The sequence below is a fragment of the Antennarius striatus genome, chromosome 16 (genome assembly GCF_040054535.1).
Source record: "Antennarius striatus isolate MH-2024 chromosome 16, ASM4005453v1, whole genome shotgun sequence".
Classification (NCBI taxonomy): domain Eukaryota; kingdom Metazoa; phylum Chordata; class Actinopteri; order Lophiiformes; family Antennariidae; genus Antennarius; species Antennarius striatus.
Window position 1 is genome coordinate 19,317,357 of NC_090791.1, and position 270,470 is coordinate 19,587,826.

At 41.3% G+C, this 270,470-nt stretch overlaps 3 protein-coding genes and 1 pseudogene across 17 annotated transcripts in view; 1 reads left to right on the top strand and 3 right to left on the bottom strand.

Moving 5' to 3' along the window:
* gps1 (G protein pathway suppressor 1) overlaps window positions 1–108 on the bottom strand; it is a 12,290-nt gene extending 12,182 nt beyond the window's left edge. For both annotated transcript variants that reach the window (XM_068337722.1, XM_068337723.1), the window contains exon 1: window positions 1–108. This exon is cut by the window's left edge and continues 42 nt beyond it. The gene's annotated coding sequence lies outside the window, so the exon portion shown is untranslated.
* Window positions 109–20,919: 20,811 nt separating this feature from the next.
* Window positions 20,920–22,058, bottom strand: LOC137609441 (uncharacterized; annotated as a pseudogene).
* A 51,426-nt stretch (window positions 22,059–73,484) lies between these two features.
* LOC137609184 (junction plakoglobin-like) lies at window positions 73,485–139,690 on the top strand. 2 transcript variants are annotated; one of them, XM_068336015.1, is made up of 17 exons: window positions 73,485–73,597; window positions 97,514–97,561; window positions 98,856–99,089; window positions 105,322–105,575; window positions 106,970–107,208; window positions 109,536–109,737; window positions 109,825–109,969; window positions 114,141–114,244; window positions 117,158–117,277; window positions 117,513–117,731; window positions 124,783–124,935; window positions 126,705–126,824; window positions 127,808–127,958; window positions 128,306–128,427; window positions 129,262–129,304; window positions 134,564–134,703; window positions 138,464–139,690. In XM_068336015.1, the coding sequence occupies exons 2-16, from the start codon at window positions 97,549–97,551 to the stop codon at window positions 134,698–134,700; spliced, it is 2,256 nt and encodes a 751-aa protein (XP_068192116.1). In that variant the 5' UTR covers window positions 73,485–73,597; window positions 97,514–97,548; the 3' UTR covers window positions 134,701–134,703; window positions 138,464–139,690. The 2 variants fall into 2 exon arrangements, with proteins under 2 accessions (XP_068192116.1, XP_068192117.1); XM_068336016.1 differs by lacking the exon at window positions 138,464–139,690 and adding an exon at window positions 135,871–135,990.
* Window positions 136,037–242,458, bottom strand: rbfox1 (RNA binding fox-1 homolog 1). 13 transcript variants are annotated; one of them, XM_068336017.1, is made up of 13 exons: window positions 242,298–242,454; window positions 236,941–237,228; window positions 223,307–223,453; window positions 223,101–223,154; window positions 219,257–219,349; window positions 213,757–213,817; window positions 212,000–212,053; window positions 204,079–204,211; window positions 191,991–192,030; window positions 172,860–172,924; window positions 161,809–161,884; window positions 158,143–158,198; window positions 136,037–136,351 (listed from the first exon to the last, which is right to left on the bottom strand). In XM_068336017.1, the coding sequence occupies exons 1-13, from the start codon at window positions 242,334–242,336 to the stop codon at window positions 136,162–136,164; spliced, it is 1,296 nt and encodes a 431-aa protein (XP_068192118.1). In that variant the 5' UTR covers window positions 242,337–242,454; the 3' UTR covers window positions 136,037–136,161. The 13 variants fall into 13 exon arrangements, 11 of the variants coding, with proteins under 11 accessions (XP_068192118.1, XP_068192119.1, XP_068192123.1 ...); XM_068336018.1 differs by having other exon boundaries at window positions 136,128–136,351; window positions 223,307–223,450; window positions 242,298–242,458; XM_068336020.1 differs by lacking the exon at window positions 191,991–192,030 and adding an exon at window positions 159,904–159,983 and having other exon boundaries at window positions 136,151–136,351; window positions 158,143–158,220; window positions 242,298–242,456.
* Window positions 242,459–270,470: the final 28,012 nt, after the last annotated feature.

The following is a 270,470-nucleotide window of genomic DNA, read 5'->3' on the forward strand; positions in this document are numbered from 1 at the left end:
TTCTGACTTTTGTGTCGATGGGAAAATATATTATTATGAAATTAAATTGCAGTCAATTTCTAAACAAGTAGCTATCTAACCGGAACAAGAGTTGATCGTTAGCTAGCTTCCGCCCCTCTTCTTCTTCTGACGTTTTGACACCTACCAGACATGGAGGTGACGTACTGCCATCTGCTGGAATTATGTATTACCTCACCCTTCACGGTCCAGTTCAGAAACCTTGTTCACTGTCAAGTGGACAAGGGTGTAGTACTTTATGCACCTCTTGACAACATATTCCACTATTCCTGATTCTATCCTACACAGAGAAAGATTTGATGTTTATCAGTGTTGTGGAATGTTCTGTTTAAATTTCTGGTCTTATTCTTATCCTTGTCATCATGATCTCCTCTATTCTGTTTGCTTTACAATTTAATATCTGTGGCTTGTTTTGGTTTCAGTATTACTGCCTTCCTTTTCCCTGATGTTTCCAATATTAGAAGAAGATGAACAACATTGATTTAGATTTTTAAAAGCACGTTTACAAAAAACAAATTACAAGATAATTAGGCTGACAAAGAAGAAGAAAAAGAATAAAACGTATACTTTATTCATCCCCCTAGGTTGAATCTTATTATTGAACTAATGTCCCATACTATTACCCCTTCATCTCTTCTTCTTTTCTTTTCGACTTTTCCCTTCAGGGGTCGCCACAGCGAATCAGTTGCCTCCATCTGACCCTGTCTTCTGCATCCTCTTCTCTCACACCAACTACCTTAATGTCCTCTTTCACTACATCCATAAACCTCCTCTTTGGTCTTCCTCTAGGCCTACAGTTCCAAATTCAGTATCCTTCTACCAATATATTCACTATCTCTCCTCTGGACATGTCCAAACCATCTCAGTCTGGCCTCTCTGACTTTATCTCCAGAACCTCTAACATGTGCTGTCCCTCTGATGTACTCATTCCTGATCCTATCCATCCTGGTCACTCCCAGAGAGAACCTCAGCATCTTCATCTCTGCTACCTCCAGCTCTGTCTCCTGTCTTTTCCTCAGTGACACTGTCTCTAGACCAAACAACATCACTGGTCTCACCACAGTTTTGTACACCTTTCCTTTCATTTTAGCTGAAACTCTTCTATCACACATCACACCTGACACTTTCCTCCACCCGTTCCATCCTGCCTGGACACGCTTCTTCACCTCTTTTCCACACTCTCCATTGCTCTGGACTGTTGACCCTAAGTACTTCAAATCCTCCACCTTCTTGATCTCTTCTCTCTGTAACCTCACTCTTCCACTTGGGTCCCTCTCAATCACACACATGTACTCTGTCTTACTGCGGCTAACCTTCATTCCTCTCCTTTCAAGGACAAACCTCCACCTCTCTAGCTTCTCCTCCACCTGTTCCCTGCTCTCACTACAGATCACAATGTCATCTGCAAACATCATAGTCCATGGAGATTCCTGTCTAACCTCCTCTGTCACACCTACAGCACACCTCACCACTGTCTTACAGTCCTCATACATGTCCTGCCCCGCTCTAACATACATCTCTGCCACTCCAGTCTTCCTCATACAATACCACAGTTCCTCTCTGGGCACCCTGTCATCAGCTTTCTCCAGATCTACAAAAACACAATGCAGCTCCCTCTGGCCTTCTCTGTACTTCTCTATCAACATCCTCAAAGCAAATACTGCATCTATAGTACTCTTTTTTGGCATGAAACCATACTGCTGCTCACAAATGCTCACTTCTGCCCTTACTCTAGCTTCCACTACTCTCTCCCATAACTTCATTGTATGGCTCATCAGCTTTATTCCTCTGTAGTTGCCATAACTCTGCACGTCTCCCTTGTTCTTAAAAATGGGCACCAGCACACTTCTCCTCCATTCCTCAGGCATCTTCTCACTATCTAAGATCCTGTTGAATAACCCAGTCAGAAACTCTACTGCCACCTCTCCTAGACACTTCCATACCTCTACAGGTATGTCATCAGGACCGACTGCCTTTCCACTCTTCATCCTCTTCAATGCCCTCCTCACTTCATCCTGACTAATCTTTGCTACATCCTGGTCCACAACAGTCACCTCTTCTAGTCTTTGTTCTCTCTCATTTTCCACATTCATCAACTCTTCAAAGTACTCTTTCCATCTTCCCATCACACTACTGGCACCTGTCAATAGACTTCCATCCCTATCCGTAATCACCCTAACATGCTGCACGTCCTTCCCATCTCTGTCTCTCTGTCTTGCCAAACGGTATAGATCAGTCTCTCCCTCCTTACTGTCCAACCTAGCATACAAGTCATCATAAGCTTCTTGTTTGGCCTTTGCTACCTCTACCTTCACCTTACGCTGCATCTCCCTGTACTCCTGTCTACTCTCCTCAGTCCTCTCAGTGTCCCACTTCCTCTTGGCTAACCTCTTTCTCTGTATACACCCCTGTACCTCCTCATTCCACCGCCAAGTCTCCTTATCTACTTTCCTTCCAGATGACACACCAAGTACTCTCTTACCTGTCTCCCTGATCACATTAGCTGTAGTTGTCCAGTCATCTGGAAGCACCTCCTGCCCACCCAGAGCCTGTCTTAACTCCTTCCTAAAAGTCATGCAACACTCTTCCTTTTTCAGCTTCCACCATTTTGTCTTCTGCTCTGTCTTTGCCCTCTTGATCTTCCTCACCACCAGAGTCATCCTACACACCACCATCCTATGCTGTTTGGCTACACTCTCACCTACCACTACTTTGCAGTCACTGATCTCTTTCAGGTTACACCGTCTACACAAGATGTAGTCTACCTGTGTGCTCCTACCGCCACTCTTATAGGTCACTCTATGTTCATGCCTCTTCTGGAAGATAGTATTCACTATAGCCATTTCCATCCTTTTTGCAAAGTCAACTACCATCTGTCCTTCTGTGTTCCTCTCCTGGATACCAAACCTGCCCATCACATCCTCATCACCTCTGTTTCCTGCACCAACATGTCCATTGAAGTTTTCTCCAATGACAACTCTCTCACTTCTAGGCATGCTCTGCATCACTTCATCAAAGTCCGACCAGAATTTGTCCTTCTCCTCCAGCTCACATCCTACCTGTGGAGCATACCCACTAACAACATTGAACATCACACCTTCTATTTCTAGCTTCAGACTCATCACTCTATCCGACACTCTTTTTACCTCCAGGACATTCCTAACAAACTCCTCCTTCAAGATAACTCCTACTCCATTTCTCTTCCCATCTATACCATGATAGAACAAGTTGAACCCTGCTCCTAAACTTCTAGCCTTGCTACCTTTCCACCTGGTCTCCTGGATACACAGTATGTCTACCTTCCTCCTCTGCATCATGTCAACCAACTCTCTACCTTTTCCTTTCATAGTTCCAACATTCAGTGTCCCTACTCTTAGTCCTATACTCTTGGTGTTCCTCTTCTCTTTCTTCGAGTGAACGCACTTTCCTCCTCTCCTTCTTCGACCAACAGTAGTCCAATTTCCACCGGCGCCCTGTAGGTCAACAGCGCCGATGGCGGTCGTTGTTAACCCGGGCCTCGACCGATCCAGTATGGAAGTCATTGGTTTGATTCGCATCTTTGATTTCGCAAAGGTTTTACGCCGGATACCCTTCCTGACGCAACCCTCTGTATTTATCCGGGCTTGGGACCGGCACAATAAGACACTGGCTTGTGTCCTCTTGCGGCTACATTTCGCACTCCATACATTAGCGGAACAAATCACGGACATTGAAAGAAAACACCCGGACTCATTTTTAATCATCCTGGGGGACTTCAACAGAGTGAAACTAAACAACGAGCTCCTTAAATACAGACAGCATGTGACCTGTCCAATGAGGGACAACAATATGCTGGATCACTGCTACACGGTAACTAAGGACGCTTATCGCTCAGTCCCCCGTGCAGCTTTGGGACATTCTGATCACTGCGTCGTCCATCTCATCCCAGCCTACAGGCAGAGACTGAGAACATCTCGGCCTGTGGTGAAAACGGTGAAGAAATGGACCAACGAGGCAGAGCAGGAACTACAGGAATGTTTTGACTGCACCGATTGGAGTGTTTTTGAAGCTGCTACAGTCAACCTGGATGATTACACGGACACTGTGAAAGCCTACATTAGCTTCTGTGAGGACCTGTGTGTGCCAACCAAGACCTTCCGCACATACAGCAACAACAAGCCATGGTTCACAGCCAAGCTGAGACAACTGCGCTTGGCTAAGGAGGAGGCCTACAGATCTGGGGACAGGGCTCTGTACCGGCAGACCAGGAGCACACTGACAATTGAGATCAGAGTAGCTAAGAGGAGTTACTCTGACAAGCTGAAAGGAAACTTTTCAGCCAAGAACCCCTCGTCGGTGTGGAGAGGTCTGCAGGACATCACCGGCTACAGACGCCTGTCGTCCCCTGCTGAGGCCAACAAGAACCTGGCTGACGACCTCAACAGATTCTACTGTAGGTTTGAAAAAGACTTCACCCCCACCACCCCCATTCCACTACCTGCAGGCCATATCACACCACCATTCGCACCTCCACTCCCCTTAACAAAGACTGTCTGCTTCCTGACAGACAGGACACAGCAGGTGAGGCTTGGGGCGATCACCTCAGACACTCGGACAGTCAGCACCGGTGCCCCCCAGGGTTGCGTCCTCTCTCTGCTGCTCTTCTCCATCTACACCAACGACTGCACATCTTCGCACCCAGCCATCAAACTCCTGAAGTTTGCAGATGACACAGCTGTCATTGGACTCATCCAGGACGGATGCATACCGACAGGAGGTGAGACAGCTGGTGGACTGGTGTAGTCGCAACAACCTGGAGCTGAACACGCTCAAGACTGTGGAGATGACAGTGGAATTTAGGAAGTTACCCTCCCCTCTGCTCCCCCTCACCTGTGGACTCGGTGGAGAGCTTGAAGTTCCTGGGGACTACTGTTTCCCGGGACCTGAAGTGGACTCTCCACATCAGCTGCATCCTCAAAAAGGCCCAGCAGAGGATGTACTTTCTCAGGCAGCTAAGGAAGCACGGTCTGCCACAGGAGCTGTTGGTCCTATTCTACACGACAGTCATTGAATCGGTTCTGTGTTCCTCCATCACAGTCTGGTTCGGTGCTGCCACCCAAAGGGACAGGCAAAGAACAATCAGGTCTGCTGAGAAGATCACTGGGACCTCCCTGCCCTCCCTCCAAAAGCTGTAATCCTCAAGAATTAGGAGTCGGGCAGGGAAGATGATCTCAGACCCAACACACCCTGGACACCGACTATTTAAAAGTCTACCCTCTGGGAGGCGCTACAGAGCCCTCCTCTCAAAAACCACCAGACTAAAGAACAGTTTCTTCCCCCAAGCCATAAGACACTTGAACAATAAATGTTAAATTATTTGTCTCCAGTCCTTGCAACCTGTTTACATATGCACTCTGCACTTGTACATTGTGTCCCCCCCCACCTATTGTGTTTTGTGTCTTGTGTTTTGTATTCGGCATAGTTATTTATACAGTAGTATTTAAAGTATTTGGAATAGTTAAATTTAATGTATGAATGTACAGTTTGAGACACCACCTGCCGGAAACAAATTCCTTGTCTGTTTTTCAACAAATGATGGCCAATAAAACTGATTCTGATTCTGATGTCACCTTTTTCAAAGAACAGAACCAAGACACTGCATGAACTCACATGAAATGACCTACCTGCAAATCAGTGTGACTTCTGCTATTGCTTTTGAGAGACCAGTTCAGATAGGCGTGGCTTCACCTTGGCAAATGCTAATCTAATGCCATTTTCACTGCAAAGTCTGTTTCTTTTCTTTTCCTTTATTTTTGCCAGTGTGAGACCAGAATAGCTTAACTTGGCATTGCAAATCATGCAGATAGGGAGCTGACTCCCGTCACGTTCCATTATACAGTACATGTAGAAACCATATTGCACATATTCATCCGACTACTTTCTTTTTTTGCTTGACATAGTTACTATGGATTTAAATGTTAAGAAAGAAATCAGACGACGTTCCATCACGACAGACATAAATCAACTACTGAGCGCGCAAAATCCAATTGTAGCACAGGTATACCAATCGATGGAGCGTGATCACTGCAGCCAATGATGGCTAAGGGGGGTGTGTTATCATGAATTGACATGATGCGACATACGTACACAGTGTTTCCTGTATTTTCTGCAGAGGTCCAGACAAAACACCCGGCACTATGTGTTGACGATATGCGGGGTGTTTTGTCTGGACCTTTGTCGCCGCCGAACTCCTGAGACCTACTCACCGAAACCCTGGGGTTCGATCGAACCCAGGTTAAGAACCACTGCTATAGACCAAACAACATCGCTGGTCTCACCACAGTTTTTTTACACCTTTCCTTTCATGTTAGCTGAAACTCTTCTATTACACATCACACCTGACACTTTTCTCCACCCGTTCCATCCTGCCTGGACACGCTTCTTCACGTCTTTTCCACACTCTCCATTGCTCTGGACTGTTGACCCTAAGTACTTCAAATCCTCCACCTTCTTGATCTCTTCGCATTCCTAACAAACTCCTCCTTCAAGATAACTCCTACTCCATTTCTCTTCCTATCTACACCATGATAGAACAACTTGAGCCCTGCTCCTAAACTTCTAGCCTTGCTACCTTTCCACCTGGTCTCCTGGACGCACAGTATGTCTACCTTCCTCCTCTGCATCATGTCAACCAACTCTCTACATTTTCTTGTCATAGTTCCAACATTCAACGTCCCTACTCTCAGTCCTATACTCTTGGTGCTCCTCTTCTCTCTCTGCCTACGAGCACACTTTCCTCCTCTCCGTCTTCGACCAACAGTAGTCCAATTTCCACCGGCACCCTGTAGGTGAACAGCACAGATGGCGGTCGTTGTTAACCCGGGCCTCGACCGATCCGGTATGGAAGTCACAGGTTTGATCCGTTTTTTAATTTGGCAAAAGTTTTATGCCGGATGCCCTTCCTGACGCAACCCTCTGTATTTATCCGGGCTTGGGACCGGCACAATAAACACTGGCTTGTGTCCTCTTGTGGCTACATTACTCAGAAAATGCAAGACAATATTATGAAAAACCACAAAGGCACTCCTCTCTACAGCCATTTTTTTATAGTCCACTTCTTTGGCCTTCAATTTATCTCTATTGTGTCATAGTGCTTTATATCATGACATTTATGCTGGGACCTCAGACTCACTTAGTTGTCTGGACACAGTGTCCCAGAAATGTTTCAACACACCCTGGGTCCTTACACTCCTTTCCTGTTCAGCCTCTCTCAGTTCCTTTCCCTTTTTCTCCCAGCCGCACACGTCCCTCTCGTCATCTCAGTCTTTTATACGATGTATTGTGCTATATGTTCTTCCAGTTCAGTGCATCTTGTCTGGGCAGAGTAGGGATGTGAGATTTTATTAGGTTAACAAGTAAAAACAGAAAAAGGCCTTTGTAGCCGTGAAGCAGACCCTGGTGCTGGTCAGTACATGGTTGATCAGGATAAGCCTGAGTAGCTGGCTACTCAGCATCTTCTGACCGGGTGTTGTGCTCATGACTATTTATTTTATTGCCAATAATGATAAAGTGTTTTGCTCTACTGTTTATGGGATATGAGGAAAAAGAAAAAGTTGAATGTTGCTGGAGCTCTGTGTGGTGAGATGGAAGAAATACTCCATTGACATGTTTGACATGACTTAGATTGAAGGCTATAGATTCTTATTGACTCTAATGAATAAATGTGTACATAAGCACATACACAAGCATTGACAATTTTTTTCTGGGTACCCCCGTAAATATAAGCCGTTTTTGTTACAATATTCTGTGATTTTAAGACAACAACCTGTTACTTATTCCCATGAAGAGGTCAGTATTCTGTATACTATGGGTTTACTCCAGGGAAGGGTTTTATTCTGGTCTATGGCCTTATGGGAGGGGTCCGCCAGATATTTTAAATCTTTCACACTTTGTCAACAAATTAAAAAAGTTGTTTGACCTCTCTAATCAGACTTGAGAGGCGTCAGCTGCTTTTCTTGAAAAAGGGCTTACGCAGTGTAGCTGCATATTCCTTTGAGTTCAGGGTGTTAGTGGCAGGTTCAGGGTGGAATGACTCTGCTTTGTGGGGAGTTTTCTTTCAGGGGTTAAATGAACAATTACAGGATGAGTTAGTGGTGTGTGACGAGGCACTCACTCTTGAAGGAGCGATGTGGGAGCAAGTCTCACGGAAGTGTCTGTACTGCGGTCAGAAGGGCGATTTTATCACATCCTGTCCCCAGCACCTAAAAGCCTAGGCTCGCCAGCTGGAGCGGGCGAGCCTTACATGTGCCCCTTCGTTAACTTTCAAGCTTTTATCCTTCCAGGCCTCCCTCTGATTTTCATGTGAGTCTCCGCCCGTCTCTGCTCTGGTAAACTCCGATACCATGGGCAATTTTACTGACGGAGTGGTAAAGTCAGTGGTAGGCTGTCAGGGCCAGAAAGGCCGTCTCTGCTGGCCTAACATAATCAAGAAATCATGATAACATTTATGATAAAAGTCAATTATATTTTAATGCATTTAACTAAATATATGTGTACACACACACACACACACACACACACACACACACACACACACACACACACACACACTGGGATCAGTGACGTGCGGTGCGGGTTATGTTAAAGTCTCATTGCAGAATTATTTACACATACAAACTTAACACACAAATAAGCATATTTGATTAAAATTTTTTAATGTTGTTACCTACCTGTTAATATGTCAGGTTTACTTGTAAATGAAGTCCATGCGCCGCTCCCTCTGAACTAACGCGTCAATAACTTGTTTGTAGAAATTGTCCGTTTGTAATATGTAATCCTCCATTTGAATAGGCGAGCAGAAAAAAAAAATTGCTGCTCTTGACTTAATGTAGATCGTAGCCTGCATTCACTTATTCTTCGGCTGAGGAGTCCCAAGACAAATCCCTGGGATCACCAGCGCCCCCTATCCATGAGGCTGGGTATTTTTTTGTTACAACTTCCAAAGGAACCAGGAGCGAGAGTCAAGGTGTCAAGTAATAATAAACTTTTAATTAATCCGATGTCAGGAACAGGCAGGGGTTAAAACCAGAAGTTCAGGATAACGACAGTACAAAGACGGCAGGCAAAAAACGTAATCCAACAAACAGGTCCAGGTCATTCACGTGGCAGAAAAGACAAAATCGTGGTCACAACAGGCAACGGACAAAATTCGAAAATCACAAATAAGACAAGGCAAAACTCGAAGGTCATAAGGGGAACGGTCAAGAAATATCGATGAGTCATACACAGATCTCTGAACAAACACGAACTCCACTGCGACAGCGCTTAACAGAAATGAAGGAGCTTAAATAGACCGGGGTGCAAAACTAGGAACAGGTGGAGCAGATAATTAACTGATTAACTAAGTGTGAACACTGGGAAGGAACTAGACGCGGATAGGCTACAGAAAAAATGGAACAATCAGGGGAGAACAAACCAGGTGCAAAGAATAACGAATGTGGCAGTGACAAAAAACAGAAAGTGCATGAACTGAAAACCAATAAACAAAAGACAAAGTCAGGAGCGTATGAAAAAGACAAAACAGAACATGGCAGATGCAGATCATCACATTTTTTGCCTCACCTAGTCCCTTTTTACAGCCGTTTCAGGACCGCTCAACTCAAGAAAGACGTTACACACATGCAGCTGTTGACAAAAAAGCACTACATTATATACATTAGCTAAATTACGGGAATTTAATTTATAGAGGAAATGTGTTTGAACATTTAATAGCAACATATAGAGAGTTAGCATTACGGTCTCACTGTTTAGCATACCAGCACAGCTATCTGAGCTATTGCGCAATCCCTGGTGAGGCTCAGCTGGCTGGTGCCTCACCGCAGGTCTCTGCTCCGTATTGCAGCGGTAAATGTGAAAATTAAGCAGTTTTGAGTAAAAATAACCTAAAATTGGTGATGTTAAACGGAAAATAAGTTTATAATACACATCGCTGGATAAATATTAGCATTTAATTTATTTATTCCATTTTCCATTTTTTCTGTCATGATGGCAGGTGAGGCCGTGCCCCCTGACCACATGTCACTGATTGGGATATAACATTAAGATAAGATAATCCTTTATTGTCCTACTGTGGGGAAATTTGTGTCCAAAATTTACATAGGCCAACACTGGGTCATTGTTCTATTTTTAGGTTAGAGTTTTTATCCAATCAGAATTCAGCTAGCTTGTGTTGCCAGGTTAAATGAAACCTGCCCAGTGAAGGCCTCCCTGCAATTTGAGTGAACGGACACATTTAGTGGACAGATGCATTAGCCAATCAGATCACGAGTTGGCTTTCGAAGGCCTTCTAGCTGGCCTCATGTAGACCTGACATGTACGTGTCCTGTGATTGGATACTTACTCTGAGTAGGCGGCACTATGCAGATACTAGGCAGCACATTCTGGGATCGGACGAGGTTGTCCGGTCCCTGAACAAGCTAATTTGTTGCTGGATTTGTTGCTAGAATTAAAATGCAAAGATAAACTGCACAACCAAGTCATTGAAGTTGTAATATACTGTACTCCAGTCAACGTTGTTAGCGGGCGGGCATCTTATTTATTTGTCTCCTTTTTTGCAGAGCAGGGCTACGGGAACTCAGTAGGGACAAACTGACTACAGGTAGAAAAGCAAAGCACTAAATGAACCAGTGTTATTCAACACAATATGTTACATCTCCCCTTCTCAGAAAAGAAACCTCTTTATATATTGCACTTAAAAGTTAACACTAAACTGACTCTTATACTGTTTAACCTTTAAACTGTACCTTTAGGTTTCCAGATAAACAAATCTCAATTCAAGTAAACAAACTTCAATACTAGTACCTGTAGTTTCTTAACTCAGTTGCAAATAGAAAGCAATGAAACAGTCATTTAGCTTTGTAATAAACTTCACACAGTAACTAGGAAGGTGTGATTAGTATCTCTTCACTGTCTTAATGTAAACTAATTTATCAACACAATCTATTACAGATTCAGTCTATCAGGAGGCTTCACAACTCTGCCCAGCCTGGTAGTGAACTGTCCAGCTGGCTGGGCTCGAGTGGGGCACACAGTTGCTTTGGGCGGAGAGCGAGGCAGAACATTAGGAGCTGAAGGTTGCTGCTCCTTCTCAGGTGGCTCTGCCAGCTCAGTCCATGGTTCAGCACGTATCAAGTGACGAGGTTGGTTGGCGGCTGCAGTGCTTCTACGAAGGTGTTGACTGTTGCGGCGGTACTCCGTGTCTCCACAGTCCACAACATATGATCGCGGTGCACTGTGTTGTTTCACTACAACTCCAGGGGACCACCTGTTGTTGCCAGGATGCGGCTGCATCCTGATCTCATCTCCAGTCTTAAGGGCAACAGGGGGTTTACCTGCTCTCTTGCGGTCGTAGTAGAACTTTTGACTGTCCTTGGTTTTGTCCAGCAGGTGCTTGACTTTGAGGGGGTTATAAGCAGTAGGTAGTTTATTGCGAGGCCTCCTGCCCATAAGGAGCTGAGCAGGTGACAGGCCTACTTGCTCAAGCGGAGTAGTTCTGTAATCCATCAACGCAAGGTGCCTGTCTGGTGCTTTACACCAAAGTCTCTTAACAGTTTGCACTGCACGCTCTGCTTCACCATTTGAGTGTGGTGTGTGCGGCGACGACGTCTTGTGTGAGATACCATAGCTCTCACAGAAGTCTTTGAACTCTTCTGAGGAGTATTGTGTACCATTATCTGTCCGCAGAGTAGCTGGGATGCCATGTCTGCTGAACTGTGCTTTCAGGGTTTCGATGGTGGTGCGACTGCGCATGTCTTTCAGTTCATCCACTTCAATGAATTTTGAGTAATAATCCACAAGCAGGATGTAGTGTTTACCCTCAAACTCAAACAGATCTGATGCTACTTTCTCAAACGGCAGCTCTGGTGTTTCTGTTGGCTTTAATGGGTGTCTGGGCAGCTTATTCTGGAAGTCTGCACACTTGCTGCAGTTCCTGACCACTTCCTCTATTTCTGCACTCATACCTGGCCAGTATAGCACTTCCCGGGCTCGCTGTTTGCTTTTCACCATCCCTAAGTGCGAATGGCGTATCAGTCTGAGCATGTGTTCTCGTAGAGAAGGGGGCACTACTATTCGTAGTCCTTTGTAGATAACTCCATCAGAACAGACGAGCTGGCTCCTCGAGTCCCAATATGGCTGAACAGGAATGGGCAATTCCCGTCTGTGTTCTGGCCAGCCACGCTGTATTGTTTGTTGTAGACAGCTTAGCTCCTCTTTGGTGCACTCTTGCAGGTCAGTGTACTTCTGGTCACTAACTGAGACAAAGCTGAGCATGGAGACACACTCTAGCCCATCAATCTCTGGCTTCTTCTCTGGAAGTTGTGCTCTAGAGAGTGTGTCAGGCAACTCCATGTCCTTTCCTCTCCTGTACTTGACAGTTAAGTCATACCACTGCAGTCGCAGACGCATTCTCTGGATGCGCATAGGGGTGGAGAGCAGTGATTTCTTAAAGATATCTTCGAGAGGTTTGTGGTCGTTGTAAACTGTGACATGTGTCCCAAATATGTAGTTGTGAAACTTGACACAGGCATGTACGATGGAGAGCATCTCCTTCTCAATTTGCACATAGCGCGTTTCTGCATCCGTCAGTGATCTTGACGAGAAGGCTACAGGCTGGTTTTCCTGTAGCAGGACAGCGCCCAGCCCACTGCTGCTAGCATCACAGAAAATTTCCACAGGCTTCACTGGATCAAAAAATCTCAGTACTGGCGGGCGTGTGCATAACTCCTTGAGTCTGTCAAAGGCTTGTTGCTGTGCTGGCTGCCACAGGAACTCTACGTCACCTTTGTGGAGCTGACGCAGTGGAGCATCCTCTTCACTGAGGTTTGGTATGAACTTTGACAGATAAGTGACAAAGCCTAGGAAACGGCGGACACCATCCTTGTCTGTTGGCGGTGTCATGCAGCGTACTGCTTCAACTTTTGCTGGGTCTGGTTTCAGTCCATGAGCTGTTATTAAATGACCTACATATGACACAGCTGACTGTCGGATGTGACACTTGCTGAAGTTTAGCTTCAGATTGTAGCTTGTCGCTCTTTCGACGACTCTGCGTAGAATTGCATCATGCTTCTCCATTGTGGGGGCAGCTACGAGAATATCGTCCATCACACTTACAGCACCTGCAATGCCCTCGAGCATTTCATCCATGATGCGCTGGAAAATTTCTGGTGCACATTTCAGTCCAAATGGGAGTCTCAGCCATCTGTACCTGCCAATTGGAGTATTGAACGTTGTGATGAGAGACGACTCTTCATCCAGTCTTATCTGTAGAAATCCTGACTTGGCGTCTAAGACTGAGAAGACTTTGGCACCAGGGATTGCTGAGACAACATCCTCTATGTTGCGCATGGGGTGGTGTTCCCTCTTAATGACTTTATTTAAGTCACTTGGATCAATGCAGATTCTTACTTTGCCATTTCGCACTGTGGCTACCATGGAACTCACCCACTCTGTAGGCTGTTCGACTTTGGTGATGTGTCCATCTTTCTCCATCTCATGTAGTTTTTCCACTATCTTTTCTTTAAGTGCAGCTGGTTGGCGACGTGCAGGATGGACCACACCCGCAGCATCTGGATCAATTTTGATTTTGTATATACCTGGCAGAGTCCCGGTGGTGTGTGTCAGCTCTGGAAACTCAGCCAGTCCAGCAGGTGCACTCTGTGTTGGGGTGATGACATCACTACTGCTCAATTTGTTTTTTACAGTAGTGGTCTGCAGTGAGGCGAGACGAGCAATCAGACCTAAAGCTGCAGCTGTGGTGCCACTGAGCACATTTTCCTGTGCAATGTCCACAATTTCAAACTCTGCACTCACTTCGCAGGTTTTGTAATTTACCTGTAGATCAACTGCAGCAACTGGCTTCAGCTTGTGGTTGGAGTAGGTGCGGAGGACGGTGTTGGAGCGCTTTAGCTCACCGGTGTGCTGAAGAAGCTGGTAACTGTTCAGAGTTAACGTGTTGCAATTGGCACCCGTATCTAATCTAAATCGCACTTGCTGTGACAGAATCTGTAAGCATGCCGTCCATTCATCATCATCTTCTGCATCATCAGTCTGTGTCAGATTTATGCTCAGGATTTCATCCTCATGTGGATCCTGACTTAACACTGGCTCAACACTCACTGAATTTATCGCACGCTTGCGACACAGAGTGATTTGGTTTGTGGCAATAGGAACATGTTGAACCTTTAGCTGGACACTGCCCTTTATTCCACTTGTGGCTCGAGTCTTTACCGCAGCTTGGGCAGTTTTTTGCTTGACTGACTGATGCTTGTCTGTGATATGTATTTTTTCTCTGTCCTCTGTTATGTCCATAATTGTTTGATGCAGAGTATTTTGTCTTAGCAGACACAACAGATACATGTGAATCATCTTCTCTGACGATTTTCATTTGTCTCTGTGACATTTCAAACTGCTGGGAGATTTCTAGAGCTTTGGCTAGCGTCAGATCCTCACCTCTGTCCAGCAGTCTTTCTTGGACTCGCTTTTCTCTCACTCCCGCGATGATTGCATCAATTAACATGTCGTCTGGGTCAGCGTACTCACAATCCATTAATATGAGCCTCAAATCCTTCACAAAGTTGTCGAAACTTTCAGTTGAGCCTTGTTTCCTTTGTTTGAAACGATGTCTGGCTATCCGTTTATTTTTCCTCGGCCGTATGTAGCCGGCAAATTTATCCAGTACCTTAACCGGATCTCCTTTTTCGCCGTCAGCCCAGTTTAACGTCTTGTAGATATCTCTGCCTTGTTCGCCGATCCACGTTCCTAGCCAGCCGGCTTGTTGTTTAGCTTCTAGCTCCGAGAGGGGACCGTCAAATACAAACGTGACGTGACTCCTGAACCTTTCAAACTCCTGATACAGATCCGGAGCGTCCCAGTCTATTTTCAGATGTTCAAACTGAGAGGTTGCCATTGTTTTTTCTGTTCTTGACAGACTTCTGACACCATGTAATATACTGTACTCCAGACAACATTGTTAGCGGGCGGGCATCTTATTTATTTGTCTCCTTTTTTGCAGAGCAGGGCTACGGGAACTCAGTAGGGACAAACTGACTACAGGTAGAAAAGCAAAGCACTAAATGAACCAGTGTTATTCAACACAATATGTTACAGAAGTGTTCTTGAGGAAAGAAAGGAGAATGGATTTTGTGTTTAAATAAGCTGTTTGAACAGCAGTTTTGGTGAGAACAAGCATTTTATTTATTTAGTTTCTCATAGTTAAAATACTTGCTGCTGACTGTCGGAAAGTAGACCGTTTATACACAATAGAGGTGATGTAACATCTAGTAGTGTGTTGGTGTATTTCTGTATTTTGTGTCATTTAAGTGAGTAAATACCACAGTTGGTTTTGTTCTGTGACATAGTTGTGTGACGTCTAAAAAATGTGTAGCCGCGAGGTTTTTCTGTGCGAGTGACAATGAAAGGAGTAGGGCTGACGCCTCTTCAGAAGTGATGATTTTTGTCACCTTTTGTGAGAATTTATAAATGCCTCAGTCCTTGAACGCTCCAATGATGGGGGCAGCTTACAGTATTATGTATTTATGTTTGACTAAGTAGAAAATCACCACTGAAGTCCTAAGTGTGTGTGTGTGTGTGTGTGTGTGTGTGTGTGTGTGTGTGTGTGTATGAGCATGTACACATACATATATAAATGTAAAAAATGGACTGCGAATAGAAGAGTAATTTCCCCCGAAGGGTTCATTAAAGTGCATTTCTTTCCTTGATTTCATCAAGTAGAAAACTAAGCTCAATCTGCCACAGGCAGTGATGAGGGGTGTATTTGCTTGATTGAATATACAGTGCGCCTTCCCGCATTCGCGCATCAACGCTTGCAACTTCACCTGATTTTTGGTAGGCAGTCACGTGATACCGTAACGCATTCTATTGGCTGACAGCATCCGGAAGTGCGTGCTGTTCTGTCACTCTCGGACTTAAGTGAGACACAAAAGTGCTTTAAACAGTCGATACGGGTGTGGGAAAAGTGGTTTAATATTAGTATGGGGAGGGTTCATAAACGTTTAAATTATCGTAAATAATAAGATAAATAGTTTCTCGCTCTATCGCGGAATTCGTTAATCGTGTGTGGTTCCTGGAACGCATTAACTGTGAGGAACGAGGGCACACTGCACTACATTTTGTACAAAACAAACTGCTCTTCAGCTGGCAAGAGAGAAATTGACTCTATTTCATCATGGAACAAACGTTAAGACAAAGTACAGAAATGACAGCAGGCCAGCAGGCCAGTTCACACCAGATGTGTCTGTTTTAGGGAGACAGGAACAAGTACATTACACAGATTTTTAAAATTACTTTCATGTTTGTCCCTGGTCACATTCCTTGTACTTAAAAATATTTACAGCTACACTAAACATCAAAACAAAATGTAGCTAATGACATTAGCCAAAGCATTTCACAGTGCCTTGTAGCTTTGCCAGGGTAAAGAGCAGGAAGACATTAATTTTGGATAAAAAGAGAGAGGGAAAGAGAGAGTAATCTTTAAGACTCCAGACACTGCGGGCTGTTGTTGATCCAAAACCAAGAAGACACAAAGAAACGAATAAATGGACACCTCGGAGCAGAAACTTCATATGAAGTGTGTGTGTGTGTGTGTGTGTGTGTGTGTGTGTGTGTGTGTGTGTGTGTGTGTGTGTGTGTGTGTGTGTGTTTGTGCACACAGGGTGCGATTTGTAGGACGAATGGGAGGGATCATCTACCTCTGCTTAACCATTTTCATCATTGGGCATCAACCCCACCAAAAATTAAAACAATATGAAATAACATGCAGTCACAAAGTTTTCTTGCAGGTTATCTATAGTCTAGCGTCCTTCTTCACTAGACCAGCCAAGATAAGTTTAACTGCAGGTTAGCAGGTGTAACACAACTCTAAAACGCCATTATCATGTATCATGTATATTATTATGGAGCCCCAGTTCAACCAGTCACCATGACGACATAGTGACGACACGAGAAGTGCTCCGCATACTTTACGATGGTTGAAGTACAGATCTTAATGTAGGTATATGAAGACTTTGAGTACATTTTCCGAAGAACGAGTAACAGCACTGGGAGGCAACGCTCAAGTCAGCTTAAATGTAATCCATTACAATCACAATACAATTACGGAGGGAAACGGCTTAAATAATAGCATTAATATATTTTCTTCAGGTGCAATCCAGCGGGGGAGAAGAGCGCATGACAGAATGAAGTATAAAAACATTGTTCACACAGGTCCGACTTCTGCATCATCTCATTAGGGATCCTCCTCATTTTCCTTAAGTTTGACATTGTACAGTAAACAGTAGTCAATCTACATGTACGTACACATTTATGCTGTGAATAGACTTCCTGTTCATATCATCAGCTTCATTATGTGAGAAAGCTTGATGGGAATGTGGGTACCATTTATGCAGCCACTGACATTGGGAAATCCAAAAAGAAATTAGTTATTAATCCAAGTCTGAGGTTGCAGCACAATGTCATTAAGAGAATATCATTTCAAATTCACTTATCAGATTTCTACATCATTCACCTGCAATCTTGTGGAACTCCTCCCTGATGATTCAGACGGGTTTATTTCTTGGGAAATTGACAAACTAGGGTAAAAACCATTTCAAGGCGAGGCGCACTGAGCATCTCCCACATTGTATAGAAAAATACCATTTGCAAAGAAAAAAACTAAACGCACCCCTACAAACAATATCTGCTGGGATGTGAGAGCATGACTGATTTGTTATGCTGCAGATGTGAGGGTGAAATAGGTCGTGGATGTGTGTGATGGTTTGGGACGTGAACAGGTACCGATTATAAAGATAACTGTCTAGATATGACAGAACATCTAAATGTGGTCCAGTAATATTTGATTCTCTGTGAATTAATGCTGCACCTCCCTCAATAGGATCATCGTCAAACGTACATGCCATGTTTGCTTGTAAAATACCTCTAAAATACGGACTGAGTTTCTTTTCAATGATCAAACCAAACTTCAGGTAAAACTCTCCATCCGACAGAAACAGGAAATTAAATGGTGTGAGGGGTTTTGAAAGAGGACGGAGTCAGAAGAAACCCTGGGCCTCTGGAATAAAACCTGCTCCCGACCAGGTTACCTCCAGAGAGTCTGTTACTGTGGTAACAAACACAGAGGTTCAGTTACCTCCCTTTGTGAAACCGGAAACCCCGGGTTTCCATTATGTCAGGGTTTACATACCCAGTTTACATAACCTGCTTTGTGAAACTGACCTGTCTTTAGTCAGGATTCAAGTACTGTGCTGCTGCTGAGTGTGTATGGCTATGTTTTTCAAAGACACATGGAAGGGGAAGTCAATTCTGACGTAGTTTAGAAGTTTGACTTTTACTGTGTGAGTTCATAAATTTTTCAATTCCATATTGACCAGTGAATGAGAGAATATTTTTCTAAAAATACTGAACACTCAGACCTGGGGCGAAGTCTGAGAGCAATGTTCAGTGGTACAAAGGAGGGGAGTCCTGGTGTCTCTCTGACAAGGGTTCAAGTGGGCAGAAAAAGTTGCTATGTAGCTTCTATAAGTAAATAAATTATTTTTATTTATACATTCACAGATATTAACTTCAAGCCAGTAATTCTTTTCTTGCAGTACAGCATCTTCCATTCATTCCATTGGTTGCCATTCAGATACTCATTCTGCAAGAAGAAGTAATGCAACCCAATGACACAGAGCAGCGCTGTGAATAGAGAAATCACCAGAAACTCTGCCATAATGTCATGGATGTATTTTGTTGTTTTAATTGTGATATTAATGCTTTTAGTATCTTTACTTTTACCACCTCCAGCAAGTGCTGTAGGACGTTGAGTGATGGGTGTCAGTTATTGTCTGTGTACCTGTATGTGTGAATTTCAGTTAGGATTCAAGGAATCAATAATTCAAAGGATTCAAAGCGTTTATTGCCATGTGCACAGTAAAGAATCAGGGTTTCCCTGTACAACGAAAAACTTGCTTTGTATTCCGCATGTAATGCCACCTTAATTGTTAAATAAACACCATGTATATAAAAGAACAGATTGTATTTTGTGGTGGTTTGTTATATATACATACATATATTTACAAATTGGCAATAAAATTAACACAATGTGCATGATGGATATAGCATCATATGGTTAAAATAAAAAATGTGCAAAACTGCTAGAGGTCTAACTTTGTGAAACACTGTCGACTGTTATGGAATATGATAACGGAGAGAAAGGAAGAGTTCTTTAATCTGGATGACCTGCCCCTCAGACTCCTGAAACCTTCGGCCTGAGGGGAGGAGGGTGAATAGTCTCTATTGGGGGTGGGTGGGCTCCCTGATGATGGACGTGGCCTTTTTCGGCTGATTTGCTTTCTTCATCAGCTGCGCGGTGTTCAGCCAACCAGGTGAGGTTCTCATTGATGTGAAACCCCAGATATTTAAAGGTGCTCACGCTCTCCACTTTCCGTCCCCAGATGATCAGAGGACGAGAAGTGGAGTACACTATCTTCTGTTTTGTTTGTGTTGAGGGTGAGGTCATTGTCCCCACACCATGTGACGAGCAGTTCTGACAAACTGCTGCACAGATGAAGCACAGTTAAATAAAATGTACCAGTAAAAATGAGTCCCATAAAAAATAGAGAAATGCACATAACATACATATACAACAAAGAACCAGTGGTCCAGAAACACAAGAGATAATTGTGGAATGAGGTCGGGCAAATTTTAATCTGCTGAGACGTTGCTGTCGTCTTATTTACATTACAGATACAAATTCAAATTTAGGACTACAGAGTACCGGATTAAATAGTAATTTGTTCAATTACTCCCAGTATCCAGTCTACAACTAGCATCTAGCTCTACAACATCACAATTTTGGCTTCCCCCACCTGCCACAGCTCACTTTATCACCTTATAGAGGTAGTGATGGATCACAATGATCCACTTGTTCCTTAATAGTTCAACCACTTTACAATCATACCCTAATTTCCCCACAGGTCCGTCCAGGTTCAGGATGTTCCCTCTGTATGTCAGAGAACTAAAAAGTTTATGTATCTTCCTCCTGCTTCATCACTTTGACATGTATCTGAGATTCAAATCACCCCCCCCCCCCCGGCTTCGCTCCCTGTCCTACTTATTTTGCTTTTCTCCCATCCATTATCCCAGCCTCCATTGCTCCCCCATCATCTCTTTCATCTCTCTTGCTGCTCTCTAACTTTGTCCTCATTCCTCTTCCGCCTCCATTTGTTGCCCACTGGATGTGTGTATGTGTGTGTTTATTTGGCTTTTTCATGTAGTCGGAACTGACACCTGATACCATGTTCACATGTGAACAGCTGTCAGGTTACCAAACATGGAAGGTGACAGTGGATCTGTCAAGGGGAACTAAATCATGGTCATGTATGCGTTGAGAGGTCGTGATGTCCGCTTTGTTCCGGCGCTTCGATACACGCCCCGGACTCGATGGGCGTTCCCATGTGAACCACTGCTCCGGAGCCTGCTTCAAACATGGAAAAAAACACGTGACCGATGACGTTTGGCACACCAAGTGCTTTGAAACACAAAGCGCCCCATTCACCAGGTGACACACTGGTGCCCCATTCACCAGGTGACACACTGGTGCTCCATTCACCAGGTGACACACTGGTGCCCCATTCACCAGGTGACACACTGGTGCTCCATTCACCAGGTGACACACTGGTGCCCCATTCACCAGGTGACACACTTGGTGCTCCATTCACCAGGTGACACACTGGTGCCCCATTCACCAGGTGACACACTGGTGTCCCATTCACCAGGTGACACACTGGTGTCTCATTCACCAGGTGACACACTGGTGCCCCATTCACCAGGTGACACACTGGTGCCCCATTCACCAGGTGAGACAGTTTAGTGTTCTGGATCAGACGCATTACCTGGGTCAATCCGCTGAGACAATCTTTTTGGGAGTTTCGAAAGGATGTGATTATAAATGGGAGAAAGGTGATGTCGCAGACCAGCCCTCTATTCAGAGATGGCTTCTCCACTTTGACGTGGATGGCCTCTTTCACTCCTCTCTCAAACCATTTATCTTCCCTGTCCAAGATCTGAACATCTGTGTCCTGAAATGAGTGTCCCTCTTCCTTGAGGTGAAGGAGGACTACCGAGTCCTGTCCTGATGTGTTGGCTCTTCTGTGTTGAGCCATGCGTCTGTGCAGTGGTTGTTTGGTTTCCCCTATGTACACATCTGAGCATTCCTCGCTGCATTTAACTGCATACACCAGATTGCTCTTCTGACTGTGTGGTGTGGGGTCTTTTGGGTGGACCAGTCTTTGTCGGAGGGTGTTACCCGGCTCAAAATACACGGGGACCTTGTGTTTGTTAAAGATCCTCCTCAGCTTTTCAGACACTCCAGACACATACGGGATCACTATACCATTACGCTTGCTCTCTTCCGTCCTCATTGGGTTGTTCTCCTTTCTGGATCTTGTGTGGGCTTTCACGAAGGTCCAGTCAGGATATCCACACGTTTCCAGTGCCCTTTTCAGGTGTTGGTGTTCTTTCACCTGGTCTTGGGCACTGGTTGGTAGCTTATCAGCCCTGTCTTGCAGGGTCCTGATGACGCCCAGCTTGTGCTCCAGTGGGTGGTGAGAGTCAAAAAGCAGGTATTGGTCCGTGTGTGTTGGTTTCCTATATACCCCAACATACAGACTTCTGTCATCTTTTATGCTGACCTCGCAATACAAAAAGGGAAAACTGTTGTCCTTTACATCCTCTCTGGTGAACTTGATGTTATTGTCCACCGAGCTGATGTGTTTGGTGAAAGGTTGCAGCTCGTGGATTTTTACCTTAACCCATGTGTCGTCCACATACCGGAACCAGTGGCTTGGTGGTGTTCTGTTGAACGAGGTAAGGGCCTTGTGTTCCACCTCTTCCATGTACAAATTGGCCACGATAGGAGATACTGGCGATCCCATGGCACATCCGTGTTTCTGCCTATAGAAGTTCCCTCTGTACTGGTAGTAGGTTGTGTTGAGGCAGAGGTCCAACCATCAGACGTCTCAGGAGGGGGAAGCAGTGCAGCATCAACACTGTGTATAGTGGGGATGGGGCACTGCTGACCTCAACTCAGGATGTTGTGACCCGGTGGGGAGAATACTTTGAAGACCTCCTCAATTCCACTGACACGCCTTCCTGTGAGGAAGCAGAGTCTGGGTTCGCTGAGACGGGCTCTCCTATCTGTGGGGTTGAGGTCACTGAGGTGGTTAAAAAGCTCCTCGGTGGCAGGGCCCCGGGGGTGGATGAGATCCGCCCGGAGTTCCTAAAGGCTCTGGATGTTGTGGGGCTGTCCTGGTTGACACGCCTCCGCAACATCGCGTGGACGTCGGGGACAGTGCCTCTGGATTGGCAGACTGGGGTGGTGGTCCCCCTTTTTAAGAAGGGGGACTGGAGGGTGTGTTTCAACTACAGGGGGATCACACTCCTCAGCCTCCCTGGCAAGGTCTATTCAGGGGTTCTGGAGAGGAGGGTCCGTTGGGAAGTCGAATCTCGGATTCAGGAGGAGCAGTGTGGTTTTCGTCCTGGCTGTGGAACAGTGGACCAGCTCTACACCCTACGCAGGGTCCTAGAGGGGGCATGGGATTTCGCCCAACCAGTCTCCATGTGTTTTGTGGACTTGGAGAAGGCATTCGACCGTGTTCCTTGGGAGGTTCTGTGGGGGGTGCTTCGGGATTATGGGGTACCGAACCCCTTGATAAGGGCTGTTCAGCCCCTGTATGACCGATGTCAGAGTTTGGTCCGCATTGCCGGCAGTAAATCGGATTCGTTTCCAGTGACGGTTGGACTCCGCCAAGGCTGCCCTTTGTCACTGATTCTGTTCATAGTTTTCATGGACAGAATTTCTAGGCTCAGCCAAGGCGTTGAGGGTGTCCAGTTTGGTGGCCTCAGTATTGCATCTCTGCTTTTTGCAGATGACGTGGTGCTGTTGGCTTCATCAAGCCATGATCTCCAACTCTCACTGGAGCGGTTCGCACCCGAGTGTGAAGCGGTTGGGATGAGAATCAGCACCTCTAAATTTTAGACCATAGTCCTCAGTCGGAAAAGGGTGGAGTGCCCTCTCCGGGTTGGGGATGAGATCCTGCCCCAAGTGGAGGAGTTCAAGTATCTCGGGGTCTCGTTCACGAGTGAGGGTACGGTGGAACGGGAGATCGACATGTGGATCGGTGCAGCATCTGCAGTGATGCGGACTATGTATCGGTCTGTCGTGGTGAAGAAGGAGCTGAGCCATAAGGCAAAGCTCTCGATTTACCGGTCGATCTACGTTCCTGCCTTCACCCATGGTCATGAGCTGTGGGTCGTGACCGAAAGAACGAGATCCTGGATACAAGCGGCCGAAATGAGATCCTCCGCAGGGTGTCTGGGCTCTCCTTTAGAGATAGGGTGAGAAGTTCGGTCATCCGGGAGGGACTCAGAGTCGAGCCGCTGCTCCTCCGCATCGAGAGGAGCCAGATGAGGTGGCTCGGGAATCTGGTTAGGATGCCTCTTGGACGCCTCCCTGGTGAGGTGTTCCGGGCACGTCCTACCGGGAGGAGGCCCCAGGGACAACCCAGGACACGCTGGAGAGACTACATCTCCCAGCTGACTTGGGAACGCCTTGGGATTCTCCCAGAGGAGCTGGAGGAAGTGGCTAGGGAGAGGGAAGTCTGGGCTTCCCTGCTTAAACTGCTGCCCCCACGACTCGACCCTGGATAAGCGGAAGAAGATGGATGGATGGATGAATGAACCCTGCAAGGGCCAACGATTATAAAACAATTTCCTATAACATATGGCTGCAATGTAGCAAGCAAGGATTAACACATTGAATTAGATTATTTTTGGTTTTATTCAGAAAATAAATACATGAAACGTGTGTTTACAGTACAACCCTCTTGCCAAAGAGGGCGTCCACATTCTCAATGAATGGGGCGCCGAGTACTGAAACAGTTTTTGGCACAATTGTCACAAATGGTTTGAAGCCCCATGGGGCGCCATTCAGACATCACTATTGAGAGGGTTCCGTAACATTGAACCAGAAGTGGAAGTTGGTAGAAGGTCGACCTGACCTCTAAACTTTGTGTTTAATGTTTGTGTCAATTATAACACACTACGGTTATTACTCATTCATCAGAAACTAACAGCCTGCATTTGTTCCCATATTACGTTTGAGTTGTAATTTGAATGATAATCAGTACAAAAGACAAAGATAAAAGATAAAACAAAAACAAACACAACAGCAAACATAAAAGCCATGAACGTCTCAGGTGTCCCTCATCCACACCGATTTGTATTCCTCCTACTCCCCCCTGGAACGACCCCTGGATGTCTGCTTGTGGAGGATGTTTGTGCTGTTGTACCTGTTCGTCCGGCCAACATCAGTTTTTTAACAGAGCTAGAATCAGCCTCATTGCTGGCCGGTCCATGTGTTTCACTCTCTTCCAGAGGCGGGGCGTGCCTTCAATACCGACATCAGCTCATCAGGTTTCATGTCTGCCAAGCCTCATGTGATTTCTTCATGCTTTGGTATTTACTTGATTATTCTGGAAGCCAATGGTCTACGCTGGTGTAGGGGCAGCACTCTTGAACAGTTTCTGAGATCCAGCTGGTGAATGTTGATCTGGATCCCAGATGATTACATGTGGTTGTCCTGGAATCAAGCAATCTACCACCTTTAATTCTAACTAACTTTGAAGAAAGTAGAAATTCACTTTGGACAAAAATGTTCATAAATGTGGAATTAAGACAACAAGCTCTTGTGTGGAACAATTATTCAGTGCCATATGTACTATTATAAATTTGAAGAGAACATTTCAATGCCATATTTATTATCAGTTAATCAGGAAACCATCCTCTGCTATTCCTCTAGGCTTGTCCTGTTAGGGGTCGCCACAGCATGTCGTCCTTTTCCATATCAGCCTACCTTCTTTTCCTCCTCTCTAACACCAACTGCCCTCTTGTCTTTCTCACTACATCCATTCATCTTCTCTCTGTTCTTTCTCTTGCCCTCTTGCCTGGTAGCTCCATCCCCATCACCCTTTTAACAATATACTCACCATCTTTCCTCTTGACGTGTCCAAAACATTGAAGTCTCCAAACATCTCACCTTGGCTGTTCGTCTGATGAACTCATTGATGAATTCTGATCTTATCTAGCGAGGTCACTCCTAGAGAGAACCTCAACATGTTTATTCCCACCACCTCCAGCTCAGCTTCCTGTGTTCTTTTCAGTGGCATTGTCGCTAATCTGTCAATCATGTCTGTCCTCCCCATTGCCTCTAGTCCGCCCATCATTGTAGTCCTAAACACTGTCTCTAATCGAGCGCTTCTCTATTATTTTCTATTATGCCCCCCCAGCACGAAGAAAACAGTTGCGCCCCATCCCCCACTCTCCGCCACCGCGGCTATTAATAATATTTTTCTTTAAAATTGTTACAAGTACACCTCTGCATAACATTGTATCCTTATTAACCTTAAAGAAAACAAAAAAGAAAAAAAACATTGTTAAATTTATAACAAAGAATATTTTTTTTACTTTTTAGTCCATATTTTAGTCTAAATATGACAATGAGAGCATCACTGCTAACTACTGTAGTGGATGTGCAATTACACTTTATTCTAGTACGGCAAAAAAAAGCATGTTCCCCAGTGTCACACACGTCTTCCCCACTATTTGGGAAGCGCTGCTCTAATCCGTCCAATGTAGCTGTCCTCACCACCGCCTCTAATCTTTCCGTCATGGCTGTCTTCACCACTGTCTCTAATCCATCATGGTTGTCCTCACCACTGTCTCTAATCTGTCCATCATGGCTGGCTTGTCCACTATCATAAACATATCTTTAGATGAACGCTCATATTTGTTTGGAAAGTTTTATGCAGGATGCCCTTCCTGCCACAACCCTCTGCATTTCTCAAGGCTTGGATCTGGCCCACATTTGGCACTGGCACAGAACTCCTTTAGACGTTACGATCGTCTCGTCTACAAGAAATTAGGTGGTTATAATAGAAATGGCCCTTCTTGTTTTGGAACTACAGGTATGTGAAAAATTAAAGTCAACACTTTAAATGACCGGGGAGATTGGTGTGTCTGTGTGGCCTTGTTTTTGTTTGGTTTATTCTTTGTCTGAAAAACATTTCTCAGTTTTGGAGCTGTCTATCTCAGACAATTTAGATTTTATTCAACAGTGCATGTTCACTCTTCAAGTACTATTCACCGTCAGCAGGTCCCTTACCTTTTTTGTTGATGAGACACAGCTCTGTATGTCTGTATCTACAGATGACCCAAGTACACTGAAATTGTTTATTTGTTACTATTAATGTAAAGCTGAGGAATATACTGTAGGTGGCAAGAAAACTGTTTTTTTCTAGGTTTTTCTTTATTTTATTTTTTTACAGGGCCCTAATATGCAAAGTGACCTCAACAAACAAGACAATGAATTGTAGTAATCTAGGAGTCATTTTGGTCTCTTGGTTAAAACTCTAAAATGCTTTTCTCATCTTAGAAATATTATTTATTTAATTCAAACTTACGCAACTGCAATTATGACTGTTTTACATAAAAGATGAAAAGGACAAATAAAAGCTGGTGTAAAATGGTGTAGCCACACTTCACTGAAACAAGAAAAGTGCTTTAAACTCACAGCACCCCTCTTCTCAAGGCATACAAGCTCAAAGGACAATGCTGCTGCTCATCATGGCTGTAAAATCATTCCTTGCCCTTCTGACTGAGTGAGTCTTCTCAAAATAGAACGTGTTTTGGGAGCTGTCCCCAACCACGTCCTAAAACCAAGGGAATGTATGGATTATGGCAATTGTTGTCAAAAAATTGAAAAGGATACTTAAAGTCTCTGTGATTACTTTCTATTAATGCAATGTTCTCACTGTGGAGCAGAGGCAAGGTTATAACATCACATTTCTCATTGTACAAGTAGGCGAATGTGCACCCATGAGTTGTCTCACAAGAACACAGTGTACAGTACAAGGTGGACATCAGGAGGGAACAGCATGACAAAAAATGTTTTAAAGAATAGATTCCAACAGATCCCCACATTTGTACAGAACATGAGAGACATAAAGCAGTTACAGTAAGTTGACCATGACATAACAGGTCACTATAATGAAAAGAACCAATGAAGTCCCTCCTAATTGAATGATTCTCCAGTTGATGAAACATGTCTATGATTGCCCTTGGGTGCCATTACAGAAATTGTGTTAAAGCAACCTTTAGTGTGGCTTTGATTGGACAAAAGGATTCGTCCTGAAGAGCTTTGCACTGTACAAAACATGCTTTGCCTTCTGGGTTGCCTTTCTAATGGAAAAAATGTAGTTCCATATACAAAATTAGTTGCACATGTGTCTCTTTGGTTCAAGTCAAACAATGAGGGAACAGGAAGAGGAACCTGGAGCATCTAGAGCACATGTGTCAAACTCAAGGACCGGGGGCCTAATGTGGCCCGCCACATCATTTTATGTGGCCTGCGAGAGCAAAAAACGTCAGAGTGTCTAAAAATAAATAAGTCAAAGGTCTGCTTTGACCAAAAATTATGTTTCCCACAATTCAGTAATCAAGCCCATTTTAACTTTGGCAAAAACGTTTTGAACAAAGTTTATGTCCTAACTTGTGTTTGATGTTATTTTTCTTTATTCATTTGGATAGTTTGATCCTTCATTGATGGTTTCATAACCTGACAGAGGTTTTATGTTATAACAGAGAAACAAGCAAACATATTTTCTGAGCAACTGTAATGTTTCTAAATTGAATAAGTAATGAATTCAGAGTTATGTAACATGAAGGAGTACTCACATTTATTTTACATTACATCGAATTACATTTAGTTACATTTATAAGTTCCATCTGACCCTTTGAGGACAGCCATAATTTATCACGAGAGTAGACCGCGTGATGGTTCTGTCCAGACCATCACGCGGTCCGGACCGCAGACCCTGCTCTAGAGTAAAAAAATACTGGAACTACCGTATTTTACGCACTATAAGGCGCACCTAAAAGCCTAAAATGTTCTCATAAACCCGTAGTGCGCCTTATAATCCGGTGCGTCTTATATATGGATTAATATTCATATTAATATTGGTTAAAAACATGATCGCTGAAAAAAAGCCGGCAGTCTGGCCGCCAGTCATGCCGCACTCATCCACCAGAGGAGCCCCCTCACAAGGCACTCGGGCCCACGCCCCCTAACAACGGTAGTCAAGGGGCGTCACCGAAGTCCCGGCTCTGACTGAGCTGCTCTCAGACGGTAGAGCGGACTGTAGGAGCACCGGTGGTTACGTAGCAAAACAAAAGGAACTTTCAACAATTCTGAAGAGTTGTCTGCCAGCCACTAGGGGGCAGTGCTATATTAGGTTCCTTGTTCTCTTGTTTTAGAGTCATGTGACACCATGCTGTCATGTGATACAAGATGTTCCGTTGCTGCGCTGTTGCTGTTATGAGGGTCACGTTCAGATGGACATTCTTTCATGGAGTTTGGAAGCTGTTTAGCCGTTCCCACTCTTTTATTGTAAGTTTGTCTTTTCTTTGGTCACAGTATATTTGAAACTATGCAGTTTGTTACTTTATTCTGTTTACTTATTTAAAAAGAAATGTATGCTTGTATTTACTTTTGGGAATTATCTTTTATTTTTGTTTTGTGTTTTCACTGCAGGGCTTCTTCATCGTTGTCATTAAAAACAATAATTGACATTGAGGAGTGTATTTATTCATGAAGAAGCCATGGTTGTCGTCGAATGCTCCGTGCCTGACCCGAGTGACCCTCATGGTTCCCAGTGTTCGTGTCCCCAGCGCACGGTTCCTCCGGCACGCCCTGCGACCCTACCATTCCCTTGCATGCCGGAGAACAACAGCCGGATGAAGGATTGGCTACTCCAGAGGTACACCTCACCCACCTTCAACACTTGCCCACATCGAGCGCTGCCATGCATGGAGTGGCCACCCATAGAGATACATGTGGATCCTGCTGCCAAGCCGAAGGCATGCCACTCCACGGCCGTGGTGCCTCTGCACTGGCAGCAGAGAGTCCACAATGACCTTCTGCGTGACGAGGCCCTTGGGGTCATTGAACGTGTGCCGTATGGCGAACCGGTGTTGTGGTGCCATCGTATGGTGGTCACTCGGAAGCATGATGGTTCCCCCCGCAGGACTGTGGACCTCTCCCCTCTCAACAAGTTCTGCAGGTGGGAGACTTTCGCCTCTGAGTCTCCGTTCCACCTTGCACATCGGATCCTGAAAGGCACATGGAAGACTGTCACAGACACCTGGAACGGCTACCATAGTGTGCCCCTGCATGAGTCGGATCGTCATCTGACCACCTTTATCACTCCCTCTGGCCGCTGGTGCTACACAAGGGCTCAACACGGTTTCATGTCATCGGGGGATGGCTACAACCGCCATTTTGATGCTGTCCTCTCAGACTATGAGTGCAAAGAACGTTGTGTGGATGATACTATTCACTACAACACCGATCTGGAACAGCACTGGTGGAGGACGATTTGACTTTTTGCCATGTGTTTGTCGCTCAAGCATTGTGCTTAACCCGGGTAAGTTCCAGTTTGCGGTGAGAGATGTTGATTTTGCTGGATTCAGGGTGTCGAATGCTACCATCGAGCCACTCCCCAAATATTTGGATGCTATCCGGGATTTCCCTGCCCCAGTCTACAACGAATATCAGGAGCTGGTTCGGCCTTGTCAACCAGGTGGCTAACTACGCCCAGTTGCGCGACACGATGGCTCCGTTCAAGCCGTTCCTCAGCCCGTGCTGTAAGTTCTCATGGTTTCCTGAATTAGAGGAAGCCTTCCACCTGTCCAAACGAGCCATTGTTGAGGCCATCCGTGAGGCCGTGGAGATCTATGACATGCAGCGGCATACCTGCCTCCGTCCTGACTGGTCCAGGCAGGGTATTGGTTACTTTCTGCTCCAGCAGCATTGCAGCTGCACCTTGAGCGTGCCGAACTGTTGCCCAGGAGGATGGAGGATCACCCTCGCCGGTTCACGCTTCCTGTCCGCGGCGGAGCAGCGCTATGCGGCCGTGGAGGGGGAGGCCCTGGCCGTGGCCTGGGGTCTGGAGCAGACACGATACTTTACACAGGGATGTGACAACCTTGTCGTGGTTACTGACCATAAGCCTTTGGTGAAGATTTTGGCGACCGCACGTTGGATGAAATCACAAACTCACGCCTGTTTATACTCAAGCAGCGCACCCTCCCGTGGCGCTTCGATATTGTGCACCTGCCGGGCAAGAGCAACCATGCCGCTGATGCAACCTTCAGGCATCCTTCTCCCTCGGGCTCAGCGGACGGCCTCTCACTGGGATTGCCGGGCATGCCTGACGACGTGGAGTCCGCACATATGGCTTCCATCCGCGACGATGCCATCTCCTGGTCCCTCCTCGCAAGGGAGACCGCAGCCGACGCATGCCTCGGCCGCCTTCTGTACTTGATTGAGCACGAGGATAGAGTCGATGTGAACGACCCCGCCCTGGCGAGTCTGTCTACAATCTGCGACTCCATTTACGCACAGGATGGCGTCCTGCTGTATTGTGACCATGTCGTGGTCCCGCCGTCCCTCCGTGACAGAGTCCTTCGGAACCTCCATGCAGCCCACCAGGGGATTTCTGCGATGGAGCGGTGCTCCCGTGCCATCGTCTACTGGCCTGGGATGTCAGAGGGCATCCGAGCCACCAGGTACAGGTGTGCGGACTGTAACCGCAATGCGCCGTCACAGACAGCCACGCCCCCCTTGCCGTCCTCGCCGCCGTCCACCCCGTTTGAGGCTGTGTTTGCTGACTTCTTTGACTATGGGGCCGCCACTATCTAGTTGTCGGGGATTGTCTGTCAGGCTGGGTGGAGGTCCTGTGCTCCACAGCGGGCACTGCTTGGCTGGCCTGGTTCGCCACCTTTGTTCGTTCTTCGGCTCCTTTGGCGTCCCAGAGGAACTTTCTAGCGATGGTGGAAGCGGAGTTCATGGCGGGCCAGACGCAAGACTTCCTCCGCTTGTGGGACGTTGAGCATCGTGTGTCCTCTTACGCTTTCCCGCAGTCGAACGGGAGGGCGGAAGTTGTGGTTAAGACTACGAAGCGCCTCCTGATGTCCAACACTGGCCCGACTGGCAGTCTCGATCATGACCGCTTTCTGCGTGCCATGATACAGTTGCGCAACACGCCTGACCCTGACTGCAGCCTCTCACCGGCGCATATTGTCTATGTTCGCCCCCTTCGTGGTTCGCTTTCATTCGTCACCAAGCTTGAGAAGTTCTCGGACTCTCGTGTCCGACCACTCTGGAGCCAGGCGTGGGCGGCGAAGGAGGATGCCCTTCAGACCCGGATATCCCGTACCGCCGAATCCCTGAGGACTCACTCAAGGCCGCTCTGCCTGTTGGCACCCGGTACGAGGGTTTTTCCTCCAGAATCAGCAGGGCCCGAGCACCAAGAGGTGGGACAGATCGGGGGTGGTGGTGGAGTCGCTTGGCCATGACCAGTATCGGGTTAAGGTGGATGGATCGGGCCGCTTGACTTTACGCAACTGGCGGTTCCTCCATGGCTATACGCCGGCCACCCCCTATTCCCCGCTGCAACCTGTGGCTCCGTTGCCGCCTCCAGTGGCTCCTTATGCCAGCCTCTGCCTGTTCGCCCATGCCCGGCGATGCCCCATGATGCAGGTTTGGGCCCCTCCCTTCCACTGCCGTCTGATGGGCTAACGTCCGGCCTCGGATCCGGCTCCTCCCCTCTACTGTCGTCTGATGAGGTGGCCTCCGACCTCGGATCCCAGGGCGACCCTGTCCCCTCCGGTGTCGTCCCACCTGCGTCACCTTGGGTGGCGCGGCTGCCGCCGCCTCCGCCTCCCCCCCCACCCCTGTCTGCGTGACCGTGCCGCACTAGGAGACCGCCTAAGCACTACGAGCCTGAGACTGGCTGTTGGGTGGTGAACTGAGTCCTTTGATCTATTGTAGCTTGCTGGACTGGGGGGGATGAAGAGTTGTCTGCCAGCCACTAGGGGGCAGTGCTATATTAGGTTCCTTGTTCTCTTGTGTTAGAGTCATGTGACACCATGCTGTCATGTGATACAAGACGTTCCGTTGCTGCGCTGTTGCTGTTATGAGGGTCACGTTCAGATGGACATTCTTTCATGGAGTTTGGAAGCTGTTTAGCTGTTCCCACTCTTTTATTGTAAGTTTGTCTTTTCTTTGGTCACAGTATATTTGAAACTATGCAGCTTGTTACTTTATTCTGTTTACTTATTTAAAAAGAAATGTATGCTTGTATTTACTTTTGGGAATTATCTTTTATTTTTGTTTTGTGTTTTCACTGCAGGGCTTCTTCATCGTTGTCATTAAAAAACAATAATTGACATTGAGGAGTGTATTTCTTCAAATTCTATTAATAAAGTTTGACTGACTGACTGATCTCAGTATTTCCTAACTATTTGGCGTCGGAAATAACCCACTTCAAACTGAATTGGTCTTAAAAATGCCATTGTGGTGTCATCTGGAATCTAGTGACGGTCCATTCTATTAGTCTGTGGAAACACATGAAGAAACTGGCATAAAGGTGAGTGAAAGACCCTCAAAGCTGAACTTCCAGCCTTTTCTGAAATATCAAGAGCAGTCACTGCTAGACAAAGGTGTCAACGGGTGTGCTGCATTGATTTACAAATGTAGTTGATAGCTCTGGGGGGGCGGCGGAGGGGCGCATTCAGGCTTGTGTATTCTGTCTGCAGCGACGTGCTGTGAGATTCACGGCGGTGAGACACCGACGTTAAAGTTAGTTCTAGGAGTAAAACAGCGTCACATTTGACAGTAAATTAGCAGCCTGACTTTAAAAACTAGTTAAAAAATTGTTTAAGATACACAGCAGCAAATAGCTGCACCTCACCTCCGACTGGACTACCGATCGATTGAAACAATATTTAATTAATAAACGAAGACGAACGTTGGAGCTTAAATATCTGGTTTGAACTTCAGATCAGGAAATAATCCGCTCTGTTCGCACTGACTGCACTCGTAATGAATTTAACCAGTTTTTAATGTCAGGTTTTTTAAAATGCGTGTTGACTTCTTTCTAAGATGACAAAGTGATCAAGTGATCAGGTTTCCTTGATGAGGCTCAGAATGGCTTATTGACATAACATTGGGGGCCATTCAAAGGTAGTCAGGAAGTCATGAATGCAATCATGACTGCCTGAGCAGTGTGGCTCTATCTAGCGGACGGATTGCGCAAATACAGCCGCTGCGGTTTATCAAATACATTTTATTTATTTTTATTGTGTGTGCCTTATAATCCAGTGTGCCTTATATATGAAATAAATTATAAAACAAACAAATTGTTGAGGGTGCGCCTTATAGTCCAGTGCGCCTTATAGTGCGGAAAATACTGTAATTATATCGCAGTTACATCACAGCATAGATGAGAATTTTTTAGATATGAAATGAAATTTAAAGATTGAATAGATCTTTTTGAAGAAATTACCTTCAATCCACAGGGGTGACAGATGGTTTGACACAGAAATGACAGCTCAGTGCAGATAGAAATAATTATTGTGAAGTGAAAACAGACACACAGCACAAGAGAGGATACACTGACGAGAGAGAGAGAGAGAGAGAGAGAGAGAGAGAGAGAGAGAGAGAGAGAGAGAGCATCAGACATAGTAACCATCAGTTACAATGCAACTCATCTACAGCTATATGCAATGAGAATGCTGACGAGATTAATTACAGAAAACGTCAATCAATAAAACCAATTAAAAGTAACTTCAACTGAAAGGCAATATTTTTTCTAGGAGATGCTGTTGGAGATCCTAATGTAGCTAAAAGAAAATCAGAGGAACAAATTAGGATCAAGATGAATAGCAACAGCGTTTACAGGAGGAGAGAATTTGAGTTTTACTTCAGCAGCGAAGGCAATCAGTGCTGATCGCATGGACCTCATTAAAGTAATTGCAGTAACACACAGGCAGTTAGGTGTAAACAAGCCAGCAGTTTATCCAGACTTTATTCAAAGTGATTTTGCCAGTAATGACATCTATGACCTCTCATTGTGGAAAAAAGAAAAAGAACGAACAGGAGCAACTTTGGAAAGAAAACTTCTAGCAGGAAGTACATCCTTTTTTTTTTGAGTTTCTAAGGTAAGAGAGCTGGTGTTCAGTGATAGTTTTAGGTCCAGAGAGATTATACTTTCAAGGAAGACTAATGACTTCACAGTGTCAGCTAGGGAGTCACACAGAGTGATGGAGGAGGGGGAGCTGGACAACCATCTCTATCTTCAGAGCATTGAGCACCAAGTTGTTCTGACTCTACCAGGCAAACTGCAGTCAGACTTCTCCCCACCAGAGATGAGCCCAAAAAACATGGTGTTGTCTGCAGGTATCATGAGTGTGACAGACTAACGACTGAAGAAGTTGACAAAGAGTGTAAGGGAAGACAACAACCTTTATGGAAACTGACGATGTTGAAAAAGAGATGGGCTCAGAATCTTAACAAAGTTGGGGCACTGACAGAATAAGTAAAGACGGCTTTGCTCTCCTAGGATGTAGAAGATAGCTATTATCATTCCTAATCTCTACATGCAAAATTCAAAGAAGATATTTTAATGCCTCTCTTTAAACAATAGAACAAGGGAAAGCAATTGCTTAAAGTGATCTCTGGTCAAGTAAAAGCAAAACGATGGCGAACAAATATCAGTGTAGAAATGAGCTCAAACTAATGTCTTCAATGCAGGTGGAAGAACGCGATCCAAAAAACAAGCAAACAAACAAAAAACAACGACAACACCTGAAATAAACTATCCCCCACATCAAACTGGAACACAAAAACCAAAGTCAGAAAAGACTCAACCAGACCTAACAGGAGTGTTGACTGGTACATCATGCACAGTAACTCCGTGGTGGGTAAAATAGCTCTGAGTTTTTTTGGCACTATGGGCAGATGTCCTACTGGAAAAGGAAATCAGAATTTTCATAAATCTTGACAACCAACAGATGCATGAAGTACTGTAAAATCTCCTGGTAGGCAGATTTGTTGACTTTGGAGATAATAAAACCTAGTGAAGCAACACCAGCAGGTGATAACTGGATGAAGATGAATGTCCACCAAATATATAAACCTGGAACACAAAACCACTCTGAAAACACACAATTGGACATTCATAAAAAAATAAATCTTTCAGGGGAGCTAGTTGGCCGATCATGCAGAATAACACCACAGTGAACTTCAAATGGCTTGACCTCTGTGTTCCTCCAATCTTCCTCCAGGCTATAGAAACTTGATCTTCAAATGACAAGAAAAAGCTACTTTCATCTGAAACACACTGAGCAATGGCACAGGTAGGACCCTTCGTCCAGGTAGGATGCTTCTGACTTTGCCTGTAATTCTGGAGTGGCATCACACTAGGGATGTAGCACTTCTCTTTCTGATGGCTCTTCATGCACTGACTCAAGTCTCAGTCCACTCCTTGTAACAATCCTCAGCCCCCCAAGTTCTTGAATTGTCCTAGCTTCACAGTCTTTTAGGAAGAGGCCAAGACAAAGGCAACAGAGAGAAGTCAATCAACTAGCAGAGCTGAAACATTGTACCAAGGGAAAGTTTCCCATAACACACAAAGTCAGAAATATTTGACAGCTCTAGCCACCCATTCGGAGAGATGTACCATGGCAATAGAAAAGAATCAACAAGATGTTTGTTTTCATGACAGCAGGCCATCAGACCCACCAAGACCTGAGACAACAAACGAACAAACAAACAAACAAAGGTGGAAGGCCATATGGGAAAGAGAGCATCACACAACACTAATGCTAATCGGCTGTAGAACCTGAGAACATACCACTGCAACTTTCCACAAGAAGGACCATCTCAATCATTGCAACCATCTCAATGGCAGACACCCAAGAACATGTCAAAGATGAAGAACTGGACAGCATTGGGCCTTGATGAGATCCACACTTATTGGCTGAAGAAGCTCATGGAACTCCTTGAAAGCCTCTCAGCACAGCTGCAAAGGGATGGGTCCCGTCCAGAGTGAAGAACTGAGGTTGTGACAGTCCTAATCATGGTACAATCACAGAAGGTACCATGCGAACCCACTACCAGTTGACAAGCTGCCTGTGCACACCATGTAAACTCAAGTAAGACTGAATGGAATTATTTAGTGCTCTACTTCTTTGAGTGGTAACTGTCAGTTATATCACAATCATCTGGAAAAATAAGATAACCATTCTTCTCAAGGATTCAATTGGAATCGCTTGTACAAAGGTACATATTAATAAATAATATGTACCTTGTACATATTATTTATTGATTGAGACACCCATTCATCTGTGGAGATGAATGGGTGTCTCAGCCAACAGAAGTCACTTCAGACATAAGGGAAGGTAGGTATCATCTGATGACGTCAGTAGCTGAGTTATATCGGTACTCTTTCAGCTGCTTCCCAAGAGTAGTCTTAAGGTAGTTGTGTAGGAGAAGCTAGTTCAAGGCTCCTGCTGAAGTAACTAGTAAACTAGACCCAGGCAGGAAAATCAGAGTCTGTTGATGTTGACAGACCATAATCATAATCATGGGCGAATGGTGGTAGATGAGTGTTTCCTGGTGTGAAGAGGCATTTCTACACACTTAATCAAATCAAATAAAATCAAACTTTATTTATATAACACTTTTCATACATAAAACGTGATAAAATAATGAAACATACAACAATAAAAAGTGACACATATAGCCCCCCCCCCGCCCCCATTCACACACACACACACACACACACACACACACACACACACACACACACACACACACACACACACACACACACACACACACACACACACACACACACACACGCCCACAGTCACACATACAGTAAGCAGACTGTTAACATGGCTTGGTACTGAGGATCCAGGTGAGGAGAAGCCACCCATGGGGGGCCATCTACACCGAGAGGCACCACAGTCTGCCGCCACAGGAAGCACTGCCACAGAGACCCCCCCTCAACCCCGACAGACCAGGGCAGACACCACACCAACTGCAGAGCCACCCCAGTCCCCCGGGCCCGAGGGATCCCCAGGGCCACGCCCCCGTGGGCAGACCAGACACAACTCCCGGTGTGGAGGGCCCCCAAGACGAAACAGTGGAGCTAAAAACTAAAAGATTAAGACAGTGGAATAAAAACAGACAATAATAATGAAATTTATAAAAATGTTGGGGTTTAGAAAATTTTAAAGTAATAAAATGCACAAGGCTTAAAATAAAATAAATAAAAATAGAAATAAATAAAATAAAAATGATTGAAGTGATAAAAGTAGTAAGATAAGGGAAATAAGGGAGTAAAAGAAATCAGTTAAAAGCCAAATTAAAAAGGTGAGTTTTCAGCTTCCTTTTGAAACTATCAACAGTCTGAGGCCCTGAGGTCCTCTGGGAGTCTGTTCCACAGATAAGGGCCATAGCGGCTGAATGCAGCCTCACCGTGGGTTTTTGTTATTACTCATGGTATGGTTAAAAGGCCGGTGCCAGAGGACCTCAGGGTCTGTGAGGGTTGATATGATAAAAGCAGGTCAGACAGATAAGACGGTCCAAGACCGTTAAGACATTTACAAAACTAATAAGAGAACCTTAAAATTGATCCTGAAGCGGACGGGGAGCCAATGCAGAGATTTTAAAACTGGTGTAATGTGCTCCCGCCCTCTAGGAGATAAAAGCATGCATCAGCACCTCCGTGCTGGCCTGAGAGAGAAACAGGCGGACTCTGGCTATATTCTTAAGATGGTAAAAACCTATCTTTGTAATATTTTTTATGTGTGGAATAAAAGTGAGCTCAGAGGCAAAAATAACGCCCAGGTTCTTTGCATATTGTGCGGGTTTAAAATCTTGTAGTTTTGGCAAAAGTTTCTCTCTCTGGCCTTCAGAACCTATAACTAAAACCTGTGTTTTGTCCTGGTTGAGCTGTAGGAAGTTCTCTGCCATCCATGACTTGATAACTAAAATACAGTTAAAAAGGCCATAATTGACCCTGAGTCATCAGGAGACGCGGCGATGTACAGCTGTGTATCATCGGCATAGCTACGGAAGCTGATGCCATGTCTCCTGATGACATCCCCCAAGGGAAGCATGTACAGATTAAAAAGAACTGGACCTAAAATTGACCCTTGAGGCACCCCTACACCTAATTTCATGTGTTCTGGAGGAACACGTATCTATACTTACAAAGAAACATTGATCTGTGAGATTTCAAGTTTTCAAGTTTCAAGTTTATTTTTATATAGCCCAGATTCACAAACAATGTCTCAAAGGGCTTTACAATCTGCACATGGACGATATCCCTCTGACCTTTGTGCACTGCAAGCAGTGCGACCCTCGCATCGGATAAGGAACAACTCCCCCAAAAACCCTTTTAACAGGGGAAAAAATGGATGGGAGAAACCTCAGGAAGACTGCAGAGGAGGGACCCCTCTTCCAGGAGTGGACAGACGAAGCAATAGATACCGCATGTACAGATTAACAACACAATAATAATAACAACAGTAACAATAACAGTAACAATAAATGTATAACAAAGGCATGCCGATCCATCCAGTAGAGCGAGTCACCACCAGCCGATGAAGCACACAGAGGTCACCGATTGCCGAGGATCCACCACTCTGAGGACAGACCAGACAGTGCCTAAGTCATTGAGCTCAAAAAAGTTATAGTCAAGGTTACTCTGGCAAAACCCCCAAACCACAGCAGAACCAAATGAGGCAGAACCAGCACTCCCCTAGTGGATGGTGAAACAGGACCACTGTACAGCTTGTGCTATCGCCAGCCATGGAAGCAGACAGAGGTAGCCGATTGCCGATGATCCACCACACAGAGGCCTGTGAAATGACATAACAGTGGTAACAGAGATAAGAATGAAACCAGTTATAAACAGTACCAGAGAGGCCCACCAGGTTTCTCAGTCTATTCAATGAAATATAGTGATCTACTGTGTCAAAGGCAGCACTTAAATCCAGTCATACCAAGACTGTGAGTTTTTGTGAGTCTGCATTACACCTGAAGTCGTTTAAAACCTTTAAAAGGGCTGTCTCGGTACTGTGGCTCCTTCTAAAACCAGATTGATATTTCTCTAAAATATTGTTTGTATCTAAAAAATCAATTAATTGGTTAAAAACCAGTTTTTCTAAACTCTTACTTAAAAATGTTAAGTTGGAGACAGGACGGTAGTTATTAAAAATGTTGAGGTCTAAATTGCTCTTCGTCAGTAGGGGCCTCACCACCGCCGTTTTAAAGGAGGCGGGGAAAAAGCCGTCTGAAGAGAGCAATTTAATATATTCAAAATCTGCTCCTTGAGGAAACCATAAAATGTCTTTAAAAGTGATGTGGGAATTGGATCTAAAAGGCAGGTTGTGGGCTTTACTTGGGAGAAAACTCGGCCAAGTGTCCCTGCATCAACCAGGGAAAAACTCTCCAGTGTTTCCTCGGATAAAAGCAACTGTCCAGATGTGCTAAAAATTACATTTTGATGTGATAAAAGACTGGACGTAATGTCATCGATTTTACTTCCGAAGTGGTTTACAAAGTCCTCGCAGAGAGCGTGTGTTGGTGCCTCTGAAGGTTTTTTAAAATTGGGATTTGTTAAAAGATTGAAGGTGGAGAAAAGAATTTTAGAGTTATTTTTATTATCTGTGATGAGTTTTGACAAATGGGATATTCTTTCCTGTTTGACAGTTTTATTGTAGGATATGAGTTGTTCACGAAATATTTCATAATGGACTGTGAGTTTACTTTTTCTCCACTTAATATCACGTGGACCAAAGACGTGTCTTGATTTCAGACGATTTCCGCCTCCTTCTCAGTAGTGTTACTATGGAGACTTATAAATATCTTAGATCCATGATTGACAATCTATTGAAATTAAAGTATAATAGTGAAATGTTGTTTAAGAAAGGCCAGGTGGATAAGAGGCAGTTGATTTTGTTCTACAGGATTTTGACTTTGCTGTCATCTGTTGGTATGGTAACCTTGGTGTTATGCAGAAGAATGCACTTAACACTGTTGTGAGGGGGTCCAGCAAGATGGTGGGGGTACAACAGAGATGTCTGACTGATATAAAATGAACAGGTGGTCAAGAAATCAATATCCGTTATAGCAGATGGCTCCCACCCCCTAAATTTACAATATAAATTCTTGCCTTCCTACCAGAGGTTCGAGGCCCCTGGAGCTAAAAACAAAAGCTATTTAAATTTTTACCTACTTCCATTTGTATGATCAATAATGGGAACAGGACGAGGTAGCGGTTGTTTAGGTTAGGAGGACAGCTATTAGTGACAAGTGGTAGGTGTGTGTGCATCTGTGTGTGTGTGTGTGTGTGTGTGTGTGTGTGTGTGTGTGTGTGTGTGTGTGTGTGTGTGTGTGTGTGTGTGTGTGTGTGTGTGTGTGTGGGTGTCATTGTGCTGCTCCTTAGTTTTTATTTATTAATTTAATTATTAGTTTTCTAACTGCTGCAATCTGGATCTCATGATAATGTTTTTGTCTTTGTAGTGTTTAGAGTGTTTTAGTACCCACTTTTTAAGAAGTGAGAAAGCCAAGATAAAAAACAAAACAAAACAAAGCTGTAAAGATACGGAAATAAAAAAAAAAGCTGTAAGATGAATATCTTAGGGGTCCTCACAAATCAATTTGTGTTCTGTGTAGCAGTAGATGAGGAGACCATACCTGTTAGCTGACATGAGGATAATTCGATAGCCCCTCTGGTGGTGCAGTAAACCCACCTAATCCATTTTCTTGGTGCTGGTTAGGGGAAGACTGTTTACAGTGAGCCATGACCCAGACAGGAGATGAACACTTCCATTTGCTGGCACTAAAAAGGCAGGAAAATAATTTATGGGCAATTAATTCTGACCCGATGGCCACATGAAGTCTCACATCAGATCAAACTGTGGACTTATTCTGATAATTGCTGATTCATTTTGACATGATGTGAAATCTGAGTCTGTGGGGTGTTGACGTTACGTTTTACAGACTGTTCGTATGAGGCTAAATCCTCTTAATCCGCCCTTATCAATGGTCCTGAAGCCTAATTTGGACATCTTCATCATCTTCATCTTCCACACCATGGCCGGCACACAAAATTAAATTTCATATCTTTTTCAGTGTGTATGAATTTAGTCTCATAGAGCCTACTGTTAACCTAAACAGAATTACACCCGTTGATTATTTTTTCTTTTAAAAAACCAAAACAAAACCTTTCTGATTTCTTTTTACAGTTTGCACACTGACCATTACTATTTGTCATATTTATATTAGTCAGAATCTGGACTCCTTTTTCAATCACAATTAGCCAATAATAATTGAAGTTAAAGATATATTCATTAATGGTTGTGTTCTGTCTCTACCACCCTCACTCCTCCAAGGCAAAAGTCTTCTTTTGGTCTCATCCTCTTATTCTTCCTCCTTCAGTCTTAGAAAATTTAATTCACTTCCCTCTTCTGTTTTTTGTCACAGCATTCCACTGCCATTCCCTCTTCGTTTCATTTACATCTCTATCTCTGTTTTTTTTTTTTTTGCTTTCTTTAACCTCCCAGCATCACCACCAAACTCCTTCAGTACAAAGGATTACCCATAGGCCCGAGATCAGTAGCTTCAGTTTACTTTCATTTGCTGAGAATGTAGTCTGCTCACAGCCTCCAGAGAAGCATTGCAAACCATTTTCTTTAGTGCATTTTTTTTCAAACATTTTTTTTTTTTTAGCGTGACAAGGCTGGCTGAGCTCACATTCTTTTTTTTTCTGCAGCAGAGCGTTTTACTCTTTCTCAGAGATGCTGGTACCATAAATAGTAGGAATAAATCAGATGGTCACAGGTTTGGAAATACAGCAAGGAGTGATGAAAATAGCAACATACAGCATGTACTGTCTAAGATCTAAATGAATTGGAATCAGACTGGAAATATGCTGTTTTTCCTAATTGTTTACAAATTCCATATGCAGACTTACCTCATAAGAAAGTGTTCAACTACATTATTTTTAGTAGGCCCTTTGCTGTGATTTGTTTTGACTGCATGAGTGAGGTCAGCCATTTTTAAGTGAGTAGGAAGAGGAGGGATTCTGTCCACTCCTGTGTCAGACTGTGGATCTGAACACACCAAATACAATTTCATTTTACCCCTGCTTAACATCTGTAAATTTGGAAGTTTGAAAAGTTGAAGGGGTTGGAGGTATTCCCACACATGGTAGTGACTAATAGTTGTAGCCCAAACAATTTCACTGCATTGATAGTTATAGTAATCTAAGTAACCAGCAATTACAAGATTGTCATCAAGTGACCAGCTAGAAAAAGAAGAAGATTTTACTGTCACATACACTTATGTGTAGCATATTTTTTAAAATGTATTGATTGCATTTGACCCGTCCCAGAGACGTAATGGGTGATCAGGGAGCATGCTGGTGTTAAGTATCTTGCTCAAGAACAGATCAGCATGTAGACTGTGAGAACTGAGGCTCAAGCGCTCCAATACATGTCGCAGTCACCCAATGTGTCCATGGGAAAAGGAAAGTCATGTTTGGTAGTTGTGTACAAAAAATGATTTACAATGCAGATTTGATTTACCTCTCCCGTCATCCACTGTTTGTTTGTGCAGTTTCTGTTTCTGTGCTTTCAAAATGTGCCAGAATAATGTCTCATAAATGAGAAACTCCAGTTGGGAGAGAGCTGTGTGTTTTATTTAGCCTATCTTCTGTTGCAGGGCAGAAGGGGATTTTGTAGCACAATGTAGCCTGAAGCTCTGGATTAAATTAGGGACATGCTTTCATTTTCGAAAATCACTTTCAGAAAGCATAGCTTGGTTCCTCCCTTTTCTCCATTTTTTCTCCATCTTATCTACATCAGTCCTTGTTCCCGCTGTGAAATTTCTCCCCCTCTTATCAGTTTTAGCCCCTTCTTACAAATAAATATAGGAAGGCTTTTTGGAGTAAGGTGTTTGGTGGACTACTATTTTGAATCCAAACTGTGTGTAGAGAGGTCCATGGATTACCCTCAGAATTGTGTACATGTTGACATGATATAGTTACTCTTTCTACTGTGTTGCTGTAAAATATTTTATTAACTCTTCAAATACAATAAAAATATACAGTATGTACAACTACTATTAGTGGTATTCAGCACATATTTGGATTAAAAAATTAAAAATTAACAAAATTAATAGGAACACATACAGTGACCAACCACCCATTGAAGGAACCATAGGGGTCCACTGTGATTTGGATCAGGTGACAGACAAAAGTAAATTGTTGGGTGGATCCTTGAATATCAAAATTGGTTTTGGGGATGTGGATTGTCTCTTGTATAGCAAAGAACAGGCCTAATCTGGTGCAAACATTTCAGAGATACCAGATGGACATAGTCACGTTCACATACGGTAGATTGATTACGGGGAAGGGAATCGATTCTAGGCTGGAGTTGCCGCCGTTAGAGATTTGGTGCTTGTACATTGGGGATTTCCGCAGTAAAAGTGAGGATTGTTCCCCAGCATCCTCAGAGCAGGCAATGATCTCTGATTACCATTTGTGACTAGCCACTGGATGGCAGGTTGGAGTAGCTGAATTTGGTATCTGGGGTGTGTTGTTCTTGGGACTCCAATGGTCACATGGGCAATGCCAGTGAGACCTGAAAGGGCGTGATTAGGAAAACAGGCTTGATCTGAAACCAGGACCTGTTTTATTACCAGTCTCAGTTTGTCCATAATGAAACATCAGGGTGTGAACAAGTGCACATGGCCACCTTTAGGCCATAGGTCAATGACAGGTAGTCTTATTAAACCTTTGACCATGTGTTCTGGACATTCAGTTTAGCAGAAGCTTTTGCAATTATTATTCTTGGATTTTTATGTGACTTCTATTTCTTCACATTGTTTTTCATTTTGCTTTTTATTGATTTACCTGGTCAGATTGCTACTTAGTAGAGCTTCTCTTTCAAATGTGGGACGAATATCATATCCTTTAATAAGACTGGGTCTTCCCCAGAAAGTCCACTAAATACCAACGAAACTCACATTGTTTTCTGGACACCACCTCAACAGCCACTGATTTAGCAGTGATATGTGGCTATATGAGTCATCATTGGTCAGGTTCCAGAGAAAACTATGAAAACCAACACATTTTTGAACATGTGTACACAATCAGAGGTCAATTAGCAGGTCACAAATTGCGGTCCCTGGTAAGCATAATGTTCTCAAAACATTGCTGCCAAAATCTGGAGTTGGCTTTTCAGCAGGTCTGTTGTTTATTAGGGAGAACCTCCTTATATCATGAAATGGTTGTTGGTGAAATACCAATCCCTGTAACAAAAATTACAGTAGTTAATTCAGGTAAGTGGGAAAAATGATTCTGACCAGGCCTTGGCTGGTTGGGGGCAACACCTTACTGCCAAGTAGACTTGGTATCGAGGTGGGTGTCAGCTGTCCTTGCAGCATTCTGGAGGTAGCACTGGCGGTGTGGGAGATCTTTGGGCAGAGCACTGTAAACTTTCTGCTTGATTGAAAAGGGCTGTGGTCTTCTTTATGGTGAATATGAACCAGGTGAAGTTAGTGGTGGCCAGGGGATGATTTGCAGATGGCAGTGACAAACTCTGGCCTACTCTTCATTCTAATCATTAGCCAAAGAGCTGGGCAAGATGCCTGGCATCATGACATTCGGAACCAATACAGCCAAGGCCCTGAGGGCATTGAAACAGGGTTCACCGACTAGATTTCTGCTCCTGGGTCTCTCAGAATGATGAAAATGCTGCCGCTCTCTTTCTACATGGGCAGGTGGAGTACATTAAGGAGGTACAGGACTCATTTGATCTTACATCCATACCACCATTTCTTATAAATGAGTTTTTTATGGTGTAGTTGCAAATCAGCCACTACAGTGGACCATCGCATACATGCGAGTAGTGTCAACTAAGTTACTTATAATGTTATGTTCAAACCATCTATAAGTGGGAACTTTCAGGTATAAAAAAATGCAGTGACATCAGGTAACGTCTAAAGAGTTATGCATTTTCTATATAGTCCTTGTATTGATTTTATACGTGGGAGAAGTTATGATAAATTGCATGTTCAATGAGTTGCACATCATGCATCACTGGTTATAGTTCAACTACAATTCACAGGTTACAGTTAGTTTTTTACTGAAGCAGTTCTTGAAAATTATTAATCTGAATGGACTTTTTTTGGATGTAAATCAACCTAGTTTTGATTTTAGAATATAAATAAATGCTTATTTTATATTATTTTGTTTTTCATGCCTAAACAGGAGTCATAACAGTTCAAGAAAAATCACAACTGTTGGTATCATAATTCATGCATGAAAGGTCTTGATAAGGTGTTTACCATCCAGATTGAACTCCAAATCCCGGCAAGGAGATAGACAAGGCACAGGCCCACAGTTCCAGCAAACTCATTCTGCATATGCCAGTATGGGATGCCAGAGCGGCCCTTGCAATTGGACCACCTCAGACTTTCTCTGGTAGAAAGTCAATTCTTAACAAGCCAATTCTAGCCTCCACTAAGGCAAACCTGACCATGTTGCATCCTGATGTCCAGCAAAAGGTAGGGCTCCCAATTCGCTATGGAGGTTATGGTGAGCCAAGCACCTTCCAAAGTCACCCAACCCCAGTGACCCTAGGTTCAACCACACCCTAACCACCCTGGCAGACCCCAGGGTTGACAAGCTCATTAATAACAACCTCATACTTCTTCCACGCCCAGCTACAGCAGATGACACCTACAACACCCTCAAGGATGGATTGTCCATCACGCCCATCCTACAGGTACCTGACCCCAGTCAATAGTTTGTGGTGAACAATGAATCAGTTGTGAGTATGGGGGCCTTCGTCTCTCAGCAGGCAGCCACAGGTCAGAGGCTCCACTCCTATGCTTCGTTTTACGTCAACCGTCGTCTACCGATACGAAGGATTGGGAGCTACTAGCCATGAAGCTAGCTCAGAAGGAGTGGCACACCTGTTCCTGAGCCAATGTAGGGATGTTTTTAATGTTTTACTGATTGTAACACAGTGACATCACTACAAAATATTGTCTGTTTTTAATGTGGTGCTGTCCTAGGACCAGAAGATCAATCATCCAATACTGCTTTTGGGCCTTGTGCCTTGCGTTCAGAGATTTTGTTGGGTTCCGATGATTAGGTAACACTGCCAAATAGACATAGAAAAATGTTGATGATGATGATTAAATCCATGGACAGTAGAAAATGGGTCACAAGTCATTTTAGCAACCTTTATTTGAGTGGTAGTTTATCTGAAGTATTACTATTCAGGAATGACTATAAAAAAGTTTATATACTGTCTGATTTTAGTGAAGATTTACATGGTTTTATTTTCCATAAAAGACAACAAAGAGACCGTGGGAGACAGGACTGTCATTTCATGAATTATGAAACGTGTCCTGGGAGATTGTGTTCTCGGGGTATTTTTATTGAGTTCTCACAGTAAGATAATTTAATTTCTGCAGGAAATGGGAATAATGCTGAAGCAGATGATGAGATGACCGTGAAGGGAAAGACAATATTTGCACCACAAGGTATGTATTTGTTTTCTCTTTTACTTATAAAACTTTACATTGCATTTACCTTGAGTACAAAATTTCAAATACCAAGTTCTCAGTTCAAAAATGAAGTTGATATAACCCGAATGAACACTCAAGCCTCTATGAAAGATACAAATTCCCTTCCCCACTATTGTTTTTATTATTTACTATTATGGTGCCACACTTTCCAGATGCTCACGTTTGATGCATGTACAGTATGCAGTATGTTGGGTATCATGTGTACTTTATATTTCTATTTGTGTGAGAGAAAAATGAGTTGGCAGTTCATATAAAATTCTTCAAAAATAACCCTGTGTGTGTGTGTGTGTGTGTGTGTGTGTGTGTGTGTGTGTGTGCGTGCGTGCGTGCGCGTGCGAAAGCCATGTCGCCCCTGCAGTGGTGAGACAAAGCTCTGAAACACTTCCAGTGAAATTTGAAAATCAGAGGGAAAGCTAACAACCTTTCTCTGGCATCGCAAATGTGAGGTAACTGGCACTTGATATTCAAAAACTCTGCTGGATGTTAATTGGCTAATTAGCTCAGCAACCATGGCTACATGACAGGAAAGCAGCAGCCTTTTGGAGAATAATAGATGTCACATTTTGAAATTAAAAATTGTTGTCCAGGCAACTTCCTCCAAAGAGCAAAATTAGAGATGTCTTTTTAAAATTCAAGACATTGTATTAATTTAAATTCTTAGTGTCTAATGGGAAGAGGTATACAAGAATAAATAATAATTATTTGTAACAATAATAACAATTTCACAGCATTCAAAAAAATTCAACCTGATTTAAATAAACCTAATAAATGAGTAAAGTGAGTAAAATGGGTAAAGCAGTTCTATGAATCCCAATTGTAGCTCCTCTACCCCCACCAACTCCATTTCACTGACTTGATTCCAAGTCAATGAAGAAGAGTTGGGTTGTATTTGACAGAAATCTCAACCTGCTGCTGCAGTCAGTGGTTCTATTGGTGACATTATCAGATAAAGTAATGAATAATTTTACAATGCCTTTATGGACCAAACAGTTCTGGCAGTCACTGTAGGAAATTGTCAAAAGTTTTGTCAGCAACAAATATGTTGTGATGTTGTGATAATGTGTACTAATACAAATCAGCAAACTGAAATAATAATGTTCTCTTACATGCAGGAGGGCACAACGTTTCTCAGGTATTTAAATGAATAATCTCATTTCAGTTCACCGTTTCCTTTTTGTGGTTCCCAGTACAGTATTTTCCGGACTTAGACGCATCAAAAATCCTTTAAATTTCTTAAAAACCAAAAGTGCGCCTTATAACCTAGTGCGCCTTTTATATATATATATATATATATATATATATATATATATATATATATATATATAAGTTTTAGAATAGGCCATTCATTGAAGATGCGCCTTATAGACCGGTGCAACTTATAGTGCAGAAAATACTGTGAATAAAAAGTACCAAACTTGGTTAACGATGTTCTTGATGGTACTCAGGAATGGTCCTCGAGTTTTTTTTTTTTTTTACTTAAATAATGTCACTTCACAAACTGCTTTTTCAGCATTGGTACCATGCACTTTTGTTGTGCCATGGGTTAGGGTCTCGGTGTTTGCTATAGTTCCCGCCCCCACTTCAGCGACCACAGCACAATTTGGCCTGAAAATTATATCTGGCCTATTTTCTTGCCCTGTCTCTATCCCCAGAAGGTTTCCTTTGCCACCCAACCGGTCAATGACCGCCCTCCAGACTCTGGCTCCACCCTCCAGAGTCTGGCTCCACCCTCTGGAGTCTGACTCCACCTTCCAGAGTTATCTTCTTGTTATCTTCAAAAACATCATCTGTATGATGCACAAAATGACAATTGGTGGTCATTCCTTTTCCCTGAGTATTTAGATGTATGTACGTAAAGGAACATTGGCATCACATGCTGTGCTGATAAGTGTAATTAATGTGTAATTAAAGGCAAACTTGGCCTGTAGCTTACCAGTAAACACACAAACACACACACACACACACACACACACACACACACACACACACACACACACACACACACACACACACACACACACACACACACACACACACACGCACAATTGCCTCTTCTTACACAACATGGACATTGACATTTGTGAAATAAAAAAGTAAAACTAGCAAAAAAATAAAGAAAACTTTGTATTGTGAAATATGTTTCTTGTGGTTTTTAGGATTACGGTAGTTGTGACAAACAGTTGTGACTATGCTTTTAATTTAGTAGACACGAGTACCATATTAAGCATTACAAAAAAGCATCATGAACTCATGATCTAAACAATTTTCCATTCATTTTTCTGGATTTGCAGGTATTATACTTTAATAAACGTTTTGATAAAGAGGAAGTTTGGTTATATTAATATTTCTTGGTTACTTTGAAAGGTGTGATTGTGCCAATACGTGAAGTCATTACATTTACCATGACAGAGGAAACTGTGACTGTATAACTCCACCGTCAATGATCCATTTTTTTTTTTTACCAGAGATCATAGATTGGACAGGGGCCACACTCTAAAATGAATCTATATACCAAAAATCTAATGGCACTCCATCTGACATGGGAATTATTGTACTGTAGAATTTTAAAACACAATATTGACCCCAGTTGAAGTCCCCTTAACCTTTACCCCAACCTGATCTTCTTTGATAAAAGCTGAGACTGTGACAGCATAGCAGATTTTGATCATTCAGAATGAGAATACAGCGATCCCTTGTTACACGCGGTTAATGTGTTCCAGGAACCACACGCAAATAACGAATATAGCAACAAACTATTTATCTTCTTATTTACGGTAATTTAAATGTTTATGAACCCTCCCCATACTAAAATTAAACCACCTTCTGTCAGTATTAACTTTTCCCACACTCTGATAGACTGTTTAAAGGCATTTTTGTGTCTCACGTAAGTCCGAGATTGATGGAACGGATTGCACTTCCGGGTGCCATCAGCCAATAGATGGTATCACATGTCTTACTACCAAAAATCCACGATGAGGTGATTGGTAAAAACTGTTTTCAGGTCTATTTGTGTTTGCTCTGTGATTCTTGGACTGTCTGACCAGTGATCGCAGTTCAAACATGTCGTGTCCCAGATATGTTGAGTTGTGTACTATATTTTATGCTCTCTTGAGGAATTGGGTATTGCTTGGTTTTTCCTTTCCTTAACCCACGTCTTTAAGTTTCTGAACAGGTGCTATGATATATTCCTGAGTAGACATTCTGCATAAGGCATAGAAAAGCCTCAGGCATGCACTCAAGCCTTGTCAGTACCCCACAAATCACTTTCTTTACGTTCACCAATGAGAGTAGGAGCAGATTATGTGACCAGTATCAATCTGTTCAGTCGATGTAAGCAAGATAATGGTAAACGGTTTTGAAAGAATGTCAATGAAATATTCTGGAAGACTTGATAAATTCAATATTTCACCATGAAGCATAACCACACCATCCATGGTCCAATCTATTCAATTCACATGCTGGATAACAATCCTGCCCTGAAGACATTTGCTAGTAATATAGAGCCACTAAATTGGAATGATAAATGTCAATTTTCAGGTTAATATACTGCTAGCTTGTTGATCAAATACAAACAGATGAAGCTTTAACGTGATTATTGCGATTTTTCATCACAACTGCGGCAAATGTAGACTTTATCTTGAAAACAGGGAATTTGTGCTCAGAGGGTAGAGATGCTCAGGAAGCCATTAAAAAAGGCTCGCTCATCAGCTGTGATCACTGTTAGAATCTGATGTGGGTTAAAGGACTAGATGTGTCAACATAGCTTTACAGTGCCCTTTAGAAAAAGAAAGAACAAGCCTTGCCAACTGTTTCACTCATACATTATGGCATTTTCTTTTCACTGTGTATGATGTGGGTGCTGTTGCTTTATGGCAAGAAGATTCCAGATTCCTTTTTATGCAGTTTCTATGTTCTCCTGATGTCTGCATGCGTCCTATCTGGGATCTCCAGCTTCCTCCCACCCCCAGAAACATGCTACCTAGGTGAACTGGATGTGCCAAATTGTCCATATGTGTGAGTGTTTGTCTTAATGTGGCCCCTTGATGATCTGGCGTCTCATCAAGAGTGTACCCTGCCTCTCACCTGTAGAAATCGGAGATTAATTCCAGCAGACCTGCGACCTGCAAGGTGGAGAATTTACTGTAGATGAGACGATTACTATTGTCTTTTCTACAAGGAAGTGCATGTATGTATGAATGTATTCATGTATGTACGTGTGTATATATGTGTGTATGTATGTATGAATGTATGTATGTATGGATGTGTATGATCCAAGACCAATAAACCTAGCTCCCTCATAATAGCATTAACATGAAACTTGCTTCTAACACCATTGCAGAGGGAACTGAATTTTTAGCCAATTACAAGCTGACTTCACCATACCCGTAAAAAAGATAAAAACACGGTGACACTAAACTGTGTCAGTTTGTTAGTAAATCCTGTTTGATCATTGTGGGATATTGATGGAATAATTGTCTCCAACCTGGAGGGAAATGCTTCAGATATTATTTAATGTCAGTGTTGATTAGTGAACGAGGTCGATAGCTAGAAGAATGTGTGGGATCTTTATCTAGTTTTAATAACAACTTTATTGTGGTTGTATTCATTCATCCACTTATATAACCATTACTTGTAATTTCTATTACTACTCTGAAGAAATGAGGGGCTACCACTTACCAGAGATGTTTGAGGACTTCAGCCGGGAAACCATCTGGACCAGGTGCCTTGCCTGCTGGCATACTCTGTAATTAATTGATATTCAGCGGAGCATCTATGATGTCTGTCTTCAGATTTTAGTTTGGGTAGCAATTTTGCTCACAATTGGTGAGCAAATTGTGAATATATCCTTTGTTTGACTTTGCAGTAGCTTAATATAAGTTATGGTACTATCTATAGAAGATGTCATTAATTTCTTGAGGTGATTGAGAATACCTACCAGAGGGATCCTGGATTGCGGTTATGAAAGATTTTTCTCCGTTGTGTTGGAGTTGGTTTGCAAGAAATTAACTTGATTTATTGTTATGTTCAAAATCGTTATATCTTAGTTGCTGTTGTAAGAATTGTGTTTTCTTTGACAGGATATTGTCAAGATTTAGCTTTGCATTTTGTAGTTCAGACCATAATTTTTCATTTGGATTTACAGCATAATCCTCAGTTAGATGTTTGAGTTTTCCCTCAATTTCTGCAATTGTTGCTTTGTTTTTTTGTATGATATTACTTTTACCTCTGATTACAGCCTTCCCAGTTTCTCAAAGTAAAGAAGGAGAAGAATCAGGAGATGCATTATTTTTTAAAAACTCTGCCCATTCTTGCCTTATTATTTTATCAAATTCTGGATCTTTAAGCAGAGAAACGTTGAAGCTCCAAGTCTGTGAAGGTTTATAGTAATTAACTGTTTGTAGGTTGAGGGATATTGGTGCATGGTCACTAATAATAATTGGGTGAATTCTAATGGAAGTTTTATGTAAAATAGAATCATTTGTGAGGAAAAAAAGTTGATTCCTGAGAAAGATTGATGCACTGCAGAGAAGACAGTGTCTTCCTTTTTTTTCTGTTTTGAAGTCTCCAAATGTCATCTAATCCTTAATTTCATATAATCCTGTAGAACTTTGACTGATTGCAGTGGCTTTGCTTGTTATTATTCACTACAACGGGCCACCACAGAACTTTTTTTGAACCTGAAGGAAATGTTGACCTAACTATAAAAAAATGTGGGTTTGCTAAAAGGGTAAATTTTATTTTTCATATTCTTAACAGAGATTTTGTGGGGTAAAACTCATGTCACTTACTAGTAGCTATATATTATCATAATTAGAATAAGAAATTTATTTATTTACTTGGGTGGCAAAGGCGATGTAAATGAGATGATGACCTTGACTTTGAGAATAACTAAGTCGAGGTCAAATTTCAATTTTTGTACTCATCGCGGATTTTTGGAAGGCAGTCATGTGGTACTGTACGCACATTCTATTGGCTGACAGCACCAGGAAGCGCACTACGTTCTGTGAGTCTCACACTTTTGTAAGACACAAAAGTACTTCAAACAGTCTATCAGAGTGTGGGAAAAGGTAATATAGACAGAAGGTGGTTTAATATCAGTATGGGGAGGGTTCATAAACGTTTAAATTTACCTTGAATAATAACATAAACAGTTCGTTGCTCTATTGTGGTTCCTGGAACGTATTAACATTTTAGGTACACATCTTTGAAACCTGATGAGATATAATCATAAAACAAAAAGCAACATTTTCAGGAAGCCAGAGGCACAAAAATATGTAGGTCAGGGTAAAATGTTGAATTCAGGGGTGTCGCGGGATGTTGCAGTCTCTGACTGCCTTGTTTTCATCTGTAGTCTCTGGGCAAAAGCAGAAATACATCATGTTTAGGAAATTCCAACTATTAAAACAAGATAAAGCAAACCCCTCCCGTTAAAACAGATCAACAAAAATCAACAGGACAGACACATCAAGAGCAGATCAACTCACCACCATAGAAATGCAACACATATAATGCACAATTTACTATTTTTGAACAGCGGCAGCAGCTCTAATGATCACAGGTCTGACTGTTCTTCAACCATTTCTTTAGGCTAAGTTTAGACTAATGTAGGGTGTTATACTCTCCAATACATAACGGCAGTGAGTTCTACATCCCTGCAGCTTGGACTGAGAAACGGTTTTGCCCAAATGCAGAGGACCAGAAGTTCACATGGCAGTCCCCTCTAGAAGTGGCTCGAGTTGTTCCAACACTTGTTTCATCACATGATTTTACAAACGCTTCAAGGGGTGGTGGTGACAGGTTGTACAAAATATAATTTTTAAATGTAAATGTTATTGTGATCCAGTAAAATTAGCTATTTAATTATGGGGCTGAACACAGCATATATTATATGTTTGTATATGTCACATTGTCATAATTAGGGGAGTCCCCCTGGAAGTCTGATCCTAGAATCGCCCTAAAATTACTGAAGCCACTGAATATCACGAGACATACTTTACAAATCAGATGTTGGTGAAGCACCAGAACAGTGACCCCAGTAACTCAGACCAAAAGAAAAGGTTTGGAATACTGTTCTGTGGAGACACAAAATCAAACTGGACCTTTCAGGGCCTCTAGATCAGCTGTATGTTTGTAGGAGGAAGTATGATGCAGACGCTGAAAATGACCCCCTTACGGTGAAGCATTGAGGGCTCGTTGATGCTCTGGGATTTGGGGAGTTACTCTGGCGGACCAACTTGGTGAAGGTCAAGTGGATTCCATCAATGATCAGGACATCCTACAAGAGAACATCTCAATCTATGTGAAGAAGATGAACCTTGGATGTTACTTGATGTTCCAAAAGCATAATGATGCAAAGCAGCCATCAGATACCACCAAGGCTTGGCTCCGGAGGAAGCCAAGACAAATGCGTGGTGAAGAAGGCACTTGTAGCAGAAAAAGCATGAATAATATCAGCAGGTCATTGCCAAACTCCAGACGCTGGTCGTACAGGTTGGCTCATTAGACTGCAATCAGTAAATGATGACTGGTGTGGAAAACACTCTCTGCTGTATTGCTCCAATGTATCGATTGTTTATTAATAGGTGATTAATAGTAGATGTTTCCGACAGGCCGGATACATAACGGGCTGTGATTGTCTAACATACGACTGGACAGCGTTGAAACGATGCTGCTTTCCATCAAGAGACCTCCTCCATCTCCACCTCCTGTGACGCGGCAGCAGCCGTCTAGCCGCCGGTTCGCTCTGCGCACACCCACCGCTGGATGCGCGCTGCACGTCGAGTCGAACGCGGACGCGGCTGATGAGAACCACGCAGGAACGGACCCACTCCTGAGCCTGTACGGACTGGATCCAGGGCGGGGACGGAGTTCAAGGCGTCACTGCATGCGACAGGGAGACTGCTGTCCAAGTAGACGAGGTAACCGAAGCCGAACGACCTGTTTCTGTACCCACGGTAACGATCACGGTCACCAGGGAGACCGACTCGGAGGCTGACCATCAGTCTGTGAACGAGCGTCCTGTTCCGTCACGTGAAACTTCCGTCAGGCTGATGTGTCTCCAGATGTTCATGTCGATTTGACATGTCTGATGCACCTTCACCGCATCCTGGAGAATGTTCATCTGAGGTGATGCAGATGCGATGGTTTCTGGACATCGTTGGTCCTGCGGCTACGTGTGTGTGTGTGTGTGTGTGTGTGTGTGTGTGTGTGTGTGTGTGTGTGTGTGTGTGTGTGTGTGTGTGTGTGTGTGTGTGTATGTGTGTGGTGTGTTTCTAGTCCCTCTGGTGAGGCTTTCCATGTCGCCCTGCGTCTATAACTACAATCGGACCCTACATGACATTCAGCCCCCCTCTCTTTCGCCCCATCTTTTCTCTCTCTTCCCTCTCATGCTCTTCCTCTCCCTCTTCCTCTCCCTCTTCCTCTACCTCTCACTTTCTCACAGCAGACGTTGACGGGAACCTGTGTAACGCATCTGTTGTGAGGCAGAGGGATGGAGGATGGATGTAACTGTCACACTGTTGTTTCTGCTGCTGACATCCCATTCTTTGGCTGGAACATGCAGAAGTCAGACAGTCTCTCATTCTGTATGTGAGTGTGTGTGTGTGTGTGTGTGTGTGTGTGTGTGTGTGTGTGTGTGTGTGTGTGTGTGTGTGTGTGTGTGTGTGTGTTTGTGTGTGTGTGTGTGTGTGTGTGTGTGTGTGTGTGTGTGTGTATCATTGTGAACATCATTGCGTGTGACTCTTGACTATGCACTGACTATGTATGTGCATTCAGACGTGTGTGTGGGCTCAAGTCGGCCTCAACGTGAGAATGTGTGTGACCAACGGAGAGCATCGCTGTGCCGGACCGCCTCACCTGGATCACACTCACGTCAAACCTTCCCATTCCTGAGGCTGGTAGTGATTCAGAAACACCTTCAACAGTCACCACCCCTTCATCCAACTGTCTCCATGTCTGTCTGAGTGTGTCTGGCTGCCTGTCTGTCTTTCTGTCTGTGTCTCTCTCTCTCTTTGCCCCCCACCCCCCCAACCTGACCTTTCTAACTGTTGCTTCAGGTGCAGGCTGTTTTCCCTCCTGTGCTGGGAAACTGGCGATAATGATTCATCACCTGTGACTTAACGTCTTTTACATTCATCCAGTGGATGACTGATAGCAGAACACCTATACATGTTCTAATAATAAGATCACCGTGAAAGGTCACTCAGGACAGCAACACATCCCCGCTAAGGCTCAGCCGTTGTTTTATTTAAATGAAACCATCTCAGCCCCATCACAATAGGCAGCTATATTGTTCTGTTAACACAAGTGAAAAAAAAATCATGATTCTACCTTTTTATGCAAATGAATTCCTAGATCCATTGGTTTAATGTACGACCCACACATCCGCCACATGTCATGATCCATAATTGTTAAAAGTGTTGCCAAGATAAAGCAAAGTCAAAGACAATTTAAAAAAAACCAAACCTACATCTGGTTATTCTTATGGGGTCCAGCATTGGAAGCAGACTTCGCTGCCTTATGAACAAATGGCCCATCAAGTTTCATTAAAAAAAAAAAGATCAGGTTGTTTTTCTCTCCTGCTAATATTTGTGAAAACATGTCATCAGTGATGGAGGTACTGACATATTTCCCTGTGTTTTATTTATGTGCTGTTCGAGTTTTGGGACTTTGTAAATGTTAATTGAGTACTTTCTAGTTGTGAATTGGAATTTTGTGTTTCTTTGATGTTCATATATGAATCATGTGCATGGTGAGATGGTAAACCAGAAAAAAAGGTCTTGTAAAAAGAGGACATGTGTTGTTTTTGAATTAATAAGTCAGCCTGATGCCCCTAGTATCACTATTTTTAGATTTTTAAATTTTGTTTGACTTATTCAGTTTTGATTTTACATGAAAGGAAAATGAAATGCAAGAAGTTGTTATTTATTAATTAAATTTGGAGTATCTCTTAATCATGGATCAGATGTTTTCATTGTTATTTGATAAGTTGTGCTACATTTTATCATTGTTAGTTTGTTGGTTTGGTTTGTTTCTTTGAAGGACTGTGTAAAAGAATTGGATTTTCACAAGGAAGTTGAGCTAAAAGTCTGGTCACAATAAATGCCATTCAATTTTGGTCAAGGGGAGGATCAAAGATTTAATTTGATCACATCCATTAATTTTGTAGGACAGAGCACTTTTAACCACTTTCTTAAATATTCAGCCTGGATGTTGATGGGAAAATAAAAGTCTTGATTGTGACTGCACTGGCTCACGATGGTACTGGAGTATCTTTAGGTACAGCACTTGTTGTTGCCCTATTTTCTAGTGTTTCTGAGCCAGTGCATCAACATTTTGTGCTGATGTACTCTGTGGTGTAAATCTGAGTGACTGTGTCAGACTTAACGTATCAATCCAAGCATTTAGTTGTGGAAAACTATAATTAAACCTGTTTTAGTTTTAAACTTACCACTGGTGCTGTATAACAAATAGTAGCAATGGGTTAATATTACTGTCAATGAGCTCATTTGTTATTATACCACTCATATTGCCCCAATGCCACTTCACTATCTCAACCAGTCTGGTAACTTCTAGTCATGCTACTGCTAAATCAGTGCTTTTATTGCCTTGTTGTGCTTCTCGGTTGTACTGAGTCATAACCTACACAATTAGGACATACATCCATCGGTCAGTGCCCTCATTTCAGTTGTTTCTAAAATATACCAGATATCATTTGAGGCCAGACAATTTGTTCAAGAAGTTCATTGAGGGTATTTATAAGATTAGCTCAATTTAGTTTGGCCTTTTCTCCATGTTTGTGGTGATGGGAGGAAGCTGGAGAACCTGTGTGACACACACAGACATGGGGAGAACATACAACACCATGGCTGTTCTATTGAGGTGACAATGTCACCCATCAGTCCACCATGTTAAGCTTTTGAACACAAAGAACAATGTTCACAGCTTCGCTCAGGACTAATACTGTTTGATGTCAGTGACATATGTAGATGGTCTGTCATTGTGCTATCTCACCTCAAATGTAGCAGCAGATACCCAAGCAAGGGTAAGATGAAACCTATGTCCAGATCGAAACAAAATATCAATTTTTTTCCCTTATCACAATTTCACCAACAAATATAGTCTTGAAGATTTATGGCTTTTTTTTTGCACACTAATGTGTTATTGTGTAGCGGGTAGAACTGATTACATCTTGTAGGGGACCAGGATAAAGGGGTCCATAATACTTCACATTTTCATTTCTCAGACCAAAGGTAGCCATGTTGTAGAATTTTTTGTGAGCCTGTAGTGACATTTTTCATTGCGAAGGTAATGTCAGTGTGTTCCCTCCGTGCTGCAGGAGACTTGGCTTTCAGGATATCAAACATGGCAGTTTCTTTTGACCTCCTTTTCTATACCTGAAAAAAAAGCTGATTTAGAGTCAGTACTTGGTAATACTGTGATTCGACTTGCTTGATTCTTTCATTCAGTAACTTGGGACTTATTTGAGAATTGAAGGCTGATAAGATTGACTTTCACCCACCTTTGTTGCATACAGCCCATCCTTCTTCTTTTCCTTTGGACGTGTCCCATTTGGGGTCTCTACAACGTGTCATCCTTTTCCATGTCAGCCTATCTTCTGCATCCTCCTCTCTAGCACCAACTGCCCTCATGTCTTCCTCACTTCATTATTCCACCTTCTCTTTGGTCTTCCATTCTCTCCTCCGGACGTGTCCAAACCATTGAAGTCTGCCCTCTCTAACATTGTCTCCAGAAGATCCCAGCTTTGATGTTCCTCTGATGAACTCATTTCTGGTCCCATCCAACCTGGTTACTCCAAGAGAGAACCTCAACATCTTCACTTTCTCCACCTCCAGCTTGGCTTCCTGTCTACTTTTTAGTGGCATTGTCTCTAATTCTTCCATCATGCCTGTCCTCACCACTGTCTCTAATCTGTCCATTGGGGTTGGCCTCACCACTGTCTCTAATTCGTCCATCATGGTTGGCGTCAAAAGTCTTACAAACTTTTCCCTGCATTCTAGCAGACTGTTGTGTCACATAAGACATCTGACACTTTCTTGTGATACCAGTATTAAAGGTGGAAAACCACGACACAAGCTTCGTACATGTCAAAACATTGAGAAGATTGTCTCCGAGGTTCTGATTTCTTCGATGTAACTTGGAACGCTACAGTATATTAAGTGTATTTTGGTAAATTAAACTGTTTCCAGTCACTCCACAAGAGGAGTTACGTTTATTCAATCCAGTGGAGATATGCTGATAAGGTCATGCCTGCATGAATCCTCGCCCTCAGTTGGTCTTAGTACTCCATGTTAAATAACCTTTAACTGGCCGGTGCTTGATCACTTCTATGACAATTGCCTCTTCACCTTAACACACTGTTGTCGGGTTAGGTTTCGGGTTTATGCTGCCGTGACCTTAGACCTCGCATGGTGAAAGGAGGACAGCGGAAGAGGGTCAGACTTGCGTTAAACCGCCCGAAGCATCATGAGCAATATCTCTGGATAAAATATGATTGGTTTGATTTTTGATGTGAAAGCTGTTTGCTGTCAGATGTATGAACACCAGCAGCTCTGACAGAGTGGCTTACATCTCACAGAGAACAGGCAGAAGGAGGAGACGGCTGCAGGATATTTTACTGGCTGACATGAAAATCAATGCAGGGGTTGTGAACATGCCGCTTCTAAATTTACACTCTCCAGAGATCAAGAAATATGTGTGTGTGACTGCTTCTGCTTTTACCTGTTCATTTAAACTTATCTTGAATTTCAGAGATGCTAGTCATCCTTAATAATTTTTTTTTATCCCTAATGTAGGGCAGTAAACACACACACACACACACACACACACACACACACACACACACACACACACACACACACACACACACACACACACACACACACACACACACACACACTCACAAATGTTGTCACTGTGTGAAATCCAGTGGATTGTGTATCATTGGTGTGAATGAATAATATTTAGCCACAGAAGATATTTATCTCAGAACCCTCACCCTTGTTGCAGTGAGGTGATGATCCAAAAACCAGACTTACTTAATTGAGATAAATATAAACCTTATTATTATTTTACACGTTAATTCTATCATTAACAAACCCTTAATTTGCTTTAATAAAATTTGAATCAGGGCGGCACGGTGGCGCAGTGGTTAGCGCTGCTGCCTCACAACACGGCGGACCCGGGTTCCAGTCCTGCTCTGTGCGGAGTTCGCATGCTCTCCCCGTGTCTGCGTGGGTTCTCTCCGGATTCTCCGGCTTCCTCCCACCTCCAAAAGCATGCGCTTCAGGTTGATTGGCCGGTCCCAAATTGACCATAGGAGTGTGTGTGTGTGTGTGAATGGTTATTTGTTTGTTTCTATGTGGCTCCGCGGTGCACTGGCGTCGTGCCCGGAGTGTCCCCCGCCTCACGCCCTGAGACTGCCAGGATAGGCACTGGCTACCCCGCGACCTGCGTTAGCGGATTAAGCGGGTTGGAAAATGAATGAATGAATGAATGAAAAATTTGAATCAGTATTCTACCACTAGTGAAAAACAGGAATATCCTCTTGAGCATTTAATGTCTAACATAAAAAAACAGAATATTGTTTATTTAAACAAAACCCACAAATTTCACTTTTTTCATTGTAGTTTTCCATTTAACCATCAGCTGTGTTTGTGCCGAAAACACTAATCCCCCTCAATGCGTTGTGATTTCTACTATTTTCATACCTTTATTGTGGGGTAATTCTTTCCTTTACTTTCAAAGTGAAAGAGAGCCAATATTATTTAGGTCATCATCACTCATGTTGAAAATCCAGTCAGCATCAAGTCTCCACACATCCATTGTCTTGCTGGACCGAGTACTGCATGTGTGCATTGGGAGGTTATGATAGGTGGACACTGTCACTGCACCATAATTAAGACTGAAAATTGATGAACAAACTGGAGCAGGAAACCAAAGAAAGACATCATTATCCACCATACACATCTTTTTGATTTAGTCAGAATATGTGGATTACCCTCAATTGCATTTCGTTCTGAAAATGTGAATGCAGCCATGAAGATGGCCATCTATGGACTTTGCTGGAAATAAGTAGGTAATGAAAGTTCCATGATTAACTAGTTTTACCATCTCCATAAATTCTCAGTGACAGACAGATAGATAGATAGATAGATAGATAGATAGATAGATAGATAGATAGATAGATAGATAGATAGATAGATAGATAGATAGATAGATAGATAGATGCTTTATTACTCCTGGGTATATCAAGAAGACTAACCATGGCTGGACAATGTTGGACTGACAGACAACACTGAGGCACTGATCATGGCAGCAGAAGAACAGTTCCTAAGCACAAGAGCAATAGAGGGCAAGGCAATATCTACCACAGTAGATCTGACCCAAGGTGCAGGCTGTGTAAAGAAGCCCCAGAGACAGTCCAGCATATAGTAGTGGCGTGTAAGACTAGCTGGGTGAGCATACATGGAGAGGCACAACCAAGTAGCTGTGATAGTGTACAGGAACATCTGTACCCAGTATGGACTAGAAGTACCCAAATCCCAATGGGACATACCACCGAAGGTGGTTGAGAACGACAAGGCTAAGATCCTGTGGGACTTCAGCTTCCAGACCAACAAACAGCTGCTGGCTAACTAACCGGACATAGTGGTGGTGGACAAAGAGCAGAAGAGAGCAGTGGTGATAGATGTGGCGATTCCAGCTGACGCCAACATCAGGAAGAAGGAACACGAAAAGATTGAGAAGTATCAAGGGTTGAAAGAACAGCTGGAACATATGTAGAAGATCAAGGTTAATGTGGTCCCCGTGGTAGTAGGAGCACTTGGGGCAGTGAACCCCAAACTGGAAGAGTGGCTCCAGCAGATTCCTGGAACAACATCTGAAGCCTCAGTCCAGAAGAGCGCAGTCCTAGGAACAGCTAAGATACTGACAGAACCCTCAGACTCCCAGGCCTCTGGTAGAGGACTCGAGCTTGAAGATGACACAGATAATACCCTACGAGAATGAGAGGGACACATATATATGTACAGATATTTGGTGCCACAAAATGTCATATAATTATCTCAACATCATTTTCACTACCTGAACCAAGGAAATAATTCTCTCCATCTCTCAAGTGAGGATTTGTAATCTAATTGGGTGATTACTCAGAGTGAATTATGGGTTGTTTGGTTCAATAACAAAAATTATTTGTGCCTACAGCACTTGGGTCATTTCTACTTCTCATGAAACTGCTATACAACTGCTATACTGACCATACTTACGAAATCCACAGTCTTTGCTCAGTCAGTCCATCAGGACTGAACAGTAAACTGATGCAGCACATTTTACATACTAACAGACTTGGTCATCACAGTTCAAACACAAAAGGGGACGGTGGTAAATTTGCATTTCTGCTGAATAATAACAATAATAATAATAATAACTCCTGTCTTCCTTTCAGCCTAGTCTCTGATCAGTCCATCACAGCCGTCTTCCTCGCTGTCTCTAATCCATCCATCATGGCTGTCCTCACCACTGTCTCTAATCCATCCATCTTGGTTGTCCTCACCACTGTCTCTAATCCATCCATCATGGCTGTCCTCACCACTGTCTCTAATCCATCCATCATGGCTGTCCTCACCACTGTCTCTAATCCATCCATCATGGCTGTCCTCACCACTGTCTCTAATCCATCCATCATGGCTGTCCTCACCACTGTCTCTAATCCATCCATCATGGCTGGCCTCACCACTGTCTCTAATCCATCCATCATGGCTGGCCCTACCACTGTCTCTAATCCATCCATCATGGCTGGCCTCACCAATGTCTCTAATCCATCCATCATGGCTGGCCTCACCACTGTCTCTAATCCATCCATCATGGCTGGCCTCTTTTGACCTTCTCTGTACTTTTCCATCAACATCTTTAAGGAAAATAATGCATCTGTGGTACTCTTCCACTGCTTGAAACCATATTGTTTTTTTTTGAAGATAGTCAAATAGTCTGTCCTGAGTCTAGCCTCTACTATTTGTTCCCGCAACTTCATTGTGTGACTCATTAGCTTTGTCCCTCTATAATTCCCACCATTCTGCAATTTACCCCTATTGTTAAAAATTGGCAACAGGAAACGTTTCCTCCATTCCTTGGGCATCTTCTCAGCTGCTAGAATTATGTTGAACAATCTGGTCAAAAACTCCACAACCATCTCTCCCAGATGCTTCCATACCTCCACAGGAAGGTCATCTGGACCAACTGCCTTCCATTCTTCATCCTCTTTAGTGCCATTCTAACTTCACCCTTGTGAAACACTGCTACTTCCTGGTCCACCACACTTGCATCTTTGCATCTTCTACTCTACCTTATCTCTTATTTTCCTCATTCATCAACTCCTCAAATTCCATCCATCTATCCAGCACACCGCTGGCACCAGTTAACACAACTCCACCCCTGTCCTTAATCACCCTAACCTGTTGCACAACCTTTCCATCTCCATCCCTCTGTCTTGCCAAGCTGTAGAGATCTTTCTCTCCTTTCGAATTGTCACCTGAAATACATGAATCATATGCCTCATTTGGTCTTTGTCTTCTCCAGTTGCCTCTATGTCATATGTCAATGTATTCTTGTCTCCTTTCTTTGGTCCTTGTAAATCAGTTCTTTTGATGAGTGATACCTTTTCTTTTATTTCTATACTCACAAGTTAAAAAAGACCATGTGCTGTCGTCAGCACATTTTTCCTCTTGGCTGATTGAGACAAAACTCCCCAAAAGACTCTAGGCCAGGGCCTTTCTACTGTTGGTAACAACCAATTGCTGTAACAAAGGAGTACAACACAAAGTCGCCCATACATTTGGTGGCAAAAATGAACATTTCAGAACCACATGACACATAACTCCCATACTCACGGTAAGCAGTCTGCTTAAACACAGCAACTCCACTATTTATATCAAAAACATATACTTGTTTATACCCCTGTCACAGTGGTATGCTCCGATCCCTTTCAACGTCTCTAAAATGATCGCTGGAGCCAGGTGTGACTCTTTCAGAAGGTTTAGGGTATAGGAATCATATACATTTGTTTGGCATGAATTTAAATAAACGATTAAATCAGGTACTTAGTGATGCAAAACAAGGCTTTCTGAAGTTCTGAACCTTTTCCGAACCACTGTGTCATAAAGTGGTTAACTACTCCAAGCTTCATTCAGTTCTCTCAGGTGACACCTACTGTCAGTAGAGATCATTGCTCATTTGGATTCATCATCAAAATGAACCCTTACAATTGTGTTTTATGAATTGTGTTTCATGAATTTGTTGATTGTATTTACTCAGAAAACATTCTTCCCATGAAGCAACAATACAAGAAAATAAAGCTGTGAAATGTATTTTGTGTGTCATTCATATTTTGTTGGGGGGAATTGCGCTTGGTGTACTTAGTGTTTTATACTTGATATTGTGCTTTGTGTATTCACCAATTGTGTAACTCATGTGTTTTTATTGAGGAACAGCAATTTCTGTACAGTAGAAAGGCTGAGTCAATTTCTTTTTTGGAGACAACTTCTCCAGCCTTAGAAAAGACCCTTTCACAGGGTACGGAGGAGGCTGGGATCACGAGATAACCTTTGGCCAGTTTAAACAAGTTGGATTACACAGTTTTACGCCTCCCCCAGTATTTAAAAGGATCCTCTGCACGGTCTAGAGGAGGAGCAGCTAGATACCGCTGCACCTCAACGACAGCATCTGCATTGTGTCTTACCAGTGGGAGCTGCAGCAGGTTTTGGCTATGGTGGTGCTGATGTAGATGGTTCAGCAGCAGGTTCATGTTTGATGAGGGAAGCACATTCAGCCATCAGCCGTTTCACAGCAGTCTCACAAATTCCTGGACTATGAAAACCAAGTGTTTTAAACCTTGGGTCTAATAACGTTGCAATTGAATTCACACTTGTTGTTTCACTGCCCAACAAATTTTCATTCATTATTCGGCCAAGGATTATCTCAGCCCCAACAGTGCCATGTTTTTACAAATTATACCATCCTTATTGAATGTTTTTACATAAAAGGTCACATACTTGGTTCCCTTTGTGGATTTGGCATGTTGATCTTTTATTGATATTTTGATGGAAAGATGTATGACTGAAGTTATACATAGTAGGCCCTTTCTTCTCCTTCCTCTTCTCCTAATATGAAACATGTCACATACATGTCATGTCATACATGCATACATGTCACATGTCATCACAAATGCAAGAGTCAATCATGGAGGTTTCAGAGTATTTAATGCAGTTTTATAGAAAAAAAGAGTACTGGTTTTCATGAAATGCAACTGAAGACATATTTCCCCTGTTATACTGTTATAATGTTATACACATATACTTGTCTGGTAGAGCAGGCCGTCCAACGATCAGAGGATTAGCGGTTCGAATCCCTCTCCCCCCGTCATCTGTCTTTGTGTCCTTGGGCAAGACACTTCATCTTCCTTGCCTCCGGTGAGGGACTCGGTGTGTGAATGTGTGTGAATGTTCCGGGGGTGGTCGGAGAGGCCGTTGGTGCCGATTGGCTGCCATGTTTCTGTCAGTCTGCCCCATGGCAGCTATGGCTACACATGTAGTCTACCACCACCAAATATGAATTTATTTATTTATTAAGTTTATTTTTGAGAGGCGAATGAATAATGGAACCACTGTAAAGCACTTCGAGTGTCCATAAAAGGATTACATTAATTTAATCCATTATTATTATTTATTTATTTTTTTAGACTTGAGCCTCATTGGTTCACTGCTTTTCTGAACACTCATCATTCCTCTTCCATAGCTTTCAGGTGTGCTGTCATAACAAGTTGAGATGAAACTTCCACCGATGTGGAGAATGCCCTTCTGCCATATAATTAAAAAGCTGCATTGTATGGATTTGGCAGATTTTGATGGAATCTATTTTGTCAGTACTGTATTATCTGCATCCTATTGTCATGTGTAAACCTAAGGAGATAACGTCCATCTCTGCCTGCTTAGATTTTAAGCCAAGGACAGGCCTCATCTTCAATCCAACCATATCTGTCTATATATCTATCTATATGTTCTGCAATAGTGAGATTCTGTTATGCATTAAAGGCACAATCCAAGAGTTCAGGGCTCAGACCTACCAGTACAAGCTTGACAGAGAATCAAACTTATGTCTCTACTCACAGACTTTTGGTGTAATCTCTCCACTCAGAAAGTGATCCCTGTACAGGAGAGTTATACTGATGCTTGTTGCCATGGTGAACCTCGACTGGCCTGAGTCAATGGTTTTCATGTTAGCGTGTTTTCCATTGCTGTGTGTGAACAGGTGAGAGAGATTAATTAAAACGTGGATTTTCATCCAGGATCTTCTTGTGACAACATTCAGCCATTGTTGCTGGACCCATCTCTGAACACACATGTGTCTGATGAAGACATGTGTGCTACCTTCGTGTCTGTGGTGAAGTTTGGTGAGTGACTGAGAAATGATTGCAGATGGCAGGAGAGCTATACATCAAAATGAGGTTATGCATAATGATGAGCTCTTAGGTAGCAACACAGGTTTACAAACAGGTGACTTGATAAGCCTGGAGATTTTAGGTAAAAGCTGGCAGCCTGAACACACACACAAAACATATGCACACAGTGACTTGGTTAAACTCCATAGAGACATTGGGAATGTGAGTGTGTGATATGGAGATATCTCTCCCAATCTGGTAAATATCGAAATATCCGTCTTCTATCCATCCATACATCCATCCGTCCGTCCGTCCGTCCGTTCATCCATCCATTGTTTGACCATCAGCCACTTATTCATAAGAATGTCTCTGTAAACCACTTCAGTATAATGTGCACCTGCATTGTGAAACCTCCCATGGAGGTACATCTAATACAGTGGTCTCCAATCTTTTTTTTCCTCTCCGGACCGGTTTAACGTCAGACAATTTATTTATTTAGTTTTGTTTTTTTCCATACATGTTAATATAACAGACATCACATTTACAACATCATCAACAACATCCGAACAAAAAGGGCTGACGAGTAGAAGCCAATAGGCTTGTGAAATTCTTGTCCCCCAGAATCAACAAACATCTCTCCCGTTACAATATGTTGTCAACAAACTCAGACATTAAATGTTTTCAACCAGTTCATCCATTGAATTCTGACAGATGTTCGTGCTCTTATCCACTTCCAGATATTATCCTTATAACCTAGAGTATAACCATGTTTACGTTCTCCCTAGGAACACAAGGTTTGTTAAGATCACAGATAGTCAACTTCTTGTTGACCTTGCCTTGACACTGGCAAGCTCAACAAGAAGTTGACCTTGCCAGTGTTCTCAACAAGAATATATTGATTATATTCACCTCTTTCAGCAGACAGACAGTGTTTATCCAAGAATTAACCCGTTTGTTACAGACAATTTAAAAGCAATACATGCTATTATATTGTCAAAAGATATCAACGTGCCCTTTAAAGTCTCAAACTTGATGTTATCTCCCCAAGCAGAAATCCATGTTTTTTGTTCTTGAGTCCATGTTTCTGACATTGATGATGTTGAATGGTTTTTCAACTGTTCCATGTAATACTTAAAGTCTCCAAAATTCCATCGAACAGGGCATAATCCACACAATGACGGGTTTTCAACTCCAAACTATCTTGATCAGCAGTTCTCTCTATTAGATCTTTCATTTCTTCAGACAGTGCAGAGATGGCTGTTCTCTGCTGTACTGAAGTTACACAGTTTTTATTTTTTGTCACACATTATGTCACGGTTTGGCGTGGCAGTTCTGGCGTGTGGCAGGGGGAGGCCAGGCTGGTGGGTGGAGCCACGTCTCCACACCTGAGACTCATCCACACCCCTATTCTGATTGTTCACACCTGAACTTTAACTTTGTTCACGTTAATAACAACTCCTCTCAGTCAACTACAGTTAGTTATGGAGTTCCTCAAGGCTCAGTTCTTGGTCCAATACTGTTTATCTTGTACATGCTTCCTCTGGGTAATTTGATAAGGAAACACTCCATCAACTTCCATTGTTATGCCGATGATACGCAATTATATCTCTTGATTAAACCTGACGAAGTCAGCCAGTTGTGCAAATTACAGGCGTGTATCAAAGGGATTAAAGAATGGATGACGAATAACTTTTTGCATCTCAATTCTGATAAAACTGAGGTTGTTGTGCTCGGCCAAAAAACTGTTAGGTATGTAGTGCCCAGTGATGTAATAACCTTGGATGGCATCACGTTTGAGGCCAAAACCACTGCGAGGAACCTAGGTGTCATCTTTGATCAGGATCTCTCGTTTAACACACACATTAAGCAGGTTTCTAGAATGGCCTTTTTCCATCTCCGAAACATTGCTAAAATCAGGCATATTTTAAAACGGAGTGATGCAGAGAAATTAATCCATGCTTACATCACTTCCAGACTAGATTACTGTAACACACTTTTTTCAGAATGCACCAAAAAGTCGCTGAAGAGTCTTCAACTAATTCAGAATGCTGCCGCCCGTGTTCTGACCAGGACCAGTACCAGAGACCAGGTTCTGACCAGGACCAGTACCAGAGACCAGGTTCTGACCAGGACCAGTGCCAGGGACCATATTTCTCCTGTGCTGGCTTCTCTGCACTGGTTTCCTGTGAAAGCTAGGATAGATTTTAAAATACTCCTCCTCATTTACAAAGCCCTTCGTGGCCAGGCACCGACCTATCTGAAGGAACTTTTAGTTCCTTATAATCCATCTAGAGCATTACGCTCTCAACATACAAGCCTACTGGTGGTTCCTAGAATTTATAAAAGTAGGACGGGGGCTAGAGCCTTTTGCTATCAAGCCCCTCTATTGTGGAACCACCTCCCAACCTCAGTTCGGGGGGCAGACACCCTCTCACTATTTAAGACTAGACTTAAAACTTTTCTTTTTCATAAATTTTACAATTAATGGCAACTTAGGTTACTATGTTTATATTCATATAGACCTACACTACTGGAGACTCAACATCCAGACTCACTTAGTTCCTCTCTCCTCCCCCTTCTCTCCAACCATCTCTGTTACTCCTCCTCCTCTCTGATCTCACTCTCCAAGTCTCCAATCACACCGTACTAACTAAACTTCTACCCTGGACTCTCTGTGCTATATGTTCTCCCAGGTTTTTCTCAGGTTCACCCCTCATCCGCCCATCTGCTATGGACCTGCTCTTCCCATCCCACCAGTACCACCCCTAACCTAATTATCGGCTGGGGTCCGGCTTCCTTTTTCCTCCGCGCCACCATACTGTTCCACCCCTCATCCACCCATCCACTGTGGACCATCTGCTGTGGACCTACACCTTCCAAACAACAGTATCACCCCTCACCTAACCATCGACTGGGGTCCTGCTGTCTCTCTTCCTTGGTGTCATCTTACTTTTCCACCCCTCATCCGCCCAGCCGCCGTGGACCTTTCTCTGTGGACCTGCACCTCCGAGCCCACCAGTATCACCCCCATCTCTCCATGTGCTGTACACCTTATCCTCCAAGCCCACCAGTACCACCCCTCAACTATCCATCGGCTGGGGTCCTGCTTCCTTTCTTCCTCCATGCCGCCATACAGTCATCCACACAGCTGTAATTGTGCCTTGACTTTAGCAACCTTAACCATATTGATACTGCCTCTATCTGGACTATCTGTCACTCTCTCTGCCTCCCTCTCTCTGATGCTGTTCTTATCTTCCTTTGATTTCTTTTCCACCCAACCGGTCGAGGCGGATGGCCGCCCAAAAGAGTCTGGGTCCGCTTGGAGTTTCTTCCTCATCGAGGGAGTTTTTCCCCGCCACTGTCGCTTATGCTTGCTCTGGAGGGTTCAGTTGGGTTTCTCTGTCTGTTAAAGCGCTTTGAAGTGTCTGCTGTCATGATTAAGCGCTATATAAATAAAACTTGATGAACTTGATGAACTTCATTGGGGCAATCATGATGAGGCTTTTTAAGCCTAGCTCAATGAGAGCTAGGTGCTGGGTCGTTTCTCTTGTTCGGTTCCTGGAAGTCTGTTACGTTTCTTGCCTGTCTGGAGAATTCTTTCAGTTTTGAATAAATCATGGACGGAAGATTCACTTTTGGTGTCCTGCACTTGGGTCCATATCCCGCCTCTCGTGACACATTATTGGTCGAATTTCTCCAATTCTTCCACATTTTGATCATCGTTGTTTTCATCTGCTCTGGAGAAAGCCTATGAAGATCCTGTATTTGTTCATCCAGGTGTTGTTGATCAGCCCACTCTTCTTCAGCTGACGAGCTTTTCTATATCAGCATTATTTTTGGTGAGATTCTCAATGATATATATGGATGGATGGTATTTATCTGCCACACCTTAAAAGCTCATCTTTAAAGGAGAGCACATCTTTTCCTTTCAGTTTGGGGCCTTGTTTCAGAGGAGCAATTTTGTACTTGCGATTTAGGAATTTTATCAGCACTGCAGGTGGTCTCCTACCTCCAGATGGTAGTGGATGACATGTCTAGATCTAGTCTGGATCAGTATTAATCTCCAGATCCCTCAGTTGAGAAATCACCTGTTGTTCCACTGTCTCATAGTCAGTGCTGTGTTCAGTTCCCTCTGCTCTGGCCACAGCTTGTGGATAATTCCTCATCTTAAGTTTGATGCCAGTGATGATCACATCATTTATTCGAATGCTTTGTTCTATTTCCTCCATTCTTTATTGTCCTTGCTCTCGGACAACCATTCTTCGTTCTTTTTCATCTGTGTCGCTCTGCATTTTCTCCTTCATTTTTTCCATGCAGTCTAGTACCGGTTTCAGCTTTTCTTCCAACTTCTTATCATAGCCACTGCTGAACTTATTAAAGTCTCTCTATACTCATCCACAGAAGAGGCCACCCGCCCTAGGGCTTCTTTCCAGTTTTTATTGTCATTCTCCTCAGATTTCCTCTTCCCATCGTCATTTTGCAGAGAATCAGTGAGAGTCAGGGAGAGCTAATCTGAGTATGAATTTGAGAGAGATAGCAAGAGATATTAACAGAGAGACAGAAGAAAAGACGTCTGCTCTCCTTTAAAGACGAGCTTTTAAGGTGTGGCAGATAAATACCATCCATCCATCCATTCTTCCATCCATCCATCTTAATCCACTCATCCGTAGTCAGGTCGTGGATGCAGCAGCTTCAACAGGGTACCCCAAACTTCCCTTTCTCACATCCTCCAGCTATGAATGGGGGATCCCAAGGCGCTCTCAGGCCAGTGTTGAAATACAATCCCTCCGCCTGGTCCTGGGTCTGCCCCGAGGTTTCCTACCAGCTGGACGTGGCATGAACACCTTTCTAGGGAAGTGCTCTGGAAGCATCCACACCAGATGCCCAAACCACCTTAACTGACTCCTTTTCATGCGAAAGAACAGCAGCTCTACTCTGAGCCCCTCGCTAACAGCAGTGTTTCGTACCCTATCTCTAAGGAAGACACCAGCTATCCGCCTGAGAAAGCCCATTTCAGCCACTTGTGTCCGCGATCTATAAGATAATTTCCCCCAAGGGGGACAATAAACTGTATTTAATTTCATATTTTTTGTCAGCGGCCGGAACTGCTCTTTTAAGAATGTAGTCATGTGACCGAGGCAAGCATCTTGGCAGGCGTCAAGTGACTCAGACAGATGCGGTAGAAAGATTTGGCTCATTTTCCAAGACAAAACACTGTTCAGAATCAGATTGTCATGGTCCCAGTTCCAGTTTTCCCTCCTATCCTCTGTATCCTGAATTCATCCACTCATTCCTGTCACCTATGTCGCAGCAGCCACCTGCTTCCCATCTCCAATCAAGCTGCACCTACTGATGCTCTGCTCAGACCTCAGTTTGCTGCCAGATTCTTATAATCTCATGCCAGAGTTTAGCTTTCTTGGACGTCCTTGTGATTTTGCTTGTTCCCTGAATTGTGATTGTTTGTCCGTTCCTTGCCTGAATTCTGGCTACCTTCTGCTGATTAAAACTATGAACGTGGAGGTCTCCTCTGCAGTACTGCATTAGGTAGTACACCCATGACACAGATTATAAATAAAACGGAAATAATGCAGCGTTCTCGTTAGCGTGCGTCCTTGCGAATCTGACCCACACTTTTTGACATCGACGCACGATCATCAGACAACATGCATCCTTGGGACGCAAGCTTTAAATACTTCGAATGAAAGGAAAGTGATGCTACCTTTTTCCGCGATATAATGGGAAAAATTCCCCTCCATTCAACAAAAATATTCACAATTTATCCATTTAAATTTCGAACCTGGAAATTGGCATTTTTCATAATTGGCAGTTTTTCATAACGAGGATCACTCACATGATTCAGCCTAATTAAAATCGACCAACACGATGCAGTTGACCACATCGACTGCAACACGATGTCTGCTCATTTTACACACTACCGCGAGAGAGCGAGGAGTAGTCTTACATTATCGTCATGCCTCCGAAAAAGATGCAAAAGTTGTAGAAAAACCAAGTGACAATGAGTGCTTTCTTGAATAAAAAGCAATCAATAATCAATGAAGAAAAAGAGAGAGCTATTACTGTGGATAGTATGGATAAATGATGAAGCCAAGCGAAAACCAGCAAAAATCCAAACATTTGTATTGCAATGGGTGAGGTACGGCTAAATGTCAGCACCCAAGACATAATAAGGTGCAGTTAACAAAAAAAAATTGTGTGGAGTAGCCTCTTTCATATATTCTCCACAATAGAATATATGATTAAAGGCAAAGAAAACTATAAAACTATAAGCATAGGTGGAAAACCCCCCCAAACGTATTACATCTTTATTTTTTGACTATTTTTTTTAAGAATGACCACCAGGCTTTAATATTTTAATATTAATAAAATCATTAAAATTAACAGTTTGTTTTGTTTTTATATTGTACTATTGGCAAAACTCAATCCTTGCATACAGCTTCTACCGTGTATTCTGTTATTACTTTTGCGATGCATAAACGTCATGTCGGGATGCACAAATTTTTCTGGAAGTGCATCGCAGGGATGCACTACACTCAAAAAAATAATACTGCATGTTACTTAATTCAATCAGTGAAACATTTTCACACTTACAAATATTGAGTAGATATGAAAGCTCTCAAATCTGTTAAAACAAAACCTGAGTCATGAGTAAAATCTAAGTAATATTTTCTAGTACATCTGAACAAATTGATTTGGTTCAATTACCTAAAAATATTGAATAAATGTAACTGAATTTGGGGGGGTCGCACCCCAAAATGAAGGGGGACGGCATCTTGCTTAAGGGCACCTCGGCAGTGGCTGGGAGGTGAGAAGACACCTGATCACAACATAGGGACTGCTGGGCTAAAATGGTTGTTTCATTTTTGAGCCGTTCAAGCTTTTTCTTATCACGACGAATCTCCCGATGCTTCATTGCTCATACAAGGCATAACATTTCCTGTCCTGTGTTTTATCAGCTTTGCTCTTACGGTGTGTCATGGAGCCCTGTCTTCTAGCATCGACACACAAATCATTCCCAGAAAACACACATGGACTTGCAATGCATTACAAACAGAAAAATGTATCCACACTGCTGCACAATGCTGACAGGCAGCACACACAGACACACACACACGCCTGCGCAGATGCACGCACAGTCACATTTGTTTAGATACACTATTCCTCTTTGATGCGCACAGTGCTTCTTGTGTGTGTGTGTGTGTGTGCTTCTTGTGTGTGTGTGTGTGTGTGTGTGTGTGTGTGTCTGTACAGGCTCACTTGCTTGCTCTATATTTGCTGTTTCTATGCCAGCCCACTGGCAAAGCACAGTCCACCCCTTGGTCTTGTAGTCAGTCACTACACAATGTGTGTGTGCAGTGTTGTGAATTCAGTCATAGTGACAGGAGGTGGGAAGAGAAAAGAGGAGGAGAAAAAGACTGGGATTGAAGAGATGCTGAGGGGGGACTAAGATGGGAAAATAGCAAGAAAGCAGGGAGGAGAGGAGAGGTAGCCAGCAGGTAAGGATGGTGTGTGTGTGTGTGTGTGTGTGTGTGTGTGTGTGTGTGTGTGTGTGTGTGTGTGTGTGTGTGTGTGTGTGTGTGTGTTCATAGTGGGAGGGTTACAAGTGAAGCCGAGTGTAAAGAAATAATCTTGACAAAGCCTGAAAATGTTGCAGCTCAGCATCGGCCAGAGCCAACATGCGTCTAAAATGTTGGTTTATTACAGTGTCTTAATGAGTGTCATTTTGTCATTTTGACAAACAGACACACAAACAGAAGGGGAAAACAAAATCAACTAACTGCCTGTTCATCCTGTTCTCTCCGAGACTGAAATGGTTCTACCGTGTGACATTTCAAATAGGATTGATGTTTTCTAGGACTCTTTTTTTTGCCTGAGGTTATTTGTAATCAATGGATAGAATAGCTTTATTGTGTGTGTGTGTGTGTGTGTGTGTGTGTGTGTGTGTGTGTGTGTGTGTGTGTGTGTGTGTGTGTGTGTGTGTGTGTGTGTGTGTGTGTGTGTGTGTGTGTGTGTGTGTGTGTGAGCGAGAGAGAGAGAGAGAAAAGATGGGGCAATATCAATATCTTCAGCTGGAGTCCAAGCCACAGCCATTGCCACATTGTGGGAACAGATGTGAACATGGTTAAACCACTGCACCAGCTGTGTCCTTTGTGTTCTACTGATCACAACATTTTGAGCCTATGCTTTCAAGATAATCTTCCCCTTTTTGGACCTGCACCTGTTTTTGTGTAAATAAATCTATTTTAATTGGTATGAGTAAGACATAGTGTGTAATTATATGTTGTTTTCTATTATATTAGAATGGTACTGGGGAGTGGATACTGTTGTTGGCTCAGAGCAAGAAAGTTCTGTGTTCATTCCTTTCTGTGTGGAGTCTTTATGTATGTGGGTTCTCTCTGGATTCTCTAGCTTTCTCCCAAACTCCAAAAAATGCGATTGGTCACATGAAAATTGTGACCTCTTGTGGCTCCGCAATGAGCAGGCCTATCGTTCGCAGAGAAGCTATGCTCCAGCAGACCCAAGACCCACAAGGCGGTTAAGCAGCTATAGATAACATATTTGATCTTCTCATCTACAAAAAGAAGGAGGAATGGATCAAATTATCTAACAATTTTTTCTTTTTTTTTTTGGATCTTGTTATGTTTTCTTTTTCACAATGGGGCTTCAGAGATTGGGAAGAATTCATGCAAAGAAAGATGCCTCTACTCGCATGCATGCCAGTCAAGAACTGTGTATTCAGTCTGCCCCATGGTAAATGATCTCTGCTCTGAACCCTGTACACCATAAATTGCAGATTCTGTGGCACCACTATTGTGTCCCCCTATATTTTAATTTAAAAGCTGTGAAATAACAAGCAGGTTGTGACACTTTTCTTACAGGTAGTCTATAGTCTACATTGCTGGCACTACCTTTCAACCCTACCTGAATTATCTTCAGTCTCCATGTTGGAGAAGTCTCCATGAACATAAATACATTGTGGGTTTGTCTCCTGCTTAGAGGTTCACAGAGATGTGGATAACAGAAGGAGAAAACCCTGCAGATGACGCCAACAGAAAGTATTGCTGAGTCATTTTAACATGATGTGAGATCTTAATCTATGGGATATTAATGTTACTTTTACAAACTGTTAGCAATAGGCTAAACTCTGTAACCAGGTTGGTGTGATTGGTCTTGAAGGCTGATTAGGACCTTTGTATACTGTGAGCAGTACGACCCTCACATGAGATAAGGTACAACTTGGTCGCTACACTGCGGATTTTCATTTTTCAAGGGTGGTCCTGGAACACATTAACCACGAGAAAAAAGAGATTACTGTACTTCTGCATTTGGAATTTATTCAAGTTGAACTGGAAGTCTGTGGTATAGAGGGTGAAGAAAAAGGGAGAGAGCACAGTCTCTTATGGATCCCCCGTGTGACTAGTCACCACTGATCAGCCACACAGTCCCTCATTGAAAGATACTGAGGTCTGTCTGTCAGGTAGTTGGTAATCCATCTCAAGAGGTGATGGACTACAGCCATGGTGGGCAGTTTCTCCTGCAGGAACTTGGGTTGGATGGTGTTATAGGCATTTGAGAAGTCGAAAATGAGCACCCTATGAACACAGACATCTAGGCAGGAGAGTGCAAGGTGGAGGAGGTACATCATCAATCCCAACCTCAGCCTGGTAGGCAAACTGGAGATGGTCCATTGTACCCTGCACCTGGGGAGGCAACAGACTGAGGTTGACCACCTGTACTTCCAGTTCGGCCGCACAGGCCTGAAGTAGTCCTAAGAGGATCTTGTCTGATTCAGCTGCCTTCCTGGGATGAAGCCACCTCAGCACTGGCATCCCTTGGTCAGCAGCAAAGTATGTGCAGGTAGTAGCAGTAGGTTTGGGTGGAGCTAGTGAAGTAGGGGGTCCAGTTGTTGAAATAAGTAGAGTATGTGCAAGGGTGTTTGGAATAGGCATGAGAGAGTTAGAACAGGTTGAAAAGAAGAAGAAGCAGCATTCAGTAGGGTATCCGCAGGGCTGGAGGAGGTCTGGAATGAGGAGCATGTCATGGAGAGGGAGTGGAACCGACTTGAGAAGCTGTTCAATTCATCAGCTCACTCCACTGTATTGCACCCTCTGCCATACCCAGTGATAGTCCTCATGTCACTCCAGACCCCACATACCTGATTGTGTCCCCAGTGGTTTCCCAGTTTCTTTCAGCAAGCCTCCTTGGCTTCTCTTCCTGAATGGCTGTACTTTCCTGTTCAGGACAGCCTCCTTGGTTACCCAGGGATTATTCTTGGGGTACACCTGACTGTCCTGACAGGGACCGTCGTGTCCACACAGAAGTTCACAGTCTGTAATACACTGTGCCAACCCCTCGGTTGTAACTGGTAGCCTCTTTACCAGCAGAATGTAACTGGGCTGCAGATGCACTAATGGGAGAGGGGAATGGCTGTGTATGCCTCCCTTGCATTAGCATGTAACAGATTTACTTTCTTGTTCTTCCACGTGGGGCAGTCTATACACTGGATTATTGGCAGTAATGTGTCTAGGGTGACGTGCTTGAAGTCACCCGAAATTATGAACAGAGCCTCTGGGTGCCGGGTCTGAAGAACAGAGGTGCTGTCTCAGGGGCTGCCCTCGGTGGAATGTAGACAGTGATCCCTTCAACCTGGATGATATTTCCAGTTCTAGAACAGCATGATACTCCCAGCACTGTTTTTAACTGGGGGGATGGTGTTCTTTGCGTTATATGCCTCTAGCTTATGCTTGGATAAAGAAGGAATGTTTCAATGGTGAGAGAATGCATAATCCTCTTCAGGATTGGCAAACTTCAGTCTGGATTGAAGGTGTCTCTTCTGTAGGAGTTGCGTTTTTCTCAGCGTGCATCCTCACACTCCATTTCTGTGCAGAGTTCCAGTGACTGTTATGTTCAACACTACAATACTCAACTTGGCTAAATCAAATAACTAGTGTTTTGGTAGTTGTTCTAGGGTCTTTCAACACATCTCACTAGTTCTTTCTCGACTCTTCGAATCTTTTTCTTCCTATCTCTGCCAGTTTTGTTCTGTACTTTATAGTTCTCTTTGAATTGAATGACACTACAATTCCCAACTTGGCTAAATCAAATAATACAAGCTGCGCACATTACAAAGTCAAAGCACATAATAGCACATAGTGGTTTTAGCTTTGGTTGAATAAAACGGTCAGTTAAGAAGCTTAAAATTTTTATCTTTTTAGTTTTTGGTTTTCATGAAATAATTTTGTTTTGGTCCTTCTACAAGTGAAGGAGTTTAAGTATCTTGGGGTCATGTTCATGAGTGAGGGAACAATGGAACATGAGATTGGACGGAGAATTGGGGCATCAGGAGCAGTATTACAGTCGCTTTATCACACTGTTGCCACAAAGAGGGAGCTAAGCCAAGAGGCAAAGCTCTCCATCTACCATTGAATCTTCATTCCTACCCTCACCTATGGTCATGAGCGATGGGTCATGACCGAAAGAACGGGATCCCAGATATAAGTGGCGGAATTGGGCTTTATCAGGCAGATAGCTGCTGTCTCCCTTAGAGATAGTATGACAAACACTGCTGTTCACCAGGGGCTCAGAGTAGAGCCGCTGCTCCTTCGCGTGGAAAGGAGTCAGTTGAGGTGGTTTGGGCATCAGGTGCGAATGCCTCCGGGGCACCTCCCTAAGGAGGTATTCCTGGCATGTCCAGCTTGGAGGAGACCGCGGGGCAGACCCAGGACCAGGTGGAGGGATTATATCTCAACACTGGTCTGGGAACGCCTTGGGATCCCCCAGTCAAAGCTGGTTGATGTGGTCGGGGAAAGGGAAGTTTGGGGCTCCCTGATGAAGCTGCTGCCCCCGCTACCCGACTACAGATAAGCGGTAGAAGATGGATGGAATTCTGTTTTTGTCTGCAAAGTGATTCAAACTGAAAACATTAAGAAAAATACATTAATAAAAACATTGTTATATCATATCTGTTTTTGACTCAGACTTGTTAAAATTTGTTGCACTACTAAGGATGTGAACACGCCACATTTGACAGTTTTTTGAGTGTGTATACAGATATCATGGACATACCCTTAAGGTCCTCGTGAGACTTGTGACCACAAAGCATTGAGAGTCTAATGCTGTCAAACTGTGTCCTGTGGGTCAGGTGAGCAACCGAGGGGTGATTCACATTTTCTTCAGACACTGCAGTTAGTATTCTTATGAGGCAGGACCGGAGAAGAAAGAAGTTTGGGGGTTAGAGGACTAGTCAGACAAGGTTTCAGGAGAAAAGAGTGAGACAGAGGACAATAATGATCCTTCAGCCAGAGAGAGAGCAGTGAAGATAAGGGTGAGGAAGGAACCATTATGATGATATGGTTGTTGACAGAAGAAGGGAAGAAGGAGAAGGATTTGTTATTACATGAGTGCAAATCATATTAAATAGGCCTCATAACAACTGGAAGCACAGTAGTCGTGTGTGTGTGTGTGTGTGTGTGTGTGTGTGTGTGTGTGTGTGTGTGTGTGTGTGTGTGTGTGTGTGTGTGTGTGTGTCTGTGAGTGAATGAATAACAGGCATGTAGGAGGACTGAAAAGCCTGTCTTCTCTTTTCATCATCACACACTTGTCTAATCCTGGTTATCTCAGTTTGTTCTCCTCCACCTCGTAGTCTTCCACACATCAATTTCTCCAGTAGTCTGTCTTTTTACTGAATCTCTACTTCAAGAGGAAGGCTGCATCACGGTATGCTTTGTTACAATGGACATACAATACAGTTCTTGTGCTAAAATGGTTATAACACTTTACTAATGTGCAAATTAATCTTCAGTTGACGATTGCGGATTTGGGTCATTAATGAATCTTAAATTATGAAGTTCCTACAAGCACACGTCCATGTCTGTTGCTAGTCCTAGATACAGAGTGTCTGCATAAAAAACACAATTCCTCTCTACTGTTTACGTATATCATGCTAAATAAATACAGGTAAGATCTGAAAGTCAGACATCTCTCTAATTCCCATCCTCACTTCCCTTAATCCTCTACTTTTATCTTTCAAATTTTATTCACCCACCCTCTGTTTTAGTTAATCCTTCTGGTAGAAATACAGTAAATGAAAAAAGGAGACGAAGCTACAGAAAGAAAATGGAAGAACCAATTTGATGGTTAAAAAAGAACATCTGTAAACTTAAAAAAGTGTGCAATCTATAATACACAGACAGAAGGGAATACAAATAAGAAAATAGCTACAAAATAGAAGTAAAGTTTCCATATTTCAAGAAGCCTGGGATGGAATATGAGGAGGTTGAGATATGTAAAGAAGACAAAGCTGGAGGATTGTGGAAATGAAAAGATGGGAATGAGAAGAAGAATTGAGAGTGGAAGGTGAGACAAATAAAGAGAGGGTTAAAATCGGTGTGTTCAGTGAAGCAAATTAGTTAAAAAATAAAGAGAAAAGACCAAAAAGGGAAGACCAAGACATAGAGACAGATGCTTACAAGGGCATGTAGCACAGTGATAGCATCCTGAACACAATGTTTTATTTTTTATTTTTATTTTTTTATCTTATATATTGTTATCATCCTCGAAGGGAAATTAATAGCACACTTTAGTAATCAGTCAGTCAAACACATGCATATATACGCATGCAGTGGGAGGTATAGTGGTAGGCAGCTCCTTGGTTCGCCCCTAGACGAGCAACTTGTGAAAGGGGACAGCGCCTTGCTCAAGGGCGCCCAGCAGTGCTCGGGAGGTCAGCTGACACCTCCTGCTGTCAGGCTGGGCAGGGGTGGGAATCGAGCCACCAGTATTGGGAACATTGGACGACCGCCTCTACCGCCCGCTCCGCCACTGTGCCATTGCCACCCCTGATACTGACTGATGTAAGTGAAATGTTGATTGGATTGTTGATTGTTAACATTGATTTAATTTTCTACCTAAAGACAATTCTACTGTCAATTTTGTCTGTTTATGTACAATATTGTGTGCTTGAAACATACCCCCAATATGGACCTTATATTACAGTTAATTGTTTGATATAAATACTACAAAGTTAGGTTGGGGTCGTTTTGGGAAAGAAATTGGACATCATGACTTCCATAACCAAACACAAGAAGCACCAGTTAGCAGTTAACACAAATAAAGGGCATAAGTGTCGTCATGTTTTTTCACTGGTTAAGACATCACATCAGATTCAGAAGGTTCTGTGTTCTATATACGTATGTATAATCAAGCAATATGGCCTTTCCACATCTTCTCCAAAGAAACTTCTATAAATTGTGAAGCTTTGTAGGGACTCTGAAGCAATGAGTCTCATAACTATTTTCTCCAATTTCCTGAGGAACAGCAAACCTGAAGACAACAAAGAAAGTTATGAAATAATATAGAATTGTGTAGTAAATAACTAATTGCTCATAAAAACGGCGGGTGAGATTCAGATTCTTTAGTGACCACAACTTGTTTTTTTTTTGTCACCACTGGTCTCATCTTAAACATCTTCTTTTTGTCCTTACCTGGAATGTTTGTCATTAATATGTGTCTCTTTTAAAAGACTGAGTTGTGGAATTCCTTGGCATTTTTTCTGCTGATCAGTTGTGTTTAAGGAGTTTTGAAATGTTCCTACCAACAGCTCTAGTAGTTTAGAAAGTTTGAATCACATCAGTCCATTGTAGCTTTAAGATGTGTCACCACCTTAACTGTGCTTAGAGGCTTTCTGGGTGAGTGGCGCTGTGAGCTGAAGGGTAAGCAGGCAAACCCACAGCTTTCCGTGTACGGAGAGTCAGTTGCTATGATGGTGCAGTGGGTAGCGCAGTTTCCTCAGCAAAATCTGTCTGAGGACCTGGGACCTTTCTCTTTTAGAGTTTGTATGTCTTTCCTTTGCCTGCCTGGGTTCCAAGGATGCCACAAGGTCACATGCTAACATTTTATTCAGAATTGCTGTTATTTGTTGTCACAGTTGTTGAGAACACACATGATTTGATCGCCTAATGACACATTATGCAAGTCATTTGAATTATTGTCAGTTTTAACTGAAAATAATAATGTTAATGGATCATTAACACACAGAATATAATTTAGAGAGTCTGTTACTGTGGTAACAAACCCAGAGGTTCAGTTTACCTCGCTTCATGAAACAGTTCAGGGTTACTCCTCTAACTCTGGGTTAAGTTACCTCCCTTTGTGAAACTGGAAACCCTGGATCTCCCTGATTTCAGGGTTAACTTACCCAGGTTTTCCACTAAACCTGCTTTGTGAAACGACCACTGGTATCCATTCAATCATCCGGAGCGCACAATAAAAATAATCATTATAAATTGTTTTCACCTTTGTAAGTGTCTGACCTTGTGTGGTTGGTAATCCATCATCTGGACATTCAGCCTCCTGCAGAGCTGACAGAACTGAACCCTGTGGAAAAACATTTACGCAGATATTATCAATGTCCTGTAGTGTTTAAGTGACTCTTTGTTTTTGTTTTGTTCATGTTGACATGATGGATTTCCTGGTCAAAATTATAAATGGTATATTTTCCCTCAACACATTACTGCATTATGTCTGAGTGTGTGTTTTTGTTTTTGTGTATATGGGATTGTGTTCGCATGTTGTAGGTGTTGGCAGACAGAGCAGCCCTCATATGGCGAGTAATTATTTGTGCAAAGACAGCAAGGGTGCAAAAGAGAAAAAAGATGGCGAGAGAGAAGTGAAGACCATTAGTGAGTAAAAGAGGGAAAAGTCAGACTGATGCAAAGAGAGAAGTGATGGGCAGAGACAGATGTGAAGGGATGAGGCTGGGGTGGGATGTCAGTTTGAGAGGCAGAAAGACAGAAAAGATGAGACAGCAGAGAAGTGGATGAGCACCAGCAGGCAGCAACTGTGTGCAGGCCCTGCAATGAACCAGCTTTTTGATGCTTGATGTTTACTCCTACACCTTATCCTACATCTAACTGCAATTTATATACATTTCACTCTTTCTGGATTGGAGTATTTCATCTACGATTGCCTTAGGGGGTACAGTACCTTATATTCCGTTCAAACCAGTGTTGTATGTATTTCAGTCAGTATGAATCAGTAATAACCCAAGATGTGGTCCACCACTGTGTTTTTATTTGGAACTGTAACACGTTAATGAAACGATCAACAGCCCTCCGTAAACTGGTTTGACTTTGCTTTTGTAAAACCAGTATGGCTGCAACTACAGTATGTTCATGCTTGTTTATTTGGATGGCCAGTTCACTAATGCAGCTAAAGACAGTCCTATGATGACATCACAAGACTACAGAACTTTGATGAAAACTGGGACAGAAGTTGCTAAAAACATAAATGATGCCCCCCACCCCCAACCCCACCCCCAGCCACCCACCATCCATTGTTGCCAGCACTGCTAATAGTGCAGGATTATCCACAGTGAGGATGAAAAAGCTTTCATTTCCTACTGAGCTTCCTCCAGGTTTGTGCGTGTGTGTGTGTGTGAGTGTGTGTGTGTGTGTGTTCGGAAGGGCTATTGTGATACATTGTCATAAATGAAAATAGGAGACAGACAAAATGAGTAATTATCTGCTCTCTCTTGCGCTTGCCTACAACTCTCTCCCCCTCTGTCTCATCTCTCACCAACTCCATTATTATATTTTCTTTTTCATGTGTGTCATTTTTGTTTTATTTTTAGTATTTCTAGTTTTTTTTATTTAGTCTGTCATTTCTTATCCCTCTAGCCTTTGATTTTTTAAACACCAGTAGCACACTAAACTCGTTCTAGTCTAATATCTGTGGCTGAAGCAGAAGTAGGGTGTCTCCACCTCCATCATGCTACATCTTCTAGTATGGGTTCAAAGAAAGGCCCGAGGTACAAAGGGATGAATTTCAACGTGCGATAAATCATAGGTGTGTTTGGGAGAAAAATTAGTTAAACCCATGAAAGAGGACATGAAGGTAGTTAGTGTGTGAGAAGAGGATGCAGAAGACGGGGTTAGATGGAGGCAACTGATTCGCTGTGGCGACCCCTGAAGGGAAAAGCCCAAAGGAAAGGAAGAATAACTCATCAGACTCATCAGAACACAGGGCAGTTTTCACGTCACCTTACTCCGTCTGAAGGAAGTTCAGACCCAGTAAAGGTTCAAGATCTGAATCTGGTTTATACCTCTTTCCTTTTATGGATGCTAGCAGTGATATCTCCACATAATTCAGTCTGTTTTTTAAAAACAGTGGATAATGGTGGCCTGTCCACTCTCCCATTGGTATTGGTTTCCTATCCCCAAGTGAGTGAGCAGCGAGGGATTACTGTATTGTAATTCTTTGATGAAAACAATCCTGTTTAGTAAGACTTTAGTTTGTGTTACTGTAATCTCTCGCTTATTCGCACTTTAAGATGCGCGGCTTAATTACATCATGGATTTTCAGTAGGTGGTCATGTGATACCGTATGAGCATGCAATTGGCTGACAGCGTCTGTGTGTCTTGTAACATAGTGCTCTTCCATATTTAAAAGAAACACTTTTCTTTAATTCCAAATTGTTTTAAATAGTATCAGTATGGCAGTGACACACAGAGCAGCAGCAAGCAGTCAAGCCTCACCTCAGGTAGGACTATCAATCGATCAAAACAAGTTTTAATTAATAAAAGAAGACGAATGTCGGAGCTTAAATATTTCCTTCAAACTTCATATCAGGAAACAACCCACCCTGTTCAAACTGAGTGATAAACTCGTAATGGATTTAACCAGTTTTTAATGTCAGGCTGCTAATTTAATGGCAAATACGCCACTCTGTTTGACTCGTAGAACTGATTTTAATGTCGGTGCCTCACCACCGTGAACCTCACGTCACTGGTTCATAAATGTTTAAATTACCATATATAATAACATAAATACTTGGTTATTATATTGTTGAATTTCGTTTTTTGCGGGTGACCCTTGAACGCCTAAACCGCGAGTACCGAGGGATTACTGTATACTGTACTGGCTCACAAGACTAGAGGACCGATTACCAGCTGGACACCAACTACAGGAGCTCTGTCCCACCTGCAGAGCACCTTGGCTGGTTGACTCCAGTTAATAACTGTGTCACTGCAGTTTATAACAACATAGACCCTTTTTATCTATAGAAGGACATGTCTGCTGCAATATTAGCATCAAATTCACTGTTCTGCTGACAGCTTCTCACAAAAAGTTTTCCCAATCTTTGGTCAAGAACTATTGTTTTTGGTAAAACCAGCCAATGATCTACCGTTGATTAATAAACAACAGAAAATAGTAGAAAAATACTTTTTTGTAGTCAAAGAGGAAAGTATACACAACCAAGTTACACCACCAACTACTAAATTATTTTTGTTTATCCCTGTGAACAGGTACTGTGTGAAATTCAACATTTTAAAGAAAAAGCTAACTTGTTGTGTGAACAGGGTCTAAATGATTGTCAATGATCAGTCATGGTCTGCATCATGTTCAAGAGGAAAAACCTTCACAAATACACAGAAAGGCTACACACAAACTGTAATGTACGCAGCTACGTAAAGAATTCAGAACTGTAAGGCAGCAGTCAGGGTCGCTCTCTCGTTATGCCTGCAAACTAACAAGTTAATCCCTAATTGGTGTTCACTGCTGAATTTAGCTACACAGTTTTTTCCCTGAGAAGAGCCAAGCGCTGTTCATTAACGAGAAAAGTTACCCAGAGATTTAAGCTGCAGGAGGAGCTGTTTGATGTCAACATTCTTACTGATGTTGGTGATGATAGTTCCTTCTGCAGAGACTTTGATGTCTGCTGGAGTCTGGCTGTCACTGCATAGAAACAAACACACTAACAACGCACACACATGAACACAGTTGATTATACTATGCTGCATACAGACGACAGCTGGACTGTGTCTCCAGACACACTAAACAGGATAAGGGCAGTTTCCAAAAGATAGATTTACACTCTCCTTCTTTCTCTCTCTTGATTCTAAACTTTCTTCTGGGCCAAGCAAAGATGGTGATTTATCTAAGCAGGAGGAAAAATGTTGAAGGTTCGTTTGATTGCAGTGCAGAAGCCATTTTAAGAAGAACGTGTCAAACACGAATCAGAATCAGCTTTAACTATTTCAGAGCTATGAAGGATTTAGACAGTTTTATGAACCTATGGTTTGTGAAAGGTGTCTTATGTTCCGTGTTGAGTGAGGAACTTGTGTTCAGTAAGTGTTTGGTTTAATTCACATATATTTTGCTTATGTTCCTACATATTATATTACTTGTTTTTGAAATGTGAGTTCCTGTTTGCATGAATCTCTGTTGGATTTGTGTCAACGTGACTATCTTGACTATCTTGACATTTATGAATAAATGTGAAAAAAATCAAAAATCAAATTAGATCTCTATCTCTCTCAGAAGAGGGAGGAGTGTGTGGTGTCTGTGCGCATCTATTCACTTTATTTTTTAATTTTTTATCATAATTGGTATATAATTGTGTACAATAATTTAACCACGGTTACATTTTGGGAGTTTGTGAGAGGAACAGACGAGATTGTGGCATCTTGGCGTGTGTATTCATTGTGTTTTTTTTGCTGTTTTGTATGTGTCTTGACATTTCTGTCAGTGACAGTTACATCGCAGTTAATTTCAATAGTTTTTGGGGCTTTTGTGGAATTTCCACGGATTCTCGCTAGTAAGTTATAATGTCATAATAGAAATGGAAGATTTATTTAAATCAACTCATTCCATTTTTAAATTGTATTTAAGTAATAAATCCTGTGGTTTGAACAGATCCTCTGAGGGTACCACTTATTCAGGGCCAGGAGGAAACAGTCTGAGCAGGGAGCCCAGACCCCTCCTGTAGCTCTTCCAGGGGAACCAAGAGATGTAGTCTCTCCAGTGTGTAAATTGAATCATGTCTGCCAATGACAATGTTGAATGTTAACTAAGTTAGTTGCAGTTTAACTTTAACCTCCCCATTAAAGATTGTGAGTGACGGTAAAAGGTCCCTTTGCTTTTACCTCAAGGTCAGACACACCACCAGAGAAGAAGAGCTACCTAAAAGGCAGTTAGTACACATCACCACATTCCTGGCTGATCTGACAGGTTGCCTTAGCAACAATGTTGGGGCAGAATCGTTGTCCATGTTCCGTAATGGCTCATAGAGTGACGTCACAAACAGTCAAAACCAATTGGTGTATTTGGAGCTGTTTAGACTGAGGCGCATCTGTCCAAATGGGATTTGAAACCAACTCTCGAAAGTGGTTTCCATACATCTCGCAAAAGTCGGATTTTATGTAGGATGTGACTGTTCAGACTATAAAAGAGTCACCCGCTTTGAATGTAAAAATCAGGTTCCGGCTGCCAGTCAGAACGCACCCTTAAAGGTGTGGGTTATGATTATTTTTGTGTTGAGTGTGAGCAGAGCCTCGCCTTCGCACCTGTGCTACATCTCCGCACCTGTGCGTCATCAGGCGGATTGACCTGAAGCTTTTTAGTTCAGCTTCTTGTCACTTTCAGCGCCTGAAGATTTCCTCTTGGTTCCTGGCCCGCAGTTGGTATTGCGTTTGTGTTTTGAATTTCGAACCTGAACGGTGATTTTCTGTTGAACATTGTTGTTAATAAACCTGAGTTCAGTTTTTCATCCCTGCATCATGGGTCCTGTATTCCTGTGAGTGTTCCCTTCACCACCACTCAAGACATCATGTCATTGTGGTGCTCTGGTGCATCACATTGAGACACAGAATCTTCTGTAGCTGACTCACAACATATCTTGCAACAAAGCTTTTCCTATATGCTCAACTTGAAGTAACATTTTGGTTCAGATGGATAAGGTTGTATTCAGGAACCCATCAACGACAAGTGTTTGTTGTTACACAGGAGACAAAATCTGGTTGTGTGGCTTATATGTGAACCATCACTCAAGCTTGACCTCTGTCCCTCATGGGACTAGCTCAATTTGTAAATTACATCATTCGTTGCAGTTTCTCTCATATTTAAATGGTTCTGTTTCCATTTAAGGTATAGCCTTGAGCCAAAATGGTGCTATTTTATGTTGCTGGACTGAGGTGTCCCTAGAGTCTAGACCTGTCTGTACTTTATCAGAAAGCCATTAGGTAACTAGTGAGGAGACATGGTGTGAGGAAACCGGTGGTGAATATGAGGCAAACAGCAGCTGTCTAGCTCAGTAAACATCATTTTATTCATTTGCTTTTAAAATAATTTGTCTTCTCCCCACATCTTGTCTCTGAGTGTTTGTCTTATGTAGCTTTTTGTCTACGTCTTGTAATACTTTCTCTTGACTTCTCTTGTGTGTCCAACCCTTTCTTCTTCACTCTGCTTGAAACACTTTCATAATTATACTTTTATGGCTTTAATATTCCAGCTGTAACAGTAACGAGGAAATGATCACATGGTATTTTATCTGTCAGTCAAACTAGTGAAAATTTCTCAGCTTGAAACATCCTTCCTGATGGAAAATTAAATTGGCTGGCCACATGCTGAGAGACATGACCTGAAACTGTCATGGCTTTAATACTCAAAAGATACTTCATCTTTTACAGTCATTTCTAGCAAAAACACAAAAGAGGCTATTGTTTCTTGTCATCACATTTAGAACACATTTTACTGTAGGATTCTTCTTTCATAGGGGTAACATATTGCATTAGATAGACACGGTTCTTTAAGTTACACATTTAAACAATGGTCTTATATCAACACCCAATGGTACAGTTTTTGGTAATTCAACCAGATACAACCAGAGGGTACGACAATTGTGAGATTTTCTAACAAACCAGCTCAGTGGTGGAAATATGCTTCAGTCTATCAAGTATAATCCAGTAAACAGCTTCTCCACTATAATACAAGGCTTTTCTGTGGGAATTTATCTAAAACATGAGCAAAAAATTGTCACATCTCTTCAATTTTCCTTTTACTGGACAATCATGCAGCATTACAAGGAAAAAAGATTTCAGTTAGAAAGAAAAGAAAAAGAAGCTTCATTGGTCATTATACAATCGTACAACGCAATTACAAGGTCAGATGGAGAGTTGGTCGGGTTGCTCCAGCCTGGGCGCGCTTGCCACTGTGGCCCAACATGACCTAAAGGTCTTTAGATGCACGCTTTTCATGATGTTGGGAGAAAACTGGAGTTCCTGGAGAAAACCCATTTAGACACGGAGAAAACATGAAAATTCTACATAGAAAGGCCATGTTGGAATTGCTGGGGTTTGAACCCATGACCTTTTTGCTGTGAGGCAACAGTGCTAGCCACCATGCCGCCCGTGTTGGTATGTAATTGGCCATGTACTTGGTTGACAATGTTATCAACATCAAATCAAACTTTGCGTCATTGCGTGTAGTTTTCACCTAAAGTCCAACGTTGTGAGGATTAGAGGTCTCCAAGTCAGAATCCTGTGGAACTTTACGTTCCAGACTGACCAACAGTGATTGTGATAGACTTGGCAGTCCCAGTAATATTTATTTACTTAGTTAATTTTTTCCGGACATGTTAATATAACAGACTTCACATTTACAACATCAACAACAACCTCCGATGAAAAAGGGCCGATGGGTAGAAGTCAATAGGCCATCCCCCAGAATCAGCAAACATCTCTCTCATTACAATATGTTGTCAACAAACTCAGATATTAAATGTTTTCAACCAGTTCAGACATTGATTTTTGACAGATGTTCATACTCTTATCCACTTCCAGATATTAGCCTTTTACCCTAGAGTATAACCATATTTACATTCCTCCTAGAAACACAAGGTTTGTTAACATCATGTATAGTCGAAAACAAGAAGTAAACCTTGCCAGTGTTCTCCACAAGAATAGAACGATCATATTCACCTCTTTCAGCAGACAGTGTTTATACAAGAGTTAACCAGTTTGTTCCAACAGTTTCACATGTTATTATATTGTCAAAAGATATCAACATGCTCTTTAAAGTCTCAGACTTAATGTTATCCCATTTTATTAGAATTCCATGTTTTTTTGTTCATTAATCCATGTTTCTAACATTGGTGATGTTGGTTTTTTCAACTGTTCCATGTAATACTAGACGTTTCCAAAATTGGTGTAGAATTCCCACCATTGAAGTGACTCTGTTGTACTTATCTTTGGTGTAGTAACAATTCTTGTTTGTCTTTATTGCTCGTATTTCACCAACTGCTCTGCACTCCTGATCATCATTGTTTTCATCTGGTCCGGAGAAAGCCCCTTCGTTCTGATGAGGGTCCAGCAGATGTTTGTCCAGGTGTAGTCGAATATTATAGGGAGTGTGAAAAGATGGACAAACTAGAGGCCAAAGGAGCACCTTGAACAGATGTGTAAGGTTAGCAAACGACTTTGATAGAACTATTGGAGGATTCGTCAAAATTCTTCAGAATTTTCGATTGATCTCCCAGAAGTGCCCTCGCTTTGCTTCATGTACATTTAAATTTTCTATTGCTATTCTGTTACTATTAAATGTATAACACCCGTTTTCTGTTTTGTTATTGTTTTTATGTTCTGTTTGATTGGAAGAAGGAAGAAGCTCTAGTCAATGACCTCCTGTATGCGATTACCTAGCTAATGCTGTACATGGTTGTGTGTCAGACCAATACATACAGACAGTGTTTAAAGAAGAGAATTGTTTCGAAACTAGGGGTTGGAGACTGCCAAATACTCCAGTTAAATTAAAAATCCAAAAGTTATAGAGAGGCCACAGTGTTAGTGTTGTTGGAAGAGCCCATTGTTGTTGCTGCTGTTGCTTTACTGGTACACACAGTATATTGATACTTTCCTGGTGTGGTTTTTGTACACATAGTGGTACGTACGTTCCCCCCACACAGTCCCCTCAATGAACAGAAAACCATTTTTAGAAGTATCATGCACCTGCCACAGAACTATTGGTATGCATTTGTTCTCCCCACCATGTGTGTGATTGAATAGCCATCAGTAGGGTTCACAATGTCATTACAATCACTGCAGCTGGTTGACAACTCATGCTGTAACACATGGACATACAAAACCACAACTTCAGAGGACACACAGAGACACAAACAACAGGCCTAGATGGTTGTTTCAGCAGAGCTGACGGGGTCAGTGACAGGTGACAAAACGCATCTCTGTATTCATCTTCCTCCTCTTCCTCCTCTCAGTTTGAAGTCCTCTTGTCAGACACTCTGTAAGCTTCATTTTGTGGATTGTGTACGATTGTCTGTGTCTGAACTCAGTCTTCGTCTCTCTCTGTGTGTGTGTGTGTGTGTGTGTGTGTGTGTGTGTGTGTGTGTGTGTGTGTGAGAGAGAGAGAGAGAGAGAGAGAGAGAGATGGAGCTAGAGAGAGCTGTTGCTATGTTGTAGTTATCCATTTATGAGATGGTTGGTAGTAGTTGGTAGATGGTTGGGATGTGTTTGCTCTCAGTGTGTGTTCCACTGGTATGTGAGTGATGGACTGAATGGTCATTGCTCCTAATGAGCAGGTGGTTCTTTGCAGAGGACAAATGCCACCACTGTATGAATGTTAGCATGAATGGATGAATGCGGGTTTGTGTTATAAAGCGCTCTGAGGATCAATTACACTAGACAGTTGGTCTATTAACCATTTATTCGCAATATGAGAAAATGTAGGAGCGAATCCTTTATATTCTTTGAATATTCTTCAGAACCAAAAAATATCTGAATATTTAAATTTGTAAATATAATAAATTATTATTGTACATTGAAATAAATTAAAGTGTTAGTACATCTACTTATTCTTGCTAATGTATATGCAATGAAAAGTGAAATTTGAAAATTGTATGTAGTCACTTAATTATTCAAGACTGGGTTTGAGCTCAAACCCAAACACACGGCACAAGGAGGCAGATGCAGAGTGGCAATAGGTGATTTTATTTTGTTCACTAAACTGTCTGAACCTTTTCATAGTCTGGAGAGGCCAAAGGCTGCAGAAGACACACACACACACACACACACACACACACACACACACACACACACACACACACACACACACACACACACACACACACACACACACACACTGAGAGCGTAAGAACTGATTAGATTTTATGGGATGCCTACCAGCTGGATAACAATATATATTCTCAGCAGCTTTTTAAATGCTGGTGTTTGATAGATTTAATGAGTTTTACAGACATAACTGACTTACGCTCCAATAGTACAGATGGATACATTGTTGAGGTTTCTGAAAATGAACAAAACAAAATGAACAAAACAACTAAAGTAAATTTTCAAGGGAAATAATGAAATAGAAACTTCATTCTGTCTCTGACTCCCTGCTGTTTCCCCGTACCAGTCAAGTCTGGAATCATATCTTCAATGTTGGTATTTGTGAATCAAATCTGGTTGTATCAGCTCCATCCACAGAAAGGGTGGATTTTGAATTCTCTGAATTTCCAGATTAAATCATTCCACTGGTAAATGCAATGCTTTGTAAAAGGTGATAGTGTCATGATTGGCTTTGAGAGTGGCATCTTCTAAAGTCAGTCAGTGACCAACAAGGATGGAAAGAGGTTCACTTTTCTCACTATTGACAATTAGAGGGTTTCATTGTCGAAAGACCATCTATCAACCGTTATATCATCCATATAGCTGGACAAATCTCTGTACGTGAGAATCAATGACGTAAAGCATTAGTGTGATGACTGAGATGATTTTCATCAATGCCCTTCTGATCCTTGCAGACAAAGATACAGTGATACCTCTGTACTCGACCATAATCCGTTCTGAGGTGGTGGTTGAGCACCGATTTGTTCGACCACCGAAACCAATTTTCCCATAAGAAATAATGGAAAGTATTTTAATCCGTTCTTACCATTTAGAAAAATACCTAAAATATGATAAGAACGTGTATCTAAACAACAATGAATACGTAAATGTGCACAAGCAGTACATGATAAAGATAAAGCATTTTAAACCATTTTGTATAATTTACTTTACGTTTTAGAGAGCGGTTGATGGCACTAGCGTCATCATGGAAGGGGAATCCCTTCCATGATGACGCTAGGTAACGCGCCTCCAGGGGTTTTCTCCCTTCTCTCTCTCTTCCGTGGAGGTGAATCTGGCTGGGCAGTAGCCTTCCTCTATTCTTTAAGAAGGAACCTGTCCATTGTCAGTTGCTTCTGCTTCAAGATAGTGGAAATGGTTGACTTTCATTTTGTACTGCGACGTGAGGTCGGACATTCGTACACTACTTTCATATTTTGCTATAATTTCCGTACATCTTCGCGTACGTAATTTGCGTACGTGTTACTCCGCTGGCGGTCTGAGTCGAACTGACGCTTACCCGCTGGCCGAGGAGCGCAGCCGAGGAGCGCGTTCGGGTCGACTCGGCTAGTCGAGCACCGAAAATCGGTTCGGGGTCCGATACATTTTCTACTCGAATTTTTTGGTCGAGCACTGATTTGGTTGAGTATAGAGGCGGTCGAGTACAGAGGTATCACTGTATATTGTTATATACAGTAATGTTTGTGAAAACTCAGTTATTGGATCATAGCAAATCTCTAAATGTCTTGAATAAAATCAACAGGACACGAAACAAAAAGACGTTACCAGCTCTTGTCATCTCATCTTCATATAGAGAAACATGTCTGGGTTTTAAAAATTCTACTAAACAGCCTTATCCACTCCCACTAGGTGAAATATCTGGAAAACCTCACTTGCTGTTCAGACCTGAAAAAGCCTCTTGAGTAAGATGAAAAACTGACACAAGGAACCCAAAATTACGAGAGGGGAGTTGGCAGATGTGGAACTGAAGTTCAAATTCAATTCAAAGCAGAGTTCAGAAAACCAGTTCAAGAAAACAGGCAAACAAATCCTAGGAGGAGAAGGCATCTGGCAGAGGTCAGGAACCAGGTAGAATCAGTACAGGTCAATCAGGTAGGAAACAGGAATGCTGGAGGTTGGATAAACACTAACAACCTGGCAGGGAACCGAGGACTGAACAGAGTATATTTAGGATGGAGATTGATTGGGAGAGGGTTTGCTTGTGACTCAAGAAACACAGGGGAAGAGGACGAATGAGGAAGCAGAGGTGAAGGAGACGAACTTGGAGGGAAGTGGAGAGGGCTCTGAAATGATAGATTATTCTCAGAAAACACTCAAAATTGACATCGGTATAACCATACGGAGCGAAGCCAGCTGAGATGTCCTACTAGGAAGAGGTCAAGGAGAAGACGGAGGGCACGCTGGAGAGCCTGGGAATGCCTCGACTTGTCAGTGTTGAGAAGCCATGACACATTCTGAAGCCTTACAATGGCACACCTTCAGAGTTAAGCAAGTCAAGGTGCTGACTGGCCTGCAACCAGACTTGATCTCCATTGGAAATATATGGAACACACACACACACACACACACACACACACACACACACACACACACACACACACACACACACACACACACACACACACACACACACACACACACACACACACACACACACACACACACACACACACACACACACACACACACACACACACACACAAAATGTCACAGGAAAGAGTGAGAGGTCTTAAGGGAGATCAACCTCTCTGTGACAGAAAACATACAGTAAAAGATGGCCAATGTTGTCATGCGATTCGATTGTTCAGAACAGGCTGCTTGAGACGTCTGTGAAATGTCACACTAGATGCAACTATTGTTATTCATCACGTTACCACCACCATGCCATCTAAACTCACAGACCGGGGCACTGTTATGTCTTTGTTGTTTTGCTCTGTGTGAATGAACAAAGGCAGTCAGTTCCCTCAGTTCTTCTCTAAGAAAAATAGGAATCATTGCATTGCACATTGCTTGTGCAGTAGTGAACTGTGTTGATGGTTTCAAGTCTTGCAAGTTAACAGTTATGTAGACTAAATTAAAAAATGCTAGAGTACTGGCACATTTCAGGAATTGAGTCCAATCACAGATTCTGTAGTATATATGGTTCACCCTACTGTTATGTACAGCGTTTTGTTGGTAATGATGGCACTCATGCAGAAGGAGCCCGAAAAGAGAATTCTGGAATCATAATTTGTTTAGCAAAGTCTTTACACATGGCTCTTGGCCAAATGGACGCCTTATTGTGTTGAACTTTTGACCAGGAGTTTTGACACACTGTAAGATATAGTGTCAGGTTATATGGAGGCACAAGTGAGTGTGAATATCTCCATTCATCCATCCAACCATCCAACCAACCAACCAATCAACCAGAGGCAGGGATTTGAGCAGGGATTTGAGCAGGGATGCCCAGACGTCTGGCTTGGGGGGAATCCCAAGACGTAGGCTGCATTCAGACTGGCTGCCAAATCCGATTTTTAGCCCATTCAGATTGAAAGCGGATGGCTCTTTTGTAGTGTGAACAGTCACGTACCACATAAAATCCGATTTTTTGAAACCACTTTAGTAGCTTTAAATCTCATTTGGTCGGATGCGCCTCAGTCTGCACAGCTCCAAACACACCGATCAGTTTTGACAGTCTGTGACATCACTCTGTGCACTACAAGAGCCAATACAGGCTAGTAGAGGATGCCTCTGTCCCGTTGTTGTTGCTGTCAGATCAGCCAATAATGTGGCCTAGTCTGAACAGAGCAAGATTCCATTTGGACACTTGTTAAAACAGTGTGGACAGTCAGCCCTATAAATTTGATATGAAATAGAATAAGATAAGATAAAATAACCCTTTATTGTCCCGCAGTGGGGGATGTATATTCACATATGATAAACATATTAACATATATTATCAACAATTTACAATTTACAGTAGCACTACAGACTAGAATTAATATCTTAAGCCCGAGTCCAGACCCGACCCAAAATTGGATTGGACTTTTTTGGACTCGGGCTTGGGTTTAAGATTTTAAGATCCAAGCCCCAAACTTTTTTAATAAATATATATTTATATATTATGTATCTCAAACGATCTATGGATATTAAACTATGGAATACCCTAATAAAATAAATAATTTAAGTAAAACAGAGAAGGCGCTGTATGAGAAATGTTCCATCTACCTTATCTGCTCAGTTCCCTCCGTGCGTCAGCTGTATCTTAGGCTTCCTGAGATGTGAAGGAAATGTTGGTCTAACCAGGAAGGAACGAGGGAAAACACATAGTTACCGTTGAGGGAGCTGTAATGATTTAGCACAGAATTACAGGAGACCAGAAAGGTTTGTGGTGAGTATATGATGAGCTCCAGAAGTGCATCGTGGAGTAAATGCCTGCATCTGCCTCGAAAATCGTCTCTGGGGCTGAATGGAGCAGTAAGCTGACTTTGGCTGGCCAGGATGCTGGGCTTGCTTATGACGATTACGATCAGTAGAAAGACCAAATCCCTATTTTGGAAACCAGAAATAACAAACATAAATGTTCAAGGAGCTTTTTTGGTTCACGTTTAGTCTTTTAGTCTGCTGCAGGCTGGCATTATATTAGTACTCACAAAAGAGCTGCAATCATTATTGCTAATGTGATGATTTGCCCACTTACTGCTACCTGCCTCCGTTACTTTACTGACACACCCATCACATGAAAATATTTCAATGTCAATTTATTCATTAAAAAAATCTGCAAAGTAAATCTGTATCATATTTGTACTGTTGACAGAAAACAAAGAATCGGATAGTGTGTTGTGGATCAGTATAGAAATCTAGCAAACACACACACACACACACATACACACACACACACACACACACACACACACACACACACACACACACACACACACACACACACACACACGTACCTGTGTTGTGGTATGGAGTGATAGAGATGCAGTCACACAGAGACTTCATCCACCTCTGAGCATCAGTGGATTCCCTCCAGGCAGCAGCAGCCTGTTAAAAGCTCCTGGCAGGGAAATGAAGCTGCTGTGACCTTTCTTCAGTTGTTGCTTCAGGGGATCAGATAAGTGTGCTCTGTGGACTGTTACAGTCTTCACAGCTTTGACATTTCACTTGTTGTGAACCTTTTTGGCTGAAAGAATGAATTTCTTATCATGGCAGCATTTGTGTTATTTTTTAAACAACTTAAACACACACTTATTCATTATGAATAATGAATGAGTGTGAACTGGCAGTGGAGGAGCCAGTTATTCTCCTAAGCACTGCAGTGGTGCCCTTGAGCAAGGCACTATCTAATTTATAAGCTGCTCATCAGGCGCCCCACAAGGGAGCTGCCTGCCGCTCTACCTGTTACCATCATTTGCATGCCCTACAAGCCCCTTGTGTGCCTGTGTGTGTGTGTGTGTGCCTGTGTGTGTGTGTGTGTGTGTGTGTGTGTGTGTGTGTGTGTGTGTGTGTGTGTGTGTGTGTGTGTGTGTGTGTGTGTGTGTGTGTGTGTGTGTGTGTGTGTGTGCGTGTGTGCATTTGGGCCTGTGATATATGTATATGTAAGCACAGGTGCTCGCACCTGCTTGGCATTTCTGGCTGGTGCACCTCTGATGGTGCCATTGAACAGACTGCAGGGTCATCAGCCGGAGGGGGGCACCCTTCACTGGTGTTTCGCTCCATTAACCCCCGGAACATCTCTGGGTGGTGGAACAGCAACAGGGACATATGCCCCATGCAGCATATATATAAAATATGTATATGTATGTATATATATATATATATATATATATATATATATATATATATATATATATATATATATATATATATGTACTGTATATGTATATATGTATATATATAACATACTGTATATGTGCAATGTGCGTGTGCAATGATTACTAACATGTGTGGAAAAATAATTCCCCCTTATATAATACAAACATGAAAATGAATTTTCACAATAGCTTTATAACTTTCCACATATTTATGTGCTGTTCACGAAAAAAAAAAAAACAATTATCAAATCCACAGCCTTATTTGCATAGTAGTTAGTAGTAGTTAGCGCTCTGTGATAATTTCAAAATTAGCATTAGGAATTTGTGTTTCGGGACAGGTAAAGCTTCACTATTATTGACACATCTGAACCAATGGAGGCACACTGGACTGAAGACAATGATGAGGACTTGTCTGCTCTTATTAGGCTTGGTTCACAGCCGGTTGAAATATATTGCTTGAAACAACAAACATCTCTTTTTTTCTGCTATTTGCATCAAATAAGTCTGAACACTAGATCCATAGAAGCATCAAAGGATAAATTTAAATAATTGTCATTTGCATCTGTTGAATTTCATTGGAAAAGTGATGGATGTTATTACAAGCTGACAAGGTTCGTCCTTGCAAAATTAAATGAAGCCCTCCAGTGCAGCATGTGAATATGTATTCTAGTATAGGGTAATGAAGAAAAACTCATTGCTGAACATGTTGAATGGGATGGTTGTTGTAGTTTGGACCCAGAGGCAGCATGACGAGGTGAAGAGTCAGGCGTTTGAAGCCAAACCCATTACGCGCACACATATTTGAGCTGAGACTGACAAATATCATGATTAAAGATTTAATGGACCATAAAATGTCTGGCTTGAATGTTGTTTGCGTCTGATTGGCAACCCTAATACCTACTGTGCTTCTCTGCAGGTCAGTGAAGGTAGTGGTGCCAGTGGACGTAAAAGATGTCCATGCAAAGTAAGTGTAATATAACCCTAGCAGCCAACCATCTGTTAGAGATTGAATACCGATTTACAGTTAATACTGCGTACATCTGTGATTCTGTTCCTTTCCTACTGTGGTAAACGGTTCATTTGAAACGGTTTGTATTTAGCGACCCTTTTTTAGGCTGGAAGAAAGGCTCCTTAGAACCTATGGACTGACACATGGTCAGGCCATCAAAAACACTATCAAATAATACATACAGTTTGAAGGCATATGTCTTCATGATTCTCCCAAAGTAATTTATGGTTAGGTGTTTATGACATTTAGATCAGTTAGACTTAATCTATATTGACAATCAGGCCTAGGTTGGAGATAAACAGAGGAAAACTAAGGAAATAAAGAAAGCATACCAGCCATTTGTTTGAGTGGCAGCGAGTGGGAGTAATAGTAGAAAATTATTCTCAGGTGTCTCACAGAATGAATCACTGAAGATCATTTACTTTTAAAGCTTCATTTAATGACCACAGTGATCATGAGGGATCTGTACTTCACAGTGAATCTGACAGCAGATTGTCATCATCATTTAAGGGAAGATAAATTCTGCTGTCTATTTAAAATTGACTGTACTGACTCATTTGGTTGCTTCTGTATTGCTTAGAAAGGTTGTCTCTTCTATTGAGGATGTCTTGTGAATTGACCATGGAGTGTGCTGCTCTCTCTCTTCTTAAAGTCAATTTAGAATCCAACCAGATGATCTGAGACGATATTGTTACGATTTAGACGTTTACACTGATGTCTAACGAAATCATACCAGCATCAAATACCATCATACACCCCAGAAGTAAAAATAAAAATGGATGGATGTAACACAAGACACCCACTTATGTATTCAGCAATACCAAAAATACAAATGACAATAAACTTGACACATAACCCAAACACAGAACATACAACTTCTGCCTGTTTGTCTAACTTCAAGGATTAGACATTTTATGTGATTGATGTGATTAATGGCTGTAATACTATTGCTAAAATGGTAAAAGTCAGATTTTAGCTTCTTCAAACAGTGCCTCACTGACCACATAAGCCAGCATTCACCCATTCACACACAGACTGCTGTGATACCTGGTGATGTCATTTGAAAGAACTTTATTAGCTTTCATCAGCTGGACCAATGACAACTGGGTGAGATACTATAGCTTACGACATCATCTTCATTTTAAGCACATGTTACTGCAGTTCTTTCATTCAATAGTAGTAGTATTAGTGGTATTAGTTGTAGCACGTCATGTTGTACCAGATGGCAGTCATGTGTTCCTCCTTGCAGTGAATGAGGCGGATAGTGTCATGAAAGTGGCGGAGTGGCAGCAGACCTACTACGCCTCAGACTCTGGCATCCAATCAGGAGCAACTACAGTCCAGGATGATGAAAGCAGCACTGAGTATAGTGGCTGTAAGAAGTACATTGGCAGTATTACCACCAGTACTAATGCTACTCCTACCTCTGCCACTGCTGGAGTAGGAGGATCCACAGCTACTGGTGTACTAGAGAGCCCTACAGGTAGGATCTTCAGCAGCAGAAGAGTCATGATGTCACTAATTGATGTGCTTGTTTTTCCTTTTATTGTCCATATTGGTTATAATCATCTTATACTTTCTCTCTGGGCATCAACAGATTTCTCCACAGTCTTTATTGTTGTGTATCTTTTTTCCCCCTGCATTTCCAGCTTTAATTAGAGTAAATGGATTGCTGTAATATATAATAGAATGGCCCATTTGCTGGCTAATAACTATTTATTTTCTGAAATGTTTATTTACTTGGAAGTTATCTGTCTGTATGTCACAGACTCCATTAACACATTTCAATGAAACCTATAGTCATCTTAGTATTAATTCATAGATGCTTTAAATAATAATATCTCCTTACAATTTCATTTTATTTTGTATGAAGCTATAATCAGTTTTGTGCACAATCCATCATATGAGAACTAAGATTAGTAAAGCTGCCTAAAATAATGTTCCTCTAGCCAGCCTACCAACTAGCCTTCCTCAAGAGTGACGGTATACATGAATGATATATTCAAACCAGCCTAGTCAACAAGGTCTGCATTATTTTCTAGAAAACCAGGGCAGGATGGAAAACTGTTGGGATGCGAAAGAAAGACAGAGAAGAAAGAAAGTCCACTTAATATCCCCTATGGGGAAATTGTCTTTTTCACTCCACACTACAATTACATGCATATACAAATTGTGTTAGACCATGCATACATACAGGTACAGGTACAGGATACAGGTAGTATATGAGTAACCTTACAGTGAAGGGATACATGCAATGAGTATAGTGGGACCTATGGATACTTCAAAATCCACAACCAAGGCTACCAAAGAAACATGTATTGCCTCAGTCTTCCAACAACTGTGCTGAAAAATTTGATGGAGATTGATGGACCATGGCAACAACACTACAGACTGGAGGAGCCAGGACAACAGGGTGATGTCGTCAGCATCCATGTGAGATTGGGTACCAACCCCAGATTGGGGACCAACCCTAGATAGATACAAACAACCTCAACACAAGAGCTGCTGACCTGAGATGAAAGATTGAAATACTGAAGATGATGTCAAATACCTTCAGAGCAGCTGCCAGAGGCTGTGCATGCTGCAGTAAGTACAATCCCAATGGGAATTATCACAGAAAACAATACGCTGACACACAGTACAGCAACAGTAATCATCAAGGGATCTATGGTAGGGATAGACAACATGCCAGAGAAGCATTACAGTCCATCTAAGAGATGATTAGAAGCCAAGATAAAGGCAATAAGGAGCGAGGTCAGCACACGAGCAGAGCTGCAGAAAGGAAACATGGTGAATAAAGCAAGTAGGAGTGAATAGAAGCTGTCAATACAAGAGGCACTCAAAACTGTCAAACAGAGACTGACAGCTCTGGTCATCAGGCTACAGAGATACACTAAGGAGATAGAAGCCAGAAGAATGAAAAAAAGTTCACTGAACCAGCTAAGGTGTTCTCACAGTGGCAGGGAAGTAACAATAGACCCACCAATGAAAAAATTCTGGAGGAGCGTATAGGAAACTCACACACCAATGCCCAATGGTTAGTGGATCTCAGAACTGACTAGAGCAACCTAAGAGGAAAACAAAAGGAAAAAGTGACCATCTCAATGGCAGATATCCAAGAAAGTGTGTGAAAGTTAATGAGCTGGATGGCACCAAGCCACAATATGATCCACACATACTGGCTGGAGACGCTAACAACACTCTTAGCAGCATGGAAGTGGAATAGCTGCTGACAAGACTAACCCAGAGTGGCTAACTATGGGTAGGACAGTCCTAATCATGAAGGACCCCCCAGATGGGACCCATCCCATCCAACTACTACTGATAACCTGTCTTCATGCAGTGACAGTCCAGCCAAGGAACTGTGTGACTCCAGCTACCACACTGACAAACAACTGCTCACTAACCAAACAAGCAGAGTGGTGGTGGACAAAGAACAAAAGAGGGCAGTGGTGATAGATGTGGTGAAATCAGCTGTCATCAAAGTCAGGAAGAAGGAACACATAAACGTTGAGAATACCAGGGATTGAAAGAACAGCTGGGACAGATGTGGAAGGTCAAAGGTAACACGGTATCTGGTCTACTGCTACAGAAAAGTGTAGCAGTAGACTTCAAGTTTAGTCCACTGAGAAGCTCTTCTTAACCATTATTTACAATGTACGAAAATAGTGTTATTCAAATCTAAACTGAAAAGGGACAGAACACAACTTTGGTGGCAGACTGACATTCAGTACAACCATATTCATATTCATTCATATCTAGATGCATTTGTTTTTTTCTTCATTCTTTCATTCATTCATCTCCTTGAAGACATGATGGTCTATCATCTTGTGTTCTGCTACTTTATTTGAAATACAGGTTGTGTGTCATGTTGGGGCCTATCAGATCTTGCAGTGTAAAATAATCATCTTAAAGGTCCCATATTATGATTTTTTTTAATTCATGTCATTCAGCTGCCAGATGTCCAACTACATTGAACTGTCTGGCCCCAAAGTGATCCGTGGTCCTCAATATCTTTGACTGAATATTGATAGTCACTTCCGCCCCGAAATGCTCTGTGTTAATGGATGTGCCTCTGTGCTATCTCTCTCAACATCTCCCTCCCCCATCGGTTTCGCATGCGTTTTGTTTACATGCACCACGTGAACGCATGCACACTAGCGTTGGATTGATCGCCATAGTCTGGAACTTTTCTTTCAGTAACTTTGTTACGATGTATTTCATTATTTCTCCTGTGTTTTTCTCTGTTGTTAATAAGCGTTGATTTCTCTGCACTAAGTGTGGAGCTGCTTTCTCGGTCAGCCGAACGTGGCTCCATGAGTCATTGTGTAAAATCTACACGAGCTGATCCTACCGAGACCACTGTTAAACATCGCGAAGGATTTAAAACACACAGTGTTTGCAAATGGGACAAAAGTCAGTGGGGATGACAACCAATATTTAAAGGACATAATTAAAGCTGTTTCCCGACAATCGTCACAGACAATGAGAGATTGCTTGCTCACAACACCGGGGAGCAAATTTAATGCAGTCTAATAAAGTGTTACCGGTAAGCGTTAAAACAAAGCATGTGAGCATATTGAACTGCTGGCTCTTGGGCGCCGTCCCTACTTGATCTCCGTCCATTAACCTACGTCACAATGAGGAGGAGGAGGAATGTATCAATATAGTACTCCACTCATACTCATAAGAAACTATAAATAAGATAAAAAGGTGCTCTCTCTCTCTCTCTCTCTCTCTCTCTCTCTCTCTCTCTCTCTCTCTCTCTCTCTCTCGCTCTCTCTCTCTCTATCTCCCTCTGTGTTCAGTTCTTACGCTCTCAGTGTGTGTGTGTGTGCGTGTGTGTGTGTGTGTGTGTGTGTGTGTGTGTGTGTGTGTGTGTGTGTGTGTGTGTGAACTTATCCACCCTTTGTCTCTCACAAGGTTGGGAATGAGTGATGAATTCACATATGGATTTCTGCCTGGATTATTTCACATGCAGGGTTTATTTGACTGGTGACAGCGAATATCTATTAGGCTGTAAATAAAGGGTGAGGCTGTGTGTTTATGAGCGGTGTAGTCACTTAAGATATACACAGCTGTGTTCGCTATGACGCTGAGGATACACCTTTACGCGGGGACACACACACACACACACACACACATGACTGAAGTAGGTCTAACTAGTTAGCCAAATGCTAGCTGACTTCAACAGCTTGTGAGGAACTTTCAGTGTGTAGGTCTGAGACGGGACATTACCACACACTGCTACCGTAACCTGAACAAGCTCCACTCAGGATAGGTCAATTATGCCCCACCTGTGACGTCACATGCGGCGCTTTATGAATCTGATCATTTTGATTCTGTCAGCCAAGAATTCAAAAAGATTCCAAATATTTATTGATGTAAGAAGCATTTGCTTTCCAGATTGTAGTATTTGGTAGGGTTAGGAAGGACCACCATGTATGTGTAGAGACCTGAAAAAATGTGGGTTGTTTTTATAATAGGACCCCTTTAATGTGTGACACTTATCATATAATCTATGTGGGTCAGAAAATATATACTTCTGACATTCACATTATTATACAAGCTGCAGCATTGCCAGATGTAGCATCGCTAAGCTTGTTTACAAGATTTAAAAATCAATGCATCACAAAGCAATTTAAATAGCATTCAATAAACTAGATTAATTCATGTCAAGCTATTTTTTGGAAGCACCATACCACGGACAGACGGACAGACAGACGGCCTGCACCAGGAGGAACCCGGGACCCACTACACGGGTGTAAAATGTAACACTCATGACATCCTATCCATGCATGCATTGGACAGGGAAATAGAAAGAGTGCAGGTTAGACATTTGCTGAAGAGTTAATAATGGTTAATACATTTTGTTTACAATACTGAAGTTCCTTTTTTCAGTATTTAGCATGTTAAGTTTAGAATTAATTTAGAATTGAATAGAATTGTAATTATTTTTCATGAATATTGTGACAAAGTATGGATGCTGCAGATTTTGTTTTTCATGACTAATATTAGATGACATAAACACTGACTTTGTCAAAGCACATAAAATAATAGAAACTTCTCCACTCCAGCGGTGTGTGTACACAACCTTCCTTTAAATGCCGTTTCTGGATCTTACTGGGCAAAAGATGGACAAATAATGAAATGAACACAGAGCTGCAACCTGGCAAATATATAGTTAGAACATAGTGGCATGATGATATTGTTTATTTCAATGAAATCTCTCCCACAGCCAGCACTGCTCCTAGACGATTGTACAGTCACAGGATTCTCTGGATCCTCTTTGAAAAAATGGCGTTTTGACTGACATAGAAAAACTGATTTCAGTGTGCATGGTTTATAGAGATTGTGTGAGCTCTCCCTAGCTGACCTGTTTGCCTGGGAATTGTGTTACTGTGCAAGAAGGCAGTGAGATCATGAAACAAGGTAATGCCTCTTTAATCGGAATCATCACATTCAAAATGACCTTATTAGAAAGGAGAAAATAAGAGCGCATCCTCCCTCAATTTCTGTAGCTAGTTTGTTTTGTCAATCTAGCTACAGAAGTTGAGGGAGGATAATTTCATGATAATTTAGGTGGATGAAGAAACTCAATAGTTATGTAACAAATCATAGCAAGTAAATTGTATCTATCAACATCACAAACAAAAGTCCAGTGTAAGCAAATGGGTAAACATACATGTGTTCTAAAGTTTCAGCAATTACTTTCCTTTATAAAAGATTCTTTATTTTAATGGAATTAAAATAAAATCATAAGTGTAAATACATATAATCAAGGCAGAATTCACTGGTCCTTTCACAACGACTTTGCTGAGAACAAGTTCTAACTTTTCAGTTCTGAGGGAAAGACAAACCACAAGGATTTATACTAACTCTAAATGAAAACTCTTAACTGAATAATCAGCTCTCAATCAGAAGGATTTTTATGCCTTGACCAGCCAAATGTGTGATTGTTTGCATAGGCCTGTTCTTCCTCTTCATCAGCTAAATATTGGAGAGTCTTTACTCACATGCATTCATTTGGAAGTGTTGGTCAGGGGATTTGAAGACGATACAGCCAAACACTCGACCAATCAAATAACACATACTGTACTTCTCCCCTTATTTAGATGAGTGAGGTTGTCGAAATCCACCTGGTACAAGCACTGGTGTATTTCATTTTATGCCTGAAAAGGCATACTAAACACAATCCCTGTGCGCCATGTGTCTTACCTTGCACCCAGATTACATGGCATTTAATGAGCGAGGCTGCCATGGTGTGCAGACTGTTCTGGGAAGACCCGAGGAGTACCATATGGTGTAAGGAGATGTAAACAGGGGTCAGTGGGTCCTAATAAGTCCTAAATTACCCCAGTGAAGTATTCAAGTTTCCATATAGATTTAGCAATGTGACAAATCTCTGAATTTTGGTGGGTCAGATGATGACTGTTGACTGATGACAGATGACTGATGAATTCCCTCACTGCCATCAGAAAATGACCCATACATTTGGTCCCATCATGCCTTTCTGGACAGTCATGTTGTCACTCCATGACCATCTTTTAAGATTTTTATCTTATTTTATCATTCAGCCAAATTAGAAAAAATAGGAAGTTCCCCAGTAAGTTATGTTCAGACAAGTTTTAAATGTGTTTTCATTTTTAATCTTCAGAGTTTTGGTAGTGTAAACATGCTCCCTCTATCTCTGTATTTTTATCTCCATATGACAGATTTAGAAGGCCAGTACTCACTAACTCGGGCTCAGCGCGTCAGGGCCGCCATGTTCCCAGAGACCCTCGTAGAAGGGGAGGCAGCCATGCCGGTCCAATTGGATTCTACACAGCAGAGCAACGTGCAGCGACTGGCAGAACCTTCACAACTGTTAAAGACAGCTATTGTCCACCTGATAAACTACCAGGATGATGCAGAGCTGGCAACCAGGGCAGTGCCAGAACTCACCAAGCTACTGGCAGACGATGATCCGGTATGACAATGTCATATTGAATTTCTTTATATTGGAGATTTCAGACTTGTGTTGTTGTCTTACAAATACAAATGAAGGTTCATTATGAAAATACCTGTTACTGAACTGAATCAGCAGGATAAATAAATAGTTTATTAACAAATTTGCGACACTTTGGTGGTGACAATCTTGATTAAGAGTCAAAATGTACAGAATGACCTCTATTAGTGAGGGACTGTGATATGTACGTCATATTCAATGGGAAAGAAAATGTTTATCACCGGAGCTCAGGGACAAACAACTTTTCTCACAATCATGTAAAAGTACATGAAAGAATCTGAGAAATCGCAGACCTGGCCCCCTCAGATGTCCCTTTGTGAACATGAATTCAACAATATTTCATGATGGCATGAAAAAAATATCCCCATACAGTTATTAGTTTTGCATAGAGTAGGCCTTACATTGATACTAGACCACTGATGCGCTTCATATGTACATGTGCTGATTTTCTGAACTATTTTTAGCTTCAGTGTCACTTGGAAATGGACACAGAGGTATTGGCTCTGAAGATGATACTCTGTGTTCTTTCTGTTTGTAGGTATCTTGATGTTTTACTCACTCTATAAATTGAAGGAGAGGGTTATGATGTATTATGATGTATGCATGGCTTTCTCTCCCTGAAAGAGACATTATCAGAGCCTGGCTACATGGTTAATACTGACACCTAGTGGATAGATTCATATTAGTTCAATGTAATCACTTCAGAGATACAAAAAAACAAAACAGGTACTTTAGTACATATACAGTAGTTCTGTATACCTTGCACCACTGCCTTAGAAGAACAAGTCTTTTATGACTCTACACATCTATTTTCTCTTCTTTCCAGAAAGTGGCAGCTTTTAAATTTTATTTCTGGGGAGGCAAAACTTGCAATTCATGTGACCAGGAAGAGGAAAATTGAAAACGATACCGCTCAAGAAGCAGCTACTGTTTTTTGCTGTAACATCAGATGTCGCTTAAAACTAGAATTTGGTTTCTATAAATTGACAAAAGACCTGAATAACTTTAGGAACATCTGGTGTTACAAAAATGTCCTATGCACTTTAGTTGATGACCACCTCACTTTTGCAAACTTCCTGTTATAATGCAATAATTCTTATATTGTATTTCCCTTTGTTTCTTGGTGTTTAATGTTTTTGAGTGTTTCGTATTTTTGAAATTTCATCTGATGAAAATTTGTAAAATGTTCTAAATGTTCTAAATGTTCTAAATGTTCTACATGTTAAATGTGATTGAAGTTTGTTTGGAAAAGATGTTTTGAGGCACTTAAATGCTTTCATCTAATGTAAAACTGCAAAATGTTTGAATGAGATTAAAGTGTTTTTGCAAAAATCAAAAAAATCTCTTCTTTCCAGGTTGTGGTGAATAAGGCTGCCGTGATCGTCAACCAGCTGACCCGTAAAGAAGCCAGTCGCAGGGTGTTGGTGCAGTCTCCGGCCTTGGTGGGCGCCGTGGTACGCACCATGACAATAGCAGTTGACTTGGAGACAGCCCGCTGTGCAGCCAGCGTGCTCCATAGCCTGTCGCACCAGAGCGAAGGACTAATGGCCATATTCAAATCTGGAGGGATACCAGCTCTGGTCCGCATGCTAAGGTAGCAGCATATCTCCATCCTCATGTATTTCCTCTTCTGTTTAAGTCGATCCTAAACCCGCTGGGTTCAGTCCAGTTACAATACATGTCAGACACAACTGATATATTGGTAACCTGGTATTATACTCATCTAAAGGTTGTTAGCTTTTATATGCCATTTATTCCTTCTTTAACAAATAACTATTTCCATCTAATATTCAAGTAATTTGATCAATATTCATGTGATGTAATTAAAAACACAAATATTTGAACAATTCAAAACTCAAATTCCCTCTGTGGTGATCTCATAACATCACTTAACAACATATCCGAAACCGCAGTGTGACTCCTTTGAAGTACATATTAATTTGTTCATTAATGGTCACTTTTAAAAGCCCTCTTATTACTATTATGTAATCTTTTTTTACTTAATAGAAAGAATTAAGCGTTTCAGGAAATAACAGAAATAACACTTAACTGCTTAAACCTGATGCTGGTAAGATTGTGAAAATGGGTGAGAATGGCTGCATTTTGAAAGTAACCATCACAATGATGCCACCATCTTCCTTCAGGCCTCCTTCGAAGCTCTGGAACACATGATTGTTCACCGTCTGACGGCGCTGACAGCAAAGCATCCAGAGGTCAACTGTAGCAGATGACATTTGCAGGGAAATGTCAAGTTTTCAATTCCAGCTGCAGAATTAATCCCTCACAGTGTGGTTCAACCGAGGAGGATAATTCAAACTCCTAATTAATTTGGGAGCTTAATTCGCCCCGAAAGTGATAGAAAGCTGAATAGAAATACATAAAATGGAAGTGGCTCTGAGAGAACATTTATCCGTGAGACTATTTGATATGGACATATAGCTTTTCTCCCTTTCCTTTTTTAACTCTATTATCACTCTCTCCAATACTTTCCCCTCATTTTTCAGAGTGCTGCATTGTTGTATGTCAACCTCTGCAACCACCTGCACAATCAGGTTTTTGTGGGTATGAGCTACTATGTGGATGCACACGCAAATTTCTGACTGCTCGTGTCTCTCACTTGCTGAGGCTTTTGTAACGTACATCTTACTATAACACAAGGAATCTGTTGTGAAAATTATTCAGTAAGTTGTACATTTCTAGATACATTTGAATTCTGTTCGTGGTCTACCCACACACAGAGTCATATTCTATTATATAAAGGTTTTTATACTTTTGCATTGTTATAGAATATGTTGAAAAGCAGGTTATCTTGCCAAGCAATCGGGATCACAATATGTTACAATTAACACATTTTTAATAAATAATAAGTAATGTATAACCCATGACAATTTAACATGGGAATAACACAAGGTTGTACATCACTCCTCTAGGGCCATTTTCTTTAAGTGTATATACATATATATATAGCTATATATATATAGCTACCAAATCAGTGAAAAAGCAGAAATGTTTGCAGCTTTGTACGTGCGAAGACTCAACTGGCTGCAGAGCCACTGACAGTTGATCCGTGCCTCAAAGTGGTTTGAAAATAACTCTTAATTATGCAAATCCTGTTTCAATGCACTTCTTATTAAAGCATGAAGTATGTGATGACTTTGTAGTAATTATTAATCAGAAGGATATTGGGAAGTTTCTAGGTTCATCTATTTATAGGTATATGAAACATAATTTTCAGTAGCTTATCTTCTATTTATATTAGCTTTTATTTATTACGTATCATCACATGACTGATAAATGTGGCATAACATGAATTCCTGAGAGAACAAGGATATACTTACAGTATCTATTATGCGACTCCATTTCATATTTAAGGTGGCCCTGGAGATAAGGACAAATCAAAAGAGCCTACCTAATGTTCACTGAGATATTTCAGAGACTAAAGTGCTTGGAAACATCAGCATATTTCACATGGCCAGAAATGAAATGGTAAAACAGACTAGTCAGCTTTATTTCCTCTGTGGGTGTTCAGTGTTGGAGCAAGAAAAGAACATTATCATCCATACACTGTATTTATCTGGAATTATGGGTTGCTCAGGAGACATTTATAGTTAGGTTATGAGTTCACAAGGTGTGTGACTCAAAACAATGTCGCACTAATTCATCTGGTTCTGACAACCATGAACACCCCCCCCCACACACACACACACACACACACAACAAATTTTAGAATTGCTCTGTGATGAAGGGAGTTTCTGAGAGCAAGCAACACTAACTGCCTACCGACCTCATGTCTTCTCAACTCATAGCATGAGATTGGTTGATGATACATCAAACCAATCTCTCGGAAAATGTATACCCCTTCATTTTATAAAATAATGATATTTCTTTCATCTTTCTATTTCCTATTATCTCACCATGCAGTTCGCCAGTGGAATCAGTCTTATTTTATGCCATCACCACACTCCACAACCTCCTGCTGCACCAAGAAGGGGCCAAGATGGCTGTACGTCTTGCTGACGGCCTTCAGAGGATGGTTCCCTTACTAAAAAAGAGTAACCCCAAGTTCTTAGCTATTACCACTGACTGTTTACAGCTTTTGTCTTATGGCAACCAGGAGAGCAAGGTGAGCTTTATATAAGGTGACCCTTGTGCCCACATATTTAATACAGATTTACACCTAATTGGTTTTCATTTCCTTTTCAATTTTTAGTTGATCATTTTAGCCAATGGAGGCCCAGAGGGTCTGGTGTTCATCATGAGAAACTACAACTATGAGAAACTTTTGTGGACCACCAGTCGTGTTCTGAAAGTACTGTCAGTCTGCCCCAGCAATAAACCAGCAATAGTGGAGTCCGGTAAGTCAGACATTAGTACAAGTTAACATTCAGGGCACAGTTTCAGAAATCTAGAGAGGTTAGTAGACATTCACTTAGGGTTGGGGTTGCTGTTAACATTATAATTGGAAGCACTACATGAAGTGGGTTAAAGTTTTCCCACATTCATTTAGCATATCGTGAATTTAAGAAATCAACCATCATGTCTCTTTTCCTTTAAAAACCAGGTGAACCAAAATGTGGATTTTTGCTGCCGTATATTTTAACAAATACACAGGATAAGATGTCATTATCCATTGTGCCATAATCCAAAGTCAAACACAATCAGAAGTGCCTGACCAAATTAAACCAGTAAGCATACTGGGTAACTTGCTCACAAGCTACCAACCGATAGCCCAACAATAATCCAAGTGGGCCGTCCAACAGGAGTATGCAGCATGTCATGGGGTTATCAAGTGGGCACCTTCTTTCATTGATGCTTCCTATAAGTTTGGCCCACGACACCTTAGGATGGCTCAACAATGCCAACCAGTATCCTGGAATCACCCTCCTTCAAAATGCCACCACATTACAACATTTAATGCATCAAATAACCGACCTAGGCATGGTCTGCCCCATTTATGTTCCAAACCGTGACCCTCCCAGTGCACCCATCTTTCTTTCTTTGCCTGGGACATTGCCTTTGTTCATCTTATTCACCTTCTGCCTATGGATTTCTTTCATTACAATTTTAATTTTTTTCCAGTTTCAGGAAATTCATGACATGATTCATGTTAGATCCAAAACAGGGGGGAGTTGAACATTTATGAGGTTGTTCTGTGCTGGCCTTCTGAGATCTGAATAGGATGGACTGGTGCAAATTGCACATGTTTTTTTCTACATTTGCACATTCAGAAATTTCCTTACACTATTCCCAAAACCTGGCCAGCCTGCGACATGACCAGAGCATGAGTGTAAGATCACACAAGGAAAGTATATAGCTATTGCATTTATCCTAAAACACTGTATCTTGAACTGAATAGAGATAAACCAGGCACAGAAGATGGAATCATAGCCTCCCAGACTTTCCCCCAGAATGGATCAGAACGGGACAGCACAGTCACACAGTGGGTAGTGATGTTACCTCACAGAATACGACTCTGGGATTGAAACAGAGGTTGTTTTTCTTTCCTGTGTTTCAATGATTGTCTCCAAGAAAAGAGGGAAGTGCATCGAGGAGTTGGAAAACTCCTAGCCATGTGAACTGAACATTCGAGATAAAGACACATGCCTTATTCTCAGATGTTGATTCAAGAAAAACACTCAAAGCATTTTCAAAGATGTGAAGGCTCAAACTGGAGAGGTTACTGCTGAAAAAACCTTTGTAGCAAGCCATGGTTGGTGTGCTACATTCAAACAACGTTCAAATCTGCGCAACATAAAACTAAGTTGTGCGAGTGCAAATAAGAAGACTGCAGATGAATTCCCTGCTACCCTGAAAGAAATCATTGATGCCCAAGGATACGCTCCTCAGCAGATCTTCAACATCGATGAAACTGCTCTTTTGGAAGAAGATGCCAACCTAGACTACACCAGTTGAGAGAAGAACAGTGTGTCAGGGTTCAGGGCAGTCAAGAATTGACTCACACTTATGCTTGGTGGAAACATGTCTGGAGACTTTAAGCTGAAATATGTCCTTGTGTACCATGACCATAGTTTTTCTCTGGACACCATGTCATCAGCTTTCTCCAGATCTACAAAAACACAATGCAGCTCCCTCTGGCCTTCTCCGTACTTCTCTATCAACATCCTCAAAGCAAATACTGCATCTGCAGTACTCTTTTTTGGCATGAAACCATACTGCTACTCACAAATGTTCACTTCTGCCCTTAGTCTAGCTTCCACTGCTCTTTCCCATAACTTCATTGTATGGCTCATCAGCTTTATTCCTCTGTAGTTGCCACAGCTCTGCACATCTCCCTTGTTCTTAAAAATGGGCACCAGCACACTTCTCCTCCATTCCTCAGGCATCTTCTCACTCTCTAAGATCCTGTTGAACAACCCAGTCAGATCCTTCAATATTCTCTTGCTTCTCAAAAATGCATCCACCACATATGGATGATTTCTACCCAGATGTTGAGGTGGAGTATATCCCTTCAAATACCAACTCTCTGATGCATGTGATGGACAAAGATGTAATTGCCATGTTCAAGAGGTAACTGCTGAACCCACAGTCAAGCAATAAAACCGGTCAGTACGGAGGACACGGAGAAAAAACTACGCAACTTCTGGAAAGCTTACAGCATCTATATGACTGCATCAACATCAGTGATGCTTTGTGGCGTGAGTTCATGCAAGTAAACATGAATGGGTATCAAGATCCATGAATGGAGATCAACAAGAGGCTGCAACTTAACTTAGAGGAGGAGGTGTCTGTAGGTTCTCAGTTATCCAGGTCATTGTTATAGCTGTTTAAATCAATCCACTGGACTTAAAGAAAGTTTCTTGAAACTGTTTCACCTCTCATCCAAGAGGTTTCACACCCCACAGGGTTAAAAAGCTGGGACAAGACCAGCCACCTTCAGAACTGAAGAAGCCTCTTTGATGAGAGGCATAACGCTTTCAAGAAACTTTTCCCTTGAACTCTTAAAGTCCAGGTCAGAAGAGGAAGATATTGAGGACTTTCTTGAGTCACACTCGGAGAAGCTGACAAATGATGACCTGCTAGAGTTTGAAGAGATGAAGCCTGGAGTTGTGCCACTTCCTATAAAGAAACTTGAAACCAAGTTGCAGCAGCTGCTTTTTGGAAGACCAAAGAAGGTTGAAACTTTTCTAGGGTCAATACCCAACTGTTGAAACATTTTTGAAAGTGTCAACAGGCATTCACAATGCTTTACAGTGCTCTCCGATAATCTACGGTGAGAACAAGAGGAAGACAACTCAGCCATTCTTTAAACCTTGCTCTTCGACACCAGTCGCTGAATCCTCTGCAATGTCTTTTTCAGCACCTGTCTCTCCAACAATACCTTCCAACTTATCAGCCTCACCTGAACTTGCATTCTTGAAAAAAGGTAAAGTAAAAACTGATACAAACTATTGACCCTCTTTTAGCAGATACACCCTTGACTGCAGTCAGACCTCTGAGTATGACATCTCTTAACCAGGCAGGCATATCTGGCTTGCCATTTTTGTCCATTATTGCTAACAAAACACAAGCGCTTTCAGGTTGCACAGGGATTTGATCTGAATTACTCTTTTGAAGTGCAGCCACAAATTCTTGACTGAACTGAAATCTTGGTTTAGACATGGCGACTTCAGAACATTGACCTTGTTGAGCCACTTCTGTGTAGCTTTTGCTGTATACTTGGTGCCTTTGTCTTCATGGAAAATAACAGTTCTCCTAAATAGTAGTTGTCTTGAACACAAAGTCAGATTATTCTCCAGGATTTGGTGCTATTTCCCGCATTTATATTCCCCTCTTCCTTTGCAAAACGTCCATGACCTGCTGCTGAAAGCATTCCAAAGCATGATGCTGCTACCACTTTGCTTTGTGTTGAAGTTAATGTGTTTGTGTTGATATGCAATGTCTTAGCCAAAAAACCCCCCATATAGTCTGATAACAAAAAAACTTTTTGTCCAATCAAATCAAAGATCCTTCTTCCAACTGACATTGGGGTCTCCCACATGTCTTTCCAGCAGCTTTATCTTTGCCAGTTCCCTATACAGCATTGACTGGAGAAGAAACTGGGCAACGTTTCTCCACTGAAATGTTAAATTAACCAGTTTTCTTCTTGCCTGCTCACTGAGGTTTGTGAGGCTCCAAGCACATTTAAACAACTGACATACTCATCCTATTTCTTAATAGATATTTAACTGACCTTTGAGGGATGTCCACTGAGAGGGAAATCTTTCTGTAGTCACTTCCTGAGTTATACTCTCCAATTATGTTTTCCTCAAAGTTGCTTGGAGTGTTCTTTGCTCTTCAAGGTGGCGATTCTATGAGGAACACCAATCAACCAGAGACTGGCCCTCTAAGATGCAATTTTTTTGTTTTTGGCAAATTCTTTTCAGAAAAGCCTAATTATAGTGCCCATGTATAAATTCAATCAAAGGGTTAAACACTGAAACGGTTGAATACTTTTTATAGGCATTGTACGAGAGATGCCACAGAGTAGATGATTGTATTGTAACTGTATTTCTATATCTGTGTCAGGTGGTATGCAGGCTTTGGGCCAACATCTCACAGGATCCAGTCAGCGTCTGATCCAAAACTGTCTTTGGACACTCCGCAATCTGTCAGATGCTGCAACCAAACAGGTACTGATTTACCTGCTGCTACTGACACTGTTGCTACCGCCTATGCCGCAACCAGTTCTACTTCTACTATCAAAACTAGCAACTCCAGTGCTAGGGTAGTAGAGTACAAAACTGTTTTCTGTCATCTGTCTGGGTATATGCAGTATCTATTGATAATGAAACCCTGCTTGATATCATACCTTGAAGTGGTGCAAATAGTAGCATTTGAAAAACAACAAGTTTTCACTCGTATCCTGTTACTTCCTTTGCGGAAAGCCTTTTTAGACAACAGAATCCACAAAGTGAAATTAGTAATGCCAATCCTGCTTTGTTTCCACTGTTCTACTGGTTTAATTTAGATTAAAGATTAAGATTAAATTCACTTTATTGATTTCCCAGAGGGGAAATTCTCTTGTAATTGGACATAGATTTTTTTAAGAGTTGTATTGGAAAACTGCAGAAATATTCAGAGAACAATATCTCATAACTTGAAAGTTACACTCTAGCTAAAGCTAGTCACATTTCACATGGGACGAAAAGAGGAGCGGAGTCTCCGCTGCCGGTAAATAGCCTCTCCATTGCCAAGACTCGTATACGCCTCCTTGTGGCCCCACATGGTAACTAGTAGCTTGCGATTCCAGGCAGAGCTGTATGGGATCTTGATGTAGCAAGTGGCCCAAGAGGTTATGCAGGTCTTGCTGCTTGTCAACCCCTGTCCCAGCTATGGGCAAATAGCAAAGACCTCAACAGCAGACCAGGCCGAAGATGGCAGTAAAGACATGCCACAAAGGCTGAGTAGTAGGATGAAGACTGCAACAGAGTCACCTCCAGTTGTCGTAGACCCCTTGCCATTGGATCCTGTCCCTCTGCATAGGATCGTATGGTGGCTGCAGGCACATCAGTCTTCTTCTTCTTTTCCTTTCGGCTTTTCCCACGTTAAAGGACGTCATGTGCAGGCGTTCTCCCGAAATGGATCCCATCACACTTCACACCTCAAATTCAAAGCCCTGTGGCGTAAATGGTGATGGAGGCAGAATTGTGAAGTCTGGCAGCCCCTGGCACACAGGTGGTGGGTGCAAGATGATCGCTAAGCTCTTGGATGAGGCAGAGAGAGCTATTTGGTAGCTGCACCCATGACTGAGCAGCCCTTTTTAAGGATCCACTCTGCTCACCCCAGTAGGGTGAAGGGTTAGAAAAAGGTACCCTAAACAATGCCTGCCTCTTTTTACCCTGTCTGGACCACCGCATCCAGAGGGGTCACCGCCATGCAGTCAGAAACACAAATTTAATTTTGGAGCCTGGGGATATACAAACCCTCATGGACAACCAAGCCAGTGAACAACCTAAAAGTCAAACAGCCATCATCGCAAGGGAAGTAAAAAAAAATCCAAATTGAAATTGCAGCTCTCTTAAAGTGCTGGCATCTTATTGACTACATCATCAAAAAGACATCAAAACATCAGACCCGACAAAGCATAACATCCAGCAATTGGGAGATCCCACCTACCAACAACAACTGCAGGCAGCCATCAGCACAGACTTACCAGATCAGTACCCAGAGGACATTGAGAAACATTGGGATAGCCTTTCCGCTATCATTGTTGTCTCCTGCAAATACATACAACGTCAAAGAGAGTAGAAACATCAAGACTCGTTTGATAAGAATGAGACCAAAATCTTCATCACCTAGCATAATGATATCAACTACAAAAAGAAAAGAGAAGCCCGTTCCATAGAAAAAAAAAGATGTCCAATTGTGGGTGAGGACACTGAAGAATGAGTGGTGGAAATTCAGCAGCTTGTCCCAGTGACACCAGACGTTTTTTTGAAGCCACAAGAATGATATATGGCCCTAGCCTGACCCCCTTTTGCTTTAAGGATGGACTCTCCCTGATGAAGGACAAGGAGGTTATAACACACAGGTGGAAGGACCACTATGAGGAGCTTCTTAACGGGGATACCACCCCTGAGTTTGAAGCCCTGGACCATCTCCTCCAATTGCCAAAAGTGCCGGGAACATTAGCCTCTATTTATGTCCTTCATAGACTGACCAAAGCCTTTGACTCGCCAGTCCCTCCAGCTGGTTCTGGAAAAAATCGGCTGCACTGACAGGTACCTCAGAGTTATGCGGCTGCTACATGATAACATGTCTGCCACTGTACTGACTGACTTTGGAGACGAAACAGAACCGTCTTCGATTGACAGCAGACTTAAGCAGGGATGCTCTATTGAGCAATAACTGTTCTCTATCTTTATTGCTGGCATCCTCCATCTTACATGGAATCAGTTGCCAAAGGGAGTCAAAATTATGTACAGGACTGACGAGCTTCTGAACATCAACAGATTCAGGGCCAAAGCTCAAATTGCCACCACTTTCATCACGGAGTGTGGACCACTTCTTGTACCTTCGCAGTCTTCTATCATCTGAAGCCACCATCGATGAGCAGATACACCTGTACCAGTGGGGCATACTCCAGACTGGAGAAAAGGGTCTCTGATTGCCGACATCTTCATTTAAAGACCAAAATGCAGGTCTAAAATGTAGCACTGCTCCCCAGTCTTCTTTAAGGGTCCACTGGACCACTTACAGTAGGCATCAGAGAGCACTTGAGGCCTTCCAGCAGAAATACCCCCCCGGACTCCTGAGGATAACCTGGAAGGATCGACGGACCAACACCGGCATCCTGGAGGAGGATGGAATTTCTATAATCATTGCCATCATTGCCCAAAACCAGCTCAGATGGACTGGTGACGTCATGACAGATCACCACCTACCCAAACAAGACCTGTACTCACAGCTTGTCCAAGGAAAACGTGCTCCAGGAGACCAAAAGAGAGAGAGAGACAGAGACAGAGAGAACATATGATACATACAGAATCCATACAGAATCCATTTGCTGCTCATTTGTTGTGCCGGTCTGTATTTGTTCTCAGGAGGGGTTGGATGGACTGCTGCAGATCTTGGTCACCCAGCTGGGCTCAGACGATGTCAACATGTTGACCTGCGCAACTGGCATTCTTTCCAACCTTACATGTAATAATTCACGCAACAAGGTAACTCTTATCAGATGACCAAATTCTGTGGACATATGGACATTTCAGTCTTATGTTATTGTGTATTCCCAAAATGTGTATTAATGTAATGTAACACTCCATACTCCTCTCATAGGGATGATAATTAGATACATACATTCATGATTCTAGAAAACTCAAATTCTACAGTTTTTCATTCATAAAGTGAAGCCTCAGTACACACCAAATTTCAGATGAGAAATTCCTCTTCCCTCAGACTCTGGTGACTCAGTACGGGGGTGTGGAGGCGCTCATCCATGCTGTGCTTCGAGCTGGTGAGAAGGAAGATGTTGCTGAGCCAGCAGTCTGTGCGCTGCGTCACCTCACCTCCCGCCACCAGGATGCTGAACTAGCCCAGAATGCTGTGCGACTGCACTACGGCATTCCAGCTGTTGTCAAGCTGCTGGGGCAGCCACACTACTGGCCCGTAGTAAAGGTGGGTGGAAGCAATGGTTAGGATGGCCATATTTATACTATACAATACAAATACAATTGAGTAGGATACCATAGGTATGAATCAAAAGAAAAGGGAAGGATGGTAAAACTGTTAAAACGTGACTTGTCGCACTATGTCAGTTACATTTAAAGGAAACAATGATAAAGATAACAGAACTTCAGTTTTTATGCTGCTGCACCAACGCTTAAATGCAAATCATAGCCATGTACACAAAACTATAAAAAGAATGATCACCAAAGCAAAAGTATTCTCTGACAGATTTCCCATCATACTTCATTCCCAAAACACTTCAGCTGTGAGTTGTGACAATACTTGCTGACATGCTGTTTCCCTAGAGTGTCAGAAAAACATACTGGTAGATGAAAAGACAGACATTGAGAGCTCCTGAGACTGGCCGGTTTGTTTCTGTGGAAGACAAACAGAGAGAGAGAGAGAGAGAGAGAGAAAGAGAGATACATATACAGTATGATTTTTGAACACTTTATTTGTATTTCTACATATTTACAAATAGTAATTTTTTTTTCTTTTTTGACTTTTAAAAATAGTCAGTAAAAACGTATAAACTTTATCTGATTTTCAACACCTGAACAAGTGTTTTTGTAGCACCAAGGCTATTTAAAATAGTCTACATCTCCCTTTTTTTAAAAGCACTTATTTTTTACTCTTTTTAGTTAATTTCACACTGTCAGATGTCCAACTACACTTGATTCTAAATGGATTGCCCCAAACTGGTTCTAAATGTCTAAGTCACTCAAATGAGCTCCACTGAGAACAGGCTGTTTCTGGGCTGCACCTTGAAATGTTAATGAGCTCTGTCTGTCAACATCTGCCTTTTCTAAATGTGAGGAATTGTTTTAATTACAGATTTGGTGACAATGTACAAAAGGGAGTTGACAAATGTACTTTACAGGTGGACGGTTGTTTATAAAGCATGGGGGCTATTCACTGACCCCAAACAGTCCATTTGAAGGTAAGGTAGGGGGTAAACATATGAGCAAACATTTAATGCTGTAAAATCTGTTGGATGGGTTTGAAAGGCTATATAGGATCAGGTGCTGTTACAATTGTCAGCGTAACACTCTCTTGAGCACTGTTTCACCAGTTTGTTGGCTGAACAGTCGATACAAGACCATTTGTTTTCCTCATTCTAGAAGTCGCAGGGTTAGGGGGGGACCACTATGTATATGGAGAGACCAGAAAAAAAATTTTTTTCAGAATGTGTCTTAGTCTTGCGCTGATGGTACAGAGCCAGACTGAACTGGCTTCATGTCCCTCTCTGTTTTCCACCAGGTTCTGTCTGCCAGTTTTGCTTCTCCTGGGAGAAAATGTAGGAGCTGCCACTGGTCTTTATTGACTTTGTGGAAGCCAGCTCTCAGGAGGAAAAATTACACCAAACAGACTAAATACCCACATTAAAATAGTGAAGAAGTCAGTGAGTTTTTCACACAATAAAAAAGTAAAAAAATAATGAAACACAGTCTTTTGTAGGTTAGAAAATGGACACCTGTTAAAAATGCAGGATTAAGAACAAATAATAGCGTCAGAGACAGTAGCACATTGTAAAATCCTCCGCGGGTGGTCGCAGTCCATTTTTGTAAGAATAGGTTTTGTACAAGACCTTCCACTGTGGCTTGGGTATGCTTGGTAGAGCACAAAAGTCTCACTGTTTATCTAGTACCCACAGAGTTAGACTTTTGGCACCTATTCTTCATGTTCCAAGACTTAAAATATCCAAATAAAACATACACATAAAAACATTCAAATAATTTCCCCTTGGGATTATTAAAGTATTCTTCATCTTCATCTTCATCTTGATAAAATGGAGGTGCAGTGGCAAGTCTGAGAATGCAGCTGGCTACATCTCTCCACATTAAATCTGTTGGCCCTGTCAGATATTTCTGTATAAATTGAAGTCTAAAAGTCTAAAAGTGGTGGTTCTAAAGGTCATGTCGTTAAGGCCCTGTCTCCCTTCCTCTCTGGTTAAAAATAGGACCCCCCGTTTTACCCAGTGCAGACCGTCTCAGTAAGTGTCAGTAAGCCTGAGGGGGTGTCTACACATGACAGTTAATGCCTGAGTTGGGATGCCACACGGTTGTTCAAAGCCAGAACTCTACCTTTAAAAGTCATCACAGTTAGCAACTATTTCCATTTGCAAAGTTTTCCCTCAATCTTTTATGTGACGCCCTCCCAGTTCTTCTGGAACATGCCTTAATTTCCAAAATAAATTCCCAGGTATTTCAGGCCATCATTTCTCCAGGTCAGGCTCTGGGGAGAACTGGGAGGCTGTCATTCCATCCACTACCAGCAAGAGCTTCCTTTTTCTTCTAGTTCACTTTTGCTGCTGATAAAGTAGAAAACTGTTTACTGCTGTGGTTTAAAATATCTGTTTCCCACTGATTTCTAACAGAAATAATGACTTTATCAGCATATGTTGATAAAACAATGATTCTAAAAGAAGCACACAGATAACCATTGACCTTCAACACACTCTCAACTTTATTGAGAACCTTAATTTTAAGTGTGAAACCTGCGATGAAACCCAAACTTGTCCATGACTCTCCAGAGGGAGCTGTGCTCAACATGATTCTTCAAACATAGTACTTCGACATACAAGAAGCTCAACTTACGCGTTATTTGAAATGTGAGATGTGGGGCTTGCCAAATTTTTGTTTGACAATTGAGTAATATCCGAGATATGATCTGTGGATTGGGACACCATCACTACACTCTGTGGATGAATACAACATCAGCTGAGACCGAATCTCATTCTTTCCTGCGTGTTGACAATAGTACATCGGCTGAGACCTGATCTCGTGTTTTGCTCCTAGTGTGTGTGGCAGCACGGGTCTGAAGACTAGTGTAAAGGCAAGAAGAATGATTTCTATTGAACTGAAGAAAGAGATAATAGAAAAACGTGAGAGTGACGATCGAGTTATGGAACTGGCAAGGCCCCTCGACAGCAGTGCGTTGACAGGAAGTGAATAAATGAAGGAATAAATGAATGAATGAATGAATGGATGGATGAATGGATGAATTCTATGGACTATAAACATGCCTCTATCACTCACACACACAATCAAAGAGGAAATTCAATCCAGGAGACCGTAGTCTAAATGCTCTACGGTCTGGCTCAATGGGAGAGGCGTAGAGCAACCATCCACTTAGCTGCTCTGGCAACATACACGGTTGAAATGATTTATATTTGTACTACGGCAGTACTTTGACCCTAAATACACTTAATTAGTTTTTTAGTAGGTTGCATATCATAATCTTCCATTTAGTTCAGTGTGCCAAAATTTGTTAATCAGTGTACCAAAAAGAAGGGTGACTGTTTTAATAAATAAGAAATTTCGTCAAAGTACTTGCATAGTTACCTGAAAAGCAGATTATCATTAAGGTTACTAGGATACATCTTTTTTGAAGACATCTTAAGTATAGTAAAGTATTAAGTATTTGCCAATCTCATGCCATTCATGAGATTTTTGACATATTAAACACGATGAGATAAGATAGTGCTTAATTAACATAAGTAAATATTGACAGCTGACCAACTAAAACAAGGTTTTAGCAGGTTGAAGGGGTGTTTGTAAGTTAACAGTGTCAAGTAGGTCAGTTATGTGTTTGGTGTGTTTACAATGATTTGCAATGGCTTTGCAAAGCATAAATCAAACCTGGCTGCCATGAGAAACTAAATAGCTTTTTGATATCTCCTAATGTTGGTCATATTTTATCCTCATGAAAGAAGAAAACCCCGTGGCTAAATTTAACATACCAAGAAATGGCTTCACAACCACATCCAACAGCATGGAAGACATTTTAGAGGGTCCTGCTGTGCAGAACCACCAGGCTAAATACATAATTTACTCAACAAAGTAGGAAATTAATTTTGTTAAGGCGCGTTGTTTTCTTATGATGTATTGTGAAATACATTTCAGAATATTGTCTGTGCTTCAGCTGTGTTGGTGTGTCTGAAGAGTGGAGAATATACTGGGGTATATTTGTGGAGCTAATATTTGGTGTCATTCATCCATTCATCTATCCATTTTCTTGTAGGGAAGACGATCACAATCATCTCAAGAGTCATTCATCAGCCTAGCGGGTCATGGGTGTGCTGGAGCCTATCCCAGCCCAATACAGGCGAGAGGCGGGGAACACCTCGGATGAGATACCAGCTCATCCATGGGCCACACAAAAGACAAACACTCAAAGCATCAATTAAGTGATCTATGTTAGCTATATTTAAAAATATATCTAATAACACTACAAAGAATTTGTTTTAGCTTCCGTTATTCAAAAAAATAGCTCTGGCAAAGTAAAATTTGGAACGGCTGCAATCAGTGCTGACATGACTGCTCCTTTCTCATTGGTGTTTGGTGTGCCCAACACACTCGTGTGTCCTTTGCTAGGTGTGCCCCGGGACAGAACCCTGGGGAACACCTGAAGTTATGGAAATGGGGGAGTATTTAAAGGACTTGAGTTGGATGAACTGAGCGCTGCCGGAGAGTTAAGATGTGAACCAGTGTAATGGAGTGTGGGTGATGCCAATAGAGCCGAAGATAGTCTGTTGAGGAGGGTGGAGTGACAGAATGTATCAAAGGCTGCACCAAGATCGAGGAAGACGAGGATGGCATGAAAAGATGGTTTTGTTTTGTTTAATGGCAACACTTTTGAATGAAGGGAGTTCCATTGATGATTGAGAAGTGAATGATGGCAGATATGAGGGGGATCAGTGAGGGGAGACAGAATTTAACAAACTGTGTCGCCAGGGGACCAGCTGACAGGTGGATGGTTTGGATTCTCTAATGAGTTTTGTGATTTCTGACGGAGTGGGTAGCTGGAAGGAGAATGAGTGTATGGATGGGTTGGCTGACACGCTGAGGTGAGGGATTAATCCAAGGTGCTGGTGGATGTTTTTAATTTTGTCAAAAAGATCCATGAGGATGTTTTGAACGAGACTGGCATGCTGACAGCAGGAATGTCCACCAGAGCTGTTGCTGATGAACTGAATGTTCATTTCTCTACCATAAGCCATCTCCAAAATATGTTAGAGAATTTGGCAGTACATCCAACCAGGCTCACAACTGCAGACCACGTGTAACCACATCAGCCCAGCACCTGCACACCCAGCAAGTTCACAAGATCGTCTGAGACTTGGACAGCTGCTGTTGGTTTGCATAACTAAAGGATTTCTGCACAAATTGTCAGAAACAGTCTCAGGAAAGCTCCTCTGCATGCCCGTCGTTCCCATCAGGGTCTCGCCCTGACTCCAGTTCGTTGTTGTAGCCGTCGTGATTGAACAAATGCTCACACGCCGTCTGGCACATTGGAGAGGTGTTCCTTTCACTGATGAATTCCAGGTCACGCTCTCCAGGTCAGGTAACAAATAGCATAGTGTTGTGTGGGGGAGGGGTTTTCTGATGTGGATTTTGTGGCTCCAGTGGCCCACGGTGGTCGTGGGATTATGGTATGCACTCGTATGTTATGGATGAAGAACACAGGTGCATGTTATGAATGTCACTTATCTATCTACCCATCTATATAAAATATATATAATATTTTTACACCAACTAGGTTTTAAAATAAGTAGTTTTTGAACTAACTAGGTTTTAATCTAACTAGGTATTAACCTAAATCACTATGTTTTGAATTATTATTTAACATAAACAGTGTATTTATATTATGTTATTATTTAATTGTTTTTTGTTTATGTTTACATTGTTTACACTATTTACGTTAAATTATTATTATTAATAATAACTATTAAACTAGTTAAAGTAATTATTATCAACTAGATTTGAACTATGCTTTAAAACTAACTAGGTTTAAATTAACCATTTTTTGAAGAAGAAGAAGAAGAGGAAGAACAAGAAGAAGAAGAAATATACTTTATTTATCCCGCAAGGGAAATTACATTGAAATTACATTTGAACTAACTAACTAGTTTTAACTAACTTGGTTCAAAACTAACTAACTAGGTTTTAGACTAACTACTAGGTTTTAAAGTAACTAGCTGACTAGGTTTCAAACTAAAGTTTAAAAGTTTAAACTAAAGTTTTTTTAAAAACCTAACTAACCAACCCTCTACGTTTTAAAACTAGACTCCAAACTAACTAGCTTTGGAAGTAACTAGGTTTTGAACTAAGTCATTGGGTTTTGAACTAACTATTTTTTAACTAACTAGGTTTTGAGCGAACTAGGTTTTAAACTAACTATTTTTAAATGAATTAGTTTTTGAACAAACTAGGTTCTTAAATTAACTAGGTTTTAAAATAACTAAATAGGTTTTACACTATTTTCTGAACTTACTAACTCATTACAGTTTGAACACAAGTAGGTTTTTGTACTAACTATGTTTTGAACGAACGCACTAGCTTTTGAACTAACTAGGTTTTGAATCATTATTTAACATAAACATTATATTTATATTCATGCTATTATTTATGTTTACACTATTTATGTTTACACTGTATGTTTGCACTTTTACACCGATCCTGCTCTATTTGCTTTCAATTGCCCCGTGGTGACTAATAAAGTTTTTTGAATTGAATTGAATTTGAATAACCAGCAACTTTGCAGAGCCATTGAAGAGGAGTGGATCAACATTCTCGCGGTCACAATCAACAACCTGATCAACTCTATGCGAACGAGATGTGAGGGAAATGGTGTTCACTCCAGATACTGCCTGGTTTTCAGTATAAAGTACAATATTTAGTTCATTTAATAAATAACATTTATCATTCTTTCTTCATATTTTCAGTTTCCCATGCTTTTTTAATGTGCAAACATTTTTTCAAAGTGTTACCATGCTTTTCTAAATTTTTATATCTGAAATGTCTACAGGCTTAAAGACTTGACACATAGAAGGTAATTTCTTTGAAGCACTTCAGTGTACGTTGGACAGTTTGAAATATGAATGAATTTGTTTTTGGTCATATTCCAGTGTTTTGCTTTAATAGAAGGCATCACTCACTGGATAAGACACATGCCAGCTACATGCTTCGAAGAGTTACGTCTGTCCTGTCCTCCGCAGGCAACCATTGGTCTGATCCGAAACCTGGCGCTGTGTCCTGCCAATCAGACGCCACTGAGGGAGGCAAGTGCGATTCCGCGACTGGTAAAGCTCCTGCTGAAGGCTCACCAGGACACGCAAAGACACGCCTCCTCTGCACAGCAGACATACCAGGTCAGGGTTACATACACACATATACACACACACACGTATGTCCAACTATACTGTATTTGAAATTTCTTGCCCCAAACTGATCAGTGGTCTTCAATATCATTGATTGAATATTCATCAAATCAACTTCCAGACGCGTCGTTTGTATGGGACGGCCATTATATATTAAAAAGGTCCTTCCGTCAACGCCTGCTACACCCCCTAGATGTGGTTCACATCTGTCATGTCCATGTCCTGCTCACGTGCACGACGCGCCACATCCACTTGCACTTGCACCCCTTTGTGTTTAGCATAATCTGTAAAATATATTTAGAAATAAATGGAAATGTACCAAATCTATATGATTAGGATCTTTTAACTGGAGGTCCAAAGAAATTTATCAAAGGATATTGTTTTTTCAACTAACATATTGTAATCTCAAAGAAGAAGAAGAAAACCCAGCATGTGCAGCTTTGATACGATGACGGTCTTCAGTACCAGATGGAGCAAAGCAGCCCCACAGCATTATGGATCCTCCACCATGCTTAACTGTTGTAAAGGTGTTCTTTTCCTTGTATTCTTCATTGCACCTTCAATGCTGTTGGTGTACATTGCCAAAAAGCTCTATTTTTGTTTCATCAGTCCAAAAAATATTTTCCCTGAAGGATTGTGGTTTTTCCAGGTACTCCTTAGCAAAGATTAGTCGTTCCTTTTTATGTCTTTGCCTCAGTCATGGTGTCTTCCTTGGCCTTCACCCGTACAACCCTACTTGGTTTAGTGTGCGGCGTATGGTACTTGTTGAAACCATGACCCCAGACTCTTCCAGGTTGGCCTTCAGGTCTTTGGATGTGTGACGTGATGTTTTTCCCACCATTCTTTGTCATTTCTCTTTCCCCCACGTCCAGGGCGGTTCTTGACAATTCCATGCTCGTGAAACTTCTCAATCACATTACGCACTGTTGAAACCGGGATACCAAGGTCTTTGGAGTTGGCTTTATACCCTTTGGAGGTCTTGTGTTTGCGAATTATCACACTTATTATGTCTTCAGATAGCTCCTTTGTCTTCCTCATTGTGAAAAAGGAACAGGGGATAACAAGTGGCTTTTTAAAACACGGAAGTCATCATTCATTGGTTAATTCATGTCACATGGGTAGATAGTGATTAAAGTGTTTTTGTAATAAAAGACTTCCACTTCTTCTTCTTCACAATTCCAGGTCTTCAGTGCTCTTTTAATGCACCCTTTTAATACCATTGGAATGTATGTTTCTATTAAATTGATATGTTCTGTTAAGTTGAAATACTTATATTTAGAGTTGAGGTTTAGGTAAAGAAGAATAGAACGTCGCAAAAGTTTAAATTACAAAAGTAAATGAATACCAGCTATTTGTAAGATGATAAACGTGAAATTTAATGACTAGTGTTATTAAAATTATCATTTTAAAAAGGAAATGACAATGAAAAAGTCATTGTGGTGAAAAAATTACAGCGTAAAGGTGGTGCAAGATTTATTTTTGTGCAAGTTTTGTTGTTTGTAAGTCATAATTGACTCATACTGCTATGAAGCTGAGCTGATACATGAACCACAACCTTGAGGTATTTTTTTCCAACACTAGCAGTAGCATTCAACTCAAACCATTCCTTCTGTAACGCAGGTACTGATTCTAATTCATTACAGAATGTTGACAAAAACAAAGAATGGCCATTATCAGTGAAAAAAGAACACTTTTGATGGTGTCAAAGGTGGTATCATTTTCTTTCTTTCTTGTTTCTTTCTGTCATTCTTATTCATTAGGATGGTGTTCGTATGGAGGAAATAGTAGAAGGCTGCACAGGAGCTTTGCACATTCTAGCCAGAGACCCGATAAACAGAGGAGAGATTGCCAGCATGCAAACAATACCACTGTTTGTACAGGTACATCTGCAAGGCACAAAATGCATACTGCATGTGTACAATTAGGCAGCCCAACCTGCAGAAGTGATTCGTTTTTCATGTCCCTGAGGTGCCAGGATGATTCTACCTTCTTCATTGTTAATTCCATCTTTATCTAGTGATGAGCAGATGAAGCCTCACGAAGCATTGAAGCTTTTCATCCAATCGGTTCACTGCGGTTCGAAGCTTCATGAGGCTTCATTTGCTCTAGTACGACATCTACTGGATGCTAAAATATCAGCTGGCATGAGTTTGAAGTGTGTGGCGTTTTGCAAAAAGCCTGTGAATAAAACTGTCAGCAAAATAAAGAAGTACAGTATGCAACACACACACACACACACACACACACACACACACACACACACACACACACACACACACACACGGCACACGCTTCGAAGCCTTCATACGGAACGTCACATCACTACCTTTATCTTGAAGACATTTTGTGTCAAGGCTGACATAATTAATAGATTATTTGAGTCTTGCTAAGATTGAAACTACATTTTTTAACCTTGACAGATAACCTGTATAAATAGCAATGTGTTTGTAAATGCTCTCTTAAATGTAAAAACAGCACATTGTTCACTGAACTCTCTATATACAGTATTTTATTATGAACTGATAGACACTTGATGTTATCCTAGTTTGTTATAGTGTCAAGAAGCTCTTGCTATGAACAAAGTTAAAAAACAATACTTCAAAAATCTGCAGAATAGAAAAACCATTACCTTTAAGTCAAACACTGTGTTTGACCCAAAGGCAATACATGTGTTGCGATCATGGAAACTCTTTGGTTAACTTATCGAATGAGAAGCAGACTGCCTCATTGTGTCCTGACAGTGGTTGGACTGACAGCATTATGAATGCACCTGTTTAGCTTTGCTCTGCACAAATCAAATGTGAATGAGTAACCTGTTTGGTGAAAACTATAAGATCATGAGGTGACGTTTGTGTGTGTTTAGCTGCTGTACTCTTATGTGGAGAACGTGAAACGGGTATCAGCGGGCCTGTTGTGTGAGTTGGCGCTGGACAAACAGTCTGCAGAGCTCATTGATGCTGAGGGAGCATCAGCCCCCCTCATGGAGCTGCTGCACTCCAACAACGAGGGAATCGGTACGCATCTCTGCCTCACACACACACACACACACACACACACACACACAGACACACACACACACACACACACACACACACACACACACACACACACACACACACACACACACACACACACACATTAATAGGTTACGTCATTAATCACTTATGATTAAAAAAATCTTCAGTCATTTCTTCAATGTCATTTTTGCTAAATTTGAAAAATCCATGCAGGTATGTGGCATGTATTCAAATGAGTTAAATGAAAATTGTACGATTCTGTCAGATACTTGGTTTAGGTAAAAATGCTTTAAGTATGTGTGGGTTTGTGTGAAAATCACGACGATGTTGTTCTTTACCCGCAGCCACCTATGCTGCTGCAGTGCTGTTTCGAATCTCAGAGGACAAAAGTTCCGACTACAGGAAGAGAGTCTCAGTTGAGCTCACACACTCACTTTTCAAACATGACCCAGCTGCCTGGGAAATGGTAAGTGTACTTGTACTAAGATCAGTGTACTTTGTGTGGGTGTACAGGCATCCTGATACCTTTAACACCACCGATTTCTGTTTGCGTATCTGATGTGTTTGAATAACGACACAAGTGTATTCTGTAAAGAACTGTGTGCAGAACTGAGCAATTTTAAGGGTGTCAACCAATGATATGATACAGTGCGCCCTCGCGCATTCGTGCATCAATCCTTGCGACTCTACCTCATCGTGGATTTTTGGTCGGCGGTCACGTGATACCATACGTGCATTCTATTGGCTGACGACATCTGGAAGTGTGTTCCATTCCGTGAGTCTCGGATGTACAGGAGACACAAAAGTGCTTTAAACAGTCTATCAGAGTGTTTTAAAGGTAATACAGATAGGAGGTGCTTTAATGTCAGTATGAGGAGGGTTCATAAACGTTTAGATTACCGTAAATAATAAGATAAATAGTTTGTAGCTCTGTCGTGGAATTTGTTAATTGCGAGTGGTTCCTGGAATGTGTTAACCGCGAGGAACGAGGGATCACTGTATGTTAGTTGAAGAAGATACAAAGAAAACAAAACAAAACAAAAATACACAGAATATTTAATTGACCGGTGTGACATGCTTGTTACATCATGTTAGCTTATTCAGTGCAATAAACCACTACTGGATGATGCTGTCGACTGGAGACATGCAGCAAAAACAGAAAGTCATCCAAATATACAATTTTATTTCAGTCTGTCTCCTATTCAGCTCACTTCAGTGTGGTAAGTACTTTATCTTGTCTGCCTTGACAGAGAAAATGTTGCTATTGCTTATGCACAAGAATATCTGTTTTTGTTCGCAGGCCCACACTGCTGTTCCCTTGGAGCCCACGTACCTAGCGGATGGTGAGTACCCTAATTTACAGGGAAATATAGTTTAATGCAGTGTCACATACATAGATTTAAAAAGTCTTTCTGCAGTGGGATTTTCATATCTTACACGCTTGAATACAAATTATGCACTTTCTATCTTTAATGACCTGTCAGTAACAGCTTTAACAAAAGGTTTTAACTGAAACGTGGTTCAAGGAGGTCTGATGAGGAATCAAATTGTTTCAGATTTAATGCAATCCATTGTAAAATTCCTGAGTCGTATTACTGGTTCAGGAAAATTTGTATGCTTGAGTAATCAGAAAAGTAGAAACAGAGGGACAATAAGGAGAAGTGAAATTAATATCATTAATAATAGCATTTGTAGCATATTTAAAACAATGATATTGTATTCATCAAACTAAATGCAAACTTCGGTTCTGATGTTTGTACATCAGTTGTAGATTTTTGTTTCTCCCATGATAATCAAATTTACTGAATCAAATCGTTTTTGAGATTTATCTTCACCTTGAAAAATTCCTGTCTGGTCATATTAGACATTTTGGGTTGCTCCAATCGGCACGGTGCCACAGTGGTTAACACAGCCGACTCACAGAAAGAAGATCATGGGTTCAAATCCCAGCATTTCTGTGTAGTTTGCATGTTCTTTCTGTGTCTGAATGGGTTTTCTCCAGGTACTCCAGTTTCGCCCCAACATCACGAAAAAAACATGCATCTAGGATCTGTTGTATGATTATTTAATGACATATAATAAAACTTCTTCTTCTTCACATAACACATTAGGATACATACGTGTATGTAAAGTCTGGACTGCTCTCTTAGCACGGAGCAGTTTCACCGTGGCTGATGGTGTTGATGTTCATTTGTGACCCCTACATTTAATACATTTTTCTGTTCCTTAATCTTTATTGTTGCTGCTAATGGCACCATTGACATTGCATCCTACTGAATTATTTGACTTAAGCATCGGGGCAGGTTCCATCTCATCTTGTTAATGTCACTTAGTCTTTGGTAATTGTAGTTGATTATCTGATGTAGCATTCAATTTCTTCAACATCATTGCACTTTGTTGACTACTACATGTTCACTGCTGTCAGTGAAAGCTTTCCTGTCACTCAGTCAGCACTGATAGCCTATCATGAACCCGCCCTATGCTCATCCCACCCCTGAGCATGTTTTGTGCCACCTGATTTCATCTTTTTATGTTTATTAATGAACCGTCATATTGTTAGCTAGCCTCATTGACTATGCTCAAATTAACTTATTTGTTACTGCAATCCATAAGCCTGGCTACAGCCTACACATTGCATACATGCCATCCCTCAATCAGTTTTGTTCTGATTGATGTACAAACTGTTAGCCTTTGCTCACCAATGGTTAAAAATTAAAGGCGACTTTTTTCTCAGTCAAAGCTCTGCATTGTGTCAACACTAACCTTTCTGATTAGATTCAAGCTTGTTTCTGTTCAGCTCACTGCTGAACTTCATGTATTTGTGACTGCTAAATATGAATTAATTAGGATACATACCTCTATTTTTTGTATGTATTCCAATCACACAAAGTAAGCTCATAAAGTCACTGCTGTCCGTTTGCCACCGCTAGCTAAGTATGACAACCTTGCCTTTGCTGGCTTTTCTTTAAAGTATTGTTTGTTTTATTTATAGTATTGTGAAGCTCTTTCCCGTCTTTCTGTCAACTCACTAATGGTTCATTGTAATTTTAGTCACTTCATCTGATTTCCTATGCTTATGCATGTCTTGCTCTACATTATGTTCTATTTCTTAACAGAATACGTCAATTTTGTCGAATTATTCAACCCCTGCTTGGTATGGAAACTGTTTGTTGTTGTTGGGTTTTTTTTTTGGGGGGGGGGGTTTACTGTATGTCCCTTGATGAATACAGATGCCATTCATGAGCTCCCTGATTAGAAAAAGCTGAGGGGCCTTCTGACAAACTAATTTTCAAATTTGCAGCAATAAACAGTTACTTAAACTTCACCCACTCGTCTCTCTGACTGAAATTATTTAGTAATTATTTAGATAATACTAAACCAATGCAAACTCACAAGGGACTTTAACCTTAACATATTTTTTCTTGAACAGAAACAAAAGGTAATGCAGGGGACTGCTTCTGTCATTAAACTGTATTTTTCTCATTTCCTCTGTGTATATGCTAATCCCCAACCTCTCTATCTTTAATTAATACTCGAGTCTTCAGCCCAAGTGTTTAAATGTATGTGTGTGAGTATGATAGCAAAGCTTGTGGGTCCTATTGAAAACTGGGTTTGACATATCCCATTATTTTTCTAGATGATTAATTTTCCAATGCAGCGTTGGCTTATACACACACACACACACACACACACACACACACACACACACACACACACACACACACACACACACACACACACACACACACACACATGCACGCACACCCACACACACACACACCCCCACACACACATACTACATTACATATTAATGGAGGTCAGCTGAAGGTTCTGAATTCATAGTGCTGCTATCAGAGACATATTTATGTAATATTCTACTCTCTGTTACATCTTCCATGCAGCCCTCCAGTCACCTAAATATATTATCTTAAGAGACTGCCTCTAAGGGGCAAAGCATACAACGTGTCAAGAGTTTCCTCATTGAGGCTCAGGTGTATTGGAACATGGAAATCATGTAATATGAATACTAGGATTTAACTGTACCAACAAGGTGAAGCCAAAACCTATTCTGCTCTTATTAGGTTGCCAGAATAGACAAAAGTAAAAGGTTCACTGGTGTGTTTAGTCGGTAGAGCACAGAGACTTATGACCAACAAGGTCTAGAGGGCCGCTGAATAAATTACAGCACTGTTAGATCTTCTCTTTTCGAGTAGCAGCCATCTATTTTACAGGATTGTGTCTTTATGATACAATGCAGCTTCAATTCCAAAAAAGTTGTGATATGCGATAAAATATTAATGAAAAGGAATGTGTTGACTTTCAAATCCTGTTTGACATTCAGTTCAGTAGTAAAATGAAACAATGTTCAAAATCACCCGGGGGTGTTGTTACACATCCAAAGAAAGGGCCCACAAACCTAATTCAGCCTAATTATAACAGTCATTCATTGATTCATGCATTCATTCATCCTTTCATTCATTTTTAATAACCATTTCTTCCACCGTTATGGGATACTGGAGCCTATCCCAGCCAACTGGGGGCGTGAAACAGGGTACATGCAACATAACAACTTCTCTCTTTTTCCAGCACAGCCACACGTTGGCTTCACCAGAGGTGTGCTTTCTTGCACACCATCGCCCAGAACAAGCAGATGGTGTACTGTAGGGCCCATCGATTCCCGGGAGCTGTCCCCTCTGTTGAATAAGCACTATTTCTTGCTGCAGAAATGTGTTCTGGTTCCGGTACTAGATGTGTGCGGTGCAGAATATATCTTAAGTCCATAAAATTGCTGTTAAGCAATTGTGATTTTTTTTTTTTAGCTGTGCTGTTCAAATGAAGTTCTTCACAACTTCTAATTCTGTATTTGGCTTCTGCATTTTCCCTTCCCCCACGTTTCTGTGAGAAACATGGGGGACGGTGAAGGTGGGATTTATTGATTGCTCCTATTATATACTGTGTCACCCTAAAAAGGGAAGCAGTTGAGCGGTATAGATACACCTATAACACAAATCAATCAATTAACTTGAAGTTCACACTTACTGAACTGGTTTCAATGAACATGCATCAATTTTCCAGAAATTTTTAAGAGATCCATAAAAAGATAATGCTGTTTTTTCATACTTGGGTGGGAGCATACAGATACACAGATACAACCAGGGGTTCAATGGAACACACAGACACACAGAAATATATATTAAACTCATTAAACTCATTTAAGCCACTTGTACCCAAACCTCATGACCATAGTTGAGAGTAGGAACATAGACTGACCAGTAAATCGAGAGCTTCGTCTTACGACTTAACTCCTTCTTCACCATGACAGACCTATACAGTGACCGCATCACTGCAGAAGCTGCACTAATCCATCTGTCAGTCCCACGTTTCGTCCTCGCGTCACTCATGAACAAGATCCCAGGATACCTAAAGTCCTCCACTTGGGGAAAAGACCACCAACCTGGAGAGAGCAGACCTACTTTTTCCGGTTGAGGACCATAGCCACGGATTTGGATGTGCTGATCTTCATCCCACTTGCGTTACATTTGCTGCAAACCGCCCCAGTGTATGCTGAAGGTCCAGGTTTGTTGAGGTCAACAGGACAACATCATCTGCAAAAAGCAGAGATGAAGTCCCTTGGTCCCCAAACCAGACTCCCTCCAGATCCTGGCTGCGTCTCGAAATTTCTAGAATATCTACAGTCACGAGATGAACCTAATGAAACATATCACTTCCAGAAGTTCACATCAGTCCACTATTCGGGGAGCTGGACGGCCCACTCTTCAGAGACCGTCAGGAAGTCAGCCTGCACACAGCCAACTAAACAATACTTTATTGAAAACTGTGACGGTGATTAACAAGAAAGTGTTGAGTGACATGGTGCCATCGGTTTTTAATGGTTTTATCTCTGCTATTAATCCTGCTGTGTTGAACCAGTGTCCCTTCTGTTTCCTTCGTGAGACAGTTTTTCATGTTTTTAGTGAGTGTACGAGACTTGCAGTGCTCTCCACTCTTTAACAAATGTTTTTTATTTGTTCAGGGATATTTTAATATCGGAAATTTTATTTATGATGCTTGGTACAAATCCAAAAATAGGCAAAAGTGGTAGCTTGTAAATTTAATTAAAGTTGAAGCAATACTGACAATTTAAGTGATCAGTAGTTCAAGAAGCAGCTACAGTTTTTTGTTGCGACATCAAATGTTGACTAAAAGTAGAGTTTGGTTTTTATAAGTGACACAAAATCTAGACATCAAAACATTTGGTTTCACAAAAATATTTCATAGACTTTAGTTGAAGATCAACTTACATTTGCAAATTATCTGATGTAATGCACAAAAGATATATAAAATATGTACCAATATCTTTTTAAATTGTATATATTTTTAGTTATGTTTTTTGTGGTTTGCTGTTAAGTAAAATTGTAAACAGGTGGAGGGTGATTAAAGTGTTTCTCTAAAAATCTTCTTCTTCTACAAAATGTGTGGCTATAAGCCAGCTACTGTTGTTTGCCAGTTCGTAGACCCACCCACACTGCTTTCGATTTCTGAAAACCAGAATGTCCTTAACAGGTTGAACATGCACCTGTTTGTGCTCCTTTGTTTCTCAGACTTAAATGGTTCCTACCATCCTTACGGCTATGCTGATCTCACTCTGGACACCCTACCACTAGACCCTGACCTCCATGACCCCTACATGTCCGACATGACCTACGACCCAAGACAGGCCTACCCTGAACCACTCTAACAGGTATTCTTACACAACACTGAACAACATTTCTTCTCAGTCTCCCCTTCTGAATGAGGGGCACGTGAAAAACCATGCATGGAAAAATGCCAACCTTAAGAACTGGTTTCCTAGTAAGTTATAGTCACTGAAAATGATGTTTTTTCTCTGAAGTAAGCAGGATTCAGCCACTGCCCCAACAGTTTCTCCAACTGTTCATGAATAGACCTTGGGCCAGTTTCACAAAAGAGGTTTAGTGGAGAACCTGAGTTATGTTAGGGATTCCGGGTTCACAAAGGACCCATATTATGCTTTTTTAAATTCATGTCATTCAACTGCCAGATGTCCAACTACACTGCATTTGAAATGTCTTTCCTCAAAGTGATCCGTGGTTTGATTGAATATTGATAATATCACTTCTGCTCCGAAACACTTGGTGTTAATGGGGTGTGGCTCTGAGCTCGCTATCTCCCCTACTGCCTCTGAGTGCCCTCTATCAACACAACCCCCTCGCGTTCACGTTCGTTTTGTTTACTTGCGCCACATGAACGCAAGTGCACTAATGTCAGGTGGGTCTTCAGTCCGGAACTTTTCTTTCAGTAACGTCATTACAACATATTTCACTTTGATTTTTCTCGTGTTTGTCTCTCTTGTTAATAACTGCTGATTTCTCTGTGCTGAGCGTGGAGCTGCTTTCTCAGGCAGCCGAATGAGACTCCATGGTTCATTATGTAAACACAACATGGGCTGATCCTATTGACCAGTAAACATCGCAAAAACATGTAAAACTCAGTGTTTGCAAGTGGGACAATAATCAGTGGCGACGACAACAGATGTTTACAGACAGGACGTAATTAACGCTGTTTCTTGACGATCGTCACGGACAATGAGAGATCTCAGGGAGCGAAAGTATCGCAGTATAAATGAAACATGGGAAAGGTAAACCGAAGCGTTTGAGTACTGTATATGGCTGCTGGGCACCGTCCCTATTTTTCCTATTCTGCATTCAATAACCTACAGCGAGTTAAATGCAGGGGTATACCAACCTGTAATGGATACAGAGTCAGTTACTTCTGAATCAGATTACAGATTTGGCCTCGACTTTTTACGACACAGCTGGAGCAGGGTGTGTGTGTGTGTGTGTGTGTGTACCCACGCCAACCAAGGATGCTGACCTTTATTCTGACCCAGACACTCAATAGAACGTCAACCGGGTCCACTGCGTGACGAGAATCCGAGTGGAGATGACCACAGGCCTGCTGAAAGCCAGTTTCCAGTGCCAACGACACCTCAGGATGATTCCTGCTATCCAGGATGGCAGAGCAGTGACAGACACCATCTGCCAGAATCATTTCAGAGTCACCATCACCACAGCGGGCAATAAAAAAATATAATACACATTTCCTTCCACCATCTTTATTTTTTACAAATACACAGTTTTTGTATAGTTCCAATAGTTAACATTCTAATAGTTAACATGATTCACCTGTGACCATCACCCACCTCTGACTTGTGCTCCAGTATTTCAATGTCCAAATCTGCCCTCCTAATCTGGAAGTCCAAATAAAACATTTCCTTTTTTCTGTAGAAAGTGAATTCTATAAACTTCTTTAGCAGATAGATGGGAATAATCTGTGCAGTCGGGAGCCTCCTGCTACTGTCCATCCATGCTCTGTTAAAAAAGGATAATAAAGTGTTAATACCTCAGTGGAGGCTTAATATCATATTACTCTATATTGCACCAGAATGTGAAGCAATGGGAAGAAACAAATCAGTAAAATAAAGTATCAGACCACATTTGTTTTCTTCTATTTCTTGTTAATTTCTTTTTCTTATCAATTAGTAACACCTGTGTGTAACATGTGACTAAAACATACATAAAATACTACCTGGATTGCCTTAAAGCAGTTATAATGTAAGCTATTAATGTAAGAACTACAGTAGTGTTTTGCCTATTTTCAAGGAAACCATGCAAAAGAGCTAGATGCCAGGTCTTGATATCAGTTCTTATATAAGTATACGCAATGGTAGGAATATTCTTCTTTTCAACTATTTTTGTAACATGCATATGGAGATTCACTGTTTTATTTACATAACATTAAAACATGCAAATAGGTTTCATTATCTAACAGAACTTGATATAGATGAGAGCAGATTTATGTGCGTGAAAAGAGCGTTATGTTGACGAGAAAACAACTGAACAGTCAAACGTCCACTTAATATTTACTGTACAATATCAAACATAATGGGGATGAGGAGGATCCCTAATGAGATGATGCAGAAGTCTGTGAACTGTGTTTTTATACTTCATTCTCAGCTGCTGACATGTGCACTTCTCTCCCGCTGGATTGCACCTAATTAAAATACAAATTAATAAACTATTACTCAAGCTGTTTAACTCCGTAATTTTACCATGATTGCAACGGACTACGTTTAAACTTACACATTTACTCAAGCAGCAATTCACTCCTGCGTCATCTCCCTCGAGTTTGCAGCTGCACAGCTGTTGCTCTTTCTTCTGAAAATGTCTTCAATGTCTTCTTATGCATTAAGCAAAATTTTTTTAGAGTTGTTGCACTTATTAAACTGCGGGTCAACTTAATCTGGGTTAACAAAACTAACCTTGAAAAGCCTTTGTGAAACCAAAATCCCTGGTTTCCCATGTTCAGGATACATCAACCCAGAACCACAGGTTTATCTCAGGATTTGTTAACTCTGCCTTCGTGAAACAGGTCCTACATGTTTTCAACCAGTTCATACATGCATCTGCATTTTCTTCATGTCGTCCTGCATTTTATCCATGCAGTCTAGTACCGGTTTCAGCTTTTCTTCCAACTATTTATCAAAGTCACTCCTTAACTCACCAAAGTCACTCCTTAACTCACCAAAGTCACTCCTTAACTCACCAAAGTCACTCCTTAACTCACCAAAGTCACTCCTTAACTCACCAAAGTCACTCCTTAACTCACCAAAGTCACTCCTTAACTTATCAAAGTCGCTCTTTAATTTACTCTTTAACTGTTCCACAGAAGAGACCATCCGGTCTAGACTTTCCTCTTCCTCTTGTCATTTTGCAGAGAATCAGTCAGTCGAGTATGAGTTAGAGAGAGATATCGACAACAGGATGCTTGGTTCTGTTTTGCATTTTATTTTTGCATGTATAAGTTTTTATACTTTAGTTATTAATCCCAGGATGAATGTGTTTCTCTTCATTTGGTCCCTCTCAGTGGGCAGCACCGTTGACCCACCTGGGGAGCAAACCGGATTTGAGTGTCTTGCTCAAAGATACCTTGATATGTAGACTGTAGGGAGGGGATCAGACCACCAACCTTTTATTCCTTTGGGGACTACTCAATCTCCCATCCTAAAGGTTCCAGATTAGAGTACATGAAAAATTAATATAGGGTAAAAAAGCATAAAAACAGATGCAGAACTGATACAGAGACCTCAAAAATGAAAGAGGTACAAAGAATAAATACACAGGCGAACTATCACAGACAGGAGAAACCATCAAGATCAAAGTCAAGATGAAATGATGTCACAGGATTAGGAAACTCACAGAAGATCCTATACCTCAAAAAATGCTGAGCTTTTCCTGTTAGAGTCATCTGCTGTTTAACATTTGCTGCCAGGAAATGTGCAAAGTTAATATGCAATGCAATTATTACATTAAATTTACAACTAAATTTATAGACAATTTGGATATTTTACCTGTGTTTTAATGTTTTTGAGTCTAGTTTGTTCAAGGATTATGCCTGTGAACATCTTCTGTTTTTCATTGCAGGACAGTGAAACTAAAATGCTGACAGAAAACAACAGAATGGAAGAATCCCATGAAAAGAGTGGAGGAACGGATGGAGGAAGAAGAAGAGTGGGAGATTTAATCAGAAATAAAATCCACCTTTTCATTGGATTGAAATTAAAATCCATTTGGCAATCAAGAACTATGAAGAGGCTGTTTATTAAAACAGGTTTATTGTTGCTGTAGATGAAAAAAGTACCTTTGTTAAAATGTTTTTTGTGGGCTGACAGTAGGGGGTGTCCAAAATTTTGAGGCATTGTTACACGGGTAACTTTTTGCAAGCAATCAAGTTCAGGCTTCCAAAGTAGGCATGAGGACTTGAACCCCATTCACTGGTAAATCCTTTACTAATCCTGTACCATTTCATCTGTGAAGAATTACAAGTTAGAGAGAAATTTAATTTCCTGAATGAGTATGTCTGGATGATTGCTGCAATAGTCGTGTTAAAATGCAGGGATTTTTTTTTAAAATTGTCATTATTTTTAACAATAAACCCAGGGTCACTCATTAGTTCTGACATACTTACAGAGTACCCTGAAGGCTATAACAGCTCTAACCAACATCCTTCTATGTCAAACATGCCACATCTACAGGTAAGGCCTGTCTCCCAGTAATTATCAATTGCTACCAGATGCTACCCGTGTATCCCAGCCTGTAGCTGCTGTCTTCTAGATGTCTCCTAAGTGTATTTGGACAGTGCACATGTCCCAGGGTGTCCATGTGTGGTTGTTGCATGGTAGTATATTGTGTATTTGTTGAGCTATTTGTCACCTTCATATACTGATTAAAAAAAAAATCACATTCATGCTTTAGTCACTTTGAAATATGCTGGATATGGATATGTGGAATACAAATCCTAGCATGTCTCAGTCTCTCTCTCTCTCTCTCTCTCTCTCTCTCTCTCTCTCTCTCTCTCTCTCTCTCACCAGAATTTTGCTACCAGTAATGGTATATCCATTATAAATCGTACCATTTTCCTGTCACACGTAATAGAACCCACAATTCTTCAGGACAACAGACCCCAGCTCTGGCTGGAGCGTCAGTGCCAGAACACACTGCAGAGAAAATTTACAACAGTCCATACTCATACTAATGACAGATGACTTCTGTCCTCGGTGTGTCATTCATTAAAATGTGTCTGACAGACAATAAAGTGGGTGAGGCTGTAAACTTGACTAGTCTACATACAGCACAGGCCAAAAGTTTGGACACACCTTCTCATTCAATGCGTTTTCTTTATTTTCATGACTGTTTACATTGTAGATTCTCACTGAAGGCATCAAAACTATGAATGAACACGTTATGTTCTTAACAAAAAAAAGTGAACTGAAAACATGTGTATTCTAGTTTCTTCAGAGAAGCCATTTTTTGTTTGACAAATGCTTTGCACACTCTTGGCATTCTCTCGATGAGGTAGGGATCTGAAATGGTTTTTGCTTCACAAGTGTGCTTTACCAGGACTGATTAGTGGAATTTCTGGCTTTGTCAATGGAGTTGGGACCATCAATCGTGTTGTGCGGAAGTCAGGTTAATACACTGCTGCAGCCGTATTAGACAACTGTTAAAATTCATATTATGGCAAGAACCAATCAGCTAACGAAAGAAAAACGAGAGCCTATCATTACTTTAAGAAATGAAGGTCAGCCAGTCCAGAAAAACTGTAAAAACTTTAAATGCGTCCCAAAGTGGAGTTACAAAAACCATCAAGCGCTACAATGAAACTGGCACACATGAGGACCGACCCAGGAAAGGAAGACCAGGTGTCACCTCTGCTTCTAAGGAGAAGATCATTTGAGCGACCAGACTCAGAAATCACAAGTTAACAGCACCTCAGCTCAGAAACCAGATGAATGCCATACAGAGTTCTAGCAGCAGACACATCTGTAGAACAAGTGTTAAGAGGAGACTGTGTGAATCAGGCCTTCATGGTCAAATAGCTGCTAGGAAACAACTGCTAAGGCGAGTTAACAAGCAGAAGAGATTTGTTTGGACCAAGAAACACAATGAATGAGCATTAGACCAGTGGAAGTCTGTTCTTTGTTCTGATGAGTCCACATTTGAGATCTTTGGTTCCAACACGAAACCAGCATGGCTAGCATAGCCTCCTGCGGCACCATGCTATCCCATCCAGATTGTGTTTAGTCAGATGATTATTTTTCAACAGAACAGTGACACCAAACACACCTCCAGGCTTTGTGAAGGCTATTTGACCAATAAGGAGAGAAGTGGAGTGTTGCGGCAGACGACCTGGGCTCCAGTCTCTGGAGCTGAACTCAATCAAGATGGTTTGGGGTGAACTGGACCGTAGAGTGAAAGGCAAAGGGCCCAACAAGTGTTAAAAACATTTGGGAAGTCCTTCAGGACTGTTGGAAAACCGTTTCAGGTGACGAAGATCATCGAGAGAATGCCAAGAGTGTGTGAAGCAGTAATCAGAGCAAAGGGTGGCCATTTTGAAGAAACTAGAATATAAAACGTGTTTTCAGTTATTTCACCCATTTCTGTTAAGTACTTAACTCCACATGTGTTCATTCATCGTTTTGATGCCTTCAGTGGGAATCTACAATGTAAATAGTCATGAAAATTAAAAAATACATTGAAGGAGATGGTGTGTCCAAACTGTTGGCCTGCACTGTGTGGCTGCTGTTGGACATTGAACATCATGGGGAGCTGCTTTGTGCAACACAGCTTGTATAGCATAAGGCTGCTGTTGTTGGTTACCATAGCAACAATGACATCTTTACAGTGTTAAGAAAGCACAACTACAACGTTTTATTAATTGCTGAGGCAATCTACAGTACTACTGTTACTGAATCTGAAGTCATTACGTTTTGTTATTGCTGTCTGTGAATATATTGAGCTGGCCTGCATGGAGGATTGTCCATTACTGTGGAAGATTTAACGTTAAAACAAGGCTGGAACCACACTGGAAAACAATGCACATTGTAATATGTATGTCCTTTCTATGTACTGTATGCATTTAATTTGTCATTATTTTTTTAAAAGGAATTATTAAAAAATATTGAAGACATATTTGTGCTTGATGAGAAATGAATGATTTATCAGGAATTGTTCATACATTATTCTCAAATCATTTTTCACATCCAGGCAGGTATATGTTTGAACATATTTACATAGCATACAGTCCAATCAACCTTGCCTGGTTTCCCTCAGGTTAGTTTATCACCACACTTTATCTTACACACAGTCCCACTGACTGGAACGAGTTACTTCAATGCTTGTACAGTGGTACATCTACTTACGAAACTAATTGGTTCTGGAAGAAATTTCATAAGTAGAAAATTTCGTAAGTAGAGATGCGTTTTCCATGCAAATGCCTTAATCCGTTCCAAGCCCCCCAAAATTCAGACATAAATGTTTTTTAAAGCATAAAAATGCATCAAAACATGTAACAAATACATGTTACGATTAGATTATTACACAATAAATGAGAGTTGTGCATAATGTAAAAAAAAAAAAAGAATAGAGTAAAAATAAAAATGATGGTCATTTACCTTTTAACTGCTGTCCTCATTGTTTTTTACCCCCATTTGGTTCATGCCCTCCTGCCCCACCATGCTGAATAACAGTGAATTCCAGTCCTCCTTTTGAACTTCTCCAACTTCCTTTTGTTTTAATAATGTGGTGATTGTAGATGCATTACGGCCATATTCTTTGAAGAGATCAACCAAACGCCTCCCTCTTTCATGCTTTTCTATTATCTCTTGCTTTGTTTGTACGGACAAAAAAAGCTTTTCCTCTTTTCTCCGTCACTTTCTTGGGGTCCATAGTGAATACTCTGAAAGTTAATATATCCGTGTAAAACTATCAGAACACATCATGGGTCGAGGACCGAATGACGAGGACGCTGCATAGATGCTGCATCTAGCTACACATAGAGGTCCCTCTTATCCAATGGGATGCCAGGGAGATACTAGGTAATAGCCAATGGCAGAGCAGCTATAAGAGTGTGGATGTACCTACACACTCCAGGGGGCACACCCTCGATCTAATCATTACTGACTCTGCTGCCCCCATTACCAACCTACTGGTGTGTGACCTAGGCGTGTCGGATCACATGGCTGTGTCTATGGAGACAGTATTCCCCTCCCCTCATTCTAAGCCCAAACGCCAGATCTGTTTCAGGAACATCAAGAATATCAACCTGGATACAACATCTCACCTCTCCGACCCTCTCAACCTACTCAGTAGGTTTCTACAACACATCCCTGAGTGGACTCCTGGATGTCCATGGCCCTGTGAAGACCAGGACAGTGGCGTTCTTGCACTCTGCCCCCTGGTTCACCAGCGAGCTGAGGGAGATGAAGGTGGCTGGTCGTGTCCTTAAGCGGCGCTTCCTGGCATCTGGACAAACCGTGCACAGGGTGGCCTACAGAGAACACCAAAAGGCCTACTCCAAAGCCCTTAAAAATGGTCGAAGTTTTATTCCAAAATCATCAGTAACAGCCCCGGCAATTCCTAACAGCTCTTTTCCACCATACACAATCTCATTAAACCCAGGTACACAGAGAGACCACCGAGAAGCAGTAATATGACTTCATGTCTTTCTTCAGAACTAAGGTTGATGGCATTCGCTCTCTCCTCCCTGGTTCCTCTGCTCCTGCTGCTCCAGCTGTCGTCCTGCAGCTTGAAGTCTCCCAACCTCTCTGCTGTTTCTACAACACCTCACAGCAAGAGGTACAGCGCATCATCGGGAGGATGAAGAGCTCTACCTGTGCTCTGGATCTCGTCCCCACAGCCCTGGTGAAGGCTAATATTGGTGCCATTGGTCCCCTGATCACCAATGTCATCAACCTCTCCCTACAGGCTTGCCATGTTCCGCCAGCTCTCAAAACTGCCATCATCACTCCCCTCCTGAAGAGCCCAACTCTGGACCCGGAAGCCCTCGGTAGCTACAGGTAGCTCCAACCTCCTGTTCCTTTCCAAGATGCTGGAGAAGGTAGTTGCCACTCAGCTCCAAACCCACCTCAAAGACAACAACATCTTTGAGAAGTTCCAGTCTGGGTTTCGGTCAGCTCACAGCACTGAAACAGCTCTAGTAAGGGTCACCAATGATCTGTTGATGGCGGCGGATGCTGGATGTCCATCCCTTCTTGTCCTCCTTGACCTATCGGCAGCGTTTGACACAGTGGATCACGCCTTCCTCCTGGATCGTCTGTAGTCCACTGTTGGTCTCTGACTTGGCCCTGAGCTGGTTCCAGTCCTATTTGGCTGGACGGACCGTGTGCGTCTCCCTTGATGGCGCTAAATCATCAACCCAGCCTGTCACCTGTGGTGTCCCACAGGGATCTGTCCTTGGCCCCCTCTTATTCACCCTATACATGCTCCCCCTCGGCCGTGTCATCAGCAGGCACGGCGTGTCATTTCACTTCTATGCCGACAACACGCAGCTCTACATAAGGACGGAGCCGACGCCTCCTACAGCCCTGTCATCATCTCCATCCCCAGCTGCACTGTCAGCCTGTCTGCAGGAGACTAAGGTGTGGATGAACCACAACTTCCTTCAACTCAACAGCTCCAAAACCGAAGCCATACTTGTCGGTACTCCACACCAAGTACGATCATCCCCCATAACCTCTATCACCTTTGCTGGTCGGGTCATTCCACTCTCCAGAGCAGTCACCAACCTGGACGTGAGAATGGACCCCCACTTGACATTTAACACCCACATCAAGCATCTGTATAAGACCTCCTTCTACCACCTTAGGAACATTGCCAAGCTCCGCCCCACACTCTCTCTGTCCAATGCTGAAAAACTGGTACACGCCTTCGTCACCTCCAGGCTGGATTATTGTAATGCACTCCTCATCGGGATCCCTAGCATGAGCATTCACAAGCTCCAATACATACAGAACAGCGCTGCTAGGATCCTGATGAAGGTGTGGAAATTCGACCACATCACCCCCATCCTGGAATCACTGCACTGGCTCCCTGTGGAACTCAGGATCAAATATAATATCTCCCTCCTCACCCACCAGTGCGTACACGGTAATGCTCCAGCCTACCTAAAGGAACTCCTCGTGCCCCAGACCTCCTCACGCACCCTCCGCTCCAGCACAGCAAATCTCCTTAGGGTCCCCAGAGCCAAGTTGCACAGCATGGGTGACTGAGCCTTCTGCTCGGATGCTCCCAGTCTGTGGAATGCTCTCCCTGACCATCTGAGAGCGCCACAGACTGTGGATTCTTTTAAACATAGCCTAAAGACTCACCTTTTTAAAAAGGCCTTTCTTTAGCCTTTTATATATGCCTTATTGTTGGGTTGTGTTGTTTTATTAGTTTGCTTCACCGTAGGTTTTATGCTTTCTTTGTCTTTGTAGCACTTTGAGATTTTCGTAAAGTGCAATATAAATAAAATTTATTATTATTATTAATTTATTAAGAATGTTGCATTCAGGAACCTTTGGGAGCTGCGAGTATCAGCCCATACTGTATTTTTTCCTTTTGTAACTTGAAATTTCTTTCTTAACTAGAGGCAATATTTTCCTGTTGAGGCATTTTGTAAGTAGAACATTTCATATGTAGAGACATTCGTAAGTAGAGGTACCACTGTACTTGCTTAATGGCAGCAGCTCTTGGTTTCGGTGGGTTCTGTGAGACACAAACTACCTCTCCTGTGATTTGATGCCCACAAGATGGTGCAAAAACTCAAGTCACACTGACTCTATTTGATGCTTTGGATTTGTCAAGAATGTATTTCATTTTACTCTTAATTGACATCACACCAGAGTTGAAGCAAGCAGTTTCCCTGAAACCAGAACCTTTTCAGAGGATTTACGTCAACGTCATGATGTTACATAACGCTTCAAGGGTATTTGTTTGCAATGAGCCTTCTTCACCACTAGATGGGGATACTCAGTCAAATATCACGACCGGTACATTCACACTCAGATGAACGTGAGTTTATTAAGATTATATAACAGTGTTGCTGTGTGATGGTGGACCAAAGGTATTAACAAAGGAAGCCCTTCAGCAAAATATAACCACCAAATGTTCTGCTGAAGCAGTTTGGTTGTGTGTAACCCTGTAGTCACCAGCTCACTGTGAGCTGCTTTCTTTGTGATGATTGGTGGATTCAGCTGTCAGACAGATGATTGTGTAATTCACTTAGTGAGTAGAGTTCTGCGTTGAAAACGGTTTCAATGTGCAGGCAATTTTCTAACATTAAAACAATTCTTCCGGCAAACTGCGACAGCGGATGCAGCGGCTGTGAAAATGAATGACAAAAAACCCCCCCAATTCTTCTTGTCCATCATCTCATCCTCTTTTTCTTAGTTGACATCTTTTCATTTCCTCTCCTCTTCTCTGTCATCCTCATTTCTACTAATCCTTGTTTGCTTCATTTCCCATTATTCTCGTCTACATAAATTTTATTTCTTTTTCCCCCTCTGCTCTTGTTAATCGTCTTATCTTCCCTCACCTCTCTGTTCCTCCTATTTTCCTCGGCCTTCTTTTTCTTCTCTAACTTCTCCTCCAGTTGTCTTCCCCTCCTGTTATTCATGTCATATTTCTCTACTCCATTTTCTCATTCTTTTCTCTAAAACACCTCTTTCCTTCCTCCCCCATCTTCCATATAAGCCTCCACTAGTCTTGCCCACCTTCCTGTCTTCTTCATGTCACTGAGTCTTTCTTCTCTTCTTTCTGTTCCTTTTCCATCCTTGCTAGTCTTTTCCTCCTGCATTTTCCTTGCATTTTTTCCTCCTTCTCCATGCTTTTTGCTGCTTCCTACTCTTCTTCCAGACCAGTGAAATCTTTGTTCTCTAGTTGTCATGACACAGCATGCCGGGTTTTGTGATCAAAAGATGGCGGATGAGATAAACAACAACACTTGAAATGTTCACTACCATTAGTGCTCTCTAAACAATGGAGTCACATGACAACAATCATTTAATACCCTGTTACATGCAGCTCGATCTCCACCTCTGGTTGGATGGTGACAAGCTTCTGGATCTTGTGTTGTTCTGCAGAAAATTTCTTCAAGTAAACTGCAAACTAGTACTACTGTTCCTACTACCACTCCTAATAATAATGATAATAATGATAATAATAATAATCATAATCATAAATTGTGAAGAAAAACACTTTTTTCACATTCATAAATGTACAGTTAAACATATCAACAGGAAAGTTCTAAAGTGCTTCAAATTAAAAAATCATTAATAAAAAAATAATTACGATTAAAAAAGATAAATCAGTGCAGTGTTCCCTCAGTGATGAAATTTGTGATTTTGAGTTGATCTTCAACTTAAGTGCAAAGGATATTATTGTGACACCAAATGTTTTTATAAGTATCTAAATTAATTGTGATTTTGTAAAAAACTGAATTCTAGTCTCCATTGACATTTGACAATACATCAAATTACTGAAGCTGCTTCTTGACCATCTTTATTCTAAAGTTTGTTCTTTCTGGTTACATAGATTGTGAATTTAATTTCACCAGAAATTGAGTTTAAGAACTCCCACATTTTTTATTTATTTTTCTTTGTATCCTGCATCATAAATAAAATTTCTAATACTACACATTTTCACTGAACAAATCGAAAACATTTTGAAAACAGCCCAGCAAGTATTTTACCCTCACTAAAAACATAAAACACTGTGTCATGATGGAGACATAAAGGTTTGACATAGCAGGCTAAAGAGCAGAGATAAAAGGATTGGAGACGATGGCACCATGTAAAACCCTCCACAGGACGATTTAAATATGAGGTTTTGAGAAAACCCTTCACTGTGGGACCCATCCATTTCCCCTCAGCTTCTGGTCCAGGCAGTGGTAGCGCTGTCACACGGTCTTTACTGGTTTTATAACTTTCACAAAGTTTTCATAGAGGACTTCCTTGTTGACTGTGTGCAGGCTGAGTTTCTCACAGTTCTTGCACCCTTTGATGTTTGAGCTACACGTGAACAGAGTGGATAATCTGCATATCCGTCAATGCTGCCCTTGCCTTCTCTAGCAACTGTTGGAGGGTCAGTATCTTAGTTCAGTTCAGGTCTATCAACAGCCCAGGCATGGCTTCACTTCGAACATCCAACCTGGCTTGGTAAACTGGAACAACTAATTGTTCTAGTTTATCGAACAACTAAACTGAAAGAACAAGTAATTGTTCTTTCTGAACTGCGTTTGAGAAGGGTCAATGATTTAAATTTTTTAAAAAGTTGGCTACTTCTCTCCACGCTAAATTTGTTCGTCTGGTCAGAAACCATTGGATGAACTTAAGTCTGAAGGTGGCAGTTCTGCTTGCCAAGTGGATGAGGCTCTCTTCCCCCTCGTCTTTTGGTAAAAACAGCATAAATGTGGAGCTGGAGCCCAAGCTTGTGAGAGAGGTTGAGAGTTACAGTCGTTATAGTCGGACTCACCTCCACAAACAGCTTTGGCTCCAGAACTCAACCCTTAGATATAGGCACCACTTCTCTGGTGTTTCCCACAGTGAGAGGAGGCGAGCTGGCGTGGGCTTGCTTATAGACCCACAGCTCAGCCGCCATATGTTGAAGTTTACCCTGGACAACAAGAAGGTTGTTCCTTTGGGTTGCGGATGAGTGTGTCATTGTTATGTTGCCCCAAGGGCCGAACAGCTGTAAGGAGCACACATTCCCTGGACGGTGTACTAAATAGTCCTCTGACTGGGGACTCCTTCTTCTGGGGACTTTAATAATAAAGTGGGCAAGACCTGGAGGAGGTGATTTGAGTGAGAGTGGCATTCTGGTATTGGAATTCTGTGCTAGTCACATTTTATTAATAATGAATACCATGGTACCAGGACGCCAGAGGTCAGCAATTTAATTTGTTGGATAGGATCTCTGGCTGCATGTCTTGGAACCCGGGTGAAGAAAGAGGCAGAGCGGTCAACCAATCACATCTGGTGGTGAGCTGGACAGCTGTCACGGTTCGGAGGCCAGACTTGTGGGTGTAGCCTCAGCTCTACACCTGTTGGTCCTCTCCACACCTGAAGTTCATCCTAACACCCGTGGCTGGTCTCGATACCTGGCCTCAATTTGGCTAATTTTCATGAGGCTTTTTAAGCCACTTCGTTTCCTAAAGGTTGGTCCTGAAGTCTTGTCCTGTAGTTTAGTTCCAAAGTCTGTCCTGAGTTCTGTTTTGTTCCTGTCTTGTTCTGCCTGCGTTGTCCTTGCCTTCCTGCCCGTGTCTGTAGTTAAGTTTCAGTTTCAGTTTTTTTGATTAAATCATGGACCAAAGCTGTGCCAACTGTGTCCTGCACTTGGGTCCATATCCTGTCGTCCATGACAGAATGAACCAGCCAGAACTGGACCCAGTGGACACGACATTCTTGCTGCCCCGGCCAGCAGCAAGTTCTGAAATCCAGAACTGGCTGCCGAGTGGAGAAAGCCACCATGTCATTGCTGGCAGCCTACGCTGGTATTTCAGCTCCAGTTTTTTTGCCTGACCCCGAGCCTGTTGCAGTGTTGACTCCTGTCCCCACGCCCCGACCCCAGCCTGTTCTGGTCCCCACGCCCAGACGTCAGCCTACTCCAGTGTCCGCGCCCAGATGCCAGCCTGCTCCGGTCCCCACGCCCGGACGCCAGCCTGCTTCCATGTCTGAGCCCGAGTCTGTTCCTGCATCTAAGCCCGAGTCTGTTCCTGCATCTAAGCCCGAGTCTGTTCCTGCATCTGAGCCCGTTCCTGCATCTGGGTCCGTTCCTGCATCCCAACCCGTTCCTGCACTCCAGCCTGTTCCTGCACCCCAGCCTGTTTCTGCACCCCAGCCAGTTCCTGGATCCCAACCAGTTCCTGCACCTGGATCCCAGCCAGTTCTAGATCCTGTTTCCGACCCTGGACTCCACTCGGTTCGGAAGCAAAACCCTGACCCTTCCCGGGACCGTTTTTGGGAAGTCGGGGGCCGTCCCTTGGGGAGGGGGGGAGTACTGTCACGGGTCTGTGTGGCTGTGCTGGTGTGTGGCAGGGAGAGAGGCCAAACTTGTGGGTGCAGCCTCGGCTCTACACCTGTTGGTCCTCTCCACACCTGAGGCTCATCTTCACACCCCTGGCTGGTCTCTACACCTGGACTCAATTTGGCTAATTGTCATGAGGCTGTTTAAGCCAGGTTTTGTCAGAGCTTTTTGTCGGTTAGTTTCCTAAAGGTTGGTCCTGAAGTCTTGCCCTGTAATTTACTTCCAATGTCTGTCCTGTAGTTCTGTTTTGTTCCTGCCTTGTTCTGCCTGCGTTCTGTTTGCATTCCTGCCCGTGTCTGTAGTTAAGTTTACGTTTCTGAATAAATCATGGACAAAAGCTGTGTCAACTGTGTCCTACATTTGGGTCCATATCCCTTCTTCCATGACAACAGCAGGAGCTCGACATATTTGGTAGGCCCAAACATGTCATCAAAGTCTGTTGGGAACGTCTGGTGAAACCCTCTGTCAGCGTTGTCTTGAACTCCTTCTTCTGGGAGAGCTTCTTTCAGATCCTGAGGGAGGCTGGGGGCATTGAGTCGAAGTGGACTGTTCTCCATCTCCATTGTTGAGACAGCTGCTGTCTATTGTGGCGGCAATCCCCAAACCCGCTGGTGGATGCCGATAAAAGGGATACTCCCAGCATCCACCAGACATTTACTCATGGAACTATGGAGGAATCTTACAGGTACTATGATGTTTGCAGATGACATTGTGATCTGCAGTGAGAGCAGGGAACAGGTGGAGGAGAAAGCTAGAGAGGTGGAGGTTTGTCCTGGAAAGGAGAGGAATGAAGGTTAGCCGCAGTAAGACAGAGTACATGTGTGTGAATGAGAGGGACCCAAGTGGAAGAGTGAGGTTACAGGGAGAAGAGATCAAGAAGGTGGAGGATTTGAAGTACTTAGGCTCAACAGTCCAGAGCAATGGAGAGTGTGGAAAAGAGGTGAAGAAGCGTGTCCAGGCAGGATGGAACAGGTGGAGGAAAGTGTCAGGTGTGATGTGTGACAGAAGAGTTTCAGCTAAAATGAAAGGAAAGGTGTACAAAACTGTGGTGAGACCAGCGATGTTGTTTGGTCTAGAGACAGTGTCACTGAGGAAAAGACAGGAGACAGAGCTGGAGGTAGCAGAGATGAAGATGCTGAGGTTCTCTTTGGGAGTGACCAGGAAGGATAGGATCAGGAATGAGTACATCAGAGGGACAGCACATGTTAGAGGTTTTGGAGATAAAGTCAGAGAGGCCAGACTGAGATGGTTTGGACATGTCCCAATGGAGAGATAATGAATACATTGGTAGAAGGATGCTGAATTTTGAACTTCCAAGCAGGAGGCCTAGAGGAAGACCGAAGAGGAGATTTATGGATGTAGTGAAAGAGGACATGAAGGTAGTTGGTGTGAGAGAAGAGGATGCAGAAGACAGGGTTAGATGGAGGCAACTGATTCGCTGTGGCGACACCTGAAGGGAAAAGCCGAAAGGAAAAGAAGATTCAGGCATTGCTTTTTCAAGAGAAAGACAAACTACTAAAACAACACTTCAAGCAAAAGAAGGAAAAGTGCCTCATCAAAAAAGTGCATCATAATTGCGATGATTACTTGACCAGTGTTACAGAAGCATGCCCCAAAGTTTGAAGATCGCTGGAAAGCAACTACAAAGTGATGAGTCAACTGGACTTGATTCTCATGCACTTCAAACCTGGTAACACACTAAGACAGAAGCTGGTCTGGCATAAGGTCAAAACACCTCAAACAGAGTAATTTAGTGTCTGCTGTCCAGTGCGGTGAGGAATGCAGTGAATGGTTCATTGCACAGACCAAACAACGGCTCCACAAGAGCATGGATCAATGCAGGAGAGGCAACTCCTCAGGACTAGGCTCAGCAGTCCACCTGAAAGACAGGCTACTCCTTTGAGGACAGTCATGTACAGTGTTTATCAGGGTAGACAGATGGTTTGAGTTAAAGAAGCCATTTTTGTCAAACTGGAGAAACCCACTCTGAACAGAGGAGGAGGATTAAGACACATCCATCAGCCACCTACAATGCAGCATTGACCTCCATCGACAACCATCACACCTGGGTGCAGCTTAACATAACAGCTCACGTGAGGGTGGGTGGAACAACACCTTCCTTATAAATGATAACAACTTCTAACTAGACGCATTGGTTTCAGTCCTGTATCTGGGTCCTGCTCCAAAAGGAGTTTAAGAATCTGGATTCTCTAACAGTCAGTCAGAAGTGTAGAAGCCTTTTTGGTGAGAGGTGAAATGTCTTCAACGAAAACTTTATTTTTTTTGCTCTTTTGGATTTACCTGGACCTGGATGACTTAGAACCTATAGTGGGGGTTGGCAACTCACAGCTCTGGAGCTGCATGTGCTCTTTCAGCCTCCTGACAGTGGCTCCCACGTCTACAACCCTCGCTTTTACCTGCAGGCAGCCTCTGCTTCTTGAGTGTGTGACCCCCACGGTAAGCTAACCATGAAAAAATCCCCAAACAGAAAAGTCTCGAGAAGATAGTTAAATTCTGACTGGACAGATTCTTTTGCTTTCACCACCAATGACACTGGCTTACCTTTCTGCTTATCAAGTGACGAGAAATTAGCAAACAACAAAAAATTAAAGACATTTACACAACAAACACTCAACTTTTGCTGATAAATACCCAACTGAAGATGAGTGAAGGAGAATGACTTCAGAACTGCTTCAGAAAGTTGAACAGAGCAAATAAACTTTCAGGACATGGATCAACTCTCCAAACTCAACTCCAGCTCCTAGTTCTGTGGCAGCTCAGGATATCACAGGGAGTGGGAAGCCGTTCACAGACGGAGAATACATGGTGGCGGTTGCTGCCTCATAATAGTCCCTGGGTCTTCAGGTGATGGCTTCTGGATACCCCTGGCTGGCCTGGGTTGGGGGTGCTCTGCTAGCCTGGCCCTGCTGGGTTCTGGTAGCCTCTCTGGGCGTTGGTTTCCATCACACATGCATGTTGGTTCAGGGCCTACCAGCTTCTGTCGAGTCCAATTGTTGAGAACCGTTGGGTCCTGTCAGAATGTGATGAGTCTCTCCTCAGACATCTCATTAATCTTATGCCCTCTTTGTTCCCTCTGCACTGTTTTCCTCTGGTGACCTATTCTATACTGTCAGGACCTCCACTAATCTACTGTTTTATAACATTGAGTATTAAAATGTTTGTTGTGAGAAATAATGAAACAGCTCAAGTCTCTTCCACTGCAGCACTGCCTGTCTATCCACTACCCTGTTTGTGTTTTCTCTCCGTGTATCTTCTGGTTTCCCCACTAACACACAAAGGTGCAGCATTTCCCTGGCTCACAATAAGAAATTCTAATAAAGATTGATAACATACTTCCCAGAGAGTAACAGTGATGGTCACGTGCATACAATAAAATATTTAAAAAAAGATTTTGCTGCAAAACTAAAACATTCATTGATGTCATTGATGTCATTTTGTGGTGTTAAACTATGAGTATACATGCAGACAAAAAACAAAGAAGAAAAAAGTCATATCCCTCAGCTCAGTCTTTTTCTCATCTCTGATCAGAATCCAGAACTTAAAGAAAACCCTTGCTGAACATTTTTAGCTTCAACTGCAGAACAAAAACGCAGTTTGAATTATATCAGCATCACTGGCCTGCTATCCATTAATTATTGATCACCTGTTTCTACACTCGCGAGACATAATTACCTTCTGTAATGTGAGCCCTTCATCAAATTTAAACATTTATATTGCTTATCTTTCTGCCTATCCCCTTGGCTAAATTTTTTCTAATTACACTAATCGAAACGACTTGGAGTGTAATTCTTCTCTCTGCTTTAATTAGAAAGCAGGGATGACATAAATATTTCACTTGATCCCAAAGTATTTGTGAAATAATAGCTGAATAATAGGTGGTGTTACTATTCCTATTCATCAGATTGGAGGACAGGAGAAAAATGGTCAGCTATGTAGATATACTGAAGGCATGTGATACTTAATATGTGCTAATTGGATTTCCGTAAAATTATGAGTGACAAATGTATTTACGAGTTTTTAATTAACATTTATGAACAAAGCTTCAACAAAGTTTTGTGTATCAGACTATCAGAATACAAAATAACATTGGACTCATGTCTATGTAGATGGGGTGGCCGATGACCCAGCTTATTTTCTACAGTTTCAGGATGTTCTTGCTGAAGGTTATTATATATTCTTCCATCATAATATAACTTTTGCAATGTAGCCACAAGAGGACACAAGCCAGTGTCTTATTGTGCCGGTCCCAAGCCCGGATAAATACAGAGGGTTGCGTCAGGAAGGGCATCCGGACTGAGGACTGAGAGTAGGGACGTTGAATGTTGGAACTATGACAGGAAAAGGTAGAGAGTTGGTTGACATGATGCAGAGGAGGAAGGTAGACATACTGTGTGTCCAGGAGACCAGGTGGAAAGGTAGCAAGGCTAGAAGTTTAGGAGCAGGGTTCAAGTTGTTCTATCATGGTGTAGATAGAAAGAGAAATGGAGTAGGAGTTATCTTGAAGGAGGAGTTTGTTAGGAATGTCCTGGAGGTAAAAAGAGTTTCGGATAGAGTGATGAGTCTGAAGCTAGAAATAGAAGGTGTGATGTTCAATGTTGTTAGTGGGTATGCTCCACAGGTAGGATGTGAGCTGGAGGAGAAGGAGAAATTCTGGTTGGACTTTGATGAAGTGATAGAGATCATACCTAGAAGTGAGATAGTTGTCATTGGTGCAGACTTCAATGGACATGTTGGTGCAGGAAACAGAGATGATGAGTAGGTGATGGGTTTGGTATCCAGGAGAGGAACACAGAAGGACAGATGGTGGTTGACTTTGCAAAAAGGATGGAAATGGCTGTAGTGAATACTTTCTTCCAGAAGAGGCAGCAACATAGAGTGACCTATAAGAGTGAAGGTAGGAGCACACAGGTAGACTACATCTTGTGTAGATGGTGTAACCTGAAGGAGAGCAGTGACTGTAAAGTAGTGGTAGGTGAGAGTGTAGCCAAACAGCATAGGATGGTGGTATGTAGGATGACTCTGGTGGTGAGGAAGATGAAGAGGACAAAGGCAGAGCAGAAGACGAAATGGTGGAAGCTAAAAAAAAGGAAGAGTGTTGCATGACTTTCAGGAAGGAGTTAAGACAGGCTCTGGGTGGTCAGGAGGTGCTTCCAGATGACTGGACAACTACAGCTAATGTGATCAGGGAGACAGGTAGGAGAGTACTTGGTGTGTCATCTGGAAGGAAAGTAGATGGGGTTCTTTGCTCAAAGAAACCTGCTGTTCATATTTGTGTTCTGCTTTGTCTAACTTTGTTTTTTGGGCTTGGATAAGAGAATCATTGACAAGATATAAAAGTGAGGAAATATAGAGTAAAACATGCCCAGATACAGGAAGGTGATATTCTTTAAAAAAAGCAAATAATGAAAAGGAAATAGAGAGAAACATGCTGAGAAAATCAAACTTTATTGATGGTTATTGATTCGTGGAAGAACCATAGTACATGCACATACAATGACTGGGTAGGAAGCCTTGTTTTGAACAACATCTACTGGAAGCAGAGCTTGTATAAAGTATCTGTGGAGTCAGACATTCAGCATAGTGATGAAATTTTCCCAAGTTCTCATCAAGGGACCAAGGATCTAACCACTGACTTATTTTTATAACATGATGCATCTGAGAGTTCTTCATACTTCGTTTCTTATAAATACAAAAAGGGAGCTATTTAACAATGCCACTAATTGATGTCTAGTAATTGTAAACAGAACATAGCACAAGAAGCAGCCCAAAGGCTGGCTTGCAATGCAGCCATAGCAGAGCTCCTGTTGCCCATGTAGCGCTTTTCAAATACACTACAGATTTCATAAATTTCTATATTTACATCATAGATTAGCTTGTTCACAAATTTCTAATATTTATTTAGTATTGTAATATTCAAACAGTTAAATCCCCAAAGAGTAAAGGTTGGGTTTTTAAAAAATAACAAAAAAGATCACATTAAGACATGTCAAGAAAAAAATAAAATCTGAAAAACTAAACACTGAAAAAAATTACAACAACAGCACTGATATGTCTCAGGTTCATCTGAAAATTACAAATTGCATAAACAAATGGTAGATTTGAACAAAAGTACATGAATGTGAGTATCTACATTGAGCTAACTCTTTGTAATAAAAATTAAAATATGACTCGATAAAAAAGAGAGAGTTCTCCTTAACAACTGACTTAACTACTCACCTAAATGTAAAACATTATGCAGTTGTGTATTTCATATAAGACAACATTTTTCACTGCACATCTCAAGTATAATATACATTGTTGGATTATTATATTTTACCCCCTTCAAATTTGGTTATTAAAGAAAATTAAAAAAGCAAAGTAAATTAAAAAAAATAGATACAGTGGCAATGGTCACTGCAATATATATTTAAATTTCTCCAGTAATATAAAAACCATTAGCTATACTAATGACTATATTGGAAGTTAATATAAAAACATCTATATCTGGATGGCCAACATTACTCAGTACGGGAGAGGATTAGAGCCACATAATTTTTTTTTATTATAATAATAATTATTATTCCTATTATTATTAAAAAACTTTTATTATTATGATCATTAGTATTATTATTAGCATTAGCATTAGCATTATTATTACTACTATTCATTGGGCCCTAATTCTTTTCCATATCTCAGCATGAGGGCGAAGCACTTGCATGACTGAAGTATTTAGTTGCCATTAGCAATCTTTTTTTTTTTTTTTTTTAAATTTCCTAATTCATAACTATGTAGTCTTGATGATAGACATAAAACATGCCAGATATATCCACCAGAACCTTTGGCTTAAAGTGTGAAAAGATAAATCCACATTATTTAGTCAATAAATCCACAACCTGAATATATGACGACCAAAACATTCTCTCAAAGAAAAGTACACCTGCCACAGAAGCTGGGAAGAGCTGTAATGCTAGTTTTCTTTTCTTCACTGATCTTGACTTGACAATCACCAGATAGACAAATATAATTTTTATAACTAAGAAACATCTTGGTTTGACAAAAAAAAGCTTGGGGTTTTAAAAATGCTTTGCTTTCAGCAAAAGACACAAAAGTTCTTCTGACTCACTGACTCCTGATCACAAGATGGAATTTGGAATGCAGACAATTCAGGTCAAAGTTAACTTGCTACCAGCTGTTGAGAGTAAAGAGAAAGAAGGCTGTAGGCTTCTGTCTTATGCACAGTTACAGTGCAGAGACGTACTGTATCAGTGTCAGCATGCCCATCTCCCAGGCAGCAAATGTCCATGTGCCCATCTGTGCATGCGTGGTAATGTTGGCGTCAAAATAAAGTCTGGCATTTGTGCATTGTGGCTCGGTGCTAACAAAACACGGACTGCAGCCACTGACCAACAAGAAGTCCAAAGTTCTTCTCATTAAAACAGTTAATGACAGACATAAACCCACGGTGAAGGTGCATTCATAAAGTGTCTAACTCCACTTTGTCTGTAAAATATTCAACAATCTGAGCACAAGAATGTTCTGCTCTGTTCTGGGTCTCTCTACTGAGACTGCTGCCCCCATGTTTCAGACCTGAGTAAGCAGAAAAATGCATGCGTGGATAAAGAAGCTGATAGAACAGAAGATTTAGAAATAGTGGAGGCAGAGGGGTCAAATTATAACACTGGCAGAACAGATTAAAAATTTTAGTTTGGGGACTATGTACAAAAAACAAGCACATAACACATAACAACATGTGGTCTTGCATGACTTCAGACTTAGCATAGCTGAATCATCAGTTTTATGTAAATCACACACAAATCACAATCTGATTTGGCTCAGAAAACACCATCTCTGATAGTGAATGCTTGTTGACTCATATTTGAGACAGTACTACTTTTAATAATAACACACAATCAAAATTACGTTATCACTCATTTTCTTTTTGGAAGCAATGCGTGTTTTTTTTTTTTTTTCCTCTTAAGATCATTATTATGACTTTATGCACACAACATTATTACTTTGCTACAGGAAAGTAACAATAAAAAGTTTGTACTCCGTCATAAGAAAAAAGATGTGGCCTCAAGATGATGGACTGAAAACACAGAAATCATCAAACAAATCCAGGTCTCTAGAGTTCACTGAAGAACTGTTTGACCATTTTTTAAGGATTATTTACTTCTTCCAAAGCAAAAGGCCAATAAAAAAATTATCATTGTAAACCGACTGGGGTAGGCCAAAGGAGCTGAGACAGTGAAACAACAATAAATTGGCATAGTCACTTTACCACTCTTACAAAACATAAAAACCCTCAGGTGTGACTATTCTATACTACCCTAGCGATTAGATCGGATAAATATTTTCTCCGTGTTCTAGTTATTACTCTAGCGGCTCTCTATTAGTACCATGGAAAAAAAACCTTTACAGCTGATAGTCTATATTTAAATCCTTAGAAATTAAAAACCCACAATATCAAAATACACAGCACAAAATATCTGAGGTATAAGATGAAAAATATCAGCTGTCATTTTTTGTTCTTCTCTCTTAGGAGACTGAAATGATGCACAAACTGCATATATTGCAATACCCAGGCCTCAGTAACATCTCTCCTCTTATAACTCTGTCATTTGTTCATACACTCGCTCACACACTCTTTGTTTCTCTCTTGCTGGAAGGTTGAGGATCGGTTGGAGGTGTTGCTAATAGGGTGCGAAGCGGCTGTAGCCTCCCCGGTATATACTAGCCTGGAGAGAGGACAGCACCAGCCCCACGTCGTCGGCGTGGCTCCGAGTTTTGGCATCTGTCAGTGGGGCGAAAGCATTCTGAAATATGACATGAGGACATACACACAGACATATACACTCATGAGAGAATGTAACACAGACAAATATAATTAATGAAATATCAAAGTACACACACACAAAGGCATGAAAACACACAAACACACACAAACCTCTTCAACCTCTGAGTCCTAAACAAAAGCACAACTAAAATGTCACCATTACGTTACCGTTCCTCCAACGCACACCACCCACGGGGGATGAAAAGACCAATGACCGGAGCAATCGTCATGCAGCAAGCACCGCAAGACGCTTCATGCCAGGGGAACATGCCAACCGCTAAGTGAAAGAAATCCAATTAATACAACGATGAGCAAGTGGAGGAGAAGACGAAATGAAGTCAAAAAAATGAATGAATGAAAAAAATGAATGAATGAATCTGTAGGATTGATGTGTAAAACGCAAAAGGCAGTTCATTGGGATGAATGAGTGCACCATCTTCATGCATCCACATGACTTCTCTCAGAAGGGCTGGGGCTTCGAGTTGTATTGATTCAAGGGAACAATGTACAGAACAAGCTGAATTAATTGGAATAAGTCCCATGAATAGAGAGGGATTTTTTTATTCCTGCAAAATGACTGTGTGTGTTTGTGTGTGTGTGTGTGTGTGTGTGTGTGGGTGTGTGTGTGTGCGTGCGTGCGTGCGTGCGCGTGCGTGTGTGTGCTAGATGAAAACTTTTTTTTTTTTTGGTAAATCAGTGAAAAATGAATCAGCAGACAAAACTATTAACTGAAAAAAGTCAGGAAAATTGTAAGAAAGAACACATGCACGTCTCCGGTCATTTTTAATTTTTTTTAAATTTTAAATTTTCATTTTTTAAGGTTTTTTTTTTACATCATCATCACAGTCCGGAATAAACACAATGAAAATCTCGCAGTCACAAGACAGATTTGACCTGATTAACAATGAATGCATGGCATCACACGATCTACGAAACACATACAGTATGTTGAGCAGCTCTCCTACTTCCTTAAATATCTGTACAGTACATTGCTCATGTGGACACAGATGGTGCTTTAACACAAGCGGCAGATGGTGGAGGCACAGAGTCCAACAGCCAAGGATCACATGGGTGTCCATCAGGGACACTGGTTGAACAGCAATGAGCCAGGTGTCAGTCAAAAAAAAGACACTCGACTGAAGTAAATGGCCATTTGTTCAAGGGTCAAACGTCCCTAAAAATCAAATACCCCTCTGATAATGAATTGGCCTAAAATAGAGCAGTAACTGAAGTAAATCAAAGGACAAAACCCCTTTGATTTTATGGCGCCAATTTTTTTGTAGTCTCATAAAAGTCTCCACTATATGAAATGTATGATGATAAAAATGGAAGCGCAGTTTAACTACCAGTCACCACTACCACTGTTTAATTACATATCTTTCATGGGTCACAAATTCTGGACAAAAGTTATGCATGACATCACAGCTGATGCAAATAATGGACCAAACAAAGAAATATCACAGAATTCAAAATAAGATCCAGTTTAGTGCAGCTTTAAAATGCTGGTGGTGGTACCGAGACTAATTGGTGTACAGACTGAGAACTTATGATGCAAGTCATTTTCTTTTTGTTTGCAAACATTCACAACAGAGTTTGATGATTAATTACACGACAGCTGAGCCTGGATGTCTGTTCAGTTTGAAGCGTGTTGTTTGCGACTAACCATTAAGTTTGACAATCTTTTCCTCCAGTCCGCCGAAGCTTTCCCTCGCATTTCTTTCCTCACTCGCCTCCTCCCTGCAGCTGTGGCACCACAAGGGATTTAATTATCAAAATGACTAATTATTTCATTACCAGGGAGTGCGGGGTGAGGTGGTATCCACCAAATTAGAAATATAATAACTAACATGGACTGGGCTGCCAAGGCATGAAGACATTCATCACCTTTTACAGGCAGGATTAATGTGTCATTTGGACTGCCGTTAGCAGCACAGACAAATTCAATTAAGTTTAAGTGAGGAGATGTCAGCACTGCAGAAAAGCTCATGCACAGCAACTGAAGAAGAGAACGGGATGGGGGAAGGGTAGTAGGGAGGAGATGAAGCAAGGGAAGATCTGAATAGTCAGCTCAAGTCTCCACTGCCTTCGTCAAAGAGAACCAAATATTAATTGCATTCTATATCTATAATGCTGATAATTTCATGCTTAGTGACCTTTTTTTCTGTAAAAATTGCATTAAATTTAGTGCTGGACCCCCTTCACAGTCTTCTGCAACACTTGTTTGTAAATGGATTCAAGTAATTCAAAATAAGCTAAATGTCAGTCTATGGGATGCTTGAGCTAATTTAATCAACTATCATGCGGCAGGCAGAAGGTGAAAAAGCATTTCTTGTTGATCGACTTCTCTTCATATTCAGATTTTGCTATTGTATTTAATCAAATATGTTCTTGTTTCGTTGATAAGGTGGATGGTCTTAAGCAGATTTCAGAAAGAGTAATAAATGTATCTACGCTTCCAGAACTGACATGATTCTGGAGACTGCATTATAATCTTTATAAGTCATTACAGGTATAGTGAGCTACCAGCACTCCTGGTCCAGGGTGAGTAAGGGTCTGAGGGGGAGGGTTGTCTACTGCTCCCTAACAACTGTTCCACCAAATCCAATCTGATGCTGGTTCCATGATAGTGACAGCTTGTATTTCTAATGTTGACTCCACTGGCTGAAGGGACACGTGATCAATGTCAGGACCACAATGCAGACATATCGACACTGAGTCACGCTGTGTTTGTGAAATTAGTGGTTCTATGATAGTCATCATCAACCGTGTCTTAGGAGGTTGAACTTATCCAATAGTCAGAAGGTTAGTGGTTTGATTCTCAGCCAGCAAGGTTCTGAGCTCCATCCTGCTCAGTTTCAGTTCTTTGGTGTTAATTCTTATGTCTGCTAATTAGCAGGTTGTTCCTTCTCTAGCAAAGCAATGAAGATTCACTCTAAACTTGATTCAACCCCACCTACCCAGCAATCCTTCCGACAGTCTTTGATTACTATTGCAAATTAACTTTATAACTAGCAATGTGATGTATATGTACCGTCCATAATCCTAGCTCCAGTCCCTGACATAGTTATTGTTGTGGTTGAACTAGGGTACCACGTTTCCTCATTGATTACCCCTTCTTGCATGAATGGATTTAGCGTCTTTTTGATTGGGTATTGACTCAAAAAACCAGCCTTTTGAACTGCTTTTGGTTGCAAAGGGGTATGCAGTACTGCAGATGGACCACAGATCAACAGCCATAGCATGACATTCCCTTGTGGGTGTGTGCCAAAATGCTCTAATGTAATCGATGGGAATCTGGGATGGGAATCTGCTGACAGTTGTCTTACCAGAAATATATCAGGCCTACCCACTTCACTATGACTCACACCAAAAACACAAATGCAAGAATTAGGGCTTTGTTATTTTCATTGGACTATAAGTAATGAAGCCACTCAAAAGTGTAAAAATGAGCATGCAAAGTGACATGCGCTACAAAATAGGAGTTCCGTTTAGTTACAATGCAAATAAGATGTGACATGATGCATGACAATGGATGGACAACATGATTTGCTCGGCACAAAGTTCGTACCACGGCACCAACGCTGTATGTGGCTGCTGGAGTGAGGGCATGGTTGTAGGGGTCGGCAGCATATACTCGTCCATAACTGTGGAAACAAAAACCAGAAACAGAATGGTAAAGAAACATGCCACTGTCTTACTAACGAAAGCTAATAAAGCTTTATCTTATCTTATTTTACTACTGTAGTGTATCATGTCATCAAAAAGTCATTAGACCATCTGAATATCAAAGTTATGATAGCGCTGAAGTTGCTGCTTTAATTAGGCTCTCATAGGTGATTGTTCAGCTCATTGAGGCTTAAGATAAAGCTTCAAGGTACTTGAACAAAGATTCAGTTTTACTTTGAGGCTGAAATGTAAGTACAGCCAAGTTCAAACTTCAGAGTCACTGAGTCAGTATTTAGACATAGACAGCAGAGTGGACCGTGAGTTTTATCAAGTCCCAACATTTTTATGCCACATTTTTGGCAAACTACACAGTACTCAGAGCCCACAAACCAATGTCAAACTAAGTTTTTTTTTTTGGTTTTGTTTGTTTTTTCAATGTCAGAATCAAAATATAATGAATTGATCCTTGGGCTCTTTCCAACCTCTCCAAAAACAAATGTAATTAAAATCCACCCTTCTAATTTACACTGCATATGTAAACACAAATAAGATCAGCTCCGATCTTTTTGTTCTCATCTGTTTCCTCCTGAACAACACAGACAGGCTTTTTTTTATTTGCTGAAATGGCACCCCAATCAGCTAGAAAACATCAGTTGTCATTTACTTTCAAAACCAATCCCAGATTAAACATTAATGTCTTTACTGACCTTGTTTTTAAAAAAAAAAAATTTACTAATAGTTTTCATGTCTCTGCAAATATTTCGACTAAGATGAAAAAATCATGTTTCTCCTCAGAGCACTGATGGACGACAAGCCAGTAAACTTATGTTATAGATGAACTCAGCAACATATAATACCTGACTTCACCCTGAATGAACCAGCGTGTGAATTGTAAGCCATTTTGAGTATTTCTTGCCTGGTGCATGGAAAAAAGTCAGTGCTAATATCCAACAAAATGTCACTGTTACGCCTAGTAATCTTGCCTGACAATGGCTGAGCACTGGCTTCACACTCATTTGTGTCTCCATGGGAGTTTTGTTCTTAAAATGAGGTGTGTTCAGGTTACTGGTGCAGTGATATACTGTAGTGTGTATATATTGATATTTCAAGGATGCATCACATGTACCTGCAAACGCCAATTCATGACGTGCTTACTCTCGTGAAGCACGGATGAGAACTGGCATTATCTGAATCTCCATGGAAAGTTTCATCAACCACTGTAAACAAATGATTTTCCCCAGAACTTGCACACATGCATAGTTCACCGCATCACTATTGGTCGTCCAGGATTTGTCAGGAGTCTGACTGTTTTACCTCAAACTATTTCCTTTCCTTTTATGAACCTGGACTGTGTGTGGGCCCTTTTACATGTGCTTTAAAACCCATATCATACAGTAGTGTTAGCTGGTCAGAGATTTAAAGGGGTCCTATCATGAAAAACATTTTTTTCTGGTCTCTACATATACATAGTGGTCCTCCCCAATCCTACCAACTTCTTGAATCTGGAAAGCAAACGCTTCCTCTATCAACAGAAAATTGGAAAATTGCGCAAAACTCCACAGAAACAATTTGTTGCAGATCAGCGCCAGTCTTGACGTAACGATGGGAATGACTGACAGAGTGACTGACATATCCTGAGCCCATCTGCTAGAACGCCCCCCTCTCCCCGGATAAGGAGGTGTTCATCCCCTGAGGTGGTTCAAGTTCAGGTCAAGGTAGCTGTGTGTGACAACGTCTTGGCTGAGAGCTAGACACTGAACGTTCCTCAGTTGTTGAAGTCAGCTAGTATTTGGCTAACTAGTTAGCTCTGCTTTAGACCCCATCCACACGTAGATGGGTCTTTTTGAAAAAAAACAGAGAAAAATTTAAATCCACACGACATCACTTTCAAAAAAATCTCCTTCCACACGTAACCGCATAAGTGGGTTAATCAACACGTGTATAAGCAGCTCCATCACAACACTGAAAGGTTAAAACCTCAGGACAACCGCTACGTGGGAGTGAACGGTGCTGTACGTGCACTAAAAGTAAGATCGGGCCTAAAAAATCCAGCCCGACCCGACCCGAGCCCGACGGTATTATAGCCCGACCCGACCCGAGCCCGCGGGTATTATAGCCCGACCCGAGCCCGCGGGTATTAAAGCCAGACCTGACATTTTGAGCCCGACCAGGCCCGTCGGACTTGGATTCGGGCTTAAGATCTTACGTCTACTTTCAGTGCATACGATCAGAGAGGTATAGTAACAGGAGGATATACAGCTGACACACGGAGGGAACTGAGAAGGTGTTTTATATTTCTCATACAGCGCCTTCTCTGTTTTACCTAAATCATTTATTTTATAAGGGTATTCCTTAGTTTAATATCCATAGATAGTTTGAGATACATAATCACAAGTTCTTAAGCTCGAGCCCGAGTCCAAAAAAAATCCAGCCCGACTTGAACCGAACTTAATAACTGACTTTTTGAGCCCGACCCGGCACAAATTTCGGGTCTGGTCGGGCTTGGACTCGGGCTTAAGATCTTACCTCTAGTGTGCACGTAGCGCATGTGTACGACATTTAGAAAGTGGGTGGCAGGCATTGGAAGAGGAAGCTCATTAACATATAATGGCCAGCCCAGACAAATGAAGCATATTTATTTCATCAATATTCAATCCAAGATATTGAGGACCCGCCTCCAGTTGGACATCTGGAGGCTGTCTGACAATAATTAAAACACGTATAGTTTTTAGGGAATATAGGTGGCCGTGCATAAAGAGCAATTGCTTTCATTCATGTTCACCCGAAACATATGTGAATAATCAAAGCGATTGAAATATTATGCCTCTCATTTTTGTTACTCAAATTATCTACCATTAAATAAAAACAGTTGTAGGGATTGGGACGCATTGCTCCAATGTACTTTAAATCAAACAAACATGCTTTTATGTTTGTGTCCATTTCTGGCACAGACACATAGAATTGACTATTCAGGGTATTGACAGAATAGTGTTGGTAAAAGCCAGAGAAAATTTGCCAAGAATGAATTTGAATTGGAAAGAGAAAGTAAAGAAGAAGACAATTCTGCGTGAAAATAGACTACATGTACTGTACATAAAAAGAATAGAGAATGAGTTTTCTATTTTTAGAAGGACCTAGGCAGCAGCAGTTCATTCCAAGTCAGCAACCATGCTATGGCCTACCAGTCCATCCCCCACCCTCTCCTGCATGTCCTAGCGCAGTCATGATAAGGGCCAATCAGAAGCGAGGGCCTGTGCCCATAATTGAGCTGATTTGCATAGCAGGCCAGTGGTTAAAGCGATTAGAAGTTAATCCCGATTAGTTTTGGACATTGCTATTCACCATGCAGCCCCCTCAACACCCACACTGAGCCCAGAACTGCATTTGACCTATCTTATCTCACAGTGCAGAGCCCTCACCCATCATCCCTGTGTGTATGACAGTGCATGTGAGAGTGTGTGGGGAGCTGCAACTACAACAGAAATTCAAATAAAATTGAAGTCAAATTTAAAATGACCCTGAGGTGAATAGATAACCATGGAAACAACATTTTCACCAGTTCTAGAAAATGGTTGAGAGTTTGTTCAAATGCATAATGCCTTTGATAGTTATAGGCAGGGCGTGATTTGTCAAAAAACAGGGGGTATTTTTTTGTTTTTTAATAAAACAAACAAACAAACAAACAAAAAATACAACAGCCCTATTTCTTTCTAGTTTAATGGCTGGCTCCATAAATGAACAGTTGAACATTCATTTTAACTAAAACTTAAAAAGACATGAAACATTGAAATTTTTGTGTTGGCCATTGTGTGGAAGATGAAGATGATGAACACGGTCTAACTAGGCTTCAGGACCATGGATACGGGCCAAACACACCAACATGGGAAGATGATTTAGGCAAATGCTAATGATCTGTAAAGTGTACCATTAACATGTCATAGATTCAGAATTCACATCATGTTAAAATGACTCGGCAAATCTCAGACTAAGTTAACAGTTTGCTCTCATGTCAGACTTCATGTGGTCTTTTCTTCTTTCCTGTTGGCATCATCTGCAGCGTTTGCTTCTTGTCTCCACATCTCTGTGAACTTCTGAACAGGAAACGAACCCACAATGTATTTATGTTCATGGAGACGTTCGCCAACATGGAGACTGAGACAATTCAGTTGTTTGACCACTGAATGCTGAATTTTTTGCTATTTGATGTTAACTCTCGCTAAAGTTAACTGAGAAACTTAATGAAAATGAAACACGCTAATACAACATAAAGAGCCGTGTTGGACTTTTAAGCACTTCAGTGCATCATTCACGTCAGTGTGGTGGAATCCCTCAGTGGCTTAAAGCTTGGCTTAGCCTCTACAGCCCCAAGGATAACATTCCTTCAGCAGAGGTAGAAAAAAAATGGAAAAAATGAAGGGATACATTTGGATTAATGTTGGCAGCATTGATGTTTGTACAGAATATAAAGGCAGCCGATGGGCATTGTTACTATCTTCCAGTTCATCATTGCTAAAATGTTTTTCAACAGCATACTGTTTTTCAAAGCACACAATGACAGCCCTTATTTTGTTATGATAATGTATAGTATACTATATTAGTAGAAGGTTGGAGTATAACGCATGAAAAGACCAATTACATTTTGACTGCAGTTTTTCCCTAACCCTGCAAAACTCATGCACTCCACTGCATAACATTCTAGTTTGCTTAGCAGGGCTTCACACAGTACTGATAAAGGCTTTCCTACAAAAAACAGACGGAAAACAAAAAAAACATCCCAATGAGGAACAGTTCTTCAAATTCTCATTCTGATCTACCTCGATTCAGTGGTAAAGATGTCGTATGTATTTTTATTTTTGTGGAATTCCAACTTCTGACATTTTGGTTATGTGAAGATCCCATTCTTTTTTAGGGGATAGTCATTGGGCAGAGGTTTTTTTGGCCTAAAGCTAAATGGTTGGACACATATTTAGTGCAGTCAATGTCTTGGTTCTGCTTAGCTAGAGGTTCTGGGCATGGAACAATTGTTTATGACTCTTGAGTGAGGCATGAACAGTTTGTTTAGTTTGTTGCACAGTTGACACTTGATAATGAGATGAATAATCATAGCAGTGTTGTGTGAAATCTGTGATGACAAAGATGCACAAGCACACTGGCACATTTCCCTGTCCTTCAGATATAAGTGCACAGCGGTTGTAGATTTTCATCAGTGATTCTTTGATGAAAAAGGTCATTGCATTTTGACAAACTATATACAGTAGTCACCAAACAGTAAAGAAATAAAGCAATATGCAGCATCACTCTAAGGAAAAAGAATCTGTATTGTAATCTTTGATTATAGTATATCTAGGGAATTGTGGGCACCCAATATGATCTGAAAGATGAGCAATAAATCTTTCATGTAGAACAAAAAAGCCAGAACCATGAGCAAACTATGAACAGCTAGCTAGTGTGGGGTTCTCCTTTCTCTGATTCAGAAACTGCTCAACCATAATCTTGAAAAGGCCCACAATCCTCTGCTTAGTGATGAACTAAGACACCACCCAGAATGAGTCTGGAGCCTGCTCAATGTTTGTGCCTGTAGTTTTTCTTTCCCACTGTCACTGAGCTTTTCATCATGAGGGTTTGTTGGACATGTCGGGTGTGTAATAAGGAGTGAGCCTACATCTGTCCTTCTTTGAAAGCACCTTGATATAACTTATGATGTGTTTTGGTGCTATGAAACTTGATGATTGGTGGTTGGTAGATCAATGGCAGCAGTGTGATATTCAAGGTGTCATCTTAGTTAACAGAAGTCTGATTCTGTTTGAAATCATCGCCCAGAAAACCTCAGCCACGTTTAGACACGGAGACAGCATGAGACTGTAACAAGACCAAAAGGTCATCTGCTTTGTACATGAGACCTGCTACCTTCCGCTAAATCACATAGAAACCTTGTTTGTTTTCCAATGTCTGTGATATTTATATGACCCATAGTATAACCAATTTACTAAGGACATGATGAGTGTTGTCCTTTTTGATAGATAAGTCAAAATCTAAGGGACACTAGAAAATTAGGGGTAGGGTTAAAATTGAGATGGGAACAAATGTTTTGAACTGTGAGGCCAAAGCACTAGGATGGCAAAACAAGAAAAAAAAGTGCTATAACAAAAAATGTGACAAAAAACGTGTAAAGACACCCAAGCACCTGACATTGAGACAGTATCTAATTAATAGATTCTGGAAAAGTACCTACATTGCTGAAAGGAAGTCTATGTGTATGTGTCTAACAATTTCTAAATGCTCTAAATGTGCTTACAGGAACATATCCACGAGTCTTTGTATTTGAATTGGTTTCCATGACATATGAGCCACACTGTCTGGTCAAGCACCATGAAAGTAGCTGTTAGCATTTCTAACCTGTGACCCACATGGCATGAACATGACATGTATTGTTCTATCAAGGCCCCACACATGGGTGTATCAGGGCAACACAGGTATGCAAACAAGGCACCGATGCTACAGGAAGACATAGATGTAGTACTGAGTTAAATTATACCTTTGTGGATGTGCAAAATAGCTGGTTACTTTACCTATTAACAGGCACAGTAAGCAGGCTGCACAAAAAAAGGTGCGAAGTCCAGGGTATGTCAAAAAACACTGGGACCATGTGATTTTTACACCATCTACCTAATATCCCTTCAACAAATGTACTTCACCTCTCCTTCTTTTCCCTTCAGGGGTCGCCACTGATTTGCTGTGGGTTGCCACAGCAAAATCAGTTGCCTACATCTAACCCTGTCTTCAGCATCCTCTTCTCTCATACAACCAGTCAACAGTCAATTTATAGTGACCAGTTTGTGCTGTCTGTTGTGATTTTGGTGGTGGGTGAAAGCTGGAGAACCTGGAAAGGACCAGTGCCGACACACATAGAACATCAAAACTCCTGAACAGAAAAGCCCCAGGTGAAAGTAAACCAAGCCATTTTTTTTAGACCTGAGAAAGGCGTTTGACATGGTAAACCATGAGATCCTTTTGACGAATTATTATCATCTCATAATATTTCAGATATAACATTGGAATGGTTTAAATCATAAATCTGGGAAACGGAAAACAAGAAATGATATACAAGAAATAATCCTCAACCAGCACCTGAAATTATTCTGAAAGGTGAAAAACTTTTAGAGGTACAGTCTGTCACGTATGTAGGTGTAGTATTGGGCAGTGCTTTATCTTTAAAAAAAGTTCATAGGAAACTTGATGAAAACTGTAAAAGTTAATTTATTCCAATTCAGATATATTTGCCCGCAGATGAGGAAGTTGCAAAGCTGTAACATGCATCGATAATTCCACATCTTAAGTGCTGCATCACTACTTGATCTCTTTAATCTAATACTGTGCTACAGTCATTACGTCTGTACAAACAAGTTCTTAAAATATTAGATAAGTCTTTTACCACACTGTACTATTGTGAAGAAATGCAAGTTGCTTACCTATGAAAATTTTGCATAACCTGCCACCACCACCCCTTAAAGCTTTTGTAAAATCATGTGATGAAACAAGTATTAGAACAACTTGAGCCACTTCCAGAGGGGACTGCTATGTGAACTTTTAGTCCTCTGCATTTGGGCAAAACTGTTTCTCCGTCAAAGCTGAATAGAACTCACTGCTGTTATATATACGAGAATATGACACCCTACGTCAGTTTAAACCGAACCTAAAGAAATGATTGAAGAACAGTCAAAGCTGTGACCACTAGAGTTGTTTCTACTGTTCAAGAATAGTAAATTGCACATTATATGGTTTGCATTTTAATGGTGGTAAGTTGATCTGTTCTTAATGTTTCCTGTTAATGTTTGTGGATTTATGGGTGTGTTGGGGGGGGGGTTGCTTTATGATGTAAGATTTTCATAAACCTGTTGTATTTCAGCATTTGTCTGGAGACTGCAGATGAAAATTAGCTTTCAGCTATCTCAGGTCTGTGTAACATATTTGTCATGCAAGGTCCCTGTTAAATAAAAGATTTATTATTACTTTTATCATTATAATAACAAGCCCAATTCAGGTTTTTAAAAAAAAATCCTATAATGAATTTTTAATGCCAGTCAACAGTTTGGACATGGTTTTCCAGTTTTGATCGGTGTTGTACATGCAGTACAGCCACCAGTGCATGTTTGTGTGACAGTGTTGTAACAGTGAGTGATGATCAGCTTACAGCACTGACACACTTCTCAATTTCCACAATAATTTTTCTGGTGATTGTTTATTGCTGAGTATTCCTCATGTCACTTATATGTATCCATGTGTCCATATGTGTAATATAAATGGTTTGACACAGGGGAGGCCTTACGATTCATTCTCCACATGTCAGATTTGTCTTCTCATGAATAAAAGGACTGAGGTGGCAGAATAATTCCTATCCATTACCATTCCTGGCTACAATTAATTCTGTCTTAGCAAGCAAATTCAGTACCATCATTCCAACATGATAGCTTATTTTAAACAGAAACTACTGTGTGCTTACTATGCTACAACACTAACTGCTCTGTTGTCTAGAGCTGCAGACCTTACATAATAATTTTAAATCACATTAACTCATAGAGATCGCATAAACTCATATAGATCTAGGTTTTTTTGTTTTCTAAATAATAAGTACAGCAATCCCTCGCGTATTCGTGCTTCAAGATGCCCGGCTTCACCTCATCGCAGATTTTTAGTAGGTAGTCACCTCATACCGTACATGGATGCCATTGGCTGACAGCCTCCAGAAGTGCGCTGCGTTCCGAGACTCTCGAGCGCTGCACACTTCTGTGTATTAAAGAAACACTTAAAGCGCTTTAAACAATCTATGACAGTGTAAGAAAAGATAATACAGTGGCTTAATATCAGTGCGGGGAGGGTTTATAAGCGTTTAAATTACTGTAAATAATAAAATAAATAGTTTGTCGCTGTATTGCAGAATTTCATTTTTTGCTGGTGGTCCTGGAACGCACTAACTGTAAGTAACGAGGGATTACCGTATTGGTAACAAAATGTATTATTAAAAAACATAGTCTGAAGATGATGCTCAATGTTTGATTTTTAATGTCAGAAGGGAACATTTTCAGATGCATGTGTACTTCATATTTGTATATAGCTACTATAGTATAGTTGGGGTTAAAAAAGACCAGGGTTATACCAACTTAAGTAAGTGTAAGTGCTTGACAAAAACTCAATTATGAGTAAAAAAAGAAAAAGGACAGGAAAAACAGCCTGTGTTTTAGTTTCATGTAGTGAATGGCAGCAGTGTTGTCTGACAACATGCGGAAACAAGCGTAGGACCTTGTGAAAATGGTCCAGATGCTGCTGAAACCTGCCAGAGCAAACAGACTGAGGGGTCTTTCACACATGCTGTGAGTGTGCTACACTTCTCAAAGCTGTCATTAATGGACCCCAAACAACATGGTGATGCAGCCCAAGATGAATATCCACAGAGCCTTTGTAGAAGGTAGTGGTGAGCTGGCCGTAAAAAACAGCACTGCTCCTTGGCTGTGCTCAGTATGATAGCGCCTGATATTCTGTTGTCAGAGCAGCGACTAGGCTATCTTTATCCGAACAACAAGGTCCAAAATACATAAACGCTGAAGTCCAGCATGGAAGACTTCCTACTAAATGATTGCCTTGTTACAAACCTGTGTGCTATGTTGCATGTGTTCCCAGGTTGTTGTTTGTTTTTTTAGCCAAAGGATAATTATAACACATAGTGTGTGTGTGTGTGTGTGTGTGTGTGTGTGTATGATCAAGTGACTGAAAGAGAGGAAGCAAGTAACAGTGAATGTGCGCAATTGGCAATACCATTGTCGTTTCACTGATAAAGTAAAATTATAAGTAAAGTATCATACAAATGTTAAACAAACTAGTGATGTGGTCGAAAAGCAACTAGTTACTAGGTGAGCTGGAAGAGATGCCAACAGCCAGTCTAAGCTAAGCCCGAGTCTCTGGTCTGAATTAAGCCAGTAGTTCTTAACATATGGACACAATTTTTGAGATTGTTTGTAAGCTGAATTGTTTGTATGTTGTTATTTATAAATTCTAATCTATAATCACAATGTCACTTCATTTAAATGCCATTACTACTGTAAATACAAAAGTAAATTATAGGTTTATATGATTTATTCTGTATAAGGAATAATAATGATCCAGACCTGAGATCAGATTGCAACTGAAACTGATTCTGTTCAGAGACAGTTCCTGGTGTACATCCTGAAGATGGCCACCATTAGTGAAATATAGTTTTTCTAGAATAACCAGTAGATGAATAATAACTGTGTCCACATTCCAGGGGCAGGTTTTCATGCCTATCAGGGAACTGTTGATTTTAGAATGCAGTAATATAGTTGGGAAGCGAGTCGGTCTTGTCAGAGGTTTAGACTTTGTGATTAATTTCTAGTTAATCTGTTTGTGTAATATCAGTCATCCATCAATGTTCACGATACACCATGAGTTGACTTTGTTCAAACAGAGGCTATGTTTTTAATGTTGTCTTCATGTTGTACAATATTAACATCCAAGAACATCCACTGTTAGATGAAATTATTTACTCATTAGCATTTGTGAGTAAATATTGGATTTACTCATTGTTACTCATAAACCTAAGCAATTTTCCTAATACTTGTGCGGAAATTCCGCTTCATGGCAAAGGTGAAATCACCGTTTGTTTCTGCTTTTTCAACATAGTTAAATAAGATTTAGATTTTTTTTGTTTCTGAAATGTGCATTAACTATGTTACCAGGTGGAAGAGAAGGACATGTTTCAAGGAAAAGACCATGAAAATTCTGGAGTTAATCAAACATTAATCCAAAGGGGAAAATGTTGCATATTACATACATGTACTGTATGTATGCCATGTGGAAATAAAGTCAGTATCTGTTGAAGTATTTTTCCTGTTAAACTAAACCACTGCAGGGTTTTAAATCTTTTTTTTTAAGGTTTCTTACCTGTCACTGTATGCAGCAGCTGTGGCAGCAGTAGGCTGGGCATATCTGTAGGCAGCGTAACCACCCTGGAAAAACACACACACACACACACACACACACACACACACACACACACACACACACACACACACACACACACACACACACACACACACACACACACACACACACACACAAGAATAAACATGAGCAAACTATACATAAAGTCTTATGTTTCTGTTTTTTGTATTGTGCGTACTATCATTGTCCATCAAAGCATTTCAATGACAGACAGAGAAAGATACATAAATAGATTACTTATTTCCTTCATATTTGATGCTGCATTGCATTTCATTATTGTGGATTTCATATCTAATCTAATCTAATCTAATCTAATCTAATCTAATCTATTATCAAATGGCAAAGTTGTGGCAGAGGCCTGTAATTCATAAGAGAAGAAATATTAAAGCATATTACAATAAATTACAATTGTTCTCCCCGTGTCTGCGTGGGTTTTCTCCGGGGTCTCCGGCTTCCTCCCACCTCCAAAAACATGCGCTTCAGGTTAACTGGCCGGTTCCAAATTGACCGTAGGAGTGAGTGTGTGTGCGTGTTTGTCTGCATCTCTGTGTGGCTCCGCGGTGCACTGGCGTCGCGCCCAGAGTTTCCCCCGCCTCACGCCAAAACCCAGCTGGGATAGGCTCCAGCTCCACTCAACACCGGAAAGCAGATGAAGCAGTAACAGAAAAATGAATGAAGGACATAAAGGACAAGAATCTAGAGATTTAATTTAATTACATTTAATTTAATTTTACTTGTGTAGTGCTAAATCATAACAAAAAAGTAATCCCAAGGTACTTTCCAAGTGAGGGAAAGACCTGCTGTTACAGAACCCAACTTGTCCCACACGAGCAAATACTTTGATGATGGAGACAAGGAAAAACTTCCATTTAAAATGCAGAAACATTGAGAACCCAAGACCCATAGTGAGCCAGTTAGGTAGAAAAAAACAGAGAGACAAACAGAGCGAGTCAGAAAAAGTAAATAAAATAAAAAAGATGCATAAATTAAAACAAGAAAAAAGTAGAAAAAACGAGAGACAATAACAGAGAAAGGTGGAAACAGAGCCAAGGATAGAACAAGAGATAGACAAATACAGAAATAGTGATGGGCAACAACAGAGGAGGGAGAAAAGACAGAAAGACAGAAACAGAAGAGGAGCAGAGAGAACATATTAATCTGCAGTGCTTCATAATATGTGCTGATTAAAGAGCTGCTATACAGGAAATACTGAAACCACAGTACCAGCGCTGATGATAACAGTTGTGCTGATGGTATGCAGCAAGGAGTGAACAAAGATTGAACAAAGTGACTGAAACACAGACGTGTGGGTTTCTGAGAAAATATTGAAGAGTCTGGGATAGATTCCACAGTCTGAAAGAATTAATCTAAGTTCAGCTACCCATGCAGCAATACAAAAAAAAAGAAAAAAGAAAGATATATATTCAGGAAAATAACCACCAGAATTTGTTTTACTCCAACCTGAAAGTATGGAAAAAGAGAAAAGAAAAACCTGCTACAAACATGAAAATCATTGAAACTACAGCTGATCTGAAAAACTTCTCCGAGCCTTAACTGCTAAATAAGAAGAGACACCAGTTCCTGCCGTCACTCACTGACCATGATTTTTTTTTTTTTTTTGTATTTTGTTGCTTGTTTTAAAGCCTTGAATGATCTGTAACCTCCTGACAGCTTCAATCTACCTCCATATGATCCTGATCCTATGTGAGATCTTCTAGTCCTGGTAATGGTTCCTAAATCCTAACCAACCTCACTTTCTCTTACACACTTCTATACACTCGCTTTTACAGCACAATTTCTTCTCAGGTCATCTCATAGGTACATAAATAGGACGTGTTGATCCTGATCTGGTATGATAAGGTCTGGCATGGTTGGATGTGGTATGATTAGGTGTACAATGGTAAGTTAAAATATGCAATGACGACTTTTCTAGCTGTCAGTGTTTGCACTGTAATTGTATTGTGTTCAATGGTTTGACATCCTTACGATTCACTGCAGGGTGTATCGTGGTTGTTCATATCACTCCATAAGCTACCGCTAACAACGCTCTGAGGGAGCTGCACCACAGCGTCAGCCCCCTACACAACAAATATCCAGAAGCGTCACATGTGGTAGCTAGAGACTTCAGTCACCGGAATCTGCACAACATAATCTCTATATTCCATCTACATGTCAAACATCGCCTCTCAAAACACATTGGACGACGTGGTTATAAAAGATACTGGGGACCTTGCACAGGATATGTCAGTGAGAATTGGAATGTATCACTTTGTGATTGAGCTATTTTAATTTATTACTTTTAATACATAATAAATAGGAATAATAAATACTACTTTATAAATTTTGGGTGGCATCCCTGATGAGTGGTCAATTTTGTTACACTACAATGAATTACTAATTTTAATATCCGCTGGCTCCCTTTAAAATCACCTAATTTTGTAAAATTATCATGAAATTACAAACACACTTTTCCATTAAAAAAGTGTCAGTCTGTCATTGTCAGCCTGTTTACTATATTTGCAGCTCACTGGCCAATATTTAAAGGTCAAATTTTACACTTTTTTGAATCAATCTCACACAGTTGTCAGATGTTAGACTACACGGTATTCCAAATGTATTGCCCCAAAGTGATCCGTGGTCCTGAATGTCAGCCTTTAAAAATCGCTCATATGAGCTCCTCACAAAACACTTCATTTAGGACCTCCATTAATATGCTAATGAGCACTGTGTGCCAATGCCTGGTTTACCTGCGACACGCCCCTCTCAAAGACAGCGTTTGGCTGACGGAACCACAGGCTGTAGATTTGTCATCACTATGGTGTGCAGAGGTTCATCATGTTACCATATATTTTTGACCCAGAGTCGGACCCTGGAGGAGAGGCTCCTGACAAGCCACCGACTGGCGGCAGTAGCTCAGTCCACTAAGTCTTGGACTGGGGGACCAGAAGTCACGGGTTCAGACCCTGGTGGACCAAAAATTCTTGGTGTGTGAGCTGGCAGTGGGAGGTGTCAGCTCACCTCCTGAGCGCTACCGAGGTCCCCTTGAGCAAGACACTCCCCCCCAAGCTCCTCAATTGGAGCGCAACTTGAAGTTGCTGCCCAATACTCTGCTCCCCCTGTAAATTGCAGACTTACAGACCCCTGGTGTCTGTGTGTGTTTGTTTCAGGGGCCTGTACACATATATGCACGCATGTTTAACCTATATTGTTGGAGTGTAAAGATCATTTCCCCAAGGGGATAATTAAAGTAATTTTTTTCTTCGTCGTCTTCTTCTTTTTCTGTTATCGCAGTGAAACTGTTTTTCACTGCATCCTAGACTCTCAGCGACTCAACAATATGTTCCTGTTTTTAGAGGGAATATTTCACTCATTCGGTCTTGTTTTTGACAAACATGTATACATTATTGGATTGAAACGCAAGAATAATCAAAAAAAGATCGGCAGATTTATCTAAGCAAGAAGAACAAGGTTGAAAGTTCATCTGACTGCAGTGCAGAAGACATTTTAAGAAGAGTGTGTCAAACAAGAATTGTCACTGAAGTTAATTTCCTGTTCTTCATATCACATGGATTTACCACATTACTAAGCTACAAATATTTGAGGCAGTCCCCTCAGACACATGGAGCTGATACACTTGCCACCATCACTAAGTTCATCATTAAAAAATGTAGTCATATTGCTTTGTTTCCCCTTTACATACTCTATATTTTATGATATCTTCAGCAGGAGGTCAATGGGGTCCATTTAGACCCGCCATCCTGGGTTCAAGCCTGTGTGCCTCATTTTGTACTTACTGCAGTATGTCAGTCAGATACAGGGAGCTGAATATGGGCCTTTACGGCTAAGTGGAATACCATACAAGCAATTATTATTGTTTCCATCCAACTATCATTTGCATAGGGACTGTGATGAACCTGTCATGGACATTTGTAATATACAGTATCTCAGACTTGAGTGTGTCAATAATCAAATAATGCATATACATACGTGATCAGTAACATTTATGATCTTGTAGTAAGCGGATATTTATTGATCTTTAATAATGGTGACTATTATCCTGCTATGCATGCTGGTGCATGAGGATGGATGCATCCATGTATAGTCATCCTTCATTGCTGTGAGTTGGCTCCTGCTCTGATATCAATAATGATGTAGAGGGAAGATATTGAATGTCACTGAAATTTAATATATTCCAATACAATGGAAATGTTCAAAGCCGGAAACCATCTCATTTTCTGCTCTGCAGATCTACAGTACATAGTTTTGTAATGAGGTATGTTTGTGATTGACTGCTTACAAGCATCTATGTGATGTTGTTGTTTTTTCTTCATCCATTCGTCAGGTATTAGTAGCACGATTCTGAGGGTTTTTACCAAGTTTACGGACATCTGCAGGCTCTTTTGAGGTCAGCTTAATGTCCACTTCACTCTCTCTTACTGAGATAGTGTGTCAGGCCAGACATGAGCAATGGATTATTACTATAGTAGACTGTAAAGGGGAGCAAGTGATCATGGTGTGTGTGATGATGGGCCATGTTATGAAGATGAACAGGTTGGCCAGTTAGTTTCCGTGGGGTGTTGCTCCTGAGTGACTAATGGCAACCCCAGGGCTCTGCGTTCAGACATGTGTGTGTGTATGTGTGTGTGTGTGTGTGTATGTGTGTGTGTATAGTCAAGGTCTGCCCATCAGACACATATTATCTCCTGAGCCTGTCCATCAATGTTTCAATCCATCACATTTACTAATTCATTGAAAGAAGATAGAGGTGAGCAGGTCTCCTCTCACCATCTGCCCATCCATCTTCATGGACTTCATATTCTCAACAACAAGGCTGCCAGTGCATACACTAGCAGCCTTGTACATGACTAAAGTACAATATTTAATGGAAACAGGCATCCCATTCAGCTTTAACATGCTTCACTGATTAAATGATCTAAAGTTCATGGTCGAAAGACCGTAGTGTAAGTCCTTTGCAAACTACATGGCATAAAATCAAGATGTAAGGGATCAACACAAAACTGAGTTGTTAGTTCCTCAGACATTGGTATGTATTTTGGGTGTGACATAAGCCAAGCAGAATACCATGTCCTATTCCCTTTTATAACAAAGTGAACCTGCAGTGTTCAACTACTCATCAAAAGGTTGGTGGTTTGATCCCCAGCTGTCTACATGTCAACATGTCCTTGTTGCAAGATAATAAGTTTGCATGTAATTAATATAGAAGGAACTTGTACTTTGAAGTTTTGGAATTAAAAAAAAGTTTGTTTCATATAAAAGCCACAATGACAGACACTCACAATACATCATGAGTCTAATCTCACTAAAGCCTCTGCCATGTGTGTGGTAGTGGCTCAGTTTTTCAGAATCACAGTAACTGGCAGAGCCTGAAACTCTATTTTAAAATTGTGCTTAAAGGACTAAAGCAGTAGACTTATAGGTGTTCCACTTTATAGCAAACATTGTTGGCGTATCTCATGTGTGATGGCAACATTGATTTGGTAATTGAAGTACCACATGATGACATAATCAGCAGCCGTGTTGCATCCTTATGGTTCTGCGTGCAAATCCACTTTCCCCATATCATCATCATGTCTGTGCTGGTTCTTTTAAAGTTCTGTGGCTTTCTTCTTCTAAATCATGCAGTAGAAGTGAAGTAAGTTGTGAACCTGTCCTATCTGCTACTGTACTGCAGCATTCAGGTCCCCTCCAGCAGACTCAGACAGCTTCATCCCTTGGGCCAAATGACTTCTTTGCAGAACATTGTAGAATGCTCTGCACCTGCAATGTCACTAAATTGCAAGTTTATTTTTTTTTCTTTTTATGATGCTTAGTTTTACTCTTGTGTATATTATGGCAATACCAATTTTATTTCTCAAAGTTATTACCCGGGTGAATCCTGTGCAGATAAAATGTTACACAAAATGATTTATATCAAGTGATCCCTTCACAGAACAATTGGTGAACATTTTTTTTTTTTTACAAAGTTTAGATCAATGTCAATTCAACAATTTGTTTTGCTGATCTCTGTGTCATGTCATCATCCTTGTAGAATTCCAGATAAATGGGGTGAAAAGGTTTAAGATTTTTTTTTTAATCTAAAAAATTGTTTGTTTCAACCCCGTAAAATCCTGAAATCTGGTCCCTGTACATCACGCCCACATATTTAGGGTTGTTTCTTAAAAAAAAAAAAGAAGTCACAAAATTACATTGTGTTCCCTATTGTACATATGTATTGACAAAAAACATCCTAATCTTGTTGATATTTATAAGCAGAGCAGTATTTGTATTTGTATTATTTGTATAGCAGTGAGGAGTAGCTGGACAGGATGGTTCAGCCTTGGTGGAGGCTTGCGCTTCTTCGCATGCAGGCCGGATACACTTGTATGTTGTGTTATTTTAGCAGTCGATTGTCAGTCACACCTCACACCGGTTTAGCTGTGTTAGCAATATAATCAAATAAATTCTGTGCTTTACACACCATCCAAAATCATTAATGGAGGCAGAATAAAATCAGCACTGTCGCGGCGTAATTCAGTATTCGTTTGAGCAGACAGTCTCGTATGCCAATCATTACTGTATTCCTTGACTGTTTTTTGTATGACCACAAGTTAGCCTTGCCTTGTCTGTTCTTGTTCTGGATTTTGACTCCTTGCCTGTTTTACCAGTATGCTGTGAACAAATGGAACCACCGAGAGACCCACAACTCCAGGCTATGGTGGAGCAAAGGAAGCCATTCTGGATCAGCAACAACAGCAGCTGCTAGCAGTAATGCAACAACTCCAGATCATTTCGCAACAGATGACCAAAGTGATATCCAGAGCAGGAGCTAGCCAGCTCATCGCCCCTCCTCCACAGCCTGCCCCAGCAACTCTGCAGGAACCCCACTGTAGGAGCCTAAATGCAGTTCTTTGATTTTTGGTTAAAAAAAAGGTTAATAAATAATTTAAAATTAGTTAAAATTCATAGTATTATAAGTTAATTGATTTGGAAAGAAGTAAAAGGCCTATTTACAGGTATTTTCAGTTCATTTGTATTATACTGTAATTAGTTAATCGTTTAAAATGTATTTGGAGGGTTTAAAATGGATAAAAATGTCATTTATATAATATTTGTAATGGATGGGAGCATATATGGAAGTTTGGTGTTTTTAAGTTACTGCGCACCTTTAATTACTTTAATTGAGGCTCCCGTGAGGTCAGTCATTCAGTCAGTCGGGCAGGTGAGAGTGGAGCCACACGGTTTTTCGACGTCTCTCTTTACCTCGCTAACTCTCTACCGTCGCCACCTCATGGTTAATGTTTTGGATATTTTGGATGCTTAATGCACAATTTCGATATTTTTCTGTATCACCTTTTTTTTGTTTTGCTTAAGTAAACAGTTTAAACTTTTACGAGCAGTCCTGTGGATTCTTCCTGGCGATGTGGATAATGTGGGGATTATTGAGAGCGTCGAGCCAAGCTCCATGGTGTGGAAACCTACATTTTTAGTCGAAAAACCCGCTTTGCATGGACTATTGGATTTTGGACCGCCTGGCTGGAACCGGATCATGGAAGACGAACTTTTCACGGACATTACGGTGGTTTCAAGAAGGAAGGACAGCAACCTGTAAGTTGTAGCTCGCTTTCATCATGTTTATTATGGATCGATAATCGAAGCTAGCTCTCCAGCAAACGGCTGGGTCGTGCTAGTTGCCCTGTAAAAAATGCGGACGTCGTTCAGCTGAATGGCGAAGTGGACACAACATTATGGATGAACTGAGTGAAAAACGGACTGTAAAAATTACTGAAAAGGCTGTGGAGGACCACAAGGCAAGACAACTCCAGGCACGCAGGTACAAGCTATCACAGCTAACAAGCTTGGAGAAGCAGATTAAGCAGTTAATAGAAGACGATGCAAATGTCGACACTGTAAAAAATAAATTCCGTTTTGAATTTACTAGTCTGCATCAGGAATTATGCGATCTAAATTCTGGTTTGGAAAGATTCATGACTGAAGAAGAATTTGATGATAATCAGAAGAATTGGTATGAGCCTAAAAATAAATTAATGCATGATTTCTGAGGAATGGATGAAAGAGGTCATGAAAAGGTCTCAACAGGCTGAAGAGTGATAAACAATTAAACCTTCAGATAGTAGATCCACAACATCCAAATCTACCGCTAAACACATAAGAAGACCTGGCTCTCTATGTGGAAATGTTTTGTTATCATCATCCTCAACCAGAATGAAGGCAGAAATGGAATATGCAGCATTAAAGGCAAATGCGGCAGCTTTACAGGAGAGGTTGGCAATAGAAAAGGAAGAAGCGGAGTGGAATGCAGAAAAATGATGTCGCGGCAGAGTTTGAAGCACAACAAAAAAGAATAGAAGCTGCAATAAAGGCTATAAATGAAATGCATGCAATGCAAACAGCTCTTGCTGAGGCGGATGCAAAAATATGAACACACGCAAACGGACAGGAGCAGCACTGGAAGTGGCAAACAGCCTCCCTAAGGGGAGGTGAACATAGTCGTTCAACCACCACCACAGCTCTTCACTCCTACACCTGCTGTTAAACCCACTGTGCAGACTGCACCACCACAAAAGGCCTCAGCCACATCAAAAGTGGAATTTAAACATGGACTAGAGCCTGATAGCTTAGCACCACAAAGTGCCTCATCAGCCCTGAAAATGGAAGTCAATGAAGGAACAGTGCTTGATAGTCTATGTCAGGCTATCACTCAACAAGCCAACGCTACAGAGTACCTTGTGAGGAATCACAAAGCATCATTGCTTCCAGATCTCACCATTCCCATATTCAAGGGTGAGCCACTGGAATATAAATCCTTCATCAGATCCGTTGAACATGGAGTTGAAGGTCACACTAGTGACAACCGTGACCGCCTACAGTTTTTGCTGCAGTACACAAGTGGACAACCACATGAGCTGGTGAAGAGCTGCATCCACATGGAATCCTCAGCAGGCTATGCTAAAGCGAACAATGGGAAATGTATCTATTGTGAACACATGCATTGTGACTGGACTGGAAATCAGTAGCCTGGATGGTGACAAGTTCATCGAACTCTCTGAGGTGTATTCACAGAAAACCATCCCGGTAACCAAGGATAACATTCCCCGCCAAGAGGATATTAAGAGCTGGCCTCACCTAAAGGAGGTGAAACGTCCCACTATCCAAGCAGAGATTGGATTGCTCATCGGAGCAAACGTTCCTAGGGCGATGGAGCCACTACAAGTGATCAGCAGCGTGGACGACGGACCGTACGCCATGAGAACAATATTAGGCTGGACAGTGAACGGATCACTCAGAGGTGGAAATGATATGATGGAGACAAACAACTCAAAGGAAGTCGCTGCAAATCGAATCACAGTAGCCAAGCTGGAGGAGCTATGGCAACAGCAGTTCAAGCAAGACTTGATGCTGGACTAAATGAAGACATCGAAATGTCTAAGGATGACCACCAGTTCATTAACATGGTGTCTCAATCCTCAAAACTTGTGGATGGTCATTACAGTGTCTGCCTTCCAGTAAAGAACAAGTTATTGTGCATGCCCAACAACAGATCAGTCGCCGAACAACGTGCATTGAACTTAAAGAAAAGATTCTCAAGAGCTGTCAAGTTTCATGCAGAATATGTTGCATTCATGGATGACATCCTTAAGAAAGGCTATGCGGTGAAGCTCAACTGTGCTGAACATGAGCCCACTGAGGGGCGAATATGGTATCTGCCTCATCACGGGGTCAGACATCCAGTAAAGCAAAAGCTTCGTGTTGTTTTTGATTGTGGGGCAAGCTTAAGAGGAACATCGCTGAACCAAGAGCTTCTGCAGGGGCCAGACCTAACGAGCTCTCTAGTGGGGGTCCTCATGAGGTTCCGACAAGACACTGTGGCAGTTATGGCTGATGTGGAGGCCATGTTCTACCAGGTCAGAGTCAGTGATGAAGACACGGATTTCCTCAAGTTTCTCTGGTAGCCTGATGGGAACTATGATCAAGAGCTTGTTGAACACAAGATGTTGGTCCACATCTTTGGTGCGACATCATCACCAACTTTCGTGCTTCAAAAATGTACAACAGATTTTGCGGAGGAATTTGGTCCAGAAGCTGCCAAGACAGTCAAGACAAATTTCTACGTGGATAACTGCCTTAAGTCAACAGCGAATGAAGACACAGCAATCACCCTTTGTGCTGATTTGAGAAGCATGTTGGCAAAGGGTGGATTTCAGCTAACGAAATGGGCAAGCAACAGCCGGAAGTTGCTCAGCTCCATTCCTGAAGAGGACAGAGCCCAAGGATATCAAGATCTGGACTTGGATGAACATATCCTGCCGACAGAGAGAGCATTGGGAATCCAATGGTGTGCTGAATCAGATCAGTTCAAGTTCAAGTTCAAGGCCAACCTCAAGGATCAACCCCACCCCAGGAGAGGCCTGCTTTCTGTCGACAGCTCAATCTTTGATCCACTGGGCTTCCTCGCTCTAGCAATACTTCCCACCAAAAAAATGCTGCAAGATTTATGCCGGCAAAAGTATAGCTGGGATGAAGACCTGCCAGACAGTGTTATCAAGAACTGGAAAAGGTGGATATCTAGTCTGCAACAGCTTGAGAAGTTTTGAGTCAACAGATGTGTCAAGACAAAGCAGTTGTGTGCACAGCTACATCACTTTGCTGACACGAGCGAAGATGCTTATGGAACAACAAGCTACCTGCTGCTGCGCTCTGCCAGTGGTGAAGCTCAGTCCACCCTGATTATGGAAAAGGCAAGGATCGCACCCAAGTCTCCAACCATTCCAAGAATGGAACTGACTGCAGCTACAGTTGCAGTCAAGATGGACAGGCTTCTGAGGAAAGAGCTTGAGCTGGAACTCGAAGAGTCCATCTTTTGGACGGATAGCGCATCTGTGCTAAAGTACTTGAACAGTGAAGGCACAAGATTCAAGACTTTCGTTGCTAACAGAATCTCAGCTATTCTGGAGCACTCCCAGACTTCACAGTGGAGATACGTCAATACTACTCTGAATCCCACCGATCATGTCTCGAGAGGACAGACTGTTGAAGCTTTCTTGAAAAATTAAGGTTGGCTTTCAGGACCAGGTTTCTTGCTCCATGCACAGGACCAATGGCCAAAGAATCCAGATCCTGGAATGCTTGACATCGATGACCCAGAGGTCAAAAGATTAGCTCAAGTGCACACCATTCAGGCACATGAGCCTAAAGATGCAGTGGACCAGTTGATGATCCACTACTCATCCTGGACAAAGCTAAAGCGTGCCGTTGCCTGGTTTCTGAGATTGAAAGATTTGCTGAAGAAATTGAAAGCAAAGAGAAAGGAACCAAACTCATCAAGTGAAGAAAATCGAATGAGTCAATTTAAGAAGGTTTACAAGGGAACACACCTAACTTGTGATGATTTAACCAAGGCAGAAACAGAAATCGTGAAGCATTGTCAAAAACAAGGCTTCAAAGAAGACTTGGCAATGCTAAAGGAATGCCAAAGAGTAAAGAGAACTAGCTCACTCCAGAAGTTGAATCCAGTTCTTCAAGATGGAGTCATAAGAGTCAGTGGAAGGTTGAGTCGTGCGGCAATGCCAGATGATTCCAAGCAACAAGCAATCTTGCCCAAAGAGTGGCACATCGCAAGGCTTGTACTGAAACACATCCATAATGTAACAGTTCACGCCGGAAGGAAACACATGTTGGCTCAATTGCATCAAAAATTCTGGATCCCTGGAGCAAATGGAGCCATCAGAAAATCCCTGTCCAACTGCGTCACCTGCTAAAAATGACATGGACCTGCTGGGTAGCAACTCATGGCCGATCTACCAAGTTGCAGGGTCTTGCCTGATGATCCTCCATTCACAAGAGTTGGCGTCGACTACTTTGGCCCATTCCTAGTGAAAAGAGGAAGAGGACATGTAAAGAGGTATGGCGTCATCTTTACGTGTCTTGCCATACAAGCCATACATCTGGAAGTTGCATCTTCACTTGACAATGATGCATGTCTTAATGCAATCAGAAAATTTCTGTCCAGAAGAGGACAGGTCAGAGAGATGTACTCAGACAATGGGACCAACTTTCAGTCAGCAGACAGTGAGTTAAAGAAATCGATTAAAGAATGGAACACCAGCAAGATTGCAACACTTGCAACAAAAGAGTGTCCAGTGGCACTTCAATCCGCCGACAGGTTCCCACCACGGGGAAGCTGGGAGCGACTCATTCGCTCTGTGCGCAAAATATTGAGTGTGAAAGTGAAAGAACAGCTTTTGGATGAAGAAGGTCTCCATACGAAGGGGCGGCAGTGGCTCAGCGGTAGAGCAGATGTCCTGTGTACAGATCGTCCCAACCATCGGCGGATCGAATCCCGCTCCCGCCAGGACATCTTCGGAGGGAGTGTGAGCTGACGGTGGGAGGTGTCAGCTCACCTCCCAGCCACTGCCGAGGTGCCCTTGAGCAAGGCACCGTCCCCCCTACAAGCTGCTCAATTGGGGCGCGTTCCTGAAGCCGCTGCCCGTCACTCTGCCTCCCTATGTGTGATGTTTGATGTGTGTACTAACTGCTAACTGCATGCTTACAGGCCCCCCTGTGTGCTGTGTTTCACGGGGCCTGTGTATACACTGATTGCCATTAAACTAACACAAAGAACATGTAAAAATATACCTGAGTGACTATGTAATTTCCCTGCGGGGATTAATAAAGTGTACTTCTTCTTCTTCTTCTACCTTGCTGAGTGAAGCTGAGGCCATCATAAACAGCAGGCCTGTCACAAATGCATCGTCAGACCTCAACGACTTAGAGGCCTTAACGCCCAACAAACAGGTTGTTGCTCAAGGTCAAGCCCGAGTTACCACCAGGGGTATTTCGACAAAGATGACCATTACACTAACCGCAGATGGCGACAGGTCCAGTACCTTGCTGACATCTTTTGGAAACGCTGGTACAAAGAATACCTCACACAGCTCCAAGAACGTCAACGGTGGTCCACACCTGGAAGAAACTTCTGTGTCAGTGACGTGGTGCTGATTGTGGATGACACTTCACCCAGAAATTCATGGCCACTTGGAAGAATTGTGGAGACTCTTCCTGACAAGAAGGACCTCGTTCGCCAGGTGAAGATCAAGACCAAGACCAACAAGCTTTGTCGACCAATAACAAAGCTATGTCATCTTCAAGAATCAGAGGACAATTGATGGCCTGAATCTGAAGCCAGATAACTGGTCTGGATGGAATCAAGAACAAAAAAAAAAGACAAAAGGATTTCCTTAGATAGTTGAACTAAGTAACATTGTGGCATATAGGCTCCTTTAATTTAAACATGTTTGAGTAATTGTTTCAAGGACATTGATAACAATTAGGGGCCGGTAATGTAGGAGCCTAAATGCAGTTCTTTGATTTTTGCTTAAAAAAAGGTTAATAAATAATTTAGAATGAGTTAAAATTCATAGTAATATAAGTTAATTGATTTGGAAGGAAGAAAAGGCCTATTTACAGGTATTTTCAGTTCATTTGTATGATACAGTAATTAGTTAATCGTTTAAAATGTATTTGGAGGGTTTAAAATGGATAAAAATGTCATTTATATAATATTTGTAATGGATGGAAGCATATAGAAGTTTGGTGTTTTTAAGTTACTGCGCACCTTTAATTACTTTAATTGAATCTCCTGTGAGGTCAGTCATTCAGTCAGTTGGGCAGGTGAGAGTGGAGCCACATGGTTTTTCGACCTCTCTCTTTACCTCGCTAACTCTCTACCTCGCCACCTCGTGGTTAATGTTTTGGATATGATGGATGCTTAATGCACAATTTCGATATTTTTCTGTATCACCTTTTTTTTTTGTTTTGCTTAAGTAAACTGTTTAAACTTTTACGAGCAGTCCTGTGGATTCTTCTTGGCGATGTGGATAACTCGGGAATTATTGAGAGCGTCGAGCCAAGCTCCATGGTGTGGAAACCTACACCCACCTTCCTCCTCCCGAGAAGTATGACGGTGAGTCTGTTACCTGTCGAACATTTCTGACCCAGTGCAAATTAATCTTCAGTCTTCAGCCTGGAACAACATAATCATGCAGTTGACCGACAAGACCAAGCAGTGGGCGACTGCAGCGTGGGAGGCTGGGTTGCCGGGTACCCAAACGTCAGCCTTGTTGGAGGAGGAGATGAACAGTCTTCAACCGGTCTCGGCGGGCAGGGAATTACTTCGTGTCAGGCAAGGTAACCAAACTATTTCTCATTACGCTATTGAATTTCAAACCCTGGCCACCAACAGTGATTGAGCTAGGAGAGCATTGTATGACATTTTCCTTGACAGCCTGTCCGAGAGGATTAGGGATGAACTGTTGACTCACGACTTATCTGACAATCTTGAGAAACTCATTGAGCTGGCTATTCGTGTTTTGAGGAGAGAAGACGCTTAACCAGCTCCAGCAGTTTTGGGCTCGTCCCACTCCCTGATAATCACTTGGACCTCCCCGGGAATCCAGGGAACCTGACATACCCTTCTTCGGAGAGTGAAACCTTGCAGCTGGACAGGCGCCATCTCACCAGGGAGGAGAAAGGAGAGGAGGAGAGTAAAGGAACACGCCTGCTTTTACTGTGGCAAGGATGGACATTTTGCTGTCACTTGTCCAGTAAAAGCCAGACCCCACAAGTGAGGAGAGGGGCAATAGTGGGCATAATTCCAGACGAAATCTCAAAGAACAGGATTTGCCTGCCTGTCACTCTGGAGTGGAGTGGTGGTGCCAAGAGAACCTCGGCCTTGGTGGATTCCAGTGTGGGAGCCAACGTCATGGATAAGGAGCAGCCATCAGATGGAGGATTCCCCTGAAGGGGGTAGAGCACCTACTGGTGGTGAATTCCCTAAACGGCCAGATAATTGACAGCCTCACGCACTCAATCACTCTCCTTAAGTTGAACATCTCTGGAAATCACCAGTACGAGATCAGGTTCAACCTGATAAATTCACCACACTCCCCTGTGGTGCTAGGCCATCCCTGGATAAACAGATACAACCCAAAAGTGAACGAGATTAAGGGCTGGAGCCCATATTGTCTGGAGACTTGTTTTGTTCAAGCTAGAAATTGTGTGTGTGCTCCTCGGGAAGAGGAGATTCCTTTTCTGAATCCCATTGGCTAAGAGGGATGCCACTCCACTTCTGTGTGGAGCTAGATCGGTGCTTATGCAGTGTCTTCGGCATTCGGCACTCGACCCGTGAGGTAGTCTGATAGTTTTGTGCAAATATATTAACTTTTACGTAATTTCTTCTGGAACCAATTAATTTCATAAGTAGAGGTACTACTGTATTAACCGTTGTGGACAGATTTTCCAAAGCTGTTCATTTCATTCCTCTGATTAAACTGCCTTCCTCACAAGAAAATGCCTCACTACTTGTCCAACATATCCGATTGCATAAGATACGATGAGATAATAATCCTTGGCATCCCTTCGGACATAGTTTCAGATCGTGGTCCTCAGTTAACTGCAAAATTTTGGAAAGCTTTTTGTAATTCTCTGAACACTTCCGTCAGTCTCATATCTGGTTTCCACCCCCAATCCAATGGCAAATCGGTGTATCGAAACAGTCCTCAGATGTATATATGCTAGAAACCTTGGAGCCAACAGTTACTCTTGGCCGAGTACACTGTAAATAGCTTCCTCCAATTTGGCCCCTATTGAGTGTTGTCTAGGGCAGCAGTCCCCAACCTTTTTTGCGCCACGGACCGGTTTAATCTAAGACAATATTTTCACGGACCGGTCTTCATTTGCTTGAGAATCGTTAATGACGCCAGGACAGCTGTAGTCTAATAATAAATCATCAGTGGTTTTATGTAAAATGTAGACCTCAACAGACATTAAACAAACTTTTTTTCATAAATTGATAATCAACATCTCTATTTCGTCTCTGTAAACAGAATAATTATAAGAAATAATTACATTAAAAACTCGATTCAAGTGACTACACTGATGAGGTTTATTTTGAAATTTCGCGACTTACAATCAGTGCATTCAACACAGGAGAAATATTGATGATTTCCAATAGAAAGATGAACAAGTCAATCAAATAATAGTAATTACAATAATGAGAATTAGTGGATGGGGACCGCATATCTAGGGGTAACGGGACACAATGACACCTGAAGTGTGTACCATATGTCTGGTGTACTCCGCAGTTTGGTTTGGTTTGGTTTTCGGTCACAGCAGAAAATCGCTTCACAAAGACAGGAGGTTGGAAATGGAAACAGGGTTTTCGATACTTTTTGGGCGATCTCAGGATAATCTGCCTTGACTTTAATCCAGAACACTGGTGTGTTTATGGGCGCTTCATTGTGTGTGTGTTGATAACCTGTCACGTGACCGAGACCCGTCAAGCGGGACAGATGCGTGAAATTGTCAGTGCGTCATTCCATACAGATGTCACTTTTCAAATTTAACGTCTTTCAGACTCCGAAATAAATAAAACGGAAGTAAATAAGTTCTTCTTTCTGAGCGGCCCGGTACCAAATGACCCACGGACCGGTACCGGTCCGTGGCCCTGGGGTTGGGGACCACTGGTCTAGGGTATCAGCCACCGCTGTTTCCTAGCCAGGAGGAGGCAATAGTGGTGCCATTAGCGGAGGCCTTCATTAGACGCTGCCGACACACTTGGACTATAGCCCACCAGACCCTTTTGAGAGCAGCTGAGCTGATGAAACGACTGGCTGACCAGAGACGCTGACCAGCTCCCTCCTTTCAGGTAGGTCAAAGAGTGTGGCTATCCTTGAAGGACATTCCCATCCGTGGCAGCACTCGTAAGCTTTTCCCAAAGTTTATTGATCCTTTTCTCACTGAACGTTTGGTTAGTCCCACAACTGTGAAACTGCGATTGTCACTAACCATGCGCAAGATCCACACTATATTTAACATCTCTAGGATAAAGCCGTTTGTTACCCACCGCCTGAGTTCTGGTCCGGACCCCCCACCAACCCCCCGTGTCATCGATGGAGGTGAGACCTACACAGTGCGAGCTATCCTGGACTGCCATTGCCAAGCGAGGGGGGTCCAATACCTCATCGACTGGAAAGGTTACGGACCCGAACATCGGAGCTGGGTTCCATCGCATTCTTTTTGGACAATAGGTTCCTGATTTTGGTTTTTGTTTATTGGTTTTGAGTTCATGTACTTTTCTGGTTTTTACTGCAACATTCATGATTTGCTGCACCTGGTTTGTTTCCCCTGGTTGTTTCGTTTGGTTTTTAGTCAATCCATGTTTAATTCTTCCCCGAGTCATTATTTCCACATGAAACTAATAAAAACTAATATAGTCTGTCTAAGGCCCTTGACTTCAGTTCAGCGCTGTCACAGCGTAATTCTGTATTCGTTTGAGCAGAGAATCTTGTATGCCAATCATTGTATTCCTTGACCGAATTTTGTATGACCACAAGTCAGCCTTGCCTTGTCTTGTTCTTGATTTTGACCTCTTGCCTGTTTGACCACGATTTTGGATATTGCCCTGCTGCTGTAAACTCTGAGCTTTCCTGGATTTGAAAACAGACTGAGTAAAGGATTTGGATTTTGTGACATTTTGACTCTCGCGCCTGGAAGTTGTAGCACGAGTCAGTACACCACTATCTGTATTTGTATCCGTTCAACCATCTAAATTATCTTTATACCTATCTGTACTCGATATGGACGGAGCTCAGACCAGAAGTGGTTGTAATTTGACTGGAAGTGGGTGTGACTTAAATCAGTGCATTATTTTTAGTCTGAAATTGATATGGATTGATCAGAAATTGCAATATTTATTTTAAACTATTTAAAGAACAGCCTCAAAATTGAGATTCAAATAAATGTTTTTAATCACGAAGTCAGAGAACGATTTACAGAACAAGTTTTTATGAACTCAGAACGTGATGTGCATTCATGAATACAATGCATGCAATAAGAAATCATGAATTTCAAAGTATGCATGAACAAGAATTGTCATACTCAACACAACTTTCTAATATTTCTTTTTAATTTTTTTTCTTATTTTTATGATCAAAATTTTTTTTGTCAATTTATTTTTACCACCCAATGTTCTTGCCATTTTCTTTCACATGAAGTAAAACTATGTTGATTATGGTGTGTGTGTGTGTGTGTGTGTGTGTGTGTGTGTGTGTGTGTGTGTGTGTGTGTGTGTGTGTGTGTGTGTGTGTGTGTGTGTGTGTGTACCGATGTAACAGTTAAAATATGTAGACAATATATAAATTATAAATTTATATAGAGTGACAGTGTCAAACTAAGAGCAAGTAGGTAAAAAAAAAAAAAAAGGACTGGAGTTCGAGGCAGTAACCGACCGATGCGACACAAGCAGTTTTCAGCTCTGTCTGGTCAAATGCACTGCATACGTACAACAAAACAAATTAAGAAACAAGTTCACTACGTAACCTTAAATAGACTGAAATAGAGGCAAGCTGAAGAAAACCTAAGGAGAGCAATGTGAGCTATAGTGAAGTCACGCACAGAGAGATCAGTCAATGTCTGTGTGTGTGTGTGTGTGTGTGTGTGGGTGTGTGTGTGTTTGTGTGTGTGTGCAAGTGTGGGCCAGCGACAGCTCTGATCTGGGTGCAGTCTCTGTATGGAGGGTTGGGCGCCATGCATGACTGGCCAATGACAGAGTGTGAAGACAGTAAGTTATGAGGATTTTCCATTAGCACTCGTATCATGCTCGTACTCATCAAAAATGCGTTATCCGTACCGGATACTCGTCTGAAACAAGAACCCGACTCGACCCCAGTAAGCATAATTGTATTGACAATAGTAATAGTGGTTAAAACTTCTGACAATCTCTTCATCAACCTTGAAATTGCTGATAAAGCCCATTTATTCTGTTATTGCCATCTGCTGGATTTTGACTATTCCACAAGTTTCCAGTCTGTTTTTTTCCCCAAACCCAGCTGCTTTTATTTTGTTACTGCTATCAAATTCTCAATAAACATATAATTTAATGTGAAGTCATGTATGAGTATAGAGGGCTGGAGGCTTGCATGTGCGTAGCAACACAGCAGAAACCATGGAGATGATAGTGTAGCATGCAATGTCATACCAGTAAATAATACTTACATAAATATCTGCACCATAAAATCCATCCTGGTAAACAACACTGGAGAGGATGCAAACACAAACAAACAGACAAACACACAATAAAACAAAAACATCCATATTAGTGCATGTTGACATGCAGGCATTGGGCTAGCCACCAACCAACCCCCATTTCCACGATGCAAAAAAACAACCAGAGGCAGTCACAGGGGAAATACAGCAGGCACCCCCTTTCTGTCTCTATTGACTGGATAAGGAGGCTGGGAAGATCCAAAAACATTACTTGGTGCAGTAACAGGTTTAAAGATTCATATGCATTTAGAAGTCCAATCAGCAGAATTTGATGAATAACGAAGTTTGTGTGAAAAACAGAAAGAAATTATCAAAAAATGTTCATGACTTTCTTTCTTTTTCTCTCTCAATGAACTCATAATTTTCATCATCAAAACATTTTTTTTATTGATTATCAAGTGCAAGAATTTTTGAATAGTGGGTGTTGAGAAGGACAAGAACCCAAAACATTTTGGTGTTGCTCTGGTTTGAGTGGCTGATACAGGATGCTTTATTTCCTTTCATGAATGTAAGCTGGTCTAACAATCCCATTTCCATGAAGCTTTGTGGGGAGGGCATGTTGGATTGTTCCACATTGGGGCAGGTATGAGCTCTACCGGGTGTCATTCACTGATATGCTCCACTATGTTGTTCGGTTAAAGTCCACGGGGTGTGTTTTACAGATTTAGCAAAATTCCTTACCAAAGGAACAGCCTAAAGATTAGTGAAGCCTGTTATTATGCCATTATTAAAAAAAATTAAAAATTGAAAAATGATTTGTGTCTACGTATAGCCAGTGGCTGCAGCCTCACTGGTGTCACATGGATGCAGTGAAAAATGAATAACAAAATACAAACTTCAAGAATGTCATCAGTAAAAATATAAAGAAATTGTGATCCATCAACAAAATGGTACGCCTCTGAAGTTCTACTCTCCAAGCTCAGGGTTTTTATTTCCAGAGAATTTATTGGTGAGGTATCAGCTTTGCTGCTGCTATGCTGATACATCCTGTTCTGCAGAAGGTTAGTTATGTGGTGGTATAATACCAGGTTACCATGGTGATATTACCCATTAAGAAATGAAACAGAATTTATATTAAAAACCCAGATTTCTCCCTAAAGAGACCTTGCTAATCTAAAACCTGCCTGATAGTGCAGACCACAAGCATCAGAACCATAGCACTAGTGGATGATTCACCTATTGTTAGCTTATCTAGCTTTTAGAAGCTAGCTCATTTTAAATCATAATGTAAGACAATGCTACATCTGTGCTAACATCAAAAACAAAATGGCCAATAAAATGACCAATCACTTAATTGAAAAAACCCCAAAACAATAGTAACCTTTGGGAGATGTTGATGTAGAAAAAGTACTTTAAGACAATAAGTTAAAGAGTACAGTATTCCCTCACTTGTTCGCGCTACAAGATGCACAGCTTCACTATGTTGCAGATTCTTAGTAATAATCACGTGAGACCGTACAAACATGCTGCAACTTCTAAAGTGATTTAATATCACTATGGATATTTGAATTAAACATTTAAATTATATGTAAAAAAAATAACTTGTTGCTATATCGCGGCTTTTTGGAGTGCATTAACTGCGAGGAACAAGGGATGTCTGTGTATTGATTCTATCGTCTAATAACATGAAAGTGTTCAGTAAGGATAGGAATCCTGCCTCTGTGCGCTGTATAAATGTTTCTGCCTGCGAGACAAGGCCTTTCTCCTTTTCAATACAATGAGCAGAGACTCTCTATGATGGAGCTCCATTTAAAATGAAGAGCTCCTCAGAGGACCAAGCATCTAATATCACCAGTCAATGCTCTACACCATTTGTGCCATCTCCATTAATCAATAACTTCTGAAATGTCAGGGTGGTCGAGTTATTTGACTCATTAAAACATGTTCTGTGGACCAGCAGCAAAGCTTCCTGCACATATTGGCTTATTGATGTTAAAGGTTCTTATGCCAGGTCATCCTACAGGTATGAAGGAACATTTTATGAACACAAATAATCTTGTGACCCATCCATATGTCACACAATTTATTTAGAGTTGGTTTGTTGCCACTTGAGACAGTTTTAGTAAAAACACATCATGGTCCACATTAATAATTCACCATCGGACTGCTACCAGGGCAATTAAGTATTGCAGCAGCATTAATGAAAGCACACTTTAGAACACATATCTCTTTGTCAACACCAAGGCTGAGTGTTCTTCCCAGCAACCACGTCCTCGTCATCCTGCGTAATTACTTTGATGCCACTAGAGATGGTGACAACCTTCAGTGGCTGAAGACAATACTCATATTTTTAGCAGAAAGCCATAGGAAAACAGGAGTTTTGGAAGTGTGTGTTTGATGCAGACTATTCTGCACTCATTATATTTTAAGCAAGAATAACTGCTTTTTTCCTTTTGATTTCTCCTGTTAGGGCGTGCATCCCTGGGACACAGGCTTTAAATGTCAACAAAAATATTCACAATTTTTCCATTTCTCCACTTAAATTTGGAACCCTTAAATCGTCCTTATGTTTTCTCGTCACGAGACTCGACTGCGTGATTCTGCCTCATTAAAATCGACCAAACAGCAACACGACGTCTACTCGTTTTACACGCTGCAGTGAGAGTGAGGAGTTAGTTAAACCCTCCATAGAAAGCATAAGCTGTCGCTCATGCTTGGAGAGTCCTGTTGGGTTTTTCTGTCTATTAAATTGCTTTGAAATGTCTGCTGATGTGATTAAGCGCTGTAAAAATAAAGGTTGATCGATTGATTGATTATCACCATGCCTTTGAAAAGGATGCAAAAGTTAGAGGAAAAGCAAGTGACAATGAGTGCTTTCTTGCATAAAAATAAATCAAAAGTTAATGAAGAAAAACAGACAGATATTGTCGACATATATTCCTGAAATTTGTGTGGAGAAGGCTGTCGGCTTGGTGCAGTGTCCACAGGAGAATACAGTACAGTATAAGAATTGAAGGCAAAGAAAACCATTGGGTGAAAAGCAAAAGGGAAAATTAATGTATAATTTTACTCTTTTTTTTTTTACTGAAAGTTATGGACTTATTAATAAAAAGGTTAACATTCTGATTTTGCTGCGGTGACCCTTGAAGGGAAAAGTTGAAAGGAAAAGAAGAGGAAGAAGATTAAAATTAATGTTTTTTTTAGTTTTCATATTGTACTATTGACAAAATTCAATCTATGCATATGCTCCTACCGTATATTCTGTTATTACTTTAGGAATGTATAAATGTCATGTTGTTGAGGGGGAGCATTTACTAAAACATCCACACCCCTTTGGGGTGTGGATGTTTTAGTCTCAAGATTTGTGAAGCAGGGAGATCTTCACACCTTTTAGCGGCAAAGATCTGGGGGGAATGTCCTTATTGCCACGCAGCCAAGGACAGGACAAGAACACTGTGGTGAAGAGGTGAAGTGTTGGTAACTTCCCTTCTGAGAGGATAGAAAGATAACATAGCCAAAATTTGAGACTCCAGGACTGTGAAGGAAGGACCAAACTATGTGGCTTGTGTCACCAACGAGGAATCTACATGTGTGAGCTGAATCTTCGCATAGTGCATAAATATAGGACTCACCTGAATGTTTTCATATGATCATTACTTCAGATTATTCAGTTTTTCGGTGACATTAAGAAAGCCTTTATGCCACCACATTGGGAGGCACAAATGTTTCTTGAAGCGCATCCCAGGGATGCACTACTTCCTTGAGGTAAAACAAACTCTGTATTAGCCTATCTTCATTTCCTCTTCTCCAACACCAACGTCTCTGATGTCTTCCTGACTCCATCACCAACCTTCTCTTTGGTCTTCTTCTTGCCCTCTTGCCTAGTAGCTCCATCCTCATCATTCTTTTACCAACGTCCTCACCATCTCTCCTCTGTCCAAACCATCAGAGTCTACTCACTCTAACTTTGTCATTCAATCCGTCCATCATAGCTGTCCTCATCACTGTCTTCTAATCCTTGCCCTTCATTTTAGCAGATTATTGTGTCACACAAGAGACCAGATCTTTATCTCCACTTGTTCCAACCTGCTTGGATCTGTTTCTTCACCTCCTTACGACACTCACCGTTGCTCAGGACTATTGACTCCAAGTACCACCTTTTCTATTTTTTTCTCCCTGTAGACTCATTGTTCCTCTCATTTATGCACAAATGTTCTGTTTTATTTCAGATAAAATTCATTCCTCTCCTTTCCGATGCATTCCACCAACTTTCTAAATATTCCTCCCTGCTTTCACTGCTGATCCTAATGTCATCTACAAACATCATGGTCCAACCTGGTTATCTGTCGGGCTTTCTATCACCACTGCTAGCAGGAAGGGGCTCAGAGCTGATCTCTGGTCAGTCCCACCCTTACCTTGACCTCGTCAATGTAAAGACAGGTCTTTAGCAGCTAAACATTACTTGAATTTCTGCCGGCATTATAACGTTCTATAAATCGATAAGTTCTCATTTATGATTTTGTCTCTGGTCCATATGTGCAGGAACCATTTTCAAAGAAACTATATCATTTTGCTTTTGACAGAGTTGGTTGTTAAAGTGAATGTAGCAATTCATCCATATTTTCAGGCTGACTTCACGATTCAATCCTTTTGACAACTGGAGGAAGAATGTGGACTGGGACTCAGATCAGTAATCATGCTTTCTGACATACTACTAAATCTCAATCACAGTCATCACTGAAGAATATTTCCTGACGATTTGACTTCCAGGCTCTTTTTTTTTTTTACATATACCAAGGTGATTTTCTGCTCAATATTGTACATTATTTACTCCTTTATTTGTTTTTCAGTATGATGTAAAAAAAATTAAGCAATCAAATGTGATGGAGGTGTCAAGCAATGGCAAAAGAGGGGCCTGTTAAATTTTGAGATGTATCCAGATGAAGAGGCTGGATTAGGCATATTTTGTCTTTCTTTCACATACATTTCCACCTTGTTATTCATTTGTGAAGGAGGACTGGACAGATTTTTTTGAAGAAAGAAATCATTATTCTGATTCAGTACTCTGATATCTCTTGGTATGTCCAGTGTTGTACAGGTGAAATCGGCAATTTTGATACATTTAAAACATTCATTTGTTCATCTTCTTGAAGATGAGATTATAGTAGTAGTGTCATTTTCCACTGCTTATCCGGTGTACAGATTGCAGATGTTGCTTGACCCTATGCCAGTGACTTTGGGTGACAGGTGAGATGCTAGATTTTCTCAGGGCCACATAGAAAAGCCCCAAGTGGAATCAAACCCAGAAGCCTTTGTGCTTTAACAGCTTTGAAGCATTGTGAGACAACAGCGTTAATCACTGCCGCCCCATTTAGAACACATATATTAAATACATGTTCATGCAGGCAGCTGCTCCATGGTAACAAAACGGGACTACAACAAGGCACTGTTGTGCGAGTGAAATAACAGGGGTTCAGAAAGACCAAGGAGGTTATTGTTTCTCTGGCATCTTTAAAGTCTACCAACATGATTATACACACAATAGAATATGAAAACAGATTTTCTTAAAATTTGGTGGGAGGTTTGGGTGTGTCAGAGTCAAAGATAAATCAAGATCTGGATTTATTCATTATGTCCCTGGTGAAGTTATAATTTGATTGAATTCAAATTAACATGTTCAGTCTTGGCAGTGGAATTTGTGCCATTCTTGGTTTTACTGTCAAGCATTAGCATTAACTCTTTGCTATATAAACTGTATTGAAATATACAGACATTTGCTGTGAATAGAAATGCAAAATAAAATAAATTTATTTTCTGAAGTTGTACATGTTTTTATGAACCACTGTTTTTCATTTATAACATTTAATGTTTTATTAATATATAAATTAAATATTGAACTAAAAATTCAACTCAGTGAGCTCCAGAATTTTACCAACATGCATTTGATGTAAACATTTGTATTTTATAGCATTTACAATGTGAAGTGGATCGCATCAACCGCTTAACAAATGAAGCAAACTTAGCAAACACAAAAAAATTGTCCCAGAAGATCCAACCCTACCGAAGAGATGAATTCCTGATGAGGGACTGGTCCCTGTTCCTGTGCTGTTAGATCTCACTATGGTGGTGGGCTATGGTGTTAGCTGTATCCCACCAGAGACAACACAAACTTCAATACTTGAATGGGAAATTGTGAGCTATTTCAAGCTGTTTTTATCAGATTGCTTACAATTTTACAATTAATAATAAATCATCCTTGAATTTTAATTCTAACAGTTAACACAAAAGTAATGCAATAACAAAAATAACCCATACATTTGTTACTTACAGGCTGGACTATTGCAACACCCTCTAGTCAGGCTGCGCCAATAAGCCAACCAACTGAAAACTCTTCAACTGATCTGTAATGCTGTTGCATGACTTCTGATCACAACTAGTATAAAATGTATGTCAAACGTCGCAAATTCCGATAACATCTGAGGATATTTTGTCTCTTATTCATTCTTTGTCTTTTCAAAGTAACATTTCCTTATATTTTAGAGCCTTGTCCACCTCCCTGAACTCAGTAAAATCAATCAGCCATCAGTTCCATGCCAGATCACTATCATTCACACTATTTTCCAAGATTGCTTTCTATCTGATTACACTCCGATTTTTCCTGATTCCTGGATAATGTCTTTAGCCTGAGCCTTGTTGGATTTTTTCTGCCTGTTGCACTGACTACCTGTTTTGTTTTGTGTTTTTTGTTTTTGAGCTGTTAGCTTGACTGAATAAAAACTTCAATTCCCCTATTAGTCTACTCAGCTGTTGTGTTTTGGAGTTCGTTCTGTTAGTTTTTAAAACAAGGAGAAAGAACCATCTGGCCACTATGAATCCAGCCATCAGTCTCCAGGAACAAGTTAGGAGACTCCCTAAAACTCTAGCGAGTTACCCAGAATCCACCTCTGTTTCACACACATAGGTGTGGACACCAACGTTCTCTGAGGCCCGCATGCCACCTCAGGATTACTGTTCTGGGATTCCAAGCACCTGTGTTTCTTTCGTGGTTCATTGCTCATTCACCTTCAAACAAAAGCCCTCATCCTTCTCCACCAAGTGGTCCCGAGTGGCATACATCGTCTCCTGCTCTTGGGCAGAGCCTGAGACTGGGGAACTGCTGAGTGGCAGAGACAGTCACCCATCTGCACTTTAGTTGACTTTTTTTCTTCCAAGGTGAATAAGGTCTTTGACCACATAACTCCTAGGAGAGAGGCAGCTCAAGGGCTTTTGACCATCAGTCAGGATGGGAGGTTGGTGGATGATTATTCCATTGACTTTCTCACCGTCACAGCAGAGAGTGATTGGAATGCCATCTCACTTTACAATGCATTCTACAATGGAGTCTCGGACCATATCAAGGATCAGCTGGAATACCCGGATGATCTTCAGTAAGTCTGAAGATGCTACATTGACCATATGGCTGTGCTATAGACTTCCTCCTAGGAACATCGGTCCTGAGAGGGAGGCTCAATTTCTTGGCAGCCTCGGAGATTAAGGTGATGGAGATTTACATCCAGGATTCCTTGGCAGCATGGATTATCCAATACTCCTCCTCTCCTGCTGGTGCAGGATTTTTTTTTAGTAGAGAACAACAAGACTGTGAGACCCTGCATCAACTACAGAAGCTTCATTGACATCACTGTCAAGAACAGGCATTTTCTCCCATTTGAAATATTACAACATGTTGCTTTTTCCAAGCTAAGGAATGCTTGCTGCCTTGTTTGCATCAGAGAGGGGAATGAGTTTAAAATTACCTTTAACACCCCCAGTGGGCATACATATATTTAATAATGCTTTTTCATTTTACTAATGATCCTACAGTTTTCCAGGTCCTGGTTAATGAAGTACTCCGCAATATGCTCAATGTCAATCAGTTTTTGTATCTGGACATCAGGTCCAGGTCAAGGCAGGAGCACTTGCTACATGTTCACCGGGTCATCTGGAGGCTCCTAGAGAGTCAGCCAATGTGAGTAAGATGACCTTTATTCGTCCCGCAGTGGAGAAATTATCTTGAATGCGGCAGCAGGGAAAAGAGGGTTCAAACACATACATACATACTGTACATAGGTATGTACAGATATACATATTAACAATTTAATAATTAAAAAAAAATTACAGTCTCCATGGTACAATTTACAATTAAAAATATACCTCATCAGCTAAGAACTACCAACTTCAAACTACACTGGTCAACACCTTGTGTGCGTGATTGATTGTTTATGGTGGATTAAGAACAATGCTTGTTATACAGTCTGACCACCATAGGAAGGGAAGATCTGTGATAGTGTTCCGCCATGCATTTTGGGTGAAGCAACCTATTGCTTACAGAGCTCTCCATTGATGTTAACATGCCATGCAGGGGGTGGGAGTTGTTTTTCATCATTGATGACAGCTTGGCTGTCATACTCTTCTGTCTCACCACCTGTCCAGGGGGCATTCTAGGATAGAGCTAGCCTTTTTGATCAGCCTGTTGAGTCATTTCCTATTGGCAGCAGTTATGCCTATGGGCTGCAGTTATCCCCCAGCAGACTGCCCCACGGTGTCATAGGAAATCTTCAGGAGTGGCCCCTGCACCCAAAAGACCTCAACCTCCTGAGCAGATAGAGACTGTTCTGACCACTTTTATAGAGAGCGGTTGTATTGTTGGACCAGTCCAGATTATTGTTCAGGTGAATACCCAGGTACTCATAAGACCTCACCATCTCAACGTCCAATCACTAGATGTTCACTGGTGTTACCGAGCAGAGTGCTTGCCTGCGGAAGTCCACCACCAGCTCCTTAGTTTTCCCTGTATTAATCTGGAGGCGGTTCCACTGGCACCAGTCCACAAAGTCCTGGGTCAGTTCTTTCTACTGACTGTCGTCCCCATTGGTGATGAGGCCAATGATCGTAGAGCTGTCAGAGAACTTTTGCAGGTAATAAGTGGGGTAGTTGTAGGAGAAGTTTGCAGTGTAGATGGTGAATATGAAAGGAGCTAGGACCGTTCCCTGTGGGGCTCCAGCGCTGCAGACAATCGTGTTTGACACACAGTCCCGGGTCCTCAAGTATTACAGATTACACATCTCAAGTATTCTTTGTCAGCACAGAGGGATCAAGATGGACCCATAAAATATTTAGTCTGATTGTCCCACTTCTTCAACGTTAGAGTGGGGGCAGTGTTACCCCAATGGTTGGCTGAGGACCCTGTACTTTCTTCTCCTGCCAGGTTTCACCTGCAGAAAGGAACTATGTAAATGAGATTTACTACTATAAATTGGCCCAAGACTAGTGTACATACTGGCATGGAGGGCTTGGAGGTTTCATTTATTGTCTGGACAGGCCACAAGAACTTTGAGTCTATCCCTTCTGCTCAGTGGTTGAATTCCAAGCAAGGCAAGTGGTTCCTTAGCCAATTTGATTTCTGTTGATTATGTTGACAAGCTTCGAAAGAATATTAAGCCGATGCTCTCTTATGAATTTCCCAATTTTGGATCTTTAAAGTCTGTCCGTCTGTCTGTCTGTCTATCTATCTCTTCAGACAATTTTCATTTGGATCACTCAGCATCACAGCCTGACAATATCATCTCACCTACCTGCAACATTGAGTCTGTAACAATTGGAATTTGAGGATACGGTAAAATGCTCACTGGTGGAGCATCCTACTCCTAGCATTTGCCCTGATAACGGCTTGTTTGTCCCTGTCAGTATCCATTCACAGGTCCTGCAGTGGGGTACCTCCTGCTTGGCTTTTCGCCCAGAGGTGAGATGAACCATGACTCTGTTGTGGCAGTGATTTTGATTGTCCTTCCTGGAAGAGGAATCAAAGGAATTTCTTGCTGCGTGCCCCATCTGCTCTCAACACAAGAACTTAGAACTAGTGCCATCTGGACTTCTCCAGCTACTGCCTGTACCTCATTGTCCTTGGTCGCACATTTCTCTAGACATTGTCAGAAGGCTACCTGTTTCAGAGGGTAACAAGGTCATTCTCACTGTGATAGATTCTCTCAGACAACTCACCTCATATCACTGCTCAAGATACCCTCAGTCAAAGAAGCCAGCCAAAGTCATACTATTTCATGTGTTTCCACTCAATGGGCTTCCTAGTGATGTGGTTTCCAGCCAGGGGCACCAGATCACCTCTCATTTCTGATTTGTCGTTTTGTTCCCCTTTATACCACTTAAGAACGTGTCTGGTTATCCAGATGGACCTTCTCCACAATGAAATCTGTCAAGTTGTGACTTTGGTTTATGGGCCCATTCCTCATGTCAAGTGTCTAACACTTCGGCCGCCTGTCTTCAGCTGCCTCATACCATTAGGATTCCCTCTGCAACCCACTCTGTGAAGGCTCTTTCCAAACCTCCTCCAGACCCCTACCTAACAGATTTATGGAGCTTCAGTCTACATTGTTCGGCACCTGATCAGATCTCAGCAACGGCGTGAAGTCATTCATGGACTGGGAGAGATAGTCTCCAGAGGAGCATTCTTGGATTCCAGCTTGTAACATCCAGGATCTGTCCCTCATCATGTTTTCATCAGGATCACCGTGAACAGCCTGGAGGAACGTCAGGAGCCATCTACATTAACATCTCCTTTCATTTCAATCAAGCTCACTCCCTTCATCTGTGTTGCCTCTATCACCAGAAATCTCTCAATCAGCCTCTAGCCAACATATACTCTGCTCCACCTCCAGTTCCCTGCCAGATTGCTAGCATTCGTACTATTTTCCATCATCATGTTTTCTGTTTGGTTACTCATGTTATGATTTTGCCTCAGTCCTGGTTTCTGCCTTTAGCCTGCCTTTTTGTAGATTTGCTTTCCTATTGGACTGAATACCTGGTGTTTTAAACTCGGTTAGCTTGATTAAATGCAAGCTTCAATTCTCTATTTGTCTACTCTCCTGTCATACTATTGAGTTTTCTCTACGTGTTTTTCAAAGTTTTCATAGTATTACTCTGCAGTGGCTCCATGCAGGCTCATAACCCTTCTACTCACATTCAAAGTTCCAAAGCTCTTTCTGTTTTGCCATCATATTGCCATTTATTGTTATTCTTTATGTAATCTACCATTAACATTTGAATAAAGTATTCCCTCGCTTATTCGCACTTCAAGATGCGCAGCTTCACTGTATCACAGATTTTTAAAATTATATATATATATTATATATTCCTCGATGAGATGTAAGGTTAATCTTATTGAGGACAAGGGAGACAGAGAGAGGCGAGGAATCAAGTGTCTCCCATGAGTTGCAGTCATGTGAGACCGTACGCGCATGCTATTGGCTAACAGCATCCATGTGTGCACTGTGTTCCGAGGCTCACAGTTCCTCCTGTAAGTTCACTTTTGCCTCGTGAAGTGGACTTTTTTCTTTGTGAAACTCTTGCAATGGCTCCCAAAGGGTAATACAGATATACGGTAGTTTCAGATCAGTATCGGGAGGGTTCATAAACATTTAAATTTTATGTAAATAATACTACATTGCGGATTTTTGTTTTTCATGGGTGGTCCTGGGACACATTAACCGCTAGTAATGAGGGATTACTGTATACAGAAATCAATATTTGCATAAAAGTCCATTTTGTTTTTCAATCTGGTAATTAAGCTAAATGTTTCAATATATTTGATGGAGAGAAAGAGAATAATGAAAAATTAAATTAAATATAACAAAAAGATGTGAAAACTCTAATCGGACTGTTCATGATACACAGCTCTCCTACGCTCGTCTTTCAATCAGTCATCCATAGATGGTTAGAAAGAGCTGCTGCTGGGTGCTCTTTAATTTTTTTTGAATTCCAGGTTGAATTTAAGTGGACAACCTCACATTCCACCATTAAGACAGCCTCACTCAATGAAACCACAGGACAAGGCCAAATTTCCCATTAATCCGTGCAAAGGCACATATCTTAGTACGTGCCTACTGATTAATTCAGCATGCTGTGGAAGTGGGGGAGAGTGTTATCACTGTGAGGCGAGGCCAGCATGCACAGCTCTTACTATGGGCACAGAGATTTATGAACTTGCCACTGGATGAGGGAGAGAGAGAACAGAGAAATAATACAAGAGCAAAAGTGGGATGCTCACCCTCCGTAAGCTGGAATGTGAGGAGGTGGAGCAGCTGCCCTGAACGTGTTGTAGACTGTCCGTCCCCGACCTCGTAGGTGGGCTCCTCTATAAGCTGCTGCTGCATTGGCTGGTGGATAGGGAAACCCAGGTACTGGAGACAGAGAATGGAAGATGATGACCATTCTGTCTTTGTATTGTATCTGAACAACAAAATACAAGAAGGTTCTTACAAATCAGTTTTTATGAACTTTCTCAACTCTCAATTCTGAATATGTTCTCTCCTAGCACAAGAACTGAGTATGAAAATGTATGGCCATCAGCTGATCACGAGCAACACTGTCGACCTCTATTTTTACTAAGTTGTGTGAAATGTTAACTACAAAAACAATGGCCTGTAACAGTAGCCATTAAATGTCTCATATTATGCTTTTTTTTAATTCATGTCATTCAGCAACCAGATGTCCAACTACACTGTATTTGAAATGTCTTGCCCCATATTGATCGGTGGCCCTCAATATCTTTGATTGAATATGGTTAAAACCACTTCTGTTCTAAAATGCGCTGTGTTAGTGGGGCGTGCCTGCGAGCTCTCTGTCACCACCCTCCTCCCCCCTCTGAACTGTCTCTATCAACACTTCTCTCCCTCACCCTCACTTTTACGTGACTTTTGTTTACGTGCAAAACGTGAACACGCCCGCAATAGATCGAACGATTGCCATAGTCTGCTACATATTTAGCTCTAATACTTCTCATCTTTTGCAGTCTTGTTTTTCATGATATAACGGTTGATTTCTTGGCGCTTCGTGTGGAGCTGCTTCCTCAGTTTGTAGAACAAAGACTCGTGTAAACAAGATGAGACTGGTCAGTGAGACAATTAAAGCTGTGTTTTCCGACAATCATCATGGACAATGAGAGATCATGGATAACAGGGGAGCGAACCTAACGCAAGCTAATGAAATGTGTGTGTGTGTGTGTGTGTGTGTGTGTGTGTGTGTGTGTGTGTGTGTGTGTGTGTGTGTGTGTGTGGATACACACACGATCACTTAGAAGAGCTAAAGCTACTTTCATTCACCAAAAAACAGACCATTGTTCTGAATTAGTCATTAATGTGTAACTGGTTATGTGTTCGCTTTGACGCTGGGGATTGCCTCGGCCGGACACACACACACACACACACACACACACACACACACACACACACACACACACACACACACACACCTGATTGAAGAAGCACTTAACTAGTCAGTCAAACATTAGCTGACTTCAGCAGCTTGTGAGGAACTTTCATTGTGTAGCTCTGAGCCAGGACGTTATCACACACTGGTACCCTAGCCTGATCACAAACCACACACACACACGCGCGTGCCCACACACACACACACACACACACACACACACACACACACACACAACTGACTGGAGTGGCCCTATCTAGTTAGCCAAATGCTAGCTGATTTCAACAGTTTGTGAGGAACTTTCAGTGCCTAGCTCTGATTCAGGTCATTACCACACACTGCTACCGTAACCTGAACAAACTCCCTCTCGGGGATGACCACGCCCATATCCGGGTGGACAATGAAATATCACTCAGGATGGGTCAATTTATCAATCATCCCAGAGATGATGTAAGGTTTGGTGCTTTATGAAGCCGATCATTTTTGATTCTGTCCAGCCATGAGTCAAAAAGATTCCAAATATCTGTTGATGCAGGAGGCGTTTGTTTTCCAGATTCTAGGATTTGGTCGGATTAGGGAGAGACCTGAAAAAATGCATTTTTCTGTCTATCTTGAAAAACTGTCCAATTGCAGTTGTTTGTCACTCAGATGTAATGTTATATCAACTAACAGCAGTGGTGTGTGATGAGGTTCAACACTCCTGAGGCACTGACATTAGCTATAGATTTACAAATTCACGAGCCAAACATTGTGGTGTCTTTTCCATCAACTTAGCAGCATGACATTCAAAATTATTAACAACAATTATCTTGGGTTGACCCAAGGTGCATTTTCTAAAAATGAAAACAAAGGGGGGGAGGGGGATCATGAAAAGATAAACAATTAACAGACCTAATCCTTTTTTTCAAGTTAGTGATAGATAGATAGATAGATAGATAGATAGATAGATAGATAGATAGATAGATAGATAGATAGATAGATAGATAGATAGATAGATAGATAGATAGATAGATAGATACGTTATTAATCCCGGAGGAAATTGTATAATCTAATTTATAATTAATGGGAGGCCATATGAACACAAAGTCCAAACAGAACATACATATTTAACACAAACTTAAAAAGATATTTAATATCTAATTTTTAAGATGATGAGGATGTCCTAATAAGGCTTCAGAACCATGGAAATGGATACGTTAAATCCTCACCAACATGGCAAGAGGATTTAGCATCATGCTAATGGTCTGCAAAACGTAACATTAACACCCTTTAGATTCAGATTTCATGTCATGTTAAAATGACTCAGAAAATCTCAGACTAACTGAACAGTTTGCTCTGATGTCAAGCGTCATGTGGTCGTTTCTTCTTTCCTGTTTCCTGTCATCTGCAGTATTTCCTCCTTTTATCCACATCTCTGAACTTATGAGCAGCAAAAGAACCCACAATGTTATTTGTGTTCATGAAGACGTTCACCAACATGGAGACCTAAGACAATTCACGTCACGTTGAAAATTAGTGCCAGCAATTAAGACCTGTAAAAAAAAACCAACCTCTGTCAATACCTGGCTGTTATGTCTTTTAAAAAAAAAATATTGACAGGGTTGTCCCCCTGTAGAAACCAACTAATGTATATTTGGTCTTCTGGGGATAAGTGATGCTCAGATTTAAGTAGGAACCAAAGTTGGCTGGGTTGGGTTTCTGACCTAATGTTTGAAGCAGATCTTTAACCTCCAGAGTTGGTGTGCCATTATTAATTAAATTCCATTTTGATCGTTAGTCCAGTTTTGACAATTTTTTTACGGTTAGATATAGCATCCTCTATGTTTGGTTTTGTTTTGGAGCAAATGTTTAGAATGAACAAACTACAGCAGTACACTGGATTTGGATATTGCAACGCTACTTCATCTGTTGAGAAAAATTGAAGCAACATGAACACGTTGTGTTTTCATATGCCCCTTTCAGTGAGGGACGGGACTGTTTGCCTCACCTCATGCATTTTTATCTGTGATTTTAGTAACACTGAATACAACTGAATATTAACTCTTAGACCCCTGACCTATTTTGGCTGTTTTTTGGTACATTTAATATTTGTCTCTATATACCACATTAAAAATGATGTCACATACCCATGCTTGGTTTGTTTACCTTCATCACAACTTCATCTATATGAAAAGATGGTTATTATTTATCAATAACTTACTATATTGACATATTGGGGCAAAATAGACAGACAAAGTCAAATTTGAAAATGGAAAAATTGTATTTTATTCCACATAAAAAAACAAAAACATACTCATCAATTTGATTTTGAACCCAAAAAAGGTTGCCATAGACTTCTTATATAACTATACACAGTTTGTGTCACTTATGCCACTCTTCATAGGGGTTTTTCAAAATAAGACACAGCGCTATGTAAAATGCATGAATAACGAGACATGTTTGTATCACGTGACAAAATACACGAATCGCGAGACATGTTTGAATCACGTTAATACATGTATCACCGTTTGTACAATGGCGACTACACGGACAGAATTATGGCGCCTGCCATCTAATTATACTAATAAAAGAAGCTTGTCTTAGATCAAATGTAAACGATCGTACAGTATCACCGGTTTTTCGGGGTCAATCGGCTCCAAAAAGACCACGGAAGACAGTTTCACATTTATGCTGTCGCGTAAACATGCACACAGCAATCCATGTGACAGATTTTATTTGATAAGAATGGTTAAAAACATCATGTGATCGCACCCCCGCGATCATAGGGCTAATAGGGTTACTGTAAATACATTAGCTTAACTATAGAAAATCAGATTCCATATTTTAAAATGTGGGAAAATATTACATTGGAGACCTTAAGAGAGATGGAAACATTCATTAATTGTTTTCATTGAATTATTCTTCAGCTGTTGCACGTCGCAGGAATAGTGGAACCCAACCCAGTGGACTCGGGGCGAGAGGAGGGGTGCACTCCGGGCAAAATGTCAGTACACTGTGGAGCGACATGAACCGCACACAAACATGTATACACACAACACCACGGAAAATTTGAGACCAGCCAAGTCTAAAGTGCATGTTTTTGGAGGTGGGCGGAAGCCGGATAACCTGGAGAGAGCCCACACAGACAAGGGTAGAACATACAAAATCTGCACAGAACGAGACTCGAAACCGGAACCGTCTTGCTGTGCAGCGACAGCGCTACCTACTGCGCCACTGTGGCAGATGGAAACAGGCACCTGCCAATTACAAGCCTCAATCCAGTCAGAGAAAGATTGAGCAATCTGAAGTAAAGTGAGGCTGCTTGCTGTCTCATTATATATCCTGTTAATCCATTTTAGCAGGAAATACACAAAACAACAGTCATTGTTGGGTTGGAACAAATAATCACAGACCAGATTTTATTGAATCATTGTCTATTCTTACTGTTCATCATGCATTTGACGCTCTGGCTATGTGAATGCTAACAGACAGAACCTTGTTGAAGGCATTTAGTTACAGACTCCAGATAATACATATTAAAATATCTGCTGTATTTCCTGTATTAAAGGAATGATCATTCTGTAGATCATTCAGCTAGCATTAACTTGTCTTATGATTTGGACCATGTCTTGACAAATAATAGACTATACCTACTGTTAGAATTATTATATGAATCTTAGAGAGAGAAAGTCTAAGTCTTCCTTGATTTCAGTTGTTCAAAATAACATGAGCAGAAAGAAAGCATAAAGCCAGAAAGGGGCATTGAAATGGAGCTATTGCACTGGTATTGTTATTAACTTATCATTAATCTTAATGGAGGACGACTGACACAAAGCTTAATTTGAGAGCTGGGGTGAGTGAAGGTTGAGAAGGAGATCGAGATGCCATTTCCAACCCTAATTATACATCTCTTCAAAAAGGAGATCTAATAAAATGCTAATAGAAACAGTTAATCATTCATTGACCTGATGAAAAATGAAAGGTTTGAGCAAAAGGATAAGACTTTCTCAAAGAGACAAGGCGAGGACTGAAGTTGGAAATTGCTCCTATTCTTCTTTTTTCACCTTGATTCAGAGTTGAGTGTTCAGGCGACCCAAGAACTCACATTGTTGATACATCCCTTGATTTCACTAATGTCTTTACAATTTAAATGAATTGTCATAAATACAACTTCATGCTGTTGTTTACTAATATTTAATTGATACAATATGTTAAAAAACTAGACAGAAATTGCACATTTGTTTGACCGACGTTACTGAAGGGAGCTCTAGGTCCCATGCATTGTATTTTGGAGTCTGCCTCACAAATTTAAAAGTTCATGTCTGAATGTTAACCATGAAAACTTTGTTTTTGTAATCTAACCTCAAACTGCTTTGTTTTTGTTTTTTCTTCAACCTGTTGTTTTTAGTAAGTGACAAAGGTTTGTGACACTTTTTTAAGGCCCTTGCATACAAAACTGACAGATGCTCCTCAGACGATATGTGATCCTCTGCTAACATCTGAGGCTCCAGCTTTGCTATGTGTCTAAGTCTGTTTCCACTAGTCAGCCTCCGCTGGCAACTCTATGACATATTGTTGATTTTAAATTTGTGAAAAGCCCATTTGTGAAATAAATTCCCTGGATTACCTCATTCAGTAAAAGTGAATCAGTGCCTGGGCTGAGTAGACACATCCTGAAGCTGTTTTCTAATTACACAACAACATGGTCAGCTGGAAAAAAAGGATGGCAAGACCAGGTGAAACCGCGTCAGCATTGAGCGAGCGTGATGTGAAATAGTGAAAATGTGTGAAACTACAACTTTACCATGTCAGTGGTCTGCATGTCTGTGATCCTAAGTATTCTTTAAGACTGTTGAATACTGTCTGCTGCCACCTACTGGTATGGAGCATTATGTTTCCTGATACTGGTGCAGTGCATACTGTATATGTTGTCACTGGCTTGATTCACTGCAGTCTGGCACAAGAATAGTTCATTTTGATTTTAGTCACTAATAGGCTCCACCACCAAGTCAATGTCTTGCTGAACAATGGTACACAGCAGGGTAATGGTCTGCCATTGGGTAAGGTCTGACAATCTGCCACCCTTACTTTTTGTGACATGTCCTGCTCTGTTGGCATTAACCAGGAGCAACTTTGATTGGTTGTCAAGCCAAAAATAAAACAATGAATGAGAAGAAAAATATGAATAAAGTGAGAACACACACAGATGGCTTTTCTCTGATACAGTGATAATTGTTGGCATTAAGGTTACTTATGATTGGAGGCTTTGACACGGTAGTGCAGTGGGTAGCACTGTCGCCGCACAGCAAGGCGGTTCCCGGTTCATGTCCCACTCTGAGTTTGCATGTTCTCCCTGTATCTGCGTGGGTTCTCTCCTGGTTCTCCAGCATTTTCCCACCTCCAAAAACATTGCACTTCAGGTGAAGTGATGACACCAAATTGCCTGTAGGTGTGAGTATGTGCGTGAGTGTTTGTCTGTCTCCATATGGCTCCAGGGTGCACTGGCGTCACGCCCGGAGTGTCCCCTGCCTCATGCCCCCAATCAGTTGGCACAGGCTCCAGCACCCCTTGTCAAGAAAAAGCAGGTATCGACAATAAATGAACGATTGGAGGCCATTTATGATAAAATACCATGATCAGCTGGCATGGAGTGTTACTGTATGTCCTGCAGGTGCATAACATTATTTGGTAGTTTGCAATCACATAGAGTCTTTATGATGAGTTAAAGTTAATCTTTTTCGCCTGTGGAGATGACATGAAGCTAGGAAAACAGCCATTCATTACTACACTCTAGTAGCTTCACATCGTTGAAGCTTTGGCTGAACAATTAATCAATGATTTAAGGAGGATTCAACAACAAGTCACCATGATCAATTAGAAAAAAATATCACAAGTAAGCTTTATCATGCCAACAGAGCAGTATGAACAGCAAAAACAAACCTACAGACCTTAATTTCATTTATCCTAAAAAATACTTAATAGGCGTTTGTAGAATATTGTAGCATATATATGTATTTATTGGTAGCAATTTCTACCAAAATTGTCTCGATTTGCAAACTGATCAAAGAGCACACAGGAGAAGCATGAAAAGCATGTATTTTCCAGCTCAAACAAAAGAGACACACATCCTATTGACATTTTGGGTCTTTCAGAAATGAAACAAAGTAAATCCATAGAAGTCTATCTAGTTATTAAAAGAATGTGGGAACGAATTACTCAAACAACCATCTTGTAAAACTGATAATACCATACAATATGTTACAATATGTTACTGCATAAAATGTATTTCAGACTTTCTTATTATCCGTGCAGAAATGGAGATTTAGTTTTACTTCTGTCTTGTCCTTAACTTTCCTTCACTGCTCCTCTGTTCTACCACACATTCCATCTGCTACTTTTCTAGTCATCATGAAATCTAGGTATTCTTCACCTTAATGGCACGGCTAATGACAGGATGGTGGATTTGCTAATTAGGAATTGGACAAGATGAATGTTGGGACGGGCATGAAGAGGCTTGTGGGCTTAGGCAGGGGGTGTTGAATGTGAATGATTGTTTTGCAGCATTTGCATGGCTCAGCTTAGACCTTAAACAGACTTTTCTCATTGAATATTGTTAGGATAAGGGAAAGTGAAAGGTGACAAGAGTTAAAATGAGGTGTTGTTTAGGTGGAGAGACTAAGACAGAATGAAGATGATGAAGAAACCAAAGAACAAAACAAAAGAGGAGGAGGGAGACAAGGGAAAGGCAATGGTGACAGACTGAAGAGGTCAGACTTGCCTACCTGCATAGAATTCTGGACTGTAGACAGCACTGACCACTGGATTCAACTTCCAGCCTGAAACAGGGTAATGGAGAAAGACACTTTATGGAACTTTATTATGTTAGTTTTTATACAGTGTGTTTTGACAAAACTTCCAATATATATTCCAATATCTTTGGGAATTTACACACATAGAGTATTTACCCCACATTAGGTCACCACATTTTATAATTTTTTTAACATTTATGACTGTATGACGTGACATCTATTGCTAATATGGGAGCCATGAATACAAACTTCAAGACATGACACAGAAAAGATTTGAGGGAATGCTGAGGAAAGATGACAACTTTAGCAACATGACATATTTAATGACTATGTCTGTTTACTTTAAGAAAGTCTACGACTAGTTTAAAGAAGTGCCCCAGTCAGTATCAGAGCCTAGTCTTGGTCCCAATTCATCACAATGTCATTAGTTGTCATGTCTTTGTCTGCATGAGACACACATGGCTTTGATGCACCTCAAAGAGAAACCCATCTGCATCAATATGACAAAAACAGAGTTACTGCACAGTATGACATTTAATGTTACCACATTATAGAGTCTAACCGGGGAAGACGTTGAAATGAGTGGTTGGTCAAACAACAAACTAGTCTTCGAACCAAGGTTAGCAGGCAGGAATGTATTTATGGCAGGTATTGTTTTGTGTTAAACCGATGGCTGCCTCTCATTCAGGTAGCATGGACGTAAAGAGAGTGTGATTATGTGAAACTGTGGTTTGAAACACAACAGAAAGTGTATGAGTGTTTGAAGAAGAAATGCATTTTATTGATCTCTGTTGGAGAAAATATTTTTCCACTAACTTACTGACTAACATGCATATACAGTATATACATACAGTATATGAGAAATCTTGAAATAAGGTTTGCATGAACTTAAGAGTTAGCATTCAGCTTAATGCTGAATGCTAACTTTATGCTAACTCCTAAGTTAGCATTCAGCTAAGTTAGCATTCAGCTAACTTAGGAGTTAACTGAATGCGTTCAGACTTATGGTACATATTTGACCACTTTATTTTTGATATTGTACAGGGAGCAATTTCAGAAAAAAAACAGTTTAAGAAAAATCACTTTTGTTAAGAGGAAATGGATAAATCATCTCTAGAATCAGGCAGCAGAACAGACAGCAAACTGGGTAGACATAACATTTTCAGTGACATAGGCCTCTGATCTACATTTTACCTTGCAACATTTGATACATACGTATGTTGACAAGATATACAAGAAAATCTCCTGTAGTCAAGGCCTCAATCCAGCAGAGAGTCAGGCATTTTTAATTCAGCATTCCTTTAGTGTTTATTTTCTCTTTGATACAGGCAGATGTACTCAATTGATCCAAAATTCTACCTTTGGTGACGGCCCTGACCAGATGACATGTCCTTCGTCTTAATCATCATTTCACCTACAGGGAATGTTCATGATGCTTTACACAGTTTAATAGAAACTGACAATTGTGTTTTTAATGTGGCACAAGGTAATCTGTTGCACAGCACGTGTTGTAGTTGTTTTTTTTATAGAATGGCGAGTCACTTAATGCGTTAAGTGTGTAGTAGCAAGTCTGGAGCAGCTATGCAATGGGTAAGGAAATGCAACATCCTGTCCAGCTTTAACTTGAGGAGATCTTTTTTTCACTTTTTGTCAAGAGGAATGTTAAAACAGTATTGATTAAGTGGTGGGACAAGCTGTTGAAAATATGTTTTAAACATATTTGGCCTTACCATTTGCATATGGATTGACAGTCTTCTTATTTGTCATTACTCGAGCTGTTGCATTGTTGACCTATAACCAGATAAACAGAAGTCTCTGAGTTATGTTGGTAATAAGAAGGGCTGTATTTATCACAGGAAATCTGCATGCATATTTCCCAAATATAATACAAAAAAAAAAAGCAGTACACTGCATCATTGCAACACTCATGTCAACTGTGTGTATTCAAACTGCATTCAGAAACATTAAAAAACCAAAATTGTTTTTTTGTCATTTGCATATTTTCTTTCTTATGACATTTTCTAGCATGCTCTCCCCAACTGTGGTAATATTTGAGTAACATACAGACAAAAGTAAAGAAACAACAGAGCATTTAGCAAAATTTGGTTTTTCAAATGTATAGATGCATGCTATGGGGAGGAGGGGGAGAAAAACACAAAGAAAATGTCATTTTGGGGGAGGGGAGAAGAGAATATGTTGAGGGCATTATGCAACATCAAGTCAGTCTTAAAATGTGAGTAGAACTTTTGTGACCAAAGCAACACAAAGCATTCACACTCGGACAACGGCCTCTCTAATTCATTGCAAGAACTATTAAAACCAAAAAAAAAAAAAAAATCTACACAAATGAACCATTCAATCAACCAATCAAATCATTCCAAATTCAAACAACTTATGATAACTTAAATCAGGGTGCAACAAAATGAAATAAATAATGAATAACATTTTTTTTTTACATCTCAGATTGATGTGCAAACAAAGTCATAATCAGTCAATACTGCTCACACACGCAGCTTCAGGAGGACACTTAGTGAATGAAAACGCACGCCGAAACGCAAGAAAATATGTATGTCACTATACAGCATCACCTCAACCACAGTTCAAAAGAAATATCACGTGAGCTTCAGTATTGCAAATGTTCCAAAGAGAGAGGAAGAGAGAAAGGGGATGCTAGAATGGCTTGCGTGTCCTCACTTACCATTCCCAAATCTCTTGCCCCCGCCAACTTGTTTCTGTACTCTTACCGTTGTAACTGTGTTGGATGGGGCCCTAAACAAGCTACCATTGGAAGGATGATGGGAGGAGGGGATGAGAAAGGAATAAGCAGCATCTTACTCAGGTGGCAAAGAAAACTGTGCAATCACTGAATCACTGCACAAGCTCCTTTAAATTGTATCTACACAAACAGCTGCTTTCTGAAGACAGACCTCTGACCAGTTTGTCCAAAAAGCCTCCATCAAGTCATTCTTGAACAACTTGACAGGTTTAGAATGAAAACATTTCATGTGGCTCTCTACTGTGATAGCAACTCATCAAAAGTAATGTTATGTTGGGTCATTGCTTAGGATTTCTTAGTAAAAGCAGAGTGGAAGTGTCTCACACCACCTTTAGCCTTGCATGAATAAATGCTGCAAGTCTGTATTCACACAAAATATGGCATCGTAGCAACCAGTGAATGGGGTGTACAACTGTGTAGTAGAACACCACTGTGTGAATATTCAGCCTGTGAACCCCAGCTAGATAGTACACATTTTCCAGCTTCTGGCTTATGGGCCACAAGGCCTTTCTCCATCTGGAACAAGCTGGGGATCTTTTTTGTTGTACCTTCAGTATTCTGTTGGCACAGTCTACTGAGGGTACGAGGTTGTTTGGGGCACTGCAAGCAACATAAATAAACTTGTTGACTTGAACAATAATTGCAAAGCATTTGACCGGTCGGTCTGACCCCAATTGATCACCCTAGGCACCATCCACATATAGCCAGATCTTTTTGAAAACGCAACTTTTTTCTACGGTTACGCCGTCCGTCCACAAGTCAACGCAGATATCTGGGACGAAAACACAACTTTTTGAAAATGCTGGCCAAAGTGAAATCTTTTGAAAACGGCGGGTCTGTGTTATCGTGTGGACGCTGTAACCGAAACTTTTTCTATCTGGGGGGCGTGTCCCTGCGACAAAACTGCTGTGAAGTCAGTGTGTGTGACCCGTCCCTCCATACACAAGCAGAATGGGCGGAGTTAAAACCGGCTGTTTTCTGACGTATAACAGCCCCACGTCGAGGACGTGTTGATAAACATGGTTGACAGTTGAATATATTTTCGTCTGTTTCTTTCTTTATGAGTTATAAGGTTTATATACAGTATTTATTTGTTCATTCATTCACGTTCCTCGCCAAAGACACCGACGCTAGTTCTGGGTCAGACCAGGATGCGCTGCCCCCTGGTGGAGAACTCTGTGATGGAGGTCGTCCTCCAGGAGGAGCAGTGTGAATTTCCACACATCCTTGTCCTCTCTGTCATTCTCTGAATTGTTAAAGTTGTTCTGCTTATAAATGTGTTGATCAACGCACTTATGTATTTACTTGTGGCCGGAGATTTTTTCGAAAACGCTGCCATGTGGACGCAAATTTTTTTATATGCGGGTTTCAAAAAGATCCCGGCTACATGTGGACATGTCCTTCCTGGCGTGACAGAATACACTACCTCTAATCGGTTTAAACTTTTCAACAGAAGGCAGTCGTGGTCTGCATCAACGTACCCTAAATACACCACCCTCAATGAAACTAAATGTCAATATTTTACCACAATATATTATTTTGTCTGAATGTAGCCTGATTGTAAGGATATTCTGCAAGTTGTTGCTGTGACCAATCAAAACTATAAACTACATTTCTTGTAGATTATTTTCTAGAACAGGGATCAGCAACCGGCGCCTCTAGAGCCACATGCAGCTCTTTAGCGCCACCCCAGTGGCTCCCTGGAGCTTATTCCAAAATGCATGAAAGTGGAAAAAGCTGGGAAGGTTTTGGTTTTTTTTGTGTTTTTTTTTTTTTAATATGGTTTCTATAGGAGGACAAAGCCTGACAAACATTCTTAATATTTTTAACTTAGCAAATATTCAGATCTCCTGCTACCCAACAAAGTCCGCTGGTTGTCCAGGTGATAGGTTTTGTATCGCTTTGTTGCTTGTGTAGAACATGTGAAAACATCCTTGTAAAGCAAAGACCAGAACTACCCACAACTGTAAGACGAGTGGCAGGAAAAACTGCCCTTCATGGTGGATATGACAAGTCCCCTAAACATGCTCAATAAAAGTCTCAAGGAGCGGGTAAACAGTGCACTGTAAATGCTGGAAGCTGTCATTGGAGCTCACACTGACTGTATTCTCCAGGGATGTGTAGTGTTTTCTGGTCCAATATGGCTCTATGAAGATTTTGGTTTGCCGAACCCCGCTCTTGAAGAACAGGTTTTCGGTGTACCTTTTGATTCCAGAATTTACCCCATCAGAAGCTTTCAGAGCTTGAGGATTCCTGCCTTTGAATTGTTATGGACTGTTATGCTGTGTATATCAGTTGATCAATCTTTCTTATTTGGCTTTGCAACTCAGTCTTGGAACGCTGGATAACATTTCATTTTATTCCATATCTTACTTGTTGCCAACGGTCACTTCAATTTCATTTTGCGACAACTAATACTATAATGCTATTGCTATCAACTGTAGAATTGTAGTTGCCTTAGTAAACTTAGATGGGGTTGTGGACTTTTTGATGAGTCTGACTGTATAACATTCAAAGATAAATGCATGGATAGATACATAAATAACTGATGATTTTGGCCTTAGCTTAGACGAGGGCCCTCGTTTGAGACAGTTTAACGTGAGTTATGCCCAAAAACACATTTTTGGCCAAAGCTGAACTGAATTTTGTTTGGTCTGTGCTAGAATGGTATGATAGAAGAATGTGAATGAAATGGTTTTACTAAAAAAAATCTGAAAATTTATTTCAAATATTTTTTTGTGTGTGCACACAACAAAAGATACATTTGAAGGTCAGTTACTAATAAAATGTGTTTAGCTGTGGGAGCAGCAGATGAGAAACAATGGGGCCATGTTTTGCACACTGAGATGGAAAATGATCAGTTGAGAAGAAAATAACAACCAGCATATGTAAGGTATCAAGCAGGAAAGTTGGGACAAACTGCTTGAGCTGACTACTTGTGGAATATTTTTTAATGATATGAACGATATTCTGAATCCATATGTTATCTATACACAAAATATTAGAGGTAAAAATTAAAGTAATATTAATGCATAGTCATGGGATTGTTACATTTTTCCCAAGTGTTCAAATAGTTATTCAGAAATGGTCCTAAATTACAGAGAACTGGAGCAGGGTTTGACTATGACCTGTTAGCACAGCTACAACTGTTGAACTGAATGATGACGACGCACCATTCTTAAAAAGACTAGATCGGAAAGAAGTACTTTGTAGGCCCACCCACAGCCTAACCTGCACATTTGAGGATTAAAGACAGATTGTTTTAGCTCATTTGAAGAGTGTTTGATCTGTGTATAATCCTCTGGAACAGATGTTCCATTACAAACAGTGTACTTTAGGCTTTCATGGTAGAAGTACAAGTGACAGCTGGGTCCAGATTTAGGGTTTATGTTAAGGAGACTGGTACTTATAAATTTGATATCTGGTTGACCTTGTTGCTTCCAAAGCATGCAGTCTCCAAAGAGTGCCTGGAGGTCGGAAACATGGATGGATGGATGGATGGATGGATGGATGGATGGATGGATGGTTGCTCATTGGAGGAGACCTACGGAACTACAGGGCATTGTAGCTCTGATCTGTGTAGCTACATAATTGATTTATATGTGTAGGGTTCAAATGTGGCTAACACAGCATACTTTGAATGATTAGAAATTTAAAATTGTAATGTGATGCGTGAGAGCAAAAATAAAGCTCATCTTAAAAGCCCCAACATGACTGTTGTGATGTTTTTCACTTTTGAGCAACATTTGCCACAATTCCTTCTGCATTGCTGCACATGTACTAAATTGTAAATTAAACCATATAGGGCTACACAACCAAGAATCTGCTGGTGGACACTTCAGATATAAGATTTAATATCCTTCGGTATGGTTAATGGCTGGCTGTTTAGCTGCTATTAAGATATTAATTATAACATAGGTATTACCATGCTAATGAAGTAACCCTTGTATTTACACTCCAGGTGTCTTCCAATTCATAATTGCTTCCTTTGACCATGGATAAAATGTTAGGTTTGTTTCAGGGGAACTGCTCACTTATTTTTATTTATTTTTGTTGACCACCCCAAAGCAATATTTGTATTATGTAGTGTATACATTTTGAAATTATGCGTCACCTTTCAACCTATGGCAAATTCAGTTTCCTTTATAGTTCAGTAGAAAATCAAGGAAACAAGGAAAAAGAAACAAAAACAAGCAAAAAGAAAAACAGTCATACTATCTCACATACAATAGTGTCATGTTAACAACTCTTCATGTATGCTTTCATGAAACTGCACATACCAAAGAAACTGAGACAATTTGATGTCCGATACAGATATGGAGGAAGACAATGTCAGTTCTCACACATATACATTTACAAACACACAAAGAGAGAGAGAGACAAAGAGAGAGAGAGAAAGGGAATGCATGACATGAAGAGGCAACAGGTGAAAAGAAATATTTTAGAACATGCACCTCTATTTTACGGCCTTCTACCACGGTGCCATGTAATTTCTCTCTGGCCCTGTCGGCGTCCACACTATGCTCGAACGTTACGAACCCAAATCCCTGCATGCAGGATGGAAAGAGGGAAGAACATGCACATTATTGCTTACATATTCCAAAATTACATTGAACAATGTCTTATTTTAATAGAAACACAGCATATAACACAATTTTCCATATTTAGTTCAGTAGTGTAAAAGACAAAAAAAAAAAAGTTAACGCTGTCAAGCTTTCTATTCTTGTGCAACACATGTTCAGCTGCAATTTGAAAGCAATACACATACAATGTGTGACTGTTCATAACCTTGTTTGTACCACTCTGGAGGTCTTCACATTTCAGAAGGAGGTGGACAAAACTGTGCTGGACAGTTGCTGATTGGACATCTGGTTCAGCAAATAGGAATGTGAATTCATAGTTGATAAAAGTTAATTAAACTAAGTTTGAAAACATATCTACAATTTACTATAATGGACCTTTGCACTGCTTTCTCCTACTCAGTATCAAGGGCTAATAACACATCCACATCAGTACAGACCTGAGTTATGTTAATTGAATCTAAAAAAATAATAAATAAATGAATAAATAAATAAATAAATCTGTTGTCCTTCAAATAGATAACTGATAACTAAATAGATTACAAGGCTAAATGTATAATTAAATTAAAGAAAAATGACTGGAAAAGAAATTAATGAAAGCTTAAGTTACTGACTTGCCGTCAGCAACAAGTTTTAAAACTGTCTTCAAAAATAAGAAAGCTAATAAGTGTATAAGCAGTATAAAAGAAGAATTCTTCTCAAAATATTTTTCAATACACTACATACAACTATTTAATTTGATATTACTACTAGAAGGACCAGAACGTTTGACTGTATTCAAATTAATTAAATTCTGTCTACCTTTTCAATCTCAATTTCCGCATGTTAATAATGAACCTTTAATTGACGCTAGAATTAGTCTTGAGGTTAGGAGGGGTCTGTGTTCAGACCAACATTAATCAAGCTTCTTCTAGTTAATATTTTTGAAAAACATTGCAGCAATTTTAATTGCTATGCAGATGATACACAACCATTTACTCATGTATGTATTACATTGCTGAATGATATGCAGTTTTGCTACTTTAATTCAAACAAACCAGACATCATTGTGCTGGGTCTACTTCTAATGATTCATCAACAATGTATGACGTCATCTTGATCTCCAGCACAGTTATGTTTGATCAAGATATGTCCTTTAGCCCCCAAACAAAACAAGTATCCAGGATTGCTGTTTTTCAATTGGAAAAAAAATCAAACCCATGCATTTGTTACATTAATTCTTTCTTTGTATTTTCGCTTTTAAGATTCTCCAAAATTCTGCTGTACATTTTCTGACCAGAGCTAGTAGTAATACATACTTTCTCTCCTGTATTGGCCTCCCTGTGGTCTATGTGTATTTGAACTGATAAATAGTAGTTGTTATTATTAATGGAATTTGCATGATTGCAGTTTCTTTTCTTGTCACTCTCCCTCTCTGCCTGTCTCTCGCAGTGATCCTTCTGAGTTTTATGATGTGACTCTTGTTGTGATTTGTTCTTTGTAATAACAACAACTGGCTTGTCCTGTTTTGTAAAAGTAATTACCAATAAGTGCTTTCACAACAGATTTAATGTACTGTATATTCATGCAGTACCAGAATAACTGAAAATACCCATAAAATTCAAGAATTCAAATAGCTATCAACATGTCGACCAATATAATACAACAAAGAATAAAACTTGGGACCATCTGGATGGAAAGAAGTACGTAGTTGTGGTCCAAAAACCCTGAGTGTTCCTACTTTGCTCAGTTAATCAAGCACGTTTGGATGATGAAAAGTTTTTCCAATATGTCATGAAGAACATGAGTACTTGAGTTTTGGTTATTTCAAGGACTCTGACAAATAAATAAATTATGCTGCCACTAGTCACTTTTTAGATTTAGGTTTTAAAGGGAATACGCATCACAGCACTGATGTAACTGTACAGTTATAATAACATGTGATCACATGGGCCCTCGCATATCCCCTGATTCACTTCGTTTCCTCCATTCTCTGAGTCTTTTGAGTTGAGGAAGTGTTGTCAGTGGACACAGCCCCCGACTTCAGGTGCAGCTCGTGTGTCTGTGGCCGTGGGTGTGGTGAGGTCATCACGTTCCTACTTTCTAAAGTCCTGCTCAATCTGCGAAGCCGCAATCAATCAGGTCATCACATCATTTAGCATATCACACAGGCCCGTGCTATGAAGTTATGGGTATGGGTATTTATGGGTATTTAGTCGCATCATCTACCCAAAATTTCTATCTATCTACACTTATAACATCTGATATACCCTCCTCTCATATGTTGACATGAGTTGTGACATGACTCACAACTTTCTGGATTACTGAGCAAAGAGAAGTAGTTTTTAAAAAAAAAAAACTAGATTACATTTGAAGACAATTTATGCATTGATGCTGTAGCATAAGCAAAACAATAGGAATTAAACATTTCAGCTGCTTAACCAAAAATTGGAGCTTAATGTAACATAAAACTGAGCTGGTTTTTAAATGCAACACTTGGATATTGTGTTGCAGCTATGCACCTTCAATGGTGAATTTTATAACATTTGAGAAACATCCCACAGAGATAGAGAATTATTTTCACATCTTCTCATTAAGTGAAGCTGCAGAACCTGGTCTGGCCTGGAGGACATTCTGTTCTGAGTTTCAGATTAAAGTGTTATTAACTGCACCGTCCTTTGACTGACTACGTTCCTGATGATGTTTATTGTGATTGATGTAGAGTCTCTTCTGAGCAAATATGTTTTTTATGCAAACTAGCTGCACTGCACATTAATAATGTTACCAAATAAAGCTGTGTAATTACAGCAGAGCAGCTTATGGTTTTGTCTCCATGGAAACATGAATATATTCACTTAATTGGAATATAATTTTCCACAATTTTCAATATTATATGGTCATGTATTGATTTGTGGGCTAGGCTTTTATTACTAATGTCTATTTTACATGGCTTGTTTTGTAACTAATAGAATTGTGATAAAAGCAATTATCAGTCAATTGGAATTCATCAGAGATCAATCAATTACATTCTGATTTTCATTTTAATTGTTGCATGTCCTTCAATATGTGACTGTGTCGAGCCTCATAGCAGTTCATAATATAATGGTTAAACTACCTCTCAGTCAGTTTTATAGTATATAAGAGCTCTACAATATGCAGGTGTTACAAATAAATGAGACACTGACTGGAAAGAACCTAATTAATATAAACCATCTTCTAATTTGAAAAATAGACCAAGTGTCACTTTAATTGAGAATAGTTGCAGGTCTTGAAGACAAACTGGGCTGGGTAAACACAGAGAATTAACAGCATCTTCATACTTATGTCAGACTAGGAACTGAGGTTTTGCCAGCCAGCTCTCACAAATAGAGCCCGGCTGTGTCCAGATCTGTTGCTAACACAGCTTCTGGCTCCAGGCAGTTTGGTCTAGGCTTAAACATAACACATTTAGTCAGCCATCACTCGGTTCTTGCACATCTTAGCTTTCTCGTATTACATTACATTTCCTAACTCCTCTTGTCAATTGTCAATATGTCTGACTCACTGTAATGACATTTTCAATCTTGTAAGATTATACATTTTCTTTGTGTATCTACACTTGACTGTCCTGGTGATATTTGAGCAATGCTGTCTTTTGTAGTAAATATAATATAGTTCCACCTCTGCATGTCCAGCACAACAGTTCACAGCATTTTAGGCATGTGCTCATAATAAAGACACAGACACAAAAACAGCATACCTTAGAGCCGCGCTCATTGAAGATGATTTCCACATCTAAGATTTTGCCAAATTGCTGAAAATAATTTAAGAGAAAAAACAAAACAAAAAAAATGTGTTACTGATTTCATTTTCTTTTTGTAGCCATCAATAAAAAATTGCATTGCATTGCAAACAATGGAAAAAATCTTCATTTCTATAAACATGTACCTTTAGTGTTGTACTTACGCCAAACATTTGCCTGAGGTCTGGGTCTCTGAATCTGAAAGGGATGTTGGAAACATGAAGTCTCTTGGGCTGAGCCTTGCACTCTGTGCTTTCAGGGACTGTATGTGTTGGTGGCTGACTTTCTGACTGGGTTGCATCATCTGTCTGCTGAAAAACACAGGGAAAGACAAATGAAACATGTGGAACAACAGCTACGGAAATTGAAATATAATTTTACATCTGTGATGCTGTGTAACAGATATATAATTTTGTTGTCTGGCAAAATCATCTGTTTTCTTCTTTATAAACACCATCTGTGTGAAACCACAGTTTCTGTATTTTCCTCCCTAGATTGCAGGAGTCCCTGGGGTAGCAAGGAAGAAACTAGACATGGAAACTAGACGTACAAACTATTTCACAACTAATGTCTGGGAATAACTTTGCCTCAACCTAAGCCCTGTCCCTGAAGGATCTGTGGTGTTCTCTTGTGTATTTTGTATTTATTTTTTTTGTACTGCGCCCTCTTCAACTGCCACTTCATTGTGGTGGGGGAGTTTGAGTGCTCTTATGACTCTAGGAGCTCTGGTAGTATCTTCAAAGGCAAAACCAGGTCCTGGGTGACGGACCAGTCTCAGAATAATTCGAGGATCTCCTCAATCCCACTGCCATGCCTTCAGTGGAGGACACAGGACTGAGGATGAAGAGGTGAATTATTTCATCGCTCAACATGAAGACACAAAAGTGGTTGCCAAGCTCCTGCAGGGCACCCGGGTTGGATGACAGAGTGACCCGCTGAGGTCGATCAGGCATCTGTCCTGGACACCTCCCTTCCTCGGTTTAGTCCAGCTTTGACTTTCCTGTATGAATAAACATTTCCATAAACTTTTTTAGTTCTATTCTTTTAGATCAGGAGCATTTGTGAATAGGAATATCCTACCATATTCTTATATCTGTTGTTAAAAAGCTCATTAGTTAGCATGAGGCATCTGCACCTAAAACAGGAACTGTGTGCCCAGAAGTCTGACCACTGGGTACGCAAAACAATGGATTCATAATCTCAAAATAGGAGGAGCAGGGTTCTGTCCGTGTTGTCAGCCCTCCCTCCACCACCAACAAAACATGCAAAATAGGTGATTTGGTCACTCTAAATTGTCCGTAGTGGGAGTGGGAGCATGAATTGTTATCTGTCTTTCTGTGTGGCTTTGCAGTGAACTGGGAACTTTTCCAGGGTGTTGTTGGCTGGGACAGGCTAAGCACTGGAGCCTGCCCCAGCTGACTACAGAGCTGAAGTTGAATGAATGAGTGAATGAATGAATGATAATCTCAAAATAGATTCAGATTAGATATATAGTTGTAGATTTACTTAACAAAGTCCGTAAATGAAACTGCACTTGATATAAACTTGAAATAGATATTGAATTACTCAGAGTAATAAATCACAGCAGAGAATTTGTCAGGAAAAACAGCATGATAATTTTTTCTGCATTTTGGCCAGGAGGATTAGCTGTTCATGGTTGGCTGGGGTTATACGACAAAATTACTCACTGAAAGGACATCTGTGCTCTCAGCCCTGCTGTCTATATTTCCCTGGTAGTGGAATCTAGAAGAAGGCCTCCATAAACATCTTTCATTGAGGACAGATTTCATCCACACAGGAGCTCCTTCAGGATCAAGATCAGTAGCAGCATCAACCACACCAACATACCAGCTTCAGTATCTGTTCACTGCAGATATGTTCTCTTCCAGAACTAGAGCAGTCACTGCCTGAGCCTCCTTGTTGTGCTCTCAAGCTGTAAGTACCTCCGTTAGATGCCCCAGCCTCGAATCCTAGAATGCTACTCAGCAATGCAACTCAGCAAAGGGTATTTGCTGAATTGCAGGGTATTGTGATATCATGATTATTTTTTATGCCCCTATTGTCAATTCTTTAAGGACTCAAGATGGGAAGAGAGAGAGAGAGAAAGAGAGAGATGGGGGCAGGGGTCTCAGGGTTGCTCTTTTCAGGGTTTACCCCATTAAGGGTTGCTCTCAAACATGGGTTCTCAAATGTTTTCTGCTTAATAACAAATCTGTCAGAGACTGACAACCTCCATTATCCTATGAGGGGTTTCACTTTAAATATAATCACTATATATTTGGTAATTATGGATTCATTCTTAATTTGTGTTTAAATTCTGGAATCATCTTCCTAAACCAGTGCTTAGAGGTGTGGATGCTAATGTGAAGGACCACCCACTGCACTCAACACAAGATATTTTTTAGTTGCCTGTTTGTTGCAGTATCATTTTCACATCATTTGCTCTTCCCTGCTGCTACAAAGCCAATGTTTGAACACATTGTTTCACACCACATTCATTACACAAGACATTATACTAGATTGAAACAATTACAAATAACTATATTGATAATGAGAAATAAAATGGACTTTTTATAGATAATAGGGCAATCTCCAGATTCCCTCAAACACTCACTTATAACGTTTCTTTCCTGACAATTTGGCAAATTATACCTTAAATAATTCCTTTTGTTGTGTCTATTTGCCTGAGGTTGTGTGGTGTCATTTCTGTGTCTATAGGGCCGTCCACTTGTGATCGGATCAGGCAGGACAGATGGTAGACAGGCTGTTTATGTCACCACGGAGTTAACACGTTGGACAGATCACAGCAATAGCAGGCTTTCACTGAGCTTACAGGCCTGTGTGTGGTGACACAGCTAAAGCCAGGGAATCACTGAAATAAACCCTTCACCCTATTATGAGCATAAGTGGCTTCATCAAAATGCTAATTAATAGCTAATTACTGATTTGTCCATTAAATAATGAGATATGTTATCAAAAGCAACATCAAAGCTCTAAGATCTCCAGCTGCTCTCTGAGGTGTGAAGTTCACCATGTTACGTTCATTGTGATCATCAGTGTAGTGCTACCAGGCTGCTGTTTCATAATTAGTGATGAACAAAAGACATAATTTAGGCTCAATAGAATTAATCACCAACTTCTAACCTGTTGGAGGTAGAAGATGAAACGTCATTTGGGGTCCATAAATGTACAATGGAAGCAGCAGACTGCCAGTCACAGCTTGTACTCACATTGTCCAATCAACATTAAATTCTATGGGGAACCAGAGTTCAGTCAGGTTATATATCACCCAGAGATACACTCTAATCTAAGTGTGTGTGTGTGTGTGTGTGTGTGTGTGTGTGTGTGTGTGTGTGTGTAGCGCTGCCTCCAATGACTTCCCACAGCCAAACTCAGACAGGATTCTCTCAGCCTTTAATTGATTAGGATTTATTAGAAGTTGTTACGTTTATTAGAAATCAGATTTTTTTCAGCTAGTCTGAACATAGCCTAAATACTGATGGGTCAGTCAAAATGAACAAAAGCAAGGGAGACACCACTGCCAAGTGGGTGTTACATATTGTTATACATGTAACACACATGCAGCAATAAGCATCAAAATATTGTCACGCAAGTTTTATTTTGTCAACTTGCGATACTTTTTAGGGTGGAATCTCAAATGAAAATAAATCCTCACCCCTGCTGAGCTTTGACCTTGTTTGCTTTTCATTTTGCGAGCCAGAAAATGATGCACATGAGTTCACCTTCAATAATTTCCTTTTTTATATTATAATGTAAATGTTATCAGCAAAGTTCATGTACCTAACTGTCTGAAAGCTGATGCTATCAAAAACAAACTTCACACTTACATCATGTGGCAACATCGGCCATCTTCCAAAGGAGTTCTCCTTCATTTGTGCATAAATCAAAGTGTCCTTGTTGACATTCAACTACTATTGCTTGGAACAGCATGGACACTGTTTGCAGACACAAAATGTTTGCTTCTGGAAGGACAACAGGTAGGTTGCTTCTCCTACACCTGGGTTCTCTTTCAGTGATCAGCTTGTAAAAGCAGCTGTGTTCATGAGACAATCACAGAATAATTTTTCTACGACTATTTAATGTAATGCTTTCTCACTCAGCGGTAGAGCGGTTTGCAGCCGTGCAACAACACTGAGAATCTTCTTACATGCAGCAGCCAATGGAGGGATGTAAACACAAGTGTGTCTTAGTGTGTCTTTGTTTTATTTTTTTTATTGTAAGCACTTAGTTGACAAAAGTTGTTTTACTGAGTTACTAATGCAATCAGCTGGAAGAAAAACTAACCAGTGGAAGCAGATAGAGCTCATATTGTAACATACTGACTGTTCCATGGCTGAATGAACAAATCTCTCCAGTTACTCTGAATGAATGAGGACTGAGGTAGAATCAGAGGATGTTTGACAGTCACCAGTACAGAGATGAGAGTCAAGCACTGTCAGGCAACATGTAGCAAACACACTGGGACAGGGAATATATGTTCAATTAACAGGAGGATCAAGATAAAGGAGTGGAGTCTTTTTTTCCCCTTTTGTTGAAATTGCATGATCTCTGGGATTAATTCAGCTTTGGGTAAAACTGCTGAAGCCTGAGGGAAGAAGAGGAACTAGAACTCCAGACACAGAGTCGACATGGCTGAACAGAGTAGACATAAATCTGTGGAGGGGACTGATGCCACTTCCACATGTATGTTTTATGTTTATATGGGATGCCTGCATTTTATCTTTCTCCCTCTTTCTAGAGATAGAATAAGATATGGTCCCAACGACACCCTCAGCCTGCAGCACACGAATGATGAAGATGAGGAGTGGTAAACTGTGACCATTAACATTGTAGATTCCTGTGTAATTTATTTGTGTGAATTTTATAGTGGAAAAAAAACAACAACACTCAGTTTGAAAAATAATCTACACAAGTCCCATTTATTACCTGAGTGAAGTTATTCCAACCAACAACATTTTTTCCTTCTCATTAATGTAACCTAGATGATTTAATGTCATAAGCTGTTCTTAAAGGAAGGTGCTATTGTACTGTATATTCCATGACATCACACTGAAACATTTTTAAAGAATCTATTTTTGTTCCCATTATTTTTATTATTTGCTTCAGTTTTCTGTCTAAATCTCTGTAAACATCCTCTCTCCACCTCCGTTTTCACATTTCCATGAGAGCTGCCTTAGAGGTAATGAACAGAACTGTCGGGAGCTGCAGAGTGGTGCAGTGACTGCATTGCAGACTTGGTTTTTGCCCTGGGTTCTGCCTGTAGGCAACATGAAGGCTGCCCTGATTTGGTGCTGTTTTGTGAGTATAATTGAAGCTGTGTAGGTCTGTGAGTCTTATGGGTGCGTGAGATGATTGGTGTCAGGGTCAGGCTATTTGTGAACAGTCAGCCCTCGTGTTGGATTTGATATCAATTATCTCACTGTATTTTGCATTGTGCCCAAACAAACGCAGGCACACATCTGATAGAAATGGATTCAGTCCATTAAAAAAATAATAATAAGGGCTTCTTCACATTTAATTTTTATCTTTTCATGTCCATACTTTTCTAATTATGAAAATGTAATGGACTGGTTTGGATGGACTCATAAGGGATCTACTTGTCGACAAAGTATGTTTATGCCTACATATGAGACATTTATTTTTAGCGGCCTTGTTCTCAGTCAAACTAAAGCTGAAATGATTTGGTCATACTGTGCGTGGACTAGCGATTAAGTATTTGCTCTATGCTGTTAAGCCTAAAATGTAAAAAAATATATATCTAGTGCCCCCTATGTATGTTTTCATTTCGATATTTTTTTTATTCAGAAAACGCTTTCAATTAGCAGCACGGTGGCACAAACGTTTCTGGGTTGGATTCCACCTGGAGCGTTTCAGTGTGGAGTTTTTGTGTTCTTAACATGTCTGCATGGATTCTCTTCTGTTTCTCCAACTTCCTCCCACCACCACAACCAGTCAGTGATGAACTGATCACTCTGAATCGGGTGAGTGTGACCATGACTGATTGTTAATGTGTGGCTCCGCAATGCGCTGGTTATGCATCCAGGCTTAGCACACACACAACCAGCTGTGATAGGCTTCAGTGGAATCTGTGAACCACAGATGGATAGTGGTTGAAGATAAAGATCTTCAATAAGAAGGAGATAGATAGATAGATAGATAGATAGATAGATAGATAGATAGATAGATAGATAGATAGATAGATAGATAGATAGATAGATAGATAGTCTGAGTCTCATTAAATTAGCAATAAAATAATGCAACATTGACTAGGGATGAGCGACTACACCACTATCTGTATCTGTATCTGTTCAACCATCTAAATTATCTGTATCCGTATCTGTACTAGGAAAGGGTGGGACTTAAACTGTAAGTGGGTGTGGTTTAACCGTAAATGGGTGGAGCTTAAACACATTATTTTAAGTCTGAAAATTGATATGGATTGAAGTTGCTATATTTATTGTTTCTTTTCAAAATGTTTACAGAACAGCCACAGAGCGTGAGACGGTCAGTTAGGAGGAGTTTCCTTCAGTACGAGCGCGAGTATTGACCAGTTTTACTCGACTCATAATCGTACTCATCAAAAGTGCTTTATCCGTACCAGATACTCACCTGAAACACGTACCAGGCTCAACCCCAACATTGACTTTAGGGCACACTTTCATTGGTCAGTGTACCACCCCTTCCTGCTGCCTCCAGATAGCCATGTGCCAACAATACTTTGACCAGACGAGGTGTGACACCAAACCTGATACAGGTTGGTGCATGTACAATGTGTGGTAGGGTTAGGGTTCCTCCATGAGTGGGAGGATGCATGGTTGTTTGCCTGTGTGCAATTCTGAAAGCAGATTAAACTGACTGCTGTAAGGTTAATACTTGTGTGGTTATATCCCACAATGCATTTGCCAGCAGAGCTTAATCTTTGAATCAGACAAATATTTACAGTGTGAATTAAAGCTGAACATCCAGCTGAGACAGAAAGAAAATAAAAAAACCCAAGCAGGTTTTGAACTTTGTCTGAGGACACATCATTACTATGCAAAGTAATATCCACCTTTATGGCACCTAAGGTCAGTGTTGCCATACATATTTATGAAAATGAACTGAGCGATAAATCTAGAGAATGAATGACAAGCAGCTTTCTGCCCTGTATAGAGGGTTTTTGTGTTCGCTGCAATCTAAGGAATAGAATATACTCACATGATCCCCAACTGTAACCAGGCATGTTTTTGGTTCACTATGTGTTTAAGTAGAGAAGTCTTTGTCATGTATGTTGTCTTATTTTCGTTGTCACCTCAGTGACCTGGCAATTTGTGCTTCACTTTGACACTCTATAATAATTGGGTTAGGGTTAGACCTTTGTCCCTATAGAATTAAAAAAACAACTTACATCATAAGTGTCAATGTCAGGATCAGATGTCAGGGTGTCTGAAGGAGTAAATTTAGCCCCACAATATCAGTCAGATAAATTTATGTCATTGTATGGCAGTCATGATAGTTATGGCAGTTATTTTTTCTTGACACTGTAGTGGATTGAACAATTGAACAATTACTTTTGCTTTTCACTCAATAGTTTTCTTTGCCTTTAATTCATATACTGTATTCTCCTGTGGAACCGGTACCAAGTTGACAGATTTCTCCACACAAATTTTGATAATATCTCAGTAATGTCTGTTTCTTTTTCTTCATTAACTTTTTAAATTGTTTTTCATGCAAGAAAAATCTCTTTGTCACTTCATTTTTCTCCAACTTTTGCATCTTTTTCAGAGGCATGGTGATAATCAATCAATCAATCAATCAATCAAACTTTATTTGTATAGCGCAGACAGACATTTCAAAGTGCTTCAACAGACAGACAAACCCAACAGGACGCTTATTCTTGCTCTGGAGGGTCTAACTAACGCCTCGCTCTCAGTGCTGCGTGTAAAAGGAGCAGACATCGTTTTGCCAAACGGTGTTTGGTCTATTTTAATAAGGCGGAATCACGCAGGTGAGTCTTGTGAAAGAAACTCACGCGAGGTCCAGACATTATGGAGATTTCTGGGTTCAAAATTTAAGTGGAGAAATGGAAAAATTGTGAATGGAAGTGCATTTAAAGCTTGCATCCTAGGGACGCACGCTGTCTGGTGATTGTGCATCCCTGTCAAAAAGGTGCTCCTACTACCACGGGGAACACGTTAGCCTTGTTGTTCTCAACCACCTTTGGTGGTATGTTCCATTGGGATTTGGGTACTTGTAGTCAATACTAGGTACAGATGTGCCTGTACACTATCACACCTACTTGGTTGTGCCTCTCCGTGTATGTTGACCCGGCTAGCTTTTTACATCCTGCCACCACATTCTGGACTGTCTGCAGTTTCTTTACATATCATACATTACTGTATACAGTAATCCTTCATGTATTCGCCTCATCGTGGATTTTTAGTAAGTAGTCACTTGATACCCTACATGACAGTATCTGGACGTGCACTGTGTTCTAGGACTAACCGAACGCAGCACTTCTGTGTTTTAAATAAACACTTAAAAGCGCTTTAAACAATCTATAAGAGTGTGGGAAAAGATAATATAGATATAAGATGGTTTTCTATCGGTAGGGGGAGAGTTCATAAATAATTTATTACCATAAATGTGTGGTTCCGGAAAGAATTAACCGTGAGTAACGAGGGATCACTGTAGGATTGAGCCGGGTACTCGTTTCAGACAACAATCCGGTACGGATAACGCATTTTTGACAAGTGCAAGCATGTAAAACTTGTCAATACTTGTGCTCGTTCATTCATTCATTCATTCATTCATTCATTCATTCATTCATTCATTCATTCATTCATTCATTCATTCATTCATTCATTCAATTTCTTGACCGCTTTATCCGCTTGCGGGAGCTGGAGTCTATCCCAGCTGGCATAGCTGAAGGAACAATCCTCAGAACTGTTTTCTCTGTGATTGGCCAGTCACACATCCGCCCGCCCCTCCCTGCAGAGTTTGAAGCCATACAGTAGCTGTCGCTGGTGCAGCCCCACTCTCGCACATATAGACATTGACTGATCTCTCTCTGCGTGGCTTCACTATAGTTCACGTTGCTTTCCTTAGGTTTTCTGCAGCTTGCCTCAATTTCAGTCAATTTAAGGTTAATTTAGGTCTATTTAGGGTTACTTGGTGAACTTGTTTCTTGTTTTGAATTGTTGCACGTATGCAGTGCATTTGACCAGACAGATGAAAATTGCTTGTGTCGTATTACCACCACCTCCACTCCAGTCATTTTTTGTTTTTTTTCGGGGGGTTTTTTACCCGTGTGCTCTTAGTTTGACACTTTCACATTTCAGTTCAAATTAATAATTTATATACTGTATAGATATTTTAACTATTACATAGCGCGAAAGTTGTGTTGAGCATGACAGTTTTTGCTCATGCATACTTTGTAGCTCATAATTTCCTTTTGCATGCATTGTATTCATTAATGCACTTCATGTTCTGAATTCATAAAAAAACAAAAAACAAAACTTTTTGTGTATATAGTTCCTTCACTATTGCGATCTAAAGCATTGCATCTCAATTCTGAAGCTGTTCTGTAAATATTCATTAATACACTTAAGAATATTCATGCTAAGAGTTCATAAAAAACTTTTTCTGTAAATAGTTCTCTTACTTTTGCGATCAAAAACATTTTTTGAACTTCAATTTTGAGGCTGTTCTGTAAATGGTTTTAAAATAAACAATAAATATAGTAACTTCAGATGAATCCATATCAATTTCAGACTTAAAATAATATACCAATTTAAGCTCCACCCATTTCCAGTTCGGCGGTGGCCGAAGGCAGGGACCTTGGCGATCCGATCCCCGGCTACAGAAGCTGGCTCTTGGGACGTGGAATGTCACCTCTCTGGCAGGGAAGGAGCCTGAGCTGGTGTGTGAGGTTGAGAAGTTCCGACTAGATATAGTCGGGCTCACCTCCACACACAGCTTGGGCTCTGGTACCAGTCCTCTCCAGAGGGGTTGGACTCTCTTCCACTCTGGAGTTGCCCATGGTGAGAGACGCCGAGCAGGTGTGGGTATACTTATAACCCCCCGGCTTGGCGCCTATACATTGGGGTTCACCCCGGTGGACGAGAGGGTAGCCTCCCTCCGCCTTCGGGTGGGGGGACGGGTCCTGACTGTTGTTTGTGCGTATGCACCAAACAGCAGTTCAGAGTACCCACCCTTTTTGGAGTCCTTGGAGGGGGTGCTGGAGAGCGCTCCCACTGGGGACTCCATCGTTCTGCTGGGGGACTTCAATGCTCACGTGGGCAATCACAGTGAGACCTGGAAGGTTGTGATTGGGAGGAACGGCCCCCCCGATCAGAACCCGAGTGGTGTTCAGTTATTGGACTTCTGTGCTTGTCACGGACTGTCCATAATGAACACCATGTTCAGACATAAGGGTGTCCATATGTGCACTTGGCACCAGGACACCCTAGGCCGCAGTTCGATGATCGACTTTGTGGTCGTGTCATCGGACTTGCGGCCGCATGTCTTGGACACTCGGGTGAAGAGAGGGGCGGAGCTGTCAACCAATCACCACCTGGTGGTGTGTTGGCTCCGATGGTGGGGGAAGATGCCGGTCCGACCTAGCAGACCCAAACGTATTGTGAGGGTCTGCTGGGAACGCCTGGCGGAATCCCCTGTCAGAAGGAGTTTCAACTCCCACCTCCGGCAGAACTTCACTCACGTTCCGGGGGAGGCGGGGGACATTGAGTCTGAGTGGACCATGTTCCATTGTCGAGGCGGCCGACCGCAGCTGCGGCCGTAAGGTGGTCGGTGCCTGTCGTGGCGGCAACCCCAGAACCCGTTGGTGGACATCAGTGGTAAGGGATGCCGTCAAGCTGAAGAAGGAGTCCTATCGGGCCTTTTTGGCCTGTGGGACTCCTGAAGCAGCTGATAGGTACCGGCAGGCCAAGCGGAATGCGGCTTTGGTGGTTGCTGAGGCAAAAACCCGGGCGTGGGAGGAGTTCGGTGAGGCCTTGGAGGACGACTTCAAGACGGCTTCAAAGAAATTCTGGTCCACCATCAGGCATCTCGGGAGGGGGAAGCAGTGCAGCATCCACACTGTATATAGTGGGGATGGGGAGCTGCTAGCCTCAACTCGGGACGTTGTTACGCGGTGGGGAGAATACTTCGAAGACCTCCTCAATCCCGCAGACACGCCTTCCCATGAGGAAGCAGAGTCTGGGTTCTCTGAGGCGGGCTCTCCTATCTCTGGGGTTGAGGTCACCGAGGTGGTTAAAAAGCTCCTCGGTGGCAGGGCCCCGGGGGTGGATGAGATCCGCCCGGAGTTCCTAAAGGCTCTGGATGTTGTGGGGCTGTCCTGGTTGACACGCCTCTGCAACATCGCGTGGACTTCGGGGACAGTGCCTCTGGATTGGCAGACAGGGGTGGTGGTCCCCCTTTTTAAGAAGGGGGACAGGAGGGTGTGCTCCAACTACAGGAGCATCACACTCCTCAGCCTCCCTGATAAGGTCTATTCAGGGGTTCTGGAGAGGAGGGTCCGTCGGGAAGTTGAATCTCGGATTCAGGAGGAGCAGTGTGGTTTTCGTCCTGGCCGTGGAACAGTGGACCAGCTCTACACCCTCCGCAGGGTCCTTGAGGGGGCATGGGAGTTTGCCCAACCAGTCTACATGTGTTTTGTGGACTTGGAGAAGGCGTTCGACCGTGTTCCTCGGGGGGTTCTGTGGGGGGTGCTTCGGGAGTATGGGGTACCGGACCCCTTGATAAGGGCTGTTCGGTCCCTGTACGACCAATGTCAGAGTTTGGTCCGCGTTGCCGGCAGTAAGTCAGATTCGTTTCCAGTGAGGGTTGGACTCCGCCAAGGCTGCCCCTTGTCACCAGTTCTGTTCATAACTTTTATGGACAGAATTTCTAGGCGCAGCCAAGGCGTTGAGGGTGTCCAGTTTGGTGGCCTCAGTATCGCGTCTCTGCTTTTTGCAGACGACGTGGTGCTGTTGGCTTCATTAAGCCGTGATCTCCAACTCTCACTGGAACGGTTCGCAGCCGAGTGTGAAGCAGTTGGGATGAGAATCAGCACCTCCAAATCTGAGACCATGGTCCTCAGTCGGAAAAGGGTGGAGTGCCCTCTCCAGGTTGGGGATGAGATCCTGCCCCAATTGGAGGAGTTCAAGTACCTCGGGGTCTCGTTCACGAGTGAGGGTACGATGGAACGCGAGATCGACAGGCGGATCGGTGCAGCGTCTGCAGTGATGCGGACTCTGTATCGGTCAGTCGTGGTGAAGAAGGAGCTGAGCCGAAAGGCAAAGCTCTCGATTTACCGGTCGATCTACGTTCCTGCTCTCACCTATGGTCACGAGCTATGGGTCGTGACCAAAAGAACGAGATCCCAGATACAAGCGGCCGAAATGAGTTTCCTCCGTAGGGTGTCCGGGCTCTCCCTTAGAGATAGGGTGAGGAGTTCGGTCATCCGGGAAGGACTCAGAGTCGAGCCGCTGCTCCTCCGCATCGAGAGGAGCCAGATGAGGTGGCTCGGACATCTGGTTAGGATGCCTCCTTGCAGCCTCCCTGGTGATATGTTCCGGGCACGTCCTACCGGGAGGAGGCCCCGAGGACGACCCAGGACACGCTGGAGAGACTATGTCTCCCGGCTGGCCTGGGAACGCCTTGGGATTCTCCCGGAGGAGCTGGACGAAGTGGCTAGGGAGAGGGAAGTCTGGGCTTCTCTGCTTAAACTGCTGCCCCCGCGACCCGACCCTGGATAAGCGGAAGAGAATGGATGGATGGATGGATCTCTCTCTTCTCCTCCACCCGCCCACAATCCCCCTCCCCTCTCTCTCTCTTTATATATATATATATATATATATATATATATATATATATATATATATATATGTATGTATATATATATATATATGTATGTATATACTGTATATACTGTATATACTGTATATATGGACACACACACATGCACATGTCTGGAGACATGGTGGCTGCCATGAATCCCCACCTCATCACCTAGACCTACAGACTATGTCAACAGATTGGAGATAGACCCACCAGACTTATGGTATGGGCGATGACACATTAATTGGTTTAATTCATGTAACACTTAAAATACAATTTTGTTAATGAAATAAATGCTTGAATGTTGACTCCTGTTTTACTTAGACTGTCAACATGCATTACTTAATTCAGGTGTTTTGTTTCCGAAGCTTGAGAAAGTAAGAAATAAATGTCAATAATAAATAAGTATTTTTCTAGCGTCTATATTCATCCATTCACAGAAGCTCCTACGCAAGACCCCACCAGTCATCAGGAGTTGTCCAGGCGATCACTCACACCCGTCAAATTGCCACAGGGACAAATTTGTGGTTCAATTTTTGCCCACTTCAACTTGTAGACTACAGGGACTGGGGATTGAACCACCAATCTTACAAAGAGAACATCAGTCACGTGAGTGAATAATACTGCAGTGACTTTGCAGTACATGGAGACAATAGCACCATCTAGTAAGCAACTTTACTATGACGATAGAATATCTGAGGTAAGGCAGGTGGTTACTGCACCAAGCTATTGTTCATCCAGAAGAAAAACTACCACATTTCATCCTTCCCCAGGGAGGGATGGGAAAAGATTAGCTGTTGTAAATTTGTACTTTTTTGTTACCTCTGCCTTTTTGGAACTTTCTGCTCATTCCTAATTTATTCCAGAAATTATTTACCTGTGTACGAATAATATTAAAAGTTTAACAAAAAAAAAAGTAATGTTGTGACCAAATGAAAACCTGAAGGGCCCTTACTGTGGCTGTGCCGCTGACTGTTTGACTGCCGGCGTCCGAGCCGCCCTGCTCGCTGTGACTCTGTGAAGACTGGTACATGGTGAGTGGATGCTCGCCGACAGAGGCCTGGATGCCGCTGAAGTCCTGTGGCGCAGCTGGGTGTGGATGCGGGTGGGAGTGTGGATGTGCATGGGGGTGTGATGCTGTGAACTCAGCTGAAATTCCATTTTGGGGAGGGGGAGCGAACTGGGCTGATGGGTAAGGCTGAGCCATGGATGGATCCGGTTGTGTCGATGTGTCCTGGTTACCCTGCAGGAATAAAGAGATTTCAATTTAAAGGACCACATTAACATGTCAATCAATATTTCATCATTGGAAATCTTACAAAGAAATAATTACTAATCTGAACAGGAATTGAATGATTTTTGTTGGTTGGTTTACATCTTTAAACGGAACTAAATACCATCAGTATTTAGATGGATCCCAATGAAACTGTCTAATTTTCATGTAGCCACAGATTATTGAGGTTTCATATGTTTGCAGCAAAAAAATGGACATTGTAGAAATTGGTTCAGTTGCTCAGGCTAACAAAAGCTATTTCCTGAAAGACTGGTCAGTGCCCCCCACCCCCCACCCCCCTCATGCCACCCCATGATGCTCAAGGACGATTGGTTTTCTGCCCAGTGGGAGGTTGGAACCTGTATTTCAAGCAACTCTTTGACATTCATGTTTAAATGTGGATTATGTTCTTTGGTGTTTTGCAAAATTTTTGTAGGAAAAGCTTATTTGTTTAAGAAATAGTGAGGTAAAGCTTAAAAATCTACATCATCCTTATCGGTCCTGCGCTTGTTGAGGAAATGGTGGATCTATTAATTATTTAATACCGTTATTACAAGTCATTAAGAGTGAAAGTCTCACATAAATGAATGCAATCTCTTTTAAACCAGTGGTTCCAAAACCCCGGGCTGCAGATCGGTACTGGTTCGCAGACCAATTGGTACCGGGGCTGCACACAAAGAATACAGAATTTATGTCATTGACATTTTATTTATGATATGATTCTGAATGATGTTTTGTTCTAAAGTGAACGGATTCTCTCCACATCTGTCTAGGAGTCAGTCTGGAACAGGAGCCGCATGCGGCTCTTTAGTGCCACTCTAGATCATTAAATGTAAAAATAATGCTGAAAAGGGGAAAAATAGACAGAAATGATACTCAAAGCTTAAAATCTTTAGAAAAACAAAACTTTTAAAACGCTTTAGTGAAACTTTTTCTAGAATTTGACTGTATAAGGCCTACATTTCAACAATTCTGTCAATGAAGAATTGTGTTACAGTCTGCAACATACGATTCAGCGCGATGCTTTGCCAGGCAGGTGTTTATTGAAAACAAAACGGCGGGTGTGTGATGGGCCATGGATTCCAAAGGAAAGAGAGAAAGATAGCGGATGTGAACGACGGATTCAAGGAAGAAAGGACCGAATCATTTGCTTTGATTGCCAATGCAGAAGAATTGCCTGCATGTTTGCTTTGTAATGACAAACTGTCAAATAACAAAAAGAATAACTTGGAAAGACATTTCCAGGGAAGGCATGCTAAATTTACAACCGAACCACCCTGTCGGGATTGAGAGAAAAAAGTGCAATTACAGTACTACTGAAGAAATTTAAGGATTTAATTTTGGGGTTTTTTGTCCAATATGGCTTTTTGAACATTTTGCATTGCCGACCCCTGCTCTAGACTGATATCATGATGCTTGCCTCGGTCACATGACTACCTCCCTGGTCGCTAACACAGGTTACATTACTGTTAAATCGAAACTCCCAAGCTTGTAAAATCAACAAAAAACAAATTTCTTTGGAAAGTTTCTTTGGCAGAATAAAAGAGCTAATGAGTAGTTAGAAGAAGAACATATGACTTCAAAGATTAAGAGAAAAAAATGTCATGCTGTTCATATCATTTTATTTTGTTGTATTTATCCACCACACTTTAAAGGACAGTCCGTGAAAATATTGTCTAACGATAAAACAGTCTGTGGAACAAAAACTGTTGGGGACCACGGATGTAAACAACAGTAAATAAAGGACTGTAAGAAACTGTCAGGTCCTATTTCTTTGTACAGACATGCCATGTTGTGCTATTCTCTACTCTGCCTTTGTCCATGTACACTGAACAAAACAATTGTGACATATCATCTCTGCAGTGTGACTATAGAAGCATGTAGAGGCATGGCAGGAGACACAGGAGATCCAGATTCTTATCTCATCTATTATACACACATCTGAACAATGAAATAACATGCACAGCAATCATGAACTGAAACTGAAAAATGAAACATGACACGGATCCAGTCCAGACACCTTTCCCCTTTTACCCCAGCCAGAGGTTGATACTACATTCAGTACAACGACAGTGATCCTTCATTCACCTTTGGCACTTCTGCAGACTGTGAGAACCGTCAAACACAGGTTCAGTTAAAGGGGCTACTGTGATGTTGGATATTTGGTTTCATGGTTATGTCACTGTGTGTGTGTGTGTGTGTGTGTGTGTGTGTGTGTGTGTGTGTGTGTGTGTGTGTGTGTGTGTGTGTGTGTGTGTGTGTATGTGTGTGTGTGTGTGTGTGTGTGTGTGTGTGTGTGTGTGTGTGTGTGTGTGTGTGTAAGTGGGTGTTGCTAGTTTATTTAAGCTGTCAGGACAAACTGCAGGTGGAGGTTCTCTTGCCCTCACTGTGATCTGCTCTCAGATCACTTTGACCACATTCTCATTGTCCAACATCATCCAAGAGTCTACTTGCAGGTTAATACTGGTTAAATGTCATCAGTGGTCAATTTCTGAAGGCTTCACAATGTAAAGAATGTAAAGGTTACATTAGGGGAAGTAAATGTAATGTCCTATAGTCCTATAAGTACCTCAGAATTTATTTTTCAGTGCAAACCAAGCAAAAGGAGTTTCGCTTAGAATTGTGAGGCCTGTCTATGAGGATTATGCTGACTGTAGCTGCAATTCATAAAAAAAGAAACAGTGGAAACATTGGTGGAAAAAAAAGACCCACAGTGTGTGTAAGTATGTGTGACTGTGTACGGGAGAGAGGTTTTTGCTGCCGGACATATATATCCCAAAGACAGAGAAAAAGAAGGACAAAGAGAGAACGAGAGGAAAAGAGAGAGAGAGAGAGAGAGAGAGAGAGAGAGAGAAGAGAGAGAGAGAGAGAGAGAGAGAGAGAGAGAGAGAGAGAGAGAGAGAGAGAGAGAGAGAGAGAGAGAGAGTGTCTTGGCTAAATGCTCTATGTGTAATGAGAACCACATTTAGAAAGCTGAAATATGCTTTACGTGGCAGAGTGCTGCATGAACACACGCCCATACACACACACACACACACACACACACACACACACACACACACACACACACACACACACACACACACACACACACACATCCACACACACACACACAAACGGGAAACTGGAGGAAGACAATAAAAAAATTCCACTAAGTGCAAAGAGACAAATTTCTTTCTCTGAGATTTAAAAAAAAAATCTCCTAGTTTTGTCTGCTTGTTTCCTACTCTACTCAGTGAAGCAGTAAAGGTGGTCAGTGGTTTATAACCATCCCTGCTGTCAGGTTGTATTTGAGACACAAACCTCAAATTCCTCCCAGAATCTTTTCCACTGGTGTGTCAGTGATTGTGTGAATGTTCGCTGCTCCTGATGAGCAGGTGGTTCCTCGTGTGGACGCCTCTATCACCACAGTACACATATTTGTGTGAACTGGTGAATGCTGTGTAGGTTTCTGAGGAGCTGGACAGGAGCGAATACGCAATCTAATCACAAACTGATTTGAATTCTGAATCAGTTTTGCTGGATCTGATGCTGCATTTGTTGCGACATTATCTGTGAAAACTTCACTTCCTGTCCTTAACCTTAACCTGGCAAAAGTGTTAATGTTGCTGCTATAGTCCAACTAACAGCTGTCATCACTGTTACCCACACTGTTTAATAATACACATCCATCCATCCATCCATCCATTGATCCATCCATCCATCCATCCATCCATCCATCCATCCATCCATCCATCCATCCATCCATCCATCTATGATGTTGGATTAAATGACCGGTTGGTCCCTGTCATTTAATCACTTAATTACTTAAAGGCACACACAGAAGGCCTTTTTTTTCATTTTGAGTAACCTTTCCTGTTCTCATATATTCACATTTGGAGTAAAGTACCTAAAGAGAAAGAACGTTTACATCAGAGGAAGTGGTGTGAAAACAGAGAATCAACAATGTCTTCTGGCTTACTATTCTGCCACCTGCTGGTCTGGAGAGTTTTTTCGTCTGTTGTTTGACTGTCAGCTGACATTCTGTATCTGTGGTGAATTCAAGTACACAGGTACGAAACCTGTCTGTGTCTTTTAATTGAGGATGACATGACCACAGTTCTCTCACAAGGATTTATAGCAGTGAGTTGTCAAAAACCGTACGTCCCATTTAACTTCTGCTGTTACTGGGAAGGTGTTTGTGTCTACCCAAAATTAGCGGGGGCAATAAAGAAAAAATGGCTTTGTTTTGTTTTGACTGAACATCTCTAAATGTGCTACTCATCCACTTCTACTGTACATGCTGTTACCTCTTCCACGCTGTTATTTTTATCTGCCTGTTGGCTGCTGTGTTTGATTTCTGGGAGGGTTTCAGCAATACAGCAATCTCTGGTTATTCGCGGTTAATGCGACCACCCGTGAAAAACAAAATTATAGCGACAAACTATTTATTTTATTATTTATGGTAATTTAAACATTTATTAACCCTCCCCATACAGATATTAAACCACCTTATATCTGTATTACCTTTTCCCACAGTCTTATAGAAGGTTTAAACAACTTTTGTGCTCCACAGAAGTGCGCTGCGTTCCGTAATGTTTACTACATTACAGCACATATGTGTAGTATTCCATGTGCACTTGCCATGATTAATAAAATTAAATATTGCATAGTCTTTCCTTCACAGTTCATCAATTTAAAACTCTCTTTAATGTATAAATTCATCAACTCTGGCTAATACTAACACGCATGACGGTAAAACAGTATGCAAACACACATTCAGACTCTCACACATACAAACCATGCAGCTCTGCAATCCCACATCTACTGTATATCTATATACACACACTCTGTACCCACACAAGCCTCAAAAGAACCAGGCTGCCTTCTGCAATCATAGCAGAAACACTACAGAGATGGAGGGAGAGAGAGAGAGAGAGAGAGAGAGAGAGAGAGAGAGAGAGAGAGAGAGAGAGAGAGAGAGAGAGAGAGAGAGAGAGAGAGAGAGAGAGAGAGATTGTGGGGCGGGTGGAGGAGAAGCAGTGTGTTGTCACAAGTACCTGCTCGACCATCTTGCCCCAGCCTTCTTCGATGCACATCCAGCTGCGCTATACAGTCCAGCCTGCTAGTGTCTGCCTAGAGCTAGCATCAATTATGGATGGTTTGTATGTGTGTGTGTGTGTGTGTGTGTGTGTGTGTGTGTGTGTGTGTGTGTGTGTGTGTGTGTGTGTGTGTGTGCCTGTAGTTCAGGAATGAACAGAGGAGGAGGAGAAGGAGGAGGTGCCACTGTGAACGAGAGCAGCATTCCCCAAAAAGTCTCTTCTGTTGCCTCTGTTATAATCGTCTCCTTTTCCTGATCTGCACCACTGACTAGTGACTGTCAGCAAGGACATTCCCATACATATTATGATATTATATAAATATTATATAAGATAATATTAAATCCCAATCCATGGCATATTTTATTTGATTCTGATTGTTACTAATTCATGAACCGTTATTGTACTGCTACAAGGTTACAAGGCATAGCACATTGTTCAGATAGCAACTGCTATTCACCACAATGGGTATTGATGCTTTGTGAAGGTTGTCAGGAGAAACCATTGGCGCAACCTGTGCTGAGAATAAACAATGACAGAACTATGTTACAGAAAATGTGCGTTCCATGTTTATTTGCTGGTAAGGAGGACATATATGAGCCTTGAATCTATATCAGATGTTCACACATGGTAAGGAAAGTCAAGTGTTTGTATTTGTAAAATATCAGTTGTCAAATTATGCTACCAGTTATGCTCAAGCTTTACCACTGTTGAGAAGAATTACATATGTGTAAACATTACAGCTGTTTGGCAACCACATTATTTTATATTATTATCTTATTTTCCTTTAGACTTGTCCCGTTAGGGGTGTCCACAACGTGTCATCCTTTTCCATGTCAGCCTTTCTGCTGCATCCTCCTCTCTAACACAAACTGTCCTCACATCTTCTTCACTACATCCATCCACCTTCCCTCTGGTCTTCCTCTTGCCCCTCTTTCCTGGTAGCTCCATCCTCATCGCCCTTTCACCAACATCCTCACCATCTCTCCTCTGGACGTGTCCAAACCATTAGAGTCTGCTCTCTTTAACTTTGTCTCCAGAACATCTCACCTTAGCTGTTCCTCTGATGAACTCATTTCTGATCTGATTCAACCTGGTCATGTAGCCTCACTGCTGTCTCTAATCTGTCCATCAAGGCTGTCCTCTAATCCATCCACCACTGGCTTCTAAACTTTGCCCTCCATTATAGCAAGTACTCTTCTGTCACATAAGACACCTGACAATTTTCTTCACCCATTCCATCCTGCTTGGATCTTTCTTCACATCCCTATCACACTGACCGTTGCTCTGGACTGTTGCAACCAAGTATTTAGAGTTCTCCACCTTCTCTATTTCTTCTCCCTGTAGCCTCACTCTTCCTTTGCCACTCCTCTCAATTATGCACAGATATTCTGTTTTACTTTGGCTAATCTGCAAACCTCTCCTCTCCAACGCACGGCACAATCTCTCTAAATGTTCCTCCACCTGCTCCCTACTTTCACTGCAGATCATAATGTCATCTGCCAACATCATGGTCAAGAGGGATTACATTCTAATCCCAATGTAACATGAAATTTGTAGATAAATGTGTGATCTGTAAACATCATGGTCCAAAAATTCTAATGCAGAGCTGAAATTTAAAAAAAAAAAAAAGCAAAGTGTCTCATGGTCACGATGTTAACATATTGCTGTTAGAAGATAAATGACAAATACAACAAAGTGTTTTCTTGTGTGATGCGCTATGCTTTTGCTGTTTTCTTAATGTGGCAACAGTTTTAGTCCCATCCTGTCTCAACACCATAACATCCTTCATTGCTCACTCTCAAAAGAGATGTTTGTGAAAACAAGGCACAGAGCTCTGCTCAGCCCCATCTAAACATTGTGCATGAACTGGCGTTTCACTCAAGGTTTGTCTGTCAATGTCGGTGCATCACTGTCAATGATGATGTCATTAGAAAAGAACTTTGGTCAGTCGACTTCTCAGAATGGAGGTTTTGAGGTGAAAATTACCAGTGACTTTGGGGCAAGTTTAGTCTAGGAGCAGTGCTTTACGTAAGACTGTTTCACCTCATGACCTTTCAATGTATGAACACATGCAGTCCAGGTTCATACAGTGAAACAGTCCAGGTTCATACAGGGAAACAGTTCAGGTTCATACAGTGAAACAGTCCGGGTTCATGCAGTGAAACAGTCCGGGGTCATACAGTGAAGCAGTCCAGGTTCATATGTATGTTTGAATGTTTGGATGTGTAGCAGAACAGTACACTCCATTACATTAGATCATGTCAGTGTGTGTGAGATGTCAGTCATTAAAGAAGTTACACTGCTGTGCATCATGGGAAAATCTCACAGATATGCACTTCTGGATTCTGCTGCTGGGTATCGCTTTAGATAATGTCACTGGATTAGATTAGCCATAATTATAGTCAGTATGACCGTGAACAGACACACAAATTAGAGTATTGAACATATTTTTTTTCTTTTTGTTTCACTTTACGCACATATCATGCATTTCACTTAGACCTCTCTTTGACATGGGCTGTGCTCTATAACTTTTTTCAATACAGATGTGGTGGCAGTTCTAAATCTGTTTCTGTCCGTATTCCTGAGGATAAAAATTATTTGTCACATAGATCAACGCAGAAGTGTCTCTCCCTCTTTTCTTTCACACACTCTCTGTACAGAACTGGTGGGCTGGCTGGCAGTCCTGTTCAGGCACTCAGGGCCTGATGTTCATTCTCTTGTTTACTCATTCATTCATGGAGCCAGAACGTCATCTCCATCATGAGTAAGTGAGGCTACGACCATCATTTATAACATTGTGCACTGTAGTAATTATGAATTTTGTGACATAAGAAACCTGAGATGAGAATTATTTTAAGGTCTACATCTGACCTCTAGGTGGGAAACCTTCCCATGTTTTTGTTTTTCACCTACATCATACTTTATTCATTTTGTAGCAAACCAACATCATGAAATGACAATCTAAGATGTGTCTGAGATGTGTATGACATTAATGATTTTATACTAGTGCATAAATTTGTCGGTCTACAGTATCCTGTTTATCTGAATAATGATTACCTGAGAAATGTGTCCTTTAAAAAGGCTAAAAACAGTGCCACTAATTTTGACTGTTTTTTATTGCCCAAAGACAGTTCTGTGCTAAAACACATCATTGTAACACCAGTAACATATAGGCACCAATATGTTTTGCTCACACAGTGTGGGTTCTGGACATGAAAATGTCAGCTGTCCTCACACAGCATGAGATGCACAAAATGGCACTAATTGAATTAGACACAAAGAGTCGTTGTTCACCCAACATGTTTGGAAAGAAATAGTCAACACATCACCCCTACTTTTAATGGTATCCTCCAAGCCAAATCAGAAGCCAGGAATTGTACTGTTAGGTTCTTCACAAGTTTTTCTTTGGCTAATCAAACAAAATAAGTTTTCATCTGTTTTTGATTGAGTGGACTTGTTTTAATCCAAGCTACCTTTTGCCTCACTTAATAAGTTATTGACATGCACAAAAAAAAAAATCCCTCACTGTACTGTGTTGCTGTGTGTCATGTGTCACTGTGTCACATGACTAATAGTAATAATGGAAACTCCGGTGGCTAATTACATAACACCCTATCCGCCACTACTCTCTCTTCGTCTCTCATCAGATCACTAAGTGATGGTAAACTGTGATTCATTCAGTTCTGATGTGTCTGTTGTTAGTGTAACGCCTGCAGGATGATCATCTCATTTTAGAGGGCTCCCCAGCACGTATTACAATCACATACATACTGTAATACATTCATTCCTTCATTGTCTACCGATTGTTTGTGTTTACTGCGGGTCACGGAGTGTTGCTGGAGCCTATTCCAGCTGACTTGTGGGCAAGAGGCAGGGGACACTCCGAGCACGACGTCACTGCACTGCGGAGCCACTTGAAAAACAAAAAAAATACTCACGCACACACACCCTCCAGCAATTCGGAAAGGCAATTAATTTAAGTGCATTTCACACCTGGGCCTTCAGTGATGTTGTTCTTAGTCAAACGTGAATAAATGCATCCCATAATGCTGTAAGCGGCTCCCACCGCTGCCACCAATGTATCCCGTAGTCACACCATTATAGACGTCACACAACAAGGTCACAGAACAAAATCCACTGAAATGACCATCATTTATGACACCACAGCTAGAAAAAAGAAGAAGAAGAAGAAGAAGAAGAAGATATACTTTATTGATCCACTCGGGGAAATTACATTTGTCACTCAGGTGTACATTTGTTACATTTTTGTGTTAGTTTTTCACACAGTATGTATGTACAGGCCACACAGTTTGTATGAAATACAGACATACACTAACACACTACTAGATGTTCCATCACCTCTATCATGTGTCCAGCAGGGACACAAGTCTCTGTGTAACTCCAGTACAATCACACAGCTGTACAAATGTGAAACATTATTTACACACATTGCAGAAGAGAAATATTTTTATTTTTAGTATATTTGTCATTTTATTTCGTTATAACTGATTTTATATATGAATTACAAGAACATTAAATATGACAAGTTAGATAAATGAAATTCTTGTACCCACCGAAACAGCTGTTCACAGCCTTATTCAAACACAGGATCCATTTTCCTTTGTTTCCTCAAGAACACTCCACTAGGTAGAACAGGTTAACTAGTTCAGGTTAAGTAGAACAGGTTAGCTAGAACAGGTTAGCTAGTTCAGGTTAGCTAGTTTAGATTAGCTAGTTCAGGTTAGCTAGAACAGGTTAGCTAGAACAGGTTAGGTGGAACAGGTTAGTTAGAACAGGTTAGCTAGTTTAGGTTGCTAGTTCAGGTTAGGTAGAACATGTTAGCTAGAACAGGTTATCCTGTTCATGTTAGCTGGAATAGGTAAGTTAGAACAAATTAGCTAGTTCAGGTTAGCCTGTTCATGTTAGCTAGAACAGGTTAGTTAGAAAAGATTAGCTAGTTTAGGTTAGCTAGTTTAGGTCCAGAACAGGTTAGCTCCTTCAGAGATCAGACCCTCATCTCACTAAAGCGTCTCTTCAAATGTACGTCTGTATATCGTCTGCATAGCTCCGCCTTCTCAGAGTGAGTATCCAATCACAGGACACATACATATCAGGACAATGTGGGCTAGCTAGCAGGTCCTAGAAGGCAAACTCCTGATGTGATTGGCTATCGCATCTGTCCATTAACTATACAGGTATGTTCCCATTCACTCTCAGTGCAGGAAGCAGGGCTTTGAATCGGTTCACGGAACAAAAACAAACCCAGAAATTTTTGGTATTTTGCCAGGAACGACAACAAAACCAAAAACTTTATATTTTTTAATGTCTCGGAACAGAATCGGAACAGAAAATAATTGTTACTAGTTAATAACTTTTTCTTTTTTTTCATTCTTGAAAAAAACATCTGACCTCATGTTTCCCTTTCTGTCATTCACTACAGTATCTACAGTATGTCAAGTAATTGCTTTAACTGCCAATTTAAAAGTCCTAAAGCCACCTACCTATTTATATTTACAAGGAACATTATTAACCGGTTCGGGAACTACATTTTTTTGTTCTAACCGGTTCAGGAACATCATTTCATGGGTGGAACGTAAAACCGGAACCGTTATAATACTGTTTCTGTTCTGAACAAACCAATTGGCAAAGGCGTAGGCCAGTGTTGGCCTATGTCATATTACATCCCAAAGTATAATTATATATTATACTTATATTTGAATATATTTATTTAAGGGAAATGCATTAAAATATAATTAACTTTTATAATAAATATTATCATCTTTTCTGGTTATGTTAGACCAGCAGAGAAAGCCTTGCTGGCCCTGACCGCCCACAACTGATCTTGCTGTGAGGCGACAGCACTACCCACTGCGCCACTGTGCTGCATAAAAACACAAAAATGAAGGAAAAACATGCAGTGTATGGTACTGCGTAAAATGAACAAGCACTAATATATATGGACAAGAAAATCTCCCATTTTCCTCTCTCTCTTTCTTTCTCTCTCTCTCTTTCTCCCTCTCTATGCCTCTCCCTGTCTCTTTCGTTCTCTGTCTGTGTCTCTGACACACGCATGTAGCTGTAGCCAGAAATGTACAATGATAAAATAAACTGCAGATTACATTTCACACATCTGTCACCTAGTGGTTGTTGGTACACACTGCAACAGCTGCTGGAAAAGCATTTCCCCCTCATTGCCCTGACCACTTTGCTATCATGTTGCAGCAGCATTAGAGCTGCGGTAGTAGTAGTCACACCTGCAAAGTGTGTCAGATGTGCTCTGGGGAAAAAAAAAAAACGATTACAGACGGTAAAAGACAGTCAAATGTAATAGAGTTGCAGACCGAGATATATATATATATATATATATATATATATATATATATATATATATATATATATATATATATATATATATATATATATATATATATATATATATATATATATATATATATATATTGTACATACAATCTGACTTGATACGCATACATCCAGAGAAAAGGCAGAGAGCTAGTGAGAATAAATAGTGGAATGGAGTGAAATCAAATGATGATGAAACCATTAATGAATCCACTGCACACATTCCTGATTCTGTTTTAAATACTACGCTGAATCAACCCATTAAAGGTCAAAACACACCAGAAACAGATGGCATATTCAGCTCCAACTAAAATAACCAAGACTATGGTGAATAAAACCATTGAACTCTAGTCTTCATTTCTGTCATCAAATGTTTTCCAATTCACTCCTCTGACATCAGAGGTGCAAAATCTACCACTTTTTTTTGAAAAGTTGTTATTTAGCACAAGCGGTTCTGTCTGTGTACATCTGAAATCCATCCATCATTGTAGTTGCTGTAATGTAACTGTATATCAGAGTCCTGCCTTTGCAGTTTCTCCATCTAGTTGCGCACGTCAGGCATGTAACAATATAAACCTCTATCATAACTGTTGGTTGACTAAATTTGATATCTTAATCTCATCAACAGATTCATGTGAAAACCAGACACGTACCGTGAACACAAATCACTGAGAGTGAAGATTAATATTTTGGAAACTACTGCATTCCAAAATAGTTTCAATACATTACATGAATAAATTATCAGATTATAAATTGTGTTTTAACAAGTGGTATGATTCATTAGAATTTTTCTGTGCATAAAAAATAAAAAACCATGTCAGTGACAGCAGCCAACAGATAGGTCTACTGTACACTATATTACTGAACCATTGTCTGTGTTGTCTCTCAGCTTGCTTTATGTGCCAGGGTGATGGTTTTTAGTGTCTGCAAAGTGCAAACACTGATCCTGGCAACAGAGCGACTGCTTTGGGCTGGTTAAGCTAATGAACAAGTGTTAAACACCAGAAAGAGAAGCGTGGTAACACCGACCGATGCTTCGTCCTTCAAAGTCACAAAGATACACAGAAACGGACAACGCAATTGTATTAAAGTTAAGAGATGCACACATCTTTCCTATGGCACAGCTCACATTAGCGCACTCGTAAAGCATTAATTATAGCCTGCAGTACTTGTAGATTGATAGTTACTCTGTGGCAGTTGGCATTTCATGGGGCTTCTGGTTGATGGGAACGTTCCAAATGTCATTTCTTTTATAACCTGGAACAAGGAAGTACTTTGCAGCCTGTTGTATTGCTTTGAATAGCAGCCCATTGGAAAATTACAAACTAGGGCAAATAATTATAAATAAACTACCCCAGTGAGAGTACAGGGACACAAATTGAGCAGTCCGACATTTAGGTAGAGGATCTTACCAATAAAAGCAAGCAGAGTACAATGAAAACAAGTGTGAAACCAAACAGTAATTACAAGTTATAAGTTGTTCACATGTTACCATCCAGTGTTTTTAGTGACATCGACGCTGGTCAGACCTGATACAAACATTTAATATTAGTGATCAATTCACAAAAAGATCACTGCTCCGTGCAGGTGAAGCTGTGGCCACAGACAGAGGTTGTGTTTTTTGCTCTGCATCAACTCAACATACTTTCAAAGACAGATTGAGGGAGGGCGGTGTCATTATTCCACTTTTTAGAAGGTGAAAGGATAATGACTCAGACCTGTAAGTAAGCAGCAAATATTTGAGAACTGTTTCTAACGATTTCATCAATGAACTTGGACAACATCCTGGACTGGAGAAACTGAAAAAAAAAAAACTTTCAAAATAGTTACAGTGACTTCTGAATCATTGTGGCCATCTGATGACTTTGATATCACATATCAGATAACCAGACAGGTGTCTTTCCTTGTAAACAGTAACAGCTTGTTGTGGCATTACTGGGAAGTTAAGATCCCAAGTGTGTCTTACCCAAAAACATTTAGCAGCTGAAAGAACAACGTTTCAAAAAAGCTAAGGTTCAATGTATCTGGAAAGATGAAAATATTACACTGAGGTCAAACATAACACAAAATACACAAAATAATATAGTCTAGTCTTGCTGCCATTGGCATTTAAAGTTTGTTTTAATGACGTTCACCACTAGTATCCATTCTACACATGCATGTTTCTGGGTTGGTTCCCTTAGCAACTCACATGCCAAGGTTTGAGTGAATCAGGTGACTAATTCTGGAGGAAGGAGAATTAAATACATACAGACAGTTCTTCACATAATACTTTGATGACAGGATTTAGTCTCCAGTTGTTGGTTAGCATTGAGGATAAAGTTCAAAGCTGGGAGACTTTCTCAAGGACAGGCTGTATTCCATTCCACACAAATGTATTCCTTTATCAGGACAAACAAAAATAGAATACTGTATATAGTTTATATCAAAGTAAATCTTTTCACACGTACACACACACACACACACACACACACACACACACACACACACACACACACACACACACACACACACGAGGATCTCCAAGGACATATCAAACATTTTCTTCTTGCAATGTTTCCAAGGCAACATGGAGATGAGCTTCCATTGGCTTTGCTCAAAAGTGTCTCGTCCAGCCTTACAAACTGATCAAAAGTGAATTATCTCTCTCTCTCTCTCTGAGTGTGTGTGTGTGTGTGTGTGTGTGTGTGTGTGTGTGTGTGTGTGTGTGTGTGTGTGTGTGTGTGTGTGTGTGTGTGTGTGTGTGTGTGTGTGTGTGTGTGTGCGTTTGAGTGGGTGACAGAGAAGCGCAAGATTAAAAATAGTGAAATGAGCAGAAGGAGTGATGATGCAATCTGGTACTGTTGTGATGATAATGTGTGGATATTGTGCAATCCTACATGGGCTCATTTTAATAGGAACACAGTTGAATCTTTGCTTTTTCGTCTTTTTAGAAGGAAAAGAGAAAGAAACTCAAGTATGGTTTATATTCTGTAGTCACTTTAAAAAAATCCAAGCTGCTCTTGCTTGAGCTGCAGTCCTCAGACCCTCCCCACCATGACAGAAAACAACAGCAGTTTGTTCACAGGTTTGAGGTATCGCCTCTATAATGGACACCATCATTAGGGTACAGTTGTAAAATAATGAAATGAATTGTGTGAAATTATGCTGATGCAAAAAAAAAAAAGGTTGTTATTAACAAGGCTGCAAGACTATAGGTTGTTTTCTATAGGAGAACATCCAACTACATCCCTGTAATACTCGTTCAGTTGTAAACCATAATTAGCTGTTCAAATGATAAATGTTTCTTTGTGCGGTCAATATATTGGTTTCATTTTCTATAGATCTCAATATTCCTGCAGCAGAAATGTTTTTCCCACCATTCTGCTTTCTGTTTGAATTGTTTTTTGTACATGGTGTGTTAGCTTTTAAAATGTGTTGCATCAGTTTAGTGTTCAGCTGGTGATGGACTCTAAAAAGCCTCCATGGATTTTGGTAACTGTTGGTCTCTGCTATGGTCAAAATTAGAGACTTTTACTTCCCTCTACTGTCATGTTTTTGGGTTCCTACCATCAGTCCTGTGACGGTAGATTTCATTGTGGGGGCAGTAGAAATGTTCTTTGTAGACAACATTGGTGACACTTATTAGAGCACTTTGCCTCATTTCCTTTAAGTCAATGAGGTTTGATTCACCAATCAAACTGAAGTCAAGGCTGTTCACCTCATGCTGCTCCTGTGAGACTACACCCCTATAGAAAACATTTTCAGCTCCACAATAGTTGAACCTATAGAAGGAATAACAGTCATATGAATCAAGAACGTGCTGATACAATAGACAGAGTGTGCTGAAGAAAATTATTTTAAATAGATTTATTTAGACATTTATTTAGATAAGCATAAGTTAGGTCGTGATGTAGTTTACAAAGGGACACCAAAAGTGTGTTTGTGTGTGCGCGCGCGTGTGTGTGTGTGTGTGTGTGTGTGTGTGTGTGTGTGTGTGTGTGTGTGTGTGTGTGTGTGTGTCTATGTTAATTTGTGTGCCTGTGTGTATATGTATTGGAGCTAGTGATACTGTACAGTACGTTAATCCCATATGAAAAATTTACTTCGTTTTCATTACCTCTGCTGCAGGCATTAATCCTAACGCTTGGATTTGTGGCTGCGTCATTTGCATTTCTCTGCAAACAGTTTAGGGTACATATGTGTGGAGACAGCAACATATGTATTTGTTCACAACACACCTACACACACACACACACACACACACACACACACACACACACACACACACACACACACACACACACACACACACACACACACACACATATACACACACACACACACACACACACACACATACACAGCATATCATAGCAACAATACATGAGCCAACATCAGTAGGATTTGTGTTACAGAATGGAGCCAGTAGTGTGAGCTCTACAGAGCCAAGACACACACACACACACACACACACACACACACACACACACACACACACACACACACACACACACACACACACACACACACACACACACACACACACACAGGAGCGGAGTGTTATGCAACGGCTGCGATGAACAGTTGAGCTGCGCCCTCTGTGCACGCTTAACACCCCCGGAAGATAGCAGGGTTCCCAAACAGCACAGGCAGGCTGTAAATAATGCATGTCAGGACACACACACTCATATTTGCGTGTACATACACACACACACACACACACACACACACACACACACACACACACACACACACACACACACACACACACACACACACACACACACAGACACATACACACACACACAGCTTCCCTGCATCTTTAAAATGAGTCGTCTTGGAAACAAAACCATATAATTTGGGATACAGTGCTTCAAATATACTCAGAGAGTGTGTGCAGAATTTTATTGCAGCTTCTCTCACAGGCAGAATTTGAGCAAATTTTACTGTGTACTTTCACTTTCCACATTCCCATATGTGTTCCTACATTGTCAAATATGATGTAGGAACACACACATATATGTGTGTGTTTTGCATTTTAAAAAAAATGCAATCCCTGTTTTAAATGATGGTTTATTTAATCATTGAAATGTAGATTGTCATATTTCTCTGAAATTAACATTATTATACCATAGATTCTATTCAGTTCTTTATTGCAAACAGATGCTCACCCTTCATGATCTACTTATGATGAATTTACTTTTGAAAATGGAATTAAATAATCCTATGGACAAGTACATAAACTGCATCTTAGACAATGTACGCAGCACAGAGCCAACACATAGAATGTCAAGGAACTAATTGCAGCAATAGTTAAACCTATGGGCAGTTTACTGTCACCAATCTGCCTCTGCTGCAAGTTTTTCGTAGTCGAACGAAGCCAGAGAACCCAGAGGGCCACGGAATAAGATCATGGCGGCATCACAAGATCGTATCACGGGCAGGACGGAGCTGCGGGTGTTACAACAGACCTCAAACAAGAACACACACACACACACACACACACACACACACACACACACACACACACACACACACACACACACACACACACACACACACACACACACACACACACACACACACACACACACACACACACACACTATTTCCCCAAGCTTTCTTACTAATTAATGTTATTCCCTAACCAAAAATTTTAAACAGTCACTTTGTGCAAAATCAGTGGAAATCCTGACTTAAACAGGTATGTACAGTAATCCATCGCACATTCACGCTTCAAGATGCCCCGGCTTCACCTCATCGCAGATTTTTAGTATGTAGTCATGTGATACTGTCCGTGTATTCTAATGGCTGACAGCATCTGGAAGTGAGCTGCGTTCGGAGACCCACAGAACGCAACTCAGGGACACATTTAAACGTGTTTTATAAGGGTGTCGGAAAAGGTAATACAGATATAAGGTGGTTTAATATCAGTATGGGAAGGGTTCACAAACGTTTAAATTCCCTTAAACAATAAATTAAATAGTTTGTCGCAATATTGCAGAATTTCATTATATGCGGGTGGTCCTGGAACGCATTAATTGTGAGTAACGAGGGATCACTTTATTCACAAAATGAAGCTTTACTTTCACATGATAAAGCATCAATAGCCACATGTATAAAACACATAACTCATGCTTTATTACACATGTTCGTGTCATCTAAAAACAGGCCAAATGGTCCATGATGCCGGTTTCTGTTTGTGATGCTTATTGTCAGTGTACAAAGAACAATAAAAATAATAAAGGATCAAAAAAATAAAACACGCCACTTCAATGGAAAAACATGTAAAGATAGGTTTTCGTGAGGAAATAGTATCCCTTCAAAATGTTCAGTCATTAGTCAGTTAACAGTGACACAAGGGGCACTGCATTAACTAACTCTATCTACAGAAGCCCTTGAGTCTCAGCAGAATATCACAATTCTTCAGCTGTTCTTTATGCATCTTTATGCTAATAAGCACTGAAGTTTAGTGTTCAGCGCTGCCAGCTATCATCATCTCACATGTTCAAATGTTCACATGTTCTTTCCTATTAAAATCCCTAAATGAAAAAGTTGAGTTTTGACATCAAATTTAATTTTAGAAATAATTTCAGGTAACACTATTTTATTAAAAAGCCTCTGGACTTCATCATTACACTTGTATGTTGTATGCATGTCAAACAGTGACGTGCGGTGAGCTTCATGAGGCGCTGACTTCATCATAATCAGATGAACATGTTTACGAACATATGAACATACAGTGTAGCTAAATCACCATTTAATAAGCAACAGTGGGTTATATTTAAAGTCTCATAGCAGAATTATTTACTCATACAAACAAACACACAAATAAGCACATTTTATATAAAAAAAACTTGTTATGTTGTTACCTATACATTTTTTATATGTTATGTTTACTTATAAATGAAGTCCATGTGCCGCTCCTTCTGAAAATAACCATCGAAAAAAATTTGACTTGAGATATGTAATCACCCATTTTTATAGTAAGGCAAGGCGAGCAGAAAACAAATGAATGGCTGTACTTGATTCGCTGACTACAGATTACGGTTTACTGTTACTTCTTCTACGGCCGAGGAAGAGGAATCCTCGGCCAAATCCCTGGTATCACCAGCGCCCCCTACCATGAGGCAGGAGAACTGCATGCCTCACTTCATGCCTTTTCCCAGCTATTTCAGGATCGCTCAACTCAAGAAAGACGTTACACACAAACAGTTGTTGACAAAAAACACTACATTATATACATTGGCCAAATTAAGAAATTCAGTTCATAGAGCAAACGTGTATAAACATTTTAATAGCGACATATAGAGAGATACCATTACGGTCCCACTGTTTAGCTACCAGCACAGCTAGTCGAGTCATTGATCAATCCATGGTGAGGCTCGGCTGGCTGGTGTCTCACCGCAGGTCTCTGATCAGTATTTCAGCGGTAAATGTGAAACTTCAGCAACTTTGAGTAACAATAACCTAAAATTGGTGACGTTAAACGGAAATAACTATATAATACACATCACTGGATAAATATAACCATTTAATTTATTTCTTCCATTTTCCAGGTTCCTTGACTCCACATCACTGATTTTAAATAGAATGTAGGTAATGCATAATTAAAACATTGCTTTGAATGGTCGGTATGCACTGATCAACTGGGTTCTGTCATAGTTCCGGCAATTCACATTTTCAGTACAGCCTTCACAGTGTTATGCCATCTTACATGCATAGCTTAATTGTTCATTTACTTTTAGCAGAGAAAGGTTAGCTGACCTGTGTGGGGTGGAACTGAGGTTTGAAAATCTCTGCACCTAACCAAAGAGCTCCAAATTCATAATTCACGTTATTGTTTACACTGTCGGTTTATTATGTAAGCATCACGACAGGAATTGCCACCAAAATGTTTAAGGGTATATTTTCCAAATATATATATATATATATATTATACCATTAATCAAACCCCACCATATATGTTCTGTGGAACCACTAATCTGTTTTTATTTAATGAAGAATCCAAGGTTCATCAGAATCCAGAGTTAATATATAGATGTGTCCACTTTATCTGTAATTTTTACATGCAAAACGAATATCAGTTTCACATACACATTTGAGAATCTCATTTGAATGTAGTGGATACATTGTTTCATTGTTTCAGCCATCCTTAACGCCGTTGAACCAGTCAGAACAACAACAAATAAAAAAACAGTCTTTGGCTTCTCTCTGGCTGAACACTAGAGAAATGAAAAGACGGGCAGAGAGCCAGAGCAGGAGTGAACTAAATTGCAGGTCTCGTTTGAAATTGTGAAGAATGTTAGGATAATTGCCAACTTGCTGTCAGAATGCCGTGGCAGAATACCTTCCCAGTTGAAAAAAAAATGCCATAATAAAGTTATTTTTAGTGTTTTAAACTGCGGTAACTCCTCTACACCCACCTGCAAAAAAATGCATCAGATTGAAAATGTGAAGATAGCTTCAGCTTTCTTCGAGACAAGATAACTAAATAATGGAATGCATCATGTTTGTATGATCATTATCTACTTTCAGTATCTTGGAGTAGTAGCACGTTGTGTCACAGATAAAAGGCTCTAGGTTCTAATCCACAGGAGGACCTCCAACTGGTTTGTGTGGAGTCTACATGTCTGTCTGCGCTTTCTTTGGGTTCCATCCACAGTCCAAATATACAGCAGTTCCAAATTCCCTTAACAGACGGGTATTTTAACAGGAACCCGGCACATTATCTCTTTTATGAAGAGTTCCACCTGTTCTCTTGACATTATTCCAGCCAAGCTCTTAAAATATGTTATTGGCGTCATCATCCCCAGCATCGTTTCTATTTTCAGTAGCTCCCTGGAAAGCAGCCATGTTCAACTATCTTTGCAGTTGTACAGCTACTTTTAAATGACAGTATTAAGAGCCTTCAATCCTGAATCATTCTATATCTATTTCAAAACTTCTATTTTATAAAATTATTGCAAAAATAGTCTTTCCCTATCTATGATCCCATAAGGCTCACAGCTGTGTTTTAATAAAATTCCAAGCAATTGTCAGAGCGCTGTACAGCATTAAAGCTTCTTTAAATAAAATAATGACCTGATGGCGTCCCGGCATGCTCCGGGTTCTCTTGCTTCCTCCCACAGTCCAGAACTATGCAGTAAAGGTGGAGTGATGAATGTGAATGTGTGTGTGTGTGGGGGGGTGTTTATTGTTCTATGGCCCTGTGATGAGCAGATGACTTGTAAGGGGGGTACCCTTCGTGTCACACAATGACAGCTTGAATAGATCCCGTTTTCGCTTAAACACACACACACACAAATTCATACACACACACACACACACACACACACACACACACAACACCATACACACACACAAACTCAAATCTTTTTCTTAAAACATGAAAAATTGCAGTAAAAATTCTGGTGATCCTCTCCAAGGAACTATCACCTTATGGTGGTGGAGAGGTTTGTGTGCCCTAAGGATCGGGGGAGCTATGTTATCGGGAGTCTTGTACTCCTGGTAGGGTCACCCAAGGCAAACAGGTCTCAGGTGAGGGGCCAGACAAAGAATGGTTCAGAAGATCCCATGAAAGAATGAGAAAGGAAAAAAGTTACCCTGCCCAGAGGAAGACCCAGGGCCCACGTCTGGAGCCAGGTCTGGACAGAGGGCCCGTCAGCGAGCGCCTGGTGGCCGGGTTTGCCACGGGGCCCAGCCAGGTTCAGTCTGAAAAGGCAACATGGATTCTTCCCACTCCCGTGCACCCATCACCTGCAGGGCAGATCGATGGGGTCGGGTGCGCCGTCATATGGGTGGCAATGATGACAGGGGGTTACGACGGACCAGACCCGGGCGGCAGAAGCTGGCTTTGGGGACGTGGAATGTCACCTCACTGGCGCGGAAGGAGCTGGAGCTTGTGTTGGAGGTGGAGCGTTACCAGTTGGATCTGGTGGGTCTTACCCCCATGCAAAGCCTCGCTTCTGGATCCAAACTTCTGGATAGGGGATGGATCTTGTTTTACTGTGCAGTTGCGTCAGGCTTGAGTTGGAGTTTACTCCGGTGGATGGGAGGGCTGCCTCCCTACGCCTTAAGGTTGTGGGAGAGAAAATTCTGAATATTATTTGTGTGCACACACCAAATGGAACCCTTCCTGGGGTTCTGAAGTGGGGTCTTTCAAGGGATCCCTGTAGGGGAATCCATTGTTCTCCTGGGGGACTTCAATGCACACGTCGGCAATGATGGAGACACCTGGAAAAGTGTGATTGGGAGGAATGGCCTCTCTGATCTAAACCTGAGCGGTGTTATGTTGTTGTAATTCTGTGCTATTCATGGATGGTTCATAACTAACACCATGTTCGAGCACAAGGATGCTCATAAGTGTACCTGGTATCAGAGCACCCTGGGTCGGAGACCAATGATCGATCTTGTGATTGTATCATCTGACTTTCAACCATGTGTTTTGGACACTCGGATGAAGAGAGGGGCAGAGCTGTCAACTGATCATCACCTGGTGGTGAGTTGGGTCTGTTGGTGGGGGAAACCTTTGGATAGACCTGGTAAGTCCAAATAAGCAGTGTAGGTGAACTGGGAAGATCTGGAGGAGCACTCGGTCCGCGAGGCCTTCAATTCACACTTCCGAAGGAGCTTCTTGTGTATCCCTGTGTAGGCTGGGGACATTGAACCAGAATGGTCAATGTTCAAAGCCTCTATTGCTAAATCAGTACCAAAGAGCCGTGGTCTCATGGTCATGGGTTGCTCTTAGGGACGGTAATCCTTGAACACCGTCGTGGAGTCCGGAAGCCATCCGACTGAAGAAAGAGGCTTTCAGGGGCATGTTGTTCCTGGGGACTCCTGAGGCAGTTGCAGGGTACCAACAGGCCAGACAGACTGCAGCTTCAAGTTTCAAGTTTATTTATTCCTATATAGCCCAGATTCACAGAAAATGTCTCAAAGGTCTTTACAATCTGCATATATTCAATATCCCTGTGACCTTTGTGTACTGCTAGCACTACAACCTTCATATCGGATAAGGAACAACTCCCCCAAAACCCTCCCCTGTCGGTCGGTGGAAGGAACACTTTGAGAAACTCCTGAAACCAACTAGCCCAACTGACCCGTCCTCTGTTGCAGAAGATGACCTTGAGGATCATGGGAGATTCAAATCAGTTTCTCTGGGGGAAGTCACCAAGGTAGTGAAGCAACTTCATGGTGGCAAAGCCCCGGGTATTGATTTGATTCACCCGGAAGTGCTGAAGGCTCTGGGTGTTGAGGGACTGTCATGGATGGCCTCTTTAACACTGCATGGAAGTCTGGGACAGTGCCGAAAGAGTGGCAGACTGGGGTGGTGATTCCTCTTTTTAAAAAGGTGGACCAGAGGGTGTGTGCCAACTACAGGGGAATCACACTGCTCAGCCTTCCTGGGAAAGTTTACTCTAAGGTGCTGGAGAGGAGGGTCCGGCTGATTGTCTAACCCAAGATTTAGAAAGAAAAATGTGGGTTCTGTCCTGGTTGTGGAACAGCGGACCAGCTGTTTAGTCTTGCAGGGAGCCTAGAGGGCCTTGGGAGTATGCATTCAGTCTACATGTGCTTTGTAGACTTGGGGAAGGCATACGATCGGGTCCCCAAGGTCTTACAGTGGGAGGTACTGTGGGAGTATGGGGTGAGGGGGCCTCACCTCAGGGCCATCCAATCCTTCCAAAATGAAATCCTTCCAAAAGTGAAGTATGTCTATGTAGGTTCTCAGTTATCCAGGTCATGGTTATCCAAAGCTGTTTAAGTCAACCCAAGAAAGTTCTTGAAGACGTTTCATCTCTCATCCAAGAGACTTCTTCAGTTCATTGAAGACAGAACTGAAGAAGTCTCTTGGATGAGAGACAAAACGTCTTCAAGAACTTTCTTAATGTCCAGTGGATTGATGGAAACAGCTTTGGAGAGTTTAAGTATCTTGGGGTCCTGTTCACGAGTGAGGGAACAATGGAATGTGAGATGGGATGGAGAATTGGGGCAGCAGGAACGGTATTTCTGTCACTTTATCGCACTGTTGCCACAAAGAGGGAGCTAAGCCAAGAAACGACGCTTTCTTTCCTTTTACCGTTCAATCTTCGTTCCTACCCTCACCTCATCTCTGGTCATGGGCGATGAGTCATGACCGAAAGAACGAGATTCTGGATACAAGCGCTGGAAATGGGCTTTCTCAGGCGAATAGCTGGTTTCTCCCTGAGAGGTAGAGTAAGTAACACTGCTATTCGCGAGGGGCTCAGAGTAGAGCCGCTGCTACTTCATGTGGAAAGGGGTCAGCTGAGGTGGTTTGGGCATCTGGTGCAGAGGCCTCCGGGGCGCCTCCCTAGGGAGGTGTTCCTGGCACGTCCAGCGGGGAGGAGACACAAGAGCAGGTGGAGGGATTTATATCTCAGCACTAGCCTGGGACCGCCTTGGGATCCCCCAGTCAGAGCTGGTGGATGTGGCCGGGGAAAGGGAAGTTTGGGGCCCCCTGATGAAGCTGCAGCCCCCGTGACCCGACTACGGATAAGCGGTAGAAGATGGATGGAGTTTGTGTAGTTTTTATATTGTACTATTGGCAAAACTCAATCCTCACATAGGGCTTCTACCATATATTTTTTATTACTTTATTGTTTTCATATTGTGTTGTTTCTTCCCATCCAGGCTAAACTGATTTATTTAGTGACTTGGCATTGTGTGTGTTGTGTGAATCCAGGTAATTCCCTCCTGCTTAATGCAGACTGACTGCAGTGTGTTTGGTCTCCCAAAGAATGGAAAACGGGTTACAGTTTAATCATTTTACAGTTACTATAACCTGTACTGTATCAAAGACACATTGAGCATTGTTGTATGCAGTCTACTTAAGAACTGACTGAGAAGCCATACATTGGCATGAAAAGAGTTACTTAAATTTTGCCCAGCCAAATTATTGCTTCCACTTAATTATCTCTTCTTAGACCCAATCATTTCTGTAAGTTGGATAAAATACAGCAAATGTCAGTAAAAATACCTGCAGGAACTGCAGTTATTTGTTTGTTTTTTCCTGTTGTATTATGCATTGCAGCTCTTAACCCACCATCAAGTCAGCAAAGCTCCAGGTCCATGGCTTAAAATCCCTACAGCGCATGAAGCTTCAGTGTATGCTTAACAGTTGGGGGGGGAGTATGCACTTCACAATCTAACAGCTCCCAGTTAGGACACTGCAGCAGAATCGGATTAGTGGGGTTCTGCATGCACCACACCGGTGCTCTGTAACTCCACCAAAAAGCAATGTCTTTATATTTAGAATGGGCAGATTTTCTGTAGAATGTCTTTCTGACTCAGGGTGTCATAGGTTTGTCAAATGCTGGATTTGCATGTTGTAGAATGTAGATTATTTTCAAACAAAACAAAAAAACCAAAGCAAAAAAAGAAAATACAATCAAACAAAGTGAGGATAAATAAATCATTCATGAAATGTAACCCATAGGGACTCATTGATCAGTCTGGATTTGTGTAACCATACTCATTATTTTTGGAACTACTTGCATTCAAGTCTTATAGTGCAAATTTTTCATTTTAAAATTTAAAAAAAAGATGCAGCAAATACCTCTCTAATTTTAATGTCATTTTTTTTCTGTTATTACAGTATAATTGTAATTATCAGTATTTACATTTTGACAAAGAGCCAAAGGTCTTAACTATTGTGGCACTATGTGTCATAAAATATGACATTTTAATATTTTACGAGTGTAGTCATAACCTTCCAAGATTTAACCTATATAATGGTCCTTAAATTTTACTACTTCTGTATAGGTGGGTCATTTACCACTAAATGGCTTAAATTAATTAATTTTATTCACATTTAAATTCAATAAAAATACTTTTTTTAATTTCCTGGCTTCTGAATACACATAAATAACAAAAAAAAAATATTACAAATGTTTTGGTGGACTTTGTTGAAAGTGGTGTATTTTTTGTCACATGGATAAATTTACCTTTTTGGTATAATTGAAGGGTTTAATGAAATATTATTTGTCAATCTCTTCAGCTCACACAGCATTATAGAAGAGTAACGATTAGCTTCCACATATTATATTATATATTATGTAGGGAATGAACCAATTTGAATTTAAATTTGATCCTGTCAGATATGCAGTGTGGAAAAATAGCAGATTTTGGGAATGAAATGAAAACATAGTCATTGAATTGTGCAGTATAATACATATGTTTGTTTGTTTTACACTTTTTAACAACATGAACGGCATCACTGGAAACAAACTCAAATGTCATATATAGTGTGTTTCTCTCTCTCTCTCTCTAGCGCTCTCTCACTATATATATATATATATATATATATATATATATATATATATATATATATATATACACATACACACATATATATACATATATATATATATATATGTATATGTGTGTATATATATATAGCTATGGAGGATTTTATTGTGAGTCAATGACTCTGTTCTGCCACTGCCATCTGCTTGTATCAGTGCCTTTTTTAAATCATTTTTTATAGCTCGCGGTGGCTGTACCTTGACAGTATCCGGCATCCTGAGCCATGTTAAACTGAAATATTTGATGAAGTCTGAGAAAAAGCTTTTTAGTCTGACACAGAACATTAATTACCTGTAGATCAAGGCCTATCTTGTCACGGTGTTGGAAGATAGTCATAATTAATGAAGTTACTGCTGTGATGTGCTTGTGTCAATGTATGCACAGATCCCTCAAATCAGTGGCTGAGAGAGAAACATGTACCGCTTTCGGTGCTGCGAGATGACAGGTATTTAATCAACTGCCCAGAAAAGATCTATAGTGTGCATACATACCATATATGAGGGCTGCTTCTCTAATTAAAGCCATAAAAAGATTTTGTATTTTCAACAAGAGCTAATTTAAGCAGCTTCTAGTGCAAACCATAATTTGTGGCAAAATGTGTGCCAAAATTCCACCATTACCACATATACCATTCAAAACTGAGCCTCTATGCTACTCCCACGTTCTCAGTGCTAAAAATATCTCATCATATTGTTCCAGTTGAAACATAAATAAACTCTAAATTATTATAACTTTATATTCAGAATTACATTTTTTACAAAGCAGTACTGGCATTGTGAACACATTGCGCACACACACACACACACACACACACACACACACACACACACACACACACACACACACACACACACACACACACACACACACACACACACACACACACACACACATTCCATACAGTCACCCAACTTCTCAAGATGTTCATTTGTTCAGATTATTGATTTAATAATTCTACTGAAATCGTTTTATTGTGTTTTATCTGTTATTTTTTCCGTATCGGTCATTGAAATTACAAATGACAAATGCTTATGTGCAGAGAAGAGGGACGACATTCTCTAGATAGAATACTGGCAGAGTGTCAGACTGCTTCATACGTTACCATTGAAAGAAATAGATCATCATTTAATTTCTATTAACACAGGTACCTCTGTATATCTAATCTAATCTAATCCATGTCCAGTGATGTCCTCAATACAGCCTCAGGATTAACCTCACTCACTAGAATCACATGTGAATTAAATTCACGACTGTGATGTCTTTATTTTTTTTCAATGAATCTCCCTCAGTATAGATGACAAATATTCAAGTAAGGGTTTTGGTTTTTGCTGTAAACTGTACCAGATTGGTGGACAGAAGAAACTCTTTCATGAGGTCTGTCAGGTCCAGACTGACACACAGGTCGTCACATTAGACTGGTAAATAAATGGATCAGGAACAAAGACATCCCAGGCTGTAAACCATGCAGTTTTACACACTCTGTATTGTCATAATATGCTGTCTGATTCTCATTTTGATGCAGGTGTGTTGTGAGTTGAGGTAAACTAAAAGCTGGTGTGTCTCATCCAGGTGGAGAAGGGTACCTTCTAAGTCTGCAAAGCCAAAACAGCAGTAGTGGCTCTGAAATCTGACTCTGACCGGGTGACAGAAAAAAAAAAAAAACAATTTCTGAAGTGTGAGTCCAAATTTCTCCCTTTTCTAACTTGTTTTCCAGCATCAAGTCAGCATGCATTACATTTTTGTGCAAAAATAAGAAAGATCAGGGTTTTGGTTTGAGTTTCCAAAACACTCCAGAGACCAGGGTTCACTCTGTGAGTCCTGACTTTGGTAGGACATTCAAAGCCCTGACGCTTCTGGCAGATAGGCCAGTAGTCTTTGTTTTTGCTGCGTGTCTTGCACTGATGGTACTAGCTAGCCTCTGTCAGCAGCTTCTTGATTGATTGAGCACGGATCCCCAGCAAAGCCTGTTGATAAGAGACGTTGGTCTGAATGGGTGTTCAGCTAAAGGTAAATAGTTGCATGTGAAGAGAAATGTGAGAAAATGAGTAAATCGAGTAAAATTCTGGTTTAGGAGAGAACACATGGGTGGCTTGTCTCTTTTCTTCCATTGCTCATAACACCAGTTTGTTCTACTTTATCTTAACTGGTGGATAAAGACGATCATCAGTTTCTGATGTAGAGGGTTTTGTGTATGTGGCCATCAGCTGTAGTCTGTAGTGTGCAACATTTTGGCCCAGTCACAGGAGATGTGAGGCTACGCAGGAGTGTGTCTTTGTTGCCGCTGGTCCTTTCATGTGTGCTTGGAGTGTCTGGGGCTTAAGCAACAAAAGCACGTCGCTTTGGGAGGGATTGGGATTTTGACAAAGTGCTTTTCCAAAACAGATGTTGTCTGTTTGTTTTTAGAGGACTGGAGATTAAACTACAACCTGATGGTCTGTATCTCACCTAATCTAAGTGCTGTAACAGAGCAATCGGAATGCAGTCGCTCTGAGTGGATAAAAAAGTGAATATTTGACTGTTGAATGCAGCAGCATCATTTTGTACATTCCAGATGATGTTATTTATAGGATATGTGATCAAAGTGGTTTCATCCAAAATGCATTAACTAATAAAATAAATAAATAAATAAACAAATGAAATCATTGAACTTGCATTTTAGGAGACGGAATTAGCAAATCTACCAGTGTAAGCAGGAGATGATAACATTGAATGATACGCGCTTGAATTCATCTTTAGCTTGGGCGTAAAGAGAGCGCTAAAATGACATTTAAACAGAATCAAATCGAGATGCCAGAACAAACACAGTCGTCGAATTGTTGGCCAATAGATTAGTTGAAGGGATGATTTATAATTCTTGCCCCTAAACTTGAAATTTTTTACACCCAGGAGTTTCGGATATATCAAAACATTATTTTGCCTTCTAATTCTAGTAATGCTAATGCTAAATAACAGCTTTGATGATATAGGCAATACCTCCAGCATGTTTTGGGTCTACCCTGAGGTGCCCACAATAACTTCCAGAAGGAGAAGCCCTGCAGATATCATCAGTGACCAAACTAAACTGACTACTTCCAAGAAAGCTAAGGTGCAGATTTCCTCCCACTATGTTTAATACTTAGCTAAAGAAACCAAATAAAGGAAAGTTTTCTTGTCTTCTTGTATCTCCAGTCTTATTCCTTTGGTCAACACAAAGGACCACATGTGAGGGTTGGAATGCACATTGACCTGTGGATTGAAACGCTGTCTTTCCTTCTCAGCTTCGCTGCCACACAGAAACATCCACCTCACAGTTCATCTTCCCATGACTCACGAGCACGACCTCTCTGGTATTCATTTATTCATCTTCTCAAAGACGAGTCCACTGTAATTGTCCCGTCTTCAGCCACTTATCTAAATCTGGGTCAGGGGATATGCTGGAGCCAATCGCCGCTGACTGCTGGTGAGAGGGAAGATACACCTTGGACAAGTCATCAGTTCAGTGGAGGGTCAGACAGAAAGACAGACGTCCACATCCACACGCTCATACCTAAAGAATTTAGAGAGACCACTTTATATAAGCTGTGTCTTTTTAGTCTTGATAGGTAGCTGAACAAACCAGAGAAACTCACACAGACTGTGGGAGAACATGCACACTCAGCATTGAAAGGCCCCAGGTGGAATAGAGCCAATGACCTTCTGCTGTGAGGCAACAATCCTACCCACTGCACCATCGTGCTTCCTGGCGTTTGCTTTAATGTGCTCTAATTCATTTCCTGATGCCTCTGGTTCTTTTATTCAACATTTAAATACGGTCCTGAGATATGTTCACCACCAAAGCACTGATATGACAAAGAGTTTTATAGATTGAAAAAACTAGAGAAAAAAGTAAACAAATTGATTGCAGAAGAGATGATTGTGGAGAACAGATTTTTTTCCCCTCAATTTTGTTTGCTCTATTTTTTTTTTTCTTTAGTTTGATAAATGTTAAAAGGTTTGATGTTTCCTTGTTCTGGAAATGAACATTACTATTGAACATCCTCTTTATGTGAATCTCTTTTTGGATTTTGTGACATCGTGATTATTTTGTAATTTGACTTTTATAAATAAACGTGATGTTAAAAATCAAGTCAAATATATGAAAATAACTTAAACAATGGTGTGCTACAAGTTAATCCTCGGTGAACAATGGGATGTCCTGTCCAAAGAAAGTAAAATAAGTACAGTCACATTTCTTTTAGTAGATTCTTGTGTGTCAGAGAGTATTTATTATTGTCAACAGAGTGTCTAACAGGAACCTAACAGGTCTTTGTAAACCATTTAACTTATTTCTGGAAGCAGCTGGACTCGACAGGTTGTCAGGTTGATGTAGAAAAGAACACAGCAAATACTAGCCTGCTTGCAGTGCATTGAAAAATGTGAGTACGTAAAATGATATTTAGTTTCTCCTCTGAATCTTACTGAGGATCCTGGAATGAGGATGGGACAAATATCTAAATTCAGGGGTCGTCCTACTTCTGGAATTTTTGCAGTGTAATTCTGTAAATACAAAAGATAAGAACAATTACTCTTTCTTTTTGATAAATAAAATGATAATACTATTTAAAAGTCACTAATGAAGTATAGTCACCACACTTAATTACACACAGAAGGAATGTGTTCCTGCATTATTGCAGAATACTATTTGATAAAACTGAAAACTACATTTGAATAGGGATGTAACACCTGGAGTTGCAGCTCCAGGCAACCATTTTCCAGAGCTGAGATTACCCGGGACAACGGGGTTGCTCCATGAATACAGTAATTTATTATTCACTTAATTAAAACTCAGCAAACAAAAAAAAAAGAAGGTATTATCACATTCACAAAGTAGAAAATCTATTTCTTCTTTCCGCTCTCTGTGGCTACAGGTGGTGACCCTTAAATATCACACGTATCACTTATATATCAGAGCAGTCAATCACAATCACTTATCACAATTAATCAACTCAAGTAAAATCATGATCCTAAACTATATGAACATAAATAATATGAGAAAAAACACAGTTAATAGCCAGAAATGGTTTGAAATCAAAAAAGATCAAAGTGGCTTCACCAATACCAGCAAACAATTGAGATTGACGCTTCCTGTAGCCCGACAGGAAACACTCGCATAATTAATACATCATTAATACAGGTGTGACTTGTGATATCTGCACAAGTGGTGAACACCACTCTGATGCCAGGGGCAAAAATTATAAAAAATATAAAAATTATATGAAACAACAATTAACACAAATGAGATGAATAATGATTCGGACAGAGTGAACATTTAACACTGTAGAGTTTAATAATGTGTTATCTCATACGGACACGTCAAAGTGTCTGTTTGGGAAAGACGCCCGACACACACACACACACACACACACACACACACACACACACACACACACACACACACACACACACACACACACACACACACACACTTGTAGGGTATTTAGAATATTGTGGTGCCTGCAGCCAGCAAATTAGTCACATCTGAAACAGTCTAATTAACCCAGAGGAGCTTAACCCACTTATCACAGCAAGCAGAGAGCAAGAGACACACACACAGAGTGGAAGACTGATTTGTCTCATCAAGTGTGTGTGTGTGTGTGTGTGTGTGTGTGTGTGTGTGTGTGTGTGTGTGTGTGTGTGTGTGTGTGTGTGTGTGTGTGTGTGTGTATGTGTGTGTGTAAGGGGTGGGGGTGTGTACTTTCTTTATGATTGATTGGGTTTGCAACCCTCTGTTGTCCAATAAATTATTAAAGCAAAGAAAAGAAAACATTGAACAAAGAAAAACGAGAATGAAATCCTGACACATTAAATACAAGAGACTGTCACACCAGGAAGGAAATATTTAAAGGTCTTATTAAAAGTGGCTGAAATAAACACAGCCACTTTATTTTACACACACACACACACACACACACACACACACACACACACACACACACACACACACACACACACACACACACACACACACACACACACACACACACACACACTAAGAATGCATTTCCTAACACAAGATATGGTGTGAATAATGTAACAGAGATACAAACAGAGGAAGTACATGCATCCGTCTTCCATCCATCAATTTAAATGAGTGTACACTAATCTGCATGCGGAGTCAGAGATAATGAGCTAATTAAGAGGGCGTGGCATGCCCCCCCCCCCTCCGCGAATGTCATGTAACAAGCGCTGTGGTTATATTAATAATATTCTGTAGAGATTGACATGATTTTCATATTACCACTCATTAGTTTAGACAGAAGAACGTTGTTACAGGTAGTTTGTTTATAGGGCACAGTTCCAACAGTGCATTCATAAAATTATTTTATAAAAGACATAAATTCCAAAAAACCACTACAGCACACGCATTTCACAATACACTATTTATCTGTTGTGCAGATCTTTGTGTAGCTTCATGATTTAATGTTTAACTCCACTAATGAACGTTTGGTGGGCGTGTCGTTTGATCATCACTTTCAGCAATCGTCCATAACTCTGATCAGAACTGGGTGAAGACATACTCTTTGTCCAATGTTTGATATAAATATCAGTTGGATTCAGGTACGGTTGTGGAGTTTGAACCCATTTTTATCCCCAGGACTATAATTGCAAATATTGCTGTCAGTTCTCCATCCATCAGTCCGTCTGTCAGATTTCTTTCTGAGGCATTACACAACTGCATAATATTGTTTTTCATCAACCACAACACACATGTTTATAATTCTTGTCTTCAGGTATTTTAAATGTTAAGTTTTCCCTATTTTAGGAGAAAATATTCATCTTGTTTGTTCTGGTTTGTTCAGAGTGTCACTTTTGTTAAACCCTCACAATCAATATACATCAAACTTAAGGGTGTCTTTTGCTATTTAAATATTTATGCAGGGTTTTTTTCTTTTCCGTGGCAACAATGTATAACTGTTTGTACTCTGTGTATTTATTGTGTATTCATTACTGACTCCTAAACTGGTAAGGAGCCCTTTTTACTTTGGGGCTGTGAAGGTATTTTCCATCTCCTGATGTTGTTCATTTCATTTCACATTGTCATAGAGAGGCTTTTTAAGATCTAATAACATGAAAAATAACAAAAAGTGGTCAAAACCTCAAAATCAAAACATAACACAAAATTGCCACTATTATATGAATGATCGTGTGAATAGGTGAATGGGGATCATTTATCATTTCTGATAATTGATTATTCCTGAGAATGAGCTAAATGGAATACACATACTGGGATTACTGGTGTTGAGGACAATTGGTGGTGGAAATTACGGGAAAAAATGATTCAGTCAGAATGTGGTTGAATTAAAGAACAAGGACACTGATGTCATTGTGTATTAAAGGCATCCATATGTCATCTATCTCAGGACTTTAGAAATACTGAAATTCAGCTCATTCATAATCTCTTCAGATATTATATATTATAAATATAGGAACAGTACCCTATCACTA

Coding starts and splice junctions, on each gene's coding strand:
- rbfox1 (XM_068336017.1), bottom strand. CDS start 242,336: ATGTGCATCGAAGAAGGCTGGGGCAAGATGGTCGAGCAG. Junction 223,155..223,306: donor ACCTCAGGCAAATGTTTGGC/GTAAGTACAACA, acceptor AATTATTTTCAG/CAATTTGGCAAAATCTTAGA. Junction 192,031..204,078: donor CACATTCCAGCTTACGGAGG/GTGAGCATCCCA, acceptor CATCCTCTCCAG/TGTTGTTTACCAGGATGGAT.
- LOC137609184 (XM_068336015.1), top strand. Junction 109,738..109,824: donor ATGGCAACCAGGAGAGCAAG/GTGAGCTTTATA, acceptor TTCAATTTTTAG/TTGATCATTTTAGCCAATGG. Junction 127,959..128,305: donor CTCCAACAACGAGGGAATCG/GTACGCATCTCT, acceptor CTTTACCCGCAG/CCACCTATGCTGCTGCAGTG.